The sequence below is a fragment of the Balaenoptera ricei genome, chromosome 3 (assembly GCF_028023285.1).
Source record: "Balaenoptera ricei isolate mBalRic1 chromosome 3, mBalRic1.hap2, whole genome shotgun sequence".
Taxonomy (NCBI): domain Eukaryota; kingdom Metazoa; phylum Chordata; class Mammalia; order Artiodactyla; family Balaenopteridae; genus Balaenoptera; species Balaenoptera ricei.
In genome coordinates, this window is record NC_082641.1 from 178480848 (window position 1) to 178690991 (window position 210144).

At 51.8% G+C, this 210144-nt stretch overlaps 1 protein-coding gene across 1 annotated transcript; it reads left to right on the forward strand.

Annotated features, from left to right (window-relative positions):
- The first annotated feature begins 17268 nt into the window (after positions 1 to 17268).
- Positions 17269 to 179252, forward strand: PTPRS (protein tyrosine phosphatase receptor type S). Its single transcript, XM_059918693.1, has 36 exons — positions 17269 to 17323; positions 51948 to 52121; positions 58859 to 59014; positions 115511 to 115709; positions 122082 to 122227; positions 122800 to 122941; positions 129275 to 129463; positions 135732 to 135842; positions 146746 to 147015; positions 148505 to 149086; positions 150134 to 150267; positions 150527 to 150671; positions 156198 to 156503; positions 157873 to 158066; positions 160353 to 160470; positions 162100 to 162708; positions 163160 to 163257; positions 163872 to 164125; positions 165008 to 165101; positions 165207 to 165422; positions 165905 to 166062; positions 166578 to 166589; positions 166768 to 166880; positions 168402 to 168449; positions 169660 to 169757; positions 169836 to 169959; positions 170545 to 170720; positions 170800 to 170919; positions 173718 to 173872; positions 173971 to 174256; positions 174486 to 174664; positions 175413 to 175539; positions 175625 to 175750; positions 177707 to 177861; positions 178053 to 178188; positions 178924 to 179252. The coding sequence occupies exons 3-36, from the start codon at positions 58934 to 58936 to the stop codon at positions 178990 to 178992; spliced, it is 5970 nt and encodes a 1989-aa protein (XP_059774676.1). The 5' UTR covers positions 17269 to 17323; positions 51948 to 52121; positions 58859 to 58933; the 3' UTR covers positions 178993 to 179252.
- The last annotated feature ends 30892 nt before the right edge of the window (positions 179253 to 210144 follow it).

A 210144-nucleotide genomic window follows, 5' to 3' on the forward strand; every position in this document is an offset into this window, starting at 1 on the left:
AAGCAGTGACAGTGTGACTCGGGGGTGATGGGGGATGCACAGGTGCTGTGAGGGTCCACAGGGGCACTTGCCCCAGCCTGGAGGGTCAGAGAAGGCTTCTCAGGCAGAGGGCATCTACCTCAAGACCTGAGGGATAGAACAGAAGCAATTGGGCAGGGCTGGGAAGGGTGTTCCAGGAGGAGGGAAGAGCATATGCAAGGACCCAGAGTCCTACAAGGCCCAAGGGCTCTCAACTTTATTGGACACACACCCTCCTCAATATGCATGCATATTTTTAGTAATAACAAGTAATGACACTTCAAGTTCATAACAAAGCTCCCTTCAGCAGCCTGCAAACGCTTGGGCTCAGCTATTCTAGAAAGACAAATGGAATTGGGTCCCATTATAATCAATCCTATGTTCCAGATGAGGAAACGGAGGCCCAGAGAAGTTAAGTGACTTGCCCCAGGGTAGACAGCTGAGAAGGAACAAAGCTGGGTGAATGGTGGAATGAGAGGCAGAGTGATCCCCCCACTCCCATTTCAGGCTGCTTAGGGCATCCCTCACCCCTGGCTCTGACCCAGCTCCTCCTCCCAACCTCCTTTGGCGGGTGCCAATCCACTCCAGTGTGACCTGAGGATAGTGTGCTCATCACCTCCTCTGCTCCACACCCTCTGCTCCTAATGATACAACCAGTGAGAAGCAGATTCCAAGGAACTCCCAGCAACCACTGGAGGCAGCTGCAAAATAGTGCCGGCCACAGGGAGGCTGGCTGCCCAGATCTCAGCCCTGATGGCATCTGGAAGGGAGGTTGTGAAGGTTGCGATTCATCACCTGACCCTCCTCCTCTGTCTCCACCTCCACCCCATGCCCTGTCCTCTTCCTAGCCCACCCCTCCCAGCCTCCCAGCCAGGCCCAGGAGGGGAGGACGCTTTTAGGAACAGATGGCTGCCTTCCTTGCCCAGCACTCTGCCAGTTAATTAACGCCGCCTGTAATTAAACTTCCCACAAATTAGCTGTCAGCTACGCTAAAGGGAACCGTCCCTCTCAAATGCCACCTTGACTTGCTGAATTGTGAGCCTTGTCGACAAAATAATTAAAGGCAGAGGGAGGCAACCAAAATTTGGAGGCTTTTTTTTTTTTTCCTTTTCTAAATCTCTATCAGTGTCTGTGGCCAAATGCTCCCACCCGGGACTTGGGAATACAACCAGGCTGTTTTCTGAGGTTCAATGTATTAATGCTTTCCATTGTGAAGAAATTTTTATTGAGCACCTATTGTGTACCAGAAACTGTGTTAGGAGCTAGAGACCCAACAGTGACCATGGTAGACATAGTCACTGCCTTCTTGGAACTTACATCCTTGACATAAATTTTTTTTTTTTTTTTTTTTTTTTTGCCATGCTGCGTGGCATGCAGGATCTTAGTTCCCCGACCAGGGATCGAACCTGTGCTCTGCATTGGGAGCGCAGAGTCTTAACCACTGGACCACCAGGGAAGTCCCTTGACATACATTTTTAAAAGCAAAGGAAATACATGAGGTTATTACAGCTTGGGGAAGAGCATTCAGGGAGAGGGAACAGCCAGTGCAAAGGCCCTGAGGCAGGACCAGTCATGATGGGGCCTGGACCAGGTGGAGACAGAGGAGGGGACAGAAATGGGCAGATCTGGGATAGATTTTGCAGGCACAGGTGACAGGATTGTAGTAGTTCCCCCTAATCTGCAGTTTTGCTTTCCGTGGTTTCAGCTACCTGCCATCAACCAAGGTCTGAAAATATTAAGTGGAAAGTTCCAGAAATCAACAATTCATAAGTTTTAAATTGCTGCCTTTCTGAGCCGCGTGATGAAATCTTGCACAGTCCCCCTCTGTCCCGCCCGGGGCTTGAATTATTCCTTTGTTCAGCATCTCCCACCTGCTCATGGTTTAGTAGCTGTCTAGGTAATCAGGTTGACTGTCACATTATCGCAGGGCTTGTGTTCAAGTAACCCTTATTTTACTGCACAGTGGCTGCAAAGTGCAAGCGTAGTGATTCTGGCAACTTGGATATTCTCTAACTGTGCCTAATTTATCAATAGCCAATATTTTGTAATAACTATAAATGGAGTGTAACCTTTAACAATTGTATTAAAAACTTTATTATAGGTATGTATGTATAGGAAAAAACATAGTATATATAGAGTTTGGTACTATCCGAGGTTGCAGGCATCCACTGAGGGTCTTGGAACGTTTCCCGCTGGATAAGGGGGGACTGTTGTATATCATACGGAGGGGGGAGGGTAAGAGAAAGGGAAATAAGGGAGCAGCAGATTCCCGGATCTCTGACCCAGAAGTAGAAGAAATGGACAATTGATCCACAAAGATGCCAGATTTGCACAGAGTGAAGCCTTTTTCCAAAAAAAAAAAAAAAGTCTGCAGCCTCATACAGGCCAATTGCTAAGGCCCAGGGAGCATGTTTGGATGGAGTGAGCCCCCAGCTCAGGCCTCTGCACTCCAGTCTCCCCTGGGGGGTCTCCCTAGCATCAAGGATGAGGTGAATTGTGCCCACACTTGTTACAATGTAATCAGGTCCTGACGGCTGCAGAGTTGAGCTCCAGGAGATCCCAGGGGAGACCAGTAATGTGACTGCCAGATGCCCATGAGCTGCAGAGGCTCAAGCCCCAGCACCCTGGGGTCAGAGGAGGGTTATGGGAGCCTCACCAGGCAGGCAGGAAAGCCAACATGGACCTCTGTGTTCTTGGTCTTCCCAGGATATTTTTCAGGCTCACAGGACAGTTTTCAGGCCCTTGGAGCACCTCAGGGCCTTTGCACAAGCTGTACTTTCTGCTTGTGGACAGGAATACCCTGTCCTCCCTCCCCTACTACCCCTTTCTTCCCCTTCAGTTCTTCACTCAGGCATCACCTCTTCCAGGAAGCCTCCCTGAATGCCTCAGCCTGAGTCAAGTTCTTCCTCTGGGCCCCCACCAGGTCTGTGCTTCCCCCACAATGGGCCCAATCATCCACTGTTGTAACCACCCAGCACCACATCTGTCCTCTTTCCCTACTGAACTGTGAACTCTGTGAGGGCTGGGTCTGCCTTTGTCACTACGGTGTCCCCACTGCCTAAATGAATTGGTGGCACACAGTAGGCTCGATAAATAATAGTAACTAATAATAGAGTTCATCTGAAACCCTTGGGGCCAGATGTGTTTTGGAATTCAGATAGTTCTAGATTTTAGGACGCTATTAAGGTGTACTCAGCATATATTAATAACATCCTCCAGCAGGGCCTGGGGCAGCCCATTCTCCCTTCCCAATCAAACACAGTAACAATAGATAGAATATATATATATACACACATGCCTACATACAATAAATGGGGTAAATAAAGCTTAGTAAAAATCAAAGGCTATTAATTCTTTTTTTTTTTTCAATTGGCCGTGCCATGCAGCTTGCGGGATCTTAGTTCCCTGACCAGGGATCAAACCTGCGCTCCCTGCAGCGGAAGCACGGAGTTCTAACCACTGGACCCCCAGGGAATTCCCAAAGACTATTAACTCTTGATTCTCAATGAGTTTTAGAGTCATCCGATGAAAATTTTCTATTTTTGGAGCTTTTTAGGTGTTGGAATTATGGGAGAGGGAGTGTGGGCCTGTGGCTGATGTTTGTTGACTGCTTTTACCTGCCAGGAGCATGGAGGCAGCGTGTGCCATGATCAGGAGCCCGGAGTGCCACAGGGCCTGGTTCAAAGCCCAGCTCTGTCCACTTTGGAACTCTGGGATGGGAGCAGGGGACATTACCTTTCTGTACCTCAGTTTTTCCATCTCTAAAATGGGGATGATAAGTATCTAATTTGTGATGCTGCTGTGGGACAGGATTAAATAACTTTGTTATATATATATATATATATATATATATATATATATATATATAGTGTGTTTATATTTAATAGATATAAAGTGCTTGGAATGTCACCAGGCCACAGCAAGTCGTCGCTAGCTATTCTTTTAATTTAATTTTTATGTTATATTGGAGTATAGTTGATTTACAATGTTGTGTTAGTTTCAGGTGTACAGCTAAGTGATTCAGTTACACATATACATATATCCGTTCTTTTTCAGATTCTTTTCCCATATAGGTTATTAAGCCACTAGCTATTCAGTTTTAAAATAATTAAATAAACTGGCGAAGACTCAGGAGAACGAGGATTATGGGGTGTCATCCCCAGGAAAGTTAGACAAAGATGTTCTTTTTTTTTTTTTTAAAAGGAATTCCTTTATTTATTTATTTTTGGCTGTGTTGGGTCTTCGTTTCTGTGCGAGGGCTTTCTCTAGTGGCGGCAAGCGGGGGCCACTCTTCACTCTTCATCGTGGTGCGCGGGCCTCTCACTATCGCGGCCTCTCTTGTTGCGGAGCACAGGCTCCAGACGCGCAGGCTCAGTAGTTGTGGCTCATGGGCCCAGTTGCTCCGCGGCATGTGGGATCTTCCCAGACCAGGGCTCGAACCCGTGTCCCCTGCATTGGCAGGCAGACTCTCAACCACTGCGCCACCAGGGAAGCCCCAAAGATGTTCATTTTAAGGCACATGGATGGGACTTCAAAACAAAGCAGAAAGCTCAGAAAACAAGAAAAAAAGTGAGATGTCTCATGCTCCTCCCCTCCCCGCTCTTTGTAAATTAAAAACACATGTCCCGAGGGAGCTTTCTGGGGTGATGGAACAGCTGAATATCTATTGAGGTGGTTACTGAGCCCGAGTGTCATAACTACTGAAGCCCGCGCACCTAGAGCCTGTGCTTTGTAACAAGAGAAGCCACTGCAATGAGAAGCCCGCGCACCACAACGAAGAGTAGCCCCTGCTCGCCGCAACTAGAGAAAGCCCGCGCGCAGCAATGAAGACCCAATGCAGCCAAAAATAAATAAATAAATGTATTTTTTAAAAACACCAACAAAAACCTTGTTAAAAAAAATACAGATAGGCAAACTAAACTGTGATGATGGAGAGTAGAAAGTTACCTTGGGCGAGGGGAGTATACACTGGGGGTATCCTCCCCCCGCCAAGACTTCCTGGTGGTGGAATGTTCTATACAGGGTCAGAAATAGGGTAAGGTGAGGAAGGCACAGTCCTGAGGGACAAAATTTAAGGGAGCACAGCAAAACTCAGCAATCAGGGTAAGTAACATTTGACTGCAATATTTGGAAAAACCAAAATGAATGCCAAAACAAAATCTAGAATGAACAAAATATCAAAATTTCAGATAAAGATAAGATTTGACCTTGCACTTGTAAGACTCACCTCCACTGCGGTCCCCCAAACCCTTGGCCCTGGTTCTATCCCTCCCTCTGGGTGCTGACCACGGGGATGTGTGCTTGGGCAAAAATGCATCCAGCTGTACAGTTAAGATTTGTGCTTTCCATCTCAAAAAGAAAGTTAAGAAAAAAGAGACACAGGCAGACAAAACAACCTTATCTAGTCTCAAGAACGCCCACAATTAAAAAAAAAAAAAGCCTATTAGAACGGTTCCGGGAGGGGAAGGGGATAAAGGAGGAAGAAATAAGTAAATAAAACAAGAACCAGTGGTGGGGGGAGGGGCAGAATCAAATAAATGTTTGTTGAATGAATACACAGTGAACAGGAAGGCACAGCCCCCAACGCGCCCAAGCTCCCAGTAAATAAACAAGTGAACAAGATAATTAAGAGGGGAGCCTCCCCCCTTGCCTCCCCCTCCGCCGCCTCTGCCAGCCCTGCCAGGCTTGGCATTGCTGACAGCGCCGCCTGGCTGCCAGGGAACGGCCGGCCCCTGCGCACTCTTTCTGCCCTCAGTCTACAGCCGCATGGGCTAGAGGGGGAAGGAGAGGGGACCGCCTGGTGCTCTGTCCCTCTTCCCCATTATTCATTCTGTGAGCCCAGACGGCAGGGACCTGGGTGCGATTTCACCACCGCAGTATCCCCAGTGGGTCCCAGGCTGGCATACAGTGGGCGCTCAATTAATGTGCAATTGCCCTGAAAGGTCAATCAAAGCTCTGGGGTCTTTTGATTGCTGGGGGCTGGGTCGGGGTGGGGGTGGGGGAGTCTTCCATCTTTCCTGCGCAGACGGGAGGACTGGGCGCCCCTGGGAGCAGAGGGAGGCGGGCAGGGGTCTCTTAAGTCCAGCCTTCCCCTTCTCGCTAGGGCCTGAGCCCACAGACGTGCAGGAGCAGGTGGAGGTCCCACAGCTAGGAGGGGAGGGCAGGTGCCCAGAGGCTTCGGAGACCCCCGACCATGCCTCACAAGGTCTGAGTTTTCCTGGGGGAGCGACAAGAGAAAGGCCTCCAGGCTGGCCAATGGGAACGCGGAGGGGACGCATTACCTCATCAGGCAGCGCGGCCATTGGCTGTGGGCTCCCGTGGGCGGGAGGCCGGCGCTAGCTCTTGGGGACCGGGATGCTGTTGCCGGGGCCAGCGGGGAGGGTGTTGACCGGGGAGGAAGGAGAAAGGGGGGCAGGGGAAGGGAGGGGAAGGGGAGGCGAGGGAGCTCGTGGAAGAGGGATTTGCACTATGTTCGGAGCTGTGAGTAGGTTTTTATAATAAGCATGAAGCCCTTTACTCCGTGTCGCTCCCCACGCGGGTCCCCTTGCCTGGCCATCCCGAGGCCGATTTTAGGGGGGAAGCTGAAGGTAACTGAGAGGGTTCCTCCACCGCTAAATTAGAACCCCACCCCCAGGTTAGGAGCCCCCTCCCTCATGCACACACACAGTGTCCCCAAGGTGGCATGAACTGACCCCACCCCCCCACCCACCCCGTGAAATAGGACCTCAGCTTGCTGGTCTGTGCCTGAGACACTACCATTCATCCCACTGAGTCCCAGGACACACCCTCCAGCCATTGACGCCTCTGCAGCCCTGCAGGTTGCACCTCTCTGAGCCTGTTTCCCACGGTGTGAAATGGGGTCCATAAAAGTCCCCATAACCGGGGAGGTGCTGCAAAGGTCCATTCAGTCAGCCAATAAGCACATATTAAGCATTTACTGTGTACCAGGCCCTGTGATAGGTACTGGGGATATGAGACGGACCAAGGCAAGCCTTGGCCCAGCTTCCTGGACCTTAAGGTCTGGTGAGGAAAACAAACATAAACAGAAAAACAGCCATTTCAGAGGACCCCAATGCTGTGAGGAAAATAAAAGCAAGGGACAAAGGTGGGAGGAGAGTGAGTTGGATGCTACTTTAGCCCAATGATCAAGGAAGGCTCACCTGAGGAGGTGATGTTTAGACAGAGCAAAAAGAAGCTATTAGAAGATCTGAGGGAATAGCATTCCTGGCAGACGGAATAGCCAGTGCAAAGGTCCTGGGGCAGCACCATGCCTGGTGTGTTGGAGGAACAGTGAGGAGGCTCACGTGGCTGGACAGAGTGAGTGAGGGGAGGAGAGGGAGGAGGTGAGGGCAGGGAGGGGACCGGGGCAGGGGGCAGGTCCTGCAGGGCTTTGGGAATTGTGAGGAGGACTTGGGCTTTTACCCCAAGGAAGATGGGAGCCCTGGATGTCTGTGGACAGAGGATGGGCTGGACCTGATTCAAGTGCTCACAGGTACCCTCTGGCTGCTTTGGGGAGACAGCCTGTGGGGGACCAGGGCGGGAGCTGGGGGGCCAGGGTGGAGGGGACTGTGCTGGTCCAGATGAGTAATGGTGGAGCCAGACCAGGGTTGCAGCCACGGAAGGAGTGAGAAGTGGATGAGGTTGAGATATACTTTGGAGCCAACAGATTCCATTCCAGAGGTACTGAGTTAGGGGGGAGGCAGAGTTTTGGTTCCTGCACACCACTTGGTCCATGGTAGGTGCTAAATGAGCAGGAGTGGTGAGTTGTAGCAGGATCATTGGGTGGCCTTTTCCTCCTCCGCTCCCATCAGACCTCCACACTCCAGGCCAAATGAATGAGTGAGTCACTCCAGGCTGAGAGTAGCAAGGGGTGGGGTGGGGAGGGGAGGTACGCACTGGATGCTGACTCAAGCCTCCCACCCAGGTGTTTTTGACTCATCCACACCCCCCACTGCGTATCCAAGTGTGGCCCCAAGTGAGATTAGTAACATATCGAACCCCTCTCTGCAGGGTCCTCCCACCCTCCAAGCTGAGAACCCCAACTCTGCAATCCCAGTCTCTGCCTGATGCCGAAATCCCCCACATCCCGGGGTCACTAGTGGCACCTTATCTTGCATACCACCAGGACCAGGAAGCTCACCCTCTTTGTGTGAGTAAAAGATATTATGATTGACCCCCAAATCTGCTTCCATAGGCAAGGCTATCTTTTTAAAGTATAAATCTGAACTTGTGTGCATCTGCTGTAAACCCTCAATGGCTCCCCATTACCCTCAGAACCACATATCTCAGTATTTTTTTTTATTGCGTTATAGTTGATGTACAATATTATAAGTTACAGGTGTCCAATATAGTGATTCACAGTCTCTAAAGGTTATATTCCATTTATAGTTCTTATAAAATATTGGCTATATTCCCTGTGTTGTATAATATATCCTTGTAGTTTATTTTATACATAATAGTTTGTACGTCTTTTTTTTTTTTTTTTTTTTGGCTGTGTTGGGTCTTCATTGCTGCTCACGGGCTTTCTCTAGCTGCGGCGAGCGGGGGCTACTCTTCGTTGCGGTGCGTGGGCTTCTCATTGCGGTGGCTTCTCTTGTTGCGGAGCACGGACTCTAGGCGCGCGGGCTTCATTAGCTGTGGTTCATGGGCTCTAGAGCACAGGCTCAGTAGTTGTGGCGCACGGGCTTAGTTGCTCCGCGGCATGTGGGATCTTCCTGGACCAGGGCTCGAACCCATGTCTGCTGCACTGGCAGGCGGATTCTTAACCTCTGTGCAACCAGGGAAGTCCCCAGTTTGTATGTCTTAATCCCCTAACTCTGTGTTGCCCCTACCCCCTTCCCTCTCCCTCAGTATATGTATTTCTTTAATTTTTAATTTTTTTTTTTTTTTTTTTTTTTTGGCCACGCAGTGCGGCGTGGCATGCGGGATCTTAATTCCCTGACCATGGATCGAACCCGTGCTCCCACTGGGAGCATGGAGTCTTAACCACTGGACGGCCAGGGAAGTCCCCCTCAGTATGTTTTATAAGGCCCTGTGTGGTCTGGTCTCTGCCGACTCTCCAGCTCACCCCTCCCAGTCACTCTCCGTGTTACCCACGTATTTCCTTCTTAACCTTTGCACAAGCTGTTTTCTCTACTTGGAGGGACCTTCTCCCTTCCTTTTTTGCTTGCTGGCCTCATGTTATACATCTAAGCACAGTTCAGATGTCAGCCCATTTAGGAAGTTTTCTCCTACCCTCTAGGGTGAGTTAAAGAACCGCTTGATCCCTTTGGGATACATTGTATCTCCCCTGACCCAGCCTTGCAGATTAGAATTCCTGCTGGCCGGCCAGCCCCAGCTCTGGGCTGGTGGTCTGCCTGCAGGGCTCTGAAATTCACCAACCAGGCCTTTCTCTGAAGTTTGGTTCTCCCCAGAACTGCCTCTCAGTCTCTCTCTAAGGGCATCATTAGGTTAAAATCTCCTCCCATCTGCTCCCCGCAGGCCACCCCCCATGCAGCCACAACCGGAGCTCCTTTTGAAGAGTGATTGACTAACAGCCATTAGATTAATGGGCAAGGCGTAGCATTTCCATTTCTGCTGCATCTACAAACTAAATGTTCCCGTGTAATTACAATTAAGGACATGTTTGTGTGTGATGGCTCCTGGCTTCCTGGCCTCCCTCCCCCTCTTGGGCCGTTTGCCTGTTTCCACCTCCTTCTTCCCCTCCTCTGTTTTGGCTTTCTTTCGTTCCCCCCCCCCTCTCTTTCTACCTCTTTCTCTCTTTTTCTCTTCATGTCTGTCTCTCTCCATCTCTCCCCCTTTCTGTCTCTGTCTCAATTTCTGTTTCCATTTCTTTCTGTCTTCACCTATCTCTCTGTGTCTGTCTCTCTCTGTCTCTGTCTTTGCCAATCTCTCAGTCTTTCTCCCTCCTTTATATCCGTGTCCAACAAACCTTCTACAGTGCACTAGTCTTAAGTGTGTGGCCTGAGGCATCATTACATGGGTATAAACCCGTGTAGCCACCACCAGATCAAGATTAGAATATTCTAATCCTCAGAAACCCCTTTTTTTGGCCCTCTCCCAGTCAGGCCCCCTCAAGGGTAACTGTATTTTATCTTTTTCTTTCAATTTTCCTCCCCTGATCTTGGGACCAGAGTACCCTTTATTTAATTAATTAATTTATTTATTGGCTGCACCGCGTGGCATGCGGGATCTCAGTTCCCTGACCAGGGATCGAACCAGTGCCCCCTGCAGTGAGAGCACAGAGTCTTAACCACTGGACCGCCAGGGAATTCCCCGGAGTACCCTTTACATCTCCCGCCTTCCTCAGTAGCCCTTCCAAGGCAGGGCCAGGTGAGGGGCTGTGTGTCTGGGATCCCAGGAGACCTCCTGTGGATAAAGTGGCCTTTCCAAGAAGCCAAGTATGGCCCACTGAGGCCCCCAAGGGATATTACAGGCCAGGACTCAAGAGAGGAGGTCCTGGTGTAGCCATGACAAAAACTCTTTGGATTCTGGTGCAAAAATCCCCCATGACTGCTGCCCAGGCTCTTAAGAACACAAAGGCCCTCCCAGGGGTCCCAGAACACTTTGACTGAACCCACAGACAATCCTTTTAGCACAGCGGAACTTGAAGGACCCAGAGGGGCCTTCCGTTCTTCCTCCTCCTGGACAGATGGCAAAACTGAGGCCCTGCATGGATGCTTCTCTAAGGTCCGAGGGTAAGTCTGGACCCAACCAGGTTAGGACCCAGGCCTCCTGGAGACAGCTCTCAGTTGTGAGGCCTCAAGATGGCCCCTTCTCTTTCCTGAGCCTCTGTTTTCCCATCTGTGAAATGGGAGGCTGAGGGTTAAGCTAGGGGGTGCTGGTCTCAGGGCTGTGAATTCTGGGGTACCTGCCCCACTCAGGTGGGCCACACTAGGTGGGGGGGGCATCTGTGAAGCCCAGGACCAAATGTGGGCTTCCCAGGAGCAAGAGCGGGTTATACCATTATCTCCCGTGGGTGCTCTGGCATCATGGATTTGTCAGAGCTTTCCCTGATGAAATGGGACACAGGAAGGATAAATTTTGATAGAGGGAAGGGTGGGGCTTCCGAAAACGAATGTAGTCCTGTGTGATCCTGTCTGCATCGAAGATTCTCACTTGACCTGAATCCTCTCGGATAATCGAGTGTTCACCCATCTTTCGAGACAAGCACAACTGCTGTCCCCGTTTTACAGATGAGTACACTGAGGCCCAGAGAGGGTGCCATACTTGGCTCCAGGTCATGTGGCAGCCAGTGAGTGGCAAAGCTGGGATTCGAACCCGGGTCTGGCTGACCACAGATGCTCCTCCACCCCCATGGCCTCCACTGGAAGCAAATGTCAGAACAGAAGCTGAGCCTCTCCTCACCCCTCCTTGTGGCTGAAACTGGGTTCGCAGACAGTGAACAAACGCTGGCTGTCAGCAGCTCCTCTGGCCTCTGATAAATCGAGAGAATTAAAATCCATTTAGAGGGAAATCTCTAAATAGGTCTGTGTTGTGTTTTGTGTGTGTTTTTTTCCTGTCTTTTTTTCCCCCCCTGCTGTCTCCGGCTGGGTAATGTATTCCAGGAACAGAACTGAATCTGACTTAATTGAATTTAAAAGCAGGTATTACATCTGCACCTTGTAAGTGAAGGTGGGTGGAGGAATCGCTGAGGAGACGGAGGGTTTTTACCCAGGGTTGCCTCGCTCTTTGCACCGAAGAGGTGGTGTTAATTCCCATGTGGGACTCCTTGCCGGCGGGGGCGGGGCAGGGGTAGGGTGGGGGGGTGGGGAGGGGGTGTCTCCCCGGGCTGGGCCATAAAGGGTGGGATTTGGAGGGGGAGAGGCCAAGGGGACTTGCAGGTGAGGTGGGAGTGCCTGGGCCTCCGGAGAATGGGTACAGTAAGCCCAGTTGCTTGTAAAGGCCATCCTTGGAGGTGGGGTCCACAGGAAGCTGATACGTCACCTCCCCATAGCATCCTGTTAGCCCCGCCTCCAAAACACGCCCCCCCCCCCCCCACTTCTCACCTCTGCTGCCTCCACTCTGGCCTGGACCCCCACCATTGCTTGCCCAGACTCATTGCTTCATCCTGCATCTCCCACAGCAGCCCAAATGATTTTCTTCTTCTTCTTTTTATATTGTTAACTTTTTAAAAAAATTGTGGTAAAATAAACATAACATAAAATTGACCATTTTCACCATTTTTAAGCATCCAATTCAGTGGCATTAAATACATTCACCAGGGGAATTCCCTGGCAGTCCAGTGGTTAGGACTCTGAGTGTCCAATGCCGGGGGCCGGGGTTCGATCCCTGGTCAGGGAACTAAGATCCTGCAAGCCGCACAGCACAGCCAAAAAAAAAAAAAAAAAAAGTAAATACATTCACCATGTTGTGTAATCATCACAGACATTTTAAAATTATTCCCCCCAATTTTTTTGTCACCCCAAACAGAAACTCTGTACCCATTAAGCAATAACTCTCCATCCTCCTTCCTCAGCCCCCGGTAACCTCTAATCTACTTTCTGTCTCTGTGAATTTGCCTGTTCTAAGTACCTCCTAGAAGTGGAATCAGACAGTATTTGTCCTTTTGTGGAAAAAGGCTTATTTAACTGAGCATCATGTTTTCAAGGTTCATCTACGTTGAGCCATGTATCAGGACTTCATTCTTGTTTTTAGGCTGAGTAATAGTCCATTGTATCGATGGACCACATTTTGTTTATGCCTCCATCTGCCATTGGACACTTGGGTTGCTTCCACCTTTTGGCTGCTGTAAATCATCTTTTGGTCGCTGTGAACATGGGTGTGCAAGTATCTCTCTGAGTCCCTGTTTTCAAGTCTTCTGGGGATATACCTAAGAGCAGGATGGCTGAGTCATATGATAACTCTATGCCAAAATGATTTTTAACAAATGTCACTCACTCCCCTGTTCTAAATACTTCCATGGGTCTCTATTGTCCACAGGAAAGTTGAAACACCTTCCCATGGTCATCCAGATGCTGCCAACTTCTCACTCCTCTTCTCTCACTACTTTCCCACCCTCTAGCCACACCAGATTACCTTCACTTGCCCCTGGACCTTTGCACATGCCACTCCCGGTCCCTGGAGTGCTCTTCCCCATTTCTTGTTTTGGTTTGACAACTAACTCCTCCTCAGCCTTCAGTTCTCAGCTTTTTCTGACTCTGGGAAGCCCTTCCTGATCTCAGGCTGGATCAGGCACCCCCTTTGTGCACCCAGAGCTGCCTGAGCATCCCCTATCATGGCCCTGATCATGGGCTACGGGTGACCTGACTGTCTTCAACACAGGAAAGGTGGAGCTGGGTCTCTCTTGGTCACTGCTGTGTCCTCAGCACCCAGCCCGGGGTTGCAGCACACAGTAGGTGCTCAGTAAATGCTTGCTGATGGCTGCCATGATTCTCTCTCATCTCCTGTAGACCCCACACCCTTGAGAGACAAGGCAAAGCCACTTCCAGATTCTTCCATCTAATGGAAGATCTCAAACAGTATCTTAGACTGTTGATTAGAAATAGATCCAATCAATGTGCTTTTTTTTTTCATTCTGTGGTGTGTCTGTGATAGACGGGCAGGCGGGTGGGAGTGCTATTAAGCCGAGAGAGTTTTCTATATGTTCCAGGACCTGGGCAGACTTTCTTCAAAAAGCTGTCTGGCCTGATCTCAAAATGAGAAAGTCATTAAACACACACACACGTACACACATTGATTGCAGAAGAGAATCTTGTTCTCGAAAAAAACCCACACACACACTTAATACACAACTGCAAGTGTCTCAGTCTGTGCGTGGAGACAGTGAGGTCCACAGCTGACAAGGAGCAAGAGGCGATGGGTTTCGTTGTTTTTTGTTTTTTTTTCCCCCCAAAGCACGTCAAAGTTCTGGAAGTGTTGGCAACTGGGTTAGAGGATTGAGAGATTTCCATTGCACTGTTTCAGGCTGGGCTCCCTGGAGGCTACCTCTGAAATGAGGGTTTGGGGGCAAATAGTTTATGTGGGAGGTGATCCCAGGAAGCCCCTGGAGGGGCTTGGGTACATAAGGGAGGGGAGGGAATGGAAGGGGCCAAGGCTCAGGAGCAGGTGACTGTCTAGGGCGACCGGGACTCAGTCCCCCTGGGAACCCACTGGGGACCCCTCCCTGGGAGACAGCATGAGCTATCCAAGGGACAAGGAGCTGGGATTATTTATGCATCAGCTTCTGTCCATCACTGGCCAAGGGCTGCTTCTGGAAGCATCAACTCTCTGGCACGTCCCACCTGCCTCTCACCCAGGTTGAGAAAGCTTCAGCTAGGGAGAGGCAGGTGACTGCCGAAGGATGCTGTCGGCTAGTACCATTAAAATGTGGGTGCTGGGGGCATGAGCGTGGGGCACCCACAGCATCCGCTTTGCACAGTGGCATTCACGTCTCTATTTCCTCCATCTATTCGGTCATTCCAAGAAGTTTATTAAGCCCCTGCTGGATGCCAGGTGCTGTGTAAGGGGCTGGGGACAGCGGTGGACAAGACAGACTCAGTCCTTGTCCTCCTGGAACTTAAGGACAGATAATCAGGCAGTTACAGCATCGGGTGGTCAGACCTGTGATGGGGGAAGCTCAGGCATCTGTGGCAGTGCAGGGGAGACTCCACTCTCAGCACTGGGTAGGGGGTCAAGGGAAGCTTTCTGGAGGGTTGACATCTAAAGATGAGTAGGTGTTAGACGAATGAGGAGGAGTAGGGGTGGGGCAGGGAAGAATGAAGTAGCTAGACTAAGAGGTATTTTGAAAAATCATTTAGAGATTTTTCTGGAGGGCACTGGGGAGCCATTGAGAGCTATAGAGGAAGAGAGGGGAAGGATCAGACTTACACTTATGATCGATCTTTCTGGCTGCTGTGTGGATGCTGAGAGGCCATCACGGAGGCTGTTGCAGGAGCTGGGGTTTGGCTGAAAAAGGTAAGTGTGGATAGAGAGAGGGGGTGGGCTGGAGACAATAGTAGTAAAATCAGTTAAGACTTGGTGAGTGTGGAATTGGGGGCAGGGATCGGAAAATGAGGTGTTGAGTCTTGTTTCTAGCTTACCAGAAAAATACTGGGGCCACTGCTGAGATGGGGCACAGGAAGAGGAGCTGGTAAAAGGGGGTAAAGCAATGCATTGGTGGTTGGGTAGGTTGTACCTGGTAGACATCCAGAAGGGGGCACCAGAGGAACTAGCTAGAGCACTGGGGCCAAATCTTGTTGGAGATGGAGGTCTGGGAATCATCAAGGTGGTTAAACCTGGGGAAACGGTTTCCGAATTTGGACCATCCAGGAGAAAGTCCAGAGCATTAAAAAAAGATTTTTTAAGTTATTTTTTCTCTCCCAGGAGCAAATGTTAGAAGCTCAGTTCTCTGGTTTGGTTCACTGGGCTCAGCAGCCTGAGCACTCCCAATGTGGTGGCCCCTGGAAACCCATCAAATCTCTCCATCTGCATCCTTTGACCATGTGACTATGGCTGACCCAATCAGGAGACTAGCAGGAAAAGGATTCAGTGATTGGCTGAAATCACCTAAGCTCCACCCAGAGCTGGGGTGGGGCCAATTAAACCACAGGATTGGAAAGTGGGAATGGTGTGGATTGGTCACGGTAACACTCCTTGCTGTAAGAAACTGGCAAATCTCAGTGACTTGACACAACATGAATTTGTTTGTTGCTCATATAAAGTGCAAACAGGTGTTCCTGATTAGCAGGCAGCTTTTCTCCACCAGATGACTCAGGGACCAGCCTTGTCTGTCTTGTGGCTTCTCCATCATCAAGGTGGAAAGAGCATGGCTAGGACTGGAAGTGAGGGGCACATCACTTCCACCCACATTCCATTGGCTAAATTCAATCACATGGATACCCCAACTGCAAGGGGTGCTGGGAAATGCAGTCTTGCTGTGTGCCCAGAAGAAAGAGGACATGGGTTGGCAAAGGCTCTTAACAGTCTCTAATATGTGGTAGAGCACCCCCCCACCCCTTCCAGGCAGCAGCAAAGCCAGGGTACTGCTGCCTCCTGAAGGTGGGGGGGGAAGAATGCAGGTTGGGAAAAGCCACAAATGTCCACCCACCAGAATGACCCTAACCACTAAAAAAAATGGAGAGAAATTCTGCACTCTACTTCATGATGTTGCTCAAGAGATGGAAAATATCCTAGCTAGTTGAGATGCTCCAAGAGGGTGGGGACCAGATGTGTCTTGGTTGGGACTGTGTCTCCATATCCTGGAACAGAGCCTGGCATACAGTAGGTGCTGGATATATATTTACCTAATGGGTGAATGGATGGCTGGGTGGGATAAGGAGGTGAATGAATGGGTGGATAGATGATGGGTGGATGGATGAGTGGGTGAGCGGGTGAGTGGATGAGTGGTGGGTGGTGGATGGATGGATGAATGTGTGGGTGGATGGATAGTTGGATGGATGGATGGGTGGGTGGATAGTGGATGGATAGATGGATGAATGGATGGGTGGGTAATGGTTGGATGGGTGGCTCTATATATGAGTGAAACCATCCATTCTCTATCTTTGGGCTACGTTGATATGACCATGGACGCTGAGAGCAGGAATCCCAAAATGGATCCCTGGCCATAATTCTAAAGTTCCAGAGTATTGGGACAGTCTTCCTGCCTTTCAGGTAGATGGACACAAGCCTAGTGGCTACGAGATGGTTTTAGGTGACACATAAAATCACGATAAATACCAGTGAATCTCATAATGAGAGAGCTCTTCTTTTCACTTCTTTTTGAAACAGAAAATCTTAATTGGGTGCTAATCAGTCTTTAACACCTCTCTCACACCTGGGAGTCTCCCTCTTGGACAAAGGGAGAGAGCTGGGTAAGGGGGCCCAGCTCAGGGCCTCAGAGACAGCTGTCTCTAGTCAGAAGTTAATAATATGATTTGTCTTTCATTGAGTTAGTTTCTACTTACGGTTAGTGATTCTGGCTTTTCATTTACGGTCATGATAAGCAATTTCCTTTTAAAGAGATTTCAGATTTTAAGAAGTGAGTCCATTTGAAGGAAAATACTCAGGATATAATAGCAGAGGTTAGGAAGGTGGTGTAAAATGGACAGTGAGATTTGGGAATCTGGGGCTCAGGCAGCCTCACAGTTGCTGTGTGACCCAGAACGAGTCACTTCAGCTCTCTGATGCTCAGTTTTCTCATCTGAAAATGCTTTAAATAGTTTTGGTGATTAGGTGAGGAGGCACAGCTGTGTGACCCTGGGAATAGTTCCCTCCCCTGCCTCGCTGGTATTTTCTCTTCCTGACTCAGAAAACAAGCTGGAAATGGAAAGAGCCACTGGGGATGGAAATTTTCTCCTGAAGTGAGGTAAGCTACACATGGATTTGTTAAGGGCAGCAAACATCTCTTGGGAGATTTGGGGGTGTCTTTTGTTGCGAGGCAGCCTCTGTTTTTAATCTCTTCTCAGGAAGGAGGTTGGGGTCTGTTACCTATGAAGTTCTCCCAGGGAGTAGTAAGCTTGAGCTTACTTGTGGAATAAAAGTCATTGTTACTCTGAACAAAGTTTTTCAAGCGCTTGGAGGCGTGTCTGGGGGAACAGACTTTGACAGGATTTGTAGAAAGCTCTGTGGGTCTTCCCAGGACAAGACGTGGTCCACCCTGTGATAAACCCGTGTGTGTCGAGCCCCGTTAACACTGGGGCTGAGCGCCCCGACCTTTCTCCAGAGTCTGGGCTGCGTCCTCTCCTCTCATCCCCCACCCTCCCAGCCCCGGACCGGTGTGTTTTCCCTCGATGACATTTGGAATCTTTTAATAGTTGTCACATTAGCATACATTTGCATACCTTATGCTAATCAGGGTATTTATTTTTGAAAAAGCACTTTGACTTCTGGAGCCCTTTCTCAGAGGGGATCTCGCGCCGAGTTCTTCCTCGACACTCTCCGCTTCCCTTGGGGTGGGGGTAGGGGCGATGCGTCGGTCAAGGTCTGGTGGGGGGGGGGGGGGAGGGAGGCTTGCGGCCGGCCCGGACCTCTGCTGGGTGCCTGGACCGCGCTGGGACCAGCAGCCCCAGAGGTAGAGTCTATTCTGGTGCCCATCTTGCAGACGAGGCGACGGAGGCAGGATGAACACCCTGTGGGGCGGGCAGGGATCCTCACTCAAGGACACGGTTCCAGAAAGGGCCCCTTTCTCTTTCATCACATCTTCTCATCTTACAGGAAAAATTCAACTCCCAACCCCTCTGGCTGCCTCTCATTGTCTTTGCCTCTTTTGACTTGAGAGAGTTGTCTATACTCGCTGGCTCCACTTCTGTCTCTCTCCCCAACCTTATCCAATCAGCTTCTGGCACCTTCCCTGTCCTCCACCACCGACATCGCTCTCCTCAAGGTCAATGACAGCCTGCTTAATCCTCTTCACCTCCCCGCGCGCCCCCTAGGCAGAGTCTGACCCTGCTGGACCCTCCTTCTCCTGGGAACGTCTCAGGGACACCCCCCCCCACAACAACTCGCCTGGCTTCCCTTCCACCTCTCCCGGCCCCTCCTCAGTCTCCCCTCCCCCCACACACTCCCTCCCCAGGGGGCCTCGTCCACTCTCAGGCCTGGAACCCTGACTATGCCCTGATGGTCCCCACAGGCCTCCCCAGAGCTCCATACTCGGGGTCCAGCTGCCCCTCGAAGACTCTACGTGGGAGGTCTTACTCAACTCGACCACCCTGTACCCCACCATCTCCCAAACCTGTTCCTCCCATGACCCCCATCTTGGAAGAAGGCAGCTACATCCTTGGAGCTGCCTAGCCAGGATTTTGGAGTCACCCTCTCACCCCACATCCCCAGCAAACCTTGGTTTTCCACCTTTAAGAATTACATTAAGTTCTCTCCTTTTCCCCTGATTCCACCCTGCATGCCCTCTGCTGATCTTCTTGCCCTTACCTCTCACCACCCCCCATGCCTGTTGCAGGAAGAGGGACCCCTTCCAGGGCCCGAGAGTGGGCTCTTGTCTAACAATTGGAAATGAATTGTCCGAGGAGACACCCGTACTGATAAAGCAAAAGACTTTATTGGGAAGGGGCGGCCTGGCAGAGAGCAGCAGGGTAAGGGAACCCGGGAGAACTGCTCTGCCACGTGGCTCGCAGTCTCAGGTTTTTATGGTAAAGAGGTTAGTTTCTGGGTTGTCTCCGGCCAATCATCTTGCTTGGCCCATATTTGGTCTGACTCAGGGTCCTTCCTGGTGGCGCGTGCATCTCTCAGCCAAGATGGATTCCAGCAAGACGGATTCTGGGAGGTTGGTAGGGTATATTATGGGCTGGCGTCTCCTCCCTCCTTTTGGCCCCTCCCGAATTCTCCCGGTTAGTTTTCAGAGGCAGCACCATGTTCTTTATCGGGACTTCCTGTTGTGAGACAACTCATGCAAGTTGGCCATGCCTGGCCAAGGTGGGCAGTTTCTGTCAGTGGTTCCCTAACATGTTTACTAGCTCCAGCCTCGCTGTTCCTCCAACACTCCAGGCATTGGCCAGCCTCAGGGCCTTTGCACGGATTGTCCCCTCTGCCTGGAATGATCTTCCTGGAAGTCTCTTTCGTTTCTTGTTGTATCCTCAGCATCTAAAACAGTGCCCACCACACAGAAAGGGCTCCATAAACATTTGGTGCATGAGTGAATATTTCTGCATAGAAAATCATTCTGGAAGGACATACCTCTCAACATTGGCGGTGAGATGACAGATTGTCTGAGTGTTTCCCAGGAGACTTACTTATGTTCTAATTTCACCTCAAAGAACGTAACTCCATTGAGCACTAAAACAAAAAACCTCAGCGCAGTGACCCACAAGCTGTGTGACCCTGGGCAAATGGCATCCTTCTCTGAACCTCCATTTTCCCATCTGGAAAATGGGATGATCCTAGTATTACTCCCAGAAGGTCCCTTGAGAGCCAAGCCTCCAAGTCTCAAAGAAAGAGTTAAACCCAGTCTGGGGTGGTGATATTTGCAATGCATGAAGTTTAAACATTTTCAATAAAGAAAAACAAATCCAGGCCGTCGCACTTTCTGATTTATGGTAATTGCAAACCAGCAGCAGTTAATATAATTGTCCAGCGGAGGGGGCAGTGGGGGGCTCCACGTGGGGTCTAATCAGCCCCGGGTGGGATGCAGCCCCAGTCAGGTTAAGCAAACCCATTACTTTAATCACCTGGGGAGGTGGCTAGACCATTAGTGAGAGGGGAGAATAAATATTACCCCAAGAAGCTCCAGAATTGGAGGTTTTATCACTGAGAATTGTCCCCGTGCTATTTACTTTCAATTTAGATTTTCGGGAAAGTGGCTCTTGGCACATTTTATGTATGAAGGCGAATGACTGGAATTGAAAAATGACCTGATTTTGCCATCCCAGCAGAAAGGAGCCACGGTCTTCCAGAGTCCTGCTCCATCTCACTGAGTCACTCTTAAAATCTGAGCACTGGGACTCAGTTGCAGGCACATTCTGGAGGCACTGGAGCTTGACTCCTGAGTTCTGGGAAGCGTGGAGTCACATGTCCTGGGATGTGGCCTCATTTAATTACCACTGCCTTATAGATCCTCTGGTTTGGTCAGTTGTTTACTGATGGGGGACACTGAGGCTCAGAGTGGGGCTGTCATGAGCTAATTGACTCTATTTGCCTAAGTTCTCTTTCCATCTATACCTCCTTTGACTCAAGAACCCTCATTGGCTTCCTAAGGTCCCCAGGCTATACAAAACCCTCTCAGGCTATATACATCACACTCAGAACAGAATTCAAAATGGGTTGTTGATCTACATGTAAAATGTAAAACTGTAAAACGTTGACACAAAAACATAGGAGAAAATCCTCAAGACCTGGTTTTAGAGGAGTTTGTAAGCAGGAAACCAAAGGCTGATCCATAAAAGAAAATACGGGTAAATTGGACTTCAAAAATTAATAACATTTGCTCTGTGAAAGACACTGTGGAAAAGACAAGCCACAGACTGGGAGAAGATGCTTGCAAATATCAGACAAAGGATATGTATCTGAAATGTATAAAGGGCTTCCCTGGTGGCTCAGTGGTTACGAATCCACCTGCCAATGCAGGGGACACGGGTTCGAGCCTTGGTCCAGAAAGATCCCACGTGCCGTGTAGCAACTAAGCCCATGTGCCACAACTACTGAGCCTGCGCTCTAGAGCCTGCTTGCCACAACTACTGAAGCCCACGTGCCTAGAGCCCATGCTCCGCAACAAGAGAAACCACCGCAATGAGAAGCCCACTCACACCACAAGGAAGAGTAGCCCCTGCTCGCCGCAACTAGAGAAAGCCCACGTGCAACAACAAAGACCCAACGCAGCCAAAAATAAATAAATAAATTCATTTAATTTAAATAAATAAATAAAAATAAAATGTATAAAGGACTCTTTATACATTTTTAGATACTGACAACAGTAAGAAAATAACCAAGTTAAAAAAATGGACAGAGACAGAAACAAACATTGCACTGGAGAGGATGTACAGATGGCAAATAAGAACATGAAAAGATGTTCAACATCATTAGCCTCTAGGGACATGCAAATTAAAAACACAGTTGGCATATCACTACACACCTGTCAAAATGGGTAAAATAAAAAATAGTGATAACTCCAAATGCTGATGAAGATGCAGAGAAACTGAATCACCCATACATTGTTCATAGGAGTGTAAAATGGTACAGTCACTCTGGAAAAGAGTCTTGGCAGAGTTTTGTTTTGTTTGTTGGGTTTTGCTTAGTTTTACAAAACTAAACATACACTTACCGTATGACCCAACAATTACACGCTTGGGCATTTATGCCAGAGAAATGAAAATTTATGTTCATATAAAAACCTGTAGAGGTATCACACGCCCTGATTTCAAACAATATTACAAAGCTATAGTAATCAAAACAGTATGCTATTGGCATAAAAACAGATACATAGCACAATAGAACAGAATAGAAAGCCTAGAAATAAACCCACACATATATGGTTAATTAATTTACAACAAAGGAGCCAAGAATATGCAATGGGGAAAGGAAGTCTCTTCAATAAATGGTGTTGGGAAAACTGGACAGCCACAGGTAAACGAATGAAAATAGATCAATATTTTATACAACACACAAAGATTAACTCAAAATGGATTAAAGACTTGAACTTAAGACCTGAAACCATAAAACTCCTAGAAGAGAACAGGTGGTAAGCTCCTTAACATCGGTCATGGTGAAGACTTTTCAGATTTGACACCAAAAGCAAAGACAACAAAAGCAAAAATCAGCAAGTGGGACGTCATCAGACTAAAAAGCTTCTGCACAGCAAAGGAAATCATCAACAAAATGAAAAGGCAACCTACTGAATGGGAGAAATATTTGCAAATCATATACAGTCATCCCTCAGTATCCATGAGGGATTGGTTCAGCCACTCTGGAAAACCACTTGACAGTTTCTTGTAAAGTTGGACAAACATTTACCATGTGACCCAGAGATCACATTCCAAGTGAAACAAATTACCCAGGTGAAATGAAAACTTATGTTCATACAAAAGCCTGTGTGTGAATGTTTATAGCAGCTTTACTCAAAATCACCTAAAAGTAGATACAACCAAAATGCCCTTCAGAGGATGAACAGATAAACAAACGGTGGTCCATCCGTACAACGGAATACCACTCAGTAACAAAAGGGAACAAATTATTGATATATGCAACAACTTGGATGATTCCCAAAGGCATTATGCTGAGTGCAAGAAGCCAGACACAAAAGACTATGTACTGTTTTATTCCATTTATATGACTGTGGTAGATAAATAATGGTCCCCCAAAGAGATCCAGGTCCTAATCTCTGGAACCTATGAAAGTTGCCTACTATGGTGCGAACTCACACACACGCACGTGCGCACGCACACACACACACACACACACACACACGAGGTCTTTGCAGGTGTGATTAAATTAAGGGTTTTGTGATGAGGAGATTACCTGGATCATCCAGGTGGGCACTAAATGCAATCACACATGTCTTTATAAGAGAGAAGCAGAGAGAGATTTGAGTACATATGGAAGAAGAGAAGGAACCGTGACCACCAGGGCAGAGATTGGAGTGATGTGGCCACAAAACGTGGAATGCTAGCAGCCACCAGAAGCTGGAAGAGCTAAGGGGCATGTATGAGTTTGCTCAGCTGCTGTAACAAAACACCACAGACCTGGGGACTCAAACAACAGAAATGTATCTTCTCACAGTCCTGGAGGCTGCAAGTCCAAGACCAAAGTGTCAGCAGCGTTGAGCCCTCTCTCCTTGGCTTGCAGATGGCCACCTTCTCCCTGTGTCCTGACATGGTCTTTACTCAGTGTGTCTCTGTGTCCTAGTTTCCTCATATAGGGACACCAGTCATGCTGGACTAGAGCCCACCTATGTGACCTCATTTGACCTTAATTACCTATTTAAAGTCCCTGTCTCTAAATACAGTCACGTTCTGGGTAGAATCAAAAAGACAGACAAAAGCAAGTGTTGGTGAAGAGGTAGAGAAGTTGTAATTCTCATGCATTGCTGGTGGGATTGTAGCCTTTTATCTTTTTTTTTTTTTTAACAATTTTTAAAAAAAATTAATTTATTTATTTTTGGCTGTGTTGGGTCTTCGTTTCTGTGCGAGGGCTTTCTCTAGTTGCGGCAAGTGGGGGCCACTCTTCATCGCGGTGCGCGGGCCTCTCACTGTCGTGGCCTCTCTTGTTGCGGAGCACAGGCTCCAGATGCGCAGGCTCAGTAGTTATGGCTCACGGGCCTAGCTGCTCCGCAGCATGTGGGATCTTCCCAGACCAGGGCTCGAACCAGTGTCCCCTGCATTGGCAGGCAGATTCTCAACCACTGCGCCACCAGGGAAGCCCGTATCTTGTGACTCTGCCCTCTCCCAGGACTTCAGTGGCCACCTCTTCCAGTTTATAGATGAAAGTGAGAGCGTAGGCAAGAAATTCCTGCTTTTTAAAAAATTTTATTGACGTATGGTTGATTTACAGTGTTATGTTAATTTCTGCTGTACAGCAAAGTAATTCAGTTATACATTATATATATATACTTTTTCATATTCTTTTCCGTTGTGGTTTATCACAGGATATTAAATATAGTTCCCTGTGCTATACAATAGGACCTTGTTGTTTATCCATCCTATATGTAATAGTTTGCATCTGTTAATCCCAAACTCCCAATCCTTCCCTCCCCCATCCCCCTTCCCCCTTGGGAAGTCTGTTCTCTATGTCTGTGAGTCTGTTTCTGTTTTGTAGATAGGTTCATTTCTGGCATATTTTAGATTCCACATACAAGTGATGTCATATGGTATTTGTTTTTCTCTTTCTCACTTACCTTGCTTCGTGTGATAATCTCTAGGTCCATCCATGTTGCTGCAGATGGCATTAAGATATGCCTGCTTCTTAAAGACCCTGTTGTAGGCTGAATAATGGCCCTTCAAAGGCATGTCCTAATCTCCAGAACCTGTGAACATATTACCCTACATGGCAAAGGGATTTTGTAGACGTGATTAAATTAAGGATCTTGCGAAGAGGAGATGATCCTGGATTATCTGGGTGGGTCTAATGTAATCCCAGGGGTCTTTCTAAGAAAGAAACTGGAGGGTCAGAGAGCAAAGTCAGAAGAAGAGGTCAGAGTGAGGTGGGACCATGAGCACAGAAATAGAAGCAGCCCCTGAAGCTGGAAAAGGCAAGGAAACATATTGTTCCCAAGAGCCTTCAGAAAGAACACAGCCCTTCAGATGCTTTTTACACTTCTAACCTCCAGAATTCTGAGATAATAACTTTGTGTTGGTTTAAGTTACTAAGTTTGTGGTAATTTGCTACAGCAGCAATAGAAAACCAAGACAGACTGCCACTCAGGAATAATGCTTATCACTTCCACTCATGTCTCATTGGCCAGCTCACATGACCACACCCACTGCAAGGGTGTTTGGGAAATGAGGTCCACCGCCAGGCTGCCTTTTCCAGTGGTGGGGGGGAATGGAGGTTCTCACTATGGGAGGTGGGGGCATGGATTTTTGGTGGATGCCAGACCCTCTCTATCATGCTATCCATTACCTGAAGATGTCATGGTAAAAACTCTTCTGAAATCCCTTACCTGCTGGGAGCTCATTGTCCTGGATTTCTGTGGCTTAACGTCCAGGCTATTAACTGCACTGGAAATTCCATTGTCTGTGACTTTGTGGGGCTGTCCCAAGAGTCCAGTTGTACTAGGGGTTTATTGTTTGATAATGTCTGATAATGTTACTGAACCAAACTTGGGTCTGCTTGCCTGCACGCAGTAAAGCCAATCTACTGACAATTGGTTGTGGTGAAGGAAGGGCAGAGTTTATTGAGGGCACCAAGAAGGAGTCCAGGTAGCTAGTGCTTAAAGGGACTGAGCACCCTAAAAGCTTTCAGGGAAAGGTTTTTAAGGGTTGTGGAGTGTGTAATCAGTTCATGGACATTCTTCTGACTGGTTGGTGGTGAGGTAATCGGGAATCAACGTCATCAACCTTCTGTTTCCAACCGGTCTGGAGTCCACGTGCTTGTGGGCAGCATGAAGTTAGCTTCTTCCACCTGGTAGGTGTTTCATCATCTGCAAAACAGCTCAAAGGACACGGCTCAGAATATTATCTATAGCCCTTGAGCAGGAACTAAAGGTCCTTAACTTTGTTTAATGGCTAAACTGTTATTATTTTGTCTTGTTTAACTGTTTTCCTTTCTTTCTGCATTTTCTTACTTCTCTGATTAAGTTTACGCTTTGGAACTTGGGGAAGGCCTAGGAGTCTAAAGTTTCTCTACAGACAAGAGGCAGGTGGAGAACATGGAGGTGGGGGGAGGGGGCAGTCTCTTCTGGGAAGACCCCATAGGGTCCTGCTTGGTTATAATAACTTTATGGCTCATCATCTAAGGCTCTAACCCTATAGAAAAGGGCTCAGATGCTTATCATTCCATAACTGAATCATTCACAGTCCTGGAAGAAATGGACAGTTACTCAAACAGGGTCTTTAAAGAACATTTAATACAGGATTATTTACAGAGCTGTAGGCAGGGTGATGGGAAACCCTCAGGGCATACTGTGGGACTGGTGGCTGCAACTGTGGGGAGCTGTTATCACGCCTAAGTCTGAGTGGGCAAAGGGAAAATGTGGTTCCTGGAATCCAGTGGGAGATAGGATTGCAAGGGGCTCAGGTGCTCAGCAGTAGTACAGCAGAACAGGAGCTGGAAGAATAAATACCCCAACCTCTTTCTCTGATCACCCACCGCTGCTTCTCATTGGTTGAACCCGACAGGATCTGGCCAGTGAGAGATCATGGATTCTGTCTATGCAGATGAACCTCTCCAGGGGCATGGGCAAAAGGATGAGAAAGAATTGAGTGGCTCTGGAGAAGAGGATGGGCAAATTGAGAATTTCCAATGCAAACCCAGGACTCCAGCCTTCCTGGGGCCTGTTATCTGAGTTCCCCATAGAGTCTGGCCAGTTCACTGCTGTTCACTGATGCCACATGTGGGTTTCTTCATCTCTTGCTTTGGGGTAGGCTGGTACTCACTGCAAGATGCTGAGATTTGAGAGGAACCAAATCAGAGTGGGTCATAATGAAGTCCTCTGGAGGGAGAAAGTGGCCAGGTGACTCTGGCTAAGATTGAGCTAAAATGTTTTCTTCCAGGATGGAGCCCAAAGTATTACCCTGATTTTCAAGACCCTCTCCAGCCCAGCTCCCAGCCTTTTTCTCCGGCATCGTCTCTCCCAACCTGGTTCTCCCAGCCCTGCCCACCTCTCCACCTGCACATCCTTACATTCAGCTGATTCAGTCTCAACACTCTTGGCACCAAGTCTTTGCCCACGCGGAGCTCCCTGCCAAGCACACCCTCCCACTGCACACCCCCTCTCCAAATCCTACCACTGTGGGCTCTGGGAGGTGACATGTGAGCTGAGGCTTGAAAATGAGGAGGAGCTCATCACAGGAAGAGCCTGGGACAGAGTGTGTAAGGAGGAGGGCACTGAAAGTGCAAAGGTCCTGAGGTGGGGATGTGCTTGTGGATTGGAGAAACAGCAGGGAGGCTGGTGTGGCTGGAGCAGAGTGGGGGGCTGAGGAGGAGGTGAGAGCAGGAAGGTCACAGAGGGGCTAGATTTGGGGGGCTCTTTTAGACCATGGTGGGGAGTTTGAGCTTAAGTGCACTGAAAAACCTTTGGAGAGTGTCATCGTCTGCTCAGGCTACTATAACAAAATACTATAGACTTGGAGATTTAAGCAGCAGATATGTATTTCTCACAGTTCTGGAGACTCTGAAGTCCAAGACTAAGGTGCCAGCAGATTCAGTTCCTCGTGAGGGCTCTCTTCCTGGATTGCAGACAGCTGCCTTCTCACTGTGTCCTTGTGTGGAGAAGCGAGAGCTCTAGTTTCTCCTTCTTCTTATGAGGGCACTAATTCTGTCATAAGGACCCCACCCTTGGGACCTCATGTAACCATAGTTACCTCCCAAAGGCTCCACTTCCAAATGCCATCCCACTGGGGGTCAGGGCTTCAACATATGATTTGGGGATGCGGGGGAGGACAAAAACATTCAGTCCTAACAGAGAGTTTGAATAAGTGAGTAAATGTTTGGGGCAATGAAAGAAAAAAGCAGATGAAGCTGATCTATAGCTGCAGTCTTGGTACAACTGAGCCTGCTGACCACTAGTGACACCCCATCTGCCTCAGTATTCCCTGAGATTGTCTCCTTCCCCTAGCCAGCCCTAGCCTGGCTCCCCCACTCTGTGCCCCCATGGGGACAAGTCACCTCGGTTGATTCAAAGATATTGCGGTGGCAGTGCCCATCTCTGGCTCTATCTTAATGACACCCAAAGAGCTCCACAAAGCCAAACGGCTCATCACAATTATTATAAAATATTAAAATGACTCACAAAATAAATTATTCACACACCTCATGTTCTGCTTCTAGGTGTTCAGGGACTAATGAGATTTTTTTAGGTGGGGAGCAGGGAGTGGCCCTTGGGAGGCACTGAAAGATTGTCTACCAATGACATCACTGTAGACATGGAGGCGGAGGCAGGACTGGGGCAAGACAAGATGACCGTTTATGTCCCAGTGCTCTGCAGCATATAAAGGCTGGTATGCAGGCAGGGAGAGAGGGGCAACTCTTCACTTTGTTTCTGCGTCCCCACAGGTGGCTGGAGAAAGTTGGGTCCATTGCAGGCAGCATGAAGGGCTTGGAGTTTTCAGAGTGGTGGGGGTGGGGGTTGGGGGGAGAGATAGAAACAAAAAGAGACAGAGATAGACAGAGGAGATAGAGCTAGAGGAACACAGAGACACATAGAGACACAGAAAGAGACATAGAGACAGACACACAGGGAGACAGAGACACAGACAGGGACAGAGAGAGACACAAACGGAGAGACTGAGGGACTAGATTAGAAGTTACTGGTATCAAGTCATGATCTCCCGAATTGTCCCTTAGGTAGATAGAACCAAGACGGGGGCCAGGTGGGGCTTTGGGAGGTCAGGGTCCCCAGTGGGAGAGGCTCCTCCCACCAGAGGTCACAAAGATAGTAGCCAGGGTGGGAGTTCTGTGAAAAAACCATGTAGGTTCATGAAACCCCAGATTCTACAGCCCAGACTGTGTATGGTGTAGACTCCCTTTCAAGGAGTTGCAGTAGGCAGGGCACAGGACATACCTACACCTGCACCGTTCAGCACCGCGCACAGCGAGGCGCCCCTGTGACCCGGAGAGGCCACCTGGTGGTGGGGGGGGTGGGTCTGTGATCCCACTGAGCTTTCCCACTCACCTGTTCCCAGGGTCAGCAGTCATCTCTGTGAGGGAGGATGATTGTCCCCTTTTGTTGGCAGGCAAACTGAGTCTCAGGGCTGTGAAGGCACATATGCAAGGTCCAAGACCAGCCCCATGTGGGCTCTACTCCAGCATTTACTGTGTGCCTGACCCTGCGCTGGGGACACAGCAGTGACTAAGGAAGACAAAAATTCCTGCCCTGTGAAGCAGACAGCTGATAAAGCAGCAACAATTTTTTCTTTTTTTCTGAAATACTTTCTGATGAGGATTCTATGGAAAATAAAATGGGCTAACGTGCTAGACAGAGACTAGGAGGTGGCTTTAGTTGGGGCAAGGGGGATCAGGGAAGCTCTTTCTGAGGAGTTGACGTTTGAGCTGCGACCTGAAGCAAGTGGGGGAGCCGACTGGGGGGAGGGTGCTCCAGGCAGGAGGCACAGCCAGTACAAAGGCCCCAGGGTCAGAGAAAGCTTGGTAAATTCAAGAAACAGAAAGAAAACAAACCGAAGTCAAGGGAATTTTCAAACAAGTGGGTCCCGCAACCATGTAATTTTTGGGGTGGGGAGTCTAAAGCAATGCTCACACAGAAAATCTAGGGGTCAGTTGGTCATTGTTGAGAGCAAGGGATTGGACAAGTCTCTATGGAGTCCTGGGTTCAAATTCTTTTGCTATTTCCTACTGTGTGACCTAGGTAAGGGTTTGTCTGTATTGGTTAGCTGTTGCTGCGTAACAAATTACCCCAAAACTTTGTGGCTTAAATGACACTTACTATCTCAATTTCTTGGATCTGGGCATGGCTGAACAGGGTCTTGTGCTTCAGGCTGTATCAAGGTATCAGTCAGGGATGAAGTCTCAGCTGAATGTCTGACTGGGGCAGGATCTGCTTCCAATCTCCCGTGGTCGTCAGCATTATTCAGTTCCTTACATGTTGTTAGAAGGAGGGCCTCAGTTCCTCACTGGCTGTTGGCTGGAGGCCACTCTCAGGTCCTTGCCACTTGAGCTTCCCTACCATGGCAGGTTGCTTCATCAAAACAGAGTCAGTAGAGAGAGTCCAGCAAGATGGATGTCACAGTCTTTTTATAACCCAACCGTGGAAGTGACATCTATCATTTTGGCTGTATTCTATTCATTAGAAACAAGGGGAGAGGATGACACATGGACAGGAGGACCAAGAGACAAAGATCCTTGGGTTCATCTTTGTGAGCCGCCTACCACAGTGCCCTCTAGGAGCCTCAGTTTCCTCATCTGTAAAAAGGGCAGTGAGTTCCTACTTTGGGAGGGGGGGGTCCATGGGGAGGATGCTGTGCAATGAATCATAGAAAGGTTCTGGGCATAGTAGGTCAACTTTAAACCTATCGACTCCTGGAGACACACGTATGAGATTCAAACCCCTGAACTGGAAATTCCCTGTAGTCTATCCCTCCAGTCTGAGGTGAGGTTAACCAGGCCAGACCTCAAGCTTTGCAGAACAGTCCCTGACTTTCCAAATGCAGTCATTTGTTAACTCATTGGCTCACCCAGAGTATTCATTTCCAGTGGCTGCTGTAACAAAATACCACAAACTGGAGGCTTAAACAGCCAACAGGTATCATCACATTTCTGGAGGCTGGAAGTCTGAGATTAAGGTGTTGGCTGGGTTGGTCCCTTTGTGAGGGAAGGATCTGTTCCATGCCTCTCTCCTTGGCTTGTAGAGGTTCATCTACATGTTTACAAAGCTTTCTCCCTATGTGCATGTCTGTGTCCAAATTTCCCTCTTTTATAAGGACACCAATCATATTGAATTAGGGACCCACTCTCCACCAGTATGACCTTACCTTAACTGAACCAATTACATCTGCAACCATCCTATTTCCAAATAAGATTACATTGGGAGTTCTTGGGGGTTATGGCTTCAACATATGAACTTGGGGAGAATCAAATCCAACCCATAACACCTGTCAATGGAAGACTCTTCTCTGCCTCTGTCTCTGTTTCTCTGTCTGTCTGTCTCTCTGTTTCACAGTCTCTCTGTCTCTGCTTCTAAGTGTTTGTGTGTCCTTTTCTTTCTCCCTCTCTCTCTCCAAGCTCATTCCTGCCCCAGGACCCTTTCATGTGCTATACCCTCTGCTTGCAAAGCCCCTGGCTTTTGCAGGTATAGCTTCTTCTCAGCTCAGATGGCACATCCTCAGGTACCTCTACCTCACCTACAATCCTCCTCTATCATCTCCTTGCTGTTTTTCAAACATACCAAGCATGTTCCTGCCTCAGGGCCTTTGCCCTGGCTATTTCTTCTGCTTGGAACACCCTTTGTTCACATGGCTTCTTCCTTCGTCTTCTTCAGGTCTCAGCTCAAGCATCACTGTATTAGCTAGAGTCTCCCTCCTCCACTCACTCCCAGAGCCCCACCTCCCTGCTCTGTTTTTCTCCCCTTGCACATTTATCAGCTGGATAGATTATAACCCATTGGTTTAACTGTTTCTTGTCTGTCTCCACCCAAGACTGTCATGTATTGACCGTTTTGGTCCCTGCTGTGTCCCCAGCTCCTAGGAGAGGGCCTGGCTCACAGCATGTGATCAATCAGTGTTCGTGGAATCAGTGAATTGTATGGCTAATCCGAAGATTTTATAACAACTACCCAGACTTCTGTCATTTTGGAAGCTTGGAGTTTGCTGCTGAATTTCAGGCACAGAATCTTAGAATTGTCACCAAATCTTAGAATCAAAAAGAAAGGACTCTTGGAATCCACCTGCTCCAGTTCCCTCCATGTCATCCCAAGCATGGTTCTCTAGGTTGCCTTGGCTACCTCATGTGATGGGGACCTCATTACCACCTAAGGCAGCCCATTCAGGTTTTGGATAGTTCCACTAGCATGAAAATCCTTCCTTAAGAACTGAGCCCACATTTTTCACCTTGAGATTCCCTTTGGTTTCAGAACTTCCCCTCCCCAGCTTCCTGCAAAACCAGTCAACTCCCTCTGCGACCCTGGGAGTTGGTGGGGAGGGAAGGAAGGGTTTGAGGGCAAGAATCCTGTTTTCTGAGGCTCGGTCCCCTATTCTTCAGCCTTCCCTGAACATTTCTGATAAAGAAGATAGCTGAGGTGTTAGCTGATAACTGAAATGTGAGCTGATAACTAAGGTGTGAGCTGGTAATGAAAAGGTTAACCGGTAAGGGAAGTGCTGGATGATAAGAAAAATCCTGGGCGAAATCTAGACGGTTAGGTAAGAACTAAAGTGCTTTAGCCAACAATCCCCCACCTCCCTTTCTCCCTCCTTTCCTTCTCAAGCATTTACTGAGCACCTACTATGTGCCAGGCCCAGTGCTGGGAGTGGGAGTTACAAAAAAGGATCAGGTGCAATCTCTCCTTTGGGGCATTCAATCCCACACACCTGAGATCTAAGCTCTCTCGGAAGCCCCAGAGCCAGCAAAGTCTTTAAGACACCAAGGCACAAAGCTATGATGGTGGAATGGCGGGCAGTGGGCAGATTTCTTCCCCCAGCTCCTGCCTGCTGGTGGGTGAAGTGAACCTCTGAGTCTGTCCCTGCTGTTGGCACTTCTGGGCCGGCTCCTCTCTCTCCTGTGTGGGTGGCGAGTGACTTCATCTGGCCCAGTGGCTGTCACTCAGCCCCAGTCAGACGGGAGACAACACAGTTGCCATGGAGACGAATATGCTTCCCCCTTGGGGGGGGCGGTGGTGAGCCAAGGGAGCCAGAAACCGTGTGTGGATGTGTGAATTCAGCACAAAGTGACCCAGGCCTGGTGACTCAAGTTGGGGGGGAGGGGGTGGAGGTTTAACTCCTTCACTGCCGCTCCCCCCTCCTCTGTATTCACAGTCTGGGTCTTTGGGGAACCAGGGTTTCAGCATCAGAGTTGAGAGTGTTAGTTCAGAGTGTCTCAAGCCTGGCTCTCCCTCCAGGCAAACTAACCTCTCCATGCCTCAGCTTCCTCATCCAGAAAATGGGCATGAGAAGATGTATTCATTTAAACATTCATTGAATGAACACTTATTGAAGCCTGCTGTGTGCCAGGCACTGTTCTAGCAGCTCCCACGGGGCTCCTGGATCAGACAACAAAGAATGAACTGAATTAAAGAAAAATCAGAGAGCAGTGTTCAGAGAAGAAGAGCGAAGGGAGGGATACGATAGGGAGTGAAGGAGGGAGGATGGGGAGCATTTAACTGGGGGTCAGGGAGGAGTTCTGAAAAAAGGTGACATTTGAGCTGAGACTTCAGGAGTGAGGAGAAATCAGACATAGGAATGTCTGGGAGAAAAGCATTCCAGGTTGAGGGCACAGCCTGTGCAAATGTCCTGGGGCAGGACTGTGCCTGGTGTATTGGAGGAACAGTGAAGAAACCCACGTGGCTGGAGCAGAGTGAGCGAGGGGGAGAGAGGGAGGAGGGGAGGGCAAGGAGGGGGCAGGTCCACAGATTTGGGAGCTGTGGTGGGGAGGACTTGGGCTTTTACCCTGAGGGAGGTAGGAGCCCTGGACGGGTGTGGGCAGAGGACAGGGAGAGGCACCTGACTCAGGTGCTCACAGGGGTCCTCTAGGGGCTTCAGGGAAGACAGATTGTGGGGAGCGAAGGAGAGAAGCAGGGGACCAAGGTAGAGGTAACTGCCCTGGTCCAGAGAAGCACTGATGGGGGCCCATGAGGCGGAGAGTGCCTCTGCTGGCTTTGCTGTATCTTTTATTATGGTTGTGCTGGAACATTTACATATTGAAATACAGAATTTTATTATAAAGAATATTCTTTCTATTTCTCCTTTATATTATAAAGGTTTTTTTGAAATTACATGTGTAGGTCGGTTATGTTGCCTATGAATTTTACTCTAGGATGTGCTGAGACTGGGGTGGCCCCTGGTGTGAATCCATGTGATAAGGCCTAGCATATAGTAAGGACTCAGTAATCAGGGCCTTGGAGGCCCAGGACAGAGGTGGGAGGAAGGCAGGGTCCTCTCCAGACTCCTGGGTATTCCAGACACGTCGAAGCCCAATGTCTCAAGGACTCAATCATGGGGTCCCCATAGGTCTCTTTTTGTGGATGGAGAAACAGACTTCCAGAGAGGGCAAGCCATTTTCCTAATGTCACACAGCCTATCATGGTGAACCTAAGATTTAAGCCCTGGCTGTTTGGGCCAGTTCAGATGCCATGGGTGACAAATACTGGCTCTGCTTTGGGGGGACCCCTGCTCCCCACTCCCAGCCTGACCCCACCCTGGCATACTTCTTGCCCTAGAGCGACCCTGAGCTGGTTAGTGGGAATATCACATCCCTCAGCCACAGTGATTGGTTCAGAGGTGGCCATGTGACCTGAGCCAAGCCAGTCAGAATTATCCAATGTCTTTGCTGGAACCAATAGGCAGGAGGGTTTTCATTTCTGCTTGCCTGGCTGACTGGGAAGAGAAATAAGTCTGGAGCTTGGGGTCTCTTTTGACTCTATGAATGGGGGGCCTGACTGTGAATGAAGCTCACCTAGAGGAAAGCCAAGCTGAAACACTGAAAGAGACCTCCAATAACATCAGCTCAACTCCTGGATCCAGCTATGCCTGAAGCTGGACCCTGGAATTTGCAGTTGCTGGAATCTGTTTATATGTTTTTCTTCCCAGACCTGTTAAATTTCCATTTCTCACAACTGAAACAGAGCCATGGCAGCAGGTTTCATCTCTCAAACTCCACGCCCTATCACAGTGCCAGCCTTTCTTCATGTGTTGGGCAGACATTATAAAAGGGCACAAGGAAAATTTAGGGGATGATATATTTATTATCTTGATTGTGGTGATGGTTTCATGGACATATACATATGTCATAACCCATCAAAGTACACACTTTTGTCTGTTTACATGTCAATTATGCCTCAATAAAGGCGTATGTTTTTTTAAATTAATTAATTATTTATTTATTTATGGCTGTGTTGGGTCTTCGTTGCTGTGCGAGGGCTTTCTCTAGTTGCGGCGAGCGGGGGCCACTCTTCATCGCGGTGCGCGGGCCTCTCACTGTCGTGGCCTCTCTTGTTGCGGAGCACAGGCTCCAGACGCGCAGGCTCAGTAATTGTGGCTCACGGGCCCAGTTGCTCCGCGGTATGTGGAATCTTCCCAGACCAGGGCTCGAACCCGTGTTCCCTGCATTGGCAGGCAGATTCTCAACCACTGCGCTACCAGGGAAGCCCAAAGGCGTATGTTTTAAAAATAGCCTCAATAGCAACATCTCAGCTCCTGGATCCAGCCATACTTGGAAGAGGAGAACTTTGGGCTTTTCAGATACATAAGCCAGTACATGTCCTCTTGGGGAAAGAATAACAATTATATTAATTTTATTTTATTGTCAGTTTTGTTAGCCCTTCTCTCTCTCTCTTTCTCTCACGTCACAACCTAGATATAAGAGAAGGCCAAGAGGAGGCAGTTGGATGATGTGATGTCTCAAAAAATGTGTCCAGAAAACTGCTGTGGCTAAAGAGTTTATGTTCAGGCTCATCTGGGAAACTGTTCAACAGGTATCTCTTTTGCAGGACTTGTCAGAGCCTTTAAAATACAAATGGGACAACTCTGAGGCTTTCTGTACAGAATCTTCCAGAGATCCCCAGCAGGATTGGGTCCCAGATGCTCACAACAGACACTGCTCATTGATGTCCCCATATTGGCTCCTTCCCTTGCCTGTCTCCAACTCCCCTCCCTTTCTGCTGCTTCCTGGAATCACCACCCACGTAACACTTCCTCCACCCAGACAACCCCATACAGTACTCTTTCAGAACCCAAAGCCCTAAGTCCCCTCCCACTTGGACATCATTGTTCATTTGCTTTTTTTCCCTCCTGCATTGGAAAACATCTGGAAAGACCAGAAGACGCTGTTCCTTTTGGCCTGGGGAAAAAAAATCTCTCACAACTGCACCGTCTCCTCCCGAATCCTTCCTCAGAGCCTTTGTCGATGCTGTGGCCCCCCGCCTAGAACACCCTTCCTTTCCACCTAACCAAATCCTCACTCTTCAGGTCAGGATTCCCCTCAATATTGCGGCCCAGAGTGATTCTGGATGATTACATAAATAGCATTAATTCACATGGGGAGAAATGAGTCCCTTTCCAATCTTTCATTACTTCTGACGATGCAAAGGAGAGAGTGCTAGGAACTCAGGGGTTTTTAACCCTTTTCTCTCACTCATCGTCTTGTAAGCAAGGTGAGATCAGGCTGCAGCCCCCAGCCTTGAGCGAGCAGTGACTCCTCGCTAGATGGAATAACTGTGTTTTGTTTCCATCATGTGTGTTTTGTCACCCACTTCTATTTGGGCAGGTGCAACCAGCTTTCCATTTGCAGGAGGGAAGCAGAGACTCTGTTTTTAAATACACTTACTTGTGAAGACATGAGTCAGTGGAAGGCAGATATTAAATAAATTGTGGAACAGGTGGGGTGCTGACGTGCAACAACCATTACCAATGATGCTTGGGAAATGGTCACCTCTTTCAGGAAGCCCTCCTGGATTGCCCCTGGCCAAGGCTGCAGGGTCTCAGCTTTGCCTCCGAAGGCCCCACCACTTCCTATGAGGGCCCCTCACGTTGGCACAGGCACGATGCAATTTTCATCTCCGAAGGGCAACATAGAGTGGATGACAGGTGTCTCGGGGCCTCAGTCTCCCTGCCTGTGCCAGGAGGAGGGCCCTGGGGGCGGCGGTAGCACTGGGATCCGGGGGACAGGCGCCTCCGTGCCAGCTGGGCTTGCCTCCCGCAGCTGCTGGCGTTGCCATGGTTACCGAGCAAGCATTTCTCTCCCCCAACCCCACCCGCCAGCCCCTCACCCTCGGACCAGGCCCTTCCAGGGACCGAGGCTCCTGGGTGTCATGGAAACGGTTTCCAGGCACCTGCAGCGGGGTTTCTCATTGGCTGGCTGCGCCTGCAGGCAAAGGTCTCCCCCAGGGTCACTGCTAGGGGCTGGAACTGGGTTTCTTCAAGGTCCTCAGGCACGTGAAGGGGCTGACGCCTGTGAGATCTTGATTTATAACTCACGCCCCCTGGGGCTGCTCAGAGTGTCAGGAGCCACCTGGGTGGGGCTGGGACCTTTAGCCCCTCCCTGCTAAACTGCCCAAAGTCCCCAACAAAAACCTCTGTTCTAAGTCAATGCACTGGGCTCGCTCTGCAAATGTGGCTCTGAGAGGAGCCACCAGGCAGCCCCTCCCCCTTCTTCTAGAATCTTCTTTCAGCACTGGTGGCTGCTCTTCACAGAGCAGGGGCTAGGGGCCAAGACTCTGTACTCAGGAGCAGGGGAGATCACGGCTGGGACTGGGCCCTGGGGGATTTAAAAAATAAAATAATAATAATAACAGCAGCTAACACACTTCTTAGGGCAACACCTGCGTGCCCAGCCCTATTTTGGAAATAAACAACATAGGAACTCATTTAATTCTTAAGAGGTAGGTACCATTACCCCCATTTTAGAGATGGAGAAACCGAGGCTCAGAGAGAACAAATGCTTTTCCCAAGGTCACACAGAATGAACTCAAAGGGCAACCTGGGATTTGAACTTGGGCCACGTGGCTCCAGGGTCAACCATTTTCACCGCTAGGCTCTTTGATGCCTCTGATAATATGATTGAATATTCCGAGGTGACATCTGCCATTGGCAATGGGGGCAGGGGTCTGAGACTAAGAGAGAGATGCCAGGAGGGGGCTGGGGCCTTGGGTAGCCAGAGGGGGAGATGGGCACTGCCAAAGAGAGGTTTGGGGGGGGGCTTCAGACCCTTCTAAAATTTCCATCAGGAACTGTGGAGCCACCCCAAAGATACTGAAAACCCAAGTTTAAGAAGTGAGTGCACTGTGCAAACCCAGGCTCAGGATGGTCCCCTCAAACCCCCAGCTACCCCATCCCTTCCAAACAGGCACTGCAGCTGAGCCCCCGATCCCTGGAAATTCTGGAAGGAAACCCAGGGCAAGAGGGGTCTGAGGAGGGAAAGTGACAGTGCAGCAAATGTTTTATGATAACCCCTGTGTATCCAGCCCTGGGCTGTGAGGTCCCCAAGGGACCCCAGGATGGCAGGGAGGCAGAGCTGGACACAGACTCACCCAGCCCCTTGGGGTCAAGGAGAAGGGACCCAGGGGGCTGGGAGACTGGAACAAACTGGGACTAAGAGCGTGAACAGGAATTTGCCAAGCAAAGAGAGGAGAGTTCTAGGCAGAGAGAAGGTGGCCCAGGGAGTGGGTGGATCATGGAGGAGATTGCTATAGGCTGAATGTTGTGTCCTCTCCAAATTCATACATTGAAACCTAATCCCTGATGTGATGGTACTAGGAGATGGGGCCTTTGGGAGGTGCTTAGGTCATGAGGGTGGAGTCCTTATGAATAAGATTAGTGCCCTTATAAAAGAGACCCCCAGAGAGCTCCCTTACCCTTTCTGCCATGTGAGAACACAGTGAGAAGATGGTTGTCTACGAACCAGGAATCATTTGGTGTCTGAAATCGGCAGCACCAAATATTGCCAACATCTTGGTCTTGGACTTACAGCCTCCAGAACTGTGAGAAGTGTCTTGTTTATAAGCCACCCAGTCTATGGCATTCTGTTATAGCAGCCCGACCAGACTAAGATTGACTATGCAAGGGAAATCAGGAGGGCTTCTTGGAGGAGGTGATATTTGAGCAGAGACTTGGAGGATTAGGAGGAGCAAGCCATGGGGAGATCTGGGGAGAAGACTGTTCCAGGCAGAGGGGACAGCATGAGCAAAGACTTTTTTTTTTTTTAATGGTGAATTTTACTGTATGTAACTTATATATCCATAAACCTGACTTTTTCTTTTTTAATTGAAACACCTGATCCTTGGGTCATTTGCATTCTTAATTTATTTATTTATTTTATTTTTGGCTGTGTTGGGTCTTCGTTTCCGTGCGAGGGCTTTCTCTAGTTGCGGCAAGCCATCGCGGTGCGCGGACCTCTCACTATCGCGGCCTCTCTTGTTGCGGATCACAGGCTCCAGGCGCGCAGGCTCAGTAGTTGTGGCTCATGGGCCCAGTTGCTCCGCGGCATGTGGGATCTTCCCAGACCAGGGCTCGAACCCGTGTCCCCTGCATTGGCAGGCGGATTCTCAACCACTGCACCACCAGGGAAGCCCCGAGCAAAGACTTTTAGGCTGGACCATGCCTGGTGTGTTCCAAGACCAGCAGGGAGGCTGGTGTGGCTGGAACAGAGTGAGAGGAGGCGAGGGTAGGGAGGTGGCTGGGACCAAACCCCAGAGGTGCCATTGCACTAGTCCAGGCGAGCGATGGCGGTGGCCTGGCCCAGGCAGCGGCAGCAGGAGTGGGATGGAGCGAAGTGCTTGGATTCAAGGCATCATTTGGAGATAAAGCCCCAGGCCTCACTGATGGAAGGAAATGGGGAGGGAGGGACTGAAAGAATTAGGGATGACAGTCAGCTTTGGGACACTTTCCTCTCTGGCACAGAGAAATCATCAGGCAAGTTTTGGTCACAGACAGATGGTAGGACCAGGAGGCGACTCAGGGCCACCCAGCCTCCCAGAGATGTCACCGTGCCTCGTGGCGTCCCAGCTCCCACCAGCTGCCGGTAACATGCGGCCCAGATGTTCCATCCTGGGGACAACTGTGCTGGGCCTTCCCCGGCATCAAGCAGGTTTCGTCTGCGGCAGTGACAACTTCTTGGATGCCTCTGATGGGGGGGCAGTAAGGCGGGGCGGGGCTAAGGGGAGGACCCTTCTTGGCCAGGAAGCTGTCTCCAGCTGTCACAGGGAGGGGGCACATGGGCAGCAGAACCCAGAGTGGCTGGCATGGTGCTGGATTTGGGGTCTTGAACCATCAGATAGGAACCCCTCCCTGGAAGAAGGGAAGGTTGGGGTCCCACACCAGACACTTGGGGCTCACAATTTCCAATTGCAAATTCTACTTCCAAGGCTTTGTCCCAGCATTCCCTGGCCCGGGAGTGGCCTAGTCCCTCCCCCTTTCATTCAATCCCTCAACAAGTATTTACTGAGCACCTACTGTGTACCAAGCACTGTTCCAGGCACAAGGAAGATATCAGTGACCGAAATAGACCAACAAAAGAAAACAAACCGGGCTTCCTTGGTGGCTCAGTGGTTGAGAATCCGCCTGCCAATGCAGGGGACACGGGTTCAAGCCCTGGTCCGGGAGGATCCCACATACCGTGGAGCAACTAAGCTCGTGCGCCACAGCTACTGAGCCTGCGCTCTGGAGCCAGCAAGCCACAACTACTGAGCCTGTGCGCCTAGAGCCCGTGCTCTGCGATGAGAGAGGCCACCGCAATGAGAGGCCCATGCACCACAACGAAGAGTGGCCCCGCTTGCTGCAACTAGAGAAAAGCCCGCGTGCAGCGACTAAGACCCAATGCAGCCAAAAACAAATTAATTAATTAATTAATTAATTTTAAAAAAAAGAAAACCAACCAACCAACCCCCGACCTCATGGAGCTCAGTCTAATGTGAGAGGCAGGCAATGAACTAACGAATGGGCAAATAAAATATTTTCAAAAAATGTAAGTGCTGGGAAGGATACAGAACATGTTGTGATGTGAAAGGAAAGACAGGGAAACTTCTTTAGCTGTGGGTAGTCAGTGTGGGCCTCTGGGAAGAGGTGGCATTAAGCTGAAACAGGAAGAAGAGCCAGCTATGGGAAGAATGAGGAGATGTCCTTCCAGACAGAGGAAACAGCAAGTGCAAAGGCCCTGGGGCAAGATAGTTCCTGGCAGGTAGGCAGAAGAGTGAGGGGACCCTTGTGGTGGGTACTGAGTGAGCGGGGGGAGGGGAGGAGGGGAGGGCTGGGAGGTGAGCAGCGGCTGTGGTGTGGCGGTGGTGGTGATGGTGGGCAATCCTCCAGGGGCGTGGATTTAGCCAGGTGTGGAGAGTGCTCTCTGTATATAGAGACCCGGGGAAGAGGAGCAGGTGCGTGCAGGATCTTTCCCAACAGACCTCAGAGAGGATGAGGCATTTGCCTGCAGACACAGCAACTAAGGCACCAACCTGGCCTTTCCCCACAACCCTGATATACTGGGGCCCTAGAACCCAATAGGAAATTTTCTCCAAGTCAAAAAATAAAAAATAAAAAATAAAAAATTTCAAGAAGCTCTGCACGGCCAGCTCCGTCATATCTGTTCAGGAAGCCAGCAGAGGAAGAAGAGGGGAAGAAAGAAAGAAAAACAAAAAAGCTCAATATTTCTATTGTCCTTATCCAAATAAATTGAGATGTATTTGTGAAAGTGTCAAGGAAACCTCCAAGAGCGAAACTATAAAATCACACAGCTGCTCGAAGGGCCCGTGACAGACAGCTCAGATTAATGTAGCTGTATTTTTATGGTCTGTTAACAGTTGATATGGGTTTAAAATATATTATCTTCCATTGTATTGTCTGTCATTTAAAAAACTGCTCATGTCTCCTGTGTTTGCTTTTAAAAGGTTCTTATAGAACATTCCACCACTGAGCTCCCAAATCTTTTTTTTTTTTTCCTGTAGATATATCATCACAGGTCTTCTTCTCCCCCGCTCCGAGCTAGGTTTTCCCTGGTACTTTCATGGGTAATTTACTACAGAACCTATTGGAACCCCCTGAGTTTCTTAATTCAGGGAGCAGCTGCTGGAGGCTGGATTCTTGTCTAGTTGGTGATTTCTGAGGTGTGTAGATGGAGCTGCTCCAGATGGGATACGTTTCCATGTCTATCAAAAGGGGCCTGACCTCGGAGGGCTCAGAGTCTGTTTATGGAGAGTGTAGTATCCAGCTAATGCTGTGATCATGCCGAATAACAAACATCCCCTGCCCCTGCCCGCTGCCCTGCACTCTCAGTGACTTATAACAACAGACACTGGTTTCTTGTTTGCAAGTCTCCGCTCTCTCTCTTGGTGAACTCATCCACTCCTGTAGCTTTGGTGATTCCTACCAAGTCTGATCCCAAGCACTGAACAGCTTTCTGTGCTCCAGACAAGAATAGCCAGCCTGTCCCTCCTCTGGTTCAACATTACAAACCTTCCTCTCCTCTTCTTGGGAATGGCCCCATCAACCCATCTCACATCCCCTTTGATCAAAGACCTGGGCATCGCTTCCCTGGTGGCGCAGTGGTTGAGAATCCGCCTGCCAATGCAGAGGACACAGGTTCGAACCCTGGTCTGGGAAGATCCCACGTGCCGCAGAGCAACTGGGCCCGTGAGCCACAACTACTGAGCCTGCGCGTCTGGAGCCTGTGCTCCGCAACAAGAGAGGCCGCGATAGTGAGAGGCCCGCGCACCGCGATGAAGAGTGGCCCCAGCTTGCCACAACTAGAGAAAGCCCTCGCACAGAAACGAAGACCCAACACAGCCAAAAATAAGTAAATAAATTAATTAATTAAAAAAAAAAAAAAAAAGACCTGGGCATCCACTGCCCCTCCTCCCACGTCCTCACCCATCACCTATCGGTTTCGACATCCTGTCCGTTCTATCCTCTAAATCTCTCTCTTATCCATCCACCCCTTTCCCTCCCCACAGCCTCTGAACCACTCAATTTCACCTTAACTTTATCTCTGGAGAACAGAAATCACCTCCTTCCTGGTCTCATGGCCTCCATTTTCTCCCCCTCCAATTTACTCTCCCTAAGGTGACTAGAGTAATTATTTTTTAAAAATTTAACCTGATAAAATCTCTCTTCTGCTCAAATCCTCCTGTGGATCCGCAGAGGATAAAATCTAAGCCCCTCGACCTGCTCTTCAATGTCTTCATATAGGACCCCCCCCCATTAAGTCTTTCTCATTCTCCCTAAATTCTCTCCTGTCATAATTCTACACTCTAGCCTGTTTCACTAATTCTTAACCTCCCCACCCAAATCCCCAGCTCTTTCCAACATTCAAACCTTTGCACATGCTGTTCCCTCTGCTTGGAATTCCCTTCCACATCACAAACTCCTATGCATCCTGCATGATCCAGTCTCCATTGCCTTTCCTCCAGCAGAGGGCACCTTCAATCTGTGCCTCACTCTACAACCAGGATTTGTGGCTCCCATGAGCATAAAGCAAATTCTGCATTTGCTTGTTGTCTTCCCAACTAGACAATGACCTCCCTGTAGGCAGGGGCTGCATTTTCCTCTTCTGGGCACTGCCAGCCCTCACCCCAGGAATGAGCATGGCTCTAACTACACAGAGCAAAGGGGATGGCCTAGTACAAGGCATTAATTACGGAGTCAGGATGATTAGAAGCAAGGCCGGTAGACTGCAGAAGTTCAGGCAACCACAGAACCATAAATAACGAGGTACTAATTGTGCAGGAAAGACAATTAGGAAGGGAGGTTTTGAGTCACTGGTTCCACGGTCTGGACAATTAGACATCGGGCCATATATAAAGGATGTGCTTAATCGCTTGGTTCGGACGATTAACAGGGCACCCGGGAAATAATAAAGCAAAATGCCACCATGCAACCAGGCACAGAGCCAGGTGGTGCAGCCTTGAGGACTGGAGTCTGGCTGCCCAGACTCGAATCTTCCTGTGGGACCTTGAGCAAGAGACTTCCCCTTGCTAAGCCTCATTCTTCTCATCTGTAAAATGGGGATGTCCATGGTGCCCACCCCAGAGGGTTGACCAAGGCCATGTGGATGATGTCACACAAAAACATCATTATTACAAACAGCAGCAAGGCATCCTGCTAGGAGATGCTCTTTGCCAAGTCCTAGATGGTGCATGATACAAACCAGCCAGCCCAGACAATGGGCGAATGGGGCAGTGCACGTGATGAAGAGAAAAATCAAACGATGGACACAGAAGCTGGGAGATCTAACAGGGTGCGATTTGCTCACTGCAAAGAATACAGAGGCGGCCAGGTGGATACTGCCACCCTATCCCAGCCCTTATAACCCACCCCATATGGATCTGCCTTGAATTATGTTCCCTGGGGACCATGGAGCTGGGATCAATGGAGCAGACAGACCTGGGTTTGAGTCCTGGTAATGCCACTTTGGGAAAGTGCTTTCCCCTGGCTGAGCCTCAGTTTCCTCATCTGTAAAATGGGTGCAGTGATCATCCCCATCTCTCCAGATTCAACAAGATGTCACACACAAAACACTTAGCCACCTGCCTGGCACGAGGTAGGAGTGTGATACATGGTGACTGTTTTATAATCATTATTAGCATCAGTGTATCATTTTTTTGTCACTGTCATCCACCCTGAAATATTTCTCACGATTCCCGCATGACTGTATCTGGGCTCCAAGGCAGGGATATGGTAGGATTCAAAGGCATGTACAGAGGGCCTTGATAAAATAGGAGTCATTCTGCTCAGAGCAAGACTTCTCTGGGTGGAGATTTCTCTGGGTGGCCAGGTTGCCAGTGTCCTGATGAAGAGCGATGGTTGGGTCAGCCTGAGGCTGCCAGGGTTAGATGAGAAGAAGCCGGTTGTGGAAAGATCTGGGAGAAGGCACTCCAGGCAGCGGGTACAGCCAGTGCAAAGGTCCTGAGGCAGGATCATTCCTGGTATGTTCAAAGAACAGTGAGGATATATAACCCAAATAATTGAAAGCAGGGTCTCAAACAGATGCTTTTACACCTGTGTTCATAGAAGCATGATTCACCGTATTCAAAATGTGGAAACAACCCGGGTGTCCACTGACAGATGATGAATAAATAAATTGTGGTCCATCCATACAATGAAATATTTTTCAGCCTTAAAAAAGGAAGGAGATTCTGACACCTGCTACATCATGGATGAACCTTGAGGACATTATGCTCCGTAAAATAAGCCAGACACAAAAGGACAAATACTGTCTGATTCCACTTATGTGAGGTCCCTAGTGGACTCAAATCCATAGAGACAGAAAGTACATGGTGGGGGCCAGGGGCTGGGGGAGGGGGATGGGAAGTCAGTTTTTAATGGGGACAGAGTTTCAGTTTGGGAAGATGAGAAAGTTCTGGAGATGGAGGTGGGGATGGTTGCACAAGAATGTGAATGTGCTTAGTGTCACTGAGCTGTGCACTTAAAAATGGTTAAAACGTTTTTATGTTACCTATATTTTACCACAATAAAATAGATAAATGAGTTTTTAATAATAACAACAACTATAATAATGATAAACAGTGAGGAGGCTGGGTGGCTGGAGGGGAGACAACAAGGTAGGGAATAAGAGGTGAGGGCAGAGAGGGAACATTAGTTAAACGCCGACTCCCCATGCCCCTCCCCCAGCCCCTGGTCCCCACCATCTTTTCTGTCTGTATGGATTTGACTCCTCTAGGGACCTCCTATGAGTGGAATCAAACAGTATTTGTCCTTTTGTGTCTGGTTTATTTCACCAAGCATCATGTCCTCAAGGTTCATCCATGTCGTAGCAGGTGTCAGAATCTTCTTCCTTTTCAAAGGTTGAATGACATTCCGTTGTATGGATGGACCACAATTTGTTTATCCATCATCTGTCGACAGGCACTTGGTTTGTTTCCACCTTTTGGCTACTGTGAATGATGCTGCTATGAACACAGGTGTGCAAGTAACTCTTGGAGTCCCTGCTTTCAAATCTTTTGTGTATCTACCCACAGGTGCAATTGCTAAATGAAATGGTAATTCTATGTTTAATTTTTGAGGGACCACCATACTGTTTTGTTACTTCTTTTTATTTTGGTTTCTGGTGTCTTCTGATGTATAGAAGTTTCCAATTAGGCTGGGAAGGGCAGTGAGGCCACTTGTGTAGGTTGATGAACGGCTAAGGCTCTAATCAGGTGCACTCCTCCCTGGCCCTGGAGAAGACCCAGGAATGGAGCATGGCTTCAGCAAATGGACCCCCAAGAGGAACTGATACTAGAAGAAGTGGAGGTTTCTGAATCAGAAATTAAGATGAATTATGGAAAATAAAGCAGCCATATTTTGTGTCCATCTGAGTTGGGGCTAACTTCAGAACCTGTGATTTTTATTTGTCATCTGTCTCCTTCGCTGAATCAAGAGCCCTGTGAGGACAGAACTGTGTCCATCTCCTTCGCCAATGTGTCCACACATCCAGCCCAGGGCTGGGCATCCACTAGGTCAGGAGTGAAACTTTTTCTCTGAAATGTCAGATTGTAAATATTTTTACCTTGCAGGCTAGATGAACTCTGTTGCAACTACCCAATTCTGCTACCGTAGCAGCAAAGCAGCCATAGACACATATAAATGAATGGACATGACTGTGTTTTAACAAAACTTTATTTACAAAAACAAGCAGGGGGCCAGATTTGGCCAGAGGGCTGCAGTTGGCTGACTCCTGCCATAGGTGCTCCAGGAATAGTTGTTCGATACTGGGAAGGACTCCTGAAAGGAAAGGGCTGCCTCTGGCCCTAAGTGGTTCTCCAGGTGAGCAGAGAAGGGTATTTCAGGCAGAGAAAACTGCGTTCAAAGGTCTGGAGGTGGGAACGTGAGTGGATGCTAAGGGTGATTCAGGGGTGGGGGGACTAAGTTACACATTGTGGTTGTCATGGGCACCGTGGTCTGGAGGAGAGGGGGTTGGATTGACTCCAGAGAGCCGTGGGAGCCATAGAAGGTTGTAGAGCAACAGAGGAGTTGCCTATTACATCCTGAAGACCCGCTGGGGCTCACTGTGAACTTCTTCGTCCCTCCAGGGCAGAAATATCTGAGGTCACTTTTGCTGTAATACACTTTAGAAGGAGCTTGAAGCATCCTCTCCCCCAAATAGGTGCCCTTATGAGAAACCCTGGGTCCTTCACCCACCCTGTAAGAGCCAGAATTTTATTGAGTGCTTGCTATATACCAGGGCTTTTTTTTTTTTTTTTCAGGTAAAAAATAATTATGTTTCTGGGGAATTCTCCAGCAGTCCAGTGGTTAGAACTCGGCGCTTTCACAGCCAGGGCCTGGGTTTGATCCCTGGTCGGGGAACTAAGAACCCGCAAGCTGCACGGTGTGGCCAAAAAAAAAAAAGGAATTCTGTTTCTCTTTTCCCTTTTGCCATTAGGAAGCTCAGATCCAAGTGCAAGGTCCAACTATAATTATGGGACAATACCTTATTACAGAGCCCCAAACAAAACCAGGACACTTATTGTCACAACCACCCCTCACAGACTCTAATGAGACAGGAACTGTCATCAACCCCGTTTGAGGAACCCCCATTCCACCTATGCACAGTGTGTGTGTATTTCACATGGTTTTCCCATCAGAGTAAGATGATCAACCATCCTGGTTTGCAATGAGGGACTTTCAGTGTTAAAACCTTTTTTGCTGAGCACTTGTTAAAAAAATCAATAAAAATAATACCAGTCAACAAACTCCTAATCTTTGCCCCTGGAAGAGGAGGCAGAGCACAGCTGAGCCAGCAGAGAGGCGGCACTGGGGTCCCGAGGTCTGGTCCTGCATCTGGCTTGCTGTGTGTCTCTGGGTCCCAAAGGGCACTGCTGGCTGGGAGGCTCTGGCAGCTGCAGCTGATCATGGGGGTTCTCTAAAGCAGGTGGTAATGGGGAGAAACGTGCCACCACCCTGAGGATAAACCACTCACGGTGGTGGTAGGTGAAGCTGGAATGTTTATAACTTCTTTCCCATCCTCTGCGTCCGCCTGGGTCCAGTCCCATCATCTCCCACCGGGACCAGTACTGTCCCCCGGCTCCTGCCCACGTCCCCTATGGTTTGTCCTCCCAGCAACAGCCAGAGGGTGCCCGTGAGCACCTGAGTCAGGTCCTACCCCTCCTCTGCCCACAGCCCTCCAGGGCTCCCATCTCCCTTGGGTAAAAGCCCAAGTCCCCCTGAGACCCACAAGACCCTGCACAACTAGCCCCATCTCCTCCTTGCCCTCCCCTCCTCCCTCTCTCCCCCTCGTTCACTCTGCTCCAGACACATGGACCTCCTCACTGTTCCTCCAACACGCCAGACATGGTCCTGCCCCAGGCCCTTTGCACAGGCTATACCCTCTGTTTGGGACACCATTCTTCCACATGTCCCCATGGTTTTCTCCTTCTCATCATTCAGGTCTCAGCTCAAATGTCACCTCCTCAGAGGGGCCCTCCCTGGTCATCCCAGCTAAAGTTGCATCCCCTCACTCCATCACTTTTTTTCCACATCACCCTGTCTCAATTCTGCCTATCACTTATCAGTATTTGAAACGACCATTTGTTGTTTGTTTGCTTGCATATTCTCTGTCTCTCTCCAGCTTCCAGCAGCTCCAGGAAGGTGGGAAATATTGTCCCTTCTGCTCTCTGCTGGACCTCCAGTGTCTAGAATAGTGCCAGGCACACAGCGATGATCAATGTTTGTTGAACGAATAAATGATCCAACAGGGGCAGACAGGGTAAGAACACAGAGGTGGGCATCAAAGAACTCGTGTATAATTCCTAGCTCTGCTATGCACTGGCTGTGTGACCTTGGGTCAGTTGCTTAACCTCTCTGTGCCTCCATTATCTGGGAGCATCTAATGAAATAATTCACACAATGTAGCTTGCATGGTGCCTGACAGCTACTTAACCCTCCCTAAATGAGTCACTCTTACCAGGTCAGGCAGTATCCCACTCGTAGGACCAAATAACCTTCATCTCAGAGACCTCGCCAGGTTAGGACATGTGGACCAGTCTCTCTTTTTTTAATGGCTGCATGGGTTTCCATAAGATGCATGTTCCATGGTTTATCTACCATGCCCCCACCTGCTGGACACGTCACCAACTCCTCAGGGCACATGCTTGAACATGAGTCTTTGCACACACGTGCAGATGCTTCTCTGGGTTAATTGCTGAGGGCCGGAGTTGCTGCTCTGTTTTTATTTATTTATTTATGGCTGCATTGGGTCTTCATTGCTGCACGCGGGCTTTCTCTAGTTGGGGGGTTACTCTTCGTTGCGGTGCGTGGGCTTCTCATTGCGGTGGCTTCTCTTGTGGAGCATGGGCTCTAGGTGCGTGGGCTTCGGTAGTTGTGGCTCGTGGGCCCTAGAGCGCAGGCTCAGTAGTTGTGGCGCACAGGCTTAGTTGCTCCGCGGCATGTGGGATCTTCCCAGACTAGGGATCAAACCCGTGACCCCGGCGTTGGCAGGTGGATTCTTAACCACTGCCGCCACCAGGGAAGCCCCTGCTCTGGGGTTTTACTTGATGTCGTCAGGCTGCACAGCTGCTGTATATGAGTCCCGTTCCCCTCACCCCCCATCAATACTTGATTTCATCCAATTTTTTTCCAGTTCTCTCCCAATCTGATCAGTGCAAAGCAGAATCTCATTCTGGTTTGACTTTCCTGAGGCAGGACTGTGCCTGGCGTGTTGGAGAAACAGCCAGGAGGCCCGTGTGGCTGCAGCAGAGTGAGCGAGGGGGAGAGACAGAGGAGGGGAAGGCAGGGAGGGAATGGGGACAGGTTGGGTGGTGCAATGGTTAGGCACGTAGCCTTGAGAGCTAGACCATCCTGGGTTCAAGTCCTGGATCTGCTCCTCAATAGCTGTGTGATCTTGGGACCAAAGACCCCAGAAAGGGGTATAGCGTCCTCATGCTTCCGTTTCATCATTTGCCAAGTGGAACTGATGATACCGTATCTGCTTCATAGAATAGAGGAGGGTCTGAGCAGGCGAGGGAAGAGATTTAATCTGTGACTTCTTTCAAAAACTCTCTTGGGCTGCCAGGGGCAGAGATGGAGGCCAGGAGGCCAGAGGAGACTGGGGTGGTCTCTAGACAAGAGGTGACAGCCTCTTGTGAGAGCCTGTAATGCCCTCCACAGCTGGGCTTGTCAAATCCTCATCCTAAACCCCTGCGGTCATGTAGATCTCATTATTTCCATTCTACAGGTGAGAAAACCAAGATCATGTCTTATTAGCGCCACAGCTGATAATGATGGAGCCAGGATCATGCCCCCCACCACACCCCCAACTTTACCCAGGTTTTCCTTTCTCACTCTTTCTTCTTTCTTTAAGAACAAGGATGTACTGATGTTGTTTATCCCTGCTCCGACCACAGAAGTAACACCGTTCACTGCAGAAAATTTAGAAAATCTCAACATACTAAAAAGAAAAAATGAAACTTGGCTGTTATCTTGCCCCGGTGTGCAAACTTCTAAGGGTGCTTCCTTTTAGTCTTTTTTCTATGCAGTTATACACATTGTAATTTATTTAATGGTAGCATAGTGTTTTTCAAATTCATCCTCTATTGCTAAGCACTTAGGTTGTATCTGATGTGTTGCTGTTATAGACCAGGAAATAACACCCTTGTAGCTACTTGTATGTTCCCATCCACAATTATCTTGGGGAAACGTCCTGGAATGACTAATCGGAGGTCAGATATATATTCTAAGGTCTTTCTTTCTTTTTATCCTTCTTTCTTCCCTCCCTCCCTCCCTCCCTCTTTCTCTCTCTCTCCCTCTCTCCCTCCCTCCCTCCCTTCCTTCCTTCCTTCCTTCTCTTTTACTAATTTAAAACAACTTTATTGGAAATATCGATATAAGCCTTTTATATATCAAGTAAGTTTTTCCACACAAATACCCAAACGAAAAATTGAAAGAAATGGACATACCCTTTTAGCAAAGTGGCATGATGGAGGTTCTTGATGCAAAATATTGCCTGATTAAGTCCTTCCTGTGAGTGACTCATTGAATGAGATTACCCTATTTTTTTTTCCTTGTCCTTAGAAATATATTGTTTCACTTGTTGATTCTGGATTCTCAGATATATTCAGGATTTCCTCCCATGAAGCTCCTAGTCTGAGATTTTTTTTTTTTAATATTTATTTATTTATGGCTGTGTTGGGTCTTCGTTTCTGTGCGAGGGCTTTCTCTAGTTGTGGCAAGCGGGGGCCACTCTTCATCGCGGTGCGCAGGTCTCTCACTATCGCGGCCTCTCTTGCTGCGGAGCACAGGCTCCAGACGCGCAGGCTCAGTAGTTGTGGCTCACGGGCCCAGCTGCTCCGCGGCATGTGGGATCTTCCCAGACCAGGGCTCGAACCCGTGTCCCCTGCATTGGCAGGCAGACTCTCAACCACTGCGCTACTAGGGAAGCCCTAGTCTGAGATTTTTATCTGTACTGTCAATGTCACATCATCATTAGCTCCAGGGCTGCTCTCTCTTTGCTTTTCTTCTTTTAATTCTTATTAAGGTGAAATTCGCATCATGATCATGAGGTTTGGGATGTATCCTTTTGATGCAGATTACCCAGTTCTCAGACATCCAGTTCTCCCGAGAGACCCACTGTGACTATTTTGATGGTTTTCCTTTCAGTCTTTTTTCTATGCACATGGGTACATGATCTTGAAACACCTGCTTTGCTTCTGCCCTCATTACAAATTCAATTTTGTTAATTGCTAAAGTGAGGGCAAGGGGTTTCCTCCGTGGTGTGTGCGTCTCTGCAGCCTCTCTGATGCCTAGGACAGCCTGGCACACAGTAGGGGCTTGGTAAGTACCTACTGGGTTAATTCACGAACAATACATCAAGACTTGTTTTATTTTTCAACCCAGCATGCTGACATCATGATACCTTCTTTGTGAGCCTGTGAATGTGGGTGTGAAATAATCAGTTCAGGTGAGGAAACTGAGGCTTGGTCTAGGGAAGTGACTGGCCCAAGCAGAGAATCTGAGGGCTGGAGAGGGGAGCAGAGGGAGAGGCTCCAGGTAAGAGGCCCGTGACACCCCCCCCACACACACCCCCGCCGGGAGGAAGGTTCTTTGACTCAATGTCAACTCCACAGAAAGGCGAGAGGAGATGATGATAAATCTTTCTGCATAGAAAATTAATAGGGAGGAAATTTATTTCAGTGGCATGTGGATGTACCTCTCCTTCCTCTCTCCCTCCCCCGGGCCACACACAGGATGGAGTTGGGGGGAGGATTTGAGAACGGGGGACAGAATGGGGAGCCCAGATCCAACAACATATGGGATGTTCTCCCTAGAAGGGCAGCAAGAGAACAGAGTCTCATACCAGTGTGTAGGGAGGGGAAACTAAGGCCCAGAGTAGAGGGCACAGACCCACCTCATCCCTCCCTGTGTCACCCCCTAGGGTCCTCCATGTAGGGTCCACTCATTTGGGTGAAACCCGTGATCCCAGCTCAGCCCCCATCTCCAGGCAGACTTCCTGACCCCAGTTTAGCGTACAATCAGCATCAATTGGAGTTTCCTATGATCACGTGTGTGCATGCCCGCTCGCACACACACACACACGCACCAGATTACAAGCGAAGAAGGTCACTCAACTAGGGATAGTTGGTGCTCATGTGGGCTTGAGACCAGAGCCTGTAATTTTTTAACTGCAGGCATCTCTCTTTCTCTCTCTCTCTCCTTCCTTCCTTCCCTCAGAACCATTTAAACGATTACAAAGATGCTATTTTTATCTCAGGGAAAATTTAATTATAGACATTGACCTTTACATTTTCTTCCCAGGCTCACGTGCTGCTGGCCCAGAGTGTGAGAGGCTTCCATGAGCATTCTCAGAAGAGAAACGTCCTCTAAGTCAGAAACTCGAGATGTGCAAGGGAGAGCAGAGGCCAAGGGTGGAGGTCCAAGTTCATGGTACGGGAGGCAGGTCGCAGCCCCCAGGGAGACCTCGGAGGGAAGGTATTCCCTTTTTTGTTGCCACATTTTGGAGCTGAGGTCAGGAAAGTCTGGTCTGCACTGGTTATGGGCGTGGTCTTTTCCTGGGTTACCCACCTGTCTCTAATTGTATTTCCTTTTTCCCCTGGACAAATCTTCCGAGGTCTGGCAATAGTAGGAGCTCATTCAATGGTTTGGGACTTCCCTTAAACATTTAATTATTCAACAGATATTAAATGTGTGTCAGATGCTGTCCTAGGTTTCCTAGGTTGGGAGGAAATGGTGAACAGAATGGAATGAAAGTCTCAGTTAACAAGAGCTGACATTGTACAGTAAAAAATAAACAAGTACATGTGTACAGTGGGTCAGATGGTGGTGAGAGCTAAGGGAAAATAATCAAGGAGCAAAAGAGGATGAAGATGTGTCGGGAGGTAAATCTGAAATAGGGTGGTCAGGGGAGGCCTCAGTGAGAAGGTGGCATTTGAGCAGGCACGGAGGGCACAGCCCGTGCAAAGGCCCTGGGGCAGGACTGTGCCTGGAATGTTGGAGGAACAGCGAGGAGGCCCCTGTGTCTGGAGCGGAGTGAGCGAGGGAGAGAGAGGGAGGAGGGGAGGTCAGGGAGGGGACTGGGCACGTCACACAGGACCTCGTGGGCAGAGGGGAGGACTTGGGCTTTTACCCCAAGGGAGGTGGGAGCCCTGGAGGGTTGTGGGTAGAGGAGGGGGCGGGGCCTGACTCAAGCGCTCACAGGTGCCCTCTGGTGGCTGCTCTGGGCAGGACAGACTGTTGGGGGGCAAGGGTGGAGGCAACTGCCCTGGTCCAAGCTGGCAGTGATGGAGCTGGACCAGAGGATACAGAAGATGGAGGAGAAGTGGGCACTTTCTGGATAGATTGTGGAGGCAGAGCCAATGGAGTTTTCTAAAGGACTGGTTGTGAGGTGTGGGGAAAAGGGGAAAGCGGAGGATGATACTAGTGTCTGAATTGAGCACCTGGAAGGTTGGCGCTGCCATCAGCTGAGATGGAAGGATGAGGGAGGAACAGGTTGGTGGGGTAGGGGTGAGAATCAAGATTTGGCTTAGATGTGTTATTGGGTGCCCACATGGAGATGTCGCGGGCAAGTTAGACATTAGGAGTTCAGGGGAGAGATTCCTTCTGCAAACATAAATCTGGTGGTCAATGATGGAAGAAGATATTTGAATCCATGGGGATGGATTTGTCCAGGAAGAAAAGGAAGAGAGAAGATGCATGAGGGCTGTCCTGTGTCTAGAACCTGATCAGAGAAGGAGAGAAGTTGGCAGAGGGACTGAGAAGGTCCAACAGAGGGGACAGAGGGAAGCCAGGTGGATGCAGGTTCCCAGGGGCCAAGTGAGGACATTGTTTCCAGGAGGATGAGGGACAAGCCAAGTGGCATGCTCCTGGGAGTGAGAGGAGGTCGGGGACTGAGAGGTGATTGGTTGGTGTGCACACAGGGAGGTCACCTCAACAAGGGCAATGTCAGGACAGTGGTAGGAAGGGTTCACCACTGAGATTTATTTTATTTTATTTTATTTATTTTTGGCTGCGTTGGGTCTTCGTTGCTGCGCGCGGGCTTTCTCTAGTTGGGGGGCTACTCTTTGATGTGGCGCGTGGGCTTCTCATTGCGGTGGCTTCTCTTGTTGCGGAGCACGGGCTCTAGGCGCGCGGGCTTCATTAGCTGTGGCTCATGGGCTCTAGAGCACAGGCTCAGTAGTTGTGGCGCACAGGCTTAGTGGCTCTGCGGCATGTGGGATCTTCCTGGACCAGGGCTGGAACCCGTGTCTCCTGCATTGGCAGGCAGATTCTTAACCACTGTGCCACCAGGGAAGTCCCCACCACTGAGATTTTAAGGAAGGACTTTGCCTCTCTGAACCTCAGATACCCCAACTCTGGAGTGAAAGTATCAGTGGGACCCCCCCCCCCACCAAAGTCAGTCTGAGGACTTGGTGAGGTCATGTGCTCAGTACACAGTCTGCTTGGTAAGGCAGAGATGGTATCACTAGATTATTGTCATTACAGTTAGGAGTGCTATCTGTCCACCCACCATCCATCCACTCATCTATCCATCCACCCATCCACACACCCACCCATCCAGCCACCCATCCATCCATCCATCCACTCACCTATCCATCCAACCTCTACTCATCCATGTATCCAATCACACATCTGTCCATCCATCCCTCCATCCATCCACCCCTCCATCCATCCACTTATCCATCCATCCACTTATCCATCCATCCATGCATCCATCCATCCATCCATCCACTTATCCATCCATCCATTCATCCATCCATCCATCCACTCACCTATCCATCCAACCTCTACTCATCCATGTATCCAATCACACATCCCTCCATCCCTTCATCCCTCCATCCCTCCATCCCTCCATCCATCCACTCATCCATCCATCCACTTATCCATCCATCCACTTATCCATCCATCCATCCATCCATCCATCCATCTATCCATCCATCCATCCATCCACTCACCTATCCATCCAACCTCTACTCATCCATGTATCCAATCACACAACTGTCCATCCATCCCTCCATCCATCCACCCCTCCATCCATCCACTTATCCATCCATCCATGCATCCATGCATCCATCCATCCATCCACTTATCCATCCATCCATCCATCCACTCACCCATCCACTCACCCATCCATCCAGTTATCCATGCATCCATGCATCCATTCATCCATCCATCCATCCACTCACCTATCCATCCAACCTCTACTCATCCATGTATCCAATCACACATCTGTCCATCCATCCATCCATCCATCCATCCCTCCATCTCTCCATCCCTCCATCCCTCCATCCCTCCATCCCTCCATCCCTCCATCCATCCATCCATCCATCCATCCACTCACCCACCCACCCACCCATTCATCCACCAGTTTTTACCCATCCATTCTTCCACCCATCCTTTCAGTGTCTACACATGCTGGACCCTATGCTGCGTTCGGTCTCCAGGCCTGTCTTGCTACCTCCCCTAGCCCCTAGGCCTTGCCCACCATCATCAACCTGAGTTTGTTGAACAGACCAGAGCCGGCCAGGCTGTACCTCCCTGCTGTCTAGCTGTGGGCTTTGCTCAGGATCGGGAAGAGCTCCCTCCAACCAAGCCCTTCTCTGAAGGACCAGTTCTGGGGTCTAAGTCTCAGGAGCCACAATATTTATATCAGCTGAAAATTCTTTTGGGGGGCTTTTCTGGCTCTTGAACAAGGTTAGAGAAGCCACCCTCCCCTTGCACCCCAAGCTCTGCTCGCTGATACCCTCCTTGATCAGAAGACCTCTTAGCACCAGCATCGAACATTTCTTTATTTGGATCACTTTGACTTATTTCTGTTTCTCTCACCATCCCCTGAGAAATGAACAGAATTGGATAGTTGGGGAAGCGGAGACTACCACAGAAGTGTCTCGTCCCAGCTCTGCCCTGCTTTGCTGCATGACCTTAAGACACATTCCTTCTCTAATCATTTCAGTGTTTAATATACAAATGTGTGAACAGGCTGATTTTTTTAAAGTAACGTTTAAATTATCAACCATTGAAATAAACGATTATATTTATTGAAAAAAAAAAAGACACATTCCCTCTCTGAGCCTCAGTTTCCTTATCAGTACAATGGGGTCACATTCCCCCAACCTCAAGACTAAATGAGTTGTGCATCCAAAGCACTTAGCACATAGTAGATGCTTAATAAGTACCAGCTATTATTATTATTTGTATTACAGCCCCCGACACATAACCACTACTGCCATTGAGATGTGTGTTCTTGAGACATTTTTCTGTGCATAGAAACGGTCTGGAGATCATAAGTGGGATCATATTTAAAACCACTAACTCTCAATGAAATAGCAACAACAGTCATTAGATCTCCTAGCCCACAGCTGGGCATTTTATATCCTGTTAAATTCCCCCCAACAGCCCGAGAAAGAAGATTTCTTGTTTTCCTAGTCTTCATTCACAGAAGAGGAACAGGCCACGCGGTGAGAAGAAAGGCTGGATGCGGGCCCACATCAGCCTGAGTCCAGAGGCTGAGTGATGGGCCAGGCCAGCCACCGGGGGAGGCATAGAGTCCCTCCTGGGGCACCCTGGGCCAGGCTCCACCCCAGCCCCGTGTCTTCCTCCTAAAGTCATGGCAACCAGCTCCTTCGAGATGCTAATTAAGGCAAATAGGAGATGATTCCCACCCTCGACCCTCCCCTGAGAACTAAATGCCAGGAGGGCCCTCCCTCCCCTGACCCCCTGTGCAGGCAAGGTGTTGTGGAATGCCTGTGGCCAGAGGGACTCCGTTTCCCCAGGTTGCGTCACTTGCTATGAGGCTGAGTCCCTGGGGGCTGAGGATGGGAGTGGGGAGAAGGGGTGAGCTCACTGGCTCAGAGATTGCAGATGCCAACCATGGGCTGGGCGCCAGGCACTAAGCACTCTCCATACACCATCCATTCAATGTTTTAAAATTTTTGGTCTTAGATATTTCTTTGTTTGGATAGATAAAGATGAAACGGTGTATACAAGTCAAGAGCAATGCTTAAATGGCACCTGCCTCATGCCAAGCCCCATTTTCAGCACCTGATTGGTGTTAATTCATTATATCCTCATCCAAACAGCCCTCTGAGGTGGGCATCATTATTCCTGTTTTGTAGATGAGGCCACTGAAGCACAGAGAGGTTAAGTGACTGGCCCAAGGTCACACAGCTGGTCAAAGGCAGAGCTGGGCTTTTAACCATCGTGCTTTTCTGCCTTTCAAGGTACAAAAGAGTTCACAGGGGGAAAAAGGAATCCCTCCAGGGATAGGTCATCCAGTGCCCATCCCAAGGTCAGCCAGTTTTATAGGTCCCTGTGTTCCTTCCAGGGTTGACATGTGCACACATAAGCACCTGTGTGTATATTTTTCTTCCCTTCACGATTTTTTTTTACACATGTGTGTGTACTCAAATGCTATCCTGCACCTTCCTTGCTATCACTTAACAATACACCTTTGAGATCATTTCTTATGGGTACATGGATTCTCACTTTTTATACATTTGCCAGCTATTCCACTGAGAGAATAAACCAAGCTGTTTTTTCTTTTATTGTGGTGAAATATACGTGGCATAAAATTTACCATTTTAAACACTTAAAAATGTACAATTCATTTTTGTAAGTACATTCACAAGGTTGTACAACCATCCCCATTGTTTACTTCCAGAAGTTTCCCATCCCCCCCAAAAGTGACCCCATCCCCATTCTCAATCACTCTTCCTCCCCTCCCCCAGCCCCTGGCAACCACAAATCCACTCTCTGTCTCTGTGGATTTGCCTGTTCTGGACGTTTCGTATAAATGGAATCATACAATGTGTGGTCTTTTTTGTCTGACTTCTTTCAACGAGCATAAGGTTTTCAAGGTTCATCCATACTGTATAATATGTCAGTGCTTCGATTCTTCTGAAATTAAAAATTATTGTGGTAAAATATGTATAACAAAATTTACCATTTTAACCGTTTTTAAGTGTGCAATTCAGTGACATTAAGTACATTCACACCATTGGGCAACCATCCCCACCATCCACCTCCAGAACTTTCTCATCCTCCCAAACTGAAACTCTGTCCCCATCAAACACTGACTCCTCCTCCCCTCCCCCACTCCCTGGCCCCCACCATCTACTTCCTGTCTCTATTGATTTGACTCTTCTAGGGACCTGCTATGAGTGGAATCAGACAGCATTTATCTTTTTGTGTCTGACTTATTTTATTTATAGTATTTTTGTGGTTCATCCATATCGTAGCATGTGTCAGAATTTCCTTCTTTTTTTTAACATGAATAATATTCCACTATATGGATGGACCACATTTTGTTTATCCATCACCTGTCGATGGACAATTGAGTTGTTTCTGCCTTTTGGCTGCTGTGAATCATGCTGCTATGAATACGTGTGTGCAAGTTTTGGTCGGAACACCTGTTTGCAATTCTTTGGAATATGAGACTGTTGTAACTGGTTCGTGTGGATGGACATATAGGTTGCTTTCCATGTTCTTTCTGCTTTTGGAGGTAGTGCTGCAATCAAACATCCTTGCCAGCTCTCTGCCTTTGGCAAGTCATGTTTTCTCTTGGTGTATCGGTCTCCCCACCTATACTATGGGGCTGATAATACAGACATCCTACCTTGTAGGACTGTGAGCGAATTAGATGTGGAAACTGTAATAAAGGCCTTGGAACAGGGCCTGGTACACAGTAAGTGCTCAATTAACATTACTCCTCTTGGGACATTTGTATGTGCCTCACCCTCCTGCCCCCCTCCAACGTGACAGATTTTGAAACTCACAGCCAAGAGACAGCTGGCAGGAGGAAACACGTGGCAGGGGATGCGGGTTGGTATTTTACAGGGGTGACGCTGGCCCAGGCGGCCACAAGGGTCCTGACCCACATGGGAGAACAGCCGCACACACTCCCACATGGGCCCTCTGATGAGTGGCCTGGGCACGTCCCCAGACAGAGATGTAGTGGTCGAGACTCACTGGGTGTTATAAGCCCATCTGCCTCCCTCACAGGCAGGAGCAGGGACGTATATGGGGGACGCAAATGCCACAGTGACATCTGGACCCAGCACCCCTTCACTTAAGCCCAGCTCATTGGCCCCAGAGAGACAGAGCTCTGAGAGGCCACCAGAGAGGAGCTAAGCAGGATAAACTTGGGCTCTGAGAGGGAATGAATCTGTTCATTGTTTGTTCATCCATCCATTCATTTATTGGCACTGTTCTAGGTGCTGAGACACAGCAGGGAACAAGATGGCCAATTGTGGGCCCACTGCCTGGTGGCTCATACCCGTATTTGACAGATGAACAAACTGAGGCTCAGAGGAAGGCAGAGTCTTGCCCAAGGTGACACAGCTCTAGCAGGAGACATGGATGTTGAACAGGTAAGTCACCCCTGACAAATGCAGGGATTTTTTACCAAATGGGGATTGGAGCTAAGAAGAAAATGAATGGGGCAGAGAATAATTGGGCATGTGTTCAGATAGGGTGATCAGGGAAGGCTTCTCAGCAGAGGTGACGGTTAAGTTAGGTTTGGCCAAGAATTTGGGAACCAGTGTGTCAGGCATTGGGTACAGCATGTGCAAAGGCCCTGGGGCAGGACTGTGCCTGGAATGTTGGAGGAACAGGAAGGAGGCCCATGTTCTGGAGCAGAGTGAGCGAGGGGGAGAGAGGGAGGAGGGGAGGGCAGGGAGGGGATGGGGGCAGGTGGTGCAGGGCCTTGTGGGCTGTGGGGAGGAATGTGGACTTTATTGAGAGGGTACTGGACCTATGGAAGCATTTGGCGCAGGAGTGACAGGATCTTCTGATTCAGGTTTTAAAGAGACGCCCCTGGCTACCGTGTGTGAAACACGCTGACAAGCACAATTCATTCGTTTGTTCGTTCATTCATTCCTTCTTTTTTTTCTTTTTCCTAAATATTTATTTATTTATTTGGCTGTGCCGGGCCTTGGTTGCAGCATGCGGGATCTTTAGTTGAGGCATGTAGGATCTAGTTCCCTGACTAGGGATCGAACCCTGGGCCCCCTGCACTGGGAGTGCGGAGTCTTAACCACTGGACCACCAGGGAAGTCCCATTCCTTCATTTATTCTTGAGTCACTCTTTGAACAAGCCCCACCTGCAGTCATGATCTGTAGATGAGAGAACAGGATCCAAGATGGGTGAGGTCACTGATCCAAAGTCATATGGTACATGGGTGGCACAGCTGGGTTTCGAACCCTAGCCAGGCAGGCAGACCTGTGTTCTGGTACCTGAGTCACGGGGACCCTCACGGAGGCGACTCCCTGGAGGGGTGAAAATTCCATCGAGATGATGGATACTAGGAGATGGGTGCCTGCTGCAGCTGGGGCTCAACAGGCGATCGGAGCTTTGATGGTGGACACACAGGGAGGGGCATCTAACCCAGACTGGGGTCGGGGGACGTCATCAAGGGGGGCTTCCTTGAAGAGGTGACATTGAAACCGAGACTTGAAGATTGAAGAGTTGGCCAGGTGAAGGGGAGGGAAAAGCATTTTGGGTGGAGGAACAGCATGTGCAAAGGCCTGGAGGTGAGAGCAAGGTTGGCCTGTGAGAAGCATGAAGCAAGTTCAGAGGCTCAGAGTTTAGTCTGGAACGGGGGCCAGATGGGGGAGGGGAATGAAGAGGAAGAGGATGGCTCAGGGGGTGTGGGGGCCTCCTAGGCAGTGGAAAGAGTAGTCTGGGATTTAGCCCGGGGGCAAAAGCAGCCACAGAAGGATCAAGCAGAGGAAGGAGAGGATAGAGTTTGTGTTTTTAAATGTCCCTCTGGGGACTTCCCTGGTGGTCCAGTGGTTAAGACTCCGGGCTTCCAATGCAGGGGGCATGGGTTCTATCCCTCGTCGGGGAACTAAGATCCCACATACCGCATGGCGCAGGAAAAAAATGTCCCTCTGGTTGCTGAGTGGAGGATGGAGTGTCGAGGATTGCATTTGTGGTGTCCCCCACTCCTCACAGTACCCCCAAATCCCTCCGTCCGTGCCAAGTAACAGGGGAGGCAGAGTGGCCCCAGCCACCTGCAAACATAAATGCTGATGGTGGGAGAGCAGGCCAAGAGCTGGGAGGCGGACAGGCATTGGGACAGTCCCCACTCCAGCTGGCAAGGAGAACCCTCCCTGGTGGGTCCAGGTTGGGGGGCAGCCAGTGGAGGCCAGGTGTGGGAAACCTCCCCCTCCACGAGAGTCCCAGGCCATCCGTCCCTGTGCCCACTTTGTTTCATGCACACCGTCACCAGGTGGGGGCATGTCTGTGGCTGATGGATGCCAAGGCTCTGGCAGCTCTGGGAACAGAACCCAGGTGCAAGACGCAGCTTAGGGTACCTGCCAAGGTCTGGGGGACAGAGTTGGAACCAACCCTGGAATTGGGTCTGGAGATAAAATGGATTCCGCTTCAGAACCTGGGCCCAGCAAGGGGGGCCTGGAGAGGCCAATATCCACTACAGCCAAGTCCTACTGCATGGCAGGATGTCCCACATACTCCTTCATACAATCCACAGACTAAGTCCATAGGGCGAGATGTCTGCTCCTTCTTCGCAGAGGAGGGAATGAAGCTCAGTGTAAGAAAGCAACTTGCCCAAAGTCACACAGAGAAGGAGCAGTCAGGCCAAAACTTGAACCCTGTCTGTCTGGGTCCAGGATCCATCTTACTGTCCTTCCCAGGAGGGTGTAGAGAATTTTCTGTGAGCAAAAGCAGCCTCTTAACCCTGGACAGCAAACATGTAACATACAAACAACCATAGTCTGTTCAGTTGCCTATGACAGACATCACTAACCAATAACAGAACTCTATCACAAGGAGACAGGACCCAGGCATCACTAATAGATTGCAGCACTCCTTTCCCTGCAGAACCAGGACTCAGGCTCAGAATCCTTCTGAACACAGACCCCAAGCAGCAACTTCCCATCAATGAACAGATGTGCAGTCGGGGCTGTGGGTTAAACACAGGCTGGCTCTTTTCAGGAAATGTTGCTCCTTCATCTTCTAGATTGACATTCTTAAGCCACAAATTTAATCCCTTTCCTGTTAAAAATCCCTTCAGTTTCTTTTCATTGCCCCAAGGATGAAATTCAAACTCTTTGCCCTGCCTTTGCCCTTGCTGTTCCCTCTGCTCTGCGTGCCATCTCTTAGCTTTTCAGAGAGGTCCCCCACCCCCCGCCCCCTTGACTAAAGTTTCTTCCACACATACCCCTCCATCATATTACCGTGCTTTTATCTCTTTGTAGCAATTGTCATGATCTGCAATTACCATCTTTATTCTTCAGTTTGCTTGTCCCTCCCCCAAGGCAGTGGTATGTTCTGCGTGCTTTGGGGCCCTCACTCCAAACTCCCAGAGGAAAGAATCTGATTGGCTCAGCCTGCTTCCCTGGTCCAATCTCTTAAGACAGGAGGGTGGGGTAACACTGTGAACGAGACAGGGGGCGCTGTGCTAGTGGGACTGAGGGGCAGGGGCAATTGTCAGGAAAAGTCCAGGGGCTGGGCATACTCCCTGCAGATAGGGTATTATAAAAGCAACAACAAAAACAATACGAAGAGCTAATAATAATAGCAAATAATCATAGCTAATATTAAAACTTTAATATTAAATTATTGCCTGTATTTGGCAGATAGGGAAACTGAGGCACAGAGAGGGTGTGCAATGTGCCCAAGGTTACATAGTGGGTACTTGGGTGTTCACTAGAAACCTCCCTCCCCAGGAGGATAAACATCTGTGGAAGACCTGACCGAGACAAGACTCCACCTGTAATAGGCAACAGGGCATGAGAATCCCTTCTCCTGGAGGCTGAGCCCCTCCCCTTCCTATCTCCTGGGAGGGCCCCAAGGACAGTTCCTTCCCCACAGCATCTCACATCCTCTGTGACCTTCATCCAATCTTGGCATGGCTCCGCGAACACGTAGGGCTTCAACTCCGGAGCAATTATAGTCTCTTTGTGGCCGCCCTGCCCCAGCCATTCTGCAGGTCCTGGCACCCACAGCTGTGGGTAAAGTTTGCGTGTCGAGGACAGGAAGTGTCTATCTTTATATTCCAGCATTAAGGAGCCTCGATTTTATTGAAATGGCATTTTCTTTCTCCTCCTAATACACGAGAATGTATTTTTTTTTAGCTCTTCCGCCATCACTTGATTCTCACGTCTGAATTGTCTGAAGGCTTAAAACACTTCTGACTACATCAACATATTTTAACATTTTCTGCTCCTGAATGAGAAAAACTGAAAAAGGGGGGAAAAAGTGAAAACATTTTGATTGTATTAAGAGGAGTATGGAGTGCAAAAACAGGGAGGTGATGCTACCACTTTCTCTGCTTGCATCCTCACTAGGAGGAATGTATTCAATTCAAAAAACTGGTAAATGGGCTTCCCTGGTGGCGCAGTGGTTGAGAATCTGCCTGCCAATGCAGGGGACACGGGTTCGAGCCCTGGTCTGGGAAGATCCCACATGCCGCGGAGCAACTAGGCCCGTGAGCCACAATTACTGAGCCTGTGCGTCTGGAGCCTGTGCTCTACAACAAGAGAGGCCACAATAGTGAGAGGCCCGCGCACCGCGATGAAGAGTGGCCCCCACTTGCCGCAACAAGAGAAAGCCCTCGCACAGAAACGAAGACCCAATGCAGCCATAAATAAATAAATAAATAAATAAAAATTAAAAAAAAAAAACACTGGTAAACTGGAGCATAGGGAAGAAACAGGCAGAATGGGGGTATAACACAAGTCCTTCATTTTTTTCACTCACAAGCATTTATCAAGCACTTAGTATGTGTCAGGTGCTGTCCAAGCTGCTGCGGCTACAGGTATGAAAAAGCAGACAAAAAGTCCTGCCATCCTGACAGAATGTGTGGGAAGACAGATGTTAAGCGGTTAATTACATAATTAACTATCACAGTTAATGATTTAAATGCAAACTGTTTGAGAAGGGAGGGAGCCGGATGGAGGATGGATGGAGGACTCCTCAGCTGCCGTATAAAAGATGAAAAGCAAAGCAGGAGGGAAGAGCATTCCTGGCAGAGGGAACAGCGTGTGCAAAGGCTGTGAGTCAGGAAGAAGAGCGAGGGCAGAGCACAGAGAGTTTGGCTGGGTGCTGGTGAGGGGGTTACTCTGGAACGCTCTTAAGAAGGGTCAGATTTGGGGACTTCCCTGGTGGCGCAGTGGTTAAGAATCCGCCTGCCAGTGCAGGGGACACAGGTTCAAGCCCTGGTCCGGGAAGATCCCACATGCCATGGAGCAAGTAAGCCCGTGCGTCACAACTACGGAGCCTGTGCTCTAGAGCCCATGAGCCACAACTACTGAGCCCGTGCGCCACAACTACTGAAGCCCACGCGCCTAGAGCCCATGCTCCGCAACAAGAGAAGTCACCACAGTGAGAAGCCCGCGCACCACAATGAAGAGTATACCCCGCTCACCACAACTAGAGAAAGCCCACGCGCAGCAACGAAGACCCAACGCAGCCAAAAATAAATAAATAAGTAAGTAACTAAGTAAATTTATAGAAAAAAAAAAAAAAAAAGAAGGGTAAGATTTGGAGCATGTGAGTAGTAATCAGTGGACCAATCATTGAAAGGAAAAACATTCGTTTGACAAATGTTTATTGAGCATCTGCTGTGTGCCAGATCCTGAGCTGGGCGTGGGGGCCACAGGGGCGACCAAGACAGGGGATATTGCCTTCTTTTTCACAAATGAGGAAACAGAGGTTCCAAGGGATAACATGACTTGTCCAAGGCTGCAGAACTACCAAGTGGCAGGTGTGTCTGACTCCAAACCCTGGAATTCATCGATTCTCCAATTCTGCTCCTTAGACTGAAAGCTAAGGGCTGCCTGGAGGCGGAGGAGAGGAAGTGGGGGAGGGAAGGGCAGAGGAGAAGGAGGAGGACGAAGAGAGACACATTTCCTGAGCAGCCTCCAGAGAGCGGGACCAGGGCCAAAGGAGGGAGGTTAAAGGGAGAGGTCGGAGACCAGATGGATTAAAGGAAAAACTAACTCTTGGCATCGTCCAAAACCAAGGCAGCTCTCTCATACAGGGAGTGGGGGGTCCCATCGCTGGAAGCATTCAAGACTGGCCTGTGTCAGGGAGGGGTTTCTGCTCTGGGAAATCCACTGACCTTCCAGGCCCCTCAAGAGCCAGCAGTGCAAGGGCAGAGGGGACCACTAACCCGAGACCACAGGGCAGCATTGGCTCAGCTTGACTCACTGAAGCCTGGGCTGTCCTCAGCCTCTCTATGCCTCACCTGTAAAGTGGGAGCAGTGTCAGCACAGACCTCCCAGGGCTGTGAAGGGTCACCAGAAAGCGCTGGGAACAGAGTCTGGAACAGAGAGTGTGCTCAGGAAATGTCATTTCTGGTGATGCGCCCAGCCCCGGTCACTGGCTGGCTGTGGTTGTCACTGGGGCCTCGGTGGGGTGTGGCACACACTGGGAGTGGCTGGGAGTGGGTCATGGGCCTCTAGGTTTGATGTCATTGGTGTCTCCGGCTCAGCGTTCTGGGGGACTCCTGCTCAAGTGCTCAGGGTAGAGTGGGCACCTGGTTACTGAGGCTTGGGGGCACAGGCTGCCCTGCCTGGGGGGGCGGGGGCTCCCACACCTCAACCTCGTTACACAACACCTGTGGCACAGCTGCAGGAGCCAGAGGACTCAGGCGGCGGGCTATGGGCACCACCCCTTATCGGGGTTAAGAATATAAATGTGTCCCCATTCAGTCCCTTCAGGTTGCCCAGGCCCCAGAAAGATTGCAAGGGAAGTGTGGTCAAGGGTCACTCTGTCTCCCAAGTCTGTCCCCCATCTGGCCACTTCTCCCCCTAAGCTGCCTGCACCCTGGTCTGACACCCATCATCAGCCACCTGAACCAGCATAGGCACCTTCCCCTGGTCTCCCAGCTACCTCCCCGCCTCGCCCTCCACAGTCTGTTCTACCTGTGACAGCCAGAGGGCGCCTGTGAGCACCTGAGTCAGGTTCTGCCTCTTCGCTGCTCACAGCCCCCCAGGGCTCCCATCTCCCTGGAGGTAAAAGCTCAAGTCCTCCAGGTGGCCCACAAGGCCCTGCACGACCTGCACCATCCCCTCCCTGCCCTCCCCTCCTCCCTCTCCCCACCCCCTGACTCTGCTCCAGACACACAGGCTCCTTGCTGTTCCTCCAACATACCAGGCACAGTCCCACCCCAGGGCCTTTGCACTGACTGTTCCCTTTACCTGGGATGTTCTTCATCCAATGCCTTCAGACCTTTGTTCATCACAGCATGGCCTTCCCTTACCACCCAATTTAAAATTGCACCCCCAACCCTTCCCCGCTCCTCCTTCCTCTTCCTCCCTAGCACTTCCCACCTTGCATTTATTTATCTGGTTTTACGTCCATCTCTTCCACTAAAAAGTCAGCCAGGGACTGTTGCCTATTTTGTTCCTTGCTGCGTTCCCACTCCCTGGCACACAGTAGGTGCCCAATAGGTATCTGTCAGATGCATGAATGAATTAAGAAATGAGCTGAGTCAAACCTGGTGTCCTATACCCAGCCCTGTTTGTCCCAAGCTATGTGAATGCCAGGACATCCCTTCTCTCTCTGAGCCTCAATTTGCTCTGCTGTGAAATGGGCAGAAATCATCAGTCTTACTCCACGGGGATGATTCCAGCTGCTTGGCGACAAGGGAAGCTCTCAGCCCAGCACATAGTAGGTGCTCATCAGATGGATTCTGTTATCCTGTGTCAGCGACCCTCCCCTTTCCCTCAGCAGGAGGCCTGCTCCCAGCTCAGAAACATCCCAATATTTTAGTTTCTTTCAGTTTAGAAAAGTCACGGCAATACTGGGGGACAAGGGCAGTGACCATAGCCTGGGGGACCCATGTGCAGTGTCTGAAATGCTGCAGCTGCCTTGAGTCTCACGGGCACAGGAAAAGCACCCCCCTCCAGGGCCCCAGAGTGCCAGGCACCAGGAGAGACGCTCCATGGGTAACTGGGACGCCAGGCGAGTGGATTTATTTAGCACTTCCTGTTTTATCCTGCGCCACATCTCTGCTGCCAGGACGATCCCACTTGTGGTCGGGTGGGAGCCAGAGAGGGTGGCAGGGAGAGGGCTAAGCTCCAGCCCTGCTGGGACATCCATGTCTGCTGTGTGTCCTGCCCACTGTGTGTTCTGGCTAAGCCACGTCCCCTCTCCGAGGCCTGGTTTCCTTTAGAGGTGTGAAAAATGAACACTCTGACATCTATTAAATGCCTACTACTCATGTGATTAAATTCACACAGTGGTTAACCCAGGCTGGGTTGAATTGTTGCGCCGCTTAAATTTTTGGAAGAACATACCATATGCCCAAACTGCAGATAGGTAAACTGAGGACAGCTCCTTGGGGGGACCCCCCCTCTGGATGCCTGCACCTCTCTGATTGGTTCATTATAGGGAAAAGGAATGTTACTCTGACTAAGCACCCCCCAGTAGTTAGGGTGATCTGTGCTTCACTCCTGCCCACATCCCCCGCTCAGACCCTTCTAGCTCTGCCCAGAAGAAACCCTATCCCTTTCATCTACTTCTCCTGGTGCTCCAGGACTACCCTCCAGCCCCCACCCCAAGCCCCTGCATCATGCTGCAGTCTGTTCCCAAAATGCATCTGGGCATGGTATGCAAATAAAGTGAGTTAACCCTTTTCACACACAGGGACGGTTCCACACACTTCACAGGTATTCAGCAAGCCCCAGGGTGTGCTTGGCTCTGTAAGAGGGATTGATGAGCCCCCAGCCCATCCTGGGCCCCCAGCCCAGCTTTCAGAGTGATTTGAGGGCAGGAAGAGTCAGAAGGGGCTCCTGCAGGTGGCAGGCAGGAGTTGGCAAAACTGAGGGGTGGCAGAAAGGGGCGGAGCGGGCAAGTGAGGAAGTGGGAAGAGCCTGGGAAACATCTGGAGGGAGGACCGTCGGGGAAGGAAAGAGTATAACTTCTGCAGTCAGGCTGATCTTTGTTCCACACTTGTCCCTGAGCTGGTGATGTCACCTCCTGGAGCCTCAGTTTCCTCATCTGTGAAATGGGTCTCATGGAGGCCCATACTGCTCGGCATCACCAAGTTTCATCAAGATAATTCAATCTTCCCTGGACTCTAGTCCTCCTCAAACATGGAGGAGGTGCTTGACCATTGGTTACTTCATATTTTCTTTTTTTTTTTTAATAAACTTATTTTTATTTTTATTTATTTTTGGCTGCATTGGGTCTTCGTTGCTGCGTGCAGGCTTTCTCTAGTTGCAGCGAGTGGGGGCTACTCTTCGTTGTGGTACACGGGCTTCTCGTTGCGGTGGCTTCTCTTTGTTGCGGAGCATGGGCTGTAGGCGCGCAGTCTTCAGTAGTTGTGGCTCGTGGGCTTCAGTAGTTGTGGCTCGCAGGCTCAGTAGTTGTGGCACACGGGCTTAGTTGCTCCACGGCATGTGGGATCTTCCTGGACCAGGGCTCGAACCCGTGCCCTCTGCGTTGGCAGGCGGATTCTTAACCACTGCGCCACCAGGGAAGTCCTACTTCATATTTTCTTTATCTCCACTTGTTTGCTTCTAGGTAACCAAACTTCTTTTTAAAAAAGAAACATTAGGCCACACTTCTCTAGAGCTGGATGCAAATGAAATGAATACACAAAAGCAAGTAAAAGTAACCAATCCAATGAATAAGTAAGGCCAAAGTTTACAAAGAAAAAGGATGAAGGCCCAGCCTTGAAATTATTCAAGGGCAATGATCCAATCTGAGCTGTGACCACCATTCTCGGGCACAGACTCCCAGCAAGACCAACTCTCTCCTTCCTGGAAAAAGTGTTGAGAGAATGTGAGCAGGCAGGCGTTCATGACTCAGCTGGCATCACCCAAGACTTTCTCCTGGAAAAGAAAATAGAGAAGTGACTAGCTTTGGCCAGCGTGATTCTGTGGTGTTTCATGCTCTGTGTATGTAGAACTTAAAATCACCTTAGGTCCACCCAGATGTTCAGGTGCTATGCTTGGGGACCCAAGGTGATGGTAGTAGAGGACCCTGGCTTGGTGAGGCTGAAGCAGGGGGTCTGGATGGTGAGACTAGGTGTGTCCCTTGCACCCTGGATATAAGACTCAGCCCCCACCTGGTGGAAAATCCAGGCCGCTGTCCCTTAAAATGGGTGAGTCCAGAGACCGCATCTGCACCAGGTAGGAGGTAACAGAGGCCAGTTTTGAAGATTGTCATTGAGTTCCCAGGAAGATAGTGCAGTAAAGTCCCTTGATCTCTCCATGTTCCAGGCAGGCCCTAGAGCTGACCTGAGGCATGGCATCTCCAGCCTCCCTGAAAGCCTGGATCCTCTTGCCATCAGCAAAGGGTGCTCCTGATGTATGGGCCAGGGTCTGGTGTCTCTAGTAGTATGTCTTGGGGATGCCAAGTCCCTTAATTACCCAGCAGCAGCTGAAGTCCTAGATGGATTTCAGCTGAGTCACCTTCTGGGCGAGGTTGTTCTGGATTGAATCATGTCCCCCCCCCCACCCCAAACAAGTTATGTTGGAGTCCTAACCATCAGGACTTCAAAAAGGGACCTTATTTGGAAATAGGGTGTTTACAGAGGTGATCAAGTTAAAATGTGGTTATCAAAGTGGGTCCTAATCCAAAATGACTGGTGTCCTTAAAAAAAGGGGAAATTTGGACACAGAGACAGACATGCACGGAGGGAAGATGATCTGAAGAGATACGGGGGAAGATGGCCGTGTATAAGCCAAGGAGAGAGGCCTGAAACAGAGGCTTCCCCTCACAGCCCTGCCAACACCTTGATTTGGGACTTCCAACTTCCAGAATTGTGAGACAATAGAATTCCATCATTTAAACCACCCAGTTTGTGGTGCTTTGTTACAGCAGCCCTAGGAAACTAATACAGGTTCAAAATGCCAGGGGAGCAGAGGGGTCCAGACATAGAGGCCTGGGCTCCAACCCACATATGCTCCCTATTCTTCATGCTCCAAAAATTTAGGGCTGCCTCACTTTCTTCTCTGACTAACCATCTGTAAGAGCTTAAATGGAGAATGGCTGGGTTTGGAGAGTTAGGGAAAGCAGCTTGCGTGGATGGGTGAGAGTCAAAATGTTTAGCATAGTGTTGTGTGTAGGCACTCCAAATAGGAAGCAACACCCATGCCCAGCCCAGTCATGGGGAGCAGACAGAACATACACGCCACACCTCAGCCTCCCAATATGCTCCTTGAGAAGCATTTATCTTGAAATGATTATAGATTCACAGGGAGTTGCAAAGATAGTACAGATTGGCCCATGTACCCTTCACCCAGCTTCCCCACAGTGGTCACATCTTCCATAATCATAGAACATTGTCAAAATCAGGAAACTGACATTCTACTGACATCTTCCAGACTTTTCAGGTTTATATGCACTTGTGTGTGTGTGTGTGTGTGTGTGTGATGTGTGTGTAGTCCTTACCATTTTATCACATGTTCAGATTTGTGTAACCACAACCACAATGAAGATTCAGAACTATTCTGTCACCACAAAGAGAAAGATGCCATTTTAAGAGAAATGTTTGAATGACTCATCCATCCCATCTTTTGTTTATTTTGGATGGTGGTGGTGAACTGGGTTTATAGATATGCAAATGTATGCATTTGCTCATATTAAAATAAGGAAGGATAAGCTGAAAACTTAGGTGAAAGGTGGAACATGATAATCAAACTCTCCTCTTGCAGTTATCATGAACAAATTATCCTGGAGATACTTCCTCATGGGTCCATGCTACCAATCCTTTTTCATAGCTGTATACTAGTCCCCAGTGGGGTTGTACCTGGTAATTCAAGCTTGTTCCCTTCTCTTAGATTCAAGTATTTCTTTACACTTGCCAAAATAATTTCCTGTGACATGGCTCATTTGACCCTCACAGAAAGCCTGAGTGGGCTAGGTCTAATTATACCTGATTTCAGGACAAAGAAACTGAGAATAACAGAGACACACATGGTTTGCTCAGAGTCATGTAACACAGAGGTGGCATAGCCAAGTGTTTTTGTTTGTTTGTGTGTTTTAATGTCTTTTTAAAAATTGAAGTATAGTTAATTTACAATGTGTTAGTTTCAAGTGTACAGCAAAGTGATTCAGCTATACGTGTATGTATATATTCTTTCCCAGATTCTTTTCCATTATAGGTTATTAAAAGTTATTGAGTATAGTTCCCAGTGTTATACAGTAGGTCCTTGTTGCTTACCTATTTTATATATAGTAGTGTGTATATGTTAATCCCAAACTCCTAATTTATCTCTTCCCCCCACCCCCGCTATCCACTTTGGTAACCATAAGTTTGCTCTCTATCTGTGAGTTTGTTTCTGTTTTGTAAGTAAGTTCATTTGTGTCATATTTTAGATTCCACTTATAAGTGATATCGTATGGTTTTTGTCTTTCTCTGTCTGACATACTTCACTTAATTTGATAATCTCTAGGTCCATCCAATTTGCTGCAAATGACATTATTTCATTCTTTTTCGTGGCTGAGTAATATTCCATTGTATATATGTACCGCATCTTCTTTATTCATTCCTCTGTCGATGGATATTTAGGTTGCTTCCATATCTTGGCTATTGTAAATAGTGCTGCAATGAACATTGGGGTGCATGTATCTTTTTGAATTATGGTTTTCTCCAGATATATGCGCAGGAGTGGGATTGCTAGATCATATGGTAGCTCTATTTTTATTACAGTGTTTTTTAAGGAACTTCCATGCTGTTCTCCATAATGGTTGTACCAATTTACATTCGCACCAACAGCGTAAGAGGGTTCCCTTTTCTCTACACCCTCTCCAGCATTTATTGTTTATAGATTTTTTGATGATGGCCATTCTGACCAGTGTGAGATGATACCTCATTGTAGTTTTGATTTGCATTTTTCTAATAATTAGTGATGTTGAGCATCTTTGCATGTGACTTTTGGCCATCTGTATGTCTTCTTTGGAGAAATGCCTATTTAGATCTTCTACCCATTATTTGATTGGCTTGTTTGTTTTTTTGATATTGAGCTGCATGAGCTGTTTGTATGTTTTGGAGATTAATCTCTTGTCAGTTGCTTCGTTTGCAAATATTTTCTCCCATTCTGTATGTTGTCTTTTTGTTTTGTTTATGGTTTCCTTTGCTGTGCAAAAGCTTTTAAGTTTAACCAAGAGTTTCTTAAATGACAGCTTTATTGAGATATAATTCACACTCCATACAATTCATCCACTTGAGTTATATAATTCAATAGTTTTTAGTATATTCACAAACCACCATCATCACCAATCATTTACAATCTAATTTTAAAATATTTTTATCATCCCCAGAGAATCCATTGTCCAGTCTAAAATCATGAAGATTTATGCCTATGTTTTTACCCAAGAGTTTTACAATTTTACCTCTTACATTTAGGTCTAGGATCCATTTTGAGTTAATTTTTACATATGGTGTGAGGTTGGGGTTCAAATTCATTCTTTTGCATGTGGATACAATTTTCCCAGTGCCACGTGTTGAAAAGACCATTCTTTTTCCCACTGAGTGGACAACCTTGTGAAAATCAATGGACCATAGATGAGAGGGTTTATTCTGGACTCTCAGTTCTATTCCATTGACCATCTATCCTTATGCCAGGACTCCACTGTCTTGATGACTGTAGCTTTGCAATAATTTTGAAATTGGGAAGTGTGAGCCCCTCAACTTTGTTCTTTTTCAAGATTGTTTTGGCTATTCTGGGTCCCTTTAATTCCCATATGAATTTTAGAATCAGCTTGTCAGTTTCTGCAGAGAAGCCAACTGGGATATTTATAAGGGTTGGGTTGAACCTGTAGATCAATTTGGGGATATATTGCTATCTTAACAATATTAAGTCTTCCGATCCATGAACATGGGATGTCTTTCCATTTATTTAGGTCTTCTTTAATTTCTTTCATCAATGTCTTGTTGTTTTCATAATATAAAATTTTGCATTTCTCAGTAAAGGTATCACTAAATATTTTACTCTTTTTGATCAGTTGCAAATGGAATTGGTTTCTTAATTTCATTTTGCTTGTTTATTGCCAATGCTTAGGAAATACAATGGATTTTTGTGTATTGATCTTGTGTCCTGCAGCCTTGCTGAACTTGTTTACTAGTTTTAATAGTTTTTTTTAGTGGATTCCTTAGGATTTTCTATCTACCAAATGATGTCATGCAAATAGAGATAGTTTTACTTCTTCATTTCTAGTCTGGATGCCTTTTATTTCATTTTCTTGCCTAATTGCCTGGCTATAACCTCGAGTACAACGTTAAATAGGATTGGTGAGAGCTGACATCCTTGTCTTGCTCTTGATCTTAGGGGGACATCATCCAGTCTTTCACCATTAAGTGTGATGTTAGCTGTAGATGTTCTTTATCAGGTCAATGAAATACCCTCTATGCCTAGTTTGCTGAGTATTTTATCATGAAGGGATGTTGAATTCTGTTAAGTGCTACCACCAGGATTTGAAACCATGTCTTTCTGACTCCAGAGCCCTAATGCTTACCTGATAAACTAAATCAGGGGCCCCACATTGAACCCAGTAAAGAGCAGCCAGTCTGCAAATGGGGTGTCTCCATCTGCCCCTTTTCGCTTTGGCATTTGAAGTGAACTTGGGAAGAGACAGAGAGGGAAATGTTTAACTTGAAGGAATGTACAAAGACAATGGACTCTCTGGCATAGGGCAGAGTTGTAGGGGAGATGTTTTGGAAATGGCTTGCAAGAATTTAAGGCTGGGTTCTGTGAACTTGGCATGAGGAGTCCTGTGTACATAACGTGATGGGGCAGTTGATGGTTTCTCTGGAGTCGTCTCAATAAAAACACAATGAAGCTAATTACCAGGTTCTGGGAGATACTGGGGTGGAGGTTGGGCTGTCAGGGAAGGAAGAGGAGGGTAGAAGGGTGAAGAAAGCCCACCACTCCCCTGCAAAAGGTGGAGATGTTCATTAACTGAACGTTTCACCCAACAAGCAATGAGTCACATCCACAGCTTGCCAGTCCCTGTGGTTGGCAGACACAAAAGAGACCCAGAACCTACTATGCCCCACCTCCCAATTCTAGTATTTTCCACCATGTAGAACTTTGAGGCTTAAGCTGTGCCCCCAGGGAGAACATTCTCTTCTCTTTCCTCTACAAGCTTCGGCTTGCAGGAGGTCTTGGTTTGGTGTTACGGGATCTTTAATGCCCTTCTGACACTTGTCAACCCTCCAGGGCTGGCCAGAGGCTGCAACAATATCAGACTAGAATGTTCTGTTCTCCTTGTATTGATTTTTATGATCACCTGGCTAGTCATCCTGGTTTTTCCATTGACAGTGGTCACATTTATCAACGCTTCTAGACTCTAGATGGTGTGACTCATTTCACCCTCCTAACAACCTTAGGAGATAGAGACTATTACTGTCCTACATTGGCAGATGGGCAAATAGGCACAGATAAAGTGGGGAGACAGACAGAAAACAAGCAAACTGTCCCAGATAGTAATCAGTCCCAAATTGTAATAAATAATTTGGTACTGAGATGAAGATAAACTTTGGCAGGATGGTCAGGGAGGGTCTTTCAGAGATTTGAAGGATGAGGAGGATCCAGTCTTGGGAAGAGCAGGAGGAACAGCATCCTAGGCAGAGGGAACAGCCAGTGCAAAGGCCCTGAGGCTGGACTGTGCCTGATGTTTGCAAGGAGCAGTGAGGAGGCTGGCATGGGTGGAATGGAGTGAGCAAGGGGTGCAGATGGAGGAGGTGAAGGCAGGGAGGTGATGGGGGCAGGCAGTGGGGGACCTTGTGGGCTGCAAGGAGGACTTGGGTTTTTACCCCAAGTGAGATATTGTCTATCTCCTCCACTGGACTCAACTCCTGGAGGGCAGGAATTTTTTAGACTTTTTGTTTATTTCTGTGCCCCAGCCCTAAAAACAGCCTGGCACACAGATTGATGGCCTGAATGGGCTGGTTTCCTGCACCATATTTTACAACTGTCTTCCTTTACCGCTCACAAGAACTCTCAGAGGTAGATGTGGTTGCACCCTTTTTGCAGATGGTAACAGTGAGCCTCTGAGTGACTTGTTCAAAGTCCCTCTCCTAATAGGTGGCAGGGCTGAGTGTGGCTCATTGAGCCAATGAGCAGTCTCATTTCACTCTACCTCCATCGAGTATGCAAGGCTTGAGCACCTACTGTGTACCTCAAATCAGCTAAGTGTTTGTGCACAGACCATCCCATTTGATTCTTCAAGATGAGGCTGTTTCCCAGTTGCTTGGATGAGAAAACCAAGGTTAGATTGTCAATGGCTAGGTCAGGGTCACACTGCTAGGAAGGAGGACAAAATAGGTTCTGCAAACCTGCACTGGCCGCTGGGAAACTCCAAGCTTAATTTAGGTTCCTTGTTGAATTATTCATTCTCTCCTCTCTTTTCTCCTATTTATGACTTCCGCCTTCTCATTTTGTTCCCTGAGTTAATGCCTTTTGTTTATATCTGCATCTTTGGCCAGGAATGAATGAATCAATGGTTTTGGAGGGAAAAACCCCAAATTCTAAACTTGAGTCCTTTTGTGGGGATGAGGCCCTCTCCAGACACATACCTTGGAGAAATAAAACGCTTCCAACAGGTTCAGAATACAATAATTTGATGTGCAATCTTGTTTGGTGTCTTTGAGCCCTCCCACCCTCTGCGGTAATCTTTCTGTTTTTCTTTTCTTTTTTTTTTCTCTTCTCATTATCCCATTTTCAAGCACCAACTACAGGCCAGTCAGGCACAGTATCACACTTCATCCTTACACTCTCTTGTGAGCAGCGGCCACCTTGCCCCATTTCACAGATGGGAAACTGAGACCCAGAGAAGCAAACCTATTTTGCAGGTGGGGAAGCTGAGGCAGGGCCCCACACGGCAAGTCAGTGTTTGAGCTGGGGTTCCTACTGTGGTTTGTCCTGCCTCAAGGGCAGCAGCTGATGGTAATTAGGATAGATGTTTTTAAAGTGATTACTCTGCAGGAAATGTTCCCTCACTCATTCCCTCATTCATGCAGCCAAGACACAGGGATCTCCAGGCCCCATGGAGATCCACACCCTAGCATGACCAGAATTAAATCAGGACAATGGCACAGAGAATGGAGTGTGGGGTGGCTGATGGTCATGATCAAGGAAGGCTCCTCCCAGGAGCTGCAGGTTAAGCAGAGACGGGAAAAAAGAGAAGGGAAAGATCTTGGGGGAAGACTATTGCAGGTGAAGAAACAGCAGGGGCAAGGGCCCTGAGTCAGCAGTGAACAGATTGAAAGAACTGTAAGAAGCTGGCTTGGCTTAGGTATGGACACCTGGAGGCAGAGTGATGGGTGCGAATGCAGAGAAGTGGGCCCCCTAGAGGGGGCTGGATTTTACACGGAGGGCACTGGGAAGCCATGGCACTGGGAAGCCATGGAAGAGTTTAGAGCAGCACATGGCAAACACCATGGCCTTTGGGCCAAGCGCCCTGGGGCTAGCGGGCGGACCCGCGGACAGACAGATCCCCTGGGCTGACGCCGCCACCCACGTGTCGCGCGAAGCCCCACGCCCCACGTGCTCCCACAGCCCTTTAAACGCCCCCGGCCACGTGACCCCGCCGAGCCGCCTCATTGGCCGAGGGGCGTGGCGACTGCGCGGCTGCGCAGTGACGCGCCCGGGCCGGCCCCGCCCCGGCCCCGCCCCCAGCCGGCGGCGGCGGCGCTAGCGGAAGGGATGACGTCACCGGCTGGGGGGACGCGCGAGCCGGCGCGAGGGGAGCGCGAGCCGCAGTGAGTGTCCTCGCGCCGCCCGCCCGGCAGCCCGGCCGGCGCGCGCACGCCGCGAGCCGCTGGCGCTCGGGCTCTGCTCGAATCCCATGCAACAGCCAGGATGTGAAGCGGGGCAGAGCCGGGGGAGCCCAGCCCAGCCAGCCTCCAGGTAAAGGGGGGGAAAAAAATCAGTGAATTCGATTTTAAAAAATGCAGGCGCGACAGTGGGGGTCTCGGAGGCAGCGGAGTGGGCAAAGCGCCGGCTTTGTGCCGGGGAAGCCCGCACGGCCATTGTGCTTGGAGGATGCTCCGCTGCAGCCGGCTGCACGCCCAGCCGCCGCGCCCGGCAAGCTGCGTCCGAACAACGCCCCTGAGGGCCTGGGCCGGGGCAGACAGGGGCAGCGGGGAGGGCTCGGCGGGCGGGGCTGGGGGCTTCGCCGCGGCGGGGGAGGGGGCTGGGCTGGACTCGCCCGGAGCGCGGCGTTGGAAGCTGCCCAGCGCCGCCGGCTGCACCACCCCGGGCTGCGGGCGGGGCAAAGGCGCGGACGGAGGACGCGTGTGTGTGGGGAGGGGGTGCTGGCCCCAGCGGCGCCCGGCCAGGCTCCCCGGCCGGGTCCCGGAGGCAGGGGACGCTGTGCTGGGGGTGGGGGCCGCGCGGGCGCCCCGGAGTGGAGACCAGCCCGGGACAGTCGGCTCCAGGTGGGAGCGAGGGGGGCACCGACTGGCCGGTGCGCCCAGGGCGCCTGCTGTGCCCGCCGCCTTCGCTCTCCAATCCCCCTCCCCTAGAGAACCCCCCTACTCAATGCTGTCTCCCCATAGCGCCCTCCCGGCCTCATCTATCCTTTGGTGGGGGGGTCTCCGCTACCTTAGCCTTGCCCCACCCTACTGTGGCCCCAGCGCCCCCTCCCAGCTTCTCCAGGTGGGGCAAGGCGGCCCCCAGCCCCAGGGACTCTGGCGGACGGGCGGGCGCGCGCGCCCGGCCCCCGACCTCCCTTCGGAGCTGGGGGCCCCGTGGGGATCCCGGGAGAGGGGAAGCCGCCCCTGGAGCTGCCAGCGTCGCGGGTTCTGCACGCCCTGGGAGCCCCCTCGGGGGCTGGGGGGGGGAGGGGCGGTGACGTCATCTCGGGGGGTGGAGCCGTCTGAACCAGGTTGAAGGGGGTGCGCGGGGGGCGCTGTGCCCGGAGGGAAGCCCCCCGAGTTAGAGCGCCCATACTCTGAGCGCAAGGGTTTTGGCCGGGTTGCGGCCAAGTTCACTGCTCCTTACGGAAATCACTCCCAAATTTAGAATTCCACCCTCCCCCCTCAGCACACACACAAATCCTGGACACTTACCCCCGCGAAACCCCCCCTAAATCAGAGAACTCTCCTTCGGCTGCTTTCTCTCCAAAATTCTCAAATCAGAGAATCCACCCCAAAGTGGAATCTTTTTTTCAGCCACACCCCCCAAATCTGGAGCCTCCTCTTTAGTGATTCTTCCCCGATTTCAAATCCTCCTCTAGTAGCCCCGTAAATAAGCAGCTTTTGAGTGTCCTTTCCTCTGCAACCCTTCCTCAAATTTAGCCACCCCCTAGGGTCCTCATCCCCCAAATTAACAAACCTCCCCAGCGCCTTCGTCTGGGGGGTGCCTCCCCTCCCCCTCTTGGGCTCAGCTGGGATTCCCCTGTCCCCCCATCTCCATCTGGGGGAGTCCTCATTCTGAGCGTGGGGCCCTTCTGCCTCTGGCCAAACCCCTGAAAAACCAGCCTGGCCCCCAGCTCGCGAAGAGGTGGGTGGGCATCTGAGGTGTCCAGGCTGGGTATTAGGACTCTGAGAAGCGGGGACAAAAGCCGGAGGTTCCCCGAGGGTCCCGAGGACAGGGACCCACCTGCTCTGGGCTCCCATTGGTCTCCCCGCGCCCCCCCCCCCCCCGCCAGGACTTTGGCTGCCGGGGTTCTAGTCTTCCCTCGATGTTCCCCATTGTTGCTGTTCCTGGGGTGCAGGGGGCAAGGGTTCCTTTTGTTTGGGGTGCCCTGCTTCCCCCTCTGAGCCACCTTGCACCAGTGAGAAGAGAGAGCCAGCCCGCGCCTCTACTCCTGTGATACCAGCCGCCGCTGCTGGAGCTTTTATTAATGGCTGAGGGACTCTGTCGATTCTACCATTTGCATAGCTCCCCTCCCCCTCCCAGGGTCCCCTTCCTTTGTGCCCCCTCCCCCTGCCAATCTCGCCTACCTTCTGTCCCTCAGCTCTCTTCTTCCTCTGCCAGCTGATACTTTGGCTGCGGAAGGCAGGCAGCTGGGGCTGGGGGGCGGCTGCTTCCCGCCCCCCAATCCTAGAGCCCACCAACTTGGGCCTGGGTCTCTGGCTGGCTCCCCTTCCCCGCCCCCGACAATGCCCTCCGAGAGGCATCTCTTGATGCCTGCTGTTGTGTCTCCATTCTTCCCCCTCCCGAAAGCTTCGTCTTGCCCTCTGCCCGGGCCTGGGGGGGCACCTTCACCATGACGGTGCACTTCTGCCTGGGGCCCCGGCCCCCCCCCAGCCCCCTGGGGGCAGACACCCGCCATACTTGATTGCCCTGAGAGTTGGTATAATTGGGCACAGGCAAACAAAACGTCGCGGGAGACCCGGCCTGCCTGGTGAGCTCATGGCGCTTTTCTATTCCTGCCACCCAACCAATGACATCGGCCCCCCGGGGGGGACAGGGGCTGGTGCTGTCATGTCGGTGGCCATCCTGCGAGGAGAGACCACGCCTGGCCCACTCCTCACCCTCTGCGGGGACAGGGGGATGGGTCATTCTGGTGTGGCCGGGGTGTGGCATTGGAGGGCGCTGCTGGGGTGTGGGCTGGGCTCCTTGGGGGAACCCTCCTCCCCCAGGGGCCCTGGCGGTGTGGTGGGCACGGAAAGAGGAGCACTGCCAGCCAGGCGCCTGCCTGCTGCCCGCACAGAATCATCGCCCACTGACCGTGCTTCTGTTTCTAGCCCCTTGGAGCATTCCAAGCACCTTTCTGTTTCCCCTGCTTCCCAGGGGACCCTGGGCATCTTCACATATCCGTGGGCCCCATTCAGAGACATGGGGCATTTTTTTCCCAACGCTGGGGCTGTGGTTCTGGGCCGAGGTGTCAGGAGCAGGTGGAAGGGGAGAAGCTCCCTGGATGTCAGGGATTTAGTGGTGGCATCTGGGGGGACAATTCTGGAGCCATCACTGTGCGCTCATTTTCTTCTTTGGGCTGCTCAGAGCGTGGGGCTTTGCCTGGTATTCCCTAGATCCGGGACAGGTTGGGGAGACAGATCCACTTCCCCTCAGCAAACGGCTTCCAGGGATGACTCGATTTCCCCTCCTGCCTTCTGGGTTGGCACTGAACGGCCTGTCACAGGTGTTGGAGCACAGCGCACCTCCAGCTGCCGCTCCCAGGAGCCAGGCGCTAGGAGACCTGTGGCTTCGCTGATTACTCCACCAAACAATGGTCAGCGAGGTGGCCGGGAAGGGGCAGGCAGGAACGGGCAGGGACCACGTGTCTCTGAGGCGCCGCGCCCGGGAGCCCTGGGTTCACCTGCTTCGCGTGACTTTAGTGTAGCCATTGTGTATGGGGGGAGGGGGGGCATTGAGAGAGTTCGGGACGGGGAGGAAAACCCTAAAAATAAAGACGGATATTTATAAACCTGGCCGGTTTGGGGGATAATTGACAAAGCTTAATGTTTGCAGCTGAAAGCTATCCCCGCCCCGCCCCCCCCTCCCCAAATGGAGCTGCATTAGGTTCCATTTGTAGAGTCATCTGGAGCCTGAGAAAGGTTCTTGGGAAGTGCAGTGGGCTTGGCCAGCACGTTGCGGGCCGTGGCTCCCTTTCTGGGGGTAGAGGGAGGGCTTGTGCTTCTGGAAAGAGGCAGGGGGCCTAGGCAGGGGCGCTGAGGTGCCACCCCGCTTTCCTCTGCACCTAGGACAGCCTCCTGGCACACCCTCCGTGGGTGGGTGGCCCGTTTCCCAGAATTTGCAGGGAGGAGGTGCCCCTCTCTGCCCTTGCCCTGTCCTTCCCGCTACAAAAGATGCCCGGCGGGGGGGGGGGGGTGTGGAGAGACCCCAGCTGTCCGCCAGGCAGGGGGGCTCAGCCTCCAGTGGGGACAGGGGGCAAGATCCAGGTGCCAAGCTGACAAAACCCCGTGTGGGTCCGTGGACAAAAGTCACACCACTGCGCTAGGGAGAATGAGGGCTTTTCAGATGGTTTCAAAAATTTTGTCTGACTTCAGCCTGGAACCAGAAAGCTCCTGGCTTATAGCCGGAGAAGATGGGGTGTTGGAAGGGGTGAATTTCAAGCGCATGTTAGCCTGTCACCAGGAGCACGGACAGCCCGGACATAGGCAGATCTTAGCTTGAGATGCACAGGAAGCGGTGACACCTGGGTCTGCTGACCCAGCGGTCCAACTTGTCACCCCCTCTGGCCTTCTAGAAGCTCACGGGTTTTGAGTGTGGTTTTCGGGGTTTTCCCCCCTTCTCTCTTTTTTCTTTAAGGAAAGAAAAGGCACACACAAACACACACACACACACACACACACACACACACACACACACAAAGGGAAAAAAAAAAAGAACCCCGACGTACCATTTCTGTCTTGTCTCTGATATTTCAGAAGCGTTGTCGGGGGGCGGGGGGCGGGGTGTTGTGTGTGGGGAGCATGAAGAAAATCAGTTGGCTTACACTTCTGCAAAGGCGAAAATTAACGAGCGGGTGGGAGTGACTCACGGACAGGCCCCGACTTTCGTGTTGCTTTATTTTTGTCTCTCTTCTCTCTCCCCTCCTCTGAGGAGCTGCCCATCCCCCTGCCCCTCCCCCGGGTCTGGCCAGGCTGGACCTGGGGGTTGGTGCTATTCCGGGCTGGCCGTGGAATCCCTCTCCTGTTCTCGGAATCGAGGCGCCCTCCCAGTCCTGCGGAGGCCAGAAGGATTCCATACCTGAAAACACACCGAGGTTTCTTTCCCCCAAGATCCCCATACTCATTCCCATGGATTGGGTTTCTGGGTCACAGTGACCCCGCTCCCATAAATACCCTTTTTTTGAAGGGGCAGATTTTCTCCAGAACTCCCTGGATGGTCCCTGCGGCTTTTGAGTTTTTTCAGTTTGTTTTTTGAACTCTTTGCTGTTACATGAGTCCCCTGTAGGAAGGCCAGGCGATTCCTCGTAGGGAAACTGAAAATCCTGATTTTTTTGTTTCCTGGTTCTTCCTCTCTCCCTCTCTGTGTGGCATCGCCCCTGCCCTTTAACCTCTCTGTGTGGGAGCCTCCTCACTTGCAAAATGAGGTTATGCCTCTGGCTTGGGGGTCGGGGGGGCTGATTTCCAGCACCACCCTGCTGTGCATACTTGGGCTGGTTGGTTGACCTCTCTGTGCTCCTTCATCTCTAAGATCAGAGCAATCACAGCCTGCTTCATGGCAAGCCTGGACAGGAGATGCTGTAGGTAAAGCGCCTCCCTCAGCTCTTGGACGTGTCATCGGTTGCTGGCTGCATCTGTCTTATGACGCCCGGCCCCCAAATGGTGTCGCAGCCTCAGTGCCAGAGACCTGGGACCCTCGGATGGAGGCGGGCCAGGTGGAGAGGGGCCGGGAAGATGCTCTATTGTCGTGCTGTCGTGTGGGTAATTGAGTGTTGGTGGAAATTCAGGGGTTCTGGGGAAGGGAGGTCGATGCGTCTGTGTGTGTATAATTTAATGCCACTTATAATTAACCCCGTGATCAGCAAATGAGGGGATGTTGGAGGATAATAATAGCTGCTCTGACTTATTTGGAGTTGGTGCCCGTGCCAGGTCCTACGCTAAGTAAGCACCTTAGGAGCATGCTCGGAACCCCATTTTGCAGACAGGGAAACTGAGGCACAGAGAGAGGTCTTCACTGGCCTGAGGTCCACACAGCCCACAAGTGACAGAACTGGAAATCTTACCCAGGACTAGTGGCTGCCAGAACCTGAAGTCTTAACCCCTGGGAAGGAGCCGGGGCTCTGCCCCATTGTCAAAGAAGTAGCTTTGACGACGGTTCACCTGCCGGGTGAGAGTCACTGTGGAGACTCCGGGGCTCCCAGCTGCCTTCCTCAGAGGGTAAGAGTATGGATGCTGGTCCGAAGTTGCTTGGTTTCAAATCCCGGCTCTGCCACTCGCTGGCTGTGTGACCTGGGGCAAGTTGCTCAACCTCTCTGTGCTTGCACGGTCACCTCTGTAAAATGAAGAGTAATACTATCCACCTCATAGCTTTGTTGGGAGGATTAAATGAGTTAACGTCTGTCAAGTGATGTGTTCATCCATAGCCAGACCTGCCCGATGGGGGCTCCCCAGCAGCACCCCCCAACCCTCAGCCCCTCACGGGGTCTAGCATGGGAGAAATGTTAGGATGACTCAGCCACTGCAAACTGGGGCGTTCCCCGTCACTGGCTGCCTAACCAAGGCCGTCCCACTTCTGCGGCAGGACCGGGCCAGGGCCTGGCAGGATCTGAGCCATGGGAAGCCAGGCAAGGCAGGCGGAGAGGGCAGGTGGCTCCCGCACTCCTGAGACCTCAGGCAGTGGCCCCCCGACTTCCAGAGCTATAGTGGATCTGGGTGAGTGCCTGGGGGGAGGTCCGGGACAATTCAGGGCCGTGTGGGCTCAGCTTTGACTTGGGCCCTGCTGAGAGGTGCTCAGGAAAGCAGTCAGTTTATAAGCTTGGTGTGTGAGCCTTCATTCATTCATTTACCAATTCATTCATTCAATCAATCAGTATTTGCTGAATACCGGCAGCCAGAGAACGCAAGAGCCAGACTCTGGGTTCAAATCCCAGCTCTGCTGCTCACCAGCTGTGGGGCTTCAGACTCTTTATGTAGACCGGCTGTGGAGCCTTGGACTAGTTATGTAGCTGCCGTGCGCCTCAGTTTCCTCATCTGTAAAATGGGTGCTTTGGCGTTGCTTTACTCATGAACAAATACATGCCAGGTAGACAGAAAGCTCTTTGTACATTCTTTTCCTTTCTTTCTTTTTGTAAATAAAAGCAAATGAAAGTCGAATTCTGGGGATACAGCAGTAAACAAGGCAGGCTCGGTCCTCCATCCCCTGGACCCTGCAGTCTATTGGGAGAGACTGAATACATAAATAAGCAAGAAAAATATTGGCTGCAGTAGGGCTCTGCAGAGACTGGAAATCCCATGGCCCCCAGCAGGTCACCAGGCCACTATTTTGTCTGGGGGTGGGGATCAGGGGGACCTTTCTGAATTGAACAGGTATTGGGAACAGCAGGTGCAAAGCTGGGAGGTGGAGCATCTTCAGCTGTGTGGCAGGAGATGAGGGAAGCAGAAGCAAGAGGTGGGTGACCACATGGGGTCCCGACACTGAGGAGATCACATTACAATTTCCACACGTGCAGCTAGAGTTTGCTGAAAGCCCCCAGAGCTTGGGTGCAAAGATCGTTGCTAGTGGAGACCTGGGAGTTGGGGAAACACCTCTTGGAACAACTGTCATGCCGAGGCCCAGAGAGGGAGAGGAACTTGCCCAAAGCCACACAGCCACGCCTGCCTGCCTGCCTGCCCGGCTGGGCCTCGCACTAGAAGGGTGGGCTGGATGTCTTCACACCAGTCCAGAGAGGGTAACATGGCAGAACAAACGTTTGGATACCAAGGGGGAAAGGGAGGCGTGGGATGAATTGGGAGATTGGGATTGACATATATACACTATTGATACTGTGTATAAAATAGATAACTAATGAGAACTTACTGTATAGCACAGGGAACTCTACTCGGTGCTCTGCGGTGACCTAAATGGGAAGGAAATCCAGAAAACAGGGGCTATATGTGTATGTATAGCTGATTCACTTTGCTGTACAGTAGAAACTAACACAACATTGTAAAGCAACTATACTCCACTAAAAATTAAAAAAAAAAAAAAGACATGGCAGAAATGTCATTCTCAAACCCCAGTGCCCATCAGGGCTGGGCAGGTCATGCCAAGGGATGGTGGGCACCAGACGGGCAGCCCTGAATGGCTCCACAGCCAGATCTGCTTGGTTTTCCAAGATAAACCAGAAATCTAGATTTTTTTTTTTTACATGAAATTGCCCTATTTTTCCATTCTTAGATCGTTCTCCTTACAACACCTCCGTTTGCCAGTTGTGAGGACTCGACACCTCACTTGCCATCCCCAAGCCTCAGTTTCCCAGGCTGTAAAATGGAGCGAAGAATCACAGCCACCTTGAGGGGTTATTTGGAGGCAGCGGCGTGATTATTCACGGGGAGGGCTGAGAACAGGGCCTGGGCCAGCAGCTGCGCTCGATAAACGTTGGCTCTGATTATATTAATATTGGTCATAATGGTGAACTTAAATTAAATGCTACACAGAAGGAAGCCGGCTCGTCCCACGGGGCAGGGCCGTGAATTATCTTCTGGCTGCAGGACCCATTCCTCGCCTCTTATCTTTTCCAGAAATACCTGTTTGCTCTCCGGGCTGGGGCACCGGGTCACCTGCGTTATCAGTAGAGTTCATTACAGTGGTTCTCAACCAGGGACGATTTCGTTCCCCCAGGGGACACAGGACGATGTCTGGGGACATCTGTGGTCATCACGACTGGGGGCTCTCCTGGCATCGAGCAGGGGGGGTCAGGGATGCTGTTCAACATCCCGCAGCGCCCAGGATGGCCCCCCACAGAGAATGATCAGGTTCTAAATGTCAGTAATGCTGAGCCTTAGAAAACCTGATTTGTGCTCTAGACCCCAGTGGTGAGAGAAATCAGGCGGCCGGGCCATTGGCTTGTCCATGAACGTCCGCCATCCGTGCCTTGCACCGTCTTGCTGGACTCAAACGCCGAGATTGCTAACGGGTTCCCGCTGCCCACCTGTCCCGGCCCCGCGGCCCAGTTGATTGTCACAAGCGGGTAATTGCCCCTGACGTATGGATTCTAGAAGCACAAACGGCTAGGGTTTCTGGTGACAGTGCTGGATCTGGGAGATGGAGGGGCTGCTGCGGGCAGGTCTTTCCCCTTTTTCCCCACGTGGCCTTTGGAGGCCGGAGCACTAAGTTCGAATCCTGGTACAGGCCCTCCCTGGTTGTGTGAGGTGACCCCTTATTCCCTCCCCCCAGCCTCACTTTTCTCATCCATGAGATGGGGATACATCTTGCCTGCTGTGTCATTGGGAGTTAAATGCTGTCACGTTGATATGGGACCTGGCACCCAGGGTACACAAGCAGGGACTAAATGACTGTGCTCTCCCATCCCCCATCTTCATGGACCGCTGGGGGAGATGTGGATGGAGCTCCACACCCACAATTTCCCAAACAACCACAACGGAGGAGAAATAACCCAAACAGGCATGAAGTCCCCGTCATGGAGCCTACACTGCGTGTCTGGCCCTGGGCTCCGGCTTCACTCAAATCTTCTCCTTTCATCCTTAGAACAGCCTGGAGAGGTGGCAGCTGTCGCCCCACCTGGCAGATGGGGAAACTGAGGCACGGAGTGAGGATGAGAAACTGGTACGCTGGAGCCTTTTCCTGGGGCTGCCTATGTGCCCACAGGCGAACTGAGGTGGCATTTCTGTGCTTGTGGAGGTTCAGGGGGTCTTTACTTGGTTGAATGTTCTGCTCTTGCTTTCTTGAAATTCTTAATAATTTTTGCACAAGGAGGCTCTGCAGTTTCATTTTGCCCAGCTGGAGCACATAGCAATTATGGAGCCAGAAGGTTGGTTGCAGAAGGAGGGACATGTTGTCGGCTGTTCTGGATCTGAGATATGTTTTTGCCTCTTATGAGCTGTGTGACTTCAGGGAAGTTGCTTTGCCTCTCTGGTTGGCACACCCAAACCCTGCTTGCCAGCCAGTCCCCTGCCGGCTTCTCCACCCACTCCCTCCTCACTCATTCTGTACCAACCACCTTGACCTTCCTTCTTCTCCCACCTCCAGGCCTTTGTCCTTGCTGTTTCCTCCACCAGGAGCTCCATTTCTGGCCAGGCCAACCCTATCCAGCCAGTGTTGCCCGGCACTCTTTTTATTTTACTTCCTCAGTTGCTATTTTACGGTCTGTCTGCCCCCGTTTTCAGGATGGGAGCTCCACCTGGCTCCCTCTCCCCAGACCAGCCACCCTGGTTTTTGAGAGCCACTGCCCTCCTGTACTACAACCAGCATGTCTAATTGTCCAGATTAGGCGGGTCATAGTGGCTGGGAAAGCCCCGCATCAGGCAGCTGAAACGCCCTGGCTCAGTTCCCACTGCCCTGGGCAGGGAGGCTAGGAGACCAAGTCCCCAGTGGAGGTGCTGTGTGACTTCGGCCACTCGCTTGCCCTCACGAGTCTCTGCATGTCTGAGCTGTTTGGCGCAGAAGCCATGATGATTGGCTGTTGAGAGCCAGGGGCCCTGAGGACAGGTGTCATGGGGTCAGGGAACCCTGAAACAGTCCATGAGGTTTCTTGTCTCCTGGGGAGGAGGTGAGAAGCCCAAAGGAGCAGGGGACCCCCAAAGGGCATAGTAGCTGGGCCAGGAGATTTTTAAGACTCAAGTAGCCCTGATGTTCATTTGACACCGTGTGCATCCGGCCAGATAGGTAGAAGAGCCACTGAGGAGCCCCCAGGCATGGGCCAGGCTTTCTTTGAGGGATTGAATTGGACATCTGAATAAGCCACGTTTGAGTCTTGGCCTCACGCCCAACATGACCCTGGTCCAGTGGATTCTCCTGCCTGGGCCTCAGTCTCCTTGCCTTAAAATGGGAGCAAGACTGTCTCTTGAATGATTAGAAAGATCCGTACCGAGTGTGCTTGGAAAGCGCTGGCATGGCAAAGATGTAACTGGCTAAACATCATACAATACAGCATGACAATGAATGCCTTCTGGGGGCAAATTGGGGGACCTGCATACAGAGCTTTGGGGGACAAAGGGTTTGGGGGTCCTGGGAGCAGCAGGGCCCAAGTCTGGCTTCTCCCAGGGGTGTCGAGTCTCCCGCTGCAGTGCTGAGAGCAGGCTGGCAGGAGGCCTGCCCCAGGACCACCTGAGCCGTGGTGGGGAAACCGAGTCACGCCTGTGTGGCCAGAGCCCTCGACAGGTGCAGGGGGTCAATTCTGACCTTCTAGTTCTGTGCCTCGGTCACCCTGTGGGCTGCATCGAGGCCTCTGGACTCCCCATCCAGTGCTCTCCCCGACATCACCCAAATTTCAGTCACTCACTTTGACGTGTGCCTTTTGCCCCATCTACCTGGTCCTCCTAGTGACTTGGTAGTTTTCTTGAAACCCATTCTCTTTGAAAACTTAAAGGAGAAAAATTTGTCTTACTCTCATGAATGGGCAACCTGGTATGTCCTTGACATAAGAAGGCAGAACCTTTGAAATAAATGTGATGAGAGCCAAAAAGAAAAAAAGAAAAAAAAAAGTGACATTAAATCATCCTGCTGCCGCCACAGGCTTAGAGCAGAGGCCAAGGGCTACTGAGGCGTTAAAGCCCAGTTAGTACTCACCGGAGACTTCCAACCTTGAGAGGGCTGGAAAAAGCCGGGGAGGGGGGTGGCGCCCTTGCTGGTCGAGTCCACGTGGCTGAACATGGCTAGAACTGTTTGGGGGTCTCCACCTTCGGACCGGGGTGCTAGGACTTTCTCGTGTGTGTCTTGAGTATTCCTTCTCAACAGCCTGGGGAGAAGGTTATTTCTCCCTGAATTCAATTAATGAGCCTATTAAAAACTATTTATTTTCCCTGACAGTTGTTTACTGAGGAGAAGGAGATGAATTGGCTGGGCATCCTCCCCAGGCAGGCGCAAGGCGGGACGGGAGATGCCTGGTGCCTTGGGCCCAGGTGCTTAGCGAGCACAGACCATAGGTGGGGTCCTGCCTTCCGAGGGGCCCCTGGAAACACGGAGCCTGAACTTGGGCTGCGGCCAGTTTCTGACCTTGGGGTATTTGGGGAGGTGGAGCCTGGGATGAATGAAAAGCATCCTGGTGTGGAGGCAGGGGGCTGGTCCTGATAACATCTGTCTTCTCTATGCAGGCCAAAGTCTCTCAGATACACTGGTTTGAAAGTAAGACCTAACCCCATCAGGCTACATGTTTTTGGTGGGGTCTCCCAATATCCCGTCTTTCTCCTCCACAGCAATTGAGCCCTTTGACTTATCTGGGCACATAGCCACCTCGTGAAAAAAAAAAAAAACATTTCCCATTGTACCTTGCAGCTGTCTGTGCTATATGATTCAGTTCTGACCAGTGGGATAAATGAACGGAATTTCCTGGAAATGCCTTCAAAGGGAGGTAGCACATGCTTCCTTCTCCCCACCCCCAGCTGGAATACGGAGGTGATGGTAGGCACCCAGGCAGCCATTTTGGACCACGAGGCAGGTATCAGGGATAAGAATGGGGGGGTCAAAGAGATGGAAGGAACCTGGACCCTGATGATTATGGGGTGGGCAAAATAGCCCTGAAAGGCCAACCTGGGAGCTTCTTTTATGTGAAGATGCCTCTCTTGTGAGTTTTTTGGCATCCACAGCCCAACTTGATCCTAATAGAGGTAGTAGGTGAGCCTCAGGACACAGTGCTTTTCTTCCTTCTCTCCTCGGGTCTCTGCTCATTTTTAAGTGAGGCTTCCCCTGACCTCTCTATGAAGATTTGCAAAGTTATTACTTGCGAAACGATTTGTAAGAGTGTTATTTGCAAATCCACCTCTCTACCTGGCCACCATCTTCCCCTCTCCTGCTCTGCTTTTACTGGAATTGCTGTCGCCATCTCCATGTCTTATGCCTTTTACTTGTCATCCACCTCCTTTTTTCGGCCATCTCCTCTGCTGTGTCCACAGCAGCGCCCGTGCACAGTAGGGCCCCGTGCACGTTTTGCACCCACAGATCTCCGTTCACTGGGCAAGCAATGAGGCTCTGAGACGCCTGAGGTCCTCCAGCTGGCTGGTGGCAGCGCCTGCATTGGCACCAACCAAGCAGGTGGCTCCCGAGTTCTCCCTTTTCACTCCCCTCTCCCCCCTCCCCCTGCAGTCGGCCAGTTCGGGCCACCCAGCGGCTGCTCCTGATCCTTCCTCTCGCCCCCGTGTTCTCACCTCGGCCTCCAGAAATAGCCCCTTTAAAATAGCCGCGTCCCTGTATTCTGGGGCTTCTGCCTGCCCACGGATGTGATGCCATGCTGATGGTCCAGCCTCTTTATTGGATTTTTTAAAAATACAGTTGGTGTTAGGTGTTCCCCCCCGATTTTTACGCCTGAAGAAGCCCAGCCACCCACAGGCTGTTTCCATCCTGACACTTGTCATTTGGGGTTTCACACTGTGTGTCCCCCATGGATCCTGATCCTCCATCGCGGCCAAGGGCTGTCTGGTTTGCAGAGCCGAGAGCTTCCACTGCAGGCTCACGCCAGCCCAGAGTTCCAAGTCTGGTCAGGAAGCCCTGGGTCCGAATCCCAGGGCTGCCTCTTGCTGGCTGTGTGGCCTCAGGCACGTGGAGCAACTTCTCTGAGCCTCGGTTCACCAGTCTGTGAAATGGGGACATCTCGGGACTCAGGCACATGGCTGAAGTTCTCTGAGCCTCAGTATACCCACCTGGAAATAAGACCCCTGACGGTTTTTCACTCGGGCCAGAACACAGTGGGTGTTCTTGAGATGTGAGCCTACCTCGTTATAGCACTCGGGCCACCTCTGAAACGGCCTCCATTACCCATCCCAGGGAAGGATAGAGTGAATTTGGTGCCAGATCTGGGCACTGCCGCTTCTGGGAACCTTCAGGAAATCACTTCCTCCCTCGGGGACTCAGTTTTCCTCATCTTTAGAATGGGGCACGTTACCAGATTGTTGGAAGGTGGCTGAGGGATAAGGTACACTCGCTGTTTCCCCCTCCCCCACCAGGCCAAGGACACAGCAAATGGTCTGTAGGTGTTGCAGATGTTTTCCTGCCATGTTTTATACTTGTATTCATTGAGACCATGTAGACTAGTGGTTAAGAACCAGACTCTAGGACCAGATGGCTTGGGTTCGAGTCCCAGCTCTATTCCTCGTCTGCTGTGATTTCACCTCCCGGCCTCAGTGTCCCCATCTGTAAAACAGGGAAAATGATGACCCCACCCTCCCAGGGTCCTTGGGAGGATCCGATACGTTAACAAGGGTGAAGCCTTACTGCTGGGCTCAGAGTGAGGGTGACACGGCGCCCCTAAATAATATGTCTATTCCCTGAATAGTTATCAGGCACCTTCCAGAGTGGCACCTCTTCCTGGCAGCGGGATCAGGGAGGTGGATGCTTCTCGAGTCGATCTGTTTGTTTGGCTTGGAGGTCCTGGCTCAACCTCTGGGGCCTCCCTTCCAACGGGGCAGGGATTAAACTGCCCGGAGGAACATATGCCCATCCCAGGCCACAGGCACCACGGAGGCCGCCCCTGCTTCCTGCGTTTTCTCAGCAGGTGTTGGCTGGAGGCTCAGGAAAGGGGGCAGAGGGCAGAGTCCAGGGATAGCTCAGAAATGGGGACAGGAAGGGCCCCCCGGAGGAGGCGTGGATTTGCTTCCTCCGCCAGCCAGCCCTGGAGGCCCGGCGGCTGGTTCAGCTGTGGCCGCCGCCTCCCCACATCTGTGCCTTGTCATCCGGCCACCTACTGTGTGCTGGGTCTCTGCTGGGGCCCGGTGGGGAAGAAGTGTATGCCTTTGTGGGGCTCACGTTCTGATCAGGAAGAGGTAATAAGCCAAATATGTGTCATGTCAGGTGGTGATAAGAGAACACAGTGAAAGAGAAAAAAGGATACGTGAGTGGAGGGATGAGGGCTGTCGTTTATGTTATTTTATTTAATTTTTTAATTTTTAAAATTGATCTTTATTTTATTTTTAAATTTTATTTATTTATTTATTTATTTTGGGCTGTGTTGGGTCTTCGTTTCTGTGCGAGGGCTTTCTCTAGTTGCGGCAAGCGGGGGCCACTCTTCATCGCGGTGCGCGGGCCTCTCGCTATCGCGGCCTCTCTTGTTGCGGAGCACAGGCTCCAGACGCGCAGGCTCAGTAGTTGTGGCTCACGGGCCCAGTTGCTCCGCGGCATGTGGGATCCTCCCAGACCAGGGCTCAAACCCATGTGCCCTGCGTTGGCAGGCAGACTCTCAACCACTGCGCCACCAGGGAAGCCCCTGATCTTTATTTTTTTAATTGATGTTTATTTTAAGTTTCTTTTTCTTTTTCTTTATTTTTTTTGCTGCACCGTGAAGCATGCGGGATCTTAGTTGCCTGACCAGAGATCGAACCCGCGCCCGCTGCAGTGGGAGTGTGGATTATTAACCACCGGATCGCCAGGGAAGTCCCAGGGCATCGTCATTTTATTTTTATTTTTTTACTTTTTATTTTTATTTATATTTATATTTATTTTTTAAAGTCTTTATTGAATTTGTTACAATACTGCTTCTGTTTTATGTTTTGGGGGTTTTTTTTGGCCATGAGGCATGTGGGATCTTAGCTCCCTGACCAGGAATCGAACCCGCACCCCCTGCATTGGAAGGCAAAGTCTTAACCACTGGACCACTAGGGAAGTCCCAGGGCCGTCATTTTAAATGGGGTTGTAGGGACGGCTTTTTATTGAGGAGTTGACAATTTGAGTAAAACCCTGATGGAGGTGAGGGAGGAAGCCAAGTGGCTATGTCGGGGGAGAATGTTCTGGGCAGGGGGCACAGCCTGTGCAAAGGCAGCACCATGCGTGGTGTGTTGGAGGAACATCGAGGAGGCCCGTATGTCTGGAGCAGAGTGAGTGAGGGGGAGAGAGGGAAGAGGGGAGGGCAGGGAGGGGACAGGGGTGGGGGCAGGTCATGTAAGACCACAGGCAGGGAGGACTTGGGCTTTTACCCAGAGGAGGGAGGTGGGTACCTGACTCAGACACTCACAGGAGCCCTTTGGCTGCTGCAGGGAGGCTAGACGGTGGGAGTCGGGGGCACAGGGCAGAGGAGACTGTACTGGTCCAGGCAGGATGGTGGGGTGGAACAGGTGGAGACAGAAGATGGGGGAGAAGTGGGGAGATTTGGGATAGAGTTTGAAGGCAGACTTCATAGGTTTAATCTTCATGGTAGCTCTGTGAGGCAGGGACTCTTATACCCATTTGGCAGGTGGAGAAACTGAGGCCCAGAGAGGTTGAGTCATTTGCCCAGTGTCACACAGCTAGATGTTGCACAGCGGCTGGGTAGCCTGGCTGGGGTGCAGCTTGCTCTCTAAGAACTTCACATCTGTCACTTCCTCCTAATTTATGTATAGATTGACCCTCTTTATTTATTTGTTTATTTATTTAAAATTTTATTGGAGTATAGTTGATTTACAATGTTGTGTTAGTTTCAGGTGTACAGCAAAGTGATTCCGTTGTACATATATTTATTCTTTTTTAGCTTCTTTTCTCATATAGGGTATTACAGAATATTGAGTAGAGTTCCCTGTACTATACAGTTGGTCCTTTTTGGTTATCTATCTTATATATAGTAGTATGTGTATGTTCATCCCAAGGTCATGATTTATCCCTCCCCCAACGTTTCCCCTTTGGTAACCATAAGTTTGTTCTGGTTTTTTTTTTAACATCTTTATTGGAGTATAATTGCTTTACAATGTTGTGTTAGTTTCTGCCATATAACAGAGTGAATCAACTATATGTATACATATATCCCCATATCCCCTCCCTCTTGCGTCTCCCTCCCACCCTCCCTATCCCACCCCTCTAGGTGGTCACAAAGCACGGAGCTGATCTCCCTGTGCTATGCGGCTGCTTCCCACTAGCTATCTATTTTACATTTGGTAGTGTATATATGTCAATGCCACGCCATAAGTTTTTTTTCGATACCTATAAGTCTGTTTCTGTTTTATAAATAAGTTCATTTGTATCTTTTTTTTTTTTTTTTTATGCCATGTATTTAAAGGCTCCTGTGAGGTTGAGTTCTCTTAGTCAAGATGTTGGTTGGGGTCCCCGCCCTGCCCCATTTTAGAAAAATACATTGTTAAGTGCTGTTGGCAGGTAGACCGGGACAAAGCCAGGGATCCTGGATTTGAATCTGCCCTTACCTCTTACTTTGCTGTGTGACTTTATGGCTTTTGCCCAACCTCTCTGAACTCTCACTTACTGTGAAATCAGACTCAGCAATTTGCTCGTCATCTCAGTAATATTTTTTGAGCTCCTGCTGTGCGCCAGGTAGTTTTAGGCAGATTGGTTATTCCTGTCTTGACCGTTGCGGCCCCCAAAATGTTAGTTGACAAAACCACAGTGCTTGGGCCACTGGAGGGTGGGTGGGAGCCTTCCATGCATTATCAGTACCTTCCGTGGATCCCTTAGTGCAGATGTCAGAGGCTTGGAGGGAAATCCTGGGGCAGCCACCCGTGGGAAATGCTAGGTGCCTGGGGCCTGACCGCACAGGGACCGGTGCCACGTGCAAAACCCCAAATCAGCAGCACTGGGGTGAAAAGCAATTCAGAAGAGGTGGGCTTGGAACACAGAGGTGATTTAGAAAAACTTGAACCATATATTTTACTTACACTTTGCATTTATGTTCAGGAGAGAAAGGTGATCAAAGTGTATGTCCAAAGAAGTCTAAAAAAGCTCTTTCAGTCGCTGTCAAATGATAATTCTGTGTGATAAGGAAGTCATGTCCAGTTTAATTGGCAGCATTTTTTCTTTCTTACTGACACGTAAAATAATTATGCAGCTTAAACTCAATGAAATACAGAAATCGTCAGCTCTGGAACTGGGATGAGGAAGAGGGAGAGAGGATGCAAGGCTCTGAGAGTGAACAATGGGAGGGGAGGTCAAAGAAGGCTTCCTGGAGGGGGTGGCAGCTGATCTGAGATGTGGTGGTTGAGCAGGAGTTACTTGGGCAGAGAGAGGAGGGGATGGTGTTCCAGGCAGAGGGAACAGCATGGGCAAGGATTTCCCATGCAAAGTCACTGTGAGCCTTCAAGGTGAAGTGGTTAAATCTTGTGTCTTTCACGGGGCCCAGCTCATAGTAGGTGCTCACTGAATGGATCATGGTAGATGTTAGACCAATGGGTCCATAATAGGCAGCCAGTGAATGGGCACGAGATAGGTGCAAAGTAAGCAGGCACTGCCCTCAGTCCCAGATCTGGATGATGCCGTGTGGGTGTTGCTTGCCAGCATCTGCGTTCTGAAAGACCTGAGACCCAGAGGTTTGAGTCTGTTTGAAGTCCCTCAGCAGGTTGACTGTTGAGCAGGGATAACCTTGAAGGTTATCCTCAGCTTCCTGCCATGCTACTAATGAGGCTCTATCCTCAGTTGCACAGTGGGCATGCAGCTTGAAAGGAGGAGAAACCCAAATCAACTGACTTTAGTTTTTAAAAAAAAGCAGATGGATTGATTGGTTCTTGTAACTGAGAAGACTGATGTTAGAATAGGCCAGCTTCAGGCATGGCTTGATCCAGGGGCTCAGACCAGGATCCTTTAACTCCTTGTTAAAGAGAAAGAAAAGCAGGCCCAGATTGCTTAAACTGCTTGCCCGAGGCCACTCAGCTAGGAGGTTAAGCCACAGTTCCGACTCGGGTTGCTCTGAATCTAAAGCCTGTGACTTGTCCCAAGCCAGGGAGTGATGACTCCATTTTACAGATGGGGAAACTGAGGTTCATAGAAGGGAAATGACTTACTTCAGGTCATTGAGTAAGCAAGGAGCAGAGCCTGGGACCAAACTCACATCAAACTCGTGGTCTTGGACCTCATACCATATGGTTCTCTGTAAACACAGGTTGAATGGTGAGTTGGTCCAACTGAGGCAGAGCAGAGGAAAGGTTTGCCACATTGACCTTGGGCCAGGCTCTCCCCTCCCCCCGCCAAAAGGGCCCACGCACACTCCCTCCTGCCACCCACCCGGGATGGTTATGACTTTCCCCTTGCTCTTAATGAACACGTCACGGGTGACAGGTGAGGAGGTCCCCGCTGGCCCTGGCTTCATGCCAGCTGTGGGTTCCGGCCAGCCCTGCCCATCTCCGTCACAGGAGGAAATGAGATTGGCAGCCAGTTGTTCTCTTCCGAGCCAGCCACCTCGCTCCCCGATGCCCGGTTTCCAACGTTTGCATTGATTGCTCAAGCCCTCCTCCCTTCTCCCCAGCAAACATCCGACCGACTGCTCAGTAACTCTCACCATTTCCACCTGAGCAGTCCTTCCTCTGCTCCCTTTGCCCTTGGGCATCTCCATGGCATTGGGCACCTGCTGTCTACCAGGTGTTGAGCTCGACTGCTAGCAAGCTTTGTTCACCTCATCCTAGGTCAGGCTGTGGGCCCAGGTGACCTGTGCTCATATCCCCTCTTTGCCACCTCCAAGCTGTGTGACTTTGGGTAAGTGGCCTGACCTCTCTGAGGCTCAGTTTTGTTTTCTGTAAAATGGAGAGAATTAGGTGAGATATGTGTCTAACAAATAATACATGGTCTTAAAATATTAGCAAGTATTGTTATTATTGCTATTATTATTTCAGCATTAGTACCTCTAGGTCTGTTGGTCTCCTCTCTCCTTTCCCACACATCCTACACCCAACTGTTCCTTGCCGTGCTTTTTCACAAACAGACTCAGTATGTACAGAGCCTTCATCTCCTTTTTCTGGGCTGTGTACTATGCCACTGGCTTGTCCAGCCCCTTCCTGACCGTCATGCCCACCCATCTCTCTCTTTCACTTTCCTGTGAGATGAGTTGCAGTGCTTTTCACACACAGGCTTCAAGCATGAGTAGTAAGAGGTTCTATGTGGAATACACATTTTAGAATTCACTGGATCTCACCTGGTCACCCTATAGAGTATCTGTAGTCTCCATTCCAGCCACCAGCAAGTGAGCACAGGCTTCCGCTTAACAGTTTAGCAGGATAGGAATGTTTTTATTCTTTGGCGGCTCCCACCAGACCAGTTGCAGAAACCTCCCATGGTTTCAGATCTAAAAATTTTTTTAGACCCCAAGAAAAGCTTCTAAGTGTTGAGAAAACAATCACAGTGCCTCCTCTGGGCCCAGGATCCTGCTGGGGGGCATCTAGAGATTCATCAGTGGATATTTATTGAGCACCTACTATATGCTGGGCCCTGACTCAGGTGCTGGGAATAAAGTGGTGAAGAAGACAAGAAAAAGTCCTATCCTTGTGAAGCATAGCAGGGAGAAGAACAATACACAAATAAATAGGTTAAATATTTAAGGAACTATAGCATGCCTTTAAGAAAAATGAAGCCAGGGAAAGGGATAGGTGATAAGGAGGGACTATTTTAGCTATGGAATCAAGGCAGGGCTCTCTGAGGAGGTGACATTTCAGTAAAGACCAGCAGGAGGTGAGAGAGTGAATTATGTGGCGATCTGGGGGAAGGGTGTTCCTGGGGTGGGGGCGCGGGGGGGAGAGCCATGCAAAGGCCCAGGGATAGGACCGTGCCTGGTGTGTGGAGGCCTGTGTGGCTGGAGCAGAGTGAGCGATGGGGAGAGAGGGAGGAGGTGAGGGCAGGGAGGAGACAGGGCAGGTCGTGAGGACCTTGTGGGCTGAGGGGAGGACTTGGGTTTTTGCTCTCAGAGAGGTGGGAGCCCTGGAGGGCTGTGGGCAGAGGAGGGACGGGACCTGACTCAGGTGCTCACAGGCGCCCTTTTGCCACTACAGGAGCTGGGGACCAGGGTGGGGGCGACTGCACTTGTCCAGGTGAGCAATGTTGGGGCTGGACCAGATGGAGGCAGAGAAGGGGGAGAAGTGGGTGGATTCTGGAGAGATTTGTTTTTGGCAGAGCCAGTGGATTGGCCAAGCAGTGGGTGCAGGGTGGGGTTGAGAGGCATCAAGGATAACTCCTAGATCTCTGGGCTGAGCATCTGCAAGGATGGGAGGGACAGGCATGGGGACTTCCGTGTTACAGGACACCAGCCAAGGTTTCCAGAAGGCAAAGGGAGTGGTTCTCTCTGCAGGTGTTGGAGGGGACCTCCTGGATCTGGTGGCTCCTAAGTTAGTCCGTGGGTATGATCTGGGGCCGGTGTCCCATGCTACAAGCAAGCCAGTGGCCCCTGACCAAGGCATATCCTTTTCTCAGCCTCAGTTTCCCCATCTGTATAATGGGGATGGTAACGGAAGGGAATGAAATGAGTTAATATGTAGAGTACTTAGAACACAGCCAGCTACACGTTTGGGTTTAGATGGGGCTAGGCCTTTGCCAGCTCCAAGCTCCACTGGGGCTCTTGGGGCAGAAATTCTGAGATTCACTGAACTTCCAGTTCAAGATACAGAGGAGGCCTGGTTCACAGACCAGGAGGCTGAAGCCCAGAGAGGTTAAGGCACTTGCCCCAGGCCATACAGCATGTGGCACAGCACCCATGGCCCCACACACCCTCCCCACCTTGCTCCTCTCCCTTCTCCTCTGTGTGTTTTCCACCCCCGGGGCTGCCGGCTTTAGTTCTTGGTGGTTTCCAGGCTCCCCTTGGCTCCAGCTTGGCACTCACCTCCCACTTCCACGCGCTCTGGGCCCAGGGCCTGGTGCCAGGGGGGCCCAAGGGCGGGAGGTGGGGGTCTTGATGAGCACCCTCTGCTTTATACTCGGGGTTCCCTCTGCCCCTGCCCCTTCCCCGATGCTCCCACAAATGATGGAAGTGGGACAGGAGGGCGTGAACGAAATTATATACACACGAACATTTAAAAATTAGTTTAGGATCTGGGCCAAGAACCACTTGCGCTTGGCCGGGCATTGTGGGTAATTCATCCCCGATTACCATAAAAGCCAGAGCCTAGCTGACAGGCAGCGGTGGGGCTTTTGTTTAAGATGCTGATGAATATATAATCTCTCTCCCGCCTGGAGCCCGAGGTTCCCCCCACCCTGCCCACACCCCCTCTGCTGAGAATGGTCCCTAGGAAGGATGTCCCCAGGCTCCTGCCCAAGGGGCTGGCAACTCTGGCCTGCTCGGGAGGCAGGCTAGCCCCAGGTCCGTTGGTAAGCCTGCCTCAGAGAAGCTCGGCTTGGCATTCGATGCCCACTGCTGCCCCCAGGGATCCCAGACCTTGTAATGCAGCCCCAGCCCTGGGCCCAGTTCCCTCAGGCCCTCATTCATCCACTTAACACACATTTATTGGGCACCGACTGTTTGCCTGGTCCCACACGGGTGCTGGGATGCTTCAGCAACTGAAATGGATGGGGTCCCTGGCTTTTCAGAGTCTGGGGACTGATGGATGAGTAGACAAGCATTTATCCCATATTTAAAGATTCCCCATCTCTTGCCCAGAAGATGCAAATTAAAGCAACAAGATCCATTTCTTGCCCCTTCGCTTGGCAAAAATGTCTGAAGCTTGATGATATCCAGAGTGGAAATGGGAGGGGGACCCCTGGGCGTCATCAGCGGGAGAATAAATCAGCATTGCCACTTTGCAACATCTTTTATTTTTAATTTTTTTTTTTTCTGGCCAGATAACACATATATGTAAGACACAACTGAGGACGTACAGAAGAATACACAGGGGAGAGCCTCTCTACCACCACTCCCCTCGTATCCTCAGTCCCCTTCCCCGCTCCTTCCTCAGAAGCAGCACCAGCGTCCTGCTAGGACAGGGTTTGGTAGACTTTTACTGTAAAGGGCCAGATAGTAAATCTTTTCAGCCCTGCTGTGAGGCGGATGGTCTCTGTCAATACTATTCAATGCCACCATTGTAGCATGAAAGCAGCCAGAGACAATATGTGAATGAATGGCCGTGGCCGTGTGCCAATAAAGCTTTATTGACACAAACAGCCAGTGGGCCAGATTTGGTCCATGGGTTGTAGCTTGCTGGCCCCTGCTCTATATCAGCACTGTCCAGCAGAACTTTTGTGCAATGTTAGAAATACTCTCTGCTGATGCTTTCTAATAAAGTAGCCTCTGGCCACATGTGCTGTTGAGCATTGGAAATGTGGCTAGTGCAAATGAGGACTCAACTTTTAAATTTCATTCCATTTTATTGCATTTAAATGTAAATAGCCACGTGTGGCTTGTGGCCACCATTTTGGACAGCGCAGTTATCTAGACATCTTCGGTGAACATTAAGTAGGCAGGTAGATTTGTATTCCTTTGTTTAACCAAATGGTAGCATCTGTTCTGTACCTTGGGGTTCCCCCCCCCCCTTAAAAATGTAGTATCTTAAAAGTAATTTCATAATTATACATCTGGCTCTCTCCTTTTCACAACGGCAATACTAGTCTCATAATATTAAAAGATACTAATCTTTTGTGGCATTATTTGGTCCCTTGCACCATTATATGTTTAACCAATCCCCTATAGTTGAGCACTTAGGTTGCTTCAAGTCTTTTGCCGTGAGGACTTTCTACAGATGTCATTTCACGGGGATGTGTCTTTCAGATAAGTTCCGAGAGGTGATGTTAGCAGGCCCAAAGGGAAGGTGCAGACACCCCAGCTGCCCATCTCTCTGCATTGAGATGTGGGAGGCGTGGACGCAAAGATTCACAGGCATTGGTCGAGACTGAGAAATAAAATGGAACCAACCTAAGTGGCCATCAACAGGGGATTGTAATAGCTGGGCACAGCCTTGTAATGGAAGATTATACACAGCAGGTGGAAAGAGTCTAGGGATGTGTATGCACACTGTAGATACAGTGTCTTGTGAAAGAACACAAGTTGGGAAATGATACAGACAAGATGATACAATTTCACGGAAGAAAAAGAAAAACATTCTGTTTTCTGGTGTCACCTTTGGTCTGTAACTGCTTGGGAAAGATATACAAAGATTGACACAAACCAGCAACAGGTTGCTTCTAGGGGCAGATAAGAGGGACTCTCCATTCCACAAAGGTTTGCATCTGCTGTGTGCCAGCTGCTTCCTGCCTTCAACAGGAGGAATTTGAAAGAACAAATCTCCTGCCCTCTTGCAGCTAGCACTCCAGCTGGGGAGCTTGAGAATAAACAAATCACAGGAGGGGAAAAAAAAAAAAAATCAAATGTCAGAGAGTGGTATGTTGCTCTAGGGGGAAAAAAAATTTAGAGAAGGGGACTGGGGAGGGCCCAGAGTGGGAGGCAAAATTTTAAAGAGGGCATTCCAGAAGACCTCACTGCAGAAGTGACACTTGAACAGAGGTGGTGAAGGAGGGAGCCATGTGGGTTTCAGGGGAAAGAGTGTTCCCAGCAGAGGAACAGAGAATGCAAAGGCCTGGAGGTGACATCTCCCAGGACGATTGCTGAGCCCAAACCACTGTCCTCACCCAAACCTGTACCTCCTCCATCACGGCTCCCAAATGAGCACGGCTTGCTGGGGGCCGCTGCTGGGGAATAACTAATAATTGATCATAATAACTGATACATCTGGGAACCAGTGGCCCATCCTTGTGCTTCCACGAGGCAGCCAGCCCCCACCCACGTGTGGGCTGCAAAATCACAGATGGGCTAGGTTCGAGATGCCACAAACTCCAGGACTGGCTGACCTACAGTCAGGCAGGAGGAGGGGAAGCCAAGGCCTGAATGAGTGGCATGGGGAGAGAAGTTGAGAACCCAGCCTGGGTTCAAGTCCTAGTTCTGTTCTAGTGGTGAGAATATGGACCCAACCTCTGGGCCTCAGTTTTCCCAACTGAAAAATGGGGAGAATAATAACACCAATCTTTGAGGTGATTCAGTGAGTGGCTTCATGGAGGCCTGGCCCGTGGGAAGAGCCAGGAATAGGAGCTAGTGTGCTCGTTGAGCACCTACTGTGTGCCCAGCTTGGTTTGGAGCACTTTGCCCCATACTAGGTCTTTTTTTTTAAAATAAATTTATTTATTTTATTTTATTTATTTTTGCTGCATTGGGTCTTCGTTGCTGTGTGCAGACTTTCTCTAGTTGTGGCAAACAGGAGCTACTCTTCGTTGTGGTGCGCGGGCTTCTCAGTGCTGTGGCTTCTCTTACTGTGCAGCACGGGTTCTAGGTGCGCAGGCTTCAGTAGTTGTGGCATGTGGGCTCAGTAGTTGTAGCTCACGGGCTCTAGGGCGCAGGCTCAGTAGTTGTGGCACATAGGCTTCGTTGCTCTGCAGTATGTGGGATCTTCCTGGACCAGGGATCGAACCCGTGTCCCCTGCATTGGCAGGATTCTTAACCACTGCGCCACCAGGGAAGTCCCTCCCATACTAGGTCTTAATGAGCGTTCTGAGGTCTTGGGAGAGGAGGGGTTGGGTACAGGTCCCAACCCCTGTCCAAAGATGTCACCTTCCCCCTGGTCACCCAGGACTTGAGAGCTTGGGGAGCTGCCCAGAGAGGTTGTGCCTGCAACTGAGCTCACACAACAAGTCTGGGCCAAGCAGGGAACCTAGCTCTGCTGTCCCATCCCCCTCAGCAGCCCCCGGTCCCTCAGGCTTCTCACCTATGGGATGGGACTTGGCCCAAGGTTCCTATTCCCACTTCTTCCTTTCAGTCCAGTGCCACTTAGATTTCCTCTCCCAGTTCCCCTTTTCTTTCACATCTTAGATATCACCACCTACCAGAAGCCTGCCCCGCCCCCATGCCAGATGCATTCCCCATCTCACGTCTGGTTTTGAACTGCCAGAGACCCCATCTGCCTCCCCTACAGCCTATGAACTTCCTGACGCCAGGCCAAAGCTGCCTGGGTCATCCTGTGTCCCTAGTGCTCAGCCTGGAGCCTGGTATACAGCAGGTGCTCTATAAATGCAGGTGTGTGTGTGAAAGAATTGTTACTGAAGTGTGATAATCGTTCATGCCTCAATGTGTGCATTCCTCAAATGACATCCCCCCACCTTACTCCTCTAATCCCATCTCCCTCTCTTTCCCTAGAACTTAGTGTGTTCATTCCCACCACAGGACCTTTGCATGTGCTGTGTCCTCTGCTCAGAATTCCCTCCCCTCCCCTATCTTTGCATGGCTACGCCATCTGTCGCTCTCCCTCCCTAGAAGAGAAGCCCTGGGAGGTTGTCTGTCCTGGTTCCTGCTGCGTCCCCAAAACTCGGGATAGGGCCAGGCACAGGATAGATGCTGAGGTTTCAGCAGTGACCAAGACTGGATCCCACCCTCACAAGGGAAGTCAGTCAGGAACTGCATGAAGCCCTGTCTTGGGGACCTCTCTGGCCAGTGCCTCAGTGTCCCTGATCTTCAAAGGCCTTGAACCCACAAAAAGCAGCCCCAGGCACTGAAAACCCAATCATCCTCTGCACAGGTGGGGACACAGAGGCCCTGAGAGGGGCACGGACTTGCTCAGGGCTACATAGCCCCCTGGGGACAGAGCTGGGAAGAGAACCTAGGCCTCCTGCCTCCTCTGGGCCATGGATTCTAAAGTGGGGGACCTGCCCCCAGGATGAGGCTGTTTTGGGGTGACCTGTGGAGGAGGCGTCCAACAGCACCGAGCTACACAGACCAGCAGCAACTCCGCTTTTGGTCCATAACAAGTCAAGGGGAAAGTCTCAGTCCAGTGCAGGGTGATTTTTAAAACCAACACCTGCCAATCTCTCTATAACCAAATCCCATTGGGCTGCTGGCCTTAGCAACAGTATCCAGGGAAAATGGAAGAATTCGGTACATAGTTTCATTGTAATAATTTTTCTGGTGACTTTCAAGGCTCTGCAGTTAGAGCCTTGCATTATAGAGTTAGTTTCTAAAGTAAATTAGTTTAAGAGAACTGCGTGAGCCAGTTGAATGAAAGATTTAATGAGGGTTATTGGGATGTGGCAGAAGTAGGGAACAAGGCGGGGAGGATTTGGGGGGAATGCCACACATGTCCTCACTTGGGACCTGGCGAGCGCAGAGGCATTTACAGAGAGAATGCGGCCAGATCCATTAAAGCGGCCACAGCTGGTCCAAGGTGGGAGATAGGGGGCTTGGCGGGGGCCCAGCCTGGAGGGACCGTGCCTGGCAAGGGCACTCACTACCCCTCCGCCCCCTGCCTCTGGCTGAGTCAGCACGTTGGCGCCTGGCCGCAGAGCCGAGTCTGGCTGTGCTTGGAGCAGCTTTTTACAAATTTCTGCCCTTGGGGCCGGAGCAGCAGCCCCCAGAGGGTGCCTGGGACAGACGACCCAGGTTCAATTCCCAGCTTTGTGGACTTGTGGCTGCAGATGGTGCCTGCCAACCTCTGCCCTGTCCTGCAAATCAGCCCCTCCAGACTTCACAAGGCCTCTTAGCCATTAGTTTGTTCTTTCATTTATTTATTTATAATATTTATTTATTTATTTGGCTCTGCTGGGTCTTAGTTACGGCACGCAGGATCTTTAGTTGCGGCATGCGGGATCTAGTTCCCTGACCAGGGATCGAACCCAGGCCCCCTCCTTTGGGAGCGTGGAGTCTTAATCACTGGACCACCAGGGAAGTCCCTCTTTCATTCATTTAGAAAGCATTTATTGAGTACCTACTGTACACCAGGCCCTGGGACCAGCAGTGGCCGAAACCGACCCGGCCCTGCCCTCCGGGCTCCCACCTCCTCCATCAGAGCTGTCCACAGAACTTTCTGCGCTGATAGAAATATGCGATGTCTGTGCCAATACTGTGGCCACGAGCCACACCGGAAGCACAGCATGTGTGACTGAGAAACTGGATTTTGAATTTTGTTTATTTCGTTTTAATTTAGTCGCATGCGGCTAGTGGTTCCTTATTGGACATCACAGATCTAGACAGTAAACAAGAAATAGATAATTTCAGATGAAAATAGGTGCTAAAAAGGAAAAAAAGCTAGAGAAAGGATGTGTGATAAAGACTGATGGAGGTGGTACCTGAGCCGGGGTGATCAGCTTCTCTGAGGAGGCAATGTTTGAGGGAGACCTGAATGGCGAGAAGGAAACAACCATGAAAATGTGGGGGAAGGATGTTCGAGGCAGAGGGGAACCAGCATGTGCAAAGGCCCTGGGGCAGGACCATGCCTGGGGAGTTGGAGGAACAGCGAGGAGGCCTGTGTGTCTGGAGCAGAGTGAGCGAGGGGGAGAGAGGGAGGAGGGGAGGGCAGGGAGGGGACTGGGTAGGTCATGCAGGGCCTTGTGGGCAGTGGGGAGGACATGGGCTTTTACCTGGAAGGAGGTGGGGGCCCTGGAGGGCTGTGGGCAGGGGAGGGATGGGAGCTGACTCAGGTGCTCACAGGCACCCTCTTGCTGCTGTGGGGAGGACAGCATTGTGGGGAGTAAAGGCCGGAGCTGGGGGACCAGGGCAGAGGTGACTGTACTGGTCCAGGTGGGCACTAATGGGGGCTGGACACGGTGGGAAGGGCATCTGGAGAGAGATGAAGCAACTCAGGAAAAATTTAGGAGGGAAACTTGAGAGTATTTCCAGACTGGCAGCGTGAAGGAAGAAGAGAAGTCAGGGTCAGCCCCCAGCTTCTAGGCTGAGCCTCTGTAAGGATGGAGCTGCCATCAGCTGAGCAGGGGAGGACGGAGGGAAGAGCAGGTTTGCTGGATCCAGCTGCACCTGAAAGCATCCTGGATTTGTCCAGAAGGAGAGGGTGGTAGCCGGGCCTGGGGGAACCAGAAGGTGAAAAAGGCACATGAAGAGCTGGTGCGTGCCTGTGGCGGGCTCTGTGCCTGCTGCGGTGTGGCTGGCAGGCAGACGCGGCGCCAGGGCCAAGATGTGAGTATGGGCGAGGCAGGCACTGGGCTGGTCCCCACATGCTTGCTGCTCTGGGGCATGAATGCTGAGCTGGGTAGGGAGGGGCCCCGTTGGGCAACCTGGGGCCCGGGAGCCCTGGAGTCCGAGAAAGGAAGAAGCTGCCCAACCAGTTTCTCTCTTGCTCCCAAAACCAAGGGTGTAGAGTTTGGTGGTTGCCCCTAAATGAAATTTTCAGGAATTTTGGCCCCAAATGTGACGTCAGGGAAGGGATTGGGAGTGGGGCGTCCTGCCCAGGGTGTCCAGGGTGCAGTTTTACCTGGGGCTGCCACATCAGGGCAGGTTTCAAAGGCTTGTGACCATCCCAGTGGAATGACCCTTTGCTTGTAAACGATGGGTCACAGCTTCATCTGAGGACATGTCTCTCTGCTGTTCATACTACAGTTCAAGTGAGGTCCCCGTAAACTCTGTGGGCTGGACCCTGGCAAATGGTTTCATACTGGTGATCTCTGTGCACCCATTTAAACACATCGGAGAAAGATTGGAAGGAGGCTGTCAGCCTTGGTCTTTGTACTTGCTGTTCCTCCTGCTTGAAACTCTGTTTCCCTAGGAGTTTGTCTCTCTGATTCGCTCAATTCATCCAGGTGTTCTGAGAGGTACCCCCAGACCCCTCCACGCTTCTAGAGCCTTACAGGTCATTTTATTTTCTTTTTCATACTTCTCAGTACTTCCAGCCTTATGTTATTGACAATGTTTGTTTCTCTGTGGATGTCTGTCTCTCCTGCTTATCTTGAGCCCTGGGAGAACGGGGGTGGGGGGGGCGGCACGTGTGCGGTGCTTGTCATCCCACTGTTTTGCCTCAGTGGGCCGGCACACAGTAGGTGCTCAGTAAGTGTTTCTGGAAAGAATGAATGAAAATGACCACATGCTAACAGATTCTCTCCAGGAGAGGGGTGGATTGTGGGCCATTTTTATTTTCTTCTTTATGCTGATTTTCCCCAATTTTCTGCTGCACACGCCTATTTTATAATTAGAAGAAAAGTTATTTTGAAAAAAATTATCCCCCCAAATGTCCCAGCTGCAGGAGCTGACGTGATCTAGCCCCATGCTCCATCCCAAGGACAGCTGCCTCCTGGGTGTATACAGAGGACGTAGCAACTGAATGTTTGTGGGCTCCCGGGGTCAGCCCTCGGGGGCACTGGGTGGGCAAAGCAGTCAGGGAGGGCTTCCCGGAGGTGGCAGCCCTAACCTTCAAGGGGCTCAGGCCAGAGTTGTTAAGGTGCTCATCTTGAGTCCCCTCTTTAACTCGCACCCTACAACCAGTCCTTTAGAAAATTTCCTTGCCTCTGCCTTCATAATCTATCCAGAATGTACATGCTTCCCGCATGCCCCCCCTTCTCTGCCTCCACCTGATCAGTCCCCTCATTGCTTGCCTGAACCTGTGCAGTCACCTCTGCCCTGGTACCCCGGCTCCCCCCACCCCCAGTCTGTCCTCCTCTGCCCACAGCCCTCCAGGGCTCCCACCTCCCTCGGGGTAGACTAAGGCCCTGCAAGACCTGCCCCTGTCCCTTCCCTGCCCTCCCCTCCTCCACTCTGCTCCAGCCACTCTGGCCTCTTTGCTGTCCTCCACCATGCCAGGCGCAGTCCTGCCCAAGGCCTTTGCACGTGCTGTGCCCGCTGACTGGATCACTCCTCCCAAACATCCATACTTCCTTCAGGTCTTACTCATGTCACCTCCCCACTCCCTGACCCTCCCTTTTAACACTGCATCCCACCCCATGCGTCCTCTCTTCCCCCGCTTTGTTCATCTTCATAGCGATTCTGCATGAGCCCTTTGCCTGGGCATCAGCCTGCAAAGCACCTACTATGCTTCTGGGGGCGTTTTCTGAGGGCCCACTGTGTGTCTTGCCATGCTGGGGGAGGTTCTGCCGCTCAGTTTCACCCCCACGTTGACCCAGAGCACCTCCTATGTGCTTCCCACATGGTGCTGTGGCGCCAGGGGTCCCACCTCCATGAAGCACCAACTGTGGGCCTCCCAGGGTTAGGGCTGTGGGGGGGAGGGGAGATGTTGGAGCATCTCATGTTTAGCAGCACCTACTGTGTGCTGCTCCATGTAGAAGGGGCAGGTGGAGAGTCTGCATGCGGACATTCACAGAGCACTACTCTGTGCTTGGTGCTTTGAGGACCCCAGTGCACGCGTCCCCAGTGCCAGGGGAGGTGGGATTATATGCTCTATTTTGCAAAGTGAGGGACTGAGGCGAAGGACTGGAAAGGGCAGATCACCCAGGGGAGGGTGCATTTGGTGCTGGGGAGAGATGGGGAGTGGACCTGCCAAGGCAGCCATAGCAGGGCGTGGATGGGCCACCTTGGGAAGTGAGTCGTCCCTGTCCCTATCTGGGGTGCCTCGGGGCTCAAGCAGCTGCCTGGGTGCCGCCCATCAAAGCCCATGTTCTTTGTCCCACTTCTAGAGGCTGGGGCCTGTCTGTCTCCAGCACTGCCGTTTCCTCCTGGGCTTTAAATTTATAGTGATTTGTCATTTTCTGGCTCCAGGCCTCTGTAGCATTGTGGGTAAGGACGCTTAGCCTCTGGACCCAAACATTGGTTCGAATCGCTGCTCTTCCTGACCTTGGTAATTTCTCTCTATCCCTCCCTAACCCCTTTGGTTAATGGGGCTGATTGATGGTGGGGTGATGTGAGCCGTCACAGGGCTTGGAATATACTAAGATCTCAGTACACGTAGGCTATGGGAGTCGTCCAGAGCACTAATGGTGGAACTGATCCCAATGCACCAGGAATGGGATCAGTTGGGGGAACGCCTCCCACCCCGCCCCGGCGGCTGCCCTTGGGTCTCCGTCAGGGTCCCTACCCCTCCCTGACGCTTCCCCCCCCAGCTCCCAGGACCCGCTGGGGCTCGGCGTTCCCGGCCTCTCCCTTGGAGTTTTCAAACCCGCACCGGGCAGCAGCGCCGGCCAGGATTGGCTGCCTGGGTGGGGACGCCCTTTCTTCCCCCCCCCCCCCACCCCCGCTCGGGATCGGGTGTCTCTGGCCTGGCACGGTGGCCCCATCTGTTTCCAATCTGGCCCTGCGCTCTCCGCCCCCTCCTCAGGGTTGTGGCTAAGGTTGAGGCCTCTGCCACGGTGTCCCCGTTCATCACCCCCCCCCGGACCCCAACTTGACTCCCAGCAGGAGAGAAGCCTCTTTGTGCCTTTGCCCCTCCCCCACCCTGTAGATTTCTGTGTTTGTAGGGGGCGCGGCCTCTGCCATCCAACCCAGGCTGGGAGGGGATCTTCTGCCCCTTCTTCGACCTCCTGTATTTGGGTGTGTTTGGGGAGCCCTCTGCCTCCCTGTCCAGCATCCAGCCCTTTCATCCGTTGCCATGGCCACGATCAGCGCCTGGAAGGGAAGGGGGAGCAGGGTAGGGGATCCCTCTGGCATCAGGCTTCCAAAGGGAGGGTCCTGAGCTGTGCCACTGGGGGCACCCCCTCATGTTTGTGCACATTGCGGGGGACACAGTGACCTCCTCGGAGGCCTCCTCGACACAGGACCCCCATCCACGTAGGATTTCAGTGCCCGCTGATCTGGGTCCCGACTGGTCCCCCGCCCTACTTCCGGCCGGGCCCCGCCCGAGGCTCGCTCTGGGGCCCCCTCCCCGGGCCCACCCTCTGGCCGCCCCGCCCCTGGCCCCGCCCCGCCCCGCCCCCAGGCCGAGCTCGCTGCGCCTCGGCGTCTCCGAGTTCTCGCTGCGCTCCGGGCGGACCCTGGTTAGGGCTGCAGCGGGCCCGGCCGAGGCAGCGCGGGGCCCGGGCCCCGATTTCTGAGCCGTAGGGTGAGTGCGTCGGTATCCCCTTCCACCTCGAGGCCCAGTCTGCACTGGCCTTTGTCCGTCTCCTAGCCCCCCACCCCGGGTTCCCCCCATACCCCCGCCCCGCGCGGCCTGGCCCAGCTGCCCTCCAGGGATAGCTCGAGCCCGCCGCTGCCTGGCGCGCCGCCCCCCCCCCCCCCCCCCCCCGTTCAGGCCGGTCGCTCTCGTACTTTGGAAAACTCCAGACCGTTATGCTCTGTGGGGTCCCCTCCCCCGCCTGGCCCCCAGCCCGACCTCTTCCCCCACCTCCTGGGGGCGGAGCCAGGCTGGGGCAGCCTTCGCTGCCAGCCGTGAGGGGGGCGGTACTCTGATAGCGGGTGGGTGCTTTGGCATCCTTCCTTCCGCTGGGGACCCGCTCCGCGGAGGAGGTGGCAGGACTGCTGGGCTGGGGGTGGGGGGTTAGTGGCTGGGATTCCTGCTCTTAGACACTCCCCAAAACTCACAGAAAGTTTTCCTCTCTCAGTTTGTCCCTGTGCCCCTCAGGCTTATGGACTCCAGATCGATGCTGTGCCTAGTCGGGGCTTTAATAAACTGAGGGGTTGGGCAGGCATATCAGCTCCCACCGTCCCACTTTCCATACCTGTCTCCAAGCTCCATGCTTCTGAACCCCCCATTATTGCCTGGAGAATCCTGCTTCCCAGGATTCCTACTCAGAGTCCTGGGCGACCTTAGAGGGGCTTCCTGTGACTCCTGGGCTGACTCTCCTTGAGCCTCACCTCCATCCCTTAAGGCTTGAGCAGACATCCCCCCCCCGCCCCAACCAAGAGCAGATGTAAGCTGCACCTGGAGGCCATGTCTACGTTGGCCTCTGCTGCCTGTGGCGGCTCCTTCTGGCCTCAGTTTCCCTCTCTGAAATGGACACGACCACAGGAATGGTACGGGTAAAGTGTCAAGTGGGGCCAGGCATGTAGTAGGCGTCTAATAAATGCATGTTCCTAGGGTGGGGAGAAGACTCCCATCCTGGAGGATGATGGGTCTATGACAGGAGCAGAGCTGGGATGGGAGACACCGGCGCTTAGGGAGCCCAGAGGGGACCCTGGTCCCTCCTGTGGCATCCAAGAGGACTTCCTAGAGGAGGTGCCAGCTCAGCCGAGATCTGAGGATGAGCGTGAAAGCTGAGGTCTGATGGAGAACGAGGAAGGGTGCGCTGGGTGGAAGGAACAGCGTGCACAAATATCCTTGTGTGAGCCAGAAGGCAGTGAGTAGGGACACCCATAGGGCAAACAGGGCAGTCGGGGTGCAACATGATGGAGTCGGCAGTTCTGGAGGCTGAGGTTAAGAATCTAGATTTCAGTGGATTTTGATGGAAGCCATGGAAGGTTTTAGAGCAGAGGAGGGGCAGAGTCGAACACAGCTACTTCCAGCCCCAGGGTTGGGGGGGTCAAGACTGGGCAGAGGAGGGGTCCCAGGGCTGGGGGAAGAGTCCAGTCTCAGCCTGGGGTGGGTAGGTCTGCGGCTACGGCTTGAAGGATGAGTTGACAGGTGGGCCCCCTGGAAGGAGGACCTGTATTGAGAAAGGACCAGAGGTGGACCGGTGCATTCTGAGAACTGGTGACCTGTGGGAAGAAGCAGCAGGGCAAGCCCAGGACACTGAGCAGAGGCGCTGGGGAGCTCTGCAGGTGTGAGCAGCAGGGCAGGGGTGCACCCAGATCTTGGTGTTTCAGGCTCCTCCATGAAGCCGGCGTGGGGGACATGCTGGCAGGGGCCATCCTGGCAGGCTGGGCACCCAGGGAGCGTGGACTCTGGGCTTGATTGAGAGCTGGTCTCTGGCCTCGAATCTTAGCCCAGCCCAGCCCCTTCACGCTGCGTGACCCTCCATGTGCAGCTAGCCCTCTCTGAGCCCCAATTTCCTCTGCTGTCAAACAGAAGGAAGCACGGGGAGCATTTAAGAGGGCTGGGCACGCGGAGGGGGGCACCCAGCTGGTGTTACCCATTACTCCCTCTGGGGCTGGGCCTGGCTCTCCGGCTGCCCTGCCCATCGGCTCCTGGTGGTGGGGACCCTTGGGGACAGCACTCAGTACAAATCGATAGTCAGCTAAAGGCAGATCCCTCAGCCCTGGTCCTAGCCCATTCCAGGAAGGTGGCAGGGCCAGTCCCACCCGGCTACATCCTGAGCCCGTTGCCCGGTGAGGGGACACTGAGGCCCCAGGAGGGAGAGGGGCTTGACCAGAGCCCCTTGGAGCCCACCAGGGGCTACAGAGCTAGAGCTTGGACCCTGTCTCACACCTTGGGGACACAGCAACCCAGGGAGGCTGGAGGCCCGGGTCCTGCCCTCCAGGGGCTCTGAGGCCCTGGGAAAGGGGTTCAAGGCAGCAGGAAAGTCCCCTGGCCCTGAAGGGAGCCTTTGGGGCTGGAGAGGTGTGGGGCGTGGGTGTGAGGGCAGAGACGTGTGTCCCTAGGGGACTTTTCCTTCAGCCCCGCTGCCAGTGTCACCCACCTCTCCTTCCCCTGGCCCCGGGAAGTCCCTGAGAGTCGGGGTTGTGCACGTGAGCCCCTAGACCCCCAGGACAGACCAGACCCTCAGGCGGGGCAGGGAGAGGCAGCCCAGAGTCCTCAGGCCCTGGGACACCCGGCCCCATACGAGTGACACGGGGCCTATTTGCTGCCCAGTCCTGGGTCACAATCACCCTTTTATGCTCCCTGCTTGGCGTGGGCACACAGAGCTGGCTCCAGGATCGCGTGACCTGCACCCCGGCACCTGACTGGAATGGGTGCCCACTCACCCCCTGTGAGCGAGGCCTGGGAGCCCCCAGAGGCCATCCAGCAGGCCGCACCGGGCCCAGAGAGGGTCGTCCACTTTCCTGAGGTCACACAGTGGCCAGGGAAGGACACAGTCCTGTGTAAACGTGGGCTCTGGAACCAAGGCCCCACCCAGCTGGGGGTCCTTGACAGTCCCCGCTCCTTTGTGAACCTCAGTTTCTTCATCTGTGCAAGACGGGCGCCCACCTCTGCCCGGCTGTTGGGAACAGATGGTGGGCAGCTCTGCGCCTGGCACAGAGGTGGGCAGGGACCCTTCTGGGGCCCTGGGTTCCAGGTCCAGAGGCCACTCCGTTCCCTCCTCCCCATCCACTGCCCAGCCTCATTTCCCACTCAGGTTATTTCCTGTGACCCCCATGGGTGGCTGTTCCCTTCTTAATGGCCACGTTCATCCTCCAAGAACTTGGGGGTTGCCGCGTCGTGCAGCTCTGAGGCACCTACCTCAGTTTCCCTTTCTCAGCAGTGGGGAGGCTGATGGCTCAGGCTGTTTTACTGCAAGACCCGTCAGAGAGGAGGCTTGGCGTGGTGCCAACCCGGCCACATCCCCTCCTGCTCAGAGCTGCCTAGGGTTCCTTGCTCTGTGGGTTCAGTGTGCGGCCACCGCTCTGCCCTAATCTCTCCCCATCTCCCTGCTAGGACCGCGCAGTGTAGCTGCTTGTCCTTCCTCGTGGTGTTCCTTCTGTGGAGACACCCACCCCCATTCCCATTCATCCTTTAATTCTCAGTCAAGTCATAATATTAACATTAAGTCTGGAGGCAGAGAGGTCCAGGCAGAGGGTACCAACCCGTGCAAAGGCCCTGGGGCAGGACCGTGCCTGGCATGTGGGAGGAACAGCCAGAAGACCCATTGGCTGGAGCAGAGTGAGCAAGGGGGAGAGAGGGAGGAGGGGAGGGCAGGGAGGGGACAGGGCAGGTCGTGCAGGACCTTGTGGGCATCAGGGAGGGCTTGGACTTTTACCACCAAAGCAGGAGGGATGGGACCTGACTCGGGTGCTAATAGGTGCCCTCTGGCATTGAGGGGAAGACAGACGGGGTTGGGGGTGGCATGGCAGGAGATGACTCCATTGGTCCAGGTGGGCAATGAGGGGGCTGGACCGGGTAGAGGCAGAAGAAGGGGTGAGAAGTAGACAGTCTCAGCCTGGATTTTGGAGACAGAGCTGACAGAATTTGCTTATATTCTCCCCCAACCCCTCGCAGGGGAGCCTACCGCTGGGTCTTGCAGGAAGCCGGAAGAGGTGGGAGGGTCTGGGGCTTTGCCATGGCAAGTTCCTCCAGGGAGAATGGGGGCCTAAGAGACCCAGGAACTTTTTTTTTTTTTTTTTTTTGGCTGTACCTCACGGCATGTGGGATCTTACTTTGTTCCCTGACCAGGGATCGAGCCCACGCCCCCTGCATTGGAAGCGCAGAGTCTTGACCACTGGACCGATAGGGAAGTCCCAATCCTGGAACTTTTAACCTTCTGTGTTCTGTCTGATCCTTTCCACCCTGAATTTGTCCCACGCCTCCCACCCCCATTCCCGCTCCAGGCCTTGAAAGCCCCCAGTGCCGTGTACTCCCCCGGCCCAGCAGGCTGGAATGACCTCTTTGGGGGAGTTGGGAGCTGATGGCTGGGCCCCGCCTGTGCCTGGATCAGCCCCATCCTGCCCTGTAATTGGGAAGGCGGGGCTGCAGGAGTCAGGGGGTAATTAGGGGCCTCCCTTTTTAGAAGGCAGCTGCCCCTGGCTCCAATGGCGCATAGGGGGCGGGGGAGGCGTCGTGGCCAGGGCCCTTCATGCAGGTGACCCCTGCCCATGCCAGCTGGCATCGGAGGTGAGGAGACTAGAGCAGGGAGGTCATCCCCCCCCCCGCCCCGGGGTGGTGGGTTTGAGCCCCTCCGGGTTAAAATTCTACCTCGGTTTCCCCAGATGCTCTGTGCGGGCCTGGGCAGCCGATCCAAGTGGTCTGGGCCAGAGCCGAGCCCCCTCCCCAGATGTGGCCAAGCTGATGTGCATCTGTGGTCGGGGCCAGCTGCTGTGGTCACCCTGGCCCCAGCTGGCCATGGGCCATTTCCCCAGCTGGGACCTTCACTGTCCTCATCAGCCACTTTTGCTCTTAAAGGGCCCGTGGTTGGGTCCCGGTGTGTATCTGTGGTCTGACTGTGCGCCTGCCTGTCTATGCACGTGCATGTGGATGCGGGGGATCTGACGTTACGTGTCAGTGTGCATATTGTCTGGCTGGGTGCAAGTTTGCTCTGCTGACTGCCCATCTCTGTAGCCCCACTGCGTGCCCGCATCCGAGTCTGTGAGCTGTGTGTTTTTACCTGCCATGCCCTGTGGAGCTCCGATGTGCCTCTGTGTTCATGTTTGCCTGTAGCCCAACCGTGTATGTGTATTGCCTGCCTGACCGTGACCCTGTGTGTATATCTCATCTGGCTGTGTGTCTCTGGTCTTGGCATGTATCTGTGTGTCTCTGACCTGACTGCTTGTGGTCTGACTGTGTATATGTATTGTCTACCCCATCGTGACCCTTTGTCTGTATCTTGTCTGATTCTGTGTGCCTGGGGTCTGATTTTGTGCCTGTCCATGTTTGTGGTCTGTGTGTCAGTTTTATTGGCCTGACTACACATGTGGACCCATCTCTGTTGCCTGACTGTACAAATACGTCTGTGATTATGTCTGGTCTCCCTGTCTGTCTGCGGTCTGACCGTGTGTCTGGGTCTGTCTGTGGCCTATGTGCAAGCATCCTCCTTTTCTGTCTGGTCTGACTGTCCGTGGTCTGACTGTGTGCCTGCTGAGCGCCCCTATCCCCACCCTCCTCCTTCTCCACTCTCCACCCTGGGCCATGACCTGGCCACCAACAGCCCAGCCTTCCCCTGGGGCCACTCTGGGGCTGGGCGTGGTGACCACAGCTGGATATTTTGGGAGCCAGAATCACAGGGGCTGCCCCATGATTACGTGGCACCCGTCCCCGTGGCCATGGTGCGGACCCGCCTGGGGCATGGCCTGGGGTGGGTGTATGAGGTTGACCTGGCCACGAGGGCCTCATCCTTGGGCCTCTTCCTGCCCCCGCTTCCACCCTGGCCCTGGCGAGAGTGGAGAGGGGGCCGTCCTAGGGTTTGGCCCCTGAGAAGGACCCTTCTGCTCTAGAGGAGTTTGGATTCTCACCGCAGAAACAGATGCTGGATGATGAACATTCTCACTTGATTTGCAGACTGGGGTAAATGCTGTGAAGGATGATCTCCGTCATTTCTGAAGCCGTGGGATGTGGGATAGGGGGTGGGAGCTGACCTGCCAGGGGCAGGGAGGGCTTCCAGAGGAAGTGACAGTGGAGCTGAGACCTGTCACGCGGTAGTGGGGGGACAGCATTTCCAGCAGAGAGCGCAGCAGGGTGGGACTGAGCTGGGACCGTGTGGCTGCACCTCTCATGAGAGAGGGGACGAGACCAGTAGTAGCAGCTTCCTGTGGGGCTGACGGGAGCCATGGGAGGTGTTAGAGCAGGGCAGGCACGGGCAGGTGTGTTTGGGGGGAAGGTCCGTCTGGTGGCCGAATGGGCAGATTTGTAGGGACGTTCAGCAGTGTTAGCTGGAGCCTCTTCCTTCGGGTGGGCGGCCCAGCCTGCGAGGGGGGAGAAATTAGATGTTCAGAGCGCTTTCTAGCGGGGGTGCTCAGTCCTGGTTTGGGGCTCAGCCTGGGCTCGGGGGCTCAGCCAGGGGTAGGGGCTGTCTTAGTCTGTTCTGGCTGCTATAACAGAATGCCATAGACTGGGTGGCTTCTAAGCAACACACATCTCTCACGGTTCTGGAGGCCAGAAGTCCAAGATCAAGGCGCTGGCAGAATTGGTGTCTGGTGAGAACCTGCTTCCTGATTCACAGACGACCATCTTCTTGCTATGTCCTCACATGGTGGCGGGGAGCGAGGGAGTTCTCTGGGTCTCTTTATAAAGGCACTAATCCCATTCACAAGGGCTCCACCACATGACCTAATCACCTCCCAAAGGCCCCTAAGACCATCACACTGAGGGTTAGGTTTCAACATAATAGTTTTGGGGGGACACAACATTCAGTTCATCGTGGGGGCTCAGTGCTTTCTTTCTGCCCCATCGTCGCCCCCTGATCCTCCCCCATTGTCCTGTAACCCTCTCCCTCTCATCCCGTGACTCTCGTCTGCCCCTCTGTGATCCTCCTGCTGCCTCCCCCATGAAGGCCCCCTGGATTCCCCTGCTCCCCTCTCACGGCCCCTCTTTTTGTCTCTGCAGACGCTGCCCCGACTGACGCTTGGCTTGAGGCCTCTCTGTGAGGGACCGTGGGGGGGGGGCATCCCCCCTCCAGGGCCGGAGGTTGGAGGTTGCAGGTCACGGCCGAGCATGGCGCCTGCCTGGGGCCATGGTGTGGCATCTGTGGTTGGTCCCATGGGCCTCCTCGTGGTCCTGCTGGTCGGAGGCTGTGCCACAGAAGGTAAGTGCGGGCGTCTTGAGTTTGCATGTGCACGTGTGAACACGTGTCCCCACCCCACCCCCGGGGGGGGGAGGGCGCTGGTTTTGTCGTGCAGAGCCTCTGTGCTCTGTGAACGAGGCCGAGTAGAATGCTTGCTGTGCACTGGGTCCTGAGAGGTGCAGAGGTGAATAACAAGAATGGTATGAAAAAGCAGTCATAGTGACGGTGATGACAGCGTCTGTTTGCCCAGCGTTGAATCTGCACCAAGCCCAGTGCTAAATGCAGGCTTTACCTGCTTCATCTCCCTCCACCTCACAGAACCCAGCATGCTAGTTTCATTACCATCCCCATTTTTCCATGAGAGAAACCAAAGCTCAGAGGGGACTGGGGCTTACTTGAAGTCACTCCTGAGGTAGCCACAGAGTTTTCCTTCCCTTGCCACAGGTAGAAACACCAGCACCCAGTTGGTAGACACACAGGCAATCAAACCTTCCCAGGCGGAGCCAGGGGAGGCTTCTTGGGAGAGAGGGCATTGGAGCTGGGGTTTTGTGGGTGTATAGGAGTTTGCCAATAGAAAGGGCATTACTGGTGAAGGTGTTAGCACACAGAAAGGCCTGGAGGTGAAGAAAGAGGTTGGTGTAGTTTGGGGATGGGCAAGGCTGTGCTTCTGGCAGTAACGTGGAGAGGATGAAAGTCAGTCCTAGTCCTAATGCCACGGTCTATCCCACCACGAGGGGCCTAGAGGAGGTGTCATTAGGCTGATGGGGACACAAAGGCTCAGGTCAGCAGGGAAAGAAACTGGGATCTGCTGTTAGGCTGGGTTTGAATCCTGACTTCGCTGCTAACCTGCTGTGTGACCTTGGGCTAATGATTCGGCCTCGTTCAGCGGCCGTTTCTACCTTGACAGAATGAAACTCAGTATCATCCATCTCCCAGCATTCCTGGGACAAGAACACACGATAAGCCCCTGCATGCTGCTTGCACGCAGTAGGCCCACAATCCCGGGTTACCACGAGCATGATAATTATTGCCCCTGGGTGAGAACACCAGAGGCATACACACCTGCCTCATCCATCCGTGCTTTTTCTCGTTTTTATATTATTTTGTAGTAACTGCCTAACACATTCAGATCAGCCACCACCACCTGATGAGATGGAGGCTATTCTCCCCATCCCCACTGTACAGATGGGGAAACTGAGGCACAGTAAGGTTATGTTTTACAGCCAGGAATCGGCCAGTCTGCCTGGCGCCAGGGCCCGGGTTGCTACCCATCACCCCACACAGCCAGGCGTGCCTGGGCTGTGATCCATCTGGTCACCTCCCAGGGCCTGTATCCTCTCTGCTCTATTCCTTGCAGTGGGAATAGTGGGCCGAGGGCTGAGCATTTTTAGTTTTTCATTCATTCACTTAACACAGGGTTTCCCCTGCCCTTGGCATTGCTGACGTCGGGGCCAGAGCATTCTCGGGGATTGGGGGGCAGTCCTGGGCACTGTGGGGTGCGGAGTAGCATCCCTGGCCCCATCCCCTGAATGGCACCCCCACGTGACAACCACTGATTTAACTTACACTAGTGGAATAAATCATATATTTACGACTTTGACATCTTGCTCCAGTGATAATTAACCAGCCTTGGGCAGGATGCTGAGATCATTCCCACTGACAGGTGAGGAAACTGAGGCTGCAAAGTGGCCATTGTGAGGAGGGGGTAGAGATCACAGAGTTTGGAGGCTATCCTGTCCTGAGTTCAAATCCTCGCTCTATCGTGTGACCATGGGTGGGGCTGTGCTCTCATTCATTCAGTGGGTTTTTCATAAGCACCTACTGTGCGCCAGGCACTGGTTTAGACCTGGGGGACAAAACAGATATCCCGCCCCCTTTTGGAGCTGATAATCTTGTGAGGGAGAGACACCGAGTGTGCTGGATGGTGGACGTGCCCGGGAGCAAGATAAACAGGAAGGGAGATGACAGCATGAGTGGAGGTTTAGGGGCTGCATTTTAAATGGGTGGGAGGGCATCAGGGAAGGTCACACCAAGGAGGTGACATCTGAGCAGAGCCCTAAAGGAGCTGAGGAGTGCACCCCATGCATGTCTAGGGGGAAGGTGTCCTGGGCAGAAGGCATAGCCTGTGCAAAGGTCCTGGGGCAGAACTGTGCCTGGTGTGTTGGAGCAACAGTGACGAGGCCCGTGTGTCTGGAGCAGAGTGAGCGAGGGGGAGAGAGGGAGGAGGGGAGGGCAGGGAGGGGACGGGGCAGGTCGTGCAGGGCCTTGTGGGCAGCAGAGAGGACGTGGCTTGTACCCCAGGGAGGTGGGAGCCCTGGAGGGCTGTGGGCAGAGGAGGGGCAGGTCCTGACTGAGGTGCTCACAGGTGCCCTCTGGCTGCTGAGGGAGGACAGACTTGGGGCGGGGGAGGACAGGATGGGGGGATGCCAGGGCAGAGGAGACTGCAGTGGTCCAGGTGAGCCGTGAGGGAGTGTGACCCAGGCCATCAGCACTGGGCATGTAGCCGGGGCTAGCTCCGTGGATGCTCCCTCAGTGAGCCCTGGAATTCTTTTTTTTTTTTTTGGCTGCACTGCGTGTAGCATGTGGGATCTTAGTTCCCTGACCAGGGATCGAACCCGTGCCCCCTGCAGTGGAAGTGCGGAGTCCTAACCACTGGACCGCCAGGGAATTCCCCTGGAATTGTTACTACTGTATCCCTTTAGGTATTGGTAGCGGCCTAGACTCAAACCCAGGTCTCCGTCTCCAAAGCTGGGGCATTTTGACCCCAGGAGGTGGTCTGTTTAGCAGGAACCCTGTCATCTGGGGGCCAGCAGAGGGGCTGTAGGCACCGTGATTGGCACTGCCAGCTTCAAGGAGTAGCCCAGGTCCTCAGGAAACCATTCGGGCGGGGGCTGTCAGGTGGTAGAGAGCCCGGGCAGACAGCTGAAGTGTCCACCATCCAGCACCAAGAGGAGTGATTTCTGCCCTAGAAACAGCTTCTGGTCCTGTGGGGCCTTCCCAGGGTGCTGTGCGGCCAGCCCAGGCTGGGTTGGAGGGGACTGGTGGGTGGGTCTCCAGCTCTGGCACCAGATTTTTCTCTGCAAAATTTGAAATGGAAAAACAGAAATCAGGCCAAGCCCTTCCCAGCCTCTGCGCTGTTGGCATCGCCACTCTGAACCTCGGTCTCTTCATCTAAGAAACAGGAACACCCAGGGTGCTCTCCATCGCTGAAGACCCCCCACCCTGTATATCAAGTGTACTATTTGCAGGGCTTTGGGAGCCAAATAGGACCAGGTTGGAATCTTAGCTCTTGCCCATCGCAAGCTGGGTGACTGGGGGCCAGTCGCTCACCCTTTCTGAGCCTCAGAATAGAGCTGAGTGTGAGAACAAGCCCAGCACAAAAGGAGCGCTTGCTTCCCACAGGCTGCGGCCATACCCCAGTGTGTCTTTCTTATGTCTGGGGCCCCTTTGCCAAGAAGAGGAAGGGAGGGTTTGTCCAAATGAGAGAATCTAAGCGTCTGCAAGAAATATTCAAATGGGGGATGCAGCGGGCGGAGAAAGCTCTTCCCGGCTGGCTGGGATCCCAGAGCTGCCTGGAGGTAAGCTGAGAGGCGTCTGCCCTGCAGCGAGGGGGCGCCAGGGAGCGAGTGGGCAGCTTCATTGGGCCCAGTATTAGGCAAGCATCAAGGTTCAAAGCCCCAGTTTTTCAAGGGTCACCGGGCGCAGAGAAGTGGTGTGGTGGGGTCCCAAGGAGTGGGGTCTGTTTCATGCCCACCCTGCCAGGTGGCACATAACCAAGTATTTCAACCCAGTGTGATCGGGGCCGTGATGGAAGGGGGCGCCTATGGAAGGATGGGGACAGAGGGGGTCCTGACCCGGCCAGTGGTAATCCAGGAAGGCTCCCTGGAGGAGGTGCTGGCTGAGCTGAGGTTGAAGCCGCCAGATGAAGAGAGGAGGAGGGACGGCACGGGCTCCCATCGTGTCTCGTTTCCCGGATTGGAGGGTGCTCGGGGTGTCTTCCCGGCTCCGAGTCATAAAACGGCAGCTGGATGATTCTCACTCCCTTCAGCCCGCTTCTGCCCTTCCTTCCAGTGGCTCCCCAGGGAGGATTTTTCCCCGAAGCGAGATTCCTGACCTGACCACAGAGACTTTCCCCCGTGACCTTGGCTGGGGACCCATATGGCCCCAGTCACCATTCCTGTAGGAGGGGCAACCCAGGCAGGCAGAGCCAGAGAGGCAGGCCCAGCCCAGGGCTCAGCGTGGAGCAAAAACATCGAAATCAGGCTCAGGGCCTGGAGGTGAGAGGAACAGAAGACGTGGGCTTGGGGACAGACAGACCCAGGATCAAACCCTGGTGCTGTCATTTCTGAGCTGTGTGACCTCATGCAAGCTCATTAACCTCCCTGAACCTGTACAATCCCATCTGTACAGTGGAATTAACAGTCACTTCCCCAGTAAGATCCACAGGATTTGAGTGAGCCCACTGAGGCCTGCATGCAGTGGGGTCTACTGATTTTCCAGAGAGGTGGCCAGTGTAGACGTATATGGTCATATCAATGGGAGCACAGCCTGGAATGAGGGAGGTGAGGCCAGTCAAGCCACTGAGACGGGGACTCTTATTTTGTTCAAAGCCCAGCCTGAGTCACAGATGGGAGAAATTGGGCCCTGTGGCACCCAGACTTGGAACCTGAGGCCTCCTTGAACTTCTCGGCCCTTCTGAGCAGCCAGAACTTTCTAGGTGAACCTGAGTGGCTCAGTGCTCAGAGGCCTGGCGTTGCTCAAGCTTGAGTTGTTCATCCTCTCTCTGCCTCTCCTCAGACCCCAAACTTTTACTTACTTAATATATTTCTTTAATTGGCTCACCTTTCTATTCAAACCTTACAAAAATAATAATTTCAATTTATCTTCCAATAGTTCTAAATGTAAAAAAGTTACCAGGGTATGAAGCTTTCTTTCCCCTGTGTCCAGCCACCCTGCTTTCTCCTCCCAGAGGCAGCTGTTGTTTCTGTGCACACATACACACACACACACACACACACACACACACACACACACACTTTCCCCATTTTCATTTTTCTGATCACACAAACAGGAGCATTTACTATACTTTTTACCCCTCACTTTTTGTCCATTTCATAGTGTATCTTGCTGTTCCTGTCCTAGTAGTTCATTACAAAAGCATCCTTGTCCCTTTTCACAGCTGCATAGTATTCCACTTAGTGGGTGGCCCAGTGTTCATTTAATAATCCCCTTTTGTTGTTTTGTTGGATATGTAGGTTGTTTCCCTCTGGACCTTGTAAGTATGTTGCAGCCCTTGGGTCTGTTGGTAAAACTCTCAGAAGTAACTGAATTCATTTAATGGGATACATTGTAGCATTACTGTGGATGGAAATCCAGTATCCCTTTGGGCGATTCAGAGGTTACTGTGAAAAGTCAATAAAAAGAAGAAGACAATGTTAATGAACTCTTAGGTACTGTAGCCTGTTCGAGGTGCAGAGTTGAGGCTGTGTAGGCATCAAAGACATAGTAGCTCCCACTTGAGACTTTCCTGGGGAGACTTAGCACATCAGATCATCATGAGGGGCAAAGGATGGGGGCACGGGACCAGCCCGGTTCAAATCCCCGCTCAGCCACTGGCTGGCTGTGTCGAAGCAAGGGCCTTGCCTGGTCTGTGCCTTGGTTTTCTCGAGTGTGAAATGAGGATCGTGGTGGCTCTGTCCCCCGGCACTGTCAGAAGGCTGTGACGTTGCTGAGTGTTCACCATCCGCATACAGTAGGCGCTCAATAAGCACTTGCTCTAGTGGTTGGCAGCATCCGATCACCCATTCTGAGCTCTGGCCTCCAGCTCTGACTCCTTGTGTTTGGACCCCTCCCACGGATGAAGAGGCTGGAGTCCTGGGTTCGATCTCTGGTCTGGCCCTGACCTCAGGTCCCTTGGTCACCCCTCTGCTTCCCTGTTTGATGCCTCAGTTTCCCCACATGTCCCATCAGGGGATTCCACCAAGTTCTCTCCTCCCAAGTCTTCTTAAGATCAAGGACCCTCCATAGTTTGGCTGGTCACTACTGAGGGCCTTCAGGGGCTGAATTTAGGGACCCCAAAGTCTCAGGGGTATCCCCTCTCCCCTTCCCCTGTGGCACTGGGTCTGAGCAGGTGTGCCCACGTGAGGTGTGTCCTCGTGTGAGTATGTGTGGCTGTTGTATACGGGTGGGGGGGGGTTGGAGGTGCTGGGCAGGGCCCAGGGTACCCACAGGGGGCAGTGGTATCATTTCTTCTTCTCTCCAGCCCTCCTTTCGGGCCCACATGGTACCTCTGTGGCCGAACAGAGGATGGAGGGCATGTTTACCTGGCCCCATAGGGTCCTCGTCACATGCCCGGGCCCACCAGAGCCCCTCCGCTTCCTGCTCTCTCCCCAGAACCCCCCAGGTTCATCAAAGAACCCAAGGACCAGATTGGCGTGTCAGGGGGCGTGGCCTCCTTTGTGTGTCAGGCCACGGGCGATCCCAAGCCACGCGTGACCTGGAACAAGAAAGGCAAGAAGGTCAATTCGCAGCGCTTTGAGGTGAGTCGGGGGAGGGGGGGAGGGGAGGGGAGACAGCTGAGGGCCAGCCCCACCCCTGGACGGGGCCACGGCAGCTCGGCCACAGAAGCCGTCCCAGAAACGTTCCCCAGGTGGAGCACGGGCGGTCAGGGCAGGCCCCCTCTCCAGACAGGTCCCTTCTCTTCTCCCACCCACTCTCTGCCACGTGCACCCCCCACCATGTGCCCCATGAAGGCCCTTCAGGCTCGCTTGTTCTGCCACCTTTATGCTGTGTGGCCTCAAGCAACTCCCTGCCCTCTCTGAATCTTATCTCAGCACTGCACACAGAAGGGAATTCACAACTCTGTGCACAAGTACATGGTCAGACACGCACATTTCCACATCCAGCACGCCTTCGCATGCCTGTCACCAGACTTACGTGCGAGTGTCACACACCCACTTATGCACAATACCCTTTACTTGTACAGACCGTTTTCTGCCTCCAGCATCTTTACATGGATGTATACACGCATGTGTGTACAGCCCCCAGCTCCTCTCCTGTTCACGCCTGGGACCCCAGCCTCACCCTGACCTTTGTCCCCTACCCGTGGCAGACGATTGAGTTTGATGGGAGTGCGGGGGCCGTGCTGAGGATCCAGCCACTCCGGACACCCCGGGATGAGAACGTGTACGAGTGTGTGGCCCAGAACTCCGTCGGGGAGATCACCGTCCATGCCAAGCTCACTGTCCTCCGAGGTACTGGGCTCCCCAGGGTGGGTCGGGGAGGACCTGGGGCCTGGACTTTGGGGACAAATACCAAAGGGATTCATGAAAGTCTTGCTTTGGATTTTCTCTCTGGGGGGACCTTGATCTCCTTTTTTTAGCCTGTAATACAACTGGGGCCCAGAGCCTTCTGGTAGGAATTTACTGAGTCTTTGCCGAAAAGAAGAGTGTTAAGGGACTAGAATCATCTCCATCTGTCATCTCAGTCATGCTCTTCTGATTACAAGAGGCAGATCCAACTCAAACTGAGAATTCATTGGTTCATGTAATTAAAATATCTGTGGAGTAGACTAGCTTCAGGTTCAGCTGGATCCAGGAGCTCATATTGATGTTCTCAGAGTTCACTTTCTGCCTCTGGGTTTGTTTTCTTCCCTATCAACTGTATCCTTAGTGAGACTCCCCCCATTAGCCCCAGGCTCCAGGGCCCCCTGGACTAAATGACCCAGGACTGCTGCTGTTCGTTGGCCCAGCTTGGGTCAGATGACCATCCCTGAGCTGGTCAATGTGGCTGGAGGAACAAATACTCTGATCGGCAGAGTCTTCCCTGGAGTCAAGTAGACGGGGTCAGTAAGGGGTGGTTCCCCTAAAGAAACAAAGGAGGAATAGAGGCTGGCTAGGCAGAAACAGCTAAATATCACCTCCTCATAGATTCACACAGATCCTTCCTGTGGGCTTCTTGCTGGCCTCATTCAGGTGGGCTAGGGACCAGAAAATGGCTTCCTTATTGTAAAACAGCATCATTCAGACAGTCTCACCACAAACCCGCCTGCCCCCGACCCCAGCTGCTCCCTGCTGCCTTCTCCCTTGCAAGGTGGTTTTTTGTTGTTTTTTTTTATAAATTTATTTATTTATTTTTGGCTGTGTTGGGTCTTCGTCTCTGCGCGAGGGCCTCCTCCAGTTGCGGAGAGCGGGGGCCACTCTTCATCGCAGTGCGCGGGCCTCTCACTGTCGCGGCCTCTCCCTTTGCTGAGCACAGGCTCCAGACGCGCAGGCTCAGTAGTTGTGGCTCACGGGCCCAGTTGCTCCGCGGCATGTGGGATCCTCCCAGACCAGGGCTGGAACCCATGTCCCCTGCATTGGCAGGCAGATTCCCAACCACTGCGCCACCAGGGAAGCCCTGCAGGGTGGTTTTAACCCAGGGGCCTGCAACTTGAGTTCGCATCCTGGCACTGCCCCTCCGTAGCTTTGTGACCTTGGGCAAGTTAATGAACCTCTCTGAGCTGCAGCATCCTCACCTCCAAAGTGGGATAATAATGATGTTCACCACAAGGGATTGTTTCAGAACCAGATACAAGTGGGGGACCAGCACGGTGCCACAAGGGGAACAAGCATTTGGTTGATTCTACCGATCTGATATTATTATTACTGTCATTGTTGTTATTCTGGTTGTGACAAGACAGCTGCCACCAGCCATACTGCAGCTGTCAGGTGGGTGGGTGGGTAGGTGGATTCTGCCTGTCGCCTACAGGGGCACCCTGACCCTGTCTGATCTCTAAGTAGAAGCCACTTGGAACTTCCCTGGTGGTCCATTGGTTAAGACTTTGCGCTTCCACTGCAGGGGATGCGGGATCCCTGGTCAGGGAACTAAGATTCCATATGCTGCACGGCACGGCCAAAATGAAAAAAAAAAAAAAAGTACAAGCCACTGCCAGCCACTGGGGGCAGGTGGCCCCCACATGTGGCTCCCAGGTTAGGAGTCATCCAGTGTCCTCCCAGGCAGTGGAGCCACGGTCAACTTGGAGCCCTGGGAGGAACTGTCACATTGGCCGCAGGGGCACGTGGTCCCAGACCCTGGTGTGCGACCGCCCTCAGAAGGCTCTGCCGTTATCGCCTGGAAATTCCTAGTAATTTTTTAACAAGAGGCCTCATAGTTTCATTGTGTGTGTGTCCTGGAGCCCATCCTGCTGGCGGATTGAGGGAGGAGGAGGGAAGGGGAGGAGTCCACCCGCCCCAGCCCGCCCCGCCTCTTCCCAGCAGATATTTTTGCCCTGACCTTTCTCAGGAACAGCCCGCCTCCCGCCCCGCCCCCCCCCAACTGTGCCAGCCTCCATTGTAAGCGCTCAGAGAGTTAAAAGGACACGCTGTGAATCTGTTAACCGCTCAGTCTCTGGGAGTCTGGGAAAGACACATCTCCGTTCCCCGCCCCCCCCAACAAGACCCTTGGCATCTCTCTGTTCTCGGGCCGCCTAGAAAGACGTGGCGCTTGGGCTGGGCGCCCAGCCCAGAGCGTTTGACCCAGAACGCCTGTGCCCCCTGCCTCCCCCGCCTCAGGCGCCCCCGCCCCGCGAGCCCCAGGGACACCCTCCTCCCCCCTCCACCCCCCCGCGGCTGAGCGGGAAGGTCTGGGCTGCCGGGCCCAGTACCCCCAGCTTCCCTTCCTCCGCTGCCATCTGATTGTGGACCCTGCTCACGCCTCCCGCGCTGTTGTTTTAATTAAACTCAGAGGAATCAGGCACAATGTGGTACTCGATGAACATTTTTGTTTAATTAGGAGCTCTCGGTAACGTCAGGCGGCCGCGGCCTCCCCCACCCTGGCTGGCTGCCGCCCACAGGCACTCACGGGGGCCCCTCGCGGGGCTGCACGCACCCAGGAAGTGCTCACGTGTGGACACGCGTGGGGTGCGGGTGCATACGTGGGTGAGCACGCATGCACACTCGTGCACCCGTGCACACACACAGAGGAAACGGGTGCACAGAGGGACGCCAGCAGACCCAGCCCCCAGCACGCCTGGGCCAGGTTTGAGCACCAAGAATTGAGGCCCAGTTGTCTTGGCCCAAACCTCCGGTGACGTCATCAGTAGCCAATCAGAACCATGCATGAGGTGGTCCAGGCCTCCGGGCCGGGAAGAACAAACTGGGTGTGGAAGCAGCTCAGACAGGATCCAGCCACCCCATCCGACCCCACAGGTCCAGGGCCGGCTTGGGGGTTCTGCAGATGCCGGCCACACCCAGCTTCCTTCAGGCTTAGCCCGGCCTGGGTTCAAATCCCAGCCTTGCTGTGTCCCGGCTGTATGACCCGGGCGGGTACGCGTGTGTTTGAGCCTCAGTTTCCCCCTCTGTGAAATAGATCCCATCTCAGAGGTGGGCACAGAAAGCTACCTTACAGGGCCTGGTACATAGTGCTCAGGACTTGGGACTGGGGCCGTTTTCCTCTACGAAGAGACCCCTGCTTGGGCCGGAACCACAGCTCTCTTGTTTAACTGGGGACACGGGGTGATGGTGCCCCGGCCAGGCTCTCTCTTACCCCGTCTTGGCCTCCTGCCCCTTCCATGTACCTGGGTCTCTGTTCCCTCCCCACATGGTGGCCTCTGGCCCACCTCTTCCCCAGCCCCCTGTCCATCCCCCAACACACCACCATGCCTGGTGCCCCTCCTGGGCATTTGTAAGCAAATACACGTTTATTATTTCCTTTTTACACAGATAGCAGCTTTATCTTTACCTGGAGGCAGCAGGCTTCTTCTGTAAAACACCGGAGTAAATATTTTTGACTCTGCAGGCTAGACAGTGTCTCTTGCAACTTCTCAGTTCAGGAAAGCCGTGTAGATGATGAGGAAACCAATGGGCGTGGCCGTGCACCAATGAAACTTTGTCAACAAAAACAAGCGGGGGCCCCAGGTTTGGCCCAGGGGCTGTAGTTTTTTGTTTTTGTTTTCTTTTAATTAATTAATTAATCTGGCTGTGCTGGGTCTTAGTTGCAGCACGCGGGGTCTTTCATTGCGGTGCACGGGCTTCTCTCTTGTTGTGGCATGCGGGCTCCAGAGCGCACAGGCTCAGCTGCAGCGCGCAGGCTTAGTTGCCCCGCAGCATGTGGGATCTTAGTTCCCCGACCAGGGATCGAACCCGCATCCCCTGCATTGGAAGGCGGATTCTTAACCACTGGACCGCCACCAGGGAAGTCCCAGGGGCTGTAGTTTTTGATCCTTGGTCTACACATCTTTCACACTGAACTCTGTCCACTTAGGAATGCATCTTGGAGTTTGTTACGAATCTGTCTGTAAGGAGATTCCTTCTGCTTGTTTCAGGGACCCATTCGTAGATGGCCCAGGTCTCTACAGGTGTTTAGATTGTCGCCGGCATTTTCCCGTTCCTGTTGGTGCCTCAGGAACACCTCTGCCTTCCTCCTTGAGTGCACGGGCCTGGGGAGCCAGCCGCTGAGCTGAGGGCTCGGGGGTCTCAGGTGGATGGTACCAACTTGCCCCTCCTGGTCCCGCTGTACCAATGAGCATTCCTGCCAGCTGTGGACTAGCAGACCTGTTTCTCCTCGGTCTCATCAGCCCTGCGTGCGGTCACTTTTTTGTCCCTTGTCCATCAGGGGTGGGGCAGGGACTGTGTTAGTTTGCTAGGGCTGCTCTGACAAAGTACCACAGTCTGGGCGGCTTACCTCACGTGTTTTTTTCACAGTCTGGAGGCTAGAGGTCCAAGATCAAGGTGTCGGCAGGGTTGGTTCCTTCTGAGGCCTCTCTCCTTGCCTCAGAGACAGCCGTCTTCTCCTGGGTCTTTACATGGTCTCCACTCTGTGTGTGCCTGGTTCTTAATCTCCTCTTCTTATGAGGACACCAGTCACGTTGGATGAGGGTCGCCCTAATACCGCATTTGACTTAATGACCTTTGTAAAGACTCTGTCTCCAAATACAATCTAATTCTGAGGTCCCGAGGGTTAGGGCCTCAACCTATGTATTGGAGGAGGGGGGAGGTACACATTTCAGCCCATAACAAGGGAGCTAGTGGCTGTTTTAATTTTAGCTGAGGAAGCCTGCCCTACCCCAGGGGACCCTTTGTCCACTGCAGATGACAGGCCAGACCAGAGCTGGGGGTTTTAGGGGTGAGAGCAAAAGGATCCAGGAGTCCAGGTGCTGGAGGGGGAGGGCAAAGGTGCAAGAGGGGGTGGGACCTGGTGGGAGGCTGTTGAGCTGCATACCCCACCCTGGCATCAACTCCAGCTGAGTCAGGCCATGGAGCCCATGGTGCGATGTGCAGATTACATGAACGAAGGCCACCCGCCCCATCGCCTCAGGCCAGAACCACATTCTTCTTTTTTTAAAAAAAATTTTTATTGGGGTATAATTGACTCACAGTGTTGTATTAGTATCAGGTGTACAGCAAAGTGTATCTGTTAATACAAATACATACATCCACTCTTTTTTTTTTAAGATTTTTTTTTTTAATTTATTTATCTTTGGCTGTTGGGTCTTCGTTGCTCCGCGCGGGCTTTCTCTAGTTGCGGCGAGCGGGGGCTACTCTTCGTTGAGGTGCACGGGCTTCTCATTGAGGTGGCTTCTCTTGTTGTGGAGCATGGGCTCTAGGCACACGGGCTTCAGTAGTTGTGGCACACGGGCTCAGTAGTTGTGGCTCGTGGGCTCTAGAGCACGGGCTCAGTAGTAGGCACACCTGCTGTGTGCCAGGACCCGCAGGGGGCGGTAGGGACATGGCGGAGATGCGGATACATCATGAGCCATGGAGTTTGACGCTTGGATGTTCTGGAGTCCAGGAGAATTTTTTATTATTATTGTTACTATTTTGGCCATGCTGTGTGGCATGCAGGCTCTTAGTTCCCCGACCAGGGATCAAACCCGTGCCCCCTGCACTGGAAGCATGGAGTCCTAACCACTGGACCGCCAGGGAATTCCCCAGGAGGATTTATAACTTGGGGCCACGAGCTAGCCTGAGGTGATGCGGATGCCCAGGGGTGATGCAGGAGGGGGCGTGACGACTTTGGGGACCAAGGTGGCTGGTGTGGCTGGATGGAGAGAGCGAGAAGTGTGAGGCTGGCGTGCGACGGGGCAGCCGAGGCCGGCGGGGGCCAGCGTCGGGCAAGGAGGCTGGGTTCCTCCAGAGGGTGGGGGGGGCCACGGGCAGCAGGCGGGGCGGTGTGGTGCCGTTTACATTCCAAAAAGCTCCTTCTGGCTGCTGTAAAGTAACCCAGGGGTTTTGTAGCCTCTGCGCTGCTGACATCAGGGCCGGATCATCCTCTGCAGGGCCGTCCTAGGCGCTGGGAGGGGTGGAGCAGTATCCCTGGGCCCACCCACTCAATGCCAGGAGTGACAGCGATAGATGTCCCCAGACATGGCCCAGTGTCCCCTGGGGGCAGGATCGCCCCGGGTCAGAGGTACTGGTCTCGCCTGATGTTCTCCCAGCAGCTCCCCGACATGAGAGTGGTCTTTCTCACAGACAGAGAGAGAAACAGGCTATAGGAGGTCACCCAGCCAGGCAGGGGCTGGACCCAGGGCCCGTCCCTGAGCCCCACCCTGGTGGGATGGCCTCGTGACAACTGGGCCTCTGCTTTGTTTTTCCCGCCTCCACCCTCAGAGGACCAGCTGCCCCCTGGTTTCCCCAACATCGACATGGGCCCCCAGCTGAAGGTGGTAGAGCGGACTCGGACAGCTACCATGCTCTGTGCTGCGAGTGGCAACCCTGACCCCGAGATCACCTGGTTCAAGGACTTCTTGCCCGTGGACCCCAGTGCCAGCAATGGGCGCATCAAGCAGCTGCGATCAGGTGAGCACAGGTGGCCAGGAGGATGCGGGAGCCACAGAGGGTAGAAGGGGGAGGGCAGCATCTCAGGGCCCAAGCCCTGGGGACTGATGGAGGACAGAAAGGCAGAGCTGATGTGCAGCCACGGAGGGCATTGGTATTGGGGGAGAAAGTGTCTTCAGAGCTGAACCAGTGGGGGTGTAATAGGATATAGACAGGCAGGGGTAATGGGGAGCTATGGCGGATGGTAGGGGGAGAGTTCTTCAGTGCCTGCATGGAGATATAATGGACCCAGATATGTACAATGATGGGGAGCTACAGAGGCCGCAGGGGCAGAGGGTCTCCAGTACCTACGCAGTGGGGTCCTAATGAGGCACAGATAGTTGCGGGTGATGGAAACCCACAGAGGAGGGTGGGTGTCTACAGTGCCCCAACAGTGGGGACATAGTGGGGGAACAGACAGGCAGAGGTGATGGGGAGCCATGGAAGGTGGCAGAGGGAGGGTATCTTCTGTGCTAAAGCAGCAGACTTGTCCAGTGAGGATATAATGGGGTCCAGACAGGTGGGAGTAGAGGGGAGCATAAGGCAAAGGCAAGAGAGTATTTCCAGTACTGAAGCAGTGGGTGTCTCCAGAGGAGATAGTGGGCATAGACAGGTAAGGTACTGGGGAGCCATAGAGGGCTGCAGGGAGAGAGTGTCTCCAAGACTGAAGCAGTAAGGACGTGATGGGGCACGGACAGGCAGTCCAACCTGTTTGTCCAGGCCCCGGCCGGGATAGGGGAGCCTTGGACAGAGCACAAGGCCTTAGCCACCTTGGGGCCAGGCACTTCCACAATCGTGTCTTAGCACAGCACCTCTGTGCCTCTGTCTGTGGGTCCATCTCTCTGCGGGGCTGTGTGTGCATTGTGTCGGCTGTCTTAACTGCCTCACGAACATCCGCGTGTGTGTGTCCGGGCTCCCTGTGTGTCCTGACCTGCTCCCCGTGTGTGGGCACACACAGGCTGTGCCATCGGCACAGGGTTGCCTCCCCACCCCACATAGCAAAGCCTGTCCACGTGTGTCTCGGTCACACGTGTATCCGCGTGACAGTCCCTCCCGTGTGCACGTCTCAGGCTGGTCCTTGTGTGCGCGGACACGTGTGTGGTCGGGATGTGCCCGCGGGCACTCACGCATGTTTCAGTCACATGGACACGTGTTGGTGCACCCTCTCTTTTCTCTCTCCCCTTCCTTTGAGGGGCCCCCCCCCGCCCTGGAGCCACCCCTGCCTGAAGGCCACCCCATCGTTCTCAGCGCCCCTCCCCCCCCACTCACTGCCCAGTCCCATCCTCTGAGGAGTCCTGTCTGCCCATCCTCTGCTTTCGCCTTCCCTCAACAAAGACCCAAACCCTGAAAAGGGGCAGATGTTAAGCCCAGAATTTCTTCCCGGGAGAGACCCGGACCTCGCACCGGGGAGAGATGCAGCCTTCCCCGTCCCGACCTGTCTGAGGATATTTGCAGCTTGGGGGGTTCAGCTGGAGGAGTGATGGCAACCTTCGGGATCCAGTTGCTCCTCTGCTGGTTTCCACCATTGTCGCCCCAATATAATGAAATGATTAAGACTGTGGACCTTGGTGCCCCATCCCCTGGGTCTCAGCATCCTCATAAACCGTGCCTATTCCCTAGCGTTTCTGTGAGGGGCCCCTGACAGGCTGCCTGGTATGTAGCAGGTGCTCAGTGAACATCAGCTGCTTTAAAAATCATAATCAAGGGACTTCCCTGGTGGTCTGGTGGTTAAGACTCCGAGCTTCCACTGCAGGAGGCGCGGGTTCAATCCCTGGTCGGGGAACTAAGATCCCACGAGCCGCACAGCACGGCCAAAGGAAAAAAAAAAAAATTGTAATCAATCTGATCATTATTCTGACCTCCCCTCCCGCACCCACGAGGATACAGGCTTCTGCATACCACCCGTTAATGTTCCTGTTCTCTTTTCTTGTCCCTCCGTTGTAAACGTTCAGAAACCTTTGGTAAGTTTAATTTCTTCACCACGTCAACAACTAACGCCCCCCCACCCCACCGTGTCCCCCCTTCCCGTCCCCTCCCCTCTGACTAATGGCCACCGTGACAGTAACTGTGACCCACTCCACGTGGCATGTTTACTAACGTCTCCCCCCACCGCCCCCCTGCCCCTGACCACCCAGCCCTCCCCATCCGGGCCCCCGGGGGCTGCAGAGAGAGGAGCCCAAAAGGAAAAGAGGAAAAAAGACAAGACCACGAGGGGCTAGTGGAGCTCCGCACATACGGCACCCCCTGCCCCATTCTGGGCCTTGACACTGCTGGAAAATGTGAAATTACAGAAGTTTGCGGGCTGGATCTAGGGAGAGGGAGGAATGTTCCAGCTGGGCTGGTACTGGGTGTATCTTGTCCTCTTTTCCCAGCCCAGCCTAAATCCCCTGCATCCAACTTGCTGGGCTAATTCTTACTAAGGTAAGAATGACTGATATTGGCCCGTGATAGTAACTTCTCATCTTCCTCGGAGTAGAAAGCAAAACCACCTTTAATACCCAAGAGGTGTATCTTTTCCTCTCAACATAGTGGCCATGGGCTATTTGGCCATCTTGGGAAGTTCTGTCCTTTGGCCTCTGGCTTCTGTCACTTGGACTATGGTGATAGTCCAAGTGTAGTAAAACAGCCTGAGCCAGAGCTGACCTAGATTCCCACTGACCCAGATTTTCACTCTCCATGGTGCAGCCTTAGGCAAATTCCCCTCCTTCCTCCTCTCTCCCCTCCCTCTGTGTGAAGAAGGGGAATGGCCCCATTAGGTCGGGGATTTTGTAAGAGATAATATAGGGCCCCCCTAAAGTTCTAGAGGGGCCCCAGCCTGGGAGGCCGGAGAGCTGGGTTCAAGGCTCACCCCTGCCTCTGGCTCATGGCGTGACAGTTCCTTGGCTCCTTGTGGGCCTCAGTTTGTTCATCTGCAAAACGGGTCTGGGCCAGGCAGAAAGAGCTGTGTTTTCTCACTCTCGGCGGCTTCTCTGCCTTGGCCTTGGGGTGCCCAGGTCCTCAGCAGAGAGAGAGGGGGCCCAGATCTCCCCTGGGAAGATGAGCAGAGGGTGGGAAACTCTAGCCCGGCACCACCATTTCTGGTCTCCTGAGGTGTCCCAGCCCCCAGCACCCATATAGACACATAGATCGTTCTCTTCCTCTTTTCCTTTTGGATGTTAAGGAGGCTGCAGGGCCCTCCCTCTGCCCTCCATCCCCTTTCACTGCCCTCCCCTGTCCCTCCTACTTGGCCTGTCTGTAACACCTTCCCTTTGCTTTATTAATGCCCAGCCCTGGGGCACTAACCCCTCTCCCCCTTCTCTAACAAGACTCCCGAGACCCCCATCATTCCGTGACCCTCCCAAGAAGGAATAGGGGGGGAGGTCATGGACCTCTCTTCCTCGGCCCAGAAGAAAGGCAGCCCACAGGGCCAGGCGAGGCCATGGACCTCCCTGGGGCATGGCCACGCCCCTCAGGCCAGTCCAGAGGGGCTTCTAGACTCAGCCTCTCCTTCCCCAGGAGATTCTTGCCTCCTACGGGAAGCCCTCCTGATTCTTCCTCAGCAAGGCCTGCAGGGTTTGTAGGCCCAGGGCTGCCTCAGCGCCCCCTCCCAGCCCTGGGGGCAGAGTGTTCAGGCCTGGCTCGTGGCCCAGCCCCGCCTCCCTGGGGCCCCCTGGCCCCCCCAGGACTGCCTTCTGACATTCACCTGACTCTCTCTGCTTCCCTTACAGAAAGCACTCCGATCCGAGGTAAGAGGCTCTTTCCTCACCCACCCACCCACTCACACTCTCTCGCCGCCCGCCCAGCCCCCCAGGCTCCACGGGGTCTGCCCCAGGCCCCCCTCCACATGTGTTCTCCTCGCCACCCCGCCCAGTGTCCGTGCAGTTTCTGTGTCTGTGTCACTATCTGTGGCTGGGGGCTGAGTGTGGCCGTGGTGGCCCCTTGGGTCACCTGGCCGCAGTCAGGGGGTTGTGTCCTCAGGAAGGGGCAGCGTCTCCCATGCCCACCCAGAGCGCTGGGAGTCAGGCTTCTGGCCACTGCTCTGTATGCAGCCCTCATCTGTCTCTAGCCTTGGTTTTCCCATCTGTACAATGGACATGCAGAGGGGGCCTTCCAGCTCTGGAGCTTTGATTTGGGTGGCGGGGCAGGGGGAGTGGAGGGTCCAGCTTGAGGGAGCAGAGAGATAGGCAGTCTCAAAGGCAGCCCCATGGTGCTGCCCTTAGAGAATAGACTAGAACAGGCCTGGGTGGGAGCCCTAGGGAAGAGTCCATGTCTAGTCCTGACTTTGCCACGAAATGCTGTGTGACCTTGAGCAGGCTCCCTGCCCTCTCTGGGCCTCCATAGTAATACCTGCCTGCCTGCTTCCCTGGAGCCTTGAGGTTGGTAGGAAGTGTTATGAAGGGGCAGAAGCCTAATCCACGGCCCCCAGAGAGAACTTCCCGATCTGTGGGTTCCCCTCACTTCCGTGGGACACCCACAAACAAGGCTGGGAGGAGGGGTCTGCTTGGGACCTTGGACTGGATTTTTGGACTCCTGGTGCCAGGGACTCTGATCAAAACCTGTGATTGGGGAAAACAACAACAGCAAACAAAAACAACAACAGCAAACAAAAACAACAACAGCAAACAAAAACAACAGCAAACAAAAACAACAACAGCAAACAAAAACAACAGCAAACAAAAACAACAGCAAACAAAAACAATGTGTGATTGAAACACGTTTGGAGGTGTTCCCGCACCTTCATTTACCAGTCAGCCAGTCACAGGGTCCAGGACTGTGTGTCTAACGTACTTATAGATATTTACGCAGTTTTATTTACTTATGAAAATGAGGACTTTGGTCCAGGCCTTTGATTTCAAACATAACTGTGGAAACCTCTGCCTCATTTTTAGTTTGTTCACGGGCACTCAAGTATTTGATCAAGGCCCGTGATTTCAAACATACTTAGAGATGTATTTTGCTTGTGAAAATGAAGATTTGTCCCAGGCCTGTGGTTTCAGATATCTTTGGGGAAATCTTGGCCACGTTTTCATTTAGTCATGAGCACCGTAGTGTGTGATCAAGGCCCTGTGCTTTTAAATATTCTTAAGAAGGTTCATTCATTTTCACGTGTTCATGGGAAGTGAAGGCTTTCATCTGGGCCTGTGATTTCAAACATATTGTGGGGAAATCTGCCCTATTTTCATTTACTTGTGGGCACCAAGACCTTTGATTTGGGCCTGTGATTTTAAATAAGCTTGAGAAAATTGACCTCTTTTTAAAATTCTTATTCACTCATGACCAACAAATTCTTTGATCCAGGTTTGTAATTTCAAGCATGCTGGGGGCATTTCAGCCTCAACTTTATTTGCACGGGTTAGAGGTTTTCCTTCACACCTGATTTCAAACACTTTTGAAAATTCTCCCCGTTAACCTATGAGCACCGTGGACTTGGGTGTCCGTCTGTGGTTGCAGACACACTTGAGAAAATTCATTTACTTGTGAGCATCCGGAATCCTGAATCCAGGCCCGTGGTTTTAAAACAGATCTGTGAATTCAGACTGACTTAGATGACTTTAAATCTCTGGGGAAATTCACTCTTCAATCAGTTTCAGGTACAGAAAGCGTGGATCCAGGCCTCTGCTTTCAAACATACCTGATGTACATCACTCTCAGCCTCCTTTACCTTTGCTCTTGTGGAGTGGTAACCCAGTCCTGAAATTTAAACACCCCTGAAGATCTACAACCCTGTCTCTGTTTCTGGACACCGTGGGCCTTGAGGCCTGTGATTCCAAACATACTTGAGGAACCCAGACCTGCGGTCCTTTACACACAGGCACTGGTTGAAACCAGCAGGCGATCACCAGCTCCCTGAATTGGCACATCATTTGTGGTGGCCCCTTAAGTGTCAGGGTCTTTGGAACGGCTGCTGTGGGTTGGGACTGCCAACCTGCTCTCCACCCCACCCTGCCTGGAGAACATCACTTGGTGCTTTCCTGCAAACACATTCTCCCCAGTTTTGTCACTCAACTTGGCAGTCGTTTACGAGGTCCCAGCTGAGGGTGGAGGATTTGTGGGGCAGGCGGTGTGTTCAGGCCAGGATGGGCCAGGATCGGGGTGGGGAAAGGCAGGTAGGGAGGCCCTGACCCAGTGGGGGCTTCTAGGCTGACTCAGCTTTTTCATCTGCCTCTCCGGCCCAGACCGACTAAGAGACAGGACTCTGGGACAGCCCTCCCACCAACCTCCAACTCGAGGTTTCCCCTAATGGGCCAGGCCTTGTCCCCTTTACCCACAGGAGCCCTGCAGATTGAGAGCAGCGAGGAGACCGACCAGGGCAAATACGAGTGTGTGGCGACCAACAGCGCTGGCGTGCGCTACTCCTCACCCGCCAATCTCTACGTGCGAGGTAGGGAACGCTGCGTCCAGGTCGAAGGCAGGGACCCGCCCCACCCGTCCCTCTCCCTCCTCGGGCTCACAGCCTCCGGGCTCCCCTGTCCCCTGCAGACCCCAGCAGGCAGGCCCAGCCCCGCTTGTGGCCACGGGACCTTGGACGAGGCTGTGTCCCTCTCTGGACCTCAGTTTCCTCGCCTGTAAAATGGGGGCAGCTTCAACCCCCACCCCCACCCCCGTGCCTTGTGATGGCCGCCCCGTGGGCTGCAGGACTTGGGGTGGGGGGGCGGCAGGAGGGAATGGGGCAGGGCCGGAGGGGTCAGTCGTGGGCCTACAGGGCCGGGGGAGCCTGCAGGCCTCTGCCCCACCCCGCCCGCCCGCCCATCCGAGTCGGCTTCTGTGGTGTGTCGTGCAGTGCCTCCCCTTTGCTGTGTGCTCGCTTCGCTTCTCCAGACTCGTGGCCTCGTAGCTCCCTGCTTCACCGCCCCCCTAATCTAAGAGTTGGGGAGGGGTCTTCAAGGCTGCCCCTGCCAGCCCCACACCCTCAGCTGTCCCAGAGCCTGGCGCTCTCCTAGTCACCCTCAGAGAAGGGCTCCTTTAGGCAGACGCCTTGGGGCTTGGGCTGAGGCTTGTCAGTTTCCCACTTAGTCACGCCTGGAAGCACGGGTGTCCTTGCCCCGACGCCCCCACCCACCCAAGGAGGGCCTGGGAAGCGGCTACACAAACTTTCTTCTGGGCCCCTTGGTGTCCCCTCAAAGGTGCCAGGTTGGGGGGGTCGCCCCTGCTCCTAGATGTCTCTGTGGACCCCGTCTCATCCCCGGGTCGGTTCTCTTCCGTCCTTTCAGAAATTTTAATTTGTCTCCTCCTCCATCTCCTGCATCCCCTTGGCTGTTTCTGATCCGATTCGTGGTAGAAACAGCTCCCGCTTGCCAGGAAACAGGGTCCCGTTCATCCCCCCGGGCTGCCCCAATTGGCTCTGTATACTTGACCCCATGCCAGCCTTCTTCGGGCCTCCGTTTCCCCCGTTCGACGCACCAAGTCCCTGCCATTCTCCACCTGGGAGGCCGTGCGGCTCCTCCCTCGCCTGGAGACCCTCAGCCCCTTGGTCCCCAGTAAGCACAGCCCCAACCAGCCCTGAAGCAGCGCCTTGGCTGCACTTGGGTTCTGCATCTCGTCTCTGAGGAGGAAGGAGGCTGCCTGGTGGGAGGGGACGGGGACGCCGGGGCGGGGGCGGGCAGGGGGCACACATCCGATCCGATGCCACGGCACCTCTGGTGAGTTATAGCGCGTCCACGACTCCAACTGACTGGTCTTCGTCTAACCTGCTTATTTCTCTGCAAACACCTGGGATGGGGGTTTGTAAGTCTGGCAGAGTTCAAGGAGGACAGTGTGGGCAGCAGGCATGGGGCAGGGCGGGGGTGGGGCCTCTAGCCCAGGGTGCGACAAGGGAGGGGGGCCTTCTGTGTCCTCAGCACCCCCCGCCCCGTCCCAGAGGTGGGGTCCTTTCTTTTGGGGGGGTCCAGCTTCCCATTCTTTGCCTGGGTCTCAGACGCTCCAAAATTGAATTTAAAAAAAAATCGTGGAAAGCAAATGTAGATCTTGTATGTCAAGGAAAGAGCGGAGGAAAGACTAAAAGGTCGTTGCTGTTCTTTTTATTTTTTAATTTTAATTTTTTTTTTTTGGTTTAAAGAAAACAAAAAAATCAACAAACTATTGCAGCTTTTAGCCTTGGGAAGTCCTCTTTTTACTCTCTGTATCTCCCCTATTTTTTCTCTTCTCCCCATGTCATTGTGTTCTGCATCAAACCCCCTTTACATCCCTCAGAGCTTCGAGAAGGTTGGTGTGTTTTTTTCTTTTTTACTTTCTTTACCCACATTTTTACATTCCGAAAGTGACACACACACACAAGAAACGCACACAGACAGGCACACGGACACACGCAGACATGCACACAGAAAATAATAGAAAAACGAACTAAAAAAAAAAAATGACGAATACGAATACTGAGCTCAACGTGAACAAAACAAAACAAAAAACCACCAAGTGAGAGCAAAAACCCAGAAAGACACGAAAATCTCAGCCGCGCCCAGCCCGGCCTAGGGCCGGCCGCACACATGCGATGCTTGCATTGTGGTCGCCTCTATGCATCCTTTGGTAATGTTGTTGCTAAGTTTTTTGCACTCCTCGTCGTCATGGTAACTTGGGCCTGATGCATGCTGGGAGAATGTAAAAATCTTCTCTGCATGCCACTCTTGTCGGTTCGGTTTGGTGAATTCCCAACGCCTTCTGTTGGAGTGTTTCTCGTCTTCCGTTCCGTTTTTCTCCTTTGGTTCTCTTCGTTTTTTTCTTTCTTCCTTCCTTTTATTTAATTATTAATGTTTTGATTTTGTTTCGTTTGGGGGGGAAAAACCGATTGGTTCGTTTTTTTTTTCCCCCCTCCCATCCCCTTCACCCGACCCCCTCCTCCCCAAAAGCGTTTCGTCTTTGGTTCTGTCCTGTGTTTCCGTGCTCTTTGGTTTGGGTTTCTTGGGCTGAGCTGTTGTGTGGTTGTTCTCCAAAAGCATTGTGATTTAAAAGCCAGTGTTCCTGTCCCAACTACCATCCAGGAGGGCGGAAGGGGTCCCACAGCTGGGATGCTGGGGCAGAAAGTGACCGCCCGGGCTCAAGAGCACAAGGGAGGTGGCATAGACAGATGGTGGGAGGTCAGAGCCTGAGTGGGGTGTGTGAGGAGAGCAACCCAATTTGCCAGCTCTGTTTTACCCAGCGCTGATGCCTCAGCCCCACAGGGCAGCCGTGTTGGAAGGGAGCTTAAGCAGGCACGTTTCCATCCTTCTGCCTCAGCATGAGACCACCTCCCACCCTCCCAAACAACCCCAAAACAGGCATTTGAAGCACAGCTGAATGGGTAGCCGGCATTTTGAGTTCTTGTTCATTGGAGCAACATGTCCAAATATGAGAAATGGCCACCTTTCAGTGGACCGTCCTCCCAAAATGATGCATGCTTGGCACTGCATAGGCAGCACTCAATGTGGCAGCTGGTGTGATGACTTTTTGCATCCTGGCTGGGTACCAGTATGGAGCCACCCATCAGAAAATGTAGCATGACAGACTTTGGAAGAACTACTTGGCCAGTTATTCTGCCCTTTAGTGCTACGCCTCTGCCTCCCAGATGATGTTGGCTGCTTCCCCCACCACCTCACAGGCTCTGGGCCCAGTCACAGGCGTCTTTTGTCCAGCAACACAGCACGGTCACTTTCTGACTACCTGAGCATCAGAACTGTGGAATTCTGGAGAAAACCCTGGGGAACTTTGGGCACAGCCCCTCCCCCCTCCCCTTCCCCAGCTCTCCCTCTGCCTTTCTCTCTCTTTCAGCTCTCTTTCTCTCTGTGTGTTTCTCTCACTCTTGAAACCTTTGGAGATGTTCGCTCCCATCTTCTGTTCCCTCCCTGAGGAAAGGCAAACCCTTGAGAACCCCATTCCAACCCCAAATAAAAAACAACCCCCAATAAAATATCCCTTTAGATTTATAGCCACTAGCCCCCAGCTTACTACCCAACACTGATGATAGTGGAGGGCTGAGATCAGCCTGTTTGGGGTCACCTTTTTCTCTCTCTTGTCCCTCACCTGCCTTCTCTAAACTCCCAATTATTAAGTTCAGGGGCAAGTTGGCAAGAGGACTTCAGATGCAATAACAAGGGATTTATTTTTCCTGTCTCCTTTTGAATCCAGAGTGAGAGCTGCCAGGCAGAACCTCTCCAAAAGGTGGAAGACAGAGGTCTCCCGGCCCCTTCACTAAAGCTGGGTCCCAGTGAATTCAAACTGAGAGGTGGCTGAGGGTCTCTGAAGACCACTTGGACTTTTGGGGCAGTATAGACTGGTGGTGAGAGCACAGACTTGCGGCTTGGGGAGACCTAGATTCAAGTCCTGCCTCTGCCCCTCCCTGGCTGTGTGACCTTGGGCTAGTCATTTGGTTGCTTGGAGTCCCTATTTCTTCATCTGAATAATAGGAAGCATTGATTTACCTAGCTCACAGGGTAGTTGGGAGGATTCCATCGAGCAAATTAATGCTCATCTCGTGCCCTGTGTAGTGCATGGCACATAAGAAATTGCAAGCGAAGTTGTTGTAAAACAGGGAAATTGAGTTCAGATAAATGGTCTGGGCAAGTCACTTCCCTTTGGGGACCTCAGTTTCCCCATCATGTATTTCAAACATCCACTGTTTGAATAAGATGGCTTATGGGAAACTGCTTTGAAAAGAATTGGAGGGCAGATGTTAATTCATTTGCTCAGATCTCATTTTTTGCTAATGCATGTCTGAGCCCATCTCATGGTCTCATTTTCTCCTGGCTCCAACCCCGTTCCCATGAGATCAGTGGCCTCCCCAGAGCCACATCTCTCATCTTACTCCCTGTCACTCCCCCAGGAAGTTCTGTGGCCAGAGTATCAGAAGGGGGCAAAAAAAAAAAAAAAAAAAAAGGATCAGTTTGGATGTTAGGCTACCCTTGCAGATAAGTACCAGCCCAGCAGAAGAGAAGAGCCACCTAGCATGTTCTGGCCTGAAAGCTACAAGCATTTACAGTGTTACCAGAGCAACCAGCCCTGGGAGTTATTTGCACCGAATCCCCACCCTCAACCTAACTCTTCCTTCAATTCACAATCTCCAGCTTCTGCTGACCCTGGGTGATCCAGTGAGTGGAATATTCAGATTTACCCTTCTCCTGAAGTATATCTCTGATATTCAAAGGACCAAGGTCAAAACCAAGCCCATTTTTTTAATGCAGCTGGGAGCTCTGCTCCCAGAACTCTCCTAAGGGAGATGCAGCTCAGACTTTGACAGGGTGGGAAGATGATCAGGTTATATTCTCCCTGGCTGTTTAATATTCTTTAAAATCTTTAAAATTGTCAGCCTTTAAGGTGTGAATTAGTGGCTGACGATGGTGTCTTTACCACTTGGTCTAGCATCATAGCATTTTTGAACCATGGTGCAGGACCCGGTTAAATGGTGTGCCATCCACCCGATGACATAGGAACATGCGGGGAGAACTTGGAGCGAGCTAGAGACATGGGAAAGAACTTTCCACCTTCAAGGGACTTATAGGATATTCTCAGGATCTTGGAAGAAGCCAGATGGGGATAATTTAACGCCAGTTCTCAATGCTGAGCTAAGAGATCGGGACTCAATATACAATGCCAGAGGGAGATCCAGATTGCCCCAATTTCCAAGTGTTCTTCAGAACCCTTTATCTGAAACCCATCCCCAGGCCTCTTCAGATCAGTTCATAGCTTGGAATTCTGTGGGGCAAATTGTTTTTAAAATTAAAACTCTGGCACCCAAGCCGTATAATTGGTGGATATGACCTCTAGGTGTTCCCCTTACCTCCTGGCACCCCAAAACAAGCGTAGATACAGATATTGGGCCTGGAACCCGCCCTCCGCCACCTCCTGTATCTCCAGAAAGACTACCACTGGGGTATGTTGGCGACCTCCCTGGCTCTTGCTGATTACACCTGGCCATACCACCCCACCCTCCACCCCCAAAGCCCCTGACTTGACCCTGGTGGTAGGCAGTGGTAGGTCAAGACCCAGCCCTTCTCCTCATCCCACCCTCATCCCAAGGGGAGAGGGGGCTCCTGGGGTGGGAAGGCAGGCTTTCCTCCGTTTGGGCATGGCGGGTCGGGGAGGGGGTGGGGGCCGGGGCCGTTCTGCAGGAACACTGAGCTCTAGACACCTCGCCTGCTGCCTGCCTCACACCCTTTGCATTGCTGTTTCCTCTGTTTTGGGGGGGGGGGTGAGGGGAACATTAGATTACACCTTGTCATTCGGAAAGCCCTGTGTCTCTGGTGGCCGCGGCGAGGGGACAAGGGGAATCAGTCGATTGGCAAGATATCATCCCATTTTCTGCTAGAACCAGGAAAAAAAAAAAATCGGGAGAGAGAGGGTACCAAAAAAAAAAAAAACAACAGTAAAAAGTATCTATGGTGCAGCAAAATGTCCACCTCAAAATGACAAGAGCTTGTCAAGGCCGCTGGTCAGCCCGTGGGCCAGGGGTCCAGCCAGGTCCCTCCGGGCCTTGCACGCTATCCCGATGGCGGAGGGAGCTGGTGGTGGCAGTGGGGAGGCAGGGTGGCGGAGAAGGGGGAGGGGAAGGAAGATGCACAGGGCAGGCCGCGGGGCGGTACCCACCCTCCCTGGGCCACAGGCTGGGGTTCAATGGAGGGGCTTTGGAATTAGGCCTTGGACCCCTTCCCGTCCCCTGACAGGTGTAATCTAAGCTAAAGTAAACCCTGTGGAGGCTGCAGAACTGGCACCTCTCCCCTCCCCTCCCCATCCACATCCTCATTTTGGAGTCCGGAGGAGCACCCAGCAGCCTCTCCCACCCCAAAATGCCCAGCAGAGCCCCCCCACCCTTCAGAGCTGCGGCTTGCTGAATCGTTGAGATGTCTGACACTGTTGAGTTCCCTACCTAGTGCTCCAACCAGATCACCTCACTTTTGAGTTTTCCCCCTCACCCTTTCCCAACCCCTCCTCCCCTGGAGCACCCCTCCCCGCCCCCCACTTTCTTGGTTTTTGAGTTTCTGCCTCTTCCTGCCTGGGGGAGGGGTCGTCTCCCAGTTGCTTTGAAGGTTTTTGAGTTGTTTTTCCATGTGAATCGGGGTTTGAAGCGACCCGCCCCCCCCCAACCCACCACCCCCCCACCGCCCACCCTCCTGATCCCCTCACCCACGCGGGTCCCCCCCAACTGGGACCCCCCCGGCTACTCGGTGACGAGAAGAGCTGGAAACGAGAGCCAGCTGGAGCGTGCTGAGGACCAAGGCTGGTGTGGTCCCCTTATAACCTGCCTGGACCCTCCATTCAGGTCGGTAATTGGGGGCGGGGGTCCTGCGGGGCCACTCCATCCCATGGGTTCCGTGCCCACCTTACTTTTCTAACCTGCACCTCAAGCTTGCAGCCAGGGGTGGAAAGATGATGTGGGTGGGAGTCAGCACCAAACTGGGCAGAACACAGCGTCAGCCGCCCGCCCTCGCCAACTGGAAGGCTGCCCAGAGGCCTTATGAGACCCCCTCAGGGGATTTTTAAGCCACCTAGTGCTCATGGGCACAATCCTCCCCTAACTCGTGGCAAACCAGCCCTCTTCCTGCCGCACACCCTTAGAAACGAATGGGGTAGGTGAGAAAGCAAGTGGGCAAAGTGTCTTAGGTGTCAGCCTTTATAGCATATTGGCAGATCCATTTAATTGATGGCTGCCGGCCATGTTGGGGATTGTGAGCACAAAAATTACAGTTGTTCATAAATGCCCTCCCACACTTCACTGACTTATAATTAACAACCCTGTACAGCAAGTCTGTTACGTGTTCAAGATGTACGCCTTGTGTCTACTTCTGAAAAGTGTTAGAGGTACCTTCCAAATTATGACACTCCTAAGGGAAGATATTTTAAGATAAGATCCGATGTGAACAGGGCCTTTGGGGCGTGATGTTGAGCCTTACACAGGGATAAATTGGGATTATATTAACCTTTAAATCCTAAAGCTAGCCCTTATTCCCTCTGATGTTCCAATAATCCCTTTCAGTATGAACCTTTTACTGATGGCTTCTGGACATTTACTTTGATGGCTGCTGGATATTTTTCAACTGATGATTATTCAGTTGATAGGTGTATATGGGTGATGAGTACTTTTGCCCTCTTCGGTATCCCCAGAGGGTAAGGACACAAGTTTGAAAGAGCCAAGAAGGGACACGTGGATATAATTCTTGCTAATTACCATGGTAAGACAAGGCTCACTTTATCTCAGAGGTAGGGATCAGGCATACCTGGCTTTGAGCTCTGGCCCTACCACTTCCTTTCTTTGTGTCTTCCAACTAGCCCTGGCTCCTCTCTGGGCCTCCACTGCTTCATCCACAAAATGGGCATGAGGTCACTGGCCTCTCAAAGTGGGAGGGATTCAATAGAAATTCTTCCCATTACTTTTTTTTTTTTTTTTTTAAACTCTAATTCATCCCCAAACTCCCTCAATGATGAGCATCTCATTGATCTTTCCAGCATCCTGGAAGGCCAGAAGGAAACTTCACTGGCCCATGCCCAGGCTGAGCAGCTTCTGTGTGGTGGGCACTGCCCCGGTCAGCTTAATGGCCTTCTCAACACATCACCGATGGCCTCCATTTCACAAAGGAGGAAACTGAGGCTCCCGGAGGATGAGGGCCCTTCCCAGGGCTCATCCAGCCTCGTCAGCCCCCCACCTCTGCCGAAGCAGGTTTTCCATGGGACTCTGAGGTCTTGAGGAGTTTACCTTGCTGTGTGATTCAAGTGACTTGGCCTCTGTTTGTTCAGCTCTAAACGAAGAGAAGGGAGAGTCACTGAGAAGTGGGGCTCCTGTGGCTGGGTTGGTTTGCTCCGAAGGTTCTTTTTGGATGAGGATATCACCACTGTGGCCGCCTCGAGCCTCTGCCAGGACCCTTGGGTGCTGGGTGGGGAGGCCAGATGCTGTGTTCTGCCAGGGTTGGGGGGCACCTCCCTGGGGAAGTCACAGCCGTCCTCCTTTCAGACCCCGATTTTCAGCCCCACACCCATTCCATGGTTTTTTTTGTTCTGTTTTTTTTCTTGCTTTCAGGTGTTTTGTTTTGGAGGGGTTTTTTGTTTGGTTGGTTTTTTTGGATTATTTCCCCCCACCACCCCACTTTGTTTTTTCATTTGTTTCCCCTGGTTTTGTTTTGGATGTCGATGCCGTTTTCTGTCCTTGATTAATTAGCTCCCTCACACTCATCCCCCATTTGTTCCGTTTCCATGACAACGCAGCGTTTGGGCATCCCACTCGTGCCTCGCTGTGGATGCCGGCGGCTGGCCTGGACCGCGTCCGCTGGCTGGCCAGACCCCATTCTCCCCCGACACCTCCACCCAGCCCTGCCAGAAAGCCGCTCCCCCATCTCAGAGCCCAACCCTGCCCCTCACCCCAAGTCTGTCTGCATGGCCCCTCTGTCTCCCCTCCCTGCCCACCCCAACTCCTCCCCCCTGCCGAACACCTTCCACTTCCTCCATCCTGTCTCCAGCGTGACTCCTGGACTTTTCGCGGGGCTTCCTTTTCTGAAGGGCTGCCAGCTTTCTTGGCCCTCCGCCCACACGGAGCCCCCCCGCCCCCTTCTCTCCAGCGGGGATTCAGAGAACAGGGATTGAGATTTCCAGCTTGGAACCCATGGAGAGAGAGAGAGGGAGAGAGCGAGTGAGCCCCCTCCTCCGTAGAACAGGGCAGACACCCCTACAGCGACCCCCTTAGGGGTGCGGCTGCAACCGCAGTTCCCTGTGAAAATTAGAGGCAGGTCGGGTTGCCGAAAAGTCACTTGGTGGCCCTCTTTAGCCTTGCTGAGCCTCCAATCCGTCATCTCTACAGTTTGAGACAAAACTCCTTGAACTGCCCAAAGCTGGGAGCACGTCCACGTGGCTCCTTGAAGCCAGGGACATGCTCCTTCTGGCTAGAAGGGTTTACCAGCTAACCCAAGTCCTTTCCACTGCAGGGAAACATCTCCGACGGGGCAGCCGTGCCTCTTGGCAGTTCAGGTGCCCATTAGCACATGCCCCTTCCCCCCGAACCCCGAAACCCATGCAGCTTCCGAAAATGGAGCCCCCGAAATGCATCCTGCTGCCTTCATGGTCTGCAAGATTGGGACAGAAGGCTGCATCCGCTTCCCCGCTAAGAAATGCACAGAACATGTCCCTGTTTTCTCAACGTTCAAGTTCATCCCCTCGTTTATTATTATTATTAATATCCTATTTATTCTGCCAGGGCTGTGATGTGACAATGTGACATGTCACATTGGGTCACATCTGCTAGAATTAATATGCAGCATTGAAGTGGGCCCCCTCCCCCCTCCTTTCTCTTTCTCTGTCCCTCCCTCTCTGTGTTCCTATTTTCTCTCTTTCTCTGGACCCATCTATCTCTTCTGTCTGGTCCCCCCCGTGAGTATGCACTAAAGGCCCCTGAGATCCAGGCCTCTTCACATTAACCTTCTCTCTTTTCCTCCTTCTGCCTCTTCCCCTCGTCTCTGTCTCTCTCTCTCTCTGTCTCTCGGTCTCGGTCTCTCTCTCTCTTTCTCTCAACCAACCTATTTTGCATGCTGTTTGTGATTCTGAGAGCTGCATCTATCAATGGAAACTTGTCAGATCCGACAGAAGCTTTTAGAAGGGTTTCTATACCCAAAAACCACAAAAATTTCATTAGAGTTTCTCATCTTTTCCTTGAGGGCCCCCCGGGGAAGTGGGCGGGGCCCCCGGGTCACCAGAGGGAGTGAGGATGGGGGGCTGACATCCTGGTCCCCTCTGCCTCTTGGTCCCAACTCTTCCCATGACCTCCCCCGCCCCCCCCCCCGCCCCGTCCAACCTTCCCAGAGCCCCCCCGACCCCTGCAGCCCGAATCTTCCGAAGCTCCCCAGTTGGGAGAGCGGGCGGAGGGGCTGCTCCCCGAAGCCACGTCTGTCAGCAAAGATGAGAAACGGCTGATAAATTTTTGTGTTCCTAACTGTGCTGTGGACCAGCCACTCTGGTCTCTGAAACCCTGTTGCTATGGAATAATGCTTCATGTCTCTTTTATTATATATCGATATATCTCTCTCTATATTGTTTGTGAAGTACCTTCCTTTGAAGTTTTGGTTTCTTTGTGTTGGAATTTGGTTTTTTAATTTGTTTTTTTTTTTTTTTTGTTATTTTCTTTCATTTGGAAGAAAAAATTTCAACTGGGGGGAAGGAAACAGCCCTGTTTATATTTAAATTGTTTTCCACTTTTTTTTTTTCCTTTTTTTCTTTCTTTCCTTCTTTCTTTCTTCCTGCTTTTCTTTCTTTTCTCCCCTGCATTCCGTCTCCCCATCCCCCCAACCCCCTGCATCTCCCTCCCCTCCCCCACCCCTACATCTCCCACCCACCCCATCCCCCAGTCCGCCGCGTGGCTCCACGGTTCTCCATCTTGCCCACGAGCCACGAGATCATGCCAGGTGGCAACGTGAACATCACCTGCGTGGCTGTGGGCTCGCCCATGCCATACGTCAAGTGGATGCAGGGGGCCGAGGACCTGACGCCTGAGGATGACATGCCCGTGGGCCGGAACGTGCTGGAACTCACAGACGTCAAGGACTCTGCCAACTACACGTGCGTGGCCATGTCCAGCCTGGGCGTCATCGAGGCCGTGGCCCAGATCACAGTGAAATGTAAGCAGGGGCCATGGGGCATGGAGGAGGCAGGTCGGACCTCATGTGTAGGTGGGGGGTACGGGTGGAAAACCTCTGAGTTACTCTTCAGGATTCAGTCCTTCCTGGCTGTGAAGAGGACAGTCAACAAACACTTATTGGTGACAAATTATTCTGGGCCTGGCCCCATGGAACGAGACTCAGTCTTGCTCTATTGGGCTCACGGTCCAAAGTGGGAGATGACACGTAGCCCGGCAGCTATGATGCAGACTGATTAGAGCAGTGATGGGGACTATGTAGCACCACTCAGACCCGCAGAATAAAGGTTCCAACTCCCAGGAAAGCTAGGTCGGGGAAAGAGTAAAAGTTGAAAAGGGAAACAGGCTGTGCAAAACTCAGAGAGGTAGAGCATTGGGGGGTGGGGAGGGATTACAGATTCTCCTGATGTCTCAAGTTTGTGGCGAGATTCAGAGGAGGGTGCCCCCAAATAATTTTTCTAGCTTTGTAACAGGGGCCAGCAGACTACAGCCCATGGGCTGAATCCGGCCCTCCACTTGTTTTTATATATAAAGCTTTATTGACACCTGCCCATTTGTTCACACCTGGCTTGTGGCAGCTTTGGGGCTACAGTGACAGAGCTGAGTAATTCTCAGCAAAGGCCATGTGGTCTGCAAAGCTGAAAAGATTTACCGTGTGGCCCTCTGCAGGTAAAGGTTGCCGAGCCCTGCCCTAGGGCCATAGAAAGTGTCAGCATCAGCTGGTGTGTTGGTCATTTTGCTGAGGGATTGAACTTCTTCTGGTGCATGCTTCCTGGGGCCTGTGTGATATGAGATCTTGGGCCAAGTGGGAGAGAAAGTCACAATTTTATCCAGGTGCTGGGGACACACTGTAAACCAACCTCGGTCCCTGCTGGTGGGGACAACATACAAACCTGGTCATGACGTACCATCAGGCAGTGATAAGAACTGGGCAAGGGCACCTTTAGCCAGGGTGATGAGGGTGGCCTTAAGCCATCTGGCCATCTGAGCATTCCAGGGGCAGGGAACAGCAAGTGTGAAGTGTGAACAGACAGAAGGGCCCCGTGGCTGAGCAGAGTGAAGCACAGTAAAGCACAGAGAAGAGCTGTAGCCCAGGGGCCGCCACTGTTTCCTTCAGAAGTGACTATGTTTCTTAAACAGCCAATTTTTTTTTAAGTAAAAATTTTCAACTTTACGGGCCATCTAGTCTCTGCTGTAGCCACTCAATTCTACCATCATAGCACAGAAGCAGCCAGCAGCGATACATAAGCATGGCTGTGGGCTGATAAAACTTTATTTACAAAAACAGGTGCCAGCCCTTGGTCTGTAGTTTGCCAACACCTGCTATAGATGGTGGGCTAGGGGTTGTTAGGCCCATGGTTGCCACCAAGGAAATGAAGGCTCAGAGAGGGCAGTTGTGTGACTAAAAGTCACACAGCCTTTGGGGTCTGCAGCCAGCGTGCCCGATGTGTGACCTTGCCTCCCACCCACAGCTCTCCCCAAAGCCCCCGGGACCCCTGTGGTGACAGAGAACACAGCCACCAGCATCACCATCACGTGGGACTCTGGCAACCCAGACCCCGTGTCCTACTACGTCATCGAATATAAGTCCAAGAGCCAGGACGGGCCATACCAGATCAAAGAGGACATCACCACGACGCGTTACAGCATCGGCGGCCTGAGCCCCAACTCGGAGTATGAGATCTGGGTGTCAGCCGTCAACTCCATCGGCCAGGGTCCGCCCAGCGAGTCGGTGGTCACCCGCACTGGCGAGCAGGCCCCTGCCAGCGCACCCCGAAACGTGCAGGCCCGGATGCTCAGCGCCACCACCATGATCATTCAGTGGGAGGAACCCGTGGAACCCAACGGCCTGATCCGGGGCTACCGGGTCTACTACACCATGGAGCCCGAGCACCCCGTGGGCAACTGGCAGAAGCACAACGTGGACGACAGCCTGCTGACCACCGTGGGCAGCCTGCTGGAGGACGAGACGTACACCGTGCGCGTGCTGGCCTTCACCTCCGTAGGCGATGGGCCCCTCTCGGACCCCATCCAGGTCAAGACACAGCAGGGAGGTGAGATGCCCGCGGGAAGCACAGCTTCGTGGGGCGGTGGGGCAGCAGGTTTCGGGGCTGTCCCACCAGAGGGAAGGAGGCGGCCATGCGGTGATGTGTCTCCCAGCATGCAGCCGGCCCATCTTACCTGGAAGCTACCACGTGGTTTATCTGGCCTGCATGGTGCTTTAAAGTATTTTCACGCCAGCGTTGCAAAGCGGGAGGTTGTTCTAGAAAACCCAGATTTCTGGCTACCCTTGGAAAATCCGATTTGGCAAGCCCATAGGGCTACAATCGGTCGTCCGATGGCATCCAGATAGATGCCGCCGCCGGCTGCATCTGAGAAAAAGGGTGTGGTTTCCGTTCGCCTCCCTCTTCTCTGTTAACTGCCCCGGCTCCCATCCATCTCTGAGTTTGAGAACCGCTGTTCGCTGCTCTCACTGGAGGGATCCATGCCGCCCATTTTGAAATAATAGAAAGTGTGCTAACCCAAAGTCTGTGAGCTGGTCTCTCACCTGCTGGGGTGAAGGACGTGGGGTAGGGGTGTGGAGTATTTAGGTGCGTGGGGCCCCAGCTCTCTGCAGGTTTCTGGGCTTTTTCTTATGGACTCAGGCTTTGGAACCTCAAATCCAGGAAGAGTCAGGCAGCTGTCCAAGCAAAGGGACAGGAGGTTTGGAACTCTGCTGCCGTAAATCAGATACAGGGTGGAGATCCACATTCCAAATTATGGTCCCCACCAGTTTTCTGTTTAACTGGGGGAATGGGGAGGATGCTGGGGTGCGTTGAAAACGGGATTTTTAAAAATGTTTTCCCGCTGGCAGCAGAGAGGATGGGGGGATTGGGGTGGGCAGCTGACAACGAGGGGCGGTAGGGCATCCCTGGGAAAATAAGAGAAATAACAGCGGAGAACACTCCAGAAGCATCCAGAGCCTAACAAGCCCTTCCTTTTAGGGTGGTGCTGAGCTTCACGGGGCCCTTTTTGGGAGAATGGGAACCTGGTGGGTTGGATACCCTATGCGGGCCCAGGCCTCCCCCCAATGCCAGTCCTCTTCGCCCCCTCCCCCGCAGTGCCTGGCCAGCCCATGAACTTCCGGGCCGAAGCCAAGTCGGAGACGAGCATCGGGCTCTCGTGGAGCCCCCCGCGGCAGGAAAGCATCATCAAATATGAGCTCCTGTTCCGGGAAGGCGACCACGGCAGAGAGGTGCGTGGGGGGGTTGGGGCGGGGAGGCGGGCTGGCGCTCGCCCCCGGCTCCCGCTCTGGGCGACTCCCTTGTCTCCCCGAGCCTGTGCCTTAATGTCTCTCTTCCCCCCTTCTCTTTGCCCCTGTCCGTTGCTAATTTTTCCACCTCTCACTCTTTTCTCCTTCTCCATTTCCATCACTCTGTGAGGTCTGTGTCTGTATCTCTCTGGTTTCTCTCTGTCTCTCTCCATCTCCGTCTCTCTCCCCACCCCGCCCCCAGGTCGGGAGGACCTTCGACCCGGCCACGGCCTTCGTGGTGGACGACCTCAAGCCCAACACCGAATATGCCTTCCGCCTGGCGGCGCGCTCCCCGCAAGGCCTGGGCGCCTTCACCTCGGTGGTGCGGCAGCGCACGCTGCAGTCCAGTAGGTGTCTCGCGGACCCCGCCCTGACCTGCGGGGGTGGGGACCTGGCCGGCGCCTGCGCACTGCCCCGGGCGGGGCCTGCGCAAGGGTGGGGGGCGCCTCCGCCCGTCCCGCTTCGCTCCTCCGCCTCGGGCGCGCTTGCATCCACGCTGCGCCTCGGTTCCCCCACCAGTGCAGTGAGGGGCTCACCCGTGGGCCCCGCAGGCTCCAATTTCTCCATCTCCCTGGGGTACAGCCGTGGCCGGTTTCGCTGATGGCACCTCCTCTCTCCTCTGCCTCTCCCGGATTTGGGGTTAGTGGAATGGCCACGTTACGCCCATCTCACAGGTGTTTGGAGGGGTCTGTGACGCCGTCACAGCTCACACCCCATCCTTCCGAGAGAGCAGAGGATGCAGAGACGATCCTACCTCCCCAGATGGCCCTTCTTGCCCCCAAGACTGGGTCCCCATTGCCAGGGGCTCGGGGGCGTGGGGGAGTCAGAGCTGATGCCAGGTTCTGGGGGGAGCGCAGGACCCCCAAAACATAGGGCCCTCGAATTCCTGGAGTTCTTCGCTGTGCCCGCCTGGCCTCCCTGTCACAGAGTCACCTTTTGGCCAGAACACTGCAGCGGGCTCTGGGCCACACCGTGGCCCCCGCCGCGCCCTCCCTGCCTGCTCTGAGCTCAGGGCCTAGGCAGGCCCCTCCGACCGCCGCCTCCCTGCCTCCCCCTCCTCCCTCTGCTCCCTCTCCTCTGCTCAGTCTGGCCCAAGTGGCCCCCGCCGTGACCCCCCCCTTTCTTCTTCTCCCCTCCCCCTGCTCAGTCAGTCACGGGGTAGCCACCCCAGGCCTTGTTCCGGAAGCTGCCTCAGTGTTCAAACCTTCAAGCCCCCGCCTCCCCCGCCCCCGGGTGTGCGCACACAGGGCGTCACGGGTCAGTCCTGAGTGACAGCAACTTGGGCCGGGGTGTCTGAGCCGCTGGGATCAGGGGACTTGGAGACACAGCACCCCACCGTCACCCCCGGCCCCCTCCCTTCCTCCCCGCCCCACCGGGGCCGAGCCGAGCGCTCCGCAACTCACAGGAATGTTTGTGCGTGAGGCGATCAGTGAGGGTGTCCTGTGGCTTGGGTGGCCACGTGAGAGACTGGCACAGGTGCCGCGAAGGTGAGTACGCGCTGGTCTCTAGCGGGTTCACAAAAACGGCCCACCCTGCGTGCCCCCTAGCCTGTGCCCCGTGTGCCCCAGCAGCTCTGGGCTGTGCAGACCGTCCAGAGCCCAAATTCAGTCCCCTAAACTCTCCACCCCGCTGCCGAGAGGCACACCTGCCCAGGAACGTGGCATCCGAACCACGCCCCCCCACCCCCCAACACCCCCCCCCACACACACACACACACACCCCGCCCCGTGTGCGCATCCACGCTGCCCCGCACCCTCCCGACAAGTCACGCAGGTTTGGCCGGATTGTGAAGGAGGCGGCCTCCAAGGTCCCAAGGTCGTCGAGAAAGCGGCTTTGGCCCAGCCACGCGAACCTCCGAACCTCCGGGGCGGCCCAGGACAGGGAGTGGGGGAGAAGGGACTCCCCACTTCGCACCCGAAGACGGGTGGGGCCCGAGAGATCTGGCAGCCGAGACGCAGGGCCAGGCGTATCCCCCCCGGGGAGTGCGGGCTTCTTAGGCTGAACTCAAGGGTAGGTGGAGGCCAGACCGCTCAGCCGTGGGTCTCCCCAGACACCGTCCCACCTTCCTGCCTCGTCGGCGCCAGCCCGGAACTGCAGCGTGCCCACACTGGGGCCGGAGCAGGGCTGCGCGCCCGCTGGCGGCCAGAGACCCACCCAGAGCTCGGTCTGGCCTTGTAGCGCAGCGCTCCGCCGTTCCCTCCCTCGTAAGAAAGTCTTTTAAGTTAGCAGTTGAAGAGTGGAAGGTAGGTAACCAGACTGGGAGTTTTCTGGAAGGCGCCTTTCTTTCTTTTATTATGGTTTTTCTCATCGTCATCACCATCATCGTTGTTTCTTCTTTTATTATGGTTTTGGTTTTATTTTTCCTTCCCCTTTCTTAGCGAATCCATTCCTTCTGGCACATTCCTCGGTTGGTTTTTCCACTCCTGCTTGATTCCCCCCGGGCACTTTTGGTTGGGGTGGCTGGTCAAGAAATGGGGGAGGGGACCCCCAAGTGTCTATTTCCGGAGGAGGGAACCCCAGTGTTTCAATTTAAGTGAGGCCAGAGAGTCATTCTGGTGGCAGTAAGCCATTGGAGTGGCCTCTGGGGTCTCTGGTAGCCTGATGTCTTTGAGGATGGGGACCTCTGATTCATCTCTGGGTCCCAGACCCTAGCATGGTGTGTGCACATAGTAAGTGGTCTGTAAACACATGCAGTGAATAAGCGCGGCTAGCATGATGGTGAAGGTTCTCTATGCCTTGACCTCAAGCAAGGCCAGTTACCTCTCTGAGCCTCCCTCCAGACGAGGCGGCCTCTAGGGTCATGGGCATTTGAGGGGGTGTGGCTCCAGCCATCCTCAGCTGGCCTGAGCTGATAAAGGCACAGGCTGAGGTCTGAATTCCCAGCCTCAACCAAGACAGCCCATGGACAGCAGCTGAGCCTGGCTTCAAGGCCTGGCTCGCGCCGCGTGCCCTGGGGCAAGCCACTTGCCTTTTCTGGGCCTCAGTTTCCTCACCTGTAACATGGGAGGTGAGCACCCAGAACGGGTGGGCCCTGGCACCCAGTAGGTGTACAACCAATGATAAAAGAATGCCAGGCAAACCAGGTGGGCTTTGAAACCCATTTCCCCACCTGGAACATGGGGTGGCAGTGGAGGGGTGCTAGTTCCAGCCACGTAAGGGGGTCATGAGAATTAAATGAGGCACAATCAGTGGGCCGTATTTTGAGTCTGCAGAGGGCCTAGGCTGCTGGGTGTGCAGAATATGCATAGAACATGAGGATTATCTACCGTAATGCTCTTAACACAGGGCCTGGCCCATAGTAGGTGCTCGGCACATGGAGACTATTACTGATATTCCATAAAGCCCTTAACGCACACAGTTCGTGCTTAATATATGGGGAGTATCACTGTTGTTTAACAAAGTCCTTAGCATGCTGCCTGGCACACAGTAGGTGCTCCATAAATGGCAGCTGCCATTTTCAGTCTAAATATGGATTGGCAGGGTGCTGGGCACAGAGTTGGCAGTCCATGAATGGAAGCTACTAGTAGCTTGTAACAAGCTCAGCCTGGTGCCAGGTACACAGTAGGTCCCCGAAACATGGGGGCTACAATGATTGCTCTGCAAAAACCCTTGGCACAGTGCCTGGCATCCAGTAAGCGGTCAATAAGTGGCACTTTAAAGAGGTTGGCCTGGTGCTAAGCACATAGTAGGTGCTCAGATGGGAGCCACTGTCAGTCTGGAAGGGCCTAGCATGGTTTCGTTTTTGCTCCAAACATGAAACTGTTGTCTGCAAGGTTCTTGGAACTGTGTGTGTAAATAGTAGGTACTCAATAAGTAAGAACTATTACTATTTTTGTATAAGGTCATTAGCACAGTGCTTGACACATAGTAGACGCTTCAAACGTAGGGACTATTACTGTTATCCAGTAATAACAGGGCCTGACACACAGTAGGCCCTGTTAAGAAATGAGAACTACTAATGTTCTACATAGTCCTTAGTATAGTACCTAGCATGTTGTAGGTACCTAGTATGTGGGCACTGTTTTTCTGTTTCAGTAAAGACCTTAGCACAGTGCCTGGCATGCAGTAGGCGCCGCGTAAATGGCAACGGCTACTTTTATCTTCAGAGGGCTGTTGCAGTGACCAGCCCATAGTAGGTGTTCAATAAATGAGATGTGCTATTGATCTGCAGTGGGCTTAGGTTGGCATCAGGTGAACAGTAGGGGCTCAAAACAGAAGAACTATGAGCTACTAAAACTTTGGCACACAGTAGGTGCTAACTGTGGGCTGTGTTATCTATAAAGCCCTGACCCAGTGCCATCACAGTAGGTGCCCAATACACAGGGGCTTTTTATTATTACTCTGTATAGCCCTTGGCATGCTAACTGGCACACAGTAGGTGCTCAAGACTCAGACATTGTTTTCTTTGCAAGTGAGGCCAAGAAGTAACCACAGGGTTGCCCTCTGGGGTCCCTGGCAATACAGGCGTTCAGTAAATAGATGCTCTTACTGTTAACCTGTGAAGCTTTTAGAGACACGCCGAGCACACAGTAGGTGCCCAATAAATGGGGCTTTTACTGCTATTCCCCTGACACACAGTAGGTATTCAGTAAATTAGTGTTTACAGTTATTCCATCCCTGGTGCTGTGCCTGGCACATAGTAGGTGCCCAGTAAATGGAGCTTTTGCTATTCTTCTGGCACAATGCTTGGCACACAGTAGGTGTGCGATAAATATTTCACTGTTATTCTGTGAAGCCCTTGGCATGATGCTTGGCACATAGTAGGGTTCAATAAGTAGATTTTTCACCTGCCATTCTGTGCAGCCCTTGGCACCGTGCCTGGCACATAGTAGTTACTGAATTAATGGGGCTTTTATTGCTTTTGCATTTGGCCTAGTGGCTGGCACATAGTAGGTGCCCAGTAAATGGAGCTTTTGCTATTCCTCTGGCACAGTGCCTAGCACACGGTAGATGTTCTATAAATAAGTACATTTACTGTCATTCTGCTCCTGTGCTGTGCCTGGTGCACAGTAGGTGTTCACTAAATAAGTACACTTACTGTTATTCTGTGAAGCCCTTGGCACAGTGCCTGGCACATAGTAGGTGCCCAATAAATGAGGCTTTTATTGCTGTTCTTCTGGCACAGTGCCTAGCACACAGTAGGTGTTCAATAGATAAGTACATTTATTGTCATTGTATTCCTGGTGCTATACCTGGCACACAGTAGGTGTTCAATAAATAAGTACATTTACTGTTGTTTTGGCACCGTGCCTGGCACATAATAGGTGCCCAGTGAGTGGGGCTTTTACTGCTGTTTCACTTGGCATGGTGCCTGGCACATAATAGGTGCCCAGTGAGTGGGGCTTTTACTGCTGTTTCACTTGGCATGGTGCCTGGTACATAGTAGGTGCCCAGTATAGGGGACTTTTATTGCTATTTCATTTATCACCATGCCTGGCACATAGTAGGTGCCAGTAAGTGGGGCTTTTACTGCTGTGCCACTTGGCATGGTGCCCGGCACATAGTAGGTGCCCAGTAAATGGGGCTTTTACTGCTGTTCCACTTGGCACGGTGCACAGCACACGTGCATATGCTCCTTGGGAACTGTGGCTACCCTCTCCCTAAGACCTACTGTGTGCCAAGTGCAGCCCCATGTGGTGAGTGCAGCGTTCTTGGCCAGCCCTCTCTGCCCCCATCCCCACCCGCCCACCCACCCGCCCATCTCACCTTTGGTTGACACCCGCTTCTTTTGGGTTCGACTTCTCTTTGGTTTGGTTCTGTTTTGTTTGTTATCATCTTCTTTTTTATTTTCTCTTTCCCATCCTCTGTTTCCCCACCCCCTCCCCGCCCATCCCGCCTCCCTTCCCCACCCCCACGTTCTCCCCCCCCAATAGAACCGTCAGCCCCCCCTCAAGACGTTAAATGTGTCAGCACGCGCTCCACGGCCATTTTGGTAAGTTGGCGCCCGCCGCCGCCGGACACGCACAACGGGGCCCTGGTGAGCTATAGCGTCCGCTACCGACCGCTGGGCTCAGAGGACCCGCAACCCAAGGAGGTGAACGGCATCCCCCCGACCACCACCCAGATCCTGCTGGAGGCCTTGGACAAGTGGACGGAGTACCGCATCACGGCCATCGCTCACACAGAGGTGGGACCAGGGCCCGAGAGCTCGCCCGTGGTCATCCGCACCGACGAGGACGGTAAGCACCGGCCCCGGCCTGGGACCCCCGGGACCCCCAGGCCCCAGCCCGGCCCCTGCCTTGGAGCCTTCTGTCCCTGGAAAACTGGGCTGGCTGGTGGTCAGAAGGTATTGGGTTGGCCAAAAAGTTCTTTCGGGTTTTTCAGTAAGATCTTATGGAAAAAACGGAATGAACTTTTTAGCCAACCATAGAAGCCACAATCAGCAGAGGGAGACAAGCGGCCATCAGCCTCCCCAAGCCAACCCGGGCTCCTTGATCTTGGAATTCTCTGTTCTGGACCTTCCGGGCTACATTTTCTCTCTGAGCCTTGGGCCTGGAACGTTAAGCGGGGAGCCCTGTATTTTGGTCCGGTGGTGGAAGCCATGGAAACGGAGTGTAGGAAACAGCAAGCAGCACTTGCAACAAAAATTATGGTCCCTGACCCCAGAAACCTGGTTTTTTAGACTCTAGGGATAACCTGAGATTTGGAGCTACTTGGGTCTGAGCCATCCTACCTAGAAAGTAGGTAGATTGCGTGCTGATGATGGTTAACCACCAGCTCTCTGGGGCATAGAGACTGATTTGTAGCACTGGCCGATTTCTGTGGTGTAAATATTCCCACCATAGCCGAGCTAGAATGTTCTAAGATGCTAGTCACACAGTAGAAGCTGGGGGCATGGGGGAAAATGAAGCAGGCAGCTTCCCCAATAAAATTGCAGGAAACCTGGACCAGCTGTTTTCTGAGCCATTGGCCTGGAAGTTTCGGTTGGCAGCCCCAACATTTTGTCCTAACCATGGGGAAGAAATGAAGCGGTTCTTCACGCCAGGCCTTGGGGTGGGGGCAGGGTGGGTGGCGAGGGCTCTGAGCTTGGGGGCTGGCTGAGAAAGCGCTCCAGTGCGGAGTGGGCAGGCTGCACCCTGGAGTGTGTGGGAGCGTGCAGCTGGACTTCCCGGGTTCCCATCCCGGCTTTGCCTCTTGATAACCCTGTGGTCCTGGGATCAACTCTCTGTGCCTCGGTTTCCCCATCTCTAAAGGGAGCATAAGAACCCCTGTCTAGAAGGGATGCTCTGAGTTTGGAAGCGGTGTGGGTAAACCTCTTAGAGTGGGGCATGCACGGCCTGCTCATGTCTTGTGGCCCTGGGCGGGTGACCTAGGCTCTGGGGGACCTCAGCTGCCCGTCTGTAAATGGGGTGCACCATCAGGGCCCCCTCCCCGGGCTGTGGGAAGCGTGAAGGAGGTATTCCCTCCGGGCCAGCGGTGAGCGCTCAGAGCGCCGGGTTAACCGGCAGTCACTCGGCACCTTGGCATCGGTCAGTGGCGCTGCCCGGGGCAGGGCTGGGCACCCCAGTAACGGCCCCGCCCGCCCCTCCCCTCCCCCCAACCCGCCAGTGCCCAGCGCGCCGCCGCGGAAGGTGGAGGCGGAGGCGCTCAACGCCACGGCTATTCGCGTGCTGTGGCGCTCACCCGCGCCCGGCCGGCAGCACGGCCAGATCCGCGGCTACCAGGTCCACTACGTGCGCATGGAGGGCGCTGAGGCCCGAGGGCCGCCGCGCATCAAGGACGTCATGCTGGCCGATGCCCAGGTGGGCGGGGCTCCGGGGCGGGGCCTGGGTGGGGCGGGGCCCGGGCCCCCTGCGCTCCCGCCCTCTCGCTGCTGCTCTGTGTTTCTCTCTCTTTGGCTACTCCGCTCACCTCCTCCTCTCTCCCCTGCCGCCTCCTCCCGCGCTCAGTGGGAGACGGACGACACGGCCGAATATGTAAGTAGTGCCCCCCTGCCACCCCGCGCCGCTGCCATGCTCTTCCCGCGGGCGGGCTGTGCAGTGTTGTGACCCCATCCCCCGCACGCCCCTTGTAAAAGGGTCTCCTCCCCTGGGCCCCCGATGCACACCTAGTTACCTCTTGGAGCTAGCTGGCAGCCTCGGTTTTGCATGATGCACATGGGCTTCTGCTGGGGACCGCAGAGGTATCCATTCTTAGCTGAGTGGCCCCTGGACTCCGCTGGCCTCCTGCCTCCCAACTTCCCTCCTCCAGCCTAGCTCCCGGCCTGGGTCTTCTCCACCACACCTTTGCTCCAGCTGTTCGACAGCGTTAACCAACCCCCTCCAGCCCACAGCCTCCCCTGTTGCACCCAGGCCTGGCAGATCCAAACTGAGTCACTTTCCAGCCTAGCCTGACCCTTTTGTCACCTGACTCAGCCCTACCTGACCTCAAAGTTTCTCTCTTAGGCCAAAGTGTCCCCTTCATTCTGGCCCTGGCGTGATGAGAGGGGTCAGTGGGCCCCAAGTGGGAAAGGAGGCCTGCAGGAGGCCCTGAACCAGAGTCAGGATTGCTGTGTGACTCTGGGGCAAGTCGCTGCATCTCTCTGGGCTGTCTTTCTGCCCCTAAGATAGGGGCCACAGGCTCTTCTGACAGCCCCAAGCCTGATGTTAAATTGACACGGCCCCACCCACTCCAGTAGCTCTGCTTCTCCCCCGCCCCGCCCAACCCCAGTCTGGGGGGAGGTTCCCACATGGCTCCAGCTCAGACCCTCCAACCCACCAAGACCCCAGGAAGGACTGAATGTGAGGCTCAGGGGCAGGAGACCCTCTGTTCGTGCATCCTGCCCCCCCTCCTCATGCTCCTGACCTGGGGCCACCCCGGAGCTCCCAGGCATGCCGGACATATTTGTGGGTGTGCATGTGTGGGAAACATGGACACGCGTGTGACTGTGTGAGGGTCAGGGTGCTCTGTCATTCACTGAATGAGCAGCGATTTACTGAGCACCTGCCGATCCTGTGCTAGGTGCCGTGGATGCGGCGGTGACCAAGACACGCCAGAGCCCGTTTTCCTGGGGGTCACGGTTCAGGGGAGAGGGATGTTACTTGCAACAAGACACAAATACGTGTCTAGTTACAGCTCTGGTGGGGACGGGGCATAGATAGTGGTGTAAACGCTTGAACAGCCAGCTGTCGGGTGGGCGCAGTCCTGACTGGTAGCATTTGCCGTTTTCCATGGTGTAAATACTCCCACCGTGTCGATTTCAAGCTACCTACCAGATTTGTGGTAGCTCGTCATTGTATAGTATTTGTATCACACAGATATGAGACAGAATAGAATAATGTCGAGGACATAGATAATAGTAAACGTGATAAAATAATGACGGAGTGGTGGGTTTTGAGTACTTATTACCTTTGTTTTTATATTTATTTGATCGTACGTTTATATAATTTCATTTATAATAATGGCTGTTTAATAAGTGGCTTGCAAATTTTCTGAAAATTCGACTGTTGGCTTTCAAGAGCTGGTATAAGGAATCTCCAGCACACCAATGGATGTAGTGGAGACAGGGTTCGGGTGGGGGGGACACAGTCAGTGCAAAGGCCCTGGGGCAGGACCATGTCTGGTTGGAGGAGGGATAGCAAGGCAGTCCCGTGTGGCTGGAGCAGAGTGAGGGAGGGAGGAGGTGAGGGCAGGGAGGGGACAGGGGCAGGTCGTGCAGGGCCTTGTGGGCGGCAGAGGACTTGGGGTGGTGCGAAGGACTTGGGCTTTTGCCCCCAGGGAGACCAGAGCCCTGGAGACCTGACTCAGCTGCTCACAGGCACCCTCTGGGGGCCACTGCAGGGAGGACAGAACGGGGGTGGGGCAAGAGTGGTAGCTGGGGACCAGAGGGGCGGGGACTGCACTGGGCCAGGCGGTCCATGACAGATGTCAGACCACCTGTGCCCATCTCAGCATGGACGTGCTACGTGTCGGGGTCTGTGCATGAGCTCGGGTGCACGTCTCTGCCCGCAGATTGGGCCCCGTGTCTGCCTTGCTTGTCCCTAGCATGGGGAGGAGGGTGGGCAGCCCTGGTTGTGTCACTGATTCCCCACCCCTGCCCCTGCCCGCAGGAGATGATCATCACAAACCTGCAGCCTGAGACCGCCTATTCCATCACGGTAGCCGCCTACACCATGAAAGGAGATGGCGCTCGCAGTAAACCCAAGGTGGTAGTGACCAAGGGAGCAGGTGCGAGACCCTCTATGGCCCCTTTGCCCTCAGAGCATCCCTGCAGAGTTCTTGAGCCCCTGTTGGTGGGGAGGATGCGCCAAGCGGGAGGAACAGGGAGAGCAAAGGTGTGGGGCTGCTCCAGAGGATATTAAGACCCAGTGTGGTCCAGCCCCGCTCAGCTCTAGCCAGATGGAAACCTTTAACAGCCAACTCTTAACTCCTCACCCTCTGCCTCCTGTTCCCCCTGCCTGGATACCCTTCTCCGGGCTGGCCGTCTCCTCTGCATCCTTTGGGTCTTTGGTTAGTCAGCACCTCCTCAGGAAGCCTTCCCCACTCACCCCCGTGCCACGGTCTTGGTCAGGCCGCCTCTCTGCACCTCTCCTGCCCCCAGCACCCCGTGCCTCCCCTATCCCAGCTCTGATCACCCCAGGCGGGTTGTCATTTCAGGGTGGTGTGCCCATCTCCCCTGCTGCACCCTGAAGCCTCCTCTCCTGGCAGCCCTGCCTCAGTTTCCCCCTCGGGCCCCTCCCATCAGTCCCAAGAGGCTGGTTTTTCACCAGCCAGACACAGCTGAGTGAGGAGAGAGAGACAGCCATGAAAATGTAAGGGGGGAGGGTATTCTAGGCAGAGAGCAGAGCCCGGGCAAAGGCTCAGAGGAGGGAACAAGCTTGGTGTGTTCGAGGAACAAAGGCCCCCGTGGCCTCCACCCCACTTCCTGCACCCTCCATGCCTCACTGCTGACCACAGAGCCTGATGTTCAAGGCCTCCCAGCTGGACACAGCACCCCTCCACACTGCTGCCAGCCCATGCCCCTACCGTTCCCTTCGTCTGCCTAGTCTCTGTGTCCTCCAGCGCCCATGTCACCTCTTCCAGGAAGCTTCCTGTGATCTGCCGTCCTTTCTCAGGGACTTTACATTAGAGCCATGCTTGCTAAGCGGAACCTGCTGCATACACTGTGACTGTTCACACCACCATCCATTAAAGGTCCTGATAAGTCCTGCAGTAGAGAGGCCTGGTTTCATGTGTAGAGCTTCAGCACTGCAGGGCTTCTCAGGGCCTTGACACCTTGATCACTACCCAGACTGTGAGAACCGTGGGGGCAGGGACAGGGTTTTGGACACTCCTCCGTTCCATGGATATTAATCAGGTGCCGGCAGGAGGCAAGGGGTGAATGAATGAGGCAAGAGCTGAGTGACTTACTAACAGAAGAAGGAGAAACATAGATGCGGGCCTGCTGTGACATCTGTTAATGTTTTCCTTTATCGGGTCCTATGAGTCCCCTGCTTCCTCGCTGTTCCTTGCACTCACCCAGCACAGTTTCACCTCAGGACCTTTGCACTGGCTGTTCCTTCTACCTGAATCACTTTTCTCCCCAGACCTCCCCGCGGCTCCCTCCCTCACCTCCTTCAAGTCTTTGCTTCTGAGCGAGGCCTTCCCAAGACCGCTTTTAAAAATTGCAACCCGTTGGGAATTCTCTGGCGGTCCAGTGGTTAGGACTCCATGCTTTCACTGCGGAGGGCCCGGGTTCAATCCCTGGTCAGGGAACTAAGATCCCACAAGCTGCACGGTGTGGCCAAAAAAAAAAAAAAAAAGGGCAATCTCACCCTGTGCTCCCAGGCTGACCCCGGCCCTGTATCCCCCCCACAGTGCTGGGCCGCCCCACCCTGTCGGTGCAGCAGACCACCGAGGGCAGCCTGCTGGCACGCTGGGAGCCCCCGGCCGGCACCGCCGAGGACCAGGTGCTGGGCTATCGCCTGCAGTTCGGCCGCGAGGACTCGTCGCCCCTGGCCACACTGGAGTTCCCGCCCACTGAGGACCACTACACTGCGTCGGGCGTGCACAAGGGCGCCACGTACGTGTTCCGGCTGGCGGCCCGGAGCCGAGGCGGCCTGGGCGAGGAGGTGGCCGAGGTCCTGAGCATCCCCGAGGATACGCCCCACGGCCACCCACAGATCCTCGAGACGGCCGGCAACGCCTCCGCCGGCACAGTCCTGCTCCGCTGGCTGCCGCCAGTGCCCGCCGAGCGCAACGGGGCCATTGTCAAGTATACGGTGGCTGTGCGGGAGGCCGGCGCCCTGGGCCCCGCCCGAGAGACCGAGCTGCCCGCGGCAGCCGAGCCGGGCGCCGAGAACGTGCTCACGCTGCAGGGCCTCAAGCCCGACACGGCCTATGACCTCCAAGTGCGGGCCCACACGCGCCGCGGCCCCGGCCCTTACAGCCCCCCCGTCCGCTACCGGACGTTCCTGCGGGACCAAGGTAGGCGCGCGGTGATCCCCGCACCAGAGCCGGACCGGGCCTCGCGCCCACCCCCACCCCAGCCCCCTCCCTCTCCCCCGCCCAGGTAAGTGGTCACTTTTCTGCTTCCTCGTGGACGCTCAAGGCGAGTCCGGACCCCGAGGCTCCGGCGTTGGCAAAGGTGGGACACACCTAGGTGGCACGGCCGCCCCCCTACACCGCCCCCAGCCCACCCCGTCCCCCCCAACCCCCCTCCACCTCCGCCTTCTCTCTGCAGCTGCGCCGTCTCCCGCGGCAGGGACTTGGAACAGGCAGGGCCGGGCCAGGGCCAGGCAGTAAGGCCACGGGCACAGCGGACGACAGGGAGCGCCTGGGCCGCCCCACACACAACCCCGTACCCCCGCTCCCCCCGCCCCCCAGCACTCACGGGACCTCTCCTTTGCTCTTTCCCGCCTGCCGCTGCCTGGCACAGTCTCGCCCAAGAACTTCAAGGTGAAGATGATCATGAAGACGGCGGTCTTGCTCAGCTGGGAGTTCCCCGACAACTACCACTCACCCACGCCCTACAAGGTGCAGCCTCCCGACGAGTTGGGGGGTGGGGCTTGGCCGGGGTCGGGGCCTGGTCTGGAGTCGGGGCTGAGTCCAGGGCTCGGGGTCAGCTGGACTCGCTGCCGGGTAGGCTTGAGGCTCAGTCTAGAGTTGGGGCTTAGTCTGATGTCGAGACTTATTAGTCTGGGATCAAGGCTCAGTCAGAATTGGGGCCTAGCCTGGGATCAGTCCCAGGGGTTGAAGTTCATTCTGGGTTTGGGGCTCAGTAGGGGATTAGGGCTCAGTCAGAGCTGGGGCTTAGCCTGGGATCGGGGCTCAGCTAGGATTCAGGCTCAGTGTCTCAGTCTAGGCTCAAGCCTCAGTCTGGAATTAGGGCTGTTTAAGGATTGGGACTTAGAGCCGGGACTTGGCTGCGATTATAGCTCATCCTGGGTTCGGGGCTCAATCTGGGGTTGGGGCTGAGTTTGGGGTCAAGACTTAGTCTGGGATCAAGGCTCTGTTGGAATTGGGGCTCAGCTGGGATTGAGGCTCAGTCTGGGGTCACAGTTGGCAGGGTCAGGGCTAAGTCTGGGATCCAGGCTCGGTCAGGACCAGGGGCTCAACCCAGAGCCCTACTGAGCTGGCCCGGCCCACAGATCCAGTACAATGGGCTCACGCTGGACGTGGACGGCCGCACCACCAAGAAGCTCATCACGCACCTCAAGCCCAACACCTTTTACAACTTCGTGCTGACCAACCGCGGCAGCAGCCTGGGTGGCCTCCAGCAGACAGTCACTGCCTGGACCGCCTTCAACCTGCTCAGCTCTAAGCCCAGCGTGACCCCCAAGCCCGACTCCGATGGCTACATCGTGGTGTATCTGCCCGACGGCCAGAGCCCTGTGCCCGTCCAGTAAGCTCAACTCGCCCCCCTCAGGGATTTTGCACCCTCCACCAGCCAGCTCTGTGACTGGGGCCAGCCGCTTGACCTCTCTGTGCCTCAGTTTCCTCACCTGTCTGTAAAACAGAGATCGCATCAGCCCCACCCCGTGTGGTTCCCCTGAAGGTCCAGTGCTTCTCGTAGATGTTGTCACTAAATGTGGCCTCGTGTCTGCTCCTTGAGCATTCCCTGACGCCCCCATATGCCTGACCTTATACTGGTTCTAGGTTCTTAGACTGGTGGGGAGGCAGAGCTGGACACAGACACCCTCAGTCCCATGGTGTGGCAGTGAGAGGCACCAGGGCTGAGAGTCCCCAGTAAGGAGAGGATGACTCTGGGAAGCAGGGAAAAATCGAGGATTACAAGACTGTGTGGGCATGGAAGCTGGGGTTTTGAAGGATGTGTAGGAGTTTGAGAAATATACAGTTGACCCTTGAACAGCATAGGTTTGAATTACATGGGTCCACTTATATGCGTATTTCTTTCAACAAGTACAGACTACAGTATTACACGATCTACGGCTGGTTGAATCCACAGATAGAGAACCGTTGATACAGAGGACCAACTGTACTTATATATGGATTTTTGACTGCTCAGGGGGTCAGCCCCCTTAACCCCCATGTTGTTGAAGGGTCAACTGTAATTGCACAGGGTAGGCTTTCTAGGCAAAAGGTACAGTATCATCAAAAGCCTGGAGGCTTGAATCAGGAACTATAGTCCTATGTGACTGGGGCCATACGCCCATTGTATGAGCAGAAGGGAAGATTCAGAGAGGGACAGCTCCCCAGCTCAGCCCCAGATAGCATCCCTTGGTCATGCTAGTAGACAACCTCCCATGACTCCATCTCCTGATAGGAACTACTTCATTGTGATGGTGCCACTGCGCAAATCTCGTGGTGGCCAGTTCCTGACCCCGCTGGGTAGCCCAGAGGAAATGGACCTGGAGGAGGTAAGAGCCTGGGGCCCAACCAGTGGGTCCCAGACATGTCCCAGCTTTCGTGAGCCCAGTTGCTCCCAGCCAGGTTCTGAGCAGCCCACATCTCTGTTCCCACAGCTGATCCAGGATATCGCACGGCTGCAGAGGCGCAGCCTGCGGCACTCACGCCAGCTGGAGGTGCCCCGGCCCTACATCGCGGCTCGCTTCTCAGTGCTGCCACCCACCTTCCATCCCGGCGACCAGAAGCAGTACGGTGGCTTTGACAACAGGGGCTTGGAGCCTGGCCACCGATACGTTCTCTTTGTGCTTGCTGTGCTGCAGAAGAGTGAACCCGTAAGTCCCAAATGGTGTCTGCCCATATCCAGCCACACCCACTGAGTGAGGCAGGCCAGTCCCTAGGGCCCTGACCTCAGAACCAGACACAGATCTTCCTAACTGTGGTCAGAGTTGGGCAGAGGGAACGGTTTGAGGTTGAGGGTATCCCATAGGGAAGGTTTTTTAGAGGAAAGGATTTTGGAACTAAGGCTTTGACGGATGTGTAAGAGTTCGGTAAAGAAAGGGCATCCCACAGTTTGCATGTGCAAAGGTCTGGGGTGCAAGAGGAGCAAAAGGGATTTCAGAGTGGCTGAAACAGGAAGGGGGAGAGTGAAGATTGGCAAGGGCCAGGCCATGCAGGCCACCAGGGTCAGTGTTCTTGGGAGCTGCAGGAGGGTTTAGAGTAGGGGATGGACATGGATTTGTGATTGAGAAAGACCCATGTGGCCACCGTGAGGAGGACGGGCACTGATGGAGGTCCCCCCACCCCATTCCTGCAGACATTTGCGGCAAGCCCCTTCTCAGACCCCTTCCAGCTGGATAACCCAGACCCACAGCCCATTGTGGATGGCGAGGAGGGGCTCATCTGGGTGATCGGGCCCGTGCTGGCTGTGGTTTTCATCATCTGCATCGTTATTGCCATCTTGCTCTACAAGAAGTGAGCCCCCTGCCCCCCCACCACTTGACAGGAGGGAAGTCTTCTTAAAAAAGGAGAGGGGTCTGGAAAGATCCAGCGGGGAACAGTCATCTCAGAGGATCATCGCAGAAGCCCTGTATGGTCCAGACAGGGAAACCAGGGCTCAGAGAAATTAAGCCACCTGATCAAAGTCACACAGCCTGGGAAATGGCAGGGCTAGGGTTCCAACCCAGCCAGTGATTTGACTCCTGTCAAGTCTGGCGCTCCACTGGGCAAGATTTGGGGTGGGGGCTGCCTCTGTCCAGTTTAAACAAGGTCATGTGGGACATGTCCCAGCTTAGAAAGAGAGGGCTGAGATGTTATTCCTTGTGGCGGGGGACCCACGCAGGAAGGATTAGCCCCATTTTCTGGAGGAGACCGAGACTCAGGAAAAGAAAGCCACCCACAGTCACAGAACAGGCCCCTGATGGCCAGCACACCCTCACCTGTTTTCTTTCCCCCCCTCCCCAACTCCTCACCTGTGTTTTCGGGAGCAGTAAGCCTGACAGGTAAGAACTGGTCCTGCCTTTTGGAGGCCAAGGAGGGGAACTGGGGTGGCGTCGTGCCTGTTGGGTGAGCGGGCGCCTGGCTGCTCCAGCCGTTGCACACGTGTCTGTGCGTGGTCGTGGGAACCCCAGTTGTGCGCAGCTGGGTCACATGTTCGCGTGTCTGCTTGCTCCTACAAAGTAAACGCAAGGACTCAGAGCCCCGCACCAAATGCCTACTGAACAACGCCGACCTCGCCCCCCACCACCCCAAGGACCCCGTGGAAATGAGACGCATTAACTTCCAGACGCCAGGTATGTGCTGATCCCAGGTGCCATGGACGACAGCGACGGGGTGGGGGAGGGGAGAGGTAGCGTAGGGAGAGAGGAAGCTGCCACCTCGGTGGATCCCGAGGACTGCTCCCACTGAACTGTGCTTGGTACGATTCAGTTCCTAATTCCCAAATACCTCCGTGGCTCTGGGTTTGGAACTGTCGTGGGTTGATTCTGCTTACAAGCAAAGGAGGCTTTTGAAGAGTTGCATTTAACTGGTGGCTGCTGTCTTCTCTGGGAGCTTAAAGGACATCTTCAGACAAAGACAAAAGCAAAACTTTTCTGAATCCTCATTTCTTCTGGCAGAACGAGCTCTGCTTCTGTTCACGCCTCTAGTCTTAAGGCCACTCAGTGGTGGGTGGTAGGGTTTTTCCCACATTCCCCAGGGACCTGCCCCTAGCAAGGCGCAAGAATTCCGCCTCCACCACAGTCTGTCTCTCTCCCCTCCATGGCCGCAGATGCTCATGTTCTCCCTGCCTCTTTATAGTTCCCTGTAGGTTAATAGGATTCAGCCGAGTTGCCTGCCATGCTTGGTGGGAGAAGTGAATCAGGATCTTGCCCTTGATCATCTTCATGTGCAGTGATCCTCTCATTCCCTCACCTCCTCCCTCTTAACGGGCTCATGCCAGCTGCTTCTCACCAAATAAGGAATTTTTAATTTAACTGATGGCTGCTGTTCTCCTTATGAGCTCACAGCGTGGTAACGTCTGTCTCTCTGCTTGCACCCAGCTCTTCACTTCTTGTCTCTGAACTCGTTCATATTAACTCTTTCCAACCAGATGGAGATTTTTAAACATTTATATTGAACTGATGGCTGCAGTCCTCCTGAAGGGCTCATGCATATAGCCTTGCATGCTATTCTTAACATATTTATTTCTCTCTCTTTTCTGCTGCTGGACTGTCTCATGTTAGTTCCATGTTTATCCAAACGAGGATTTTGATCATTTATTTTAACTGATGGCTGCAGTCCTTCATAAGAGATCATGAAAGGTCTCATGGCACCCCTGATATACTTCCTTCTCTTTTCTGTCTCTGGACTAGCTTATATCAATTCTGTTTCCATCCAAATGAGGATTTTAAACGTGTATGTTTAAGTGATTGGTGCTGTCCTCCTTAAAGGTCATGGCATGGGCCCGTATGTCCTTCCCCTGCCCCCAAGTTTCTCCCTCACCATCCTGCCTCTCCTCCAAAGTCCCCTCTGCTGACCCCAACAGGGGACCCAAGGCCAGGTTGGTCTGGGGGGACGTGTTGATAGAAGAGCCTAAAGCTTTGGGATCTTTCCGAAGTCACAGCTGAAAATCAGGACTGGCCGGTGTCCAGCCGGAGGGGTGCACAGCAGCTGCTGTCGGTTCTCTGGTTGGGGCCCAGGCGGCCGTGTGTCCCTCACTTGTTGCTCTGCCCTTTGCGTCTGTCCGCCGGCTGCTGCGCGTGCACCCAGCGAGGGGCGGGGGGAGGTGGCCTCCCCGCGTGTTTTCATTTATTTATTGTTTGCTGTTTCTGCAGATTCAGGCCTCAGCAGCCCCCTCAGGGAGCCGGGGTTTCACTTTGAAAGTTAGTTCCTGTGTCTCTCTGTTCTTAGCTTCCTTTCGCCCCTGTTTGTATTTCATCCTTGGTTTCTCCATCCCGCCTCCTCTCTCTCTGCCCACCTGTCCTGCGCTGGCTTCTCGGGGGTGGGGGGGGCGGGGGTGTGGTCTGCCGGGCCCTGAGGTCGCGGGTTGTGACTGCGTGTGTGTGTGTGTGTGTGTGTGTGTGTGTAAGAGAGAGCGAGCTTGGGAGCAGGCGTCTAGGTGAGACATATATGTACATGTAAGTATTGCCCATGTGATAGGGGACCCACCAAATGGACACCAGCCTCAGACCCCTTAGCTGTGGGCTCTGGGGCAGCACCCAGGGTGGCGGGGGACACGCAGGGGCTCAGAACAACAGCTCTTCACCAGCTGGCTCAGCACATCTTTATCGGTTTAACACCAGTGCTTCGGTGCTGGCGTATAGCTCTCAGTCTCCCTATAGCTGCAGAGCGAATGTGTGAGCGCATGCATGGCCACCAGGCCCCAGGAGAGGAGAGGACAGGGGTCTGGCAGGCTCAGATATGGGGAGGAAAGAGCCAGGCCCACCCCACGACCTCCAGCCACCCCCCCACCGGGGGCTCCAAAGATAAGGGATGTCACCATCCCATGTACCAGATGAGAAAATGAGCCCTCAGAGGTCAGGGGTTCATGGCAGCTGCCTCACCATCCAACACACACGTACCCCGTGTCTCCCCTCCCCGGTCCCTCAGCTCCACCTGGCAGAGGACTTTTTGGTCCCTGTGATCCCCAAGGGGCCGAAAGGGGTATCGGCCTCCCGCCCCTGCCCCAGGGACGGTATTTCCGAAAGCCCGGCCAGCTGCATCCGCTTCTTCATCTCTGTGTCACTTGCCTGCTTCTTGCCACGAGGCACCAGGAGCTTGAAGTCCTGGGGGGGTTGACCCTTCCCCAGCCCCTGCATCCCCAGCTGGTTGCGGGGGGCACTGGGGAGGGTGGGGGCTGGGGCTCGGCCTAGAGCTGCCGCCTCGGGCTCCCCCTCCAGCCCCGCAGGCCTGGGGTCCCTGCCCCCACGGGGGCTGCCCTGAACCTTCCCCTTCCCCTCCCCCGCCACTCCCTCTAACTGCAGCTCGTCCATCGCAGACTCACACTGTAGAGCACCCCCCCCGCCCTCCCCCCCGGCCCCCGGGCTGGCCCCCGAGTGACCGGCCACGCCGGCGGGTCTTCTCTTCCGGCAGGCATGCTCAGTCACCCGCCCATCCCCATCGCGGACATGGCGGAGCACACAGAACGCCTCAAGGCCAACGATAGCCTCAAGCTCTCCCAGGAGTACGAGGTGAGCTGGCCCCCGCCTCCCACTCTCCCGGGCCCACAGACACCCACCCTGACACCCCCCGCCTCCCCTTCCCCGCAGTCCATCGATCCGGGCCAGCAGTTCACGTGGGAGCACTCCAACCTGGAAGTGAACAAGCCCAAAAACCGCTATGCCAACGTCATCGCCTACGACCACTCCCGTGTCATCCTCCAGCCCATCGAAGGTAGCACGCGGGGCCCCAGGCTCCATCATGGCCGGCCTCACTCCACAGAGAGCGCGTAGACCCCCATGCCTCCTCTTGCCACGGGGCCAGGCCAGAGTGGACTAGCTAGGGGACAGGTGGGGAGACTGAGGCCTGGTCCAACGCCAGCCAGAAGCCACTGGGAAGTTTTAGATATGTATTTAACTGATGGCCGCTGTCCATGACATACTTCCATCTGTTCCTCTATGTCAGTGACGCTCATCAGGGCAGTTCCACCACTCGGGACATTTGGCGATGTCTGGGGACATTTTTGTTGTCACAGCTTAGAGGAAGGAGGTGTTAGTGGTGTCTAGGGGCTAGAGGCCGGGGATACTGCTCAATAACTTGCAATGCACAGGACAGCCCCCAGCATAGAATGATCTGGCCCCAAATGGCCATAGCGTTGAGGTGGAGAAACCATGAAGGACATGCCGCACGATTTCCTTGGGGACAGACTGGGGCAGTCCAGGAGGGCTTCCAGGAAGTGGGAGGCGGTGGACCAAGGTGGAACCAGCCTAGAAGGGCAGAGTGCCCCCACTGATCTCTGGCTTCTCACCCCGGCCGTAGGCATCGTGGGCAGCGATTATATCAACGCCAACTATGTGGATGGCTATCGGCGGCAGAATGCGTACATTGCCACCCAGGGGCCGCTGCCCGAGACCTTCGGTGACTTCTGGCGTATGGTGTGGGAGCAGCGGTCCGCTACCATCGTTATGATGACACGGCTAGAGGAGAAATCACGGGTGAGGCCTGGACCCTGTGGCCCCCAAGCCCTCAGTCGGCCCTGGCCCACACTCACCTCTGTTCTCTTACCTGGTGCAGATCAAATGTGATCAGTACTGGCCCAACAGGGGCACGGAGACCTACGGCTTCATCCAGGTCACCCTGCTGGACACCATCGAGCTGGCCACGTTCTGCGTGCGGACGTTCTCCCTGCACAAGGTGGGGCCCAGGCCGGGACTGGGGGCTCTGGGGAGGGGGTGATGGGGGTGGAGGAGGAAGACGAGCTTCTGCCCTGGGAGCTCCCCATGGGACAGAGAAGAAACCATGTTGACCCAGGCTGACCACATTCTCAGGTGGCCCACTTCATGGGTGGGGACACTGAGACTCAGAGGGGAACAGCTCTTGTCTCTAGCCACAGCAGGAGGACAAACCAGCAGAATCCTACTTAGCAGTGAACCTGCTGTCCCCTTGCCATCAATCACCCTGTCCCCCACACCAGGTCTTCCTTGCTCTCTGGCCTCACCCAGCCTGGGTTTATGGCAGGGTCCTGGCAGGGTCTTGGCCATGCACTCAAGGGGCTTCCAGTCTTGGATGGAAGACACAGTGGGCAGTCGAGACTGGGGCAGAGGGAGTCTGTAGATATGTATTTAACTGATGGCTGCTGTGCATAACATGGTTCCGTGTGTCCTTGTACATCAGTGGTTTTCAGTTGGGGCATTTTGCCATTCAGGGGACATTTGGCAATGTCTGGGGGCACTTTTTAAAAATTTTTTTATTGAAGTGTAGCTCATTTACAGTGTTGTATTAATTTCTGCTGTACAGCAAAGTGATTCAGTTATACATAAATATACATTCTTTTTCGTATTCTTTTCCATTATGGTTTATCACAGGACATTGAATATAGTTCCCTGTGCTGTACAGTAGGACCTTGTTGTTTATTCATTCTGTATATAATAACTTACATCTGCTGACCCCAACCTCCCACTCCTTCCCTCCCCCAACCCCCTCCCCCTTGGCAACCACAAATCCATTCTGTATGTCCGTGAGTGTGTTTCTGTTTCATAGATAGGTTCATTTGTGTCATTAGATTCTGCATGTAAGTGATATTATATGGTATTTGTCTTTCTCTTTCTGACTTCACTTAGTATGATAACCTCTAATTGCATCCATGTTGCTGCAAGTGGCCTTATTTTGTTCTTTTTTATGGCTGAGTCGTATTCCATTGTATATATGTACTACATATTCTTTATCCATTCATCTGTCAATGGACGTTTAGGTTGTTTCCATGTCTTGGCTATTGTGAGTAGTGGTGCTATGAACATAGAAGTGCATGTATCTTTTTGAATTGGGGTTTTGTCTGGATATATGCCCAGGAGTGGGATTGCAGGATCATATGGTAGCTCTGTTTTTAGTTTTCTGAGAAACCTCCATATTGTTTTCCACAGTAGCTGCACCAATTTACATTCACACCAACAGTGTTAGGAGGTTTCCCTTTTCTCCACACCCTCTCTAGCATTTGGTATTTGTGGAGTTTTTTAATGATGGTCATTCTGACCAGTGTGAGGTGGTACCTCATTGTAGTTTTGATTTGCATTTCTCTAATAATTAGCGATGTTGAGCATCTTTTCACGTGCCTATTGGCCATTTGTATGTCTTCTTTGGAGAAATGTCTATTTAGGTCTTCTGCCCATTTTTCCATTGGGTTGTTTGTTTTTCTTGTCGTTGAGTTGTATGAGCTGTCTGTATATTTTGGAAATTAAGCCCTTGTCGGTCACATCGTTTGCAGATATTTTTTGTACGCTGTCTTTTTGTTTATGGTTTCCTTTGCTGTGCAAAAGCTTGTAAGTTTAATTAGGGTTCCATTTGTTTATTTTTGTTTTTATTTCTAGTGCTTTGGGAGACAGGGGACATTTTTTAGTGTCGCTGGGGAGCGGAGGTGCTCCTGGCACCACAGTGTTCCCCTGGCCGCCAGCCAGGTCCTCTCAACATTAAGCATACATCTGGCCCAGGTGCCAGAAAACAGTAAACGGACACGAGGGAGTACGGATTTTCAGTTGATTCACACCTTAAGCACACACTGTGTGTCAGACCCTTACCTGGGCATCAGGACACCCAAAGTGTCCTGCTCTCGTGGGGCTTACAGTCTAGTGGACAAGACACAGACAATAAATATGTAAAATGACAGGAAATCTTACACATAAAACAGGGAAGAATAGAATGGGTAGTGGAGGACCTGGAGTTGGTGAGGAAGGGAGGAGATCTGGGGTAACAGCATTCCAGGCAGAGGGCACAGCCTGGGCAAAGGCCCTGGGGCCGGACTGTGCCTGGGGTGTTTTAGGAACAGCCAGGAGTCCTGTGTGGCTGGAGCAGAGTGAGCGAGGGGGAGAGAGGGAGGAGGGGACGGGGCAGGTCGTGCAGGACTCTGTGGGCTGCAGGGGAGACTTGGGCTTTTACCCCCAGGGAGGGCTGTGGGCAGAGGAAGCAGAGGAGGGGCGAGACCTGACTTGGGTCTCACCAGTGCCCTCTGTCTGCTGCGGGGGGAATAGACTGCGGTGGGGATGCCCGGGGACCAGGGTGACTGCTCTGGTCTGGATGGATGTTGATGGGGCTGGACCAGGGTGGTCACCATGGAGGGGGCGAGTGAGGAGTGGGTGGGCTTGGGGTAGACTTTGAAGGCAGAGCTGACGGTGCTGACTGATGTCTTGGATGTGGGAAGGCAGGGGAGGGAAGTTAAGGGCGACTCCTAAATTCCGGCCGGAGTGCGTGGAAGGATGGCGCCGCCATCAGCTGAGATGGGGAGAGCGGGTTTGGGGAGAAAGTGGGGGGCACAGTGCTGGCCGCGTTGAACATAAGATGCCGGTGAAACTCCCGGGCAGAGACACCCCCAAGCCCCGGGGCAGCCGCGCACCTGAGCCACTCGGAGGCACTCGGAGAAGTGGTGGTCTGGAGGCGTGAACGTGGCCCCCAGCACGTGGGTGGTGGGCTGCGGTGACCAGCGGTGTCCCTTTGGCCCCCAGAACGGCTCCAGCGAGAAACGGGAGGTCCGGCAGTTCCAGTTCACGGCGTGGCCGGACCACGGGGTGCCCGAGTACCCGACGCCATTCCTGGCTTTCCTGCGGAGAGTCAAGACCTGCAACCCGCCGGACGCGGGCCCCATCGTGGTCCACTGCAGGTACCCCTGTCCCGGTCCCCCGGTCCCCGCTGCGCCCCGCCGCACCTACCCCACCCCCTTGCCCGGGGGGCCCCTGACGACCCTGCCTGTCTCCGCAGCGCTGGCGTGGGCCGCACGGGCTGCTTCATTGTCATCGACGCCATGCTTGAGCGGATCAAGCCGGAGAAGACGGTGGACGTGTACGGCCACGTGACGCTCATGCGGTCCCAGCGCAACTACATGGTACAGACCGAGGACCAGTACAGCTTCATCCACGAGGCCCTGCTGGAGGCCGTGGGCTGCGGCAACACGGAGGTGCCTGCCCGCAGCCTCTACGCCTACATCCAGAAGCTGACCCAGGTGGAGCCCGGCGAGCACGTCACCGGCATGGAACTCGAGTTCAAGGTGGCCTGGGGGGGTAGAGGTTGCTGTGGGCCGGCTGGGGGAGGGGGCTGAGCGGGAGACCAGCGTTAAGGGGACCAGAGGGTGGGGGGGGGGGGTTGGTGTTCCCCTGCCTGCCAGGCCCCTGTTAGCGCCCTGGCTGAAAACACACAGCCCACCCCATCCCTGGGGAAAGCGGGTTCCCAGCCGGAGGCTGTCCTGATGGTGACCTCCTGTCCCCTCGTCCCCACAGCGGCTGGCCAACTCCAAAGCCCACACATCCCGCTTCATCAGTGCCAATCTGCCTTGTAACAAGTTCAAGAACCGCCTGGTCAACATCATGCCCTACGAGAGCACACGGGTCTGTCTGCAGCCCATCCGGGGTGTGGAGGGCTCCGACTACATTAACGCCAGCTTCATTGATGGCTACAGGTACCTGCCCCTGGCCGCTGCAGGGGCCCTGGCCTTTGCCGGGCGATGCTGAGGCTTCAGAAAGGTCCCAGCCCTGCCCTCGGGGGGCCTCCAGTCTTGCATGGGAGAGAGCTAGACAGACCCTGCCAGTCTCAGTCACAGCTGAGGTGGAGGGAATCTTTAGACATGTATTTAACTGATGGCTGCTGTCCGTAACATGGTTCTGTCTGTCCTTCTCTATCAGAGGTTCTCAATCTGGGCAATTCTGCCAGCCAGGGGAAATTTGACAGCATCTAGGGACGTTTGGATGGTCATAACGGGAGTGAGGGGGCAGGATTACTACTGGCATCTAGTGGGCAGAGGCCAGGGGTGCTGCTCAGCACCCCACAGTGCACAGGACACGGCCCCGCCACAAAGAATCATCCAGTCCCGAACGTCGGCAGCGCCGAGATTGAGAAACCCTGGCCAAGGGAGGCTGTTCCGGGGGCGGCTACTGCCTACGCACAGCCCTAGGGAGAGCTTGGCCTGTGCAAACAGCGGACATTAGTTTAATGGTACTTGAGTGCGGGCGGAGGAGGAAGACAGGACAGGTCAGCAGACGGTCCTGCAGCCTCCTGGAGAAGCGGGACTCTATTCTCAGGCTGATGGTCTCTCCAGGTGGAAAACGGGATTATTTGGAGGGTTGAACCAGACAGGGAGGGAGATGACGCCTGGGCCGGGGTTTCCCCGTGGCCCTGGACTCACAAGCCCCCCCCCTCACCCCCCGCAGGCAGCAGAAGGCCTACATCGCCACGCAGGGGCCGCTGGCGGAAACCACAGAGGACTTCTGGCGCATGCTCTGGGAGAACAACTCAACCATCGTGGTGATGCTGACCAAGCTGCGGGAGATGGGCCGGGTGAGCCGGGGGCCACGGGGGGCGGGGCAGGGGCCGGGCCAGGGCCGGGGGGCAGGGCTGACCACGGCGGCCACCCCCCCAACAGGAGAAATGTCACCAGTACTGGCCGGCCGAGCGCTCCGCCCGCTACCAGTACTTCGTGGTGGATCCGATGGCGGAATACAACATGCCTCAGTACATCCTGCGGGAGTTCAAGGTCACAGACGCCAGGGTGAGTTTGGGGACGGAGTGCTGGGAAGGACCAGAACCCGGGCCGGACCCTACAGGCTGCTCACCGTTCCTCTAGTGGTCTGGAGAGGGCTTCCCTAGTTGGGGGTAGAAGCAAAGGCCCAGGGGAAGGAAAAGCCCCCCAGGGTTGGGTGGAAGAGGAGTGAAGTTGGCCAGTTGGACAATCACTCCCACCACCAAGTGGGTGGAAGAGAGGGCCTTGACCCCATGGCATCCCCGTTGGAGCGTGTGTCACACCACTCACGAGGGAACATGGCCCAAGGCGATCGTGTTAAAGGGAGTGAGTGGGGCGTTTCCCTGGAAGCAACAACCCATGGAGGGTAGTAGCGTTAGAGGGCTGAAAGCGGGCTGGGGGAGAGGTAATGGATTGATGGTGCCGGGCGGTGGCCGACGGAGCCGTAGATGGAAAAGAGCGGAGAATCCACGGGTGGCATGATGGGGCATGGGAATGTCAGTCGGGATGTTGCCAGTGGATGGCAAAGCCTGATGGGTAAAGAGCATCGTTAGTCATCGTGCATGGGTAGTGCAAGATGGCACCGTTGGGTTGGTGGAATGGGGGGGATTGCAGAATCAGTGGAAGATGTTGCTGTTGGGTGGTCGTGGAGGAGGGTGGTAAACAAGGATGGTGTTGGATGGGAGGAAGGTGGGGCTGGAGATTGGAACGTGTGGATAACAGGATGGAGAATGCCAACAGAACATGGTACTACGCGTTAGTGAAGGGTGATGTGTTATCAGCAATGGGTGGAGGAAGATGAGACTGGAGAGGACAGATGTTTGGCCAGTGCTGGATAGAGACGCGCAACGGGAAATGACTTTGGAGAGAGTAAAGAATGACGAACATTCAGCGATCAGTGGTAGTAGACAGTGCTGTTGATGGCATAAGGTAGAGGAAGGTGGGATTGGAGGAAGGAAGTGTTAGGGGGTGGAGGATGGAGACCATCAGGGTAAGACGACATCACTGGATGGCACCATTTTGACGTAGAGACTGTGACTGGGAAAAGGTAGATGATGAGTAAAGGAGGGTGGTGAGCGTCAGTGGAAGATGGTCCTTAGAGGGGGAAGAGTGCTGAATTACTAGGGACAGATTATGGAAGATGATGGCACCATTGGGTCGTGATGAATGGAAGGTGGCAGAGAGCCATGATGTTGGATGGCCCTGCTGGGTCGTGGGAAGATGGGATTGGCGAGAAGGATGGTTGAGTGGTGGGGGTGGAGTACGTCAGTGGGAGGCGGCATCGTGGGATGCTCAAGGACTATGAGTTACCCGCAGTGGATGGTGAAAGGAGGTAACGGTGTTGGGTAGCACGGGTAGAAGGTGAGCTTCCAGTGGTGGCTGGTGGAAGATGGCGCCCTTGGGTGGTGAAGGCTAGTAGGTGATGGCGCTGGTGGGTGGTCGAAGACAGTGAGCAGTCAGTCAGTGGTGGGGGATGGAAGATGGCACCACTGGAAGGTGATGGTATGGGGCAGTGCTCTTGTACTCTGAGATGGTACAGAGTGGAGGACGCCAGGGAGCTGGAGAATGGGACCAAGAAGGGCAGGTGTTGGGTGCACTCTGGGACGGCACAGGATGGAAGATGGCAGACAGCAGGGGTGGATGGGATTGGAGCTGTGCAGAGAGGAGCATTTGTGGGGTGGGGGGGTGAACGATGGCCATATAAGGTGGTGTCACTGGATGGTGAAGTTAGAGGCTGGTGAGGAGGATGAGCGTGGCATCCTCGGGTGCTGAAGACGAGACTGGAGCATCTCAGTGAAAGATGGTGCCATTAGACAGCGCAGGACAAGGAGTCGTCAGGGTGGATGGCGGAAAATGGGGCGGAGGATGGGGAAGGACGGAGGGTGGTGGCTGGTGGTGGAGGCTGGGACTTTGGCGAGGGTGGGAAAACAACCATGACCGCCACTGACCTTGATAACAAGAGCGGGCTCTCTCTCTCTGTTCCAGGATGGACAGTCCCGGACTGTCCGGCAGTTCCAGTTCACGGACTGGCCGGAACAGGGCGTGCCCAAGTCAGGGGAGGGCTTCATCGACTTCATCGGCCAAGTGCACAAGACCAAGGAACAGTTCGGCCAGGACGGCCCCATCTCTGTCCACTGCAGGTGGGCTGCTCCCCAAGCCCCGGCCAGTGGCCCAGCTAGGGAAACCGAGGCCTCGTGAGGACGGCCTCAGGCGCTCCCGTCTGGGCTCTTTCCATCCCTGGGAGGCCTCAGAGCAGGAGGGACGGGAACCGGGCAGTTAGGTCAGGCTCCCCCAGGCACCCGCCCCTGAACTCCCGCACTGTCCCCAACAGCGCCGGCGTGGGCAGGACGGGCGTCTTCATCACGCTCAGCATCGTGCTGGAGCGGATGCGGTACGAAGGCGTGGTGGACATCTTCCAGACCGTGAAGATGCTGCGGACCCAGAGGCCAGCCATGGTGCAGATGGAGGTGAGGGCGGGACGGGAGGCGGCGGCCGGGCCCCATGCCGGTGCTGGCCCGGGCCTCTGTTTCCTCCCCCGTGAGATGAGCACAGCCACCCTCCACTCTCTGGGTGCTTGTGGGTGGAAGGTCCTCAGCCCCTCCTGCTTTGGGCTGCCGCAAGAGTAAGCTGAAGGCCAGAGCTGAGAAGCGTCCCTTGGAGTGGGCAGGGATGCGTCCATCCCGGCCCCAGAGTCACAGCGAGGTCAGGTCAGGCTCAGCCAGGACCCCGGCACGGGTCCCGAACCCTGAAGTGAGGCCCAGAGCGGGGAGGGACTTCCTGCCATCGAGTTCACATGGGACATTTTAACAGTGTCCTCCAGGGACTTCCGTGGCGGTCCAGTGGTTAAGACTGCGCTCCCAGTGCAGGGAATATGGGTTGGATCCCTGGTCGGGGAACTAAGATCCCACATGCCGTGCGGCGCTGCCAAAAAAGAAAGAAAATTAAAAGCAAAAGAAAAACCAGTGTCCTCCAAACTCTCCCGTCTCTGGGGAGACAGAGCTGGAGTGGCAGCCTGCCAGCCCCCCGGGGGGTGTCGCAGGGGATGGCCAAGCGGCCGCGTCCTAAGAAAGAGACGCGGAGGCGGATGAGGAGGGGAGAGCCCAGCGCAGGCGCAGGCTGCTCTGGGGGCCCCGGGCAGCCCTGGGAGGCTTCAGAGCAGGAGCGGCGCTGACAGAGGCCCACCCCTCCCCTCCCCCACGCAGGACGAGTACCAGTTCTGCTACCAGGCGGCTCTGGAGTACCTCGGGAGCTTTGACCACTATGCAACCTAGAGCCTTGTCGGCCCGGCCCGACTCCACCGGCCCCGACGCCTCCCGTGCCGGGCGGGCCCCGAGGCCTGGACCCCGGCGGCCGGGGCAGGAGGCGGCGGCCATGTTTCCACAGGGTCTCCGGGAGCGACGCGGCCCCTCGAGCCCCAAACCCCCCGCGTGGCCCCAGCCACCCCCCCCTGGACCGGCCGCCGCCTTCGCTACTCGGCACATTCCTCATTTCCTTCCAGAACGAGATTCCAAAACGAGAGATTCCGGGGTGGGGGGAGGGGGGAGGCGGTGAGCAAACGGGGGAGGGGGGTTCTTCCCCAGAACCGGAGGAGGGCGGGGGCTGTGAACTTGGCCCTCGTCCTCCCCTGGGGAGCCTTCCTGCCCCACAGCCTGGAGGGCGCCGGGGATGGGGACCCGATGCAGCTCTCTTTCGAACGCAGTGTAACTATCCAGTGACATTTCCTGTTTTTTTTTTAAATAGTGTATTTTTTTTTCCTTTTCTTTTTTTTTTTTTTAAGAAGAAACAAACAAACGGGGGAAAAAAAAGAAAGACTTGACAGTCAACGAATTTAAAAAGAAAAACTTGGCTTATTCCTATTCTGTTCACAGACAGTCTATTTTTTCACTGTAGCAGCCGTTCTTGTGTGCCAGCTGTGTTGGCAGGCGTGCGCGAGCTTAGGCTGCCCCTGTGGCTTGCTTTTTTTTTTTTTTTTTCCTACCATCTGAAGGTGTGCCTCACTCAAGAATAGGACCTTTTGCTCCTGATTTTTCTTTTTCTTTTTTTTTTTTTTTTTGCATCTTTTATAATGAAATTCTCAGACATATCCAGGAGGGTGGGGGTGGGGAGCAGGGGAACTCGGGCCCACCAGCGTCAGGCCTCGAGCCCACGGGCTGGGCGCTGCCATAGAGGAGATGGCAGCGACCCCCTCCCCGCAGCCTGAGCCCCCATCCCCCTGTCTCCCACCCCGAGAAGAAGGACTGAACAAAACGGGAGGTTCTCACTTCTTCGGGGAGAGAGAGGCCATGTGCTGCCCCAGATCAGGGACCCTTTCCGCCCCCTGGGACCATGGGGCAAGTTTTGGGGCAGAAGGATGGGATTTCCCGCCCCCCCCCCAACCCCTGAGCAAGTAAGTTTTTCTCTTTGTACAAGAGCAGATCTGCCGTTGCTTTCAACACTGTTTATTCAAACGGAAGCAGCTGGGTGGTTTTCCCACCTCTGTGTATGTAGATAAATCGACTTTGTATTAAAGGAAGATCGTCTGACCCCGGCCAGTGGTGGAGTCTTTGTCAAGCCCCCACCTCGTCTACCCCATCTCCCTGGGGCAGCCGGGGGCCTGGAGAGCTTGAACGCAAACCCCAAGCCCTGGCCCTGCAGGGGCTGCCTCATTGATAATAGTTACTGTTACTGATAACTGTGACCACAACTGAGCATCTACCACGGCCCAGCCCTCTGAGGTGGGAGTCAACCCAATTTATAGATGAGGAAACAGAGAGGGCAGGCACCAATGCAAAGTCACACAGTGGTTTGAAGTGGACCTGGGATTCACACCCCAGCCAGTCTCATCCACAGCCCACAGAAGGGTCAGTGATAAAGCTGAGTTCATGGAGGGAAGAACTGGGTTGGGAGCACTATTCTTCCCCACGCTCTAGGCCACCCAGTGAGTGGACCCTACTCTGAGCCAGAGTCAGTCAGACCCTGGAGGATGGAGGGAGAGCCATTCTGGGTCTACACCCATGCTTGGGTCCCTTCCCCATCTGGCTTAAGACCCTGAGATGGATGAAAGATTCCCCCTGTTCTCACAGAGATGCTCCAGGGATGAGAAGAGGGTCTTAGGGAAGGGGCCCAGCCTAGGAAAGAGTGGGGTCATCCCTTTTAGAAGCAATCAGATCTGGTAGTAAGTAAATAATCAAAAAAGTGATCACCACCATTAATAAGCTCAGTCAAACAGATTTACCAAACCCTCTATCCCCACCCCTAAAATTCTCAAACACTTAGGGAACATTTATAAAAATCAGCATTAAGGGGCTTCCCTGGTGGCGCAGTGGTTGAGAGTCTGCCTACCAATGCAGGGTACATGGGTTCGAGCCCTGGTCTGGGAAGATCCCACATGCCGCGGAGCAACAAAGCCCGTGAGCCACAACTACTGAGCCCGCGCGTCTGGAGCCTGTGCTCCGCAAAAGAGAGGCCACGATAATGAGAGGCCCGCACACCGCGATGAAGAGTGGCCCCACTTGCCGCAACTAGAGAAAGCCCTCGCACAGAAACGAAGACCCAACACAGCCATAAATAAATAATTAATAAAATAATAAATAATAAAATAATAATATAAAATATAAAATAAAATAAAAATAAAAACAGCATAATAGATAAGTCTCAGGCAAGTACAGTCAAGAAAAGAGAGCATCCAAATCCAGGAAAATGGGGGAAAACATTAACTACAGATTGAGGCTTTTTTAAAATTGTGAGATGAGTATCAGGGGAGACAAGTAGGAAAGACAGTAGAGAGGGAGGGATAGTGGGACCGATAGCAGAGCTGACATGGGAAAAAAGTCCCTCACTCTCCCCCTGTGGGATGGTGGGAAGAAGAGGCAGTAAAGAGAGAAAGGTGAAGAAATAGCATGTAAAGGACTACATTTAGTAGCCTCTGAGTTCTGAATTCAAGAAGTAGTGGAGGGGTCCTCTTCTTAGTAATAGACTGGGGGACCAAAGGGATAAAAAAGTCAGAGTCTAACCCAAGCCTGGTCCTACCTAAATTATCCAAGACTTTATCAACGGGCTTCTCTGCCCATAGGACTTCTACTCAGTCCTCAAAACCCAGTACTAAAAGCTCCTCTAAGAAGGCATCTCTTATTTCCCTTCTCTGTTTGACTCAAGCCCACTGAGGCTAAGGTGTCTGAATAGGATCTACCTTGCCCTCCTTGAGTGTGTGACCCTTAGCTCTGAGGTTCCTCCCTTGAGATGCTCATGGCTATAGTTGGGGGTAGGTGGTGGCAGACAGGGATTTATCTGACGAATTCCTGGAAGAGGAAGGCCCTGAGGAATTGCCTCAACCCACTAGCAAGAACACCAAGACTCTTAAGCATCTCCAGTTGCCTTGACCCTCCGTAGGATTCCATAACATCCATCCCCCATTTATTGAGCACTTACTGTATGCTTGGCTTGTACAATCTCAATCCTTCTGACAATGCACCAATGTACAGGTGGGAAAACTGAGGTTCCAATGGGCCAGGTTTCTTACCCAAGATCACACAGATGGTAAGTAGTGGAACCTGGACGTGGGCCCAGATCTGGCCAGTTCCCACGGTGAGAGTGAGAAAGTTCAAGACATCTAGGAGCTCCTCCGGACCACAGTCAGCATCAGCACCAAGCTGAGAGGGACAGGGTCCTAGAACAGAGCCCCACCTCCCATCACCAAGGACCTGTGAGGGGCCAAAGCATTCTAGTGCTCTGGAAAGTGCAAATACCCTAAATACACACTTTGTCCCTAACTAATAACATCACTTAGAAATGTTTAAAACTAAAATACCCATGAGGAGAAATGAACAGAACTACAGTGATGCTGGGTGCTGAAGCTAACTCAGAAATGGAAAGACCAAACTGACAAAATAATAAGGATCTTGAGGAGATGAATAATGCAATAGCAAACTTGAGCAAATAGATATGTACAGGACTATGTGCCCAACAAATAAAGAATGTATGTTCTGTTCAAACACTAAGAGCCCATTGCCAAAAAAAGGACCATGAATTAGACCATAAAAAAAAAACTTTCAGGCTTCACTCACTAGCCACAATGCAATAAAATTATAAATCAGTGATGACATGTAGCTCCTCAAATTTACATAGGTGGAAGTGTTAAAACAAATGAGTTAAAGATAAGCCATACAGGGCTTCTCTGGTGGCACAGTGGTTAAGAGTCCTCCTGCCAATGCAGGGGACACTGGTTCGAGCCCTGGTCTGGGAAGATCCCACATGCCATGGAGCAACTAAGCCCGTGCGCCACAACTACTGAGCCTGTGCTCTAGAGCCTGTGAGCCACAACTACTGAAGCCCACGTGCCTAGAGCCCGTGCTCTGCAACAAGAGAAGCCACCGTCAAGACCCAATGCAGCCAAAAAATAAATTAATTAATTAAAAAAAAAAAAGATAAGCCATACATAAATTACAAAGCATTTAGAACTGAACGATAAGACAACTGCAAATTAAAACCTTTGGGATGTAACCAAAAATGTACTCAGAGGTAAATTCAAAGTTGTAAGTGCATTTATGGAGGGAGGGAGATCACTGCATATAAATGAAATATGTAGTCAAAGAAAGTACTCAGGGAAAATATGTAGCCTTATATGAATTTATGAGGAAAATAACTGAAAATAAACTAGTTAAGCTTTCAACTCAAGCACCCACAAAAGGACAAATAAACCCAAGGAAAGTCAAGGGAAAACATTATTAAGAAAATCTGAAATTAATGAAACGGGAAACTACAGTAACAATAACAAAATAATATAAAAAGCTGGATCTTTGGAAACACCCATAAAAGAGGAAAACCTTTGGCAAGAAGACAGCACAAATAAATATTAAGGATGACAGAGGAACCAACAATTCTTACAAGGGAGATATTTTAAAGGATGAGCATATACTACACATATACAACGTTATACCACTAACTGTATAAAATGATAAAATAGGAAAAAATCTAAGAAAACCAAGTCATTAAAAAGTGAATAACCTTCAAAAACATGGAAATGATGGTCAAAGATCTAGCCGCCATACCAGGCACCTTCCCAGATGGTTTTTCAGGTGAGTTCTGCCACATCTTCAAGAAAAAGATGATTTGAATCTTTTATAAGCTATGTCATCTTACAGAGGGAAAAAAAGAGATAGTACTCAAACTGTACAGGACAAGCCAAGAAAAAAAAATCTATCCCACTTATGTGCCTAGATTCAAAAAGGCTAAGAAAATACTAGCAATGCAAATCTAGCATCTCTTCAAAAGAATAGGATGTTATGACTCAATAGGGAAGGATTTATGGAATGCAAGGATGGCTTAACATTAGAAAGCCCACTCAAAGTTAGAATAAATTGCTACCTTGGAGAGCAAATTGACAGTATCTAGTCAGCTGAAAATGTACATAATCTTTTGACTCAATAATTCCACTCCTACACATCTTACAGAGACTTGTCTTGGGCAGACGTGGCCAAGGAGACATGTAGAGGTTTGTCCATAGTGGAATTATTTGTTTTTTTTTTAAAAAGGACACTGTATAATACATTTTTATTATAAACAAAAAATAAATTTAAAACCTGGAAATAATATTTTTATTTTATAAAGGATTGGAATCAACTTAAATATCCACCAGCAGGAAGGGGGTGTGGAGAAAAGGGGAACGCTCCTACACTGCTGGTAGGAATGTAAACTGGTGTAGCCACTATGGAAAAACAGTATGGAGGTTCTTCAAAAAACTAAGAATAGAGTTGCCATATGATCCAGCAATCCCACTCCTGGGCATATACCCAGACAAAACTATAATTCGAAAAGATCATTCACCCCTATGTTCATAGCTGTACTACTTACCATAGCCAAGACATGGAAACAACCTAAATGTCCATCAACAGATGAATGGATAAAAAAGATGTGATACACACACACACAAACCTAAACGTCCATCAACAGATGAATGGATAAAAAAGATGTGATATACACACACACACACACACACACACACACACACTAGAATATTAGCCATAAAAAAGAATGAAATAATGCCATTTGCAGCAACATGGATGGACCTAGAGATTATCATTCTAGTGAAGTAAATCAGAAAGAGAAAGACAGATACTGTATGATATCACTTATATGTGGAATCTAAAATATAACACAGGGACTTCCCTGATGGTGCAGTGGTAAAGAATCTGCCTGCCAATGCAGGGGACACAGGTTTGAGCCCTGGTCCAGGAAGATCCCACATGCCGCAGAGCAACTAAGCCTGTGCACCACAACTACTGAGCCCACATGCCACAACTACTGAAGCCTGAGTGCCTAGAGCCTGTGCTCTGCAACAAGAGAAGCCACCGCAATGAGAAGCTCACACACCGCAACAAAGAGTAGCCCCTGCTTGCCACAACTAGAGAAGGCCCGCATGCAGCAACAAAGACCCAACACAGCCAAAAATAAATAAATAATAAATAAATTTTAAAAATAAAATATAACAGAAATGAACATGGTCTATGAAACAGAAACAAACTCACAGATGTAGAGAACAGGCCTGTGGTTGCCAAGGGGGAGGGGGGGCGGGGGAGGGAAGGATTAGTAGTTTGGGATTAGCAGATGCAAGCTATTATATATAGGATGGATAAACAGCAAGGTCCTACTATATAGCACAGGGAACTATATTCAATATCCTGTGATAAACCATAATGGAAAAGAATATGAAAAAGAATATATATATAATATATATATATAACTAAATCACTTTTCTATACAGCAGAAATTAACACAACATTGCAGATCAACTATACTCCAATAAAATTTTTAAAAAATATCCACTAGCAGGAAAATGTATAAAGAACTCTGTTTGGTCATACAATGAAATACTATACAGCAATGAACACGAAGCAATTGGAACTCTGCACCACAATATAAACAAATCTCAAATACACTAAGCAAAAATAAGCAGGCCACAGGAAGAAAAGTTAGTGTAACTCCATTAGAGAACATTTTAAAACACATAAAGCAAGTATATATTAGAGATAAATGCATAAGCGGCAAATATATAAAAACTCATCTGTATGGCAGTACTACTCAAAGCAATCTACAGAGTCAATGCAACACCTATCAAAATCCCAATGATGATTTTTTTGCAGAAATGGCAAAGCTAATCCTCAAACTTATATGGAAGTGCAGAGAAATCTGAAGAGTCAAAACAATCTTGAAAAGGAACAATAAATTTGGAAGACTCACGCTTCCCGATTTCAAAATTTACTACAAAGCTACAGTAATCAAAACACTGTGATAAAGCATAAAGATAGACATACAGATCAATGGAATAGAAATGACAATCCAGAAATCAACCCATACATCTGTGACCAATTGATTTTTGACAAGGGTGCCAAGACCATTCAATCAAAAAGGAAAAGTCTCTTCAGCTAATGGTGCTGGGACAACTGCATATCCACATGCAAAAGAATGAAATTTTACCCCTACCTCACACAATATATGAAAATTAACTCAAAATGGATCAAAGACCTAAATGTAAAAGGGTTAAAACTATAAAACTCTTAGAAAAACTCATCTGTAAACAAATTCAGGGTAATTGTTCCCTCTGGGCAGGAGTAAGCAGAATGCATTCAGCAAAGGGTACACATGTAAATCCAACTCAATGTATATGTTTTAATTTTTAACTTGGGTGTTAAGGATATGGTGTCCATTATATCATTATATCACTTTTGTATATCTGAAATAAAATAATAAATCAATCCATGGAAAAAAGAAATATCACCCCAAAGCATTTGATTTAAAAAAAATAAACAACTGTTCCTTAATTTGATAAAGTAATTGAGAATGCTGAAACTTTAGAACAAAAGTGGGCAAATAGTTTAGGTTTTGCAGGCCAGAAGGTCTCTGTTGCAACTACTCAGCTGGGCTGCTACAGCACACGTGCAGCCATAGACAAAACAAATGGGTGTGGCTGTGTTTCAATAAAACTTCATTTATAAAAGCAGGTAGTGAACTTGATTTGGCCCACAGGCCATAGTGAGCCAGTCTTTGATCTAGAAACATACCCAGTGAACTTGGAAATGATTCAAGGAATTCCATTATCATAACAATCATTTCATATAATACTAGGGACCCCAGCCAGTGCAACAAGACAAGAACAAGAAATGAGGTACAAGTGTGAAAGAAAAAAGACAAAGCTTTCATTACTGCAAGAAATATGACTGCCTACCAGACAACTTGAACGAATCATCTTAAATTGTACTATAAGTAAGAAGAAAATCCAACAAAATACCAATTAACAAAGCCACCATAAAAGTCATTGGCCTGGGACTTCCCTGGTGGCGCAGTGGTTAAGAATCCGCCTGCCAATACAGGGGACATGGGTTCGAGCCCTGGTCCAGGAAGATCCCACATGCTGCAGAGCAACGAAGCCTGTGCACCACAACTACTGAGCCTGCACTCTAGAGCCCGTGAGCCACAACTACGGAGCCCACATGCCTAGAGCCCATGCTCCACAACAAGAGAAGCCACTGCAATGGGAAGCCTGTGCACCACAACGAAGAGTAGCCCCCACTCCCGAGGACTAGAGAAAGCCCGCACACAGCAAAAAAGACCCAACACAGCCCCCCCCACAAAAAAATTAACGGGTGAAAAGAAAAGGATTAAAAACAGGGTATTTGCATAGTCTCAAAATATCTCCACACATGTTATTTTTTTAATTACAAAGGGGAAAACAGTAACTTTACCATAGCGAAATCTGGCCAACAGGACCTTAACCAAGTGATCAAGGTCAAGGGCCCCAGTGATGAGACACATCAACATCATTTGCCTCCTGATATACCGACTGAGAAGGACACAACATCACTTTTGTGATATTCTTGCCCCCAAATGCATAACCTCAATCTAATCATGAGAAAACAGACAAACTCAGCTTGAGGGACTTTCTACAAAATAACTGACCAGTACGCTTCCACGTACCCAAGAACATAAAAGGCAAAGAATGAGAATCTAATCTATCACTTAGGGAATGTGATGACTAAATGCAACATGGGTCCTGGATTGATTACAGACCAGAAAAAGCACTTGAGAGTCAAAACTGCTTACATTTGGGGGCTTCCCTGGTGGCGCAGTGGTTAAGAATCCGCCTGCCAATGCAAGGGACACGGGTTCGAGCCCTGGTCCGGGAAGATCCCACATGCCGCGGAGCAACTAAGCCCGTGCACCACAACTACTGAGCCTGCGCTCTAGAGCCCGTGAGCCACAACTACTGAGCCTGCATGCCACAACTACTGAAGCCTGCGTGCCTAGAGCCCGTGCTCCACAACAAGAGAAGCCACCACAATGAGAAGCCCGCTCACCTCAACGAAGAGTAGCCCCTGCTCACCGCAACTAGAGAAAGCCTGCGTGCAGCAACGAAGACCCAATGCAGCCAAAAATAAATTAAATAAATTAAAAAAAAAAAAAAACTGATCATATTTCTCTGTTGCTAGAGTGTCAGCTTTAGGAGGGTAAGGATTTTGCTCTGATTTGAGCACGGCTGATGTCAAGCGGCTGGTATACTAGTAGGAGCCTTGATCTTGGACTCACACCCTCTAGAACTTTGAGGAATAAATGTCTGTTGTTTATGAGCCACCCAGCCTCTGGTATTCGGTGAGACAGCACCATCCCCAAGAAGGTTCCCTCACACCCCCTCCCAGGCAATGCTCCCACCCCAGGAAGAATGGCTGTTCTGATTTATATCACCATAAATTAGTCTTTCCTGTTCTTGAGATTCATAGAAATGAAATCATGTAGCACATTCTCCTTGGGGTCTGGCTTCTTTCTTTAGCATGCAGTTGTGTGTTGCTCTTGTTATGTGATTCCGTCTTTTTTCTATTCATCATTGTAGTATCACCCAGAATAGTTTCACCAGCCTAAAAATCCCATGCACTCCACCTATTCACCCCTCCTCATCTAACCCCCAGTAACCACTGATCTTCTTACTGTCTCCACAGTTTTGCCTTTTCTAGAATGTCCTATAGTTGGAATCACAGTGTATGGAGCCTTGAGGAACCTCCATATTGTTTTCTATAGTGGCTGCCACCAATTGGCATTCCCACCAACAGTGCACAAGGGTTCCCATTCCTCCTCATCCTGGCCAGCACTTGTTATCTCTTGGCTTTTTGATAATAGCTATTCTGATAGGTGTGAGGTGATATCGCGTGGTTTTAATTTGCATTTCCCTGCTGACTAGTCATGTTGAGTGCCTTTTCATGTACCTGTTGGCCATGAGAAATGTCTGTTCAGGTCCTTTGCCCATTTTTAAAGTGGGTTATTTGGGTGTTCTTGCTATTGAGCTAAGTTCCTCATATATTTTGGATATTAACCCATCAGATACATTGTTGACAAATATTTTCTCCAATCCCATAGGTGGTTGCTTCACTCTGTTGATTAGTTCCTTCGCTGGGTAAAAGCTTTTTAGTCTGATATAATCCCACTTGTCTATTTTTGCTTTTGGGGTCATATGGAAAAAAAATCATCACCTAGACCAATGTCAAGAAGATTTTCCCCGGTGTTTTCTTCTAGTCTCTTACAATTTCAGGTCTTATATTTAAGTTTTTAATCCATTTTGAGTTGATTTTTATATGTGCTGTGAGATAAGTGTCCCATTTCATTCTTCTGCATTTGGACATCCAGCTTCCCAAAACCATTTATTGAAAAGACTGTCCTCTCCCCATTCTGTGTTATTAGCCCCCCTGTCAATGGTTAGTTAGCCATTGGTGTGTGGACTTATTTCTGGCCTCTCCATTCTTTTTTTTTTTTTTTTTTTTTTTGCATTGTGCAGCATGTGGGACCTTAGTTCCCGACCAGGGATCAAACCAGTGCCCCGTGCAATGGAAGCATGGAGTCTTAACCACTGGACCACCAGGGAAGTCCCTGGGCTCTCCATTATGTTCCACTGGTCTTTATGTCTGTTTTTATGCCAGTACCATACTGTTTTGATCATGAAGTGTGATGTCTCCACCTTTGTTCTTCTGGTTCAAGATTGCTTCGTTATTCAGGGTCTTTTGTGATTCCATATAAATTTTAGGAGTGTTTTTCCTATTTCTGAGAAAAATGCCACTGGAATTTTGATAGAGATTGCATTGAATCTATAGGTCATTTTAGGTAATATGGACATTTTAACAATATTAGTTCTTTTTTTTTTTTAGTTTTTTTATATATATATATATTTTTTAATATATTTATTTATTTACTTATTTATTTTTGGCTGCGTTGGGTCTCCGTTGCAGTGCGCAGGCTTTCTCTAGCTGCGGCGAGTGGGGGCTACTCTTCACTGTGTTGGCAGGCAGATTCTTAACCACTGCACCACCAGAGAAGTCCCAGGACTATTTTAAACAGAGATGGCAAAAGTGGGCACCCTTGTCTTGTTCCTGATCTTAGAGGAAAAGCTTTCAGCTTGTCACCATTGAGTCTGAGGTGAGCTTATTGTTGAGTTTTAAGAGTTCTTTGTATATTCTGGATAACAATCCTTGATCAGCTGTGTCTTTTGCAAATATATTCTCCCATATATGTATTTTCCTGATGATCTGTCTCATAAACAGGTGACACAATTTGTGGCTCTTTAAGTCAGCTTATGAATCAGAAGGAGAAGGGAGTTGGTGGGTCGGAAAAAAGCTGCCCAGACCCCTAAACTTTGGAGGAACATTCTGCCGAATGAAGTTGAACGCGAGGACCAGACTGGAAACAAAAATTGTTCTTTTGAAAAACATTTCAAAAGCCATTTTCTTCACCTGCTCGGCCTGTAACCACTGAATTCATTAAAATCCAGAAGAAAGAGGGGAAAGGAAGCTGGTGAATTCTAATTTTCTCTTTGCACTTCAATCAGGGCAAACAATGGGCATCTGCAGCCAGAGGGCTTCAGGCGAGGCTGTCCCCACCCTCGCAGTGCCCCAAACAGAGAGCCGAGATGGACCCTACAAAGGAAGGAATGAGGCCGCTCCATCTCAGAGTTTTGTTCGCAAGGAGCAGCGGGGCCTCCTCCCTCTCTAGCCCTTTTAGAAAGGGGCTCCGGCTGAATGAGCCTCTTGAATAGCAAACATTGCTGTCTTGGGGCCCTGCTGATGGTTCCCAGTCCTGGGAGGACTGGGTTGGCTTAACTCCCTCCCTCCCACCCACCCTCGGAGCCCTCACAATGGACACCAGGCAGGAGAGCACCAGAGAGCTGGGGGCACTTGCAAGTTTCATCCTCTCTAGGAGCCCAGTGGCTTTATCAACTAGATCTGAGCTCTCTCTGCAGTGACTTCCTACCTCCAATGTCCCTCCAGGCTTATAACCCATGAGAACCACAGTGAGCGAACCCGCACTACATACACTAGAACGGCTCACTTAAAAAAAAAAAAAAAAAAAAAAAAGAAAAGGGGCTTCCCTGGTGGCGCAGTGGTTGAGAATCTGCCTGCCAATGCAGGGGACACGGGTTCGAGCCCTGGTCTGGGAAGATCCCACATGCCGCGGAGCAACTAGGCCCGTGAGCCACAACTACCGAGCCTGCGCGTCTGGAGCCTGTGCCCCGCAACAAGAGAGGCCGCGATAGTGAGAGGCCCGCCCACCGCGATGAAGAGGGGCCCCCACTTGCCGCAACTAGAGAAAACCCTCGCACAGAAACGAAGACCCAACACAGCCAAAAATTAATTAATTAATTAATTAATTTTTTAAAAATACAATAACAAGCATCGACGAAGATGGGGAGAAACTGGAGCCTTCATACACTATTGGTGGGATATGAAAAGGTGCAGCCACTTAGGGGAACAGTTTGGAAGTTCCTCCAAAGGTTAAACATAGAATTATCACATAATCTAGCAATTCTCCTAGGTATCTACCCAAGAGAATTGAAAACATATGTTTGCACAAAAACGTATATGGAAATGTTTATAGCAGCATGATTCACAATAGCCAAAAGGTGGAAATAACCATAATGTCCATCAGTGCCAAATGGATGAACAAAATGTGGGATAACCATACAATGCAGCATTATTCAGACATGAAAAGGAGTGAAGCCCTGACACTCACTACAACACGGATAAACCTCGAAAACGTGATGCTCAATGAGAGAAGCCAGACACAGAAGACCACACAGTGTGTGATTCCATTGATGTGAAACGTCCAGAACAGACAAATCCACAGAGACAGGAAGTGGATTTGTGGTTATCAGGGGCTGGGGAGAGGGAATGGGGACAGAGAATGTTCTGATATCAGATACTGGTGATAGTTGCACCACGCTGTGACTATACTGAAAACCACTGAATTGTATAAAGCAGTGAGTTTTAGGCTATGTAATTAATTCAATTAAAAAATATATATTTATTTTATTTATTTATTTGGCTGCACCTGGTCTCAGTTGCGGCAATGTGGGATCTAGTTCCCTGACCAGGAATTGAACCCAGGCCCCCTGCATTGGGAGCACGGAGCCTTAGCCACTGGACCATCAGAGAAGTCCCAGTAATTAACTCAATTTAAAAAACCTTTTTTTTTCTTTAAAAGACAAATACCATATGCTATCACTTACATGTGGAATCTAAAATATGACACAAATGAACATATCTGTGAAACAGAAACAGATGCACAGACATAGAGAACAGACTTGTGGTTGCCAAGGGAGAGGAAGGGGGAGGGAGGGATGGATTGGGAGTTTGGTATTAGCAGATGCAAACTATTATATATAGGATGGATAAACAAAAAGGTCCTACTGTGTAGCACAGGAAACTATATTCAATATCCTGTGATAAACCATAATGGAAAATAATATGAAAAAGAATGTATATATATGTATAACTGAGTCCATTTAATGTACAGCAGAAATTAACACAACATTGTAAGTCAACTATACTCCAATAAAACTACAAAAAAAGGGAATTCTCTGGTGGTCCAGTGGTTAGGACTCAGCACTTTCAGCACGATCATTGCTGAGGCCCTGGGTTCAATCCCTGGTCAGGGAGCTAGGATCCCACAAGCTGCGCGTGATGCAGCCAAAAAAGAAAAAAAAAAAAAAAAAAAATCACATTTTTTAACCTTCAGGGCCTCCTGAGGCAAACTCCTAACTCTCAGCCTCCCTCCAGCCCCTCTTTCTGTCCCATCTCGGGGCCTTTGCCCGAGCTGTTCCCTCCGTCTGGCGCACTCCTCTCTGGCCTGTCCGGCCCCATACCCCACACACATCCTTCAGCTCCCAGCTCAAACTTCTTCCAGAAGTCTTCATCGACCCTCCCAGACCAGGTCGATCCCCCTTAAACCATCCTCCTAACTCGCTGTTCCTTCTCAGTGGTGATCACAGTTGTGATTTTATATTTCGGTGTGTGGTTATTTATTGAACGTTGGTCTCCCCTTACTAGATCGTGAGGTGCCTAAAGGCAGGGATCTGGTCTCTCTTGGTCACTGCCAGGTCCTCAGCACCCAGCAGAGGCCTGGCACATAGTAGTTGCACAATAAGTTATCTATTGAATAGGTGAATGAATTGTTACTGAACCGACTTTGGGTCCACTCGCCCGTGCAAGCAAAGCCAGTCTACTGGGTTTTGGTTGAAACTGGCAGGACTCTGCAGAGCCCTCCTGGGTACAAAATCCCCTCTGTGTCCCCTGCTTCTTGTTTGGGAAAGCTCTAGTCCCCTAGGCTTTCCCCGAATTCCAAAGAGCTGGCACAGCAGTTATTAATTAGGGAAGTGAGGGGATGCAGAAACAAAGGAAAAACAGTCAAGCAAGAAAAGTAATAATAGCTTAAACAATACTTCAGTGATAAAACAGAGTCTTAGTTCCTCCTCAAGGGATGTACATAACAACCTGACACAATATCTTTGAGTTGTTTTGCAGAAACTAAGACCCCCACCCAGGTGGAGGATGGTGACTACATGCTGACCACAAGCACTAGATCCCAGATTGGTTGGAACCAGAAGGCTGACGACTGAGATTCCTGAAACATCACCCGGTTACCTCACCACCAACCAATCAGAAGAAGGTCCACAAGCTGATCATACACGCCACAACCCGCACCCCTAATGTTGCCTTTAAAAGCCCTTCCCCGAAAGCCACCGGGGAGTTCAGGTCTTTTGAGCATGAACTGCCCATTCTCCTCGCTTGTCACCTACAATAAACACTGTACTCTCCTTGCCTCACCATGTTACCAAACTGATCTTGGGTCCGTTTGCCCGCCACACAGCAATGCCAATCTACTGACACCAGGTTGTGGCTCACAGCCAGCAAGGAACTGAGGCCCTCAGTCCCACAGCCCATGAGGACTGAATCCTGCCAAGAGCCATGGAGGAAGCTTGGAAGCAGCTCCTTGCCAGTTGAGCCTTTAGATGAGGCGGCAGCCCCTGACCAACACCTTGTTATAACCTGTAAGACCCTCAAGCAGGGCACCTACTTGAGGTGCACCCAGAGTCCTGCCCACAGAGATTGTGAGATATGAAATATTGTTTTTCAAGCTGTTAAGTTCTGGATTACTCGTTATGCAGCAATAGCCGACTGATACACTGACCACAGTGTCAGATGCACAGAAGGGGGCTCAATGGTTTTGATTATTCCTGTCATTGTGGCAGTGATGAGCCCACTCCTGAGGAACAGATGTTCTGACTGGGGACCCCAGACCACCGCCCCCCTCCACCACAACCCTCCCTTCAAAGAGCCTGCAGCAAGTCCCACAGCAGAGTCGTCATTTGGGGCCTAAGCAGTCATGTTTAATTGGACCTGGCTTCCATTTCAGGGAGCCTCTTGCTGCATGTGGCTTCAGGGTGCCATTATGACCTCTTTCAGTGAAGGATCTGGTCCTCCCCTGACCCTGTACAAGGGTGTGTGAGGGGCAGTCCTAGGTTGAGGCTGGGTCACCCTCTCCTGGAGCTTTGAAACTGGAACAGGTGACAGGAGGGGAGGGAGACATCATGAGGCCGTGAAGCAAACCTGACTGCCCCTTATTTCCATTCTGTAAGTTCCCCTCCATATCCTACCACTCAATCCCATCCCCTCCAAGACAGCCAGAAGTGGTTTCTGTCACTTGTCACCAAACGATCCTGTGAGATACAAGCCCATCCTACTCAGTGACCAGGAGACAGAAGCCAAGTGGACCCTAAATATTCCTGCACCGTGGGGCTGCAAGCGGCTCTGAGGGAGGCAGGGGGCCCTAAATGACCCCAATCTGCAGAGAAGAAAGGGCATCTCCTGCGGCAGCACCAGCCAATCCCAAGTCCAAGAGGCCGGCTCAGGGCAGAATTGGACACAGTCTCCTGCTATTACACTGCATTTTCTCATCTTGAACCCTCCTCCTTCAGCCTCCTACATTTATTTTTTTCTAAATTGATGTTACTATTGCACCAGGATAAAAACAACCCCCGATTGCGGCCCAGGTTTTTTTTAAATAATCTAAATAATGTTTTGGATTTTTTTTTTTTAAGTGGGAAGAAAAAAACTAATTACATCTTTGAGGGAGGAAAATCATAAATCACGGAGTTACAGTGACATGGGGGACTCAGGCCAGGCCCACAAGACGGCAACAACTTCTTATCTCATTACAGTTTAATTAAGAATTATGTTTGAGCATCTTCTGTTTCATTATCATCGGGCCCAGCTTATTTCTAATCTTTTTTTACCCGGCGTACAGGAGGGTCTGGTCTAAGATGTGCACTAATGAATTTACAATTCTCTCTTTGGGGAACTTTAATAAAATTAGCCCGTGAAGAAGATGAACACAGATATGGTAAACTTCTGGAGGGAACATTTGCTTTCAATTACAGGAGTTCTGGAGTAAAGGGCCAAGGGGGTCCCCAGGGGGACTGTGGAGGCAGCAGGAAGGATGTCAGCGGGCCCTGCCGTGTGATCCGGGCCACACTTCATTCCCCTGGCAGAGGAAGGTCTGCCCTCATGAGTTTCCCTGTAGATTGAGCATCTGCTGTATACCAGGCCCCAGGCTGGGTGCCCCAGATACAGTGAGGCACCTTTGGGGGAGCAGGCAGATGAGACAAACGCTATATCATGTACAAATAATTGTATAAATATGGCTATGAGAATTTCGCCAAAGGCGAGCACGGGAAGGATGCAGGAAGCTGGAACGGGGGGTTCAAACTGGATGGGGGCATCAGGAGAGGCTTCTGGAGGAGGTGGCATTTAAGCTGAGACCCAAAGGATGAACTGGAGTTGGCCAGGAGAACGGGGGGTGGAAGGCGCTCCCGGGAGCAGCCCAGGGAAAGGCCTGCAAGGTGGAAGGGGCTTGGTGCCTTTGAAGAATTTGGGGGTGAAGAGTGTGGCGTGGAACAAGGTCCAAGTGGTGAAGGCAAGGGATGCTGGACTTTGAAACTGACACTGAGGAGTCTTTCCTAAGAAGAATGGGGGGCCTTGGAAGATGTCCACACCCACGTGCTCGTCTCAACACGCCAAAGGCTGCTGAATGCAAATCCCGGACTCTGCTGTGGGATTTTTCTCTGGCTGCCAGAGCAAGCTCAGCACCTGTGCAGGGTGAGCCTGGGTGTAGGGAGGTTACTGGCCCCCACCTGAAGCTCGCCTCTCACTCACCCCTCACTCACAAGGACAGTAGGATTTGGTAGATCAATTCCCCAGCTCCCTCGTCCTTTCGGTAGGACAACTCAGGTTGCGCTCTGTACTGTCTCCAGGGACCCCAGTGGGACTGAGCCCCGGTTACCCATGGCTGTCGCCTACTTATGCATGCATCCTGTATTGGCTCCCTTCCTTCCCATCTAAGTTCTCCACCCCTCCCAGGGCTTCCTGTGGAGCACCTCCTACTTGCTCAGTACTTTATGTAGGAATATTACTCAGCCATAAAAAAGAATGAAATAATGCCATTTGCAGCAACATGGATGGACCTAGAGATTATCATACTAAGTGAAGTAAGTCAGACAAAGACAAATATCATATGATAGCACTTATATGTGGAATCTAAAAAAATGATACAAATGAACTTATTTACAAAACAGAAACAGACTCATAGACATAGAAAACAAACTTACATTACCAAAGGGGAAAGGGGGGAGGGATAAATTAGGAGTTCGGGATTAACAGATACACACTACTATATATAAAAGAGATAAACTACAAGGACCTAGGGACTCCCCTGGCGGTCCAGTGGTTAGGACTCCATGCTTCCACTGTAGGGGGCATGGGTTTGATCCCTGGCTGGTGAACTAAGGTCCCGCATGCCATGTGGCAAGGTGCCCCCCCAAAAAATATTCATTCGGGGACAGTATGAGAAAGGAATATTAAAACAACAACAAGGACCTACTGCATAGCACAGGGAACTATATTCAGTAACCTGTAGTAACCTATAACGGAAAATCTGAATATATATATCTGAATATGTATATATGAATATATATACGAATCACTGTGCTGTACACCAGAAACTAACACAAGACTGTAAATCAACTATACTTCAATGAAAACAAATTAAAGCCATAATGAGATACCTCTTCATCCTCACTAGAAAAGCACTATTTTTTTTTTGTGGCTGCATTGGGTCCTCATTGCTGCGTGCTGGCTTTCTTCTAGTTGTGGCGAGCAGGGGCTACTCTTCGTTGCGGTGCATGGGCTTCTCACTGCGGTGGCTTCTCTTGTTGCAGAGCACAGGCTCTAGGCATGCAGACTTCAGTAGTTGTGGCACGCGGGCTTCAGTAGTTGTGGCACGCAGGCTCAGTAGTTGTGGCACACGGGCTTAGCTGCTCTGCGGCATGTGGGATCTTCCCGGACAAGGGCTCGAACCCGTGTCCCCTGCATTGGCAGGCTGATTCTTAACCACTGCGCCACCAGGGAAGTCCCAAAAAGCACTATTTACTAGAACTTTCTGCAGTGATGGACATGGTCTCTATCTGTGCTGTTCAATACAGTAGCTTCTAGCTACACATGGCCATTGAACAAGTGAAATGGGACCAGCATGACTGAAGAGCTGGATTTTCAATTCTATTTCATTTGAATTAATTTGAATTTAAATAGTCACATGTGAGCACAGGGAATGGAGTCAATAGTTTATAGTAACTTTGTATGGAATATACTCTATAAAGATATCAAATTACTATGTGGTACACCTGAAACCAATATAGTATTTTAGGTCAACTATACTTCAATTAAAAATAAATAAATAGGGACTTCCCTGGTGGCACAGTGGTTAAGTATCTGCCTGCTAATGCAGGGGACACGGGCTCGAGCCCTGGTCCGGGAAGATCCCACATGTTGTGGAGCAACAAAGCCCGTGCGCCACAACTACTGAGCCTGCTCTCTAGAGCCGGCAAGCCACAACTACTGCGCCCGTGTGCCACAACTACTGAGGCCTCAAGCCACAACTACCGAGCCTGCGTGCCACAACTACTGAAGCCCATGTTCCACAACAAGAGAAGCCACCGCAATGAGAAGCCCGCACACTGCAACGAAGAGCAGCCCCCACTGGCCGCAACTAGAGAAAGCCCGCCTGCAGAAACAAAGACCCAATGCAGCCAAAAAATAAATAAATAAAAAGACATACATTGAAGATATGCACTCTTTACTGTATGGAAAGCCTCAGTTAATTTTTTTTTGTTTTTGGAAAAAGAGAATGATCTGATGCCAAAAGAGCACATGAAAAGATGTTCAGCATCATTAGGCATTAGGGAAACGTAAACTAAAACCACCATGAGATGCCATCACACGTATTAGAAGAGCTAAAACAGGAAATGGTGACGATACCAGATGCTGGGGAGGCCGCAGGAAAACTGGATCTGTCACTTGTTACTGGTGGGCATGTAAAATGGTAGAGCAACTTTGGACCTTGGATTGGCAATTTCTTTAAAAACCAAACATGTAGCTGCCATACAACTTGACAAATGCATTCCTGGGCATTTATCCCAGAGCAATGAAAACATATGTTCATACAAAAAAGTGTACACAAATATTCATAACAGCTCCACTCATAAGAGCAAAATACTGGAAACCAAATGTCCTTCAGTGATTGAATGGGTGAACAAATATTGGCAAACCAATACCTGGAGTATTACTCAGCCATAAAAAGGGAAAAACCGATCGATACACACAGCAACCTGCACAGACCTTGGGGCAGTCATGCAGAGCAAAGACAGTCGATCACGGAAGGCTATGTGCTGTCTGATTTCGTCTATACAATATTCTCAAAATGACAAAACCAAAGAGATGGAGAGCAGATTAGTGTTTCCTGGGGCCAGGGGAGCACAGGTGGGGTTAATATAAAGAACTAGCATGAGGATATGACCCAGCAATCCCACTCCTGGGCATAGACCCAGACAAAACTATAATTCGAAAAGATACATGTACCCCTATGTTCAGAGCAGGACTATTCACAATAGCCAAGACATGGAAGCAACCTAAATGTCCATCAACAGAGGAATGGATAAAGAAGATGTGGTACATATATACAATGGAATACTACTCAGCCATAAAAAAGAATGAAACAATGCCATTTGCAGCAACGTGGATGGACCTAGAGATTATCATACGAAGTGAAGGAAGTCAGAAGGAGAAAGACAAATACCATATGAGAACACTTACATGTGGAATCTAAAATATGACACAAATGAACTTATCTATGAAACAGAAATAGACTCACAGACATAGAGAACAGCCAAGGGGGAGAGAGAATGGGGAAGGGAAGGATTGGGAGTTTGGTGTTAGCAGATGCAGACTATTATATATAGGATGGATAAACAAGGTCCTAGGGACTTTCCTGGTGGCTCAGTGGTTACAAATCCGCCTGCCAGTGCAGGGGACACGGGTTCGAGCCCTGGTCTGGGAAGATCCCACATGCCGTGGAGCAACTAAGCCTGTGAGCCACAACTACTGAGCCCGCATGCTGCAACTACTGAAGCCCACGTGCCTAGAGCCCGTGCTCCGCAACAAGAGAAGCCACCGCAATGAGAAGCTCGCGCACCTCAACGAAGAGTAGCCCCCACTTGCCGCAACTAGAGAAAGCCCGCGTGCAGCAACAGAGATCCAACGCAGCCAAAAAAAAAAACAAGGTCCTACTGTATAGCACAGTGAATTATATTCAATATCCTGTGATAAACCATAATGGAAAAGAATATGAAAAAGAATATATATATGTATAAATGAGTCACTTTGCTGTACAGCAGAAATTAACACAATATTGTCAATCAACTATACTTCTATAAAATTAAAAAAAAAAAAAAAAAAAGAAATAGCATGAGAGAATTGCTTTGTGGAGATGGAGAAGTAGAAGTCCTGGATCTTGACAGTGTTGATGGGTACACAAATCCATCTATGGAATAAAACTGCATCTGCACACACACACACACAGGTCAAAAAAACAATGAAATCTGAATATCATCATCTAATTAACGGTACTATCCCAATGTCAATTTCCTGGCCTTGATATTGCCCTAGAGCCATAAAAAATGTCAGCTCTGGGGGAAGCTGGGTGAAGGGTACACGGGACTCTATGTACTATTTTTGCAACTTCTTGTCCATCTATAATTATTATAAACAAAAAAAAGTTAAAAAACCAAAAGATTAGGGGCTTCCCTGGTGGTGCAGTGGTTAAGAATCTGCCTGCCAATGCAGGGGACACGGGTTCGAGCCCTGGCCCGGGAAGATCCTACATGCTGCGGAGCAAATCAGCCCGTGCGCCACAACTACTGAGCCCATGTGCCACAACTACTGAAGCCAGCGCACCTAGAGCCCGTGCTCCGCAACAAGAGAAGCCACCGCAATGAGAAGCCCGCGCACTGCAAAGAAGAGGAGCCCCCGCTCGCCGCAAGCAGAGGAAGCCCGTGCGCAGCAACAAAGACCCAACGCAGCCTAAAATAAAAATAAAAAATAAATAAATTAAAAAAAAAAAAAGAGTAGGTACTCTTAAAAAAAAAAAAAAAAGCCAAAAGATTAGATCTGATTAGCAATGGGTTAAGAGACAGAGGCTCTTGGCAAGACTAATAGAACCTCACGTGTGTGTGTGTGTGTGTGTGTGTGTGTGTGTGTGTGTGTGTGTGTGTGCAAAAAGCCCCTGTGATTATTAGCACTATAAAATCAAAGAGGCAGAGAGAGGTGTGTGTCATTCAGGGTGCAATATGTTGGGAGAAAAATATGCCAAAATTGTCCCCAACAGTTGATGGTTTCTTTTACTTTACTTAAAGATTCACACATAGCTGCAAGACTAAAACTGTACGGACCATAGGATAAAATAAAACAAATTGCATATTTTGTTTTTTAAGATAAATTCCTCAGTGAATGCCTGCAATTATGTGCTTCAAATTCTGGCACCTGATTTGTGTGGATGTTCTGTCTGGTGGTTGGTAGCATCTTGGATCCTATATTGCTTAGGAAGGCTCAGAGCTCCAGGGGCTGGGAGCTTTCCAACTTGTCCTAGCCGGCTTGAGCTGCCATAACAAAATACCATCGACTGGGTGGCTTAATTCTTCACAGTTTTGGAGACTGGAAGTCCGAGATCAGGGTGCCAGCATGGTTGGGTTCTGGCAAGAGCCCTCTCGCTGGCTTGCAGATGGCTTCTTTCTTGCTGTGTCCTCACATGGCCCAGAGAGAGAGAGAGCTCTGGTCCCTTCAGCCCCTTAGAAGGACACTAATCCCATCATGGGGGCATCGCCCTCATGACCTCATCCAAACCCAATTACCTCTAAAAGGCTCCACCTCCAAATACCATTACACTGGGGATTAGGGTTTCAAAATAGGGATTTGGGTGTTGGGGATGGACAATTTCAGTCCATTGGCAGAATTTGCCCTGAAATAGAATCACAAGCCCACATTCCCCCCCTCTTCCAAGGGCTGTCCCTGGGGCCCAGGAAACCACCTCCCAAAACAAAAACAAAAACAAAACAAAACAAAAAACCCTGGGATGTGGGGCTTCCAGGAGATCAAAGCTGAATGGAGTACAGAGAAACCGTATCTCATGTTCTGCTGGTGAGAATGTATAATGGTACAGCCCCTGTGGGACACAGCTTGGCAGTTTCTTAAAACACAAAACACTTACCATACGATCGAGCAATTGTACTCCTGGGCATTTATCCCAGAGAAATAAAAACTTATGTCCTTGCAGAAACCTGGACATGAGTGTTCGTTGCTGCTTTATTCGTAATAGACAAACACTGGGAACAACCCCGACATCCTGCAACAGGGATTCACCCGTTAAGCAAACCATGGTCCATCCACACCAGGGAATACTACTCAGTAAAGAAAAGGCACAGACGCTTAGATGAACCTCAAGGGCATTACTCCGAGTAAAAAAAGCAATCTCAAAGCACAACGGTACTGTACTCTTGCCTTTATACAACATTCTTGAAATAACCAAAATTATAGAGATGGAGGAGAGATCTTTGTGGATATGGAACAGATCTGTATCCAGATGGTGGTTACAAGAGTCAACACACGTGTGTGATACAATTGCACAGAATGAGACACAATGTACCCATGTCAGTTTCCTGGTTTGGATATTATACTAACGGGTGGGTTATGTAAGATACATATAATCATATACATAATTGTATACCGTTTCTCTCTGTACAATCTTGGCAACTTCCTTCAGATCTAGAATCATTCCAAAATAAAAAGTTAAAAAAAAAAAAAAAGAATGGGCTGAGGTCTGTGGTCTTATATATGACAAATCTTCCCAGCAGCAAAGACTCACCCGAGATCACATGACTCCCTGGGAGACCCCAGGCACTAAGAGTGAGGCAGCTCGGGGACCTCTGCAGAAGCCACTGCCCCATCTGCCCATAAGGGGCTCACGGAACTTCAAGAGTTAGGAACCGACGTCTCCTGCATTGCCCATGACCCTGGCAGAAGTTGTACTGAAACAATCAGCCTTACCAACCACAGGGTGAGCAGATTGTTCTTACCATGCTCCAGGTCCCCGGCGAGCGGCCACAAGGCACACACGTGCAGTGTGATGGGGGCAGAGTGATGGGCACCTCCAACGATTCACGCGTGCTGGGCCCAGACACACGGAGACCGTGGACCACTTGCCCGAAAGCCTCTTCTGGCAAGTCCTGCCTCCAGGCCTTCGCTCGGGCTGGTCCTTTTGCCTGATAGCCCTTCTCCTGTCCTGCCAAGCCTTTTCTGGCTTGCATCCTGGTCTACACATGCATCTTCCTCTAAGGATTTCAGACTACCCTCACACAGTCAATCAACACACCCACAGATTGAGATCTAAGCGGTGAACACAGCTGTCCTTGGCAACCGGGGCTCACAGAGAGAAGGGTACATAACACAGCAAAATCAGGGGGCAGGGCAGGCTTCCTGGAGGAGGTGACCTCCAAATGAGAGCCAAAAGAGAAACAGGAGAGAGACAGGTAAAGATGAGGGGCCAGCATCCCAGGCAGAGGGAACAGCAAGTGCAAAGGTCCGGAGGAGGTGAGTTTGGGGGCCTGCAAGTCTTGCCTGGAGTATAAAAGCAGAGAAACAGGGAGGTGATGCCACCCAGATGGTGACATAGTTCATTCCCGACTTTGCTCCCTGTCACAAGAGCAAAAACTAACAACTATTCATGGACAAGGAACCACTGAGAACATCCTAGAACATGCAGTTAAGGCTGAGCATCTCCTGCGCTACAGAGACCAAGACAGGCTGCATCAGAGGGTAAGAGAAGCAGTGGCATACAGACCGCATTGCCCCTCCCCCCAGCCGGCACAGTACCAACCGAGCGGGCTCCTCCAGTGGGCCAGAGAGCCCAGGGTGGACACCCAGCTCCCCCAGCGTTGTGGGTTGCTCCTTGGGAACCCCCACTTTGGTCTCGCCCCACGGAGAGTGCAGGGGCATCTTCAGGGCTTGACCACGGGGAATAGGACCAAGATGGAGAAGGGGGGAGGGGCTTGCAACAATCAGCCCTGGGATCTTGGCAGACAGAGTTCCTACCTGCGGCGTCCAAGTAGTCATCTCAGCCGGCAGCTTTGCTCATCTGCAGAACCAGGATGGTGACAGCCTGACCAGGGAACTTGGCGGGAGGCAGGTCTGCCTGATGTGGACCCTCAAAGGAGGAGCCCTGCGGACCCTGGAGCCTCATCTAGCCCCCTCCTGCTCTGGCAGGGATACTAATTCATAGCCCCGCCCACCCCTGCGTGGTGCTGTGTGCGGGGGGGGGGGGGGGGCCTGTGGACCAGAAGGCCTGACTGGTAACAGCTGGGGGGCTGTGAAGCCCAGCAAGGCTGGAGGGGACGGTCTGGTAGGCAGAGCTGATGGTCTGCAGAGCAAAGCCAGTGGCCCCGTACAGACATACAAGGGAACCGCCATAACACTATAGCTGGATATCTCAACAAAAACTTTTCAAGCCAGGAGAGAATGGGATGACAGATTCAAAATATTGAAAGAAAAAAAAAATGTCAACCAAGAATTCTGTATCCGGCAAAGCTGTCCTTCAGAAATGAAGACGAGATAAAGACCCCCCAAAATGGACAACAGCTGAGGGAGTTATCACCAGGACACCTGCCTTACAAGAAATGTTAAAGGGAGTTCTTTAAGTGGCAACAAAAGGATACTAATGAACATCATTAAAACTTAAGGAGGTAGCATAAAACTCACTGGTAATGGTAAAAATATGGTCAAAGATTCTGTGATATGGTAAGGCTGTGTGTAATTCACATAAAACTTGAGTTTAAAAACTAAAAAGCAAAAGTAAAAAAATAATCACAAGTATAATAATCTTTTATTGGATACACAATATAAAAAATATGTAAACTGTAACTTGAAAGGTGAAGGGGAAAGTAAAAGTGTAAAGCTTAGGAATGCTATCTAGGTTCAGTTATTTTCAGTTTAAAAGTAGCTGTTACAATTTGAAGACACTTTATGTAAGCCTTGTGGTAACAAAAGGGGAAAAACCTGTAGTAGTTACACACATGAACCGGATAAAGAAATCAAAGCATATTGATACCAAGGTCTCAAAACACACAAAAAGACAGCTGGATAAGAAGCAAGATCTAAAAAAGAGCTAGAAAACGATGAACAAAATGGCAATAGTAAGTCCTTACCTGTCAATAACGATTTTAAACGGAAATGGATTAAAAGCAGAGAGGGGGGGGGGCAGGGGAAGGCCAATAGGGACCAGATGCTGAAGGCCCTTTTAAGCTATGTTCATAACATCAATAGTTTGGATTTTATCCTGGGGCAATGGGGAGCCAAGGAAGGTTATTGAATAATGGCAGGGCACTACCAGCTTTGTGATTTCGATGGCTCTCTGTCACTCTTGGGTTGTGGTGCATGCTCTTGACCAGGGGTTCAAGATACAGCACCATCTCTGGCTGCTTCAAGCTCTGATCGCCTCACCCCACCTGACACGGTGGTATCTTTGTACCTCTGACACCACTCTCCCCAGAGAACTCCTGTCCTCCAAAGCCTGCTTCCATCAGCAGCTCCCCAACCAGCCTTCTGGGATCCCCACTGCAGCCCACTCTGGCCTCCCCGAGCTCTGACCCCAAAGGACGAGGGGTGTCTGGTTCTAGCTTGATCTCCCCCAATCTGGGGTCTCCACAGAAGCCAGCCTGAGGCCCCAATTTCAACCAGCACAGGAAGGACGTAGGGGGACATGGTTATATAACTGTTGCATAAAGAAATGACTGACCGGAAGTTTGCCTATTATTGTGTGAGCCAAGGAGGAGAACATTAGCTTTGTGACCTTGGGCACAGCTCTTGACCTCTCTGAACCTCAGAGCACGAAGGAGACCCGCCCGTCGGGGCTCAGCAAACATTTTTTGTAAAGAGCCAGAGAAGAAATATGTTAGGCTTGATGGGCCAGAGGGTCTCTGTCACAACTTCTCAGCAATGTCCCTGTCATTCGAAGACAGCCACAGATAATACACAAACGAATGGGCATGGCCGTGTTTCAGTAAAACTTTATTTATGGCACAAAAATGGGAATTTCATACAGTTGTCATGTGTGGTGATGTATTAGTCATCTCTTGGTTTTTAAAAATTCATTTAAGAATGTAAAAACAGGACTTGCCTGGCAGTTCAGTGGTTAAGACTCCGCACTTCCAATGCAAGGGGCGCAGTTTCATTCCCTGGTCGGGGAACTAAGATCCCACATGCCAAGCGGCACGGCCAAAAAAAAAAATAAAAGAATGTAAAAACACCCTTAGTCCCCAGGCCATACAAAACCAGGCACGGGGCTGGATCTGGCTGGTGGGCCAGGGTTTGCCAACCCCTGTTCTACTTGTTTGGGTGGTGGTAACCCAGGTGTCTCTCTCCATATGCAAAACCATCAAGTTGTACTCTTAAGGTTGTAGCATCATTTTATAGTTAAGTGATAACTCAATTTGTAAAAGCAAAAGGGAAAAATAAATGCAGGTAATTGTATGGGGATTTTCTAGAAAAACAAACAAGGAACAAGGTCAAATTTCATTAGAACTGAGATTTCATCTTCGTGAAAACAGTCTCAAGACAGTGAATGCATCTCCCTGGGGACATGTGGACATCCGTCAACACCCAGAGAACAGTGTGTAGGAGGGGCCCCCCCGCCAAAATGTGATAGGGTCTGACCTCTGAGAGGGGGGTCCTGGCTGAGGAAACAGGCAGGAGGTGGAGAAAGATTTAGCTTTATGCCTAGTGTTCAGTGGCATATTTGCATTTGATGTGTGCAATTAAAAATGAATACAGACCCAAGACAATTGAAAACATACATTCATTCACAAACTTGCCCACAAAAAGGAGAGGAGCCCTGACACTCGCTACAACATGGATGGACCCTGAGAACACGATGCTCAGTGAGAGAAGCCAGGCCCAGAAGGACACACAGGGTGTGATTCCATTGATGGGAATCGTCCAGAACAGGCAGATCCACAGAAACGATGAGTGGATTCGTGGTTGTCAGGGGCTGGGGGAGGGGGAAAGGCAATGACGCTAATGGGGACGGGGTTTCTTTCTGGTGTGATAAAATGTTCTGGAATTAGAGGCGATGGCTGCACAACCTTGTAAATACAATAAAAACCACTGAACTGTACACTTTAAAAGGCTGAACTTGCTGACATGTGACATATCCCCATATAAACTCTAAAAGGAAAATGGTGAAATCAGAATAAGGCTTGTGCCTGAGTTAACTGTATGATGCCAATTTGGTTTGGATAAGGTAGAACAGCTGTGTAAAATAGGATTATAGGGGAGCTGGGGTGAAGGGGACATAGGACTTCTCTGTACTATTTTTGGTAACTTCTTTTGTCTTAAGCTATTTCGAAATAAAAGGTAATAATAATTATTATTATTATGGAAATAGATCTGAGATTCGGCCAGGTCTGTCTGTTCCCTGGAACAGCCTCTGGGCAGCTGAGGGTGAACCAGAATCAGGAGGACAAATGGCCCCCAGAGCCCACCCCCCCTCACCTCGCCAACCCCACCCCCTGCCAGGAACAGAGGACCCAGGACCTTAAAATGGAAACACTCAGACACGCAGCAAACACCTTTTAATTCAACAGCCCAAACGGCATGAGGAGATTATTAGTTTTCTGTAAGATTTGATTCAATTAATTAGTTCCCAAATATCAGCTTATCCAGGCAAGCAAAGGCAAACAGAGATAAATCCCAGCCCGGCCTTGCTTCATCTTTTAAAGGCAATTAACTCTTCATTATTAGCTTTTAATTAGGGAGTAATAAAGGCCTCATTAATACGCTTTATTACACTTGTCACCAGGCAGCTGTTCTGAACAGATTCTGTTATCAGATGGTCGTGACCCTGGTGTCAATACGTTTAATCCAGCGGAGGCAGGGGTTCGAGGGCTGCCCTCCACCCCTTTCCCGGGGGATGTGGGGCTGGTCCATCAGCCCCGCTTAGTTCTATCATCGTGGCCCTTCAGGGGATTCACAGGGTCTCCTGACTCCCGCTCTGGGCTGATCCTAACATTTCCCTACTCAGAATCTTTCCAGAGATCCCAGTCCTCTTCCAGCAAAATGCACAAAAGCCAAGCTCCTCACTGGGGCAAGCTCCCTCTGTCTCCTCCCGCTCCCCCATCACTCACCCTGTTCCAGCCATACTGGTGGCTGTGAATGTCCCTGGTCCGCCCATGCCAATATTGTCTCTCCTCTGCTCTGCAATTAGATACAAGGTTAATCATTGCAACTTTCTTTGAAAGAGCTCCATGCTGGAAACCCCAGCTGGAGAAGGTTCAGTAAGAAGCAGTGAAAGCTGAGGATAATAGTCTCATGAAATACCCACAAGCAGCTGTGGGTATGAATGAATTCATGTGGCTTCACTTGCAATCATATATGTCCATTGACTGGTGAGCATACAAAACGAACTGTGGTCCAGCCCTGAGTGGAATACTATACAGCTACGAAAAAGAAACTCCCTGCTGAAACACGCAACGAGGGTGAATCTCAAGTGCACTGTGCTGAAGAAAGGAAGCCAGACACACATGGCTGCATTCTGCGGGATTCCATTTACAGAAAGTTCTAGAACAGGTCACACTAATCTAGAGGAGTAGAAAACAGATCAACAGTTGCCTTGGAGCTTGGAGGGTGATGAGGCAATATTGTGGAGGGAGGGAGATGTTCTATATCATGTTTTGGGTGGTGGTTATTCATGAGGATGCATTTGCCAAACTTATAGAACTGTGAGAGTGAAGATATGTTTATGGTATGTAAATGATGGCTTAATAAAAAAAATTTTTTTTAATTGTATCAGTGGCTTGGAAGTGGTTCATTGAGGTGTAAAAGCTGTGCTAAAATCGTAAGGTAAATACCTAGAAATATGCTGTTAGCATGAGTGGTAGTTACAGGTCAGCCCAAATAGGAAACAGAGAATCTGTATGTGCCAGGACTCATCAAGTCGTGAGCGTGAGGAATTCTCACAAGCACTGGAAAGAGTGTGAATGGAAAGTACAGCAATCAATTGGCGTTTATCAGCTCTGTGGTCACTCGAGCCCTGTTCCTGGTGTCAACAGTTAGGAAATGCTCTTGAAAGATGATGTGGGGCCCCTAGCAATCTGAGCCGCAAAAAAATATAACAGAACCAGAAGAAATACTTTTCAAACAAAACTCAGTGACCTTTGGGCTCAACCAAACGTTTTTATCCCACTCTCAAACTTGAGCAAAATTAGGCAATTATTGTTGTGAACTGGTTGTTAAACACAGCCATTATGAAAAATAAAATTATATAAACTTCCAATGAAATTATATTTTAAAAAAACAATAAATATTCAAAACTCATCACTTGCTACTTATTTTACTGTGTTTTGCTATCATGTATGTTCTTCAGGTTTTTTATATTTATTGTATCTGGTGGAAACACCATATAATGGTGGGCTACTGTGCTTCTTTTTATGATTCTGCAGTCAGTGAGATCAGGTTGCTAGCTTGAATTCAGCCATGGTGAGAGTATTTACACCCTGTAAATAAGCAAATACTACCAATCCAAAGAATGAATGAATGAATGAAGGATGTCAAAGACATCTCTCAGCCTCTCTCTTGTAAAATGGCTGCTGTGGCTCTGGCCATCATGCCCACATCCCATATGGGAGGAAGAGGTAAGAGGAATGGGAAAAAAGGGCATGTCCTTGACTGTCCCTTTCACGAGGAAATAAAAAACTTCTCCAGAATCCCCTGCCTATGTCTCATTGCCCAGAACCATGTCATATGACCATATATAGCTGCAAGGGAGGCTGGGAAGGCAAGTACTTTGATTTCCCAGCCTTTAACGTAAAGGAGGAGGACAAGGGAGAAGCAGTTGGGGATGTCTGCTGGGTTTTTCCACCAACAGCATCTGCCCTGTTTAATCACTAAAAACTTTTTCTCTAAGGAAGGATCTTTACAATTAAGCATTTCTTTGTGAGCCACAGGGTAGCTAGGGGAAGGCGAGGTGGGGTGGGTACTCAAGGGCCACCCGCTTGGGGGACAACCAGGAGGAGCCATGGCTGCATAAATACGTGGTCGCTCATAAACTACAAATTCCACACAGCTTTATATAGCAAAAACAGCCAGTAGCAGTGACTTGCCTTCTCATGGGGACACAGCAATGAAAATGATCATGAAACCCATCCCATCACCCTCTTCAAGCTGAGCAGCAGCGACAAGACTTTGTCCACTGAAGGATGCAGGCATTCCTGGGAAAAAGTGCTCACATGCATTTCTGAAACATGCATATTGAGATATTTCTCTGCAACACTGATCATGCTGCCCACGTCTGCGGCTGTTATTTCAGACGGCTGCTCACCAGGAGTGTGGCCGGGAGGTGTTCAGCCACTCGGGAAGCCTGGGGCAATCCCTTTGGGGCTGCCATTCCTAACTCTGAGAACAAATTGGGTTTTCTTAAGAAAACGGAGCTCCGTCACCAGAGGTCTGAGCCTTCAGTGATGATTTTCTTTTCCTGCTGGAGAACAAGATGGATGATTCATCATGGGGGTATATTTTAAAACCATATCCAAACACTTCAGCAGACACAAATGTGGGATTCTGATTTGCAGCGTTAACGCAACCAAACTTGGGGTGTCGAGTGTGTGGTCCTTCCCCAGATGGCAAGGACCAGTTTTCCAGCCTGCA

Coding starts and splice junctions, on each gene's coding strand:
- PTPRS (XM_059918693.1), top strand. CDS start 58,934: ATGAACAAACTGAGGCTCAGAGGAAGGCAGAGTCTTGCCCAAGGTGAC. Junction 122,942..129,274: donor CAAGCTCACTGTCCTCCGAG/GTACTGGGCTCC, acceptor CTCCACCCTCAG/AGGACCAGCTGCCCCCTGGT. Junction 170,721..170,799: donor GGCTAGAGGAGAAATCACGG/GTGAGGCCTGGA, acceptor TACCTGGTGCAG/ATCAAATGTGATCAGTACTG.